This window comes from Anopheles funestus, chromosome X (assembly GCF_943734845.2).
Source record: "Anopheles funestus chromosome X, idAnoFuneDA-416_04, whole genome shotgun sequence".
Lineage (NCBI taxonomy): Eukaryota > Metazoa > Arthropoda > Insecta > Diptera > Culicidae > Anopheles > Anopheles funestus.
Genome location: NC_064597.1, coordinates 12,078,672 through 12,356,271, shown reverse-complemented (window position 1 = coordinate 12,356,271; position 277,600 = coordinate 12,078,672). Strand labels below are relative to the sequence as shown.

Here is a 277,600-nt window from a genome sequence, read left to right as displayed (position 1 = left end):
GCAACCCGCCCCAGGTCGCCATTAATATCAACAGTCAAGCTCGTATCACTTCCTTCCTTATTACCATGCCAAGATCACACCTCTGCGAACGAGGTTGGGAGGTTGCTAAAACAACGTTGATACCAGTTTGTGGGCACCGTTAGTGCAAGTACAAGTGTCCCGGAAATAAGATGTTTATCATGGTCAAACTTTTCGAACGGCATGCATCGTTTCATGAGGTTTGTAACGCGGAGTATGGACAGCATATTGTCTCCAAATCTCTCTAATGGACATTAGAATTCCCCGGATAGGTAGAATTCTTCAAGCGAAATAGTCTTCAAATGGTGATCTGCTTCAGAACACACAAGAATTCCTGAGTTTAAGTTTACTGGACATAAGAATTCTCCGGAGGGTTAGAATTCTTCAAGCGAAATAGTCTTCAGATTTGTGATCTGCTTCAGAACAAAGAATTCATTCAAGAATTCCTGAGTTTAAGTTTACTGGACATAAGAATTCTCCGGAGGGTTAGAATTCTTCAAGCGAAATAGTCTTCAGATTTGTGATCTGCTTCAGAACAAAGAATTCATTCAAGAATTCCTGAGTTTAAGTTTACTGGACATAAGGATTCACCGGAGGGTTAGAATTCTTCAAGCGAAATAGTCTTCAAATGGTGATCTGCTTCAGAACATTCAAGAATTCCTGAGTTTAAGTTTACTGGACATAAGATTTCACCGGAGGGTTAGAATTCTTCAAGCGAAATAGTCTTCAGATTTGTGATCTGCTTTAGAACAAAGAATTCATTCAAGAATTCCTGAGTTTAAGTTTACTGGACATAAGAATTCATCGGACCGTTGGAGTTCTTCAAACAAACTAATCTTCAAATCCGAGATCTGGCTCTATAAATAGAATACCCACAAGTGCTCCTGAGCTTAAGAGTGACGTTTTCAGCTTGCGCTGCCAAACTTTGGAATTCTCTGTACATTGGAGTACCCCAAAAACAAAATAGTCTCCAAAACAGTGATTTGCATTTCTATAAATAGAATGCTTCAAAGCTCACCAAATCTATTACAAGCATGGTCGTTGACACTGGAAACCAGTTCCCCATCCCGGACCAAAAATGATACAGGATGATGAAAGCGGTGCAGATTAAGCGTAATCCAAGCGACGTGTTAGAAGCAGCAACAACAACCGAAATAAATAAAACATATCACTAAAGCCTGAGCCCTGATGTTTTGATTATTTACTTTCTTTTGCGCGACCCCTAAAGGCAGGATCACTGGCAAGGTGCCTCGATAAGGTTATGGAACGATCATCGCCCATCATGGCCGACGATGCCTCGACGAACACAACCAACAAACAAAAAAACACCAAAAAAGAATAAAGCTCGTACATTTATTGTGCATAACAAAAAAAAAAGGTAAAATTTTGCCACATAAATTGGTTTGGTGAAGGGGCCCGTCTCTGTTGCCACATTGCACACGTCACACGTCTGAATGAGGCCCTGACCAGAATCAGCTAGCGTGTGTATGTGTTTGTGTGCGAGAGTCAAACACTGAATTGTGTGCCGTTCGGGAACTGCGACTCCTCCAGAGATTGTGCTGCGGCCAGAGTTGGGACGTGTGAGTGTGTGTGAGTGTTGTTTGAGCAGACCCCAAAATTCGCTTACCCTTTCTACTCCCCCTCCACCCCATTATTCGCCCACTTTCTATCACTCTTGTTCATTCGCATTCCAACTTCCTCCTTCTTCCGCACACCCCTTCCCTTTCCCACCGCTTATATAATTTCGGGTAGGATCAGTTGAAATTGCGTCTTACTTTTTTATATCGAAAGGTATACAAGCCGACGCGGTGTTGCGGAGGTGGTAGAATGGAGGGAAAGCGTATATAAGCGCCGACAAAAAAAACCACCCCTCAACGCCCTCACAACCCCCTCTACTCCTTTGTCTAGCATGGCTCCAACGTTTGTTAAAAGAAGGAAAATAAAAATTCTCTTCTTCAGACACAGCATGGTCCGCGCCGTCTTGCAGCTTCCATTCCCTTTACTGCCCGACCAGCTACAATTTGGTTAGTTCCATCACGAATCCGTTTCACGTTTCGTTTCGCACCCAACAGAGGGCGTATTGTGCGAGTTCGTACGGGTGGGCCAGTATTATCTCCAACAAAAAAATAACTGTTTTATATGCCATTTTGCCGAATGGTTCGGTTTTTTCTTTCGTTTTACGAACGTTAATAAATGTTCTTTTTAATGTTAATAAAATAGCAATATGGCGCTCGACTGCTATTTCTTTGTTTTTCTAATTCTTTCTGACGTCTCCCAAAGTTTGCCGCAGATGGTTTGCTCAAGGTCTTGTGGGTTTTCATTTTACCTTCTTTTCTAACCTGGTTCGGGTTTTGTTTTTTTATGGTTTTTTTTTAAACAATCTGATGCCAATACATCGGGATACCTTCAAGGTTCATACATACGAGATATTAGCTTGCGTCCGGGCACGTGGGAGACGGTGTACTTATCACGCAACTGTGCAAATTTTGCGACGCGCTTTTTTTTTCTGGCACAGTCATGCTGCTGACAATCGTAAATCGTGGAGATCACCTTTTTGTTTTTGGTTTTTTTTTCTCTCGGTACGACGTGGCCGGTAAATGCCAATCAGAAAAGGTTATCGCCATGCACACCAGAAGGCACAATTTGAAGAATCGATGGAGGCGCACGGTTGTCCAAAGCGTTTGTGCCATGTGGACAAATCGTTGGATTTAAAAGAAGCAACAACAACAACCAAAATGGCATGCGACTCTATGATCTTAGCAATATCCTACTGGGTAGAGGTGTATACAATGGTTTTTGTGTGAGATGACGTGGATAACCGATAACAATGGCAGGTGTTTTCATGTTGGTTTCGACCTGTACCACATACACGCTTATCTTTCGTCAATGGTAAAAGGGTGAGGACGCAGGTTGACATTACTGTGACGTAAAGTGAGTCGCCAGCTCCTCCACCATACGCAGACGGCGATATCACCGTGTACCGCGTGCGACACCGATACGGAACCGGTTTCGGTCGAGCCCAAATCGTTTCGACCAATCAGCGTTCGCGCTGCGCACCCTCTTTCTACCCGTTGGTGCGCAAAATAACCTCACTTTTCGCACCCGTCGCGATATCATGCTCCACAACGGTAGAGGGATGCTGAAGACCTTCGGCAATATCTTGACGGTGTAGTCTTTTCCTCTTGCCCTCTATACTTGTTTGCTGCATGAAGTAGAATTTTTTTTTTACTGCGTGTCTGCTTGATTCACACAATAACATCTCCCCCAACCAACACACACACACAAACATCCGAAGAAGACGAAAACAAGTTGATCTTGTTGTGATAAATTGATTGCTTTTATTTATTTATTTTTTCTAAAACGCACAATTCTTAAAGCTGTCATTGTAGCTGTGTATGTGTGCACTCGTGTAAGACAGGGCACACATACATGCGTGATGGGATGGAGGGCTCGACCCAACGTCGTAACGCAGCCAATCGAGCGTCGATCGGTGGCATGCCGAAGCACGTGGAAGAGCCGTCACCTAACCTCGTTTCGGACGGATCTCAACGTATTATGCGAAAGGGCGCCGATATATTACTCGAAGCGAGACCCATCCAACACACTTGATTGAGCGTAATTGCGGTCGGTGTGATCGTGAGGTGGCAGCGAGAAAACAAGACAAACGCTGTCACGCGATTCCACCAAACAAGTTCCAGAACGTTCGGGAACTTACCGCGCAACATGACAAAACCGAACCATCAGACATGAATTTTTGTGCATTGCTGTCAAATTAAGGAGTAGAGAAGTGTGACAGAAAAAAAGCTGCACTTTTCTAAAAATCAATTTTATGAACTGCAAAAACCGCGCCGCAAAACTCATCTCATCTTGAGACATATTTATCTTGCTGCGCAGCAGAGCACCGCACGCAGTAAACACGATGGCCCACGTATGTCGTCGCAGTTTTCGACCCCGTGCTTAGTCATTGGGTTAACCAGACCGGCCCCAAAAAAAAAAACGGTACAGCGCAGTGAGTGTAACGCAAACACCAGCATGACAATTTAGCCACATTCCTGGCCGGGCAAACATAGCAGCATAAACAGATACCGCAGATATGGCACAACGCATCACGCGGCCCAGCGAAGGATAAAAAGATTGGCGCACGATAAGCGCCTGCGTCCTCAGTGACGTTTTCGAGGCATCACGCGACACCGCCCACGGGTCGGTACCGTTCCGGTTATGCTCATCCTGCTGCAAATCTTATCATTTAATTAGTAAACGTTTGCCTTGACTTCGTAGCAGCGATATCGTTCGGGATAGGGGAGACGGTTAATAATTCTTTTGTTACGGTTTGTTTGCTCAACACTACACGCAAGCTACTTGGATTGGATAAAATAAATCTCCACGACCTGGGTTGAATTGTGTAGCTCCATTTTTTTTTTCATGTGTGCCGTTACGATCATATTTTCTTTACGATTATCCGTTTGAAAAAAGCACTAAATGAAAAATTGTTAAATTTAAATTAAACCTATTTCACCATTTGCTTGTTGAAAAGCTTCTGAATGCTTCTCTTAAAGCTCTATGTAACGCATGTAACGCATGTAGTAACGCTTGCTTTGTCAAAGCTTTTGTAGCCGGTTTAAGTTAGTGATGGGTTCTCGGAACCGCACCCACGGCTCCGAACCGCTTAAAAGCATAGCAACTTCGGTTCCGATTCCGCCTAGGTTAAAACCACGATTCCGCCTAGGTTAAAACCACGATTCCGCCTGGAGCCGTCTGGAGCTGTCGGAGTCGTCGAAGCCGTCGGAACGGTCCGGAGCCGCTAGTAGGTAGCCGGAGCCGCCCGGAGCCGTCGGAGTCGTCAGAGTCGTCGGAGCCGCTAGTCGGCAGCCAGAGCCGTCCGGAGCCGTTGGAGTCGCTAGTTCATAACTATATAACCTAGATTAGTGCTCTATCAGCAAATTTTATATAATCTGATAAAAATAACGCGTTGAAATGAAACATTTACTTATTTATTTACTTCATAAATGATTTTTTTTGAAAGGAAATAATTAGTGCTAGGAAATAATTAGGCTCCGACGAGTCCGACGACTCCGACGACTCCGACGGCTCCGGCTGCCGACGGCTCTGGACGGCTCCGACGACTCCGACGACTCCAACGACTCCGACGGCTCCGGCTGCCGACTAGCGGCTCTGACGGCTCTGGACGGCTCCGACGACTCCGACGACTCCAACGACTCCGACGGCTCCGCACGGCTCCGGCTGCCTACTAGCGGCTCCAGACGGTTCCGACGACTCCGGTTGCGGACTAGCGGATCCGGACGGTTCTGGACGGTTCCGACGGCTCCGACGGCTCCGTCTGCCGACTAGCGGCTCCGGACGGTTCCGACGGCTTCGACGGCTCCGACGACTACGACGACTCCAACGACTACGACGACTCCGGCTGCCGACTAGCGGTTCTAGACGGCTCCGACGACTCCGACGACTCCAACGACTCCAACGGCTCCGCACGGCTCCGGCTGCCTACTAGCGGCTCCAGACGGATCCGGACGGTTCCGACGGCTACGGTTGCCGACTAGCGGCTCCGGACGGTTCTGGACGGAGCCGTTGGAGCCGTCGGCGTCTGCCGACTAGCGGCTCCGGACGGTTCCGAATTCGGAGTATTGCACCTACCGTCCGGAGCTGCTTCCAAAATTGATGGAGTCATTCGGAAGCGATTCCGTTTTTTTTTGTCGAATTTACCCATCACTTGTTTAAATACCCTATTCCAGTGGTTGGTAACCCCGGCTCTAAACGCTTAGCAATTGTCGCGTTTGCGAACGCGAATCAGAAAAATTTTGCGAAACTCCATATAAAAAAAATTGTGAAAAGTCGCTATACGTGTATTTTCAGCGAAAAATCGCGATTCGAAGCGCGACTTGACGCCATGACAGTTTTCTGTAATAACAAGGTAAACATGGCAATACCAAGGTAAACTAATACAAATTAAAAAATTAAATATTTTGAGTGTTATTAAATATTGTAAATTAAATTAACAAATCGAGTGCTATTTATTTTTTAAAAGTACGCAGGATTTGTATATAATTATTGTGAATGTCAATATTATTTTTAAAACAGAAGAATTGCTGTTAACAAAAATCCCATGCCATGCTTACAAATGCATGGCTGCATTGTTTATGAATTTATTACTTGTATATTGAACTTGCTTGAACAAGATAAATGAATTAATAATTAATAAATAATTAATTAAATTAATTAATTAGAAAAAAAATTAGAGTTAAAATATATTAGATAGTCCACAGCACAGTGTTCCATCCCTTTTGGAAGCTGTGTTGGAATCGTGGTTATGAATACCTGTATATTGATGGTAGTTTGGAAGCTGTGTTGGAATCGTGGTTATGTATACCTGTATATTGAGGGTACGGTGACGGTCATGAAATGAGAAAAAAGCCATACACGTTTGATTACCCGTATTCGAAGATTTTTACCTTTATGCTACTCGAAGCTGCCGATCCCAATTCTATTTTGCCCGGTGTATGATGCGGTGGGCAAACACATCTTCGTTCACCTATTTATCTTGTTACAATTCTTTCTGGCTACCAGAAAAAATTATAACAAGATTTTCCAGCGTTAAACACACAAGAAAGCAAAACGGACAAATCTGCGGTACTGTTAGCAACAGCCGTTATTTGTATCACAGGAGTCAGCAGCATCCTGCCACGAGCTTTCTTGATGGTCCTTTGTTTTGAAACATCGTCACTGGGCTTAAAAAACTTGCCTTTGTCATAAACTTCATCAAAACAATAAATTGACTATTTATTATAATTTTCTTTGTTTAAATTAATTTAATTTAATTCGAAATTAATTTCCCGCTACCGGCCAGATTGAAAACATAAACAAACCTTGCACGAGAAAACTTAAACAACCTTGAAGTCGCGCCGAAAGTCGCAAATTTTTTTGGGAAAACTGTGCTACGATTGTCGCGTTCGCAAACGCGACAATTGCTAAGCATGTAGGCACGGGGTCAGACACGACTCAAGCTTTCTGACCGACTCTCGCTCAGTGTTAGTGCGAGCAGGTACGGAATCTTTTTTAGAGGGAGACGTTCTGTCATTTGCTCTTGACAAGTCGAAACTTTTTGCTTGGGTTAGTTTCAAAATTACTGCCCGTAGATTGAAGGTCTTTGCTAGGGTTATCGGATCGGTCTTCAAATGCTTTCCGACTTCCCGTTATTACCTTGACCTCGGATCATAAAACTAAGAACTTCAAACTAAAAGCGTGATTGCAACATTGATCGTTGTTGTTTACGTTATACGTCTATTTTATTAAAAAGAGGTCACACAGAAACTAAGCTAAATGACCTGCTTATACTCCGTAGCTTCATGCCGGTAGTGTTTCACAGAGGAACAGAAATTCGCGCATACAAGCTCGATCGTTGAATGTGTAGTTGTAGTTTGCACCACCTTCCGCATAGTACTCCAGAATGGCACAGTCCTCTCCGGTGCAATCATCGACCTTGTAATCGTTCGGTTCGGTGTCGCTCCAGTTTAGATAATTAACACGCTCTCCGGTCGATGCCCAGTAGAATTCACCCTCCTCTCCTAGATCATTAGCCGACATCCAGGCGTATAGACTTTTGTGCGTTTTCGTATAACCCGTACTGTCCAAATATTCGATGACGGCTTCCCGCTCTTCGGCATTCCTTATCGACAGCAGGAACATTCCTCGCGATCGACAATACTCTACCGCCTTGAACCAATTGAGCTGTTTCCAAATGGAAAAAAGGATACTAGCTAAACTTTTCCATTAAACGGTCCTCAATGCCGGCACGCTAACCTTAAAGGAGTTGCTGAAGTAGTAATCTTTCTGGCGGAAGATTCCGAACGTGGTGTCACTAGCCTGGGCGGACAGTTCCAGTACCGTTAGCACGACAAGCAGGAACACTGTTTGTAGTTTCGTCATTTCTTAGCTATGGTTTCGACCGAACTGCCTTTACCAAAGTGGCCCAGCCAGCGTGTTGATGAGTCAAACGAATACTAACACAAAGTTATTGATTGGAACAAATTCAACCGCGCAGAGGACTCGAGAAAGAACCTGTTTCAATCCACACACATACATATATAAGATGAGATGATGATAAGTCCCACCTCATACCCCAACATAGGTTTGAGAAAGACGAAATTATCTTTAAGATATTTAAACTCTAATACATATTTTTTAATATCCATGTTGAAAAACAAAAGTGGTCGATAAGTGTTGGCATCAAGGAACACTTTCAGGTACCCTACGAATCACCTACACTTCCAGCAGTGAAACTTCTCCAGCCCAGTTCCCTAGTATCCGTTAAATTGGTCTCCCAGCTACCATTGATAGGGTAACGGTTTACCAGCTTTCGGGACGCACTGTTCCTTGCATATGGCCAGTACTTCAGACACCGACATGGTGTAAGGTACTACCTTCCGGAACAGGAGAAGCTGATTGGAAGAGAAGATTGGTCGCTTACAACATCCATGAATGAATATCGTAGTGACCTTGCTAAAATGCAAGGAAATCTATAGACTCCTTAGGAATCCCTAGATTGTCCACTTCTACGCGCGCGTGTCTCAAACTATGTTGTCTCAGTCATATATTTTTTTAAAATATTGCTTATAGAAAAATTATATACTTATCATCATCAACGAGATCGTGATGACAACTGCAGTTACACATAATTCAGTCACATGGGACAACTACATACATAAATTACATTGAGCTCACATTACACAGTTTGCTTGACATAATCGGCACAACTACGTTTGAATTGGTATATGGTGCTCGCATCTTTGACTTCTCTTGGCATCCTGTTGTACATCTGGATTCCCTTAAAGAATAGAGAGTTTCTGGCTCTCTGGGAAATCAAGTGCGGAATTCTTGGTGCATCTGCCCTGCGTGTGCAGTACCGATGAACGTCAGAACCACGCACTATTCTCTCCCCCAAATACCCTGGCAACATTCCTTTTAATAGCTTGTGTATGAAGGTCATAGTTTGGTACACTATCCTTTGTTCAACCGACATCCACTGAAGGATATCTAGCATCACATTAGACGATGTACGTCGACCACAACCTAGCACAAGCCTCATTATACGATTTTGTAATCGTTGTAGCCTTTTCATTTGTCCTATATTGCCAAGAAACAAGATTGTCGAGCAGAAATCAAAGTGTGGTGATATTATTGATTTGTAGAGCTGAACTTTCCCAACCAAGTTGAGATCATTCGCTAGTCTACTCATCACTCCACACTTTTTTGTAACTTTGGCGATGACCCAATCTATATGAGCGTCGAATTTCAATTTATCGTCAAGTAAGACCGCCAGGTATTTCACCTGGTGGACTCTATCGATTCGTTCCGTGTTAATGGTGATAGAAGGAAGGCTGTACAATCCACTCACAGACATTACCATGTAGCAGGTTTTTCTAATGTTCAATGCAAGCTTTTTGTATTTCAACCATCCATCTAACGCTTCCAGATCGATTTTTAATAGAGACTCAGCTTGTTTGATATCTTTATGCGAGATAAACATTACAGTATCATCGGCAAATAGATTGATCTCACAAGACTTCAAAACCTGTTTCATGTCATTTATATACATTATAAACAAAATTGGTCCAAGAACACTTCCTTGCGGAACTCCAAGGGTGTTTTCTATAGGCTCTGATACAGATGTTCCAAATAACGTTCTCTGAGTTCTGTCTTTTAAATAATTTTCGAACCAATTGAGCTCCTTCCCCACAATACCAAACCGCTTAAGAGTTTTCAACATTAAGGGTCTGGAAATTGTCTCAAATGCTCTTTTCAAATCCAAAAAAACAGCAATTATAGAACTTTTCTGCTCCATTAGTACTTTCCACTTCGCTAGTACAAGATTCAGGGCTGTTTCACACGAGTGACCCTCCCTGTATCCCGACTGTTCCCGAATCAGCAGCTCATTGTTGTTAAGGAACTGTACTAGTTGTTCCTTTATAACAATCTCTAACACTTTTTCGATGACGTGAAGCATGTTAATGGGTCGAAAGTCTTCCGCATTGATAGCTCCAGCCACTTTAGGAATAGGTATAATCAATGATTCTTTCCATGTTTTCGGAAAAATACCTGTTTCTAATGATTTATTTATCACTGAAAGAAGGTTCTTCCCTATTACATGAAAACAATCCTGAATTATTTTAGCATTCACATTTCCTAGGCCTGCCTTTTTGGTCAGGTTAAAACAAATTGTTTTTAGTTGTTCAATAGTAATCCTTCGAAATTTGAAACTATATCTTGGAGTCTGAGTATCGATCCACTCTTCGGACGCACCTACAGTTGATATATTTTCATGGATTTCTTTGACACTGTTCACAAAAAATGAATTAAATTTGCTTGCTATTGATGATTCTTCTGTTTCCACCGTACCCCCAAATTTCACGAATGAAACATTCTTATCATCCGGCTTCAAATTCGCAGGCATGAGCAAAGTCGGATTGAGTTGACCTCCATAGGTTATCGGAAGAAGGAGAAGGTTGGAAAGAACTGTTTTCTGCCGATCACTCTATGAACTCTATGAACAAAATTATAAGTTTGCACTACTTGTACTACGATCTTGTCTATGTTTGGTTCGGTTTTGAGGACTACAAGTGGCTAATAACTGGAATACTTGGCACCATCATACTGGCAGTGTTTCACACAGGAACAATAATTCTTGCTTACAAGATCGATCATTGAACGTGTAGTTAAAGTTTGCACCACCTCCCGACCTGTACTCCATGCAGCAACAGTCCTCCTTGGTGGCATTATTTCCACCGATGCCGGTCGGTTCTCCTTCCCTCCAGTTTGCATAGTTAACACGCTCTCCGGTAGATGCCCAGTGGAATTCTCCTTCCTCACCCAGATCGTTTGCAGATGTCCAGAACATAAAACTGTCGCGCATCTTGGTATAGCCCGTGCCGTCCAGATACTGTACGACTGTTTCCCGCTCTTCGCCGTTCCTTACCGAAAGGAGGAACATGCCTCGCAACCGACAGTTCTCTACCGCCTTGAACCAATTCAGCTGTGGCCGGAAATAGGAGGTTTATTACATTTCTACCCTAACAAGCCTTCTTTACACAACTACCTTAAAAGAGTTGCTGAAGTAGTACTCTTTGTGACGAAAGATCCCGAACGTGGTGTCACTGGTCTCTTGAACCGACCGCTCTAGCACCGTTAGCACGACAAGCAGGAACACTTTTTGTACTTTAACCATGGTCTCAGCTATGGTTTCGAACAAACTGCTTCCATCGGAGTATCAATGAGAATGAAGAATGATTTCCCCTTCTCATGCGCTTCGATGTTGCGCGACTTCTAACATGTGGAGAATCAATCTTCATTCGTTTCGGTTCGGAGAGGTGTCTTCAGAATTTCCTCTTCGTTATACAACCAAATTTGCTCTACACTTTCGTTTATTGTTATCGAAGATCTATTACACATGTTGCTACTATTTCGTAAAGGTTCTCAAACTATTTCATCCACTACTAGTACGAACCCACCCAGCTCGACCTTGTCATAAATTGAATAAAATAACGCTTCTAACCTTCCAACGATTCGCACATGAAAAAGTACTCCCACTGGCAAGCCCGATCGTCCAGCGAATAGTTAGCTCCACCAGACACTGGAGGTCCATAGTGCTGAAGTACTACACAGTGCTCTACTATACAATTCTCCACCACCCAATGGTTAGGCTCATCCACTGACCACCGATCTAATACTATCCGTTCGCCCGTCGATGTCCAGATGAATTGATTATGCTCTCCCAGATCATTGCCCGATGTCCACATTTGAAGATTCTTCTCGGTGCGGAAAAATCCACTATTCTTTATGTAGTCAATGATTCCGTCGAGTTGCGCTTGGTTGTTGATCGACACTAGGAACAAACCTTGGGACCTGCAAAACGCAGCCGCCTTGTGCCAGTTTAGCTGCGGATGATGGAAACAAAATTCTAACTGATTGTTTTATAAAATATTGGCCTATATAGACTTACCTTAAAAGTGAATTGAAAGTAGTAAGATTTCACTTGTAAAATCCTAAACGATACTGCATTTTGACTTATGGCTGATATTTGGAATTGAAACAAAAAGGCCACTAATAATAGAGATACAAAGGAGTGTTTCATGATGTTACAATGCTACTGTCCGGAGACGCTGTTCGTCTTATCTCGATGCAATCCGAGTTCGTAACTGACCGTCAAACTTATTAAGGTCTTATCAGTGTTGGAAGCCTCGAAATATGTGGTATGAATGTTTCGGAGAACAAATGAACTGAACACGTTGAGGTTACAGCGAGAACTAACCTATTTCTTTATTAACTATACCCAATCGGACGTTTTGTATGAGTTTCGGCAAAAGTTGCGTCCTATTTTTCGTATACCGAAACGTTTTCCGCTATTTGTTCCGACAATCAGTCCCCGACAGACAAAGAGACCTCAAATTTGAGAGAATTACGGTAAAAGATCAAGAAGAACATGGAAAACGACGGCGAAACCCGAAAAAAAGCATGAAACCCTTGATTGTGTGTGTGAGCCGACAGAGTTTGTTGAAGCTAGAATTGTTTCCATCTCGTTCTGACCTACATTGTTATCCTGCGTCCTTACTCTAGCGTTCATCCCACACTGTGACGAGCTCAGTTTGCTGTGCGCTAAGTCCAGGGTGGACGTGTTGTGGGACTTAGAAAATTTTATATTTGTTTGTGCGTGAATGATGCGCGGAAGTTTGCACGTATGCGCGATTGCTTTGTGCAGTGCAATATGCTGACCAGTGTTGTGATTTATGTAGAGTTGATGTGCCTTTTCATGCCATTAACGTGTGGTGTTAGTTTTTTACCTGCACTCCGTGCTTGCTTCGGCAAGCGCATTGAAATGTAGTGAGGGAAAAAACTTTCGGTGCATGTTGTGGAAACTTCTTCCCCTTTTCACACGACGATTAATTCAGTTTTTGTTGTGTTTGGTGTGTGAATGTTTATACGTGTATTTTGGTGACAAATAGTGTCAAACATATTGTACGCGTTGGTACAGGATAGTGTTTTCGTCTTCCTTTTATGCTTCTTTTGTGCTGCGTCATTCGCCGTGCGCACACTGTAATCCTGTGTGCAGTGAAGGATCGTTTTTTCTTCTTGCGCTGTTTGCCGCATCGTACGCGCACCCTAATCCAGTGTGCAGTGAAGGATCGTGTTTTTGTCGTCCTCTTCGGTGTTGTTCGTGTGTCGTCGTGTTTGCCATGCAGCGAAGCATGCGACATGACACACACTGTTACACGTCTTACACTATAATTGTAGAGCGGAGCTACAGCCCCGCCTACTTAAAAACCATGAAAAAGCTCAAAAATTCGAAAACAGAACGAGAGGTCGCGATACGTTTTTGAATACGGGCGCGCGAGAGGCACATAGGGATTGCCGATTCCAGCAGTGGCTTCGTCTCGAGTAGTTTAAATGCCCATATTTTGCTATACGGGTTCCGCTCGAGCAGTTTAAATGCCCATATTTTGATACCCGGGTCAGTTTCGTCCAAACAGCAGGAGGACTGCAGGATTTTTGCTGTCATCGTGCGGATGTCTAGCAAAAAGCTCAATTTCAAATTCAAAGCAAAAAAGCTTGTCACAGCCGTTGCCACATTATTTTTTTATGTGTGGCGATCGACCGTCTTTTTTTTCTCTTGCTTGCTCCTGCTAATTCTAGTATTTGTTCGATTCGCGAGTTCTGTTCTGCGCTGGCGTGTCTTGCATCGCGTTCGTTCGTTCGTTCTGCCTGTGGCTTGTCGGTTTGTTTCGTTTTGACTAGTGGTGTAGGATTTAGACCGTACTATTATTTCAAGGTTAAGGTATCCTCGCGTCATGTGCGCAAGAGTAAGTATGATTAGTCATATACTGGAGTGATATTGCCAGCTCGCCCATGTGTGTTTTCTGTAAAGATACTAATGGTAGGAAATATCGGGAATCGGGATCCCAGACTTACATTTGGAGGCAATTTACCGTGGTGTTTCAAGCGTCGGCGAACCGATGGTACCAACAATTTGGCGCCAAAAGGATTGATACGGACCAGGTTTTGTTCTACGTGCAGTGCCTCGAACGAAGTACCATCAGCTGTTCTGTTATGGTTCTATTGTTGGTGATGCTTCGTGCGCGATGCATCAAAATGTTGTGCACTGATCTGAGCAATAATGATTTTTAGGTTGGTGTTTTTTGTACGAGTGTTTTTATTTTTCAACATAGAATGGCGATCCTCGCACACGGACCGTTTTTACGTAGCTTTTTAGGATTATACAATGATATTTGTTGAATTATCTATGGGTTTGTTGTTAAAATAAACATACCTTTTTTCGTAGGCTTTCGTGACATCTAATATGGAAAGCCGTACCAGAACATTATCAATCGTACATATTCTTGGCTCTTGCTTGATACCGAATAGGATCATTACAGATGTCGCGAAGTACGTTCATGTACAGTGCGATGTTAAATGTTTCATTGCGTTTCAATTTCTACACGCGCCTTTTATTTAAAGTGTCTGAGCATCTTTCGCACGGCATCGATTGCGCTGGTAAGAAGGAAACGCTAGAGAATGTTCCATGTGTTACGTTCAGCTGTGTTGTGATATGTTTTGCACTAAATATTAGTTTTCCAGGAAGTGTCGCTACGGTCGCATCCTACAGAAACAGTTTGGCTCACGGACTTAGCTGGTGCAATGCAATGAGCAATTCAATGAAAGGATCGGTGGCAAATGAAATATTGTGATCAGCAACTCTGGCTGGCAAAGACAAGCATTAGAAGAATGCTTCGAGGAACACTGGCCACGCAATCGATTTGTATTAAGAGAAATGCAAATAGAATTATTAGACATATTAAACTGATACAGCTGTTTATCTTTCACAACACAAAGAAAGTTGTAACGTGTTCAAAAATATGCTATGAAACATAAACATAGCTACATTAACACATCATAGCTGTGTGTTATTATTACAATTCACAATGACTTCCAATGTTGTTTTAATTGTATATTTCAGTCTATTATGACTATTATTCCACAACCGTGTGAAGCTGTGGTACGTTCGTCAGAACGCCTTGTCACAAATAGTTTGCGCATTATTTCATCTGTTGATCATTTGACGATGGGTCTGAACGACAAGCCATGCATACATTCCTTAAGATAAAAATATCGTTTGAATCATTGGGATCACGAAACACTATTGTTTTTCGCTCTAGTTTTTGACTACTCACGACGGTTTTATCATCAACAGCTTCCATTCATATGATACGACGTATACGCATGATACAAATGTTGGAATAATTCTGCAGTGTGAGCATATGACGAACTAGTACTTTGGTGGTTCTTTATTTCACGGTCCTATAATCAAATCGGATTCCAACGCCCAAAACGTCTATTAGCTCACAAGAAAATCTTGGTAGAAAACAGTAACATAAAGAGGCTTCGATCATGTTTGCTGTTGTTTTATTTTTGTATGATGTCTTGGTGCATTCGCCTCTCATAATATGAACTAATAATTATGTTAATAATAATGATAAAAATTAAGAAAACAAACGTACAGCGATTCATCAGCGATTCTGTATACGATCCCGCGAACAACTCGGGTAGCTTCGATTTGTTGTTGTAAACCAATGCATTTGTTGGTGTTGTTGGTGTTTGGAGCAGTCTGACAACCGCGAGGATTGTACACTTTTGCATCGACGGTAGAACGAGCGTGAGTACGAGCAAGAGGGCATAATCCAAGAGAAGCGAACGGCATGAGAAAACTCATCACCCCGGCTCTAAACGCTTAGCAATTGTCGCGTTTGCGAACGCGAATCAGAAAAATTTTGCGAAACTCCATATAAAAAAAATTGTGAAAAGTCGCTATACGTGTATTTTCAGCGAAAAATCGCGATTCGAAGCGCGACTTGACGCCATGACAGTTTTCTGTAATAACAAGGTAAACATGGCAATACCAAGGTAAACTAATACAAATTAAAAAATTAAATATTTTGAGTGTTATTAAATATTGTAAATTAAATTAACAAATCGAGTGCTATTTATTTTTTAAAAGTACGCAGGATTTGTATATAATTATTGTGAATGTCAATATTATTTTTAAAACAGAAGAATTGCTGTTAACAAAAATCCCATGCCATGCTTACAAATGCATGGCTGCATTGTTTATGAATTTATTACTTGTATATTGAACTTGCTTGAACAAGATAAATGAATTAATAATTAATAAATAATTAATTAAATTAATTAATTAGAAAAAAAATTAGAGTTAAAATATATTAGATAGTCCACAGCACAGTGTTCCATCCCTTTTGGAAGCTGTGTTGGAATCGTGGTTATGAATACCTGTATATTGATGGTAGTTTGGAAGCTGTGTTGGAATCGTGGTTATGTATACCTGTATATTGAGGGTACGGTGACGGTCATGAAATGAGAAAAAAGCCATACACGTTTGATTACCCGTATTCGAAGATTTTTACCTTTATGCTACTCGAAGCTGCCGATCCCAATTCTATTTTGCCCGGTGTATGATGCGGTGGGCAAACACATCTTCGTTCACCTATTTATCTTGTTACAATTCTTTCTGGCTACCAGAAAAAATTATAACAAGATTTTCCAGCGTTAAACACACAAGAAAGCAAAACGGACAAATCTGCGGTACTGTTAGCAACAGCCGTTATTTGTATCACAGGAGTCAGCAGCATCCTGCCACGAGCTTTCTTGATGGTCCTTTGTTTTGAAACATCGTCACTGGGCTTAAAAAACTTGCCTTTGTCATAAACTTCATCAAAACAATAAATTGACTATTTATTATAATTTTCTTTGTTTAAATTAATTTAATTTAATTCGAAATTAATTTCCCGCTACCGGCCAGATTGAAAACATAAACAAACCTTGCACGAGAAAACTTAAACAACCTTGAAGTCGCGCCGAAAGTCGCAAATTTTTTTGGGAAAACTGTGCTACGATTGTCGCGTTCGCAAACGCGACAATTGCTAAGCATGTAGGCACGGGGTAAGATGTGATAAGATTTATTATTGGCACGCAATTAATAATCTCTGAGGACATTATTTACCATGTTTGAACTTCCTGTGTTGTTTAGAATTCGGAATAAATTTACAAAGCTGAAATTTTATTTCCTTGAGCTTCAATGCTGTGCAGCTTGCCAACCACTGGTTCATTATTTTTAAAGGGCACCCTGTCAAAAGCTGCAACAGTTGTGAGAGGAAGCTTTGTCAACAATGATCTGTTTATTTGGTTTTAAACTTCGCTTTACCAAGAGGAAAGGATATTAGGATAACATTGAGCTGAAATGTATAAAAGCAAAATAAAAAATTTAGCCCTTAATAACAGTCTACATTTATTTTTCGCTTTCACACAACGATACATGGTTAAAGTGATAGTAGTAAAAAAATACAAACAAAAACAATACAGGAATGATCATCCCAACACAATCCCGGTATTCCATTTCAGTTCCCACTTTCAGCGGGTTTTGGTGGTGCAACATTCTAACTCTGCTGCATCGGTTCTTCACCGTCCGATGCTTCTGCACCTTTTGCAGCCTTGCGGCTATTTTCCTCCTTCAACGATTTGAGTGTTGCCCTTTGCGAATCCAGCAGCAGAAGTATCTGCGCCTGCAGATCGTCATTCTGCTGTTCGATACTGTCCAGTGCCGTGCTGAGCGAATCTAGCCGATTGCTTAGCTCCACAATTTCTGCAATTGATAGAGAGGATAGAAAGGTTAATAGAAGGGTACCAGCTAGGTGGACAACTCCGAACTCCGTACACACATACCTTCGGTTACCTCTTCCAGATCAATCTCTTCCCCACCGTTCGTCGGTGTTTCGTTTTCGTCGGTCGATTCCGTTTGCTGCTCATCGTCCGTCTTCTCCTGACACGGACTCGTTTCCTTCGGTTCCGGTGGCATTCTAGTGGGTGTTTTTTATTAGCGAACGATTAGATGTTTACGGCACTGTTGGTTTTTCGCCTACCTTTTTGTGAATTCCTGCTGCTAATGGTCACCTGACTTTGGCTGAGGATGGTGGTTTGTTTTGATATAGCAAATGTTTTCCGCCGTCCTATGATTGTTTACAGCGGCGAGTTCGTTACTCGTACTTCAAAAGCTATCATATTTTAAACTATTTCCTCCCTTGTTGAAAACCAATATGAAAATTAAATTAAATTAACATAAATAAACATTACGTCATACATATTTCGTAAGAAAATCGTTATTGTTTTGTTACGATTGTATACGCACTTAAATGAAACTGTCATTGCACTGTCACGCACCATCCCTGTTTGACACCGTCAGCTGATAAAGGTAAACAAGCTGTAGAGTCACGAATTGTTTCGTGTAATTACAAGTACGTGTAATTTCTCGTCCGGCAATGTTAGAACGTACGAAAGCATACTCCAAACAGTGCACTAGTCAATTTGTTCCTTCTCGGTAGCTACTAGATACTAATACGGTTGGTAAGGTAAAGTTTTAAAGGTAAAAGTTTTGCAACTGAATGCCTTCTTTTCCCAATAGTTAGTAACCAAAATCATCCAAAAAGGAACACCCAAATGAGCGTAAAGCAGGAATCGTTCAGCGCGCTAAGTTCCTTGCTGGAAACGGTTAGTCATTCACCCACGCACGTGAAGGAAACGGTGCTGCGCAAGTTTTTTCAAGACTTTGAACACTACCGTCAATCGTTTGAAGATGTGGTAAGGTTGCTGTGCGGCTGATTTTGTTTTGCTTTCTTCAAAACTAAACTAAGCATTTTTTTGCAGGGAAATCAACCATCGATCTATCCGTGGTTACGGTTAATTTTGCCGGGCATGGATCGTGAACGCAAGGCGTACGGTTTGCGGGAACGAACACTGGCCGAAGCGTACATTCGGGCACTTGGGCTCGATCGGCGCAATGAGGAGGTGCAGCGGTTGCTAGGAGCGGGGAATGATTTGGCGGACCGGTTAGGACCGTTGCTGCACGGTCGATGTCCGGCCGTGGGTGATCTGACCGTTGGTGACGTGAACGGTCGCCTGGATGCAATCGGCGAAGGTGGACGGGCGGTGGCGGCACGCGATGAGCTGGTGGCACTGATTGAACGGGGCAGCCCGCTCGATCTGCGGTGGTTGGTGCGGATTGTGTTAAAAAATTTACGGCTTGGCGTAAGCAACCGGCGTATATTGCAGCTGTACCACCCGAATGCACCGACGCTGTACGATGGTGCGAGCGATCTGAAGCAGATGGTGCAGCTGATCGAGACGAAGGCACCGGATGTGCTGGAGACGGCGGGTGGTGTTGTCGTGCTGCTGACCCACTTTATCCGTCCGATGCTGTGCCAGCGAGTGGAGCTGCGCCAGGTCGGTGAGTTGCTGCGCCGTGATACGTACTGGCTCGAGACAAAGATGGACGGCGAGCGGTTCCAGATGCACTGGGATGGAACATCGTTTCGGTACTATTCGCGCAACGGGCACGATTACAGTGATGCGTTCGGTCGAACGCCTGACCAGGTGGGTGGTACGCTAACGCCCATGTTAGCGTCACTGATCGCGCCATCCACCCGTGACCTCATCCTGGACGGTGAGATGATGGTGTTCGATCGACGTGACCTTCGCTATCGGGACAAGTGTGACGGTACGGATGTGAAAGCGCTCCGACCGGGCAATGCTAATCTGCGGCCGTGCTTCTGCGTGTATGACGTGCTGTATCATAATGGACGGGCACTTACCAGCGTACCGTACGCAGAACGGGCACGCCTCCTACCGAATGTGGTACGGGAACAGTTCGGCTTTGTGCAGCACTGTCGCCGGGAACGGGTACGGGATGCGGACCATCTGATCGAGCTAATCAATGCGGCCATCGATGCGCAGCAGGAGGGTGTCGTGCTGAAGCGTGAGGATGCACCGTACCAACCGAATCGACGGGCTGGTACCGGCTGGTACAAGATCAAGCCCGACTACATCGACGGTTTGGTGGTGGACTTTGATCTGCTCGTGATGGGCGGTTACTACAATCTGCGCCGGTCGTACGTGAACGCATTTCTGGTCGGTGTCGCCCGCAGCCCGGGCGTGTACGTTTCGGTCGCGAAGGTAACGATGGGACTTGGTGTGGCCGAATGGCAACAGCTGAATCAAACGCTACGGTCCCACTGGCGGACGGAATCGATCGAGGGATTGCACTGCGGCCGTGTTCAGCCCGACGTGTGGATTGCACCGTGCAACTCGATCGTACTGCAGCTGAAGGGTTCCGAGCTGGTACGGAGTGATTCGTATGGGGCTGGGTTCACTATACGCTTTCCGCGTATCGTCACCACGCGTGCCGACAAGCTGCCGGACGAGGTGTGCACGCTGGAGGAGTTGGAACAGCTTGGCACTAAAGCCGGGCCCGGGAGTTCACCCCAACTGGACACCCGCAAGGCAACCAAGCTTGCCAAACGGCACGTAACGCTAGCGGATTTAAATGCGCCGGCCCCGGAAAAACCATCAAAACACGGTAAAAAGCGTTTGATTGCAGCGGAACGGTTATTAGTACCGGACCAGCGGGCCGTATCACCTCTGCCTGGTGGGATGTTGAAGGGTCGCGATGTGTGCGTGATGAGCGTCGACAATCGGACAGGTGCACCGACGATCGAAACACTCGAACGGTTGGTGCAGCGACACGGAGGCCGTGCCGTTGCTAATCCCAGCCCGGACACGTTCGCCATCGTAGCCGGCCGGGTAACGTTCAAGGTGCGCAAGTACATGGAAGCGGGCCGGTGGGATGTGGTGCGGGAAGATTGGTTGCTCCGTGCCGGGCTGGACGGTCGGTTGGAACCGTTCCGACCGGAAGACATACTTACCGCAACGGAACCGACCCGGATGAAGCTTACCGAGCAGTACGACCGGTACGGTGATTCGTACACACGTCCAACCACACCCACCACATTCGGAGCGTTACTTCGCCGTATGAAACGGGATGCGGACCAAGGCCCGGTAACTCACCAGCTAACCGGTTCGGAAACGGTACATGCCGAAACGGTCCTGTTGGGTGTCCGGCAAGCAACCGGCAAACGTTTATTTCGGGGTCTTAGCGCGCGGCTATACCTGAACCGAAGCGATCGGCGTTCCGGTGATGCGGAGGAGGACGAAACTTCACTGAGTGTTGATGCGTACCGGGCACAACGTGAGATGTTGCGATTTGTACAGCACGGTGGCCATTGGTTGCGCGATACAGAACCCGACGCCGTTCGGTATGTGTTTGTGGCGACACCGGTTGAGGAGTGTGCTGCTGTGGAAGAATGGATCGCTACAGTTACCAAATCGGACCAGAACGATCCACCGAAGCTGTTGCGTGTGCAATGGATCGGACGCTCCATCGAAGCTGGACGGCTGTATGACGAGAAGGATTTTACTTTTAATGACTCTTAAATGGGTCCCCGTTCGGGAAGTTATTGAAAATATTGAGCCGTCGAATGACTAGTCATAGGTATCTTTTCTGCTGGAAACGTTTCTATCAAATGGAACATCAAAGAAACTGAGTGCGCTTAATTGAGGAGGGGTTTTTTTTCTTTACATAATGCTGTTTTAATGTTAATAACCATTAAAAACTTTACTAATTGAATATTGAGAGTTCTTTACTTTTTTAGTCCGAAACCAATCTGAATCAAATTTCTTTCTCTGAATTCTTGTCTTCTTATCTGTATTGGCGATAGTGATTTTATTCATTCTTTTCTCACTTTAGAGTCTTTATATGACTCTCCCAGGTCAAGCAGGAACTCCGCTTTGAAGAGTTGATGGAACAACTAATCCAGCTAACTATCTCCGTCCCGAGTTGCTTTCTGGAGCAGATGAGATGTTGAAACTTTTCAGCTTAGGCTCACCCACCATCCATCATTTGATGGTAAAAAGAAATTGGATCAAGAAGAAATACCTTGAGAAATATAGAGATCACCTTTAGTCCTCTATCCTGACCGAGGACGTCAATGCACTATCCAGTTTTTGGAGGTAATTGTGTGCAGGACTTGTGGAGAATTCCAACCTCTGTCAAGAAGTTGTTCATCAGGTCACTCCATTCCCCAAGAAGCGTAGAAGAGCACATAGAGACCTCCTTTTTAGTTGATTGGTTCATGTTTTTTTCGACCACTTCACAGTTCGAGACCCAAGCGATTACATCTACAATATATGTGATATGTAATGCGGAGTGAAATCGTGGTTCCACTGTGAAAAATTGATTCCGACTCCGACAGAAAACCAAAATTGACTCTGATGAGTCCGGCCGACTCCGAGTTCGATCGAGTCCGAATGGGTCCGATTGATTCCGGATGAGTCCGAATGGGTCCAGAAGAGCCCGATCGAATCCGACAAACCATGGGTAAATTGAAAATTTTGCAGGACTCGAAGCGGGGGGGAGGCTTACTACTGCCGGAGACCTTCAGACTCCAACTTCAGATGGCGGCGGAGTTGGGCCGATCCGACTCCGGCAAAATTTATAAATTACCCCTTCACTAATCTACAGTTAAAGTTAAAGATAAAACTCAAATTATGATCGGACGCATACAACGCAAAGCGCACAAATACACACACCTCAGAGACTAAGGAAAGGTTATGAAAAAAAAGTATTAGACTTCAAATTTATTCCATTTTCATTATACACTGGGGCGGAGGTTGCACGATGAGGATATTTTTATCGTGGAAACACGGGCGCGCAACAAAATGGTGGTTAGTTTCACACTTGGTTGTATCTTTCTTTATGTTTTGCTTCTCCTCTGTTCTGTTTTTTTTTTGTTTGTTATTCATCGGGTGTATTATCATTATTATAGTTAATATTATTAGTGGAGTTTCCACCACCCCAGTGGAGGGGGATCTTATATTGTGGTGCACCTACTGCTGCTGCTACTACTACTACTACTGTTCGCTGACACCTCGAAAAACAATCCCCCCATCATTTCGAAAAGCCTTTTTTTTCTCCCGTAGGCGCGCGCGTGTCTGTGGGAGTGAGTAAATCCAGAGTACACCAGAGAACCTGCCAAATGATTCTGCATCTACATTTTCATCATTCTTACACTTCGTCCTCATTTTCGAATTGTACATTTTAGATACATATATCTATTCATATTTATATATATGCATGTCCGTGCCTGCTTGGATATAAGCATGTCCGAACAATGCACCGTCCGTGCATACGTTTTGTTTTTCGTAAGTTTCTATGTGTGTTTTCTGTTAATAAACCAGGTTCAAATCATTGCATTTCGTTTCGCATAAATATGACAAATGTTTCCGTGTGTGTGTATCTGAGTGTTACCTACAGAGGTTTCTTAACAATTCCTCTGCTGTGTTTTGCCTTATATACGTTTCTCAAGCGCGCATTATTATTGTTTCCTATTCATGTTATCTTTTCAGTTTCTAATTTAAAAAAATAACACAACAAATCTCTGTTTTCATTCCGTTTTTAAATATTGCAAATACAAAAAAAAACCTCGAAAAGGAAAATCGTTTGCCAACACTTCTATCGCGCAAAGCGAAAATAGGCCTTTTCTTGTTCGATCACAACACCGCACACGCCCGGGTGCGCGGTTGTGATATACGATAGGATAAACTAATATTTTGTGTTTTTTTTATAGACGAAAAGAATGGATTACCATAATATTAAACCAAAAGGTTTTAATGAGTAAATTGAAGAAAAAATTCAACACACTTCAATTTGTAATGGTGTAAACACACCCACACATTGTGTGGGTCGGGGAAGGTAAGGATATGTACTGGGTGTACATATAGTGTGGGAGAACATGTTCGTTATGTTCGATGGAGAAAAATTTCTGAAACAGTTCCAATCACTTTTTGGCTCGGATGCCATATTTCACCGAACCAGCATTACAACAGAAGCTGCTTTCATTTTGTTTCGCACAATTACGTGTGCGTGGAGCGAGTGTGTGTGTGTGTATGGAGAAAATAAGCAGAAAACACAAACCAAATTTTGTTATGATGTAAATTTTGCATCAAGCAAAGTAAAAATTGTGTTTGAAAAAACAAAAACAAAAAATTGAAAAATCTACCAACCGAACCATAGCAAAAAGAAAAGGGGGCAACTCAAAGGATTAGGACCAGAAAGAATCTGGACAATTAGCGCTGGTGGGCACTCAGCAGTGAGTGAAAAGAAATGGATGGTAGGGTTGTGCACGTTTTGTTCTCGTTTTGCTGTTTCGGGGTCGAGTTTTAACTTAGTTGGTTGCAGTGCTGTCCTCTGGAAGCAGGGATGGGAACAAACGGGTCAACGTTTGCACCGAAGCCACGACGAACATTGGTTGTTTCGGTGGTACGAGCTCGTACAGTTTGGCCACCGCCAGCGATACAGCTGCCGAAGCACGGGCCGCCATCAGCACCGCCTTGCTTGCTTCGGTGGCCGCTTCCATCAATGGTGCTGGTACCGTTACGGTGCCGGCTGTTTCTTCCGCCTTTGTCGCGTCGTTCGCTTCCACCTTCACGGAGTCGTTTGCTTCCACCTTCACCGCGTCGTTCGCTTCCACTTTCACCGCGACGTTCGCTTCCACCTTCGGCGTGTCGTTCGGTTCCACTTTCACCGCGACGTTCCCTTCCACCTTCGACGCATCGTCCCCTTCCACCTTCACCGTGTCGGCTGGTTCCGACTTCTGTTTGATAGCCTGGTAAGCCACCTCAGCTAGCGCTGAAGCAGAAAACGCACTGTTACTGGCCAGGGTTACTGCCTCGACTTGTGCCTGCAGCACGCTATCCTGCTTGCCGGTCTCCGCCTCGATGTCAGCTTTCGCCTCATTCAGTACCTTTTGCGCCAGCTCACCGGCTACGAGGCCCGCCCTTGCTGCGAGCCGCACTTCCGCCTTCAACACCGTGACAAGCTTATCCACGTTAACGCGCGATTTCGGATTTTCTGCGGCCTTGGCCAGCTTTGTACAGGCATCGGCCGCCCGCTTGGCGGCACTGTTTACCGCGGACGTGATTGCTGTTGCATCCGTGTCATCGAACTCGTTTAGCCTCTGCACCTCGCATTTCAGCTTGATCTGCTTCAGCTCGGTACTGTTCTTTAGTGGCACGGAAATGCGCATGTCGGCCAGCTTCTGCAGCAGCTCATCCTCCTGCACCTGATCCTGCAAGTCGGTGCGCTTCGGGTAGATTAGCAGACAGCGACCGTGACGGCTCTGGCTAATTTTTGCCGGATAGCAATCCCGGTTGCGCAGCTCCTCCTTGAACTCCTTGAACGGTACGGAATACATGTTCGAAACCCGTATGCGGACGCCATCCCGCAGATGCCGGGGCGGCTGCCGGGGCTCCTGTCGGGCTGGGCGCGTACCGCCCTGTTGCGATCCTTGATTCGTCCTCTGCCGCATCTTCATTCTTGACTCATCGCTCAGATCCTCGTCCTCATTATCGCGCGGCTTGGTTGGGCGTATTCGGCCGCCCTTGCGCTTACGTTGCCGCTGTGGATGTTCCTGCCGGTGATGCTGGTCGTAAACGCGATCCGCTGAATCCGGGCTCGCGTAGGTGCGGAATCGATTCGGATCGCGCGGTTTACGGAAGAAGCGCCGTTTCCGGCGCATTCTGTCACCGACTTCGCCGCTCTCGTTTTCCTCACCATTGTCGTGTCGCTCGTTGCCGCTCTTCGTCTCATTGTGACCGTCGGCGTTGCTGTTGCGCGTCGAACGGCGGCGCCGGTTCTGCTGCCGGCGTCGGTCCTGTTGACCGCCACCACCACCACCGTCGTTACCGCGCGTACGCCGCTTGGCGAAGCTTTCCACATCCGTGTCCTCATCCTTCAGCTCGATGTGCTGACCCTCCTTTTCTAACCGCTCCTTCAGCTTCTTCAGCACCCGCACCACGTCGAGCCGGCGGGACGAAAGCAAACCCCACTGCACATCGATCGCGCGCGGATTCGGCCGTGGATCGACGCGAATCACACGTGTCGGCGTCACGATCAGATCAACGGTGAAGTCATAGTTCTGGAACAGCTCCGTCGGCAACTCTTTGTATACCTGCTCGTCTGCAACCGTGGTAGCGATTACTGTTTTCGGTGTAATCACACCCAGGCTTTGGAGAATGCCAATCTCTAGGTCAACGTAGCCGTTGCCCTTACCGATGCGTTGGCCACGCTCCGATACAGCGACGCAACCGACCACAACCATGTCCAGTGGTTCGGTCTGATCGATGCCTGTTGAGAGAACGAACACACAAACATTATTCCTTGGTCAGGGTTTTGCGGTCTACCCGGCGTTAGCACATTTATATCATAAAGCCATTGTTATATCATTGTTTTTTTTCTAATGAAATTGAATGTATAATACAGGCAATGCTAGCAAATGGCGTTAGTAAACAGTATATTAATATTGTGTAGCAAAATTGTGTAAACCTCCTCTCACCAGATGCATTATTAACTGACTTAACATGCAATTCTTAACACGAATTTTAATTTCAATCACACCGTGTACTTAAATCCCGGAACACCGAAAAAATATAGTATAACGTCGATTATCCGGGGGCGGATTAACCCTGCGCTGAAAATTGACAGCTGTTCAACCGTGTTAAACATTTGTACTGAAGTCAGGTTGGTTAAAACTATTAAAATCGTCACCAAACGATATATTTGAAAAGATTTTATTTTACGTTCAAAATTTTAATTGTTATTTGATAATACTTTGCTTGATCCAAAATCATTTTTAGCACCCAAAAGACCAACATAGTATAGTATATAGATACTATATACGCTTTATCTAGATATAGAAATGCCCTTGATATTTAAGGGACTATTATCCGTGGAAATCGATTAACCGGCATCAGTCCGATCCCGAGCACCCCGGATAATCGACGTTCTACTGTATATTTCATTTTCTGATTCACATATGTATCGTATAAATTTCTCCTAACGATGAATTAGTAGCGTTTCTCTGTGATCATTATCAATTGATTTTTCTCCCAAAGGAAATATAATTCATTTAAACATCTTTTATAATATATCGCTATCTATATCGCATCAACGTTCAAATTTGATTGTTTAACTTTCTTTTTGTTCAATATCGTTTCAGATCGGTGGTTAATAATGCCGGAGCATTATTTCAAACGTGTGGGAAGGATAATCATGCATTAAGGTAAGACATTAGCCATAAGGTTGATATTAAATTTTTGCATATTTCCCATTCATTTATAAATTCTTGCACATGGTGAGATAATATGAAAATAATTGTTAATTTACGCATTTGTTCAAAAACGGACATAGAGCAAGAAATGTATAAGATTTGTTACGCACCTAGCTCCTCGTATGTGTCGTTGCCGGCCAACATCTTGACGATACGTCTCTGTTGTACCAACGGAACCTCCTCTAAGCTGCACGGCAGCTTAATCTTAGCGTACAGGTAGTCGGACTTTTGCGACGGTGCGACGAACAGCGTTTTGTTCGCCTTCAGCACCTGCAGCTTGACCGACTCCTGAGCCATATCGATGTTCACCTTAATATTTTCTAAAAAGAAAGTAAAAAAACGAGCGATGAGTGTGAAATTGGGGGATAATCGTTGGGGGAGGGATTTTTTTCGGGTGTTTAGATTCTTACTCGCATCTTGAAACTCGGTCGTTTCGGCAAGCCGTTCAGCCGTTTGTTCCGCTTGCGGGAAGAGAGGTATTTTTTTGTTTACGTAACGGCTTTGGGCTGATCCTTGCGGAAAGAGTGGTTTCATCACTGCCCATACCTCCATCCGGTAGAATCGTTTCGTGGGTGCACTATCTTCATTATTCTCTGTGTAGGGTTTTAGGGACAAGGAAGAGTGAGAGAAAGAAGGAAAAAAAAAGATTAGTTCAAAATGCTTGGAGTTTCTTGCCATTGATTTGCTGGAAATGTGCCGAACGATTCTCTACGGGATAGTTTTACTCCAAACGATCTTAAAAACTGGAAAATATAGTGGCTTAAAATTTTAGTTTCTCTACTTTTAACTTATGCAAGAAGGTTGTACCCTAAATTGTTCGATTTTACACACATCTTAGAAACGAAAATAGACAATAAATATTTCATCACGGTTATATTGTTGGTAGTGTGCGTGTGTGCAGCCATCTTTTTTCTCGCCCGACGAACATTTCCGTGTTTGATAGAAGAGTGTTTGTTGCCCATTTGATTGATGAACTCGTACGATCGGTGTTTTGTAACCGAAAGTCTCATAATTCGTTGGTGATCATTTTTGATTGCCGATTGATGGACGAACCAGGTGCGCCTGGATGTGGATAACGCCGACCGGTGCTGTCATAGATGTTTCTCTACCACAGAAACGCACACACGCTCACTAAAACAATATTATCGGTTAATAGTTATTGTCATATATATAGGACCCACAAATTAACTTTAGTTAAAAGCAGAATCATTAAGTGTTATAAAGAAAACAAAGATTCAAAAATAGATTTAAACGGTTTTAATAGTTTACTGCATAAAACTGATGAGTTGTCAAACTAAGAAAACAAGAAAAACACGTGTTTGTAACAAATATATAATTGGAAAATAGTCTGTCCTGTTAAAGAAAACTAAAAGTAACACCTTCTAATATTTCAACCACACCTTCTACACGTGAAACTGCACTGTATAGAAATATCACTTTACCGTAGTTAATCGTTCGGGCACAACAAAAAAAACACACACACAATTCTTTACAAATCCAAGTATCTGTTTTGGCATTCATTTTTTGTATACGTTTTGAAATTTGATTAGCTGGGGATTATGTTTGCTCTAAACCAAAGGATATGACGGGGCTTTTGCACGCTTAAAATAAAATAAAAGGCAAACTAAACATTTGGTCAGCATTTTTTTAAATAATTGGTTGTAAATCGCACCCAAGTAACTTATCCCAAATAACACCTTAACTCATTAATGTGTGTGATGATTCATTCTGTATTATAGCAAATTATAGCAAGGCTGTGTTGAGGAATATCGAATAAGGTCTTCCTCTCGATCAATATTAGAAGAAAGTAGGGTACTAACGGTGAACACTATTGGAAATCTGGGCTGGACATAGCTTTCGTATATAAAAAAACACACAAGAAAATGGAAAAGCAAATAGAGTGAGACGCAAGTGTACGGTGGGGGGGAACAGTTACTTACAAACGCACACACCGTACATATACGCGGCCAATAAATGGTTGCGCTATTTTCGGGTTGATGCATTTCTGTTTGAGTAGTTCTTTTTTAATTCTTCATTACCACCTGCACACATCGACGATCGGATGATAGGTGTGAGGCCGGGGGCCAGTGAGAAACACAATTCGCGAGCAATCGTAATCGGAATGTGGATGTCCTTATACGACAAACCGGGCGTGCGTACCATCATCATCACGTACATCTCAATAGCGTTTCTTCGTTTTGAGTCAACATTGAATTTTTGATCGGAAGGAAATAAAAAAGGGAACCAATGTTACAGAATTAGGAAGCAAAAGGGTGACTGGGGAGCGCAGAACGGTGACGGATCGATAAAATGATCTCATCGCAAAACGTTCCAACAACGCTAGAGAAAACGCACCCTCTCTCCCCTCAACATTTTCGGTGTTGCGGTGAAATGCGTACAAAAGGGTAGAAGAGATTGCTTGTGTCAGGCAAGAAAAGAAAAAAATATTAGCCAGATAAACACACCGACGCATTGTTGAGAAAACCATTTATGATCGATTTCACAATTCGCATCAACGCGCGCGCTCTCACTATACTCAGCAACCTTCTCATTCCATGCGCAAAGCCCACCGTGTTTCAACCATTTTGATTCGTGCCAGAACGGGACGGAACGTTCCATAAAGTTGTGATCATGATGAGGAACGCGGCGCGCATGCGTGAGATGCATCTTTTCCATCCCTCATACAGGCGCGAGCTCGGGCGCGCGCGCGCGCTCGCACCCGCTTTTGGTGTGTGGGAGATGTTCACCACTCACGGCGCAGCTCACGATGCCGTTCTCACACCGTTGTTCACTGATTTATGATTAACTGGTCGGAAGGCAAGGGGAAGGTCAGAAGGTGAGATGAATCATATCATCAGGGTGAGCAGCACATACGATCGCGCGTTTACCTTCCCTCATTTCTTAGCAAATCCTAACAGTGTGTGTGAACCAAGTTTAAGATGAATAGGAAAGTTTAGCTTACGCCATGGTGGCCGTGTGTTTGCAACTAACCGCGGTGTAATACCACCCGGAGAAATGTTTTCTTTCTTGTTTACTTTTCCTCTTTCCCTTGTCCAATGTCTATACTTATCAGGCATTTCACCTAGAAATGCTGTCGAATAGGGGTATTTTTTCATATTTTACCCTACTAGCACTAGAACAACCGGATCAGTGTTAATGCTTTATTTTTATCAAATTCGTTTTTGAGAATAATTAATTCAAAAATATAGTTGATTCGGATTTTTTATATATCTTTTCAATAGTATGAACTCAACAAAACGAAAACATTGAAAAAATCCAAAACCATCAGACAGACAAAAAATAGGCGAAAAAAATTACAGTGGAGCGCCGATTATCCGGCCAACTTTAAACCGGCTGTACCATTATCCGTGCAGCTCGGAAATGACAATTCCAAAGGCGAATTGACATAATTACTGCAAACCGACAATGACAAGAAATAAAAGCTACAATAGGGAATGATATAATTGGCTCAAGTTCGACCAAATAGAACAGATTTAATTTGTAAAGTGCACTTAAGAAAACCTTTATTTAAAAAGTTCACTCATTACACACTAAATACTAATATTTATCAATAAAAAGACATGTGCATATTTTCCGTGAAATTCGCTTATCCGGCAGGGGCTGAGTCCCGATGAGCACGGATAATCGGCGTTCCACTGTATTTACCTAAATATTTAGCATCTGATCGAGATTGCATTTGAATGATTGAATAGTTAACTTAAAAACAACAAAATATAGTTTAATATATCATTTTCCAAATAATGACATACTAAGCATGTCAGGGTTTGTAGATGTCCCCGAATTATTGACTTGAAAAAAAAAACTCCTCCAGTCGCACTATTCCTGCCACATTGCGGCAACATGGTTTTATAAAAATGTAATTTTTCAACACATCATCAAATTGATGTGGCACATTAGTAACACGATTGATAAGTAGAAGCTAACTATTGCCAATCTAATCTCATCTCGTTTCATTCCAGTGTAAAGCCATGCTGAGGGCTTTACCTGTATGTGTGCGTATTTGATTTGACTTAAAAAATAAACGCCTCACCGGCGTCTCATTACCGCGTGATAGTTGAAGCGCCGCACAGAAAAACACTATGGGAAAAGGTAGTATTCGTGTGTACGTGTGTGTGTGTGTTTGATGCAAGCACTTCCGGCAGAAGCACACACACAAACATACACGCAAGCGCGGCCACCAAAATTTTTTGCCAGAACCACACGACCGTACGGGAGATGAAAATAAGAATGATTTCACACATCGTACTGACAAGATGATGCGCGTGAGATGACTTCACCGGGTTTTGCAGCGCGTGAGCTAGAGAAACTCGCAATGATGAGAAAGGTAATGACCGGACCCGTGAGATGATGATGGGCATTCAGGCGATATGTGTCACGGGTAGGCTTCATCATAATCAGAGTTCGATGCAAGATGCATTGTAACGAATCTCGTACGTTTTTATTTGTTTACCTTATTGCTAATGCGATAATGCTTCTCACAGATGAAATTTTCGTCTTAAATTGTTACGCTTCATTCAGCTAGGTGTCACAAAGCAAAGGCGATATGTTCCGTCTCGCTCTTCCTTGTGCACCTTCACGCATTACAAATAACGCAAAGGAAAGGGACATGTGGAGTTGAGATTTGGCGTAAATGTTTTCGCAGCGTTGCATATGAGTTACGCTTACTGTGATTGAACTACAAAACACACTACTTAGCCACAAAAAGTGCGGAAAAAAGGAATTATTTCTCCACCCCTGCATGTGCAGCATGCACCAACCATTAACCTATTAAAAACACACGGCCGGTACGAAATGTCCCTGACAAGATGCTGGACACGTACAAACCGGATAAAGCGGTTCCCCCCGCAGTACCAATGTAAATCTCTGCTGCATAAAACTTGTGTCTCTGCAAAAAAACCGAAAAAAAAATCCTACGGGAAACCATGCCTCTTACTCACCCGCCGCCGGTGGAGAATTCTTTTGGACGTCGTCCTCGGCCTCGCTGGCTACCATTTTGGGTTGTTTCGGTTGTTCGCTTTCTTCCGCTGTTCGTCCGTTATAATCACAGAAACGGATTTTTATTGCACCGGTTTTTTTTTGGGGTTTGGTGGAAACGGTTCCTCAACGCTTTTGCGGAGTGTGTAGCTGCTCCCTAATGCCAGCCGATGTGTTCACTCACGCACACACACTCACTCAAGTGCACTATAGGCAGCAGCACCAGCCCACTGGTGTATGCGTCCTTTTTTTGTTTCTTTTCTTTAATCTCCGATCGACCAAGGGCCTACGGTGGGGAAAAAAAACAGATAAACGGGTAAAGTTAATGTATTTAGTAGTGAGAAAATTGTGCGGCAAACATGTAACTAAACTGCTGCTACTGTGGACTTTTCATGGATCTGATACGTCTTTCATGGATTTGATACGTTTCGCTGTTTGCTCTGCCGAGCAGGGCGGCGCTCATTACCGCACACACTATCTCTTTTACTCACTGTCCGCCCCAGAAATAGACACGCACACACCTGTACGCGGCGTGGTACGTAAAAAAAACACACATTCGGATGTGACTCAATGCGTCTCCAAGTGGAGGAAAAAAAGAGACAGCACGATGATAGCAAAAAGGATTACTTAATTAGGGAAAATCTTCCCTGTAAAGCCTCCCATGCAAGTGAGATACTAAAATTGGACATTGCAGTAACAAAATCCCACTTTTTGGAATTATATTTTACTCTCCTCGCATCAACGCGCAGTCCAAAAAGGGAAAGGCGAGGCCTGATGCTTCTGCACACACATACGCACGCAGCCGGCGCGTACCAATTGTGCCTACATTCTTCCTAACCTATAAAAATGAAAATGGCGAAATAACCTACCTTTTGCTACGTTATCCGTTACTGTATTGTAACAGTGCCGTTATACGATGAAATTTCGCAGAATTTTTACCAGAATATATCCGTGCGTGTAGAAAAAAAACACACCACTTCGCACTTGCAACTGTTACAAAGATTTTATTTTTCTCTCTCGCAGAATACAATTAGGAACTGTTGTGTTTGGATGCACAGCACAAGGGTAACACGTCCGTTTAACTCAACGTTTGGTATATAGTGATGTGCGCGTTCCGGATTACGTTCGCTGTTTGCCGTGAGTGCATCGTACACGAATGAACCGAACGGCAGTAAAATGGAGATGAACCCATCCGACCAAACAAACGGAACTCAGCTGGATTTGTATTGAAACAGACCCAAGCAGAAGAGTGGCCCACTCGACAATTTCAAAATTGCAAATTTCAAAATTTCATTTAAAGTTTTGCATCAATTGTGTACAATTGTGTTTTATGTGTGCTTTTTTAAACTCTTTATTAAGGCTGGTGGCATTGCTCAGTCGTATACGACTTTTTTTCTAAATTTTGTATGGGATTTGACAGATATAGTCGACCGACGTTTTTGGTCGTACGACCAAATCAAAAATGTTTGATTCCGTCAGATGTTCGTGTACGACTTCTTCCGTCAAGTTGAATTCGCTTGTATAAACTCGAAATTGGTGTTATTTTCTCGATTTTCATGTAAACAAATTGTTTCAATGTTGTTTTAACTGCCAATTCAAAAAAAATCGTACGAGCAAATTGGATGAGCAATGAAACTCCTTCGGTATGGTCGTACGATTAAAATAGTCGTTCGACTGAGCATTACCATCAGCCTAACTAAAGAGAACGTACATCATAATCACATATGACCGTGTAAATAGACGTAGAGCGACATTTGTCGTCGCTCGTCGTTGCTATAGAAACACATAGAATTATTTCATCACAGTAGCCACAGAAATGTATCGCCGAGCGATTTTGCTTTGTTTGCAAAATTGAGCTACTTTTGAGAAATGTCGCTCTACGTCTATTTGCACGGTGACAGTGCTCAGACAGGTCATAACAGGTCTTGGAAAGTATCGCCTTGTTATAAAGCTGGTTTAAGGTCTTCTAAAGGTGCTCAAATTTCGAGTGAATTTGAGTGGCTTTGTCGAGAGAGCGAAACTATTCATGAGAGCTAGAGGTGGCAGAACTAGGGAAGGTTCATGGTTCGAATCCGATCCGATACTGTCCGATCCATTTCATAAATATGATTCCTGTACAGTAAATTTCCACAGTACGTGGTACTAAATATAATATAATAATATTAATGTATTTTATTCTAATATCGGAGACCACATGTATACATTTCAGCCGAAAATTATGTGCAAGTGTCTTCCAGTGTGTACAGATCCGGAGCTTTCAGATCTGTTTCGATCCGGTAAAAGGTAGGTTCTGCCCATCACTAACTCCGAACCTGTTAGATTGTTTGGTTTACAACTACGTGTTCGTTTAGAGTTTTATAGTTAAAATATGATTTTCTTACACGCGATGGAAGTTTATACGAATAGATATTAAATTTATCTCTTTCATGGATGAAGGAATCTGTTGCAAATTAAGAGTATTAGTACACCGAACCACCAGAGCATCAGTTTTGTTAATTATATTGTGTCGATTTTAAAGGAGTAGTGAACTTGCGCATGTAAACGCACCGGTGTTACGGAGAAAAGCAAAATAAAGCACTGTCAAACGGTGGATGTTAAGCAGAAATTTAAAAATAATAACTAGGTTTATGGTTCCTGCGTGGGAAGACTGAAGGTAAAACAAAGGAAAGAAGCAGTATTCGTAATCGGTGTGGTATTTTCGCATCCGGAATACGCCCTTGTCCGACCGTACGTGAATGGTCGCACAATTAGCAACCGATTCGCCGATCCACGCCAAATGGAAATGAATGGGATCGTTTCATCGCCTGAGGCGACGACCAACATGCTGTCGGCGTCCGCAACACCCGAGCAGAATGCTTCCAAGTGGGTTATGCTGAACGTTGGTGGGGAAATATTCACCACCACACGGCTGACGCTAACGAATCGCGAACCGAACAGTATGATCGCACGAATGTTTGCCCAGGACCAGTTGAAACCATCGGAACAGGATGCGCAGGGCGCGTACTTGATCGATCGGAACGGGTACTACTTCCGGCCGATACTAGACTATCTGCGCCACGGCCATGTCGTGTACGATAAGCATGTGAGTTTGCAGGGCGTGCTGGAAGAAGCTCGGTATTACGGGCTGGACGGGTTGGTACAGAAAATCCAGGATATCCAGAAGGCGGACGTATCGCTGACGCGGCTTGACTTTATTCGCACACTCGTTACCTCGTCGCACACTACCGAGCTGCGGTTTCAGGGTGTGCATCTGTCCGGCATCAACCTCTCGAAGCTGGATCTGCGCAACATCAACTTTAAGTATGCGTGTCTGTCGCACTGCGATCTGTCGTACGCCAACCTGAGCTGGTGCTGTCTGGACCGGGCGGATCTGCGGTACGCCAACTTAGAGGGTGCCAAACTACATTCCGTGCTGGCACCCTGTGCGGATCTGCAGGGCGCAAAGCTGAAATGTTGCGATCTGACACGGTGCAGCCTTGAGAATGCTAATATGAAAGGTGCCACGCTGGAAGGTAGTGTAATGGAGGGTGTGAGTCTACGTGTGGCCAACCTGAAATCTGCTAATATGCGTAACTGTACGCTGAACGATGCTGATATGGCCGGGGCAAATCTAGAGGTAACATTGAACAAACAATTACTCCTGATCCTTTTGTGTTACACAACTGCCGATCTTGCTGCTGAATTATTCATTAATTAATTTCTCACACTTTATCCGTAGGCCTGTGATCTTACCGGTTGCAACCTGAAGGGCGCTAACCTTCGCGGTGCCAATCTAAAGGGTGCTCAGCTGGAGAAGCTGGTAACACCAGTGCATATGTCGCAGATCGATATCTAATGTCGCAGCAGCTTCCACTAGCTAGATTGTTTAACGAGCATTTACAATAACGAAAGCTTATATTACAGTATATGTTACTAATACTAAAAGAAGGATATAGTTAAACTGCGATAATAGCGATAAATATTCAGCGATGCGAAAGTATTAGTAAACCCAGGCACAATTAGTACCCTCGTTTGCGGGAACAAATCAGTACAGAAGACAGTATGATACCTTCTTTTTAAGGGTAATTGTAAATTTAAATATTTTTACGATAATGAAGGAGAGATGCGTAACGACAGCGATATGCCATCGGGGCTTGTAACATTCAAATGCTGCAGCTAGCATATGTTTAAGTAATAACAAACTGATATTAAACACCATTAAAGTAAAACGCTTAGGCACAGTTTATATAAAGTATTGCAACAGGTCCGAATGTTAGGAAGGAATGCACCAATTAACAATTTTTCAATGAACTTTACTATTCTTTAACTATGCCAATCGATTGGTAGTAGAAAGGACTTTTTTTTCTTCTTCAAATATTTGTACCGTTTCTTGCTTGCCATTATTGCAAGCCATTATTTGTATCGTATATTATTCTGTCATTCGTTTTTTTAGCTGTCATACATTCTTTTTTAGCTGTCATACGTTCTTTTTTAGCTGTCACACATGTCACATTTGTTCTAAGTATTCGAAGGAGTGGGGCATGTATACAGATGGATGGTATGGAGAATTTCGATCACTATTAAGCCGCCGTAGATGTAGATAGGAGATTCAACTGTCGTTAGCAAAGCATATGATACGATTGGTCAACATGTGTCATTAATAGAAATCTAAAAAAGGAAGATTAGAAACCTAAAAACGAAAACAGGAAAGGCAAAGAAATGTTTGCATTAGCAAGCATATAGGATATTTTGTTAAGAGCTGTGAAATGGAAGTATTAAAGAAAGGAGAAATGGCCGGCACCAGCTGTACAAATTACACAACTTGTGGCCAATTCAGTTACGTATTGTTTGTTATCGATAGCGGACAGGGGGGTTTCATAATTCCACAGTCCAAAAGACGGGGTTTTGCTTATTACAAAAAAAGTTTCCACAAAAGGGTAAAAAGATCTCCCAAAAATACAACAAACTTGCTGACAAAGAATGTGTTTACGTTTCTTCTTCTTCTTCTTCTTCTTCTTTGGTTGGTAGGTTGTATCCTCCTTTCGTTTTGGTCTCTACAATAATCAGAGGCGTACTACCATGGTGTGGAAAGGTGTGCAAAGGTGTTGTAAGATAGAGAAACTGATCGAAGAACCGGTGCAACGAATATACTTCTTTTTTTTTTACAATAAATGATATGAATTGAAGAGCAAGAGCAAGTTATGGCTGAAAAGAACGTTTTTGTTTGACTTTCTAAAACTGAAGCTTAGATTTACGGTAGTTCAAACAAGAAAACAAGAATCTCCTTGCTTCACACAAACGGCACAGAGCGCTCATAATGGATAATCGCTGTTTAGCTGATGCTAATAATGTTTCTTTCCCACTAATTTAGCTTAATTTGGCTATTAATTTGGGTTTACTAAATGGAACATAACCGACAAACAGTACGATGAAACATTACCGACCAACATTAGCAGATCACGAAAGGGCAGCCCGGATCGTGGTCTACAAACTTTCACTCGCGCGTAAGTAAGGCGTTTCACTGAAGGTCATAAAAGTTTCGTTCGATTGTTTTTTTTTGCTTTGTTAAAAAGCTTTCACCACCCGATTTCCCGAATGTTCTTGGTGCGTTTCTTGCGCGATTCTAGCACCGGGGCGCTGTGGCTGTGTTTAATCTAGCACGAGCGGTTCGCAACAACCGGATCGTGTCTTAAAATATTAATTTACAGCCAGCTCATCAATATTCATTGACGAAAAGACAGTTAATGAGTTTTCCCTTCCCCGCTTATGAGGACCGGGCCCAATACTTGCCGAATGCGAACAAAAAAAGGGAAAACAAAGATGGCGTAATACGGAGCCGTTTTTCAAGTTGAACTGTTTGGCGCTGTTTTTAGCGCTTGTGTGTGTGTGTGTGTTTTTTTATACGTTTCATATTGCAAAACTGGTAAATCATGACCAGAAGCACCAACACGCGTACGCCAAAGAGAAAGAAGATGCGGGGAAAAAAGCAAACAATTGTGCTAATATTGACGAAGGACGCGCACCGCGGATTAGCTGATGGTCGAACGGACTTAAAAATGGTGGCTTTCGGTAGGTTGGAAGGCAATAGACAGAGGAAGTCATATCAGGAGGCAAATTAGCTGGCAGTGAAGGTATGAGAAAAAAAACGGCAAGGAAACGATGCGAATTGGAAGGGTTAGAAAATGTTGAAGTTGATCTAGAAGACCACCCGTGCAGGGCAAAGGATTGTCAAAGGAATCGCTAGCACCAAAAAAGAAAGGAAGAACAGAACCGACAGCGGACTTTGGGAGGGGGAGTGGGCAGCGTTTTTGCTCTACCGAAGCGAACCGGAAACACACCCTCCGGAGATCAATCAAAAGTTTTCTCGTTCCAGCTCTCACACCGGTAATGGGAAGGTTGCTTTTTTTTCTTCCTTCATTCTGTTTGTTTGGAGCGCGTGCTGCGTCAGCATTTGGGTGAAAAAGGAAAAATGGCCTACCCCCAAGGGGGGCTAACCACAACCACCGGATTGGTGGAGTGTACTGGTGTGTTGTGGTATTTTCAGCGTGATGTTATGCTGTTGACGGTTCTGCCGAGTCTCGCTAGAAGCGCTTCAGAACTGAGGAAATATTTTCAGGGATTTGCCAGGATTGCACACTACCGTACTGGAGTTGTACGCACATCAAGTTGACCGTCATGTTTCGGATGGCATGTAGGTGAATTTCTAAGTTTGGTTTTTTTCGCTTCTACCAGCAGCAGCTACTCATAACTCTTCTGCTACACCGTGGCTAATGACAGCGCTAGTGCCGTGCTGGGACTAGAAGCACAAGTTTTATTCATCTAAAACAGCATCCACTACATTTGGATTGCTTTGCGTTTGCTTCTCTACGTTTAGAAAATTCTACCATTTGGGGAAAGATGTGATGTGCGACAACCCACAAGGCTTTTAGGTTAATGGTTTCCAAAATGTTTGCTGGCAGGATATAAAAACTGTAGTATGTGTGTGGTTTTTTGTTACATTTTACCCTACCGTGATGGCTGCGCTTTGGTAGGAACTCCGAACAGGTGTTAAACCATGGCAGCCTATTTGACTGTTGACCGATGTTTTGATAGTACTCGTGAGAATACCATGCAGAACATGTTACTATACTTCTTCTTCTTTCTTGGCCTGCTCATGGTCGAGCACGTCGCTAAGACATGGAGAGGTCTCCAATCCTTTTCCAGGAAACTCGGTCCAGGGCTGCATCCGATCTCCGGCAGGTTTGACTCCACCTGATCCAGTCAATGAGCTCGCTGTGCTCCTCTCCGCCTCGTGCCGAACGGATCGCTGACGAGCACCTTCCTGGTGGAGCTTGAATCCGGCATCCTCATCACGTGCCCCTGCCATTGTATCCTTCAGGCTTTGACAGCAGTTAGGATATCTGCTTAGCTAGTTCTCCTTCTCCACACGCTCTGCTCAGACACACCGCCAGAGATAGTCCTTAGCACTTGCCGTTCAAAAATGGCGAGTGCATTAGCGTCTTCCGGTAGCATAGTCCAGGACTCTTACCCGTAGAGGACTACCGGACGTATCAGTGTGCGATATATCGTACATTTCGTGTGTTGCTGGAGTCTTCTGGATCGCAGGAGTTTGTAGAGAAATTCGCTGCTCATGTTGTTGTCCGAAGTTGCGATCGTTCCGAGGTAGCAGAACTCCTCTCAACTCCTCAGAACCTCGAGATAATCGTCGTCAAGTGATACTCTGGTTTGGATTTGGGCTCTATCACGGTCAGAACCTCCGGCAAGCAGGTACTATGTCTTCGTCTCATTGATCCTCAATCCAATTCTATGGGGACGTCCACATGGAGACTCATGAGACGTCCACAAAAGCGGAAGTCATACAAAATTACAAAAAAATTGGGTCCTGTCTGGGACGAGTCCACAAATCACGAAGCGAAAGAGGATTCGGAAATTATGTCTGGGATATTTCGCGAATTGAAAGAGGATTCGGAAATTATACCTGTGATCATAGAGGGTTTGTTTCGGCTTTCTACGAAGTTAGTTGTGGACGTGGGCAGGGCGTGAGCGTCCTGGGTGAGTTCTGCCTATCGGCCTTGCCTTTCAGTCGATGATGTCGATGCCATCCGCGAATCCGAGAAATTGGAGAGAACGGGTACAAATTGTGCTCCGGATGTCGAAGTCCGCGCTTCGCATGACGTTACTGGACAAAATGTTACTATTCTGGGTTTCGAATATTTTTTTTAAAGAGGCAAGTGTAATTACTCTCTAACATAGAAGAGATTAGAGAATACTGTTACGGTTACTTACAATGCTTAGTTCCATTATTGATGAAACTCAAACTCCAAAACTGTATTTTATTTAGCTTTTTCAACTTACAAAATGTCTTAAAGTCAGTAACTTAAGCTGTGACTTCTGGGGTATCAAAAAACTTCGTTTGCCCGTCAGAACTTCTTCAAAACACTTTTGAGGTTAGGTTTTGCGAAGCTTTTTTTTCTACACTACACTGCCCCTAACACAAGAGAGAGAGAGAGTTATTGATAACGTTATTGAAAAAATATATAGCGACAGCAAGCAGAGATACATTTTTGTTTCCTTTCCCTCGTAGAGGAGTGGTAACTTGATTAAGACCCTGCCCCGTCTAGTGTGCCGCGCTGGAGTGGATCGGGATTGAGTAACAGGCTTTCGCGTAAACGAGTTAATCTCGAAGCAAACAAAATGACGAAGTGTTGAATATACAAACATCCATCGAGCATGAGGCGCGTCCAGCAAAACGAGCATGTTTACGGCGACCGTTTGCTGCGACCAGTCAATCAATCGATTGACGCGTGTTTGCCCAATAGCCGGAACGCTCTGGCGGTGGTAATTGAGCGCCCAGATTCGTACTGATGGGAAGTACACGCGCGTGTTTGAGGGGAATGCTAGCGAGAGACAGACAGAGAACACTTATTTGGGCAAGTTCAAACAATTAACTCGATTGGTGGAATAATTCGATTATCGTGCTGCAACACTGCGTGTGTGTGTTTTAGCTGTTACGGCAGCAGATGAGCGTTCTGTCCGGTTCCACATGACGTGACGCTGGTTGAACGTTGTTTTGATGTGTGCTATTTATTGCCGAACGTAGACGCGGCAATGTGTGGAGGTTAAGGAGGTACCCAAAAAAAAAACAGAAAGACTAAAACAGCGTCTGACCTGTTGAGTTGTTGGAGGAGCACATACATGAAGCGAGACTGAGCCAATCGACCGATTAACGGTGATCATTACCGTTTCTCCGTACCCAGGTTTTTGGGTTGGGATTTGGCAAATTGTTCGTTTTATTTGCTGACGGCTTTTCAAGCAGGCTGTTAAAAGCGAAGTCCGAGTTCGCTAAATTACTCCCTCTGCCGTACGATGGATGTGTTGCTATGGACAGTAAATTATTCGCCGTACGGTGTAGTAGGCTTGTGTGCAGATAATGGAAACGGTTGAAGTACGGCCACACAGCAGGGTGTATGCTACATGTGAAGGACCACATCATCCACAAGTTCTTGTTGAGACCACTCTCACAGTCACTCGTTAGGGTCGTTCCTCAGAACTTGCGAACATGTGGATCGGACTGATACGAGTATGCTGGAAATGGATTACATTAATCTCGCCTAAACTCCTCTTCAATGGTTGCTGTTAATGAATATATCATTAAGAGTCCTCCAGAGTACACTGGAAACGACCAGCTTCAATGTCCGGTTGAAGATCTTTGCAGCAGACAATGAATGGTATGTGCCTTTTAATGTGTATTACAAACGTGCCAATTTGAAGCAATTTTGCCCACTTCAAGGTGAGTATGCCACCTGAAACGGACCTGAACCTGATACCATTTTTGGGCTGTGTGTAAGGGTGAGACCTGAAATTAGCAAACTATAAATCAGCTCGCTCCGATACATTGTTGTGCCATTCGGAAGACATCATTGCAGCGGAACACGCAACCGAACGGAAGACATTTGCATCACTGCCAGCTGTATTCGTCGTACCAAAAAACCAGCGCCAGCGAACCAACAGCTGGTTCGTTCGTGAAATGGTGGATGAAAAACGCTATAGCCGAAGTTGTGCCGAAGCGTTGCCGATGCGTCGTAAGGACGCTTGGCAAACTGTGGTTGCACATACTTTCAACAGCAGTCATACTGGTGGGTACGTACACTCTTACTGGTGGCGTTCTCGTATATGGACGATTTACTCGTTTCCTTTAGCGAATTTAGAGACTTAGAGATTTAGCGTAAGCGGACAAATTAAATATACTTAAAATGTTTTATTACCAACACACATCCGAAGCATTTTTTTTATTGACCAGAACAAATTTACAACTTAAACACACAAACAGCTGCCAATCGACTCATCGTATCGTAGCTTGCCAAAAAACCACAAACATGATTTAATTTCGGTCATACACCTTCTTCCTGCTGGCCACAAATTTGCGTATGGTTTGACATCCTGCTAACCTTCTGGCGCCATTAGTGTACACCTCAAGCGAGAAAATGGCACCGGTGCAAAGGCACCGTCCGCACGTCAAGGCCTATTTATTGCCCGGCAGGGGTGTCGGTTTGTTTGCCCGTCTCCTGAACGAAACGTTAATTGATGAATATACGTACCCATAGGCTTCATCGCAAATTGCTCGTAGCATCAGGCTGAGCATGGTTAAATGTGGGTGAATGAGCAACAAAAAAGAAAAGGAAAAAGGTTACTGGAATATCCCAATAGATGTCGCTTTACCGAACGCTGTCACTTTTAGTGTTAGTCACTACAAATGCACCGCAAATGTGCGGTGTGACTAGCAAAACCAGCTGTAAATTAGATTAACGTATCGAACAGTAGATGTTTCACGGAAGGTGTGGAAAGGTGGTTGCCACAACGCAAAAACTGATAATTATAATAATAAGGTACCACTTTTTAATTAATGTCCATTTGTGCTTGTTCATCCGCACACAAAGCATTCGAAATGTGCTGGGTGGGCATTAGTTGGGACGAAAAAAAAATTAAACCAAAAATAAAAAAGTTTTCTCTAGCCTGGTCAGTGCACTGCTACTGCTGATGGTATGGTTTTTTTCCCCATTATCAGTGAAAAGCCATTTCCATGAATGTTTCTGAATGAGGTGAAATATGGCGAATAATAAAACACAACGCTACAAATGTTACTTTTTGAACGGAAAGTAATAAAATGTAAATTGGAAAACACAATTTGAAAGCATTTTGCACCAGCACGAGCTTTGTGTGCGAAATTATTTTTTTTTTACACTTTTAGTTTAGCTATTTTTTTCCTGCGTCCAGTTATGGTTAACCGTGTACGCTAGTGGTGAGATGCATTCAGAATGGTTGATTGGGTTCATGTTGCCAATAATTAAAAAAAAAGATTTGGACAGTAAAATTGCATTAAAATGTTTGTTTTGTATTGAAATAGGATGAATATAACATTTATAGAGACAGTTTGCAATGTGAGTTGCATAACTTCAGGCGTTATGTTTGAAAAAATTGCATACTGAGCAGGCTGTGTTCATGGAACGCTTCGTACTGTCAAACTTTGCACAAAAGCGTGTAAATGTTCATGCATTTCTACTTTTCTTTCTACCAGCACCATTTAGTACTGGGCTTATAATAAACCGCAATACCGTAGCTGACAACATCGGATGGGCCGAGTATCTCATTCCAGATGTCCGAAAGGTGATTGTTTTTGTAGCCCGTAGCGGACCGTAATTAATAGCAGCCTAAATTGGGAGAACAGGATCAAACACAAGCCGCGAAATCGCTGTTAAAATGGGATCAAACGAAACGGAAAGGGTCCCTCGGTAAGCTCGGTTGACAAGCGACTTGAGGGAACGCAACATAAACAACAACAAAAAAAGGATTGTCTCAAGGAAAAGATTGATGCGCTCAGCTAGTTACCATGGGTGCTCCGCTAACGAGCTGCCCGGTAGAGAATCCTAGGTTAGGGTTTTTGTTTTTGTGGCCTTTCGCTCCTCTTTTATTTTCTCCATCAACGTGAACAACAACAGTGATCTTCACTTATAGCCCGGTTTTGCAACCACGAACAACCCTTTTCTCATCTAAAAAAAACCAGAGGTAGAAAACAAGCCATATCCCATCATATCGCTTCGTTTAGTGCCGATCCGCTTTTTCGCCTCGTTACGCAGATCGGCATCCCTTTCCTGTACTGACCGGTCGGATGCACAAAATTGCGCATTTATGCTTCAAAATAATAGGAGAGTACATTTGAAATTAAAAAAAGCACAAAGCCTACTTCATCAATAGTTTGGTAGGGTAGGTTCTAAGGTGGTTATGGAACATCTTTTAGATTGTTTAACACTAGAACTACCGGACCTGTCATTTTGACTGAAACGCTTCATTTTTATCACATTATTTTCTGGGGTTCAACAATACTAAGGTAGTTGATATAATTAATTTCACATATTTTTCATATTACGATCTCCAATAAGCAATAAATTGTACTCCGACTCTTCAAAATTGTTTAAAAATTAACCACGAACGAAAAACGCTTAAAATGTTTGGATGCACTAGAACTATCGGACCAGTCATTTTGACTGAAACGCTTCATTTTTATCATATTATTTTCTGGGGATTAAACAATGCTAAGTTAGTTGAAAACATGAAATTTATACTACGATCCAATAAACAATAAAATATACTTAAATTCTTCGAAATTTTTTAAAAAAATAATTACGTAGGAAAAACGCTTAAAACGCTTGGAATTTTTAGCGTTAAAAACAGCTAGTACGAAATTTAATCTACTTGATCGAATGCTATAATTAGTATATGTATGAGTTGTGTGTTGTTTAGGTTGGTAGGTTGGCTAGTACATCATTTTATGGTTTGCTATTGTATCGTCACAGCTCGCCTGCATCCAACTGAGCAGTCAATTGAGCAAACATTTGTAAAAAGGGGTAGAATAATTATTGACAACAATTTTTCCCCCCCGGGGGGTGAGTGTATGGGGCATAAGGGTCGTATACCACAACGGATGGTATCATTTTTGCAATCCAAAACCTGCTACTGTTCGCTGGTGCATAAAATATGCAAGTATCCATTTACGAGAAGTTTTCCACGAAGCGGTCTAGGTACGTGTGTGTGTGTGTGTCGCAACTCGGGGGTTACCCGAACCCTGGCCACTAGTAGCGAGTTTCTTTTTTTTTGCTGCGTCCGCTTTTATCGTCATTATTTCTCACTCCGATGCGCCATAAATTGTAAATATTATATTGCGGGTATTGCATACCTTCCGGGGGCGTTACACGCAAAAGCCCCCTTTGCTGGCGTTTTGTGAAATATTGCTTCCGCACGCAACGGAATCGATGGTGGTTGCCACCTTTGCACAGCTTATGAGCACGAGGCGGGGGCGTGTGAAAGAGAAGGGGAATGTTCGGTAGCATCCTTTCACCGGGCCGCACGGTATAAAGATAGTGCGCTAGAGCATCGTTTAAGTAAACGAGCTTTATTGAGATGAGTAGTAGTTTGGTCTACATATAATCCTGCATTCTCGATGAAACGCTTTGAAGCATAAGGAAGTTGTTTTCCGTCTTTTTCTCTCATTTTTCCGTAATGGAATATGTAGCGCTGCCCTTCCAGCGCCCGGGGGAACGTTGGTTGACACCCATCCACCTGTCGATCGGATAGTAAGGTAAACCATAAAGCTGACATAATTGTGCCAGACCGGCAAACAAATGTCTGGCAAGCCGGTGAGCGATGAGTTACTGCTGTACGTTCATGCAGGACCGATGTAACAGGTTCCGTACGTTCGCTCAAAACTGGTCTGTCCTAGTACGCCAAACAGCAAAAAAAAAGTAAATAAATAAATAAAAGGCTAACCACACTTTTCTTTTTCACTGTAAAGCATTATGATAATTTGCCGTTAACCGCAGGCGTACCAAACACCGAAGCCGGTGTGGAAAACCATTTGCAGTGCACATAAATCATCTTTTACCTATGGGTACGTGGGTCGGTGGGTAGATCACCACGGTAAAAGGGGTTTCACTATACTGGGGCTTCAAACCCGTTTACGTTACACGCTTGACGAGTTTAACGGGTGCGTTTATAACGACCGATCGGGGGCGTAGTTCACTCAGAAGCTACTAACTGTCATATTTTGTATTTTTTTTTAATTCTTTTTCTTATCAGATTATATTAGAATTAATGTTGCTGAGAACGAGAAAAAAGTAAAAAAGGGAAAATTTATTTTAGTTGTTTTTTTTAATGATAAAATATTAAATTATTTCAACACTTTTGTTATTGAAAAATATAAAATAATAAATTGTGTTATAAAGAAAAAAAAAACAACAAAACATACACCATTGAAAAGACAATGGGAAACTAATAAAGGTGTTCGGTTGGGAGATTTTGTACAGATTGCTGTAGCTTATCGGCTTTACGGTTTAAATTTTTCAATATTGTTAACAAATCTGGCAGCTGTCTATCGTTTCGCTGGCACAACACACCTCTAACGATATCCTTCGGTGCCGTTTCATTGCCAAAATACATACATATATACATATTTTTTTTTGATAGCTCCGAGGAAAAAGGTAAATTAGATTTGCATACAAAAGTGGCGTGAAATAAATGGTTTGCTTAAATGCTATTAACGAAGGAGCGATGAAACTGAAGAATATTGGGGAAAACAAAGAAGAGAGAGAGAGAGACAGCTCGATTGAAGTAGCTTGGTACTGGAGGCGAGGGTTTGTAAGGGAAACCCGTTTCCACAAATTGGGTGAAATTCTTCAAAGCAACGTATTTTAAGGATTCCTTCGCTTTCGATCATAATACGGCAGATCGGAGGGTTGGGGGTCGGTGTAAGAGAATTATGGCGGACATGCGGAAAGGAGACGTGAATCGGTGAAGAATTTCGTGACAACCGTCATGCCTTTACCTTTTTGACAAGTTTTACAATGGAGACGCCCGGTACTTTTCCCCGGGGGTGGAGGGTGGAAAATTAAGTTTCTCCGCTATGTGCCCGTATGAGTGTGTGTGTGGTGGTGTTTTTTTTGTTATAAACCAGATCTAATATCGTTCGAGATATATCGATGGTTTATGGGTCTTCGCCTCCCATTGCTTGGAGGGTGGCGAGCGCTTTAGCGAGCGCATCGTATGGAAGCGGATGTTTGGCCGTGTATGAACATTTTCAGCGTGATTGCCGTCTGCAGCACTCATACGAACACGAGCCTTCAAACGGTTGACGCGGGTGCTTAGAAGAAAAGGTAAATTAAAATAAGTCAAAAGCGGGTGCCTAGCTTCGGGAAAATTGACAAATGGCGGAAAGCCTATTAATGGGCGAATAAAAGGGAGCCTTTTCTCGCAACCGTGCGTTTGATCTGCGCTGATCGAAAGGTAGCAGCAATTCAGCATCAGCTGAATTTTGTGTGAACTTGTGTGAACTTGTGTGTATGTGTTTTTCATTGAAAGACGGTAAACCGTCCCTCCCTCCCTGCCAGGTCGGGGAGTCCATTTTCGCAAATCGTGCCTGTCATTGAGGGAACCATTTTTATTTCACCCGGCACCATTTGCTGGAAGGCGAATTATAATCCGTTCACGTAAGCGAAGCAAGTGGTTTCACTTCCGTCTGGTTTGAGGTGAAACTGGTTGAGATGTTAGCAGTTTGACATCCAGTGCAAACTGAAAACGACAGGAAAAACGGTCACATTAGGTTGATGGATAAGTTGGGCGCACGAATTTGTCGCGTTGAAGCAGACGAGAGATGTTTACGCAGCACAGTGTGATAAAAAAGATTTTTAATTTAAATGGTTTCTAACACTTCTATTCTTTCTTGTTTCCCAATGTATATATTTTTAAAATATTTACTTAACGGTTGACAGCTAATGCATGACATGTTTTTGATATTTCATTTGATACTTCAAATTTGACAGATGGTTTGACGTTTGGCAAACGTTACCATCTATACAACGAATAGAGTGAATATTTTTTCGCAAAACCTAATATTATAAACGTAGAAGAACTTCACACACGCCGGAAATACACGTGTACCTGTGCGTGTATGTGTGTGTGTGCGTGTGTGCTGTACAGTAAAATAAAAATACAAAGCAATGTAGTAAGTGTTGTGCAATCTGCCCCCCCAACCAGCGACGGCATTCGAAGTCAATAAAAAGTGAAGTTTATGGAAAGAAAGGACATCAAAAACTAGAGTGAGAGAGAGAGAGAGAGAAAAAACGAATAACGCACGAAACATGATGCGAAGCTGCCGAGTGACAAAATCGACTATCGAAGGTGGAAATAGTCACTCAAGGCAATATTTTGTTTTTTTTTGTTGGCGCTATCTTTTCCCCAGTTTGGTGTTTGAAGGAGTGACAAAAAGCACAACATGAAGGACATGCTTTAAATCAACTTCAATTTTGTATGTTTTTTTTTCTTCTCGCTTCTGTCACACAAAATACAAAAATTTCTTTCCCGGTTGTTGTTTAGTGTCCGAAAAACTCTTTCTTACCATTCTTCGCGGATGGTATAATTTCTTCGCTGGTCGGTGCATAGTTATATAGTAGGTTGCTTGGTTTTTGGAAGACTTTTCACCCAAGGATGGGTATTGCCATTTGGGGCTGGCTTTGTTTTATGGCTTTTCCAGTGTTTTACCGCTAATGAGAAGTTCGCTGATCGTCACCGGTGGATGGCAGTGATGATGTGCAATGTGTTTTTGTGTTTTTGTTTTGTTTTTACCATGGGTTGCCTAACAATCGTTCTATTTCTCGGCAAACGATGAGTTTGGGGTCGTAAAATATGCTTCTTCTCACCCTCCCCAGTTTGTTATGATCTATATATAGGATCGAAAGAATTTAACTACCATTTGGCACGTTTATGATGCGCTGTTTCGGTTACTTTTTTTTGCAATAGCACACTAGGCAGTAACAGGCGATACAGGCCCCGCAATCCACAGCCGAACGAATATGGCAAAAAGCGATGAATAATAATAAATCGTTTCGGACCGTTGGTACCGTAGGTTCGTGTGCTATATTTAGTGGTGACTGTATGTTTCGATTTTACCACCCCCTTCCCCCCCCCTCTCTCCCTCCCTCCCTCCCTCCCCCAGGTACTGTATACGAGGTCCATTTGAAGGAATCGAAAAGCCGCTTGGGTGTTGGATGGTGATCGCGACATCATATTTTTGCTGTCTGTCGCACGGTCGAGAAAGCTTTCACCGTGCCGCTGTCAAGATCGCAAGATATCACCACCGTCTGGAGCGGAAGAGTAATGTTTACCGAAGGAAAAAAGAAATAAAAAAAAACAAAAAAAACCAACACCAAGAGTCGTCCCCGGAAGCGGTAAACCTTGAGCCAGTGGTAAAGTGTGTTTAGGAACCAAATGAAGCGTCAGAAAGAGAGAGAGAAAGAGAGAGAGAGAGAGAGAGAGAGAGAGAGAGCAAAAAAACAGATGAAAATGGAATTGCAATAAATCCTCCACTCGTTCGGAGGTGGTTTACGTTAGTGTAGTGGTTCATGTGTGGTTTTGCTAGACATTCGAATATTTTTATCTCCAATATTGGTGCAGCGATTCTTGGGTGATAACTTGTTTTTTTTTGGGCTGGTGGTTAGATGTTTTGCAAACGACCGATTGATTGTGTCACCTTTCGGGAATTTTCCTTTCAAGAAACTTTCGTACTATTGACTCTTGTTGTGAGCATACTACGTCTATGCGAATATTGACCATCAGCGAGTCCCTTTGGAATGTATCAGAACCGAACACCTTACATTCCTCAGTAACCCAGGAAGTAATCTCGATGTGGATATTCACTTTTGAATAGCAGGATTACAGCATCGATGCTGCTAATCGCAACCAAAGGCTCTGCGCCTAAATGACGACTATTTGCAGTGCATTGAGGGTGTATTGAGCTTTCGTACTGAGATGTAAGATATGCGTTTACACGTGAGAGAACTTAGAACTGGGGTTTTAAAAACTTGTAATAAAAATATATTTTTTGAACCAAAAAGTAATAAAGGAAATTTTTTTTTTTTCGTGCAATCTGGCAACTGTCAGGGAAACTGTTGAAGCTGTATACGTGGCTTTATGTTTTTGATACGTTTGTCAGTTAGCAGTCGACATGTGTGGCACCTTCATTCGCCCTGAGGAAAGGGGGTGGTACAAACCGAGGGTATGATTATGTGCCATTTTGAAACCATTTACTGTATACCCTCGTGGCCATCGCCGAACACGGACAACATCTCCGGGATGGTATGATGCGCCGTTACACCGGTACCGGATGGTTGTAAATGCACGGTGGCACGGTGGTGGTTAATGGTTTGTTGGTGCGTTTTTGCTTCGTGTTAAGTCACGCTTTCCCATCGAAGCTGGTAGTGCTGGTTTCTGGAAGAAGACCATTCCACATTCCACCATATTCCCCTCCACGTTTGGGGACGGTGTAGTAATGTTTCGCTGGGGAGTACTGCAGTTTAGCAGCCATTTTCAGGTCCCGAGCCAACGTGCAAGTGCCAACCGCACTGTTTGTTTTCTTCAATAAAAAAGTCTTTTTAGCGGAAAGCACCTAACCCCGCTACCGGTCGTGCGGAATGTTGGATTGCGAATGCAAGTAACCACCGTCAGGTGAGGGACTGTCTGCTTTTTTTTAGGTTTCTTCACCCATTTTCGTTCACCATTTACTCGGCACGCAATGAATGCCGCGGAATTCGCTTGGTAGGAATGGGACGACAATGGAAAGCAGCGACACAAAACCTCACGATAATGGGTGGAAATGAGTAAGAGGACGGCGCCGATTGTGGCGCCGTGCCGGGCGTACTGCTGCGGTAAGCGAAAGCATTGTAGAAAAAGAGCGAAAAAAAAACAGATCTCTATGTACCAGCTACAGCAATGATCACTCAGCGCGAAGCGTCATGTTAGCTGATGCGGTGCCATTAATTTTCATATTCTAGCATATTTCATTTGCGGGGTGCTTCTTTTTTATTATTTATTTCGCTATCACCATTCGCTCGGGATAATTTGCTTTATAGTCGGTTGTAATGGTGGGATTTTTGGTCTTTCTTCATTTGTTTGTTTTTTGTTCTTAGCTGTGGAGGTTATGGAACGAGACAAGATGAGACGACGATTGCGAAATTATTGCGTAATTAGTTGCCGGATAAATTGAAGAATTGAAATTTCCGTCGTACATATGTACTTACTTCTCAGGAACAGCAAGAGTTTCCGGGTCTGCAAGTACTTCAACATGTGTTACTGGATCTGCTTGTATCGCTTATTAATTATGCATCGAAAAAAAAGAGACTTCTAACAGTTCCAAGTCTGACGTGGGGTATTACAGATTTTCTTGAGGATTTGAGGAAACTTCCAAATATGAAGCTAAACTTCTTCAGGATTCTTTCGTTAGGTACTCTAAGTGAAGATACCGGTAAATCCAAGCTGAGGGAGATACCTTGAGGTCCTGATAGAGGAAATTTGTTGGAGCCTGGAGGACAAGTAACCTCGGTTCGAAGGATGTCTAAAGTACGTGATGGTGGATCGGACGATTTCTTCAATATTGGAGCCCCATTCTGTTCTTCTTTGTAGCATCTTTAACTCGCAGATACTTGTAGCTTTTAATTGAGGTTATGGGAAGATCTTCAGAGTGTACTTAGTGGTGCACATCCTAAAACATAAAGAACTCCTGGAGAATGAAAGGGAAAATCTCTATCCCTGTTTGATGTCTTTTTTGGTTTATCAATTTGATGTGATGATAGATTAGTCCTTAACTTTAATATAGTGACAAAATACAATATCTTCAGACGAGTTCAAACTCATATACCCAATAAGTAACATTATCCTTCTGAATTACCTTCAGTCGTTTCGGTTTTTTGCAAGCTGAAAAGCTGTGAAATGGTACTGGTGGTTCTATTTACATCCTTCCTCAAAGCTAGCCATGTTTAGCTATAGATCGTTTCGCTACGCCTGAGATTCGACCCCTATATTCCATTAATATATTATCCAATATTCATCATTTCTTGTCTCCGGGAAACTTTTTAACCGAGATCCTGCGTCAGGCACCATGAGCCGGGGTAAGGCACTCAAGCCGATCCTTTACAAACGAACAGTTCCCCAAGCGATGGGTATTCGCTGTTTCGCTCTGCGATGGGAGCTCTCTCGCTCCCTCTCTCTCTCCCATACTTGATTTTCTTACACGATGAGCTCTTCCGTACCGAGGTTCACATTTTAACTCGGACCAAGCACTTTGGAGGTTTAGTTTTTATTAAGCAAACCTCGTAACGGGTAGAGCGCTAACCCGTGCTTAGAGCAGCTGGGTTCTCCCGGTTAGCCCAGACGGGCTACACAGCTGCTGCCAGCCGTGTACCGGGTACCCTTTTGCTGCGGTCTGGTCCATGAATAAGTAAGCTACATTCGGCATCAACCAGAACGTACCTACCGGAGTGCTTTCTGCAGGGAGCAAGCAAAGTGTGGGAAAACTCAACGTATCCCCGGTGGTCCCCCCCAAAAAAGGTAAGCATTAAAATGGTCCATAATCTAAAGTACGTACTCGGTGTATAACGGACGGCAGAACGTGGGCGCCGGTGGGGTTTTGTTAGCGAAGGTAGAAAACAATGCCACTTTTATGTCTGGGCGTTACTGCTTTAGCAGGGTTTAAGGCTTTAATATATTGTTTTTTTTTCTTCCCCTGCTACATTTTCAAGCTTCAGCATTGGGAAAGGGGTGCGAAAAACATAACCGATTGGTTGAGTGGCAATCAAACAGAAGGATAACGTTGATAATCTAATGAACAAAAAAAACATGGTGAACAATTTATTTCTATCTTCGGTTGATTACCTTACCACTAGCTACTAGATAGTTCCTCCTATCCTCGGAAGATTAGTAATTATTACCACAAGACACCAGTTTGGCATTCGTATAAAGTGATCCGAGTTGATCTGCAGCAGCATTTTATGAAATGGTTTATAAATTGGTATGGTAATGAAAGATTTGCGGTTAGCTACTATCGACTACCATCTTTGTTTATAGCCATGGGTTTGAGTGCTAGGTTGAATTGCGTACAACATGTACACGGCAGGTGATTCGATACTGATAAGTGGTGTAATGGATTGAGTGGTTTGGTATCATTTTACCGCTTATAAAAAAAACATCAATACAGCAGCATCTTTGCCGCCCAGGTTTACGGCAACAGGTCTGCCAAGGGATTATATAGCTATGGAAGAAACAATTTCTAAACGTACCACCTTTCAACTTATCAATTTGTAAAGAGTTTATCGGTTAGGTTCATCAAAGCGGGGAGGGTTTTTTTCTGGGTAGAAAGCGATTCCCACTACCAAACTGGCTTTATTTGAAGTGGAAGAAAATCCAAGCAGAAAAGGGAATGCCAAAATAAACCCACCCCCCCCCCCTCCCCTCTTCCAGCCTGCAAAGAAATGCGGAAACTTTAACCAAGAATAATGGCTATCGCAAGCGCGATGAAAATGGTAAACAGGACGGGAGTTTGCGTAAATAAATGATGACCGAAACCCGTGTATCATGATTAGGAAACATACCAGCTGTGGGGGGGAGTTTTTGTTTTCTTCTAAACCTTTCCCTTCCCAAAAAAAAACGATATGGCGTCCCGATTGACGTGTGATAGTAGGGTAGTATGCAGGAACTTGAAACAACAAAACAAGTGACAGCTACATGTATACTTCAAAATTGACAGTTGTTTTGAGTAAAAAAAGAGCATACGTCATTGATTTGTATTGATGTTGGTGTAGAAAAAGAAACAAACACACTTCGAACTGGTTTCGTGAGTTTTTGGGGGGTTTTGTTGAAGCTTTTTGCTTTGCCGGCTTCAGCAACAGCTTAAGCAAAAAGTGGGGTTATGTTTTTCATGTTGCCTTTAGTTTCTTCTTTAAAATGTTCCTCAAGTGTTGCAACACTTTCTTCAAGAGGCAGCGACTTGATCGGCGAAGGATGGTTTTGCTGTTCGCCGCTTCGTACGCTGATGGATGTACGCTTCCGGCTATTGATCGGCATCCATCCAGTGGAGTTACCATCGAGTGGTACTGTTTAATTTATCTATTTATATACTAACGGGTGTACTGGTTGGCCACTTGCTGTGCCGGTGCCGTTGGATGCGCGTTTTTTGGGGACCAGAATCATTTGATCTGAACCGTCGGAGCGCACAAAATTGTGAAACCGGAAGAGCATGAAGGTTGGATATCGGTCGGTCTGGTCTGTCTGGATTGAAAAGCGATTTCCGTTTTTGCAAAAACCGAGGCCAAAGCGAAGATGTTTCGGGCCACATGCGGGACTTGGGCGAATTGAACCAATTGAATCAATGAAATCGGTTTTGCTGGGGTGCCGCTTACCGCGACTGAACATTGGCAGATGATAGATCGTTGTATCGCCCAAAGCTCACGTTTCCCCCCACGTACGACGGTGCAGGAGCTTTACGCTAGCGTCTAAATCAAATCGTCATGCTTGCGGTACGCTTGTTTTTTTTTCGGAACGGCGCGTAAACGTATACCCATTAGGAATGATAACCGTGGGTATATTGGGTATGCTGCATACGAAAGCATACGTACGAAGCAGGAAATGGTCGTCCCGTGGGTCGGCAAAGCTGCATCCAATCAGTGTGCGAAGTGAGTCACGGTACACGCCATCCCTTGAGGGTACCGAATTCGATTAAGGACTGGCTTTGTTTACGAGTTATTCGCCACTCATCCGCACGGGTTTGCTGTAATGTCCGATATCCTCGGTAACGGTGTGTAACGCGTCCTCGCAGCGCTGGTAGAAGGTATCATCAACGCACCACCACTGTAACACAACTGCAATGGCTGCAATCGTAACCTCAATCGATGGGAGAATATGGAAAGCACTGTACGAGAACACGGGTACCATTTGGTGCACATCCAGCATGTCATCGACGGTATGTGATGGATACAGCACAGTATCCCGAAACAAACCTTTCCAGTGAAGAGAAGGAATGGAAATAAAAATTTTTGAGAAAAAAAATTTGATTATGTATGCACAACTTCTGGTGCAGAAATTCTTGAGGATGTAAGGTGGTTCATGTTTGCCGGGAATTTTCAGCTTGTGCAATTGTCCATGGTCGATGATAGATGTGGATGAGTTAGTTCCAAATTCCCACATTCCCTACAGTAGCTGAATGTTGGAGTTGTGATTGAGTTACTGAGGATAGGAATTACGGTGCTTCGTAATTCGCAATCGAGCTATTTCAAACAATAGTTTGTGCTTTCAAAAATTCTCCCAATTTCTTGGGGATGTAACTTAAAACAAAGCCCGTGGACAAACACTACCTAAATAGTGTTGGAATTCTAATGATCTGCTTTGTGGAGGACATTTCCAGGGTTAAATTGACATTCGACATACATTACGCACAAATTGGTTTAAAAGTACCCCGCGATGTCCTGAAGTAACAGATGGAAGCTTTCGTTGTAAAAACTCAGAACTCCTGCCGCAAGGCATGACCATGGCTTCCAAGCGGGTGGCAAGAAGTTGCGAAGAAGATCATTAATCTTCCTTACCTGTTCCGGGTGCGGCTGCAAAAAAAAACCCCTCCATGTACTTGTCTATATTGGATAGGCCTCTCGACGCGTGCTAGTCTAGTACACCTCACACGATCCGTCCTAAGCAAACGCAAACAGCAAAACCAATTCTCATCGATCAGCACACAGCCCTCACATTCGTGTGCCTCGATACCCTCACGGGACATCTTCCAAGGGGTGGAAAGGTGTCCCGTGCACTTCTTTGCCGTAAAGGTGACGGCTCCTGATGGCCTAGCAAAGTTGCGGCCGTTGTTTGCGAAGTTGTTTGCCATTCGTAGCGCGGGTGTGGATGTGTGTTTTTTTCTTCCCCTTAGCTGGTTCAATAGGTCGTTTATCGATTGTTGAGCGATGGGTTTCGCTTTAACACACTCGTAGCGTGAACCGCGGATCGGATGGTATGAGGATGCTTTTTATTCTCTTCTGTGCGTTTTTTTTGGGGGGGAGTTTCGTATTGGGACACCACGTGAACCTTTCATGCAGGTTTGAGTTTTTGTCGTCATGTAATTGGTATTCCATGTGAAGTATTCTCTTGAGAGAGAGAGAAAAAAACGCCATACATGAAACTGGAACAAACGCGGACAGGAGAAAAAAATCTCACACACTCCCTCCTCCACTGACTCTCCTCCACACGCTCATCGCAAACTACAAGGTTTGGATGGAAATAGTGTGCCAAATTGCATTGCCGCGCCGGTAGCGCTGGGTGACATTCGGAAATAGAAATCCATCAATGGTCGTGTTTGTCGATTCGGATCGTATCCCTTTTATCACGCAGCTGTTGAGCCTTTTTGCAGGTGAGCAAAAACCCCGTACCTCAACGATACCCAAAGGCGGAGAGGAAATTGAAAGCAAACACTCACTGCTAGTAGAGCACGGTCGGGTTTTTTTGGGTTCAACTACCTGGTGCCTGGGTGTCATCTTATCGTCCAGCGTTTGCGTTTGTTAGCCGGACGACCTGTTGGGTATGCGTGTTGGTAGAGAGCGTTGTACCATTGTAAAGGCACGCATGTGACACATATGCGTCCTATATCACCGTCAAATATTTAGAATGTTTTAACAAAAGCCGAATATGGAAATAGAAGTGAATATTTTGGACAGAATCAATTTTAGGAGTTTCAGATATAATGTGTATTGGAGAGGACTTTAATGTACGTACTTGTAATTAAGATCTTATAGTTTCAATATAGTTTATTAAAGGTTATGTGTAGGGTACGGCCTACTCCGGGAAGTTTTGGATATGTGAGAGACCGAATCTTGGGGAAAAGAGAAGGAAGGGATCAAGAAGAGGCAAAGACACTCATTTCTCTGGAGAACGTATGAGGGGTGTCTATAGCTCGCTATTCGCCAAGGACTCAGTGATTCAGATCAAAAACAATCAAACTCCAATTTTGCTGGATAAGCCACACCATGAGCTGCGTTGCTTTGTTATCGACGTACAGAATATTCCCTTTCTCCACTTTCCCCAATTAACCAAAACTTAGTAATTACGGATTGCCCATCGACGAGGCGCTTTTGTCAATCCTGAAGAGGTTATATAAGCTAATCGTAGTTAAAGACGGAAAAGTGTTCAATAGATAAGACTATAGTCTCCTCATATTTTATCAGGTTCGTCTCACAAGACCCGAGATATCCATATCATACAAAGACTAACGTTCTATCATGGATATATGTTTATCAAAATTTAGAATTATGATTAGGGTATTCTTCAAGAAATAAAAATGACATATATTGAACAGACGTTCATGACTTCTCTTATTAGGATATCAAAAGTCACCACCAGGAGTAACATCGATTCTAGAGATCCACTCAATATTAAAGAGTTCTTGACGAAGAATTCTATTTGTTCCCTATGGCTGTGCCATAATGTCTATGCGTTTATAGCGTTCATGGAAAAATAAAACCAAATTAAATTTAAAAGTTCACTTGCTTGTTCTGGTCTATCTGACAAAACAACACGACTATTATTTTCTGTGCTATCCTCCCCAGAGATCCGTTGCGATATACAGGAGATCTTATGTGTGTATTCTTCAACAAAAAACACACACAATTCTCTAACATACCGGAAGTTGTGTGGACACAGTAGACAAGAAAAGAGAACGAAATTTCTCTTTGTAAATAGACGGTACAAGTTTCGTGTTGGATCACCATCCACACGGGTTTCGCAGTGAACGTGAGCGAGGTGTTTTAATATTTATTTATGTGACCATCTCCACTTGACAAGCTGCCAGGTGCAAAAGGAACGTAAATTGTAACGGCGTCACACCGTTAAAACACCCTTGGCCCCTGTGGCGGAATGAACCAAAAGCCCCGATACGGGTTCGGGTTTATGGATGCTGGATGAAGGTACTATTTGCTCATACGGACGGGGAAGTTAGTTATAATACTCGATAATCAGAAATAGAAATAAATTGAATATTTGATTCGATTCACATGGGAAGCACTTGATTTTCCCGGGCGGAAGTACACTCTACGCCAGCTGTTGAGGGGTTTTTTTTTATTGGGCTTACCACCCCTATTGACCAGTGTTGGGTGGTTAGGACCGGATCCGAGTTCCTGCTAAAACTGGCCCCAGAAATGAAGCTTCACTTTAGTTCGGTCGAGAGATACCGTAGCGAAGTTAGATTTAAATTATTGATTTTTAATTCCATCCTGACCATCACAATTCCCAACCGGGGACGTTGGTGCCTGCATTAGGCGAACTTATTCGACTCCACTGAGATGCTTTCGAGGAGTCTCTCTTGATTTCTTCAAACACGAGTGCCCCCCCCTCCCTCCCCTCCCCCATTTGCTGTAGTGCGGACGTCAGTTGTTTGGTAAAAGTTCTTCGCCAAATTTTCCTACCAGCATCTTCCGGTTTTTCGCAATTTGGAAGTTTGTGATTCATCTTCGTGCTACACCTCATCGCCATTCGATTGTACGCTTCATCAATCAAGGCAAAACAGGGAACGGATGGTTGGAAGGTGCAACAGGTTGGGTTGGTGTGCCGTGATGGATTGGACGGCGGCGGCTGATCACAAACCGAGCCGATGGCCTGTCTGATGTCCAGATTCCTCAGCAAATAACCTCAGAATATAGCGTCCTGTTGAATTTTCATGAACCATGATTGATCCTTGGAAAACCAAAGTGGGGACCTAAAAAAATTAGAAAAAGGAAAAAAATATCTGACAGAGAGAGATAGAGAGAGAAACAGAGAGAGAGAGAGAGAGAGAGAGAGAGAGAGAGAGAGAGAGAGAGAGAGAGAGAGAGAGAGTACATGAAGGTGAGAACTCGTCCGGAAAGCGGTAATGTGGTAGAATGTTTTTAAAAAAGATTTATGGATACGCATGTCGGCGCAAGGTGACCATCCCCGGAATCCGCGCCACTGCCACTCCCTGCCCATTTACCCATCCTAAAGCACTTTCAACCGAAAAATATGAAGAAAATGGTGACTGTCACTGTCACATACAGGAACAAGATAAGTAGTGCCGGGTTGTCCACTCGATGCTATCGAATTTCTACCACCACTTTACACCACAATAGGGCATACACTAGCTCACCTTACCGCCGACAGCAGCTTTTGCCAGATCCCGATATTCGCTTTCGGACATGAAGTTGCTCCTTCTTATCCTGCTGATGGCCCCGTTTGGCAAAAAAGGATCAAACTCGAACTATGGGTACCATTTTAAAGCTTTTCAAGCCAGTGAAATGGTTTCCTTCTCTGACCGAAAACCCGAATGTTGCCATTCCCAACCTTCCACATTCACCATTAGAAACGAACTAGTGCTATCAACCAGCATTACCTTTTTGTTTTTTTTTGAGGAAGCATTTCCCCAAGCATGTTCACGTTACATGAAGCGTAGTAGTAACTGTCCAACACTCTTTGCCATCGTCGTTCCGGGGAAAAGGAAGAGCTTTACGAAAAAGGGTAAGGATTTGTTCATCTGCCTGCAGCGGTGGATACCCGCTAATCCTTTAGGAAGCGTGTCAGTGTTGGGGTTGTGGAGCGCACAACATCTAGGACAAACTTTATCCACTACGAGAGACATACGTAAGCTGTCATAGTATTGTGTGCTCGAAATATGTGTAACGTGTGTTATTTGAAAAAAAAAGAAAACAAAAATCCAGAATCGGAATCGGATGTGCGAAAATAAAAGAGATCAGCAGTACTTAGTGGTGATAATTTTTTTCTATTCACATTCGTTAGCATGAAGTGTTACGTACCGAAATAATTTATTTAATTTTTGAATAAAATTGTTTTATTATTATAAGTGGAAAAATTTGTTCAAAAAGAAATATTCAGAACATGCTTTTTGAAAGTTTTTTTATCAACTCCCCCTATTGAAGTGAGATGTAACATTTCATAACAGACACACTGTAGTACAAATGAAAGCAGTAGAAAATCCTCATTTATAGCAGTAGTAGAATACACTTTTTTCAATAGCTTCAATCAGGTATCGAAGAATATCTCAATGTGTTGTGTTTCAAATAGAAAATTCGATTTTATTATTCATACTTGAAAATACGTCTATCCGCTAAGTAAGTCCAGCACAAAGAGAGAACAAAGAAGATCGAAACACGCCGTCGAAAACGCGCCTAGAGGAAACGTCAAACGCTATTGCCGTTCGGGATCAAACACAGGGTGGTGGTTACTGGTTACACACAGTGTCTTCTTCTTATTATTCTTGGCGTAACGACCTCTGAGCTCTGGCTTACGAGACTTATATTTTACCACTTAGTAGCTGGATTTAACACAAAGTATGTAGGATATTAAATTTTGAAGAATTCTTGTTAAGCAGGAATCGAACCCATACACTCATGGTTGGTAAGCAAACGGTCTAACCGCTAGTCCACCGAGCTCCGCTCACGCGTGACGGTTAATTAGCAAATAAAAGTTCATGATGCGCACATGCATGCACAAACCACCTGAAAACTTCTTCACGATTTGCGTACTATTTTTAGTATTGTATTGCCTTCTTGTATCATCCGGTCTATAGGAATTAAGAACGTTTAGCGAAAGCAATTTCTCTATTTCTGTTTTGCGCTTCTCCCATTGACGGTGCCAACTTTATTGATTAGGTTTTTTTCCCATTTTCGACTGAACTGCGTTAAACCTTCAAACAAAATCTGCTCCTCTTCCAACAGCTCCACAGCGCCAGAAGTCAAAAATCAATCGCCGAATGGTTGGGAAAACATTGTACGGCATTTGCGGCTCTGACACGTCTGGTCGCGCGGTGCGGTGCCCGTTTGTTGCGAGTGCGGTGTGTATTTTTGCTTCGTTTCTTATTGTTGCCATCTCGAAAGCACCGGCTATATCGGGTGTAGCTTGATTTGTGCGATCATTTATTTTCCTGCTGAACGTTCACTTTTCTTTTTTGCCCTCCGCTAAACGTTGATGATTCATGGATTTATGTGTTTGTTTGTTTGGTTTTGGTTTTATAAGCGCCGGGAAAACACTCGCACCCGGCTGGTAACGGTAGGGGACGGTCCCACAGCCACGGATGCCGAGGTATGGGTGAAATAATTCGAAAGCAAACTGTGTGCTTTCCACCAACCTGCTCTGGGGTTCTGGCGGGGTTTTTTTTTTGGTTCGAGATCGTGACCGATAACACTGATGCGGTGCCGTGTAGCGTATCGTGATTTGTGAAGATGTATCAATGAATTTTCATAACTCTATTGAGGGAACCATTAATGGAGGAGAGGGGGTAGGTGAGGAGGTATAGAGAAATGTTGTGTATCGGAAGCTTGCGAAGGAGAAACCAACCCCCCCCCCCCCCCCCCCCCCGTCGGACCGAATGCCTCCGACCTCACTGGGAACAATGTCATCAAAGATCAAACGACGCGGCAGAACTGTCTCTTAGTTCCGTCCTTTTACTGAAGGAATTAATAAACTTCCAACGTACGGAAGGCAGGGTGAAGAGAGAGAGCGAGCACGAGATAAAATAAAAGCCATCCCAACCATCTCCATAGTTCGCTTTTGTGTGTGTGTGTGTAAGATAACTCAGATGAGAAAGCAATTCCTCGCGGCGGACGAATCACAATCTCACCGTACTATGCCGACGTCGTCATCGTCGGTAAAGTTGTCTGTCGACGAACAAGTTGATGAGGAAGTTATTGATTCTGGCTTTCGCTTGTCGTGGTATGGTACCCACCCCCCTCCCCACCCCCTACCAACGCTTGTCTTGTATTCGGAAAACATGGCCTCGGGTTTTGTGTCATATTTGGCTAGTCGACAGCAAGCCGGATTTTTTGTTTTTCTTCGTTTGTTTCGGTTGTTTTCGCTTGGTTCTTATTCAAGTGGCAGGAGTATGTATAACAGTGTGAAGCCGAAGCTGTACAAGACATCATATGTTCCATTTAACATGGATGCGTAACGATGAAGCTATGATGTAAAGTTTAATTACTCTTTCGGCACTTGTAGGTATTGAGGAGCAAAAACAAAAATCCTATGTAATGAACTTTCGCTGAAGAATTGAAATTAAAGTGACAGTATGCAAGAATGGAGTGCATTAACGAGTATAATATAGTGTTGGATGAATCTGATTCAGATTCATGAATCATTGAACTAAATGAGTGACTCTGAATCTGTATTTTGAAGATTCATGAATCCTCATTGAATTATGAACCCACAGAGTTTTGGGACATCCTGATGATTTGTGTGGTTGTCCCTCCACCCCCCGGGGTCAGCACTTTTGGAGTAAGTCCACCACTCCTCCCAGAATAAAAGAGGATTCATGAATCTTTCCGGATTCATTTGAATTTATGAAAATTGATTCATATTTTGGGTGTTGGCTCAGGATTTTAGTGACTCTTCATTGAAGATTCATATGAATGACTCTTCACTGAAGATCCATGTGAATGACTCTTCACTGAAGATTCATATGAATCACTATTTTCAAAAGATTCAATAAGCACAACACTAATGGCTACCGTTACTCGCATCAATACATTTTTCCAACTGGTTTCGTTAAAAGATGCTGCCGAATGGATCAAACTCGCACAGATTAAAGCTTAATACGAAGGCTTTCATGTTGCACTTTACTGTGGAGAATAGCTTGATTACCTGTCTTCATCTACAGACACACACAAAGAAGCAGAGTGGTTGAAATTGTGTGCGTTAAAATTTAATACACGCAGAAAGCTATTTATAGCTATTTATAGCAAGTTTTGTATAGCTCTTCGTTTTCTTCCCAGTAGAAGATGACTTTAAGGAAACCAATCACCATTAGGCTGTTTGGGAGAGGCTTCCACTTATAACCGTACAGAATTATTTTTTTTAAATATTCGCTTTCCAAGCAGAATAACATTGGTGCGTTCTCACTCCCTCATTGGCATATAGTTCGCCTGTATCTTGCCTGTAACTCAGCGTATTTTCTGCAGGACTTTTGCGCTGATAATTGGATCTCCCCGTTAGATGCCTGAATGGTGATGTAAATATTGGAAATTTTACAAAACTAAACCTCCATGGAACTGTGAGGTACCACGGCGATCTTCGAAGGAACGAGAAGGGCATTTTGCATTTTAAGTGAGTACTCTTCAATGGGAAAACGCATTTTCAATTAGATTTTATTAGAAAATAACAACAACAAAAAAAAGGCACACTTTTTCCCGAACATCCGAACATTTTAAAATATGAATTAGGTAAAATGATTAAAATTTCATCCCGCCGTCCTGCATCAACGTTTTTTGGGAAGGCTGCTGTAGTGCTGCCGTCAGTGTCTTCAAGGTTTTGCCCATTTAATGCTTCTTTCTTCTCCCCGAATAAAAGCGAATGGAATGTTCGGTTTTAATTGAATATTCCGCTTTCGAGTGTCCTTCCAGCATTCAGGGTAACATTCTTCGGTCGCTGTTTATCTAGCGCCGGAATGTCGATCCGGGCAGTTTTGTCGCTTCACCGCACTCCGGGATGCTTCGTGGTGCTCGTAATGGTAATCTCTGGGTATTGCGCGGGCGGTTTTCTTTATGGATTTTTTTCTCTCTTCCGTGCGAGTCGATGGGATACAAAATAAAATCAAGCCCTACATGCTTGATTGTGGTATTAAACTTAAAATTGTTAGTGGTTGACATTTATGCGCTATTAGTAAGTGGTTTTGCGGCGGGTAGGTCTTTCCCTAAGCAAAGAATAACTGTTTTGTGAAAAACGGTGAAATATTATTCTGCTGATTCGCTCAAAAGCGTACGAAACTCTAAATCCACTGTTCAAAGGCTTCTCTCTTTTTCCTGACAACCAAAAAGCGTCGTAGCGTAAATGAAGTTTTTACATGGATCAATCAACAATCTTCCCGTGTTGCTGTGTGGTGCTGTTGCACCCGTCGAACGCACCAAAGTAATTGAGCGGGCAGCATAAATCGGCGTAAAGATTATGGTTGACAACTGCTAGAAAAGTTCCGCCAGCGGTGCGTGGCTCACGGCTTTATGGACCCCCGTTTCTAGCGCTTTGATGATTGATGATGAGCGTACCGGGAAGAGACTGTACTAGCTGAAAGCGTAACATTATCACGATCGATTTGCTTCGCAAAAAAAAAGTGAAATGGGACGAGGTTTGTGGACGATAATAAATTGTTCGTGTCTCGTAACACCCGACTCCTTCCCACCACCGACCGGGTTTTTGACAAATTTCGTCAGTTTTAAACACCGATCGAACGCATCGGAGTAAATGCACGATTGAGAAACGCTGGATGAATGCTTTGTGCTTTGAATCGAATTTTGTTTTGCTTGCGCCACAGGAGCGGATTGAGATATTGAACTATGACCGGGTGATTCGATTAATCACTCACCCGCTTGTCATAACCAGTCGTCGGCCAATGGGTGATCGGGGGGGTGATCCGTACCCGTTGTTGACAAGTTCCAACCCCCGACACAAACACACACACACACCCACACCTTCCGCCTGTATGTGTGACGTGGGTTGTGGGAACCAATGTGACAATGAGTGGCTTTTTCCCCGAGTGGGTTTTTGTTCGCCAAAAAACACCGAATCGACAATTTACCGGATTGTTCCACCGTTTCGGGTGTAAAATGATTGTATAAATTAGATTATTGTGCAATCGTGCGTAATTGGGTAGGGAGGAGAGGGATTTGGTATCGAGAAAATATTGGATCCGCGCATAACAGAAAGGCTGCCAGTCGTCAGTAACAAACCCGTGGCAGAGCGAAGATAAAATTACCGGCGTTACGCTAGCAATCAAAAGCACATCAATCAACCGTGCCCGCGTAATGGTTTGCCGAACGAGATTTCCATGTGGATTGGCAGGAGTGGAGTTGTTCCTGGAGGAAGAAATAAAAAAAAAAACAGCACACGCTAGAAAAAGAGATGAAAAAAGGAGATAAAAAAAGGGAAGCAAAAAAAAAACAGCATTCAAAGATGAAAATCCACCGGATGCATCTGGTTCTGTACCGGTGTGGAAAGTTGGAACTCCATTTGTCATACACGATGCGACGTTTGGCATCTGCTGCTGTGACTACGACTGTGACTTGACCAAGGGTACGCTGTGTTTGCCATCCGGTACGATTCGTACGGTTCTTTAAAGAGTGAAGAATTTTCATTTCCCAAACTTTACTTCAATCGCCTTTTTTGTCTTCCTCGTAGAATAGCCTGAGGAACTTTTCGTCGGACGAAGTCGTTGTTTCTGGTTTTTCTCGCTCCGACCTAATTCTTATTCTAGTTATCATTCTTATTACTTATTGAGTATTACGGTCTATGCCGTATTGTTGAGATAATTCATGACTAGGGTTTTACATTCTTCTTCTTTCTTGGCCTGTCCATGGTCGAACACGTCGCGAAGACATGGCCAGGTCTAAAATCCGTTTCCAGGAAACTCGGTCCAGTGCTGCAGTCCTCCATCCACGGCTGCATCCGATCTCCGGCAGGTTTGACTCCACCTGATCCAGTCAATGAGCTCTCTGTGCTCCTCTACATCTCGTGTCGAACGTGGGGCATGGGAGGAACGTAAGGCATCCTCATCATGTGCCACAGCCATCGCACCCCTCAGCCTTTGACAACCGTTAGGATATCTGCTCAGCTAACTCGTGGTTCACTCTCATTCTCCACTCGTCATGCTCGGACACACCAAAGATAGGCGTCTCTCCGTTAACAGTGTCCAGGACTCCCCGTAGAAGACTACCGGACGTATCAGTGTGCGATATAGCGTACATTTCGTGTGTTGCTGGAGCCTTCTGGATCGCAGGAGGTTTGTGGACCCCGTAGTACGCACGATTTCTCTGAACAATGCGCCATCGGATTTCGCTGCTTATGTTGTTGTCCGAAGTTACGATCGTACCAAGGTAGCAGAACTCCTACTCTGCTTCCGAGTCGGGCTCTATCACGGTCAGAGCCTCCGACAAGCAGGTACTTTGTCTTCGTCGCATTGATCCTCAATCCAATTCTGTCGGCCTCGTGTTTCAGTCGGATGTACGCGTCGCACACTCCCGCAGATGTCTTCATTTAGATAATAGTCTTCAACAACAGTACGAGCTTCCCCGGGAATAGGCCGCCTTAAAGTCAATGAACAGGGCTTTATATTCTATACTTTTTCATAGTACGAATTTCTTCCTACCAAGCTGTCTTATCTCGTGCATACACCTCAAGTTCTCCTGTTGTACAATGTCCTGTTGTCCAATGTCCAATTTGTGAATATCGTCGATGAGGTCTGTCGATTCTTTTGTTCGAGATCTTCTGTATGTTTTCTATGTACTCTGCTGTGCCTCAATACGTTACGTGTTTTCTGGCGAATCTGAAACCAAATTTCACGTATGGTAGATCACTTGTTGCCATTATGTCTCTAATTGGGACATCCGGATTCCTGTTGATTGCCGCTATTGCTGTGCTTGTGATGTCTTTTATTGCAACCGCAAACCTTCGTTGTGGAGGCAGGATTATTAACTGAAGGTGAGCGTCCAATGCAAAATAATTAGATCTGAGTCTGGACATCATGCGGATGAACGTTCTTCCCTCAGGGAGTCCGTCAAACCAGGGTCTTATGGAGACTTTTGGTGATATCGAGTAGAGAAATCTCCCGAGATCAGCTACGTCTCATAGATTCTGCTAACGGACTAGACAGAATTCCTCAGGAGAAAGGGTATTCTAGTGTCAGAGAAAAGAGAATCATATGAAATACCTTCAGAAGTGACTCTTTTTGCCAATTTATCCGCTTTCTCATTGCCAGTAATACCAGAATGAGAGGGAATCCATACAAGCGAAATGAGAAACGACTGCTCAAACAAGGAGCTTAGGATTTCTAGAATTGTTTGCACAAAATAGTCTAAGGTCTTAACATACTTCACAGTTTTGAGCGCCTCCACAGCGCTTAGAATGTCTGTGAAGATAAAATACTCATCTGTAGGTCTCGCATCAGGGTATTGAGGTGTCGAACATGTGGCAACTACTATGTTGATAATTATATTTGAATGAGTTAATATTTGAAGCTGTAGTGTACAGATCTCGGTTGTTTACGTATTTAAGTACTATAAAAGTAGTAAAATTTATGGAGAAAAAAGTCAAAAGGCAGATTAAGAAAAAAATCACTGCAACAAAAGTCGCATCCGATTGCAGTCGGTTGAAGTAAATCTATTCACTATTCGATTACTCTCTGCTTTGCCACCAACCTGTTCCCTTTCTGGACGAAGACCTCCTAGTATCTTGTACGCTAACAGCAATGCGACTTCCCGTACTTCCCGTGGGGCTTTTTTCTCTCTTTCGGAAGGAAACAATCAAACAGATACCGGTTTCCGGTGAAAATTATTTTACGTTTTGTCCATTCCGTGGAGCAAATCGGGCTCAGCCCTTTACTGTTTTGTGCACCAAGCAAACCTTAGCCCAGCAGAAAGCACAAATCGAATCGTCCGGCCATCCGGAGTTTCGAAAATAGCCTGCAGATTTTTGTTGCTGTTGTTTGTCGCCGAAGCCGAACAAGCTGAACGGCAGCAGTGTGGACTAACACAATTGCATGGATTGAATTACGGTTCGAATGATTGGTTGCTCGATTTGTGATGTGCGGTTGTCGGTTGTTGGGCGACCCAATTCGGACCGGGGTTTTTCTTTCCTTGCTGGAGCTTGAGAAAATTTGTTTCGTTTTTTTTTGTTTAGTTTTTTTCCAGTTTACTTCGGTCCTGTGGAGGGTGAAGGTCCGGGACCATCCTTGTGCGCTGAATAGGTTCGGAAGGATAGCATCAGAAGATATAATGTTTTTTTTGTGAGGATTGCTTTCTTAAGGCAATTGAACCTTCCCCGACAGATGACATTTCAACGATGGAGGAGAGCTTATAAGTGACCTATTTAAAAAAAAACACACACCGAAAAAGAAACCGATATTGACAGTCGATACACATAACCCCGTAAGAAAGTTCTTTACGTGTGGTTCTTTGTGGAAATTCAAATTTATGTTTGCTTACCCTTTTACCCGTCCCACCATCCGTCCGATTTTTAATCGTCACTGCATTCAAACGACACTTGTAGCAAAAAGGGATCCAGGCTTCCAGGAAGAATAGCAACGCTCTAGTAGTAGTGTCACCCGGGTGCACGGGTGGTGGATGATATCCATTCCAAATGGCAGTAATCGCCATCACTCAAGTAGCGTGGTTCGGAGAAAGACCATCGACTTCCGGGAAATACCCCAACGTTCTCGATGTTTACCCTAGGTGTGGGTGTGGATGACGGCGTATAAGGGGTGTAATTTTCTTCTTTAAGAGAATAAAAAAAAAACGAGCTCCCATCGGTTGGATGTAGAAGTGAGAGTGCGTACAAGTAGTGAAATAGCAGAAGCCTTTTAGCCACGGCAAATAAAGTACACCACTTGGAGGTTTTCCTTCAAGAATTTCCAGAAAGATAGATGCAACAAAGCAACGCGGCAAAAGAAAAAAAACCCCTCTCGTACCATGGTTATCCCGTCACTGCTTACAGCGTAACACTCTTTGCTACAGTAACATAGGGCGTGGGATGAAAAATGATGCGCTTTTCTGTGGGAAGACACTACAGAACGATTACGGCGCGATGTGTTACTGGTTTCTGGTGTCGAGAAATCGATCGAGTAAAAAAACAAGAAAAGAATTGCATTCCATCGTACGCAACACCGGCAGAAGTGAGAAAAGTAGCTTTGTTTTGTGGCGGCGGGGTACAGGTAAAGATATTGGGAGGTGGAGTGACCAAACAAAACTCTCCAGAACTTCCAGTGACAATGACTAAGAGGTTTAGTAATGAGATTCGAGCAGTAAGTGATCGATTCGAGCTGCCGTGCGTTACTTGCGGTACGGTATATTGCAGCAATTCAGGCGTATAGTGGTTTCCCTTACATTGCGGTTGTGAAGTGAGGTTAATGCTATTGTTTATAGAAAGATATATTTCTGCTAAATTTGATTAAATAAAGAGCAAGTTGCTATTAACCTTTTCTTGCATACATTTGCATACTTTTAGGCGCACATACTCGCAATCTGAAAAGCGACTAAGTTGCTAATGCTAATTTGAAAACAGAGCGTTATCAAAGTGCAATTCGTTTGAGCTCTGTTAATGTTAAAAATTAAGGTAATTAAATTATTTTTAATATAATCACAAAACCCAAGAAAAAAAGTATGATTTTTTTAAAAATTCATTTTGTAAAAGCTTCTAACAGGTTAAATTATTCACACACCCTTCAACATTACCGTCATTACGCAGGTGAAAGCTTTCAATCGTGTACACGGTTTTGCTTCACCGTCGTGCAGGTGTGTGTGTGTTTGATGGTTGCGCACTTGAAATGATTTCACCTGGTGTTGGGAGCCCCGAGTGCACTTGGCACAATTTGTGCACTCAGCCGTTCGTTGAATTGTACCACTCGCACCAAGGGTTATGAATTAATTTATGCAATGTTGTGCATTTCGTGTCGGATGCAAGATGCTGGAGAAAAGCAAACAAACACACACACACACAAGAGGGTGGTAAAATGCTTCCGAATCTGGCTGTGTGATGATATGTTTGGCTTTTGTTACGGAACGTGCCACGCGTTTGCTTTGATGCGCCCTTACACACCGGTGCACAATCTGGTGGAATCTGGCAATTTAATGCTAGCGCTTTTTACTCGTACAACATTTGTGACTTTGTGACTACGACCCTTTGAAAAAGAAATAGTGGGAAGGAAAAATCGTACGAAACTGTAGCGCAAGGTAGTAATTTCACTACCCCCCGGAAGCTTTTCGTCGATGGAATAAATGAAAATATCAGGGGGGAAGTGGCTTTTTTCGTTGTTGTTCAAATGTTAGTTTGACCTCTGGACGGTCCGACACTAGCCGTATGCTTTCCGCTGATAGGGACGCTATATTTACGTTCCATCACACCCGATTCGACCTACATTCCGGAAGGATGTGGGAGTTGTGGAAGGAGACAACAAGCGGGGTAACAATTTTCTTTCAGTTAGGCATTTTCTGTAATTTGTGCTTATTTATTCACGACAAGTTTGAATAATAAACCGGTACCAACTGTGTTCCTGGTTTGATGCTGGAACTTTTGTTTGTCCGAAATTGTGACATTTCCCAGACAACAGAGAGAGAGAGAGAAAGAGAGAGAGAGGGAGAGAAAGAGAGAGGGAGAGAGAGAGAGGGAGAGAGAGAGAGAGAGAGAGAGAGAGAGGGAGAGAGAGAGGGAGAGAGAGAAGGAGAGAGAGGGAGGGCGAGAGAGAAGGAGAGAGAGAGAAGGAGAGAGAGAGGGAGAGAGAGAAGGAGAGAGAGAGGGAGAGAGAGAAGGAGAGAGAGAGAGAAAGAGAGAGAAGGAAAGAGAGAGAGATAGAGAAAGAAAAAGAGAGAGAGAGAGAGAGAGTACTAAGGAACTAAGAAAATGTTGTGCTGGAGGACTCCCTATTACTACCACGTGGATAAATAAATAACACATACAACCGAACTCTAGTCCCCAGCGGTGATGTGGGGGGGGGGGGGGTCGTCGAAACATAATGGTAATATTTAATCGTTTTTGTGGTGAAATGACAAAAAGCAAAGTGACCTTGTCCCCCGGTCGGAAATAAAGGGAATCCAACCGAATTGAAGCAATTGGAAAGGCAATGACAACCGCACGAAGAGCACCATGCTTCATAGTGAACGTTTTACTTGTTTCCTATATCTTTGTTTTGTTGTTGTTGTTTTTTTTTGGTTTGATCTCGCTAGCATTCGAGTCGCTTTCGCCCGCTTACGAGAAAGTAAAATGAAGCAATTAATCCAATCTAAGGCCAATTGACCAGTTTCCTGTTTTTCGGCATAAAATCGCCACTTTCAACTGTTTTTGCGCACTCCCTGCCTTGGGTCGTTGCCTTTACAATACAGCATTCTAACCCCTCGTAACCGGCTACACAGCACGATAGAAAAGACAACGGGAAAATTCCATTTAAATTAAATTGCGGTAGCAGGAACGGGGAATGGAGAAAGATTTGTACAAACAAACAAAAAAAAAGAAGCAAAACAGAAAACAAACACTTACAGGGAAAAGCACGGGCAGCTGAAAAATGCAATTTGGAAAATTAAATTACCGTTCACCATTAATGCGAGTCATTTCGTTGAAGATGCTGACAGGCAAAGAATGGTTGGAATTGGGGAAGGGTAAAATGGTCAATGTTTCTAGTACGGCACACCGAACCGCCATCAGTGATTGGTGTGGGACGAGCAGCGAGTTAGGAGTGGAGAAATATAAATACAAGAATTACTAAAGAAAATCCGTCCAGTCCAAAATTACGGTACGAACGGTTGTGAGAGCAGCCCGTTTCTGGTGCTCTCGGAAACAACTCTCATCACTTAAAAGGCAACAGAACAATTAGAATTGTGAATGGCTTCATAGCGAGCACAATGGGCATAAGCGTCTCTACGCATTTTACCGTTTTTAATTGTTGTCAATGTTGGATATCATCAGGCAAATTGCCCAAGGATGTCGTGTACCTGTTGGAGGTGGATGATAATATCTCAAGGCACTTTGCCACAATGCCATGGATATGCGCTTAGATTTAATGTTACAATCTCTGCAAATGAAGGTCTTTTTGCTGGAACACTTTCAACAGATGGACTGCACGTTACAACGTAGACGTAGAAGCACGTTTGGGTTTCTAAAAGGTTCCCACTCTGTATTGGAGATGGAGATGCTCAGCATAGCTAAAACTGTGGATATGTGAGTGTCGTATGAATGGTGAGCGAATATATAAGAGATTACTTCAAAACAAAGCCATTTTTGGGGGGATTTGGGAAGGTGTCCCTTTTTGCAGTATACTGCATTAAGCACTTGATTGTGAAGAAAAATATCATGGGGTTAGAGTTAGATTAACTGCAACTGGAGCAACAGCAAAGAGTTACTCCACAAGAGTTTGTTTTTGTTTTGTCTTACGAGCGTTTTCTTGAAGATATCCTCCTAGATAAGATATCCTCTTAGAGCTTAAGTCATGAACTCCTGCAAAAAGAGATGATTCTGTCCTTAAGGCTGATTTTACTTCGATATTTCCTCAAGGTCTTAAACCTTTTTCGAATTTCGTTACGAGAACATTGGTCCCGCTAAATACCCAGATCAATCTCAACGCAACTGTCAAAGCTAGAACAGTGGCGAATAACATCAGTCCCAGTTCTCAAATATTCTATGGAGATACAGACTGTCCAAAAATGGACGAAACTGTCTCTTTACCTGTTTGAGAGGAAGATACTAATAGTTCACACTAAATACATGTCATGAGAATGGTACCGGAAGACTAGTGATCGGTAAATCTTCAATTTTCCCGGAGTCGTAGTAATCCAAAGTTGAACCTGGAGTTAAAATGAGGAGATTACTCCAGAGTTCACTCTAGCGTCGGAGTAATCCGGTATCATCTCCTGAGTAATTCGGAGTCAACTCCCGATTACTCTGAAATAAACTCCGGATTTTTCCCGAAATTGAATCCAGTTTTTATACGTCGGAGTGGATTCATGAATCCACTCCGGAGTTCCCACCACTGCGGAAGACTTAGATATTAGCGTCTCTTTAGCTTATCCATGAAGACAAAAGACTCTGGCTGGGCAACCGATTATCAAACGAGAACATCAAAGAATCTCAGCCGTATATATAATTTTATTCTTCGATAGTAGAGGAAACGATATAGCATTATCCGAACTCCAACAGTACGGATTATGAAAGAGATTTGAGTGTTTCCGTAATGCAAATTGGGGCTATTCAAACTTGGCTTTCATCTTCCCAGTGGAGTTTGAGGAGCAAAAAAAAAACACACACACACACAAACCGTATTCTTTTCCTCCTGCATCCGCAACCGTAAATGAGTGTGAATTACATCGTTGTATGAGTATTATCATTTGCGCAACAATAGAAATTACAAGTACAATGGGATGCAAATAATGGTGTCCCATGTGGTGGCGTACAACAAAAGGTAATGATCCGTAGCACAGAGAATAAGGGACGGAAATTAAAACCAACGTCAAAAAATATACAATAGCTCGTTTGCTGTGTGTGTGTGTTTGGGGGGGGGGAATTGGGTGTGCTTGGGAAAGCAGAATGAAGGAGCGACGCGCAGTTCTCATTTGGGCCTGCCTTTGTCCTTGTTACATGTGGAGCACTGTTTTCCGGCAAAAACTTGGACTTGATGGTGGAGTAGAACGTGTACGTGTAAGAGTAATAAAAATAGAAACGAAACAAAGCTGCCGGTGTACTGCCTGTTGGCATCGGTGACATGTTCGGAAGATGGTCGCTTTTATTCGATTAATTCCAATTATCACTTCGGTCGTAATGGTACACCTGATGGTTAGATAGCATTCCTTTCACAGGCACCGTTGTTGGGCATGTTGTATCGTTTAGGAAGCGATTGTAAGGTAGAAATCGTACAAAACAACATCAGCCGTTTGATCGAGTAGTGTCGATAATCCGGACGCTGGTTTTGGTGGCAGTCCGATTGTAATGAGGCTAATAACGTGTAAGAATTGCTTGCATAAAACATCTGGTTACCTGGTCGATAGTGTTTTTTTTGGGTGCTTTCATCAGACCCTTAATGGTGGTATAATAGACGAGAAAATTAATTAGACACTGATGACAACGATTCAGGCATTTAGTAGTTTGCTTGGGTACGGTTATACCATCGGTAGAATGTGGTTTTTGCTATATAAGAGAACTCTAGCAAACAAAACAAAATTGATGATGGATTTTGGTGAGCTCGAGCTGAACCGGTTTGTTTACGGTGATGTTAGCTAAGTGCTTCCTTGCAATGTCTAAAACTATTCCAATGCTTCAGACTGTTGCTAACAACGTACCTTCCGGTTCGGAACTCAATATTTCATGGATACAGAGAAAAGAAAGAGGGTCTAAGGTAGTAATTTCAATCATCAAAAAGACCCCTTTTTATCGAGTGAGACAGACCCCTGATGGTAGAAGAGTACTCCCGGGAAGCGTTGGGAATGTTGGTGGGAAAGGAACGACAGGCAATTCAATGTACGTCATCGCCTTAAAGCCAAATCCGACCAATGAAGTCAATTTTAGTTTGATGGAGGGAGAAAAACAAAAGTACTTACGCGTGGTAATGGAGAGCGAAGGACTGTTCCATGACACCGGAGTGTCATAAAAATTGCTAAAGAATTGAAACGTCAAGTCAACATTACCTTTCCACTCCTTCCAAACTTCGATAATCGACCTGGATCAACAAAACCTGGGTATTGGGGCCATGCTTTCCGTCCATCATGCAACACGTTGCTAGCCAGTTTAGTGCCAAGTCAAATGATTCTGCTGTACAGGTATTACGAAACACCCGGTAACAACCTCGCCGCCCCGCGGTAACTTGTGTTTAGACTTCGCCATAAATAAACCTCAATCACCAGTGCGAACGAACGGCGGCCATGGGTTGACGCGACCGTCAGCAAATGGTAAACAATGAACGGTATCAACAAACAGCGCGCATACAACAACCGTGCCGATATGCAAGGGAGCTGAGGAGGGGGGTGGGGCGGTACCTTAGCAGCTGACACACTGACAGCTGAAGTACACCGTCTTCAATCGCGTTTCGGTTTCGCGCCGGATCGATCCATGCTCGGTGCCGGAGGGAACGTCAGGAGGTCGTAGACGTACTTTCTTATCTGGAGGTATGGTGCCCGCGCACTTGTTGACAGACGGAGTCGTCGTCGCCGTCTGGGGCGCTAATTCTGACATTAAGCGTAGAAGTCTATACGTAAACATCCGCGTACGAAGAAGTTGTTATAATTTGCTATAAAGTTTTGGGTGTCTCTAATCTCTACGAAGTACGTGCGAAATGGGCTATATCCAGGTGGGATTCGTGAGTCCTCTCAGGGACAAAAATTGTCACAAATATTTACACTCAACTTTGGCTAGCCGAGGGGAAATTGCTTGAAGTATTCAATAGACATTGAACACCCAGGACAGGATCACTAGAAATCATCCTTCATAATCCCTCCGTGTTCGTACTACCACCCGTACTATATTGATTGAAGAAATAGCATTATTCATAAATGTAGATGAAGTGGTAAAGTTGCGTCATCTAAAGCGAACGGCAAAACTGAAACCCCGGCACGCCGGTTGGAGAAGTTGGAATAAACAATACAAGAACTTTACCAACTCGCAGTTACCTGTGAGCAGCTCGGGCGCCAAAGTTCTGACCTCTTCATTAGCGAGTAAAGCGTAAAGTTAGTTGAGTTCGATCGGCTTTCAAGCTTCAGCGCAACATCGATCCGATACGCGTTCTGGTTCCGTTTTTTTCTCTCGAACCCCCCCCCCCCCCCCTTCCCTCCAAATCCACCCTTATTTTCCCCACGCCCTCCTTCCCCGTGTGCCTGTACGAAATTGCAGTGAGTTGCGCTTTTCTTTTCGAGAGGGATTACCAATATTTTTCCTTTTTATTTTTTTTGCTTCCCATTCGTTCAGGCAAACCTTGGTGGTAGGCGACTTTTTGGACGGGATAAAATCACGATGTCAAAGTCGTATCCAATTTGGCCCTAATTTGCCTCGGGATGGAGCGGTAAATGTATTCCCAGTTTCTTGCTTCCGTTTTCTTTGGCGCGTTTTCTCGTTCGGGTTTTTACCTCCCCTGTACATGTTCGCCTTCCGCCTGCCGCAGTCAGGAGGCTATGACAGAGTAGGTAGGTGTACAGCATTTGCATTTTCGTTCAGCCGTAGCTTTATTAGTGTGGACAGCAACTGAATCAGGGAGGTTTCTTGCTTTTTCTTTCTCTCTCTCTCTCTCTCTCTCTTTCTCCCTCGTTTGCTACACCAAAAAGGTGGCCCTTGGCCAGATGATGGAAACGAGAACCTCTAGGGCAGAGGATGTCGACAAATTTCAACCATTATGGTGTACGGGGCTCTTGCTCTGGAGGGAGGGAAAGGAGGGATTGGGGAGAGGGGAGGAGGGGAGTAACCAAAAATAGGGAACGATCGGTGCCTGTACTGCTGGTCTGATAAATGGCCGAGGTAATGGCTGTAATTCAATATTTCACTTTTCTCGCGATCTTACGCCCCCAGAGGGCAGGTGAAATGGAAATGGTGCTGATTTTCGGTAGCAGTCACCAAGTATTCGTTCCGTCGGTGTGAGATGTACGGGAGCGAGTTGCGTGTGGAGGGAAAGAGAGCTGTGTCCTGGGGCAAAGTGGGGGAAAATATGAACGATTAGCTGGCCGGTACGGTATGCAGCCGGTCAAATCCCTGACCAATCCTTCGCAGAACGGCGAAGTTCCTGGCGAAGTTGTGGAGATGGAGCAGGTAAATGGCCCAGGTAGTACCTTGTGCAGGCTGAAGCTGGTCGAAAGAATCGTGTACGCGTTCTTCCGGTACCGTCTGGTTTAGCAAAAAAAACGGTGAAGAAAATATGCTAATCTGCGGCTGGGCTAGCGCCCGTAAGGTATGTGACCCGCACAGCAGCAACCATCGTCGCCGTGAGATGGGTTTGACCAATGACCTTCCAGTAACCAAAACAAAAAAAGCTGTTGAAAATCTAAAACACATAACAAGCGAGAAGCTGTTCAGCTGCTGCCTCGTTTTCCCATTCACTACCACTTACTCGATTGCAAACGATTTGGCTTTTACCAGTTTACCATACGGACTGAGGTTGTGTTACGCGTACGGCGGTGGTGCCTACCTGCCAGGGGCACCATCCACACCATCCATCACGATTGGACGGCTACCCAAGCGATACACGGTTACGCTCCATAGCAGAAATTAATGGTTGTTAATAAATTTTCTTTTAATTGGACCCGGGTACCCGGGTAGATGCGATACTCGGTAGCGCTTTCGGGATTCGGGGTTTAAGAATTCCATTACGGTTACCATCGTAACGGCTTCACCGCTATCCAGGCACTACATGTGTGCCTTCTAGGTGCGTTCCGGATTGTTCCGGTTTCGTTCCGGGAGGTGGGGAGATTTTTTGTTCAAACGCACACAACTTTCAGGACCACAGTTTCACGGTTTTAGCCAGTTGCTCCGGTACAGCATCAGTTGGCAAACTGGTTTTTAGGGTCATCATTTTGCGCGAGGGTAATGAGTGAGTGGCCTGTTTTAATTAAATGGTATATATTTCATACCGTTCCACGTGGAGCTGGGACGTCCGGGACGGGAGGGAAATGATTAGATCAAACAACATTCTTGCGTGTAATGGAATTGTGCGAATGAAGATGATGGGATTCCGGGTGAACCGACGTGAAGGTAAAATCGTTAATTATTTCGTAAACACCGTTCACGTGGCCCGGTCCGGAGATACATTCCGCCGGTGTTGCGAGCTACCGCTCAGGAGGCTGGAGTAAATCGGCTTTTATGCAAGAGTTATTTGCGGATCAGGTAAAACAGAAGAGCTGGGTTGCTTTTGAATAGCGATGTGGATAAAATTAGCCACAAGCAGACTAAGCATTTTCCAACATGCGATGCAGTGCAGGCATTGTCTTAGGTTACCTGTGGTGTCTGTTACATTAGGTTTAAGGCACTGGCACGCCCTACAGGATGGTAAACTGCACATGTTAACCAAAGCCACCAAGTATCGGTTTGTTGTTGATGTAACATTAGCCGGTTTCATCTTCGTCTATTATAGTTTTGACCCCGATGTATCTGATGTGCAGCAGCGTTTCTCTCGAGACGTACATTAGTACAATACCACCATCTGACTGGTGCTCGTTCACGTTCCGCATTGTACCGGTGAGCGTGTGGTATTTGCAAGTGTCCGTTTCCTTCACAAGGTTGATTTGCTGGATAATCTTACCATACCACTGCTAGCTGAAGCTGAAAGATAGTTGATTTGACTGCCAGTTGGAATAATTCAAAAGATATACAGAAGGATAGACTGTGGAATGTTAACTACACCGCTTGTTTGGAGGGCTAATAATTCTGTTCCTTAAAGTACATTGATCTATCGAGGTGAATCAATGACAGAAATCTTGTATTACCATGTTTTACGATTGAAATTCAATTCTAGAATGCTCTGTGTATTTTAAATCGTAAAAAGGGTACAAATGTGTTGCAAATTGCATACTGCCAAGCGTTTTGTAGTTAGGATTGCATAGCTTTCAGGCGCTTTAAGAAAAACGCCTCAAAGTATGCAATGATCCTCTATGACATTATTTATTTTTAAATTTTTATGAAAAAACGATCAGTTTACGATATAAAAATAAAAAAAAAACAGTTTGAGAGTTAATCATTCACGTTATAATATCATCTCTGTTAGTGTTCTGATTGTTGCTTGATCATGAATGCGTTAAAATAAAACCATACTACAGGTTGGCAATTTTATTACGTTTTTCCATTTCTGTTTCAATGCTTCCTATCGCATCATTAATCAGTAATTGCATTGCGTTCGTTTGTCGGCGTTTCCCTTATCCCGTTCACTCTTGCTTACTGTGAACGCTAGTGCACAATCGACCTGTCCAGCGAAGCTAATATCACTCAAAGCCGGTACAACACACCCAACCCAACCCAGCAGATACGGTATGGTAAATGGATGCGGTGGAAATGGAAGTAGCGAATCAATTATTGAAAACTATTTACGCCTGTTAGCGAATACCCGTTCGTGTTTGTTTTTTGCTGTTGTAGTTTTTTAATTCATTCTTTTTGCTCTCGCGGTAATAAATTTCAAAACTTCCATCCAGGGGCAATGTACGCAATGGGAAGAAAAAGGGTTTGCGATTACAATAATTATTGCAAATGGTTGATAATTGTTGCCAGCTTCTACCGCCAGCGAGTAGGGTAACATGTTTCACATTTCCATGTTTCTTTTTTTTGCTGTTTTTGTTATTCATTGTTGTAAAAGTTGCTCAAAGCGCTATGTCACAGTGACGCTGAAAAGTGAGCAAGCAAAGGCAAGCGATGCTGTGAACTGAACAGCGACAGCAGAGGCGGATCATGCCGTTGTCGATGAAGCATTTCGACAATGTAAACTAGCAGTCGAGAAATGGTCGTTTCAATGGCAGTGTGCTAGCAATACGGCAAACAGTAATCATTTCGCGTGCTGTCTGCTGTCAAATAGTAATCATCTGATTGCTGTTACGAGTGTGACTAAGCTTTCCCGTTGAAAGGTTTAAAGCTTCTTTTATAAACACACATGTTTAGGGTGGTTTCAGTTCACACGCGAGCTGGGACAAGAGGGTGCTCTGGCATTGAGGTTATGGTGGTGTTTCTTTTTTCTCCCCCCTAATGGGAGGAAAAATCCCCGTGGGATGAGGTTTTGTTGCAAACTGCCTAAAGGTATGCAAACACTGGTTTTATTACATCGCTGACGAGTGGAAGTTGTTCAATAACACTAAACAAAAAAAAACGATATATTGCATACCTTTAGGCGCACATATAGTAACAGTGAAGGGTTTCTGTGCAATAAAACAAAAAAAAAGAAACCAGAATGTAACGGTAGAAAGAGGAATGATGTGTTATAAATTAAAATTGAAATTATTTTGAATATGAAGTGAGAAACGGGTAAATTATTATAACGCTATCAACATACACTATCCCATGTACGCTTGGGTCAACTTCGCCTACTAATTCCAGCACATTTCGGTGTAGAGTTTCCACTCCTACGTATGTGAGCGACTTGTTCAAGTGTAGTAGCAATGTAAGACCGTTTAATTTATAACCCTGTGTCATCTGATTAAATTAATTACTTTCGATTACAGGTTCGTTCGCGCATTGTTCTGACGTCCGGTGAGCTTCCGTGTGGGATATTCTCGAACAACTGGTAAGCGCTTTGCTAGTTAGACCTTTGGTGGTTACGATAAATTGAGATGACGAAAAGTTTCGTTATATGTTATGTGTCTGAAAGTGGTTTTTTGGGTGAACATTTTCACAACACAATCTCGCATCTGGACGTGATTGGTTATTGCAAACCGTAATCTGAAGTACATGCAGAAATGCACCCAAACTTTGGGGAAAATTTGCAAAATCGCCTGTGTGTGAGGTGGTAAAAGTTTTGGCTGGGTATATCTGGTCACCCGGGGGGTGGAAGGCTAACGTGCAAACGTGTCTTGAAATAACGTTTTCCGTGCGAACACTTTGGTACGTAGATGATACCTGTAGGTATCAGAGGTCAGCTGTTAGGGAGCGCTTCTCCAATAAGCGAGAAAAGGTGCTATAAATTATCTACATAAAAGCGAATATTAGAGGAGAAACAGAGTAGGTCTAAAAAACTGATGGCCATACAAAAAAAAAACTGGATAGCCCAATGGCGTGCAGATAGCTAAGATACTTAGTAATCCTGTAATTAGTATCCTCCAGCCCGTAATCAGTGAGCAACTGACCGGGACGGCAACTAATTGGGTGAAGCTATTTTGTCACTGTTCCTGTTGGTCGTGTGCGAGTTGTAACGCTGCGACGGTAACATGCCGGGCATTTTGCCATGACTGGAGCGGCCATTGCTTTTTCGGTCGGTTGAGTCGGTGTTTTCGGGTGAATGATTCTCAAAAAAAAAACCAAAAAACTCGGAGAGTCACATCCAGCCGGGGTGAAAAGTGAGATTAATTGCAAATTTGACCAGCTTCAACATGAAGCTCAGGGGGTAATGTAATGACCATGTTGGCAGAATGCTTAAGCGGGCGAACCATTGGTTCGTTGAGGGTGGCAAAACTTTTCATCAGAAATTGTAACTAATAAAGTGGTTCACTTACTGCACTTACCCGGGAACTCTGTGCTTTTGGGTTTAAGTGAGGGTTTTGTTGCTGTCTAGAAATCACTGGCAGACATTACAGCTAGCAGATGACTTCCTTTTTTGCGGTGCATCCCGTAGTTTAGCATCGCTGTACTGCATTTACATTAAATATGACATCTTCATCAAGATCAAAAGCAACTCGAAAGTAAAGCATGAGAATGTGTACCGAATATGTCCCTGGAAGCACTGGGAACGTCAGGGCACTCTGTTGTTAGCTTGTTTGCCGAATGCAAGCAATTACTTTAAAAAGAAAGCTAAAAAAGGCAAAGAATGACATTCTTTGCCCGGTTTGGCTTTACCCCAAATCTGTCCAATGCGGCAAAACGAACGAAGCATCACAACAAGTCGACAACAGCAAAACAACGGCAAATAGCTACGAGCGCAGGTAATCAGGCATCCGTAAGTCTAAGTCAATCAGCCGCATTCCGGGGGTTTCGGTTTCGGGCGTAATATTCAGCTATTTTACGACCGGTTGCATTCCTTTCCATCCTCGGTACGGAATCTTCTCTGCATCTGCTTCTTCAATCACTGAGGATACCTTCGGGGGCAGGCCTGTGTTTTGTATGGTACCGCATCCAACCGATTAATGTCTTCGCCTGTTCGTTCCTTGCGTGCTTGCGCCGGAATGTATGCAAGAAGTTCTCATCGGGTCGTTGAATGCCGAAGGTAATTAGGGCGTTCCGTTGTGTCCGCTTGTGCTCGACCATCACTGTCCGATCTCCTGGCAGTGAAGTTTTCGTCCCCCGTCTCTCACCCCTCCCCCCCAGCTGTTGCAAGTATTTCGTTTTGAAGGTTCTCCCGTGATTTCCGCTTTGCTCCGTAACATTTCCGAGAGGGTAGTGGAGTCGACGTCGAAGCTTGGAATTGCACACAACTGTAAATGCGTACCTTTTTGGGGGAAGCATCACACAGAGCACGCATCCTAGTAATTCACTGTTGCAATCAGATTACATTTAAAAGACCCCTCTTTTGTAGTTTAATTAGTTCCGGCTCGCCGTGCAATGAAGTCGCCGAGCATGCCGTTTCGCGTTTGCAGCGGTTCGAATTAATATAGCGCTTGGACAGTTGGAACTCCGTTCTGTATAATGGACACCGCATCATAGACACTAGTGATGGGCAAATTATAAATTCTGCCGGAGTCGGATCGGGTCGACTCCGCCACCGGCTGGAGTCGGAATGACTCCGGCAGAAGTGAGCGAAGGGAGGGGGGTATGATTTATAATTTATCCATCGGACTTGATCGGATTCATCTGGACTTATCCGGACTCATCGGGAATCGATCGGACCCATTCGGACTCGTTCGAACTCGGAGTCGGCCAGACTCGCCGGAATCAATTTTGGTTTTTAGTCGGAATCAATTTTTCATACGTTGAGTCGGAGTGGATCCATGATTCCACTCCGGATTACCCATCACTAATCCGGACTCATCCGACATCGATCGGATCCATTCGGACATCGGAGTCGGCCGGACTCGCCGGAGTCAATTTTGGTTTTTAATCGGAGTCGGAATCAATTTTTCATACGCAGAGTCGGAGTGGATCCACGATTTCACTCTGGATTACACATCACTATTAGACACACATGCACAACTAGTTAAATTGAAGATAGAAAATTGGATTATTAGACATATAGGTGTCATTCCGTTACTAAACCCGGCCATGCTTTCACTTAATAGGCTCACATTACCGCTAATATACCGCGTGGCGATATATTCTCCGTACAATATCAATTACGCAACGTATCAACATCATTAAGCTGAAATGATGAAATGTAAAATAGAAAAAAAGCAAAGATGGAAATACACAAACATCAGCAAAAAAAAAACGGTTGCCCACGGTTGATGAGGCCCGACGAATCGACATGAAAGCAGCGGGAAAGTTTCGTCATCAAGTGCAGTAGGTAGGAAGTATAAGATGACAGATGCGGTAAAAGGTGCGTCCCAGAGGCATGATGAACGAAAGTTTGTGTTTAAATAATAAAATAATTTGTTGTTGTTTTGCCTTTTTTTTTGTTCAATTCAAATTCATTCCTTCCGGGAAATGGAGAAGTTTTGCGATAAAAAAAAATATAATGAAGCAGTTGTCTTTATTTTGATTGCCATAATTGCCTTTCCGTTTCGTTTGTGAAATTGCATGTTTGTTTGTTCGAATGAGGATTTGTTTGCTGTACGCGCCTGTTTTAATGATTTATTTGTTTTGAATGCGTTGTTGTCAAATGATGGAATTGAAAGAAGGAAAAAAAATGTTTCCCTTTTTAGACATTCGGCGAAACATTCTATTCTGCCTTTTAAGATGAAAATGAAAATAAGCTATAAATCAAATAAACAGTTTTTTCCTAATCATCTTGTGTCTGAAATTAAATTAAGGGAAAAATCCCAATTATTTAGAAGAGTTCTCTAATTAAGTGGTGATCATATTAATCAAGATATCATAAACATGTTTTGTATTGTTAATGATGTTCTACTATAAGCAGGGTTAGAATATGGAAGTGATTAAAAATGTATGTATATCTCGCACTCGTTTGTTTCTTTACAATTTCCCTTTACCACACCATTTTATGGCATTAATGAAAGGCAGGTGCGGCCCGTTAAGAAGCATAGATATTCTGTCATCGGTATACATCATACAGTGGTTGTACGTTATTAGTGCATCAAAGAGTTCAAAACACAATGAGATAACAATCAACCTAGGGTAGAAACAGACAACCGAGAGGTGCGGTTTATGATACGAGCCGGCAGTGTAGTCATTAAAAGTGAGTATGAAGAATGACACAGTGCATATGCATGCCTTGTGCATGGTTTTGTTCCTTGCCGACGGGCAGATGGGGTAGCCTTGAAATAGATCCACGTTTGTTGAGCTTGTTAGAACGACCAAACAAGCTGATAAAAAAAAGATACTAAAAAAAGGTGACTATTGCTGTCTAGGTTGCATACTTTTAGGCGAACTATATAAAGCACAATGATTAGTACGCCTGAAAGTATGCAATTCGTGGGGAGAAGTTTTGCGAGGAACATGAAGGTAAAGGTATCTTTCTTGTGTTAACAAATGCTTGTTTTTTATGTTTTAAGATGCTCGTCAACTAGGTGCTCTATTGCTAAGAGCCGAGTGGTGAAGATAGAGTGATAAAGCCATACCAACACATACACGCACATGCGTACAGTCACGTACCTTTTTGGCACATGAATACAGTATATGCACGTGTGCACATCACTTGCATAATTGTGCCGGCTGATTATCTGGTCTATACAAGCAAAAAAAAAGAAAAGAAAAGAATATAAAACAAAAAAAAAGCACAGTGACAGCATTGATGGGCACGTTGTGTTTGTGTGCAAAGCATCATTGGAATACGCAAGTAAGTGATGAACCGTTCTTTCGCTCCTTGCCAACAAACGGATGGTAAGCAAGATAAACTAGTAAATGGGAAAAAGGGCTCACGGTTTTATGTTGCGAAACGAGCGAGCGAAGTTAATGCCCAAAGAGACACAAAATTGCAATTGCGCTTCTGTTTTGATGGGCTTCTGACGTAAAGCATGCTTATTACGATTCGGCGAAATTGTCCACCATCCGGTCCCAGATGATTTTGGTAAGACAAAGAAACGTTACCGCCCGGGTATTGCTTCCTCGTGAATCGGTAGCTTTAAATATTCAAACCCATCATTGAATTCCGCTACCATTACTACCATCCGTGGGGAGTTGCATACTGAAGTACAGATTTGTGAGAACGTGTGGAAGAAAGAAGGAAAGAAAACGGGAAAGAAAGAGTGAGAAAGAACACGCTGCGAATACGTACATTGATTTGCGCCTGGGAGGGTATGCAAACCAGCACTACCAGCAGTTCGTTTCAGGGGTTTTTTGCAAATACTTCGTAGCTTCGATTTTTTTTCCCTCCTCCACCGTTTACTGCTTTGTTGTATTCGCTTTCTTCTCGTCAATTAATTCCCTTCCACCTGCCAAACGGTGCTGAATGTGCCTCAAAACGCAAATCAAACGAACAAAACTGTTTCATAAAGAAACACGATGAGGGAGGAAGGGGGGGGGGAGTGAGGAGGGGGCGAAGAAAAAAGAACTTAAAGCGCAAAAGGTAGCAAACGAGCGTATGTAAACACGAGCAGGCGAAAGACAAAAAAAAAATACTGCCATAAAACGTTGACTAAAGTATGAAAAAGGATACGGAGCGAATCGTTGGTGAAATCTACGAGATATGGTGCGCTGCAATCAGACGTACCGAACTGTCCTTGACAAGCACGTGCATGCTGTGTGTGCGGTACAAAATATAAGAGTAAAGAAGAGGGTGAGCAGCAAGTTATGGTAGCTTGAAAAGCTCATGTTTCTTCTCCCAACATCATTGAAATTTTTGTGCGGAATGTCCGGAACCCGCCTAACGAACTTCTTTACGTCTGTTCAACTTCCATTCTATCCCCCCCCCCCCCCACCACCACCACGATGAATTTGCTCAGCAAAGATGGCTTCGTCGCTGTTCGCTACCCAGCGTGGGGGGGGCGTAGTACGCGAGACGTTACGAGGTGGTGATGATGGTGAGAGATTTCAAATTTACTTCCGCACAATTACGAATTGATATTGCAGCAGTGCTTCTGCTCGGGCAAGGAAGCAATGATATTTCTGTGACAAGCAGTTGTTCTACTGGGGGGGGGGGGCCGGTACTCCCTCTTCGGCAGAGGAAGAATAGATAGAAGGAAGGAAGGTAGAACTGTGATGATTTTTCTTCTCCATTTTCTTCCCATGCTTTGGGGTGAAGTAAACGGTGCACGGGGTACCGGGGTTTGTTGGAAACGTACTGCATCATGCTCGACCGTCGCCGAGGTAGAATGTTTTGTGCGCTGTGTACGACTACGGCTGTCACTTCATTAGCATGTCTTTGGGAACTACCGCACCGTGGATGTTGGATGTTGTGCCACCGTGGGACAACGGGCCAGTATTGAAGAATTCATCGTTCCCGGTACTCCTTTTGCATGCGGTTTGTTTCGGTAAGCGGAAGACCGTTTTTGGTACGATTTGGTGCCCAATGGGTTGTTGTTGCCGAGCGGAATATCGTTAGTCTCCTTACTTGTCAGCACGCGTGACAGCGTGCTCCAGGTAACTGCGTGCAGGTACTGGCAAATGGACAATTTAATCGACCGAGTGCTTATTTGCCGTGATGGTCTTGCTCTAGCTGTTTGAAGTACGAAATCGAAAATAGTGATACCGAAAGTGTCACGTATACGTTACAATTTATTGGTTATCGCTCTGTGGATATCCCTCGGTCAAAGCTGAAACCCTCCTTTTCGGTATCTACAACACCAAACGTACACGAATGGTTCGTTCCGGTTGACCAAAGCTGTCAAAAAGCTGTGACCAAAGTAAACCAAAGCCTGCGGTGTGTGTGTGTGTTTCGGGTCATGCTGTCAAACTAATCAGCGATAATACCCGACTCCACCCCCTCCTCTTCGCTCCGGTGCTAGGTAATTCATCTTCATCGTGCACGAATATCGAACACCACAACCAAAGGTGTGTGTGTGTGTTTTTAATCAGTAAACCGATCAAATGATGAAGCACCAAGTTTGTTTTTATTTGCCCATACTTCATAGTTCCCGCTGTGTACTTCGTGTACTTTTTGGGGCCAACTCCACTACTGTGCTTGCTGAACATTAGCGGGAACAGAATAGCAAAAAACGGCAAACACAAACAAAACCTTTTGTGAGGATACTGTACACACTGTACTGAAGTTGTGGAACTTAGTAGGTACTTGTGCAGCTGTTCGGCGGGAATTCTTGAAACATTCGGACTTGTTTGTACGTCTATATATGTTTTTGGGTAAACAGAAGCGCTTGGAATTGAATTGGAACAAGGGCAAGGTTTTTGGGGGTTGAAATGTCAAAACACCCAGGGACGGCTCCCAAGCATCCTACATGTACCGTGCGTCGCCCGACGAATCCGGTCCAATACCCTCCCGTTAGGCATTCCGGACAGCTGTTACGGTGGAGTTGAAAATGAAAAGTTCTTCCTACCCGGACACAGCTTCATGCTCGCACAGTGTGATGATAGTCCCCCCATTCGTCTCTCCGTACATCGCTCGAGATTCGAGAATGGTGGAACACATACATACATACATAGCCACTTTTGGTTCAGTAATCTTTGATTAGAGCACAGCCGGCGCACCCAATCATCCTCCGGGCATCAGGGTGACTGTCCTGTTTGCTTATCTGTAGTTCTAATTTGAGTGCTCGGCAAACTTCCACCGAACACCGAACAAGGAGTTTCCAATGTAATGAAAACACACACACACACACATAGACACCGTTGAATAGGGGTTAGGTATCACGATGGAATTAAAGCATTAGCAGCATTGATTGATCCTTGACCTGAGGGCTATATAAGTTTACACGCGCTGCTATCATCACCTTTAACCGCCGGGTACAAACACACCCACACACCCCACCGTCTTACCATTCGCGGTGAACGATTAGCAGGGTCCAATGCCGCACCCTGCTTTTGACACGAGCAAAACATTATCCGGTAGCTTCAACCATAAATGCACCTGATTGAGCGTTGGTGTTGGTGTTTCAAACTGTCTATCTAATAGGAGGGGAAAGGGAGGGGTTGGGGGGGATTGTTATGGTTGGCAAATTGAAATAAATCGCCAGTGAAACTGTTTGCTCACCCTTTTTTTTCTTTTTCGCCTGACGTGCAACAGTTGCACATACAAGCGAGGAAACGTGCGGAACGTATTGATTAAAACATTGCATACATGCGGGCGCTCGCACACGCCTGTTAGGGCGATAAAATAAGCGTGGCGGTGTGAAGCGCGTGTGAAATGGTTTTACGGATGTGCAAAAGTGCAACAAGGTGGAATAAGTTTCTTTCGTTTCTTTCGCAGTGCAGTTGTGTGTGTTTTCTCTATCTCTCTCTCTCCTTCTGGCAGCATTCTCATCGCACACGGTACATCCTTTTTTTACTAGCGTCAGTTCAAAGCTAAACGTTAGCTTATCTAGGGGTATGAAAATCAATTTAAAAGATGATCAAAAACACCGTGGCACACTCTTGTGGTGAGCAGGTGCTCAACTGATCCTTTGGCGAGTTTCGCCGATAGTTTACGCGATTTGAAACTTAGCACAGTACCATGCATCGATAGTGGTAAAGCCATTTCTTTCCACTAGCAGACACGTTGGTATAACGAGGCGTTTACCGGACCACGATACGTATGCAAAAATAGCAGTTCAATCGGAAAGGTAAAAACCACAACAAAGGGGCCTTACGGAGCCGATCGAGTGGCAGTATAATCCACACGATTTCAATACAACTGACTGCTTTATACCAGTGCTGTATCGGTATGTAACCAATAGTGTAGGTCAGACACTGGTACAATGGGCAAGCTTGTTGCGTATTTTAAACGGGGTTTTTCAATTAATTCACTTCTACCAGTAGTTTTCGTTATCGAACGGTATCGTTTACACAAGTTTGGTTGAAAAATTCACTTTAAAGGAAAATGCATTGCAGTGTGCCCTGCATGGAGCGGCATCAAATTTTCCCCAACCACTTCAATAGTCTAGCGAGTGTGCACAGGATTGCATACCATCCGGGCGCAACTTTGTCACAAAACTATTCTGCATGTGATGTCTGCAGCAAAAGCGTTAAAGTGCAGTACAAGGTGCAGCCAATAGGGAGATATGTATAAGACATGAAGTCAGGAAAAAAGTCAAGTAGATCGCTTACGGCATAGCAGCGTGTAAAAAAGGGGCTTAAACACACCATTACCTATTCGGTTACGAAGATGCATACTGATGGTTGTTACACGTGCAGAAAGTACATCAACAAGCGTACACAAAATGTTGTAAAAAAAAACACATACACGTTTACCAGCAAAGACTTGTATTGTAAGGGAACAACCTTAACGCTAGTGCTCTATTCTTGGTAGTAAACTGCAAAAAAAAGGAAGAGGTCGAGCCGTAACGGATCGAAACATTAGAATGATGTAGCAAAACTTTCAACCTTGTTGCACGTAACATGAACATACTTACCCATATTACCCGCGTTCCTTTATTTCCCCTTTTATAATGAGTTTCGTTACAAGCACAACGGTGGTAACGGCGTCACCAAGCCTGCGTTCATAAATAATCGTGTGTTTTTGTTGTTTGCTCTGTGGTTGAGTGGATGCGTGTATGAAATCTATATATATTTTTTTTAATCTTCCAAGTTGTTTCATTAAATTTTTCCTTTATTTTCACAGCGTTTCACAAACTAACATATACATTCTACTTCGTTTTTGCACTGCTAAATTCAAATTGCGCTCGGTGCGGGTGCTTTGCGATTGTACGAACGTGTGTGTCGCCTGGAAGGTAGGCAGCTATGCGGCCACCAGTCTGACGACTGGGTGATTTATTCGATTGGTAAATAAGCACGGGGAGCGTAAAATCGTTCTAGAGGATGCCTGCACAGGGGCGAATGTGTGTGGTTTGAGGGAGGAAAAAGGGGGGAGAGGGGTAGGATGCACCTACCGACATACAGCTGGCCACCATTTGGCATTCGGCAAGCCGTTAAGCGTACTTCAGTGTGATAAATTACCCATTCGGGTGGGTTAAAAACTAATACAGCGCTGCTTGGTTGATTGCATACTTCTCAGGCGTAAAAAGTGTTCCTTTCTTCGTTACAGAAACAATGGGCTTCTTCCATTGTTAAGGGGTTTTATACCTTAACAAACGCGAGTTTAAATGCCAGCTTTAAGGGCTAATTTCACCCTAATCGTTATGTGCGTTTGTGCAAGTAATGAAGTAAAAAAAAACGTAATGCGCCTAAGGGGTATGCAATCCACCGAGCAAAATCGTCTTACTGGAAATTGACTAGCGGTTTCGCATGGTTTATTAGACCCTTTCTTTTTTTTTTCTTCTTCGCGCTAAGTAAGCATAAACAGATGAGAACCGGATAGACAAAAACGTAAAGAAAACCAATCGCCTGTTACACACGGGATGTGGACCGGTAAGGATCATACCTTTAGCGCGAGTATGAGCAGCACCTTTGTGTTTTGCTTACGAGCTAAATGCAAGGTTGCAGTTTAATGTGAATGTTTACACACCCATCCTGCCTGTTTCGGTGTCGGTTGATAAATGATTGCCTCCGGTGCTAAATATACCCACGGTGATGTAGCTTCACGCTTCTGCTGCGTAGACACGGTGTGTGTGTGAGTGAAGCGTGCGCGTGTGCGTAGTTTCGAGCGGTGGGGATGTCAGTCTCTTCCTGCGGTGGTGGCATCGGGTATACCGCTGGTGTATCACAAGCCAGACGAGCCCGTGCGGCTCAGATAATGTGGCAGGATTCGCCCGATCCGGGGATCAGGTGCTGCTAGATGCTGCTCTTCGGCGATGGTGTTCGGTCGATGTAGTCGATTGTATCGGTGGTGGAACCGGACCGGGTGGTGCCGGGCACCGGTACCGGTGTGGACGCAATCGGATCGGCCGAGCGTGAAATGGCCGGCGGTCCGGTTGCTGGTGCGACGGCACAGACACCGGACGTCTGTTCGGCACGTTCACTGATCGTCGGTAAACCACGGTCGACCTGTACGCCCGGGCTCGAAACGTGCGAGTTTGCCATCGCCTGATCAAGCTCCTGTTGCCATTCGGACTCTTTCGCTTCCATCGCCTTACGTTTGAGCTCCTTGTAGCGGTTGTAGACGAGAAACTCCTTCAGCAGCTGCGTATCGAGCTGGCTGTGCAGCTGGTCGTTGTTTTCCTTGTGCACCGACCGCTGCTTCGCCAGGCGCTTTTTCTTCTTGTGCAGCGGTTTTGTCTCGACGATCATCTCCTCCAGCTCCAGGCTTGGATCACAGTTCAGGTGATCCTTCGAAGGCTTGAACGGTGGGTTGGTACGCTTGGCGAGCACACGCTCGAAGTCTGTACCACGCAACAGCTTCGTTAGATGAAGCTCCTTTAGGGTGCTGATACGCGCACCCGGATGCACATTCAGCAACTGTATTATGAAGATGAACACGAAAATACGATATTCAAGAAAAAAATATTGACAAAAATTTGTTTCAAGTCCCTTACGGGGTTTTTGGTCCTATATTGGCAAGACGTTTATATCGTTGCCACCAAATTTTGGCCGTAAGTCATGAATTTTTGACAGCGCTCAACAAATTTTGTCTGTAAAGCATCAATTTTGATAGAGCGCACCAATTTTTGACTCTAAGGCATCAATTTTTGACTCTAAGTCACATATTTTTGTCCCTTATGCATCTATTTTTGACACGAAATAAAAAAAGACCAATTCACTGTCTTACCGGAGAATTAAGGACTATTGATTTATAACAGTGAAATTACGTTAAAATTAACGAAATAATTATCTTCAAAAATAAATAATTTTCTGATCTGTTTTTCTCGTTCAATCATACATGCTTCATCATGTTTCTTGTTTTCAAGCTTTCAACACGCTAACTATAAACCAAATAATGAAGCAAACTGGTTGTCATGTGTCAAAATTTAATGACTTAGAGTCAAAAAATGGTGCGTTCTAGTCAAACATTGATGCTTTACAGACAAAATTTGTTGAGTGCTGTCAAAAATAGGTGCCTTTGAGACAAAAATTGGTTACTTAGGACTAAAAATTTGGTGGCAACGGCTGTATCTCGTGCTGAGGCACTTTCCGCCCCCCAAAAACTCACCTTGGAAAGCAGATCGACGAAGTTGTCACTCCAGTGGCGGGGATAGTGCGGTTGTGTGTTGAGTATGTTTTTCACCTCGGCGAGCGGTGTCGACGAGTGGACGACAAAGGGTCGGCCACCACTCCGCAACTCGTATGCGACCACACCAAGACTCCACCAGTCGACCGGATAGCTGTAGCCGGCTGCATTAAGTTCAAACGACGAAAAAAAAACACGGAAACACAGAATCATTACTTTCGAGTGGCGTTTTGGAGTGGCAAGGGATGACCGAAGGAAGGAGTCGTGGACGGGGTTTGAAGCGCTAGGTTAGAGGATACTTGACCCTTGGTAGATGGGACGCGTAATTGGTGGACGCCTGCAACTGCTGCAATTTTTCCCTTCGCGCCTGAAAGGTATGCACAACCGGCACACATCGTTCAAACAACCTTAAAAGAGCTGTCTGGATGAAATTGTTTTACTACGTTAAGAAATAATTCCCTTTTAAAGACTTCGCACGCGTACCCGGGTATGGTTAGTTCTGACCTCGCGTACTGATTTATTCGTTCAATTCTATTTGACCAAGCCGGGTCGTGAAGCGCACCGTACGTTCGACGTTTCAATTTAATGATGTGGAATAATTTAATGGTTTATTGGCACACATTTTCATGTGCTTTCTCCCGCTTCCCCTACATTCCATCACGTTAGGATTCGAATGGGAGATTTTCCCTTGTCAGCGGGAAATGAGAAGTGGTTCTTGCGGTATGGGTTGAGCTGATTTTTATTTTGTTTTTAAACGCATGTTTGCATCCCTTGCGGGAAAAAGGTTTACCAAACCGATTTTTCTTTCTTTCTCTACTTCTCTCTCTCTCTCTCTCTCTCTCTCTCTCTGTTGCACTACTTGTGTTGGTGGTTTGCTAATGTTTGTGCTAACGGAACGCTTCATCATCATGATGAAAAATTAGTGTTGATGAAATGACAGTGAGACTTTTATTATTAATTGCGTTGCATTATAAACGCTTCGGGAAATGGATTTGGGAATGAGTTGCATGTATTGAGTGAGGATTTTTTTTTGTTGCTCCAGATTTGGTATATTAAATCGTTTCTAATCCGCTCAAAACTTACCGATTTCCTCTAAGGCACACATAAATACTTCTGGAGCCATGTACGGTTTGGTGCCGGACATGCTGCAGGCGAGCCCGTCCGGCGGTAGACGGGTTGCTATGTTGAAGTCGGTCAGATGCGCATGGCCTACCCAGGACGATGGTGGTGAAAATGGAAGAAATGAATTTAAAGGCGTAATTAGAAATCTCGCACTTGCACACTTTGTTTGTTGCATGATATTACGGCGAAGAACAGAGGCATCATATACGGTCGAAGAGCAACAAAAGAAAAATAATGTCTTCCGCACTGGTATTTGACCGGTCTTTGATGTTTTCCAGTTGACGGCGCAGGAATAACAATCTCTACAGAGTAGTGATGGGCAGGTTCGGCCTGAACTCAACGGAGTCGGAGCCATCCATAAGTGACCCAAATCGGTTTGGGTCGACCCGTAGATACAAGTAGGTCCAGTAGGTCCAGTACCATAACTGACTCCGAGTCGTGGGTGCAGCGAGTTCGGATCGGACTCGGGTCGAAGTAGGTTCAGTAGGTTCAGTAGGTGCAAGCTACCATAAGTGACTCCAACCCGTGTGTGCAGCGAGTTCGGATCGTACTCAGGTCGAAGTAGTTTCCGTAGGTCCAGTAGGTCCAAGGTACCAAAAACTACTCCGAGCCGTGGGTACAGCGAGTTCGGGTCGTACTCGGGTCAAAGTAGATTCAGTAGGTGCAAGCTAAGCGACTTCGATCCATGGACGGAGCGAGTTCGGATTGGACTCCGGTCGAAGTAGGTTCAGCAGGTCCAGTAGGTGCAAGCTACTATAAGCGACTTCGATCCATGGATGGAGCGAGTTCCGATCGGACTCGGGTAGAAGTAGGTTCAGTAGGTCCAGTAGGTGCAAGCTACCATAAGCGACTTCGGTCCATGGACGGAGCGAGTTCGGAACGGACTCCGGTCGAAGTAGGTTCAGTATGTGCAAGCTATCATAAGCGACTCCGAGTTCGGATCGGACTAGGTTCGAAGTAGGTTCAGTAGGTGCAAGCTACCATAAACTACTCCGAGCCGTGGGTGCAGCGAGTTCGGATCGAACTCGGATCGAAGTAGATTCCGTAGGTCCAGTAGGTGCAAGCTACCATAAACTACTCCGAGCCGTGGATACAGCGAATTTGGGTCGGATTTGAGCCGAAGGAGGTTAAGTAGGTCCAGTAGGTGCAAGCTACCATAAGCGACTCCGTGCCGTGGGTGCAGCGAGTTCGGATCGGACTCGGGTCAGGTTCAGTAGGGACAGTAAGTGTAAGTTACCATAAGCGACTCTGACCCGTTGGAGGAACGAGTTCGGATCGGAACTACTGAACTTGCTTATATTTGCGGATCTGCCTGAACCCGCTGGACCCACGTCTTGGAATTGATTCCGAATCTGCTACATCCGATTCCGGATCGTCTCGTGAAATGAATCCTATGCCCCATCATTAGTACGGAATTGGATCCGGTTCCGGAACCGTTTAGTTCGAGATGATTCCGAATCTGCTGCAACTGACTCCGCGTCGAGCCATGAAATGAATCGCATGACCCATCACTACTACAGAGTGATTGCCGTTCTATTCCAAACGACAAGCACAACCGATCGATCGTGTCCAGCGTTTCGTCGTTTGCCTAGCAAGTTTGTGTTCTTGTATTTTTTTTTTGTTCATCGTCTGCGACCTTTAACAGGTTTTTTACGCACCAAGCAATCTAGTGGTTGGTTTTAAGTTTTTCTTTTTTTTTCGTGTGTACCACCCTGGCCTTTTCTGCCGAAGCGTAAACATGAAACGTGTCACGTGTCTTATCTCCGCTCGGTGTCGTCTGCAGGAGAACACTTGCACGAGCAAGGTACACTTCAAACGTGCCAAAGATTATGACATGAAATGGCAAGCCGTTTGAGCGCCCGGTTTGGTACCATTACTCGTTTCGATGCGGAGAGGTTCCGTTTTTTGTTGTTGCTGTTGCTGCAAGCAGCTTTTCTTGTTTATGCAGGTGTAGTTTGGTGGAGTTTTTTTTTGAACGATTGAGAAACACTGCAATCAGTGTTAGAGGCGGAACATAAATCAACTACTAACGCTTGAAATATTCTTTGTGAGTAAGTGAATTAAAATTTTAAATGAATTTTTCTTGTTACACTAATGAAATATTTAGCGAAACATAAAACCACTATTGGTAGACATTTTGTTGGAGAAAAGTAAAAAAAAAGGCGAATGCTTTTAATTACGTTTTAGCAAAATTACATTAGATATTCATATATGGTGCGTGGTACGGGAATGTGAAACAAGCTTTCTTCATCCACAAACATCATCGTGTGGGGCTGGCATGAAGACACCAAGACCACGGCGACAAGCCGAGCTATAAAAAAAAGGATCAAAATGCGTTAAAGTTAAGGATTTCAGCACTTTCTTCAACCCAATCCATTCGAAGCTACCCCCCCGTACGGGGAGTTCCCCCCCCCCCCCCCCTACGTCAATTGGCCTCATGTGGTTCGGCACGCGTAAAAAACCATGGACATCTTTGGAAAGGGGTTCGGAATAAAAAATTTAAAACCACCTTCCCCAAATGCCAGTCGGTCGCGTCGTTCACAAGCTGGAGCTGAGTTCTGGCCGCAAAAGGGTCTTTTCCATTTTTTCCTTTCTCGTTTGTTTCTCGCCACGTTGCACGTTAGTAAAAATGGGCTTGCTTGTATGTATGGCAAAAGCATGGTTTCTATCAGCCCCGGTAATCGAGCCCATCCATTGGACCATCTGCAAAAGATTAGAATTTGGCGAAGATGCGACCCGGTGGCGTTGTGGAGATTGGGTACCGTTCCTTCCTAATTCTATCGGTTAGGCTGGTATGTTTTGTTTTTTGCTTTATTTTATTTTGTTTGGTTAACTTCATCCTTCCGATATCCGTTACGCTCGAGTGTGCGATAAGCGGGGCGATGATGGGATTCCCCCCTTTTCCCCCTGAGTTCATTCCCCTTGGGTGTACGGGGGGTCATGGGTCCAAAAGGCGAAGGGAATTTTCTGCGGCGTTTATTTCCTAATTTTATGACTCTCCTGGTGGAAATGCCTGGTGACAGGATGCGCAAGAACCAGGCACAGGAAATAAAATTTCAAGAAGCATTCCCCGGAAGGAGTACGGGAATGGTTGACTCCCATCTTTTTTTTTTTGTTGCACATCCCCAAAAACTTTAAGCAGCGTGAAGCATTGCCAGCGTGCTTTTGTTTTCACGGACGTTCACGATGCTTTCTACACGATCTAGTGGAATATGGGAGAAGAGGAAGAAGAAGAAGAAAAACCTCCCCAACAAAATGGGCGGTTAAAATCGGGAAATGCCCCAAAATCAACGGATTAAGGTGAATCTTCGTTGCGTAAACGGTGGCACCACGAATCACGAACCGGAACCGTTTCGGAATGTTTCACCGTACGGAAGAAGTAGCAACAACAACAACAAAAAAAACTCCCTAAAAACACACACACAAACATAAACTTATTCATTTCTCGTTTTGCTGGTTCGCGTCTGTTTCGTTGAGCCTTATGACAAGGGATTGGCTTTTGTCGTTTCCTGTTTTGCTTGTTATTTTCTTATTTTTTTTTTTTTGCTTTACTTTGGTAGGCCAAAGAAGCCAAGAAAAGACACACCGTCAATGGATGGTTTGATGGATCAGGGTTGAATAAAAAAAAAGGGATGCCGGAAGCGATTGGCAGAAGCCGGTTGGTTTGCCGGAAGCGTGAGATGAGACGTTAGCAACACGCTAGGGAATAATAAACGGAAAAATATCTCCTTTATTACTGTCGTTTGCCATTTGCCGGAACGGCATACAAGCAAGATGGTGCCCGCGCTGGTGGGGGTAACCGTTGCCGTTTTTTTGCAGCCAATTGAAACCGGAAGTTCCAGCAACCGGCACATGGGATGGATGCCGTACGTGATCGTCACACACCGGTTGAAGGATGACACCCCGGTCGATGGCTGTGTGGACGTGCCATGATTGCCGAACGCTTTCGATAAATGGGCGCGAGCTCATGGGGACGGTGGAAAAGGGGGGGGGGGGGGGGAGGGGAGGGGTGCATTTCGTCCATTGTGCGTGAAAAAAAATGGGGAAACTCGGTTTTTTTTTTGAAAACGAAACCAACAGCCATTTAAGTCCCCATTCAACACATCTCTTCAAACTGGGTTTGTAGTGCAAAAAAAAAAATGAGGGCCTCCTGTTACCGGTTGTGGGAAGAAGTTTTTTAAGGGCCCCATGAGGGAGGGGGTAGGGTAACACATTAGGAAATATTTGTATGTTAATAAGGGTCACTGGGGGCACCACAGCACGAAAAGGGGATGGTTAATAGTTTATAACACTCTTTTTTTTTGTTGGTCCTCTGAAGCGCTTTGAAGTGTTAGAAGGGTTTGTAGAGTGTTTAAGGAATTCATTTAAATAAGTGAATAACTGCAAAATCGAAACGATTTGCTATCGTTATTGAAAGGATTATATAAATCGATAGCAAAGCAATGTGTTCTAATTTAATTATTTGTAATAATTTATGCTTTGGAGTACATTTAAAGAATATTAAAAAAAGAGTAAATGAAAGATACTTTTTTTTAACATTAAACATTAATATATTCGTCCACAAGAATATTGTTCCAATAAAGGACCCTTCGATCCAAAATAATCATGTCCCGTTTCCACTAAACACCAGCCGCTGTTGCATGAGCGGCTTCTGGAGAAAGTTTGTTTTTTTTTTTGTTTGATTTATCTTAATTTTTACTATTAAATTAAGTTCTTTTTATAACAAAAGGAAACACTTTTTAACGATGACGCCTGTCGCTCGCGTGACTCACTGCTTATCCGCCTGTCTATAAAAAAAGTTAGCCAAACAAAAGTGAGGTGGTCTATGAAACTTGAAACATGAAGCTTACAGTTGTTTATAAAATGAAGTACTATTAAAGGAATAAAGAAGTGTGTTGAATTTAATTACAGTCTATTCTGGAGTTTTGACGAAGGTTGAACGGCTGTTTTTGTTTCGTAGTTCACAGTAGTAAAACAAAACTATTCATAACAGAGCTTTCGTATAATTGACGCGAGGTGATACCAAGGTGATGAAATTAGGTGTGATAAAATGTTTGCCAAACATTTTTTTTTCTTCAAACAATTTATTTTTCTTCGCGTTGTTTACCAAACAGAAATTTGACAGTTCGCCATACGATTTGACGTTACTCACTTACTGTCTGGTCTATCAAAAAAGTTTGTCAAACAAAGTTAAGGTGGTCTATGAAAAAAGTTTGCCAAACAAATTTTGAGCTGTCAAAATTAAAGCTTTTTGTTGTTTACAAATTAAAGCTTTTTGTTGTTTGTTGTTGTTTCGAAAAAAAATCGAACGATTATAATATTAAAAATATAAAGAAGAGTGTTCAATCTAATTACAACCCATTCTGGAGGTTTCTACGAATATTTTTGATTCGATAGCCCTAGTTTTAACACAACGGCTATGAAAAACAAAACTATTCATTATAGAGCTTTCGTATAATTGAAGCAAGGCGTAACCAAGGTGATGAAACAAGGTGTGACAAAAAGTTTGCCTAACAAATTATTTTGTTTGCAGTAGTTTGCCAAACAGAAATTTTACAGTCCCGCATACGATTTGACGTTAAAAGTTTGCCATACCAGACGTTAGCTACTCGCTCCTACGATTTGCTCTCTGAGCTTCATCCATATTCCACCCTCCAGTCTCCTGTCATTTCCCGTTTATACCCGTATCCGTTTCTCGATTGTCAAATCCCAAGCTACAGTTGAGACTTGCGATTAAACTTCCTCAGCGTCTCAAATTTCTCAAAAAGCGTCTCAAAACCAAAGTCTCCATGGCTGTTTGAGATTTTCTTCAAATTTGATTGCACAAACAATCACTCATTGCGGTCATGTATTTCATGTAATTATAATCTTTGTTTAAAGGTGTTTTTTGATCTCTTCAAATATGTTGAAAAGAAAAGAATGTAAATAAATTAAAATTATTGTGAATTTTAATGCTTCAGCATGTATTTACATTAACAATAGCACACAAAAAGTGTGCTTGCACTGAAAACAAAACCACAAACAAAAATATGCTTTGTTTCCATTCTGAAAAGCTGAGTCATAGGAACCGTCAAAAAGATTCCTGAAAAATTGTCTAAAAAAGTTTTTGAGGTTTTTTTTCGATGGGCCAGATTTTCCTCAAAATGTAAATCCCATAAAATCACGCTTGAGTTCCTGAGGTTTTGAGTTCTGAGAAAATCCTCAAACGTCGTTGCTCCGCGTCTCCAACAAATATATTAATAAATTAAAGAAATGCGCCTAAAGGTATGCAATGTAAGTTACTATTTGCATCACCTTACAGTTAAATATTGAGTTGTTTTTTATCGTCCCCTTTACCATTGCTGAAAGGGAATAAAATGAGATTACTTTTGGTGTGTTTTTCTTTTTCGGAGTACGAGTCAATGTTCATCGCATAACAGGGAAATTTTTCACGCTCCAATAAAAAAGAAGGAAAACCTTTCATCTTTCCGTTCCCTTTACGGAAAAAGGGTTAAATTAAACGATTCCACAAAGAAGGACAATCTGCTTTATAATAAATTGCTTCACTCTTCACCATCCGTTTCCGTGCCATAGTGTCATCCTGCTTAAGTGTGTAACGCCAACCAGCAAAACCACAAAGGACAAACCAGAAATGGCAGTAGTAATGGTAAGAAAAAAAAGACAAAAAAAGACAAAAAACTAAGACTGTTTAATGAAATCACGTCCTCAAGCACAGCCGATCGTGGCCGATGGGAACCCATCACCCATCATCATCATCATCATCGGTCGAGTCGACATATACGGCTTCCGCAAAAAGAAAAAAAAAAACAAAAAAAGCTAACCGCATACGCATACCGCCTCGTTTTGAAGTGTGCAATTCGAAAAATAATCATCTCATCGCATCGAACGGGGAAAACCGATTTCCGGATGGTTTCGTTCGCACGAACGAATGACGTGACTCACTCACAGTCTCTTGTGTTCTCGGCGGCGTTGTTCCGGCTTGGTTGACTCGACCAGCCGTCCGACCCAGTCCAAAACCAACGCATGCAAACACCGTAACTGATCTGTGGCGGCACAAGCAAAAAAAAAAGAGAAAAGGCAAGGGTTTGAGGCAACCGTCAATTGATTGGAAAATTGGATCCAATCGAACAGGAAGCTATTATTGGAAAGGTTTGCCCGCTTCTTTAGGGCTCCTATCGGGCGGCGTGGAGGGTGCGTATCTGTATATCTGGTCCGGTTCCAGATTCTTGTCTGCTTTCTGGCGAAAAGCCTGTTCCGCAACCGAACGATTCTTGGAATTGTGGTTAAAAACGAAAAAGGACCCTTTGTTGCTAGTGTTTTTTGGTTCCGTGGATGTAATTTTTTTCTTTTTTTTTCCTCCCCCCACCCCCTCTTTCGGAGTGTATTTTTCCTTTCGATGACGAGCAGTTGTGAAATTGGTGTGCAATTTTTGGTGCCAGACGGATTGTATGTTTCCGTATTTCTCTGATCCTTTTGATATTGTCTCATCCTTCGTGCTGGGGTTGTATTGTTTTTTTCTCCCCTCACTGGTTGCGGTTTATGGCACGTGCTATAAAGATGCTCACCCGAAGCATGATTCACTTGCACTGAGGTAGGTTTTGTGTGTGTGTTTCCCGATTTTATTACGACTCGTTGTTTGTTGTACGGAAGTTAATTAAAACCAGCCTTCCATTGCCGTACGGTAGGTTTTTGCTATTGCAAAAAACATTCAATCAATCGAACGAATAAATCAAGGCGAATTCGCTTTCGCTTGATAAATATTTGAAATTACTTCACCGATTTCGCGTCAATCACAACGTAGCGCAATTTCAAAAAAACACCTTCAGAGATAAGTAAATAACACGAATTGCCATCAGCAAAAAAACGGGAACGTCAGAACGAAACTCTTCGCTCAGCAATTATGTTGAATGTTCTTTTTTCGTTGCATTTTTCTGTTTAAAAAAAAATAAAATAAAATAAAATAAAAAAAGCTCTCTTCTCTCTATTATACGCGCCAAACCATCTGTCCAGCTGGTTCGTGTCGATCGAGTTTGCGTTTCTTATTACGGGGGTTTTTTTAATGTTCATTGCATTCACGTCTTAGTGGAATTCACTCGCTGGAAGGATGGAGAAGATGTGGTGATTGGAAAAAAAATCCCGGATTGGACGTAGAACAAGCAAAACCCCGTAAAGGGCACTTCTAAGTGGGTACAGGGAAGTGATTTGAGAAGCGGTAATGAGCTTACTGATAATTTCATTACACTTTTCTCGAGTACCAGCATTCATTCGCTCGTTCGTAAAATACCCCAAAACCCGATTGCAACTGAATAGAGATGAGAGCGTTTTTGCTAGCGACGGTTGAAACTGTATCGAGTTTTTCTTTTCTCCCCATTCTTCCTCTTCCAGTAGTAGCCATTAGTAATAGCCAACTGTCCGGGTGTGTGGAATGCAATTGGAACCCAATCGTACAAATAAAGCATGGAAACCCTGTTCGAATCGGTTTTGACAGTTACGATTGCAACGAGAGTAAGTTGCACGTACTTAACGGTATTGCTTTTCAACTTTCATTTTGCTTGCTATTAGCACAAGCTTCGCACGTCCCTTTATCGCATCTTTGCACCACGCGAGATTGTACTTAATAAAATAATTACTTTTTGCCATCCCATCGACCACAGTAAGGGAGAAAAAACGCTATACAGTCCGCCGTTTCGGTACGATCCGGTAAAGTACCGGGCGTCTCCATCAGTACGTTGACGGACGCCAATTAAAAACAATTAATAATGCTTCCGGTCGGACCGGTGGTGCGAACTGTCCAGCTGATTGACACTGATGCCGACGGTGGCTAAAATGTTTCGCACGTGAGTTTTGCAAAACGGTAACGTACGCAAGTACGTGCTGCAAATTGTACGAAGTACTGGGCGTCTCCATTGTACTATGAGAAATTTTTAATTTTTTTATTTTATTTTAGAAAAATGTTTGCTGGAAATGTCATACACTAGCAAGCCTCTTTATCATTCTTTCGTAAAGATTATGTTAAATTTTTCACTTGAAGTTTGATGTGATGACAGTTCGTACCGCCTGCCTATTATAGATGGTGAGTGAGCTTGAAGTGCTGCCTTTCAATTCACTTTATTTTCTTACTAAAGGAGCTCAGTACATTCCAAACATAGCAAAACTGCTTGATTCCTTAAAAACTCTCAACCATCCCTTCCGTTGCCGGAGGGTGGGGTAGGAAATAAAATTTCTCTCCATCATCGCACATACTTCTCCTTCGGGGCTTTATTTCTTTCTGTTCTTCTGCTGTTTGTTGCTTCAGTCTTGACAGGTTTCGACTTTTTTTTTGGTTGGGTTCTGTTTCTGTGTTGCGAGTTGACGCACTACAGATTTTTACGGTAGTTTTGCTAGTGGTCATAAAATATGCAAAACAATTTCCCGCTCTTGACCAGCTGCTACGGTAGAAAGCAAGCGGCAGACGCGGACCCGAGATACCGGGTATACAACCCGGGAAAATTGTTCTATTCATCGCAGTGTTTGCTTCTGGGCTTTTTATTCCACCATGTCCGGCACGCTACTTGTTTGCTTCGGAAATAGGGAAAATTAAAAAAAAAAGGTGAAAGAAAGGTCCTCGAAGTGGTTGGCAGCCACTGAAGCCAAAGCCGTGTTGTAGCGAACGGTCAGCGAAAGTAAAACGGCTTCATTTATTTCGCTCCTGTTTCTGGTGTTTTGTTCTTTTATATATCTTTCTTTTTTTCTTGGTATTGCAGTGTTTGCGCACTGAAACTTTGTAAGTTTTTGGTGCTGCTACTCAAGTTTGTATGTTTTGCATGCCTTTCCTTTGTGTCGCCATTTTTTTGTTTGTTGCCTATTTAAAGCGTAAGTCAAGCTAAAGGCCAGAAAATTTATAGCGAGTGAAGGTCTTTGTGTTCGGCTTATATTTCTTTTTGTGTGTAGACATACAACCTGTATTTAAGGTCCATGAAATGCAGCTGACTTTTGCAACCTTATCAATAACGGAAAGTAGTTTGCCAAAGTTGCAGCTAATCGACCTATCAATTAAATTCATGTCAACACTACATTGAAGAGAAGATCAGCTGCAGATAAAACTTTTCCTTGTTCTCTTTAGTACGTTACGTTTTTTTTCATTTTGGGAAAAGTTTTAAGCTAATTTTGTTTCATCTCAAAGCATTTGTTAGCGTCGGACGGTGGAGAGAATAATTGGAAATAAAAACAAGTTGACAAAATAACACGAATGACCGCTTAGCATGCTTTTATGTGGATAAAAGGTCTTCTAAAGAAACCACAATTCATTTGAAATATGTACTTCAATAAGTGTTTGCGCCTTACAGGTAGGCAATTTGCTTAACAGGGATTGATAAAAGATGAATTACACTGAAATGAATTATAGGATTAAGACTTAATTGTAAATTAGAGCTTTAAATAAAATCACTCGCAAACAAAATTTCAACGAGTGCACACGCAACATTATGGAAAGCTTTTAATTATCGTCTAAATAATTCAAAATTATTAAATGTTAGTTTAGTATCTCTTAAATCCTACGAAACGTTAACTATTTTTATTTTTGTTAAACTAAAGCAAAATAATGCAAAAGTTTGAGTACGTGCAATAAAAACAAATAAAATAATTTATTTGTTAATATTACTTCAAATACTTAGGCCTAACTAATGCACTCTTGACACAATAGAAAAACAGGGGTCATTCTCGATTACAATGCAAAACGATAACGTACGCAAGTACGTGCTGCAAATTGAACGAAGTACTGGGCGTCTCCATTATGTCATGAGAAATTTTTTATTATTTTTATTAAATTTTATGCGATTGCATACATTTCGGCGCTGTATCTGTATTCAGCGTCTATTAAACTTTCTGTCTAATATCAGGTCTAATAATAACTCCACACATTGTGTAGCTTGCTAGTTTTCTATTACCGTTACCCATTTCCCACCGCCCATCACCCCTCCCCCCTCTTTCCCTTTCGAAATTCCTTCATCTCCATTCAACTAAATCCGCTTGACAGCTTAGTTTCGGGGACAAACGGAAAAAAGGCGATTGTTTCTACACCAATTGGACATTTTGAGCTATAGTTGCCATGTGGTTGTTGGATGTGTCTTATCTTTTACCATCAATCTTTTGAGACCCCCCCTCCTTTTGACGGCAAAAACAAATACCGTCCAGTGCGGGTTGATTCGATTTGTTCGTCCGTAACAAAAAAAAAAAAAATCCGTCCGAAGCGTAGCCTCGAGTGGTGCACCAAAACCAGAGATGGAAGCGATAAAATTATGAAGATGATTGTCAGCTCATATTTTAAAGCCATTGCGAAAGTGCCAAACCCGACGGGTCCAACAAAAGGGGGGAGGGAGGAGAAGATAAAATAAAGGAAGCGGAAAATGAGACGGGTGTTGGAATGTAAATAATATCCCAGTGAATCCTGCGTGATAATCGGTGAAGCAGGACGGCGGGGAGGTGAGTACTAAACGCCTGCAGGAAGGCAAAGTTTTTCCAAGCGTGCGCTGACAGTACAGCAACAAAAAAAATGTACACCGGTTTTGATTCGACTGTTTCGTTTTCTTGAAACACCTCCCCCCTCAATCTCTCTTTCCTCCCTAGTCCAAGTCACACTCTGTCTCTTTTGTTTTATTTTTTTTTTGTTTGTGACAAAGTTGTTGTTGTTGTTGAGCTGTCAAGCCATGCTGAAGAATAAACACACCGGGTAGCGGTCTGGGCGGTTTCGCTGGATTAACCTTGCTCCGTGAAGTGTTGTCACCAATCGTAAGCCTGACGGTACTTACCTTCCTCGTCCAGCAGAATGTTGTCCGGTTTGATGTCCCTAGAGTCGGTTGACGGATGGCACCAGTGCGGAAAGACCGTGTGTGAAAGAGAACCAAAAAAACCGAGAACCAGCGTTAGTGAGTTTGGAGATTTATTTCTTAAATAATGGCAAGTGAAATGGAGGTTGGTAGCAATGCATTAAAGTTGTGTCTTGCTAATGCGTTCCCATGGGTAAACAGAAATGGAAAATTGGAAGGGATTTTTTTGTTATTCTTCCACTTCTTCGTGATCAACCTCGTAACCAACTTACCAACAGGTACGAACACGAGAAACAGAATTGTTTGAAAGCTAAAGTTAATGATTTAACCCATAATGTCAATAAAAATAAAATCTCCCTACTTTACGCTACATTCTAGCAGATCGTTTTTTAAAGGGTAAATTATCAAACTCCCATTTCCATTCGGTAAAGGCTACGGAAAGTGTATCCTTGTCTCATGTTTTTTTCTCTCTTTTTCCCTTCAGTTGTCCTTCGGTTTTAATGATTTCGTGCCAGCAGCACAAGGTGATTCCCATTCCAACGCAAACAGACACACACACACACAGAGACAGCCGGCTGGGCGCGGCTGAGAAAAAGTTTTTTAATTGGCATTCTCCAAAACTTCCCTCTTACGGTGGTGCGAAGCCATGGAGGGAGATGAGGGAGGCGACCAAAAAAAAAAACAGACAAAGAAAAAAGGTGGAAAGCAATAAAATTGTGGGCGGCATTGCATCCTTTTCCTGGTTTTTCCGCATAGGTAGACTGACTGGCAGGCACGCACGGTGTAGCATTTGTGTGCCTGAACGATGTTTGGTGTTTTAATTTTAGCGCCAACATTCCAACTCCATGTCGCTCTTTCTGTTTCTCCCCTTCCTTGCTCTCCGTAATTCTTGCTTAGGGATGTGCAATGTAACGAAAGGGTTTGGTAGAAGCTATCACTGCAAGCTAGACTCATTTGGATGTGTGCGTTTATAATTAATGGAAAATTACGTGCTAATTGGATGATTGAATAGGGTGCAAAAGGTAAAAAAACAGCGAAAACCAGCTGCTTCACATCTCTCGAAACGTGCCACACGGTGTCGTGCAATTTGGATTACTTGTGGCAAAATTAAGCAAAAAATAAACAAACTTAAATAAACTGTTCAGCAGAGTGGTGCCTACCTGAAGTATGGGTTTTGCAGGCTTGTGACTAATTGGTGACGAGTGCAATTTCAAATTAGCTGCTTTTTCATTCGCTTGAACGGCTCAAAACCCCTCGTGTTGGAATCAATTACAGAGAGATAAGGGTTTTTGTTACTGTTATTTCTGATTGAGGATGTATTTGAGGGCATATTCTAGCACCAGTGATGAGTGTCTTTTCAATTATCGACAATGTGAACCTGCCATTGGGGTATGGAGACACAGACACAACACCTGTGAAACATGGAAAGTTCTCGCTTTTTGTATTTTGGAGTTTGTGACGGGTATGATTTGATGTTGATGTACACAACACGAAAAACTTGTCGAGAATTTTGGGCATTTTCAATTTGTGTGAGGAGATAATTGATAACTCCCAATTTGTCGAATAAGCAGCTCTCTCTCTCTAGCCATAAAACCTGTACTTAATAGTGCACTAGGCCAGTTACAGCACTAATAGACCTTCTGGATATGTCAGACAGATCCGAATATCTTTAAGATATCGTCAAAGTCCAAGAGTCTCAAGATCTCGGGCTTTTCATTTCATCTCATCGGAGATGAGGCAAGGTCGTATCAGATTTATAAGAGTACTGGAAGGAATGTATCTTAGACTCCCTCGTGTCTAAGTTAACTATCAACGAGCTGCTTTACGAGAATATCTGATAAAAGATCAAGGATTGCCCACAATGTCTATAAACAGAAAATTCTTGTTGGGGAGTTATATCCAAGGTATTCAAAAAGTGACTCAGTGACTCCCGTAATACCAATAGTTCACAGTCACTCATCGGTCGCAGGTCTGGTTAAAATTTTAATACTATTACGTAGCTAACAGGATGCCTAATTTAATTGAGTTGAAATCGCCATAGAATCACCAGAGTAGCCTTGCATTCTCTTGAAAATCAACTTTAAGTTACGAAGAATTCTACTCCATTGCCTCATAGACAATAATTCTTTGAATTCTGACGCATTAGGATTAGCTATTTCAGCGTACATCATAAACCCTTCTTTTGATTAGGCCCTGCTCAATGATGCTCAGTAAGTTCTGATATCCTGCAACGCTACTCGGGAGCAAGGATAAGTTAGCAGAAAGTTAAACAACTCCTTCCATGTTCCGAATGTTACAGCTTCGAAAGAAGTAAATGTACTGAGCAACCCCCACCCCCCAACAAAAAGTGAATTAAGGGTGGGGGTCGTTACACCAAGCAGAAGAAAAGCTTAGGCCGCAGCGGAAATGTTGAACCCGTGACTTAATTATTTTGGATACGTTATGAAATTTATTTCTCACAATGTCACAATGAAGATGTCACAATTACAGAAATATAGGAGGGAGGGAAATTTCTTCAGAAAGTTTTCCGCTGTCCATCCGATTTTCTTAACCGTTGAGCTAATGGAGGCGCCCAGTCGTTTGTGGAAAAATACGATAAAAACGTACTACACACCAGACGTGTAGGCACACGTCCGTGAGCGAGTGAGTGATACATAAATAATGATTATTATGACTATGTCTAGCATGTTTAACCGGGCTACACATCACCGGGTGAGATGTGTATGTAATGGTGATGCCCACGCTGTCAGAAAAGATCAAGGTTGGGGAGGGCGGCGAACGACAGCGGCAATCGAAGCAAAAGGGAATGAGATGAGAAAAGTTTTACCAGCTTCACACCGACGGTAAGAGCTTTCGCTGCAAAACTGATCCTTTTTGCCCCCCGGGGGGGCTGGATGGTACAAAGCGGTATTGCATTTATATGTAAATCTGATTAAATCATTCGCCCGACCGGCGTAAGGGATGGATACGAGGACGAACCAAAAACCGTTGGTGGAAACGGTCCAGGTGGGAAGGGCTCGATCCGAAGCTGTATTATCACCATCAGTATGTGATAATGATATGGATGAGAAGCGCGTTATTGATTGGGCGAGCTTCTAAAGGCAACGAAGTGAAGGTGATTTTTTGTTTGCATTCGTACCGTGCCGTGGGTGACTAATCCTTTCCCATTGAAATAGTGAAAAAAAAGGAAAAAAAGTGAACTGAAGCAACCAAATATATGAAGCGACAGTAAAAACAACAGTAACCCGGCCGCCGATTGTTTCGCTCCCAATCAAAATAGATTCCGCGCAGAAAGTTCGATACCATTCGGTACCTGGGTGCGTATGCGGTTCCCCAGCCACACGGTGCAGTTCCCAGGAAGTTGCACGTTTGTGGTGGAGAATGCCACCCCCCACCCTCCACCACACCCCCCTAGTGGGTTGTGTGAACTTTTGGGGAAGCTTCGCTGCTTTGCTGAAATCGCTGAAATCGAATCAACGCACATACAAAACCCTTTTTGGGGATGGAAGAGGAGGGGGAGAGGGATGAAACGCCCGGTGGTGGTTGAAATTCAATCATGAACTGTGCCTGGGGCCGTGAACGTGTGCAGATGGTAGAACGTTTTCCAGGTGTAGTGATTGATGAAGTGGCACGAAATTCGTCAACGATGGAGATAAACAATCGAATCAAGCGTTTGACAACGTTTTCTAACCGGATTTTAAGGGAAGTTAGAGGAACCGTTCGTAGGTGGTAAGAGGTGACAGGTGTGCTATTTGCTATGCCGTGAAGCATCGATTTCTTGGTAAAGTACTGAACTGATGTGGAGAATTTAGAGGTACAGATATTAATTTCCACCATGTATGGGAAATCGAACCGTACCGTGTTGGATTAGATGCAAAATGTTTGCAAGACGAACTTTGTTGTTTTTGTTAAGCATCTTCCTCTTCCATTTTGTATATTTCGCCTACTCTAGTGGCTGACCTACATATTGCTTCTTGGATAATCTTCTGTACCAATAACATGGATCGAGACTCTTGGTGAACGCATAGACAGTATACAGAAGTAATTAAAAATGTTTCTTTATACTTAAGAAATAGATTACTGTGATTAAGGCAATAAGTTCGATTCTAGTACAACTTTTTGTTTCGACTTCTTCCGTTAGTGTTCTCATGATTATTATTTTTTATTTATTTCCGTTGCCACGTGGGTTTATAGAATTAACTTACTAACTAAGATCTAAATCTAACATTGTTTTGTGACAGGGAATTGAGACGACAGGGATGAAGGAAGATGGGAAGAATGTTTAAGAAGAGTCTGGTAGGTGGATAAACCGCCACTCGAAATTGAAATGACGAATAGTACACACGAGGGGGGTCTTTGCGCCCTATTGAAGTTCGTTGAGTTGGGATCGCAAGAGGGGGACGATTACGAAGGACACGGGAAGGGATAGATGATAACAAAGCGGGAGCATCGGGATGACCGAGAAGAAGAACTGCAATGAAGGTGGATTGGGCCTGAGAACGGCGAGCTTCCAGTGAGTCTAGACTAAACAACTGACACCAGGACTCTTTCAGGTTAGGGTGACCAGACTATCGAACATTACTCCAGAATCGATCTGACCAGCGAACAGTACAAAGCCTTGAAGGGGGGTCCGAGAAGTTGCGAGCAATACGTTTGATCACGCCAAGGGTCTTCCTGGAACCGAATTCCGAACCACGGAATCGTTTTGGAGATTAAAGGAGAGATATTTGTGCAATCAGATTCCCAAGTCTTTGATATGCGTGACACGAGGCGAAGGTTGATTTAAAATCCGCATATACGGCATTGACTTGATGAGTCAATTCTAGGTTGGAGGATCTAAAGGAAGTAAAGGACATAAGGTTAGTAGTGGTAGATCTGTTGGGAAGGAATCCATGCTGTTAATATGATGGATAATAAACGCCCTGGTGGAGTTCAAAAGGAAAGATTGGAGCAGGTGCTCAAACACCTTCGACAGCGCACATTGTAGACGAGATCTCGCGGTAATTCGTGACCAAGGAGGAATTACCTTTCTTTAGGATAGGTAGAAGTCAGGCACGATTCCACAAATCAGGAAAGATAGACGAGCACATAGACATACGGAATAACTTAACAAGTATTGGAACAAACACAACATGACACTTTTTGAGAATACACGCAGGGAGATCAGGAGATAAGGAAGGCTTCAGCTTGGATAGTGCTACATCCACAGCCTCAGGACTGATGAGTTTGAGAACCCCAATTGTTGGGAAAGGACTATGAACTCCCAGATATAAAGTTGGAACGATTCGACGAAACAGAAAAACTACTGGAGAAGTGTTCAGCAAAGAGAGTTCTCTCTACTTTCCCCCTCTTTTTCTCTCTCTCTCTCTGTCTGTCTCTCTCTCTTTATATCTCTCTCCCGCTGTCTTTATCTCCCTTCCTCATTCCCTCTCCCTTTTTTTCTCTATCTCTCTCTTTCTCTCTTTCTCTCTACCTCTCTCTCTCTCTTTCTCTCTTTCTCTCTCTCTCTCTTTCTCTCTCCCTCTCTACCTCTCGCTCTCTCTTTCTCTCTTTCTCTCTCTCTTTCTCTCTCTCTTTTTCTACTCCCCCTTCTCTCTCTCTACTCCCCCCCTCTTTCTCTCTCTCTATCTCTCTCTCTCTCTTTCTTTCTTTTTCTTTCTTTCTTTCTCTCTCTCTTTTTCCCTATTTCATTATCGCTCCCTCTTTCTCTCTCTCTCTATCTTTCTCTCTCTCTTTCTTTCGTTCTTTCTCTCTATCTCTAATTGGCTTAACGGCTTGGCTCACTAGACTTATTTTTAGCACGTAGCCGGATAGTCAATCCTAGCTACGGGGAGATGGTCCGGAAGAAATTTGAACTCCGGTTTTGTGGTTCCACAGGCGCTTTTTATCACATGCACCATAAATATGACACAAAAAACAGATGAAGTTTTTTCTCTCTCTTACTTTTGTATTTTGTATTTTAAACGAAAATTCCTCCCACAGCACTTTTGTGTGCCTAAATCTTTAAATGCCAGTAAAAAGTGACGCGGGTTGCCCCATTGCGAATAAACTGTTTCCTATCCACATTGGTTTAAGGCACGTATTTTTATGGCGCCAACAATCAAACAAACGATCCGATAAGGAAACGTCAATGTTTATCTCTGTTTCGTTACAGCTTTGGACTGTAGTGGCTTATCGAAAGTATCGACGAACTCATTTTTTTTGGGGCATTTCCTGTAGAGGTAGAGCAAAAAGGAAGCTTAGCACAGGAAAGCCACAAGTTTGAAGCGGTTTGGTTCTGTGAGTCACTGTACAGGAAGCCGACGATAGGACGTACCTCTGGTAAAACCTTTTTACACTGGGTTAACAGTCGACCGAGTCTAACGTGCAAACCGGTCACGGTGATGGTGACGCTATTTATGGCATAATTTGTATGTCACCAACGAAGAAGTATGTCCCAAAAGGGGTGGACAGGGTTAAGACACACACACACATATGTACAACCAAAATATAAAACCCCGAGGTAGTGTAGGTTGTACGGTGATCCTGACGAATGATATTCATTAAAACATCACAAAAAGGAAATGAAACCTCACTGTGTCTAATGCTGCACAAGTAGGTTAAAAGGTGGAAGGAAGCGTGGAATCAATTACGGTGAGTTGCGTACATATATTGTGTAGTGTCTCTTCCGGTCGGCCTGCTGATGCTATTATGCTGCCCCACCCCCTCCTCCCCGGAAGTCCCTGAAGCGGGATGAATTTGTGATGGATATATCGACACAAAAGGAAAGCTATTTCCAACGCCCTCCCACCCCCCTAAACCCGCCCTTGTTGGCTGCGGTAGAGCACCAAGGATTTGCTTGAAGGCATCGTTAATGGTGCTGGCTTTGGAAAGATTTGTTGCCTCATTCTCCGCATTCAGTCACTCACACACACATGCACATGAATAAATACAACTCCTTCAGTATTCAGAGTGAAAGGGTTTTTGGTGTGGAACTCCAAGATGGCTGTGCGGGGATGGTGGAGAGATTGTCTTGAGGGGCGAGGAAGAGGGGATGTGTGGAGAGAGGGGGAGGGGGTTAAACAACGTGAGATGAGCAAACGTGGTGCGGTCGCGTGAAATGTGACCGACATGACAAAAGCATGTGTTGGACCAATTTCTCAAACTCCTTGCGTGTCAATCGAATTCAGGCTTAGTAGCCAGGAGGGGTTGGGATTTGAGAAAAAAAAGTACTGAGACACACCCAACCGGAATAGACTCCTCTTCCTCTTTTTCATTCTCGCTAACTCCTCCCCCCCCCCCCCCCTATCCCACTCCCACCCGTGTATCGATTGGTTGGGTTGGGAGTTACTCGATACTAGTGCACAATCAGGTAAATCCTCCAGTAGGCGAATTCACATCAGAAAGCCACATACACACACCCACACACACACAGCCACTCCAAAGGTTCAGGATTAAGCCTACTCGAACGTACGAAGGAGGCTGCCTCCTGCTGCTCAATATCCTAGAACAAGCCGTGTGAACGTTTTTTTTTTGGGTGGGGGGGGGGGGGGGGTTTGTGGCTTTGTGGTGAAGTTGCAAGCTGCTCCGTCTCACTTGGTGAAACACACGTAATACCGTCAGTTATGAGCAATCGACAATGCGATTACTTTCCTCAGCCTCTCCAATCGGGTCTAGCTAGGCTCGCGTCTTGTGTAATGTTGTTCCTTCATTTTTGTACAAGAAAATAAAAATAACAGGTGTTGAGCTAGGAGACGACCGAATGAGAAATGAAGTGGAATAATTGTGAGTGTAAGTTGCGGTGTGTACCTTGTATCAATCTTTAGACGAGCGGAAATAAACAATCGATTATGAGTGCTGTTAAGATGGCATGTGCGCCCGGTTGCGGTTAGTGGAGTGAAGTGAATGCTAATTGTGAATAGTGTACCATTGCTTACGCTAAAAATGAAAGCGTGTTTGATGAGGTGGTGGTGCACAGCAGCGTTCAACCACAGCAGGACCGCCTATAATCTCAATCAAAATGGCGGTCACGTCAACATTCTTTTTTTTTCGTCTACAAAATTGGGGAATGTTTTTAGCTTTGAATATACGTGTTTTTTTGGTACAATCTACAGATACGATTACAAAGATGTAGATATCACCGTAAAAAAAATTAAAAAAAAACAAAAAACCTGACAGTTAAACCGATGGAGGCGCCCAGTGTCTCACATGGGATTAATGTTTTTTTTGTTTTCCTTCATTCGTTAGACTAAAGCGATTCGAGAAAAACTTTTACGGTGTGTGAAACGGTTTTGAGAAAAAAACAAGAAGAAGAAAACGAAACAAAATAACCATCACTTCAAACCACTCAACCTCATAGCTATCTGACAGGAGGACATAAAAAAATATGCAACACACACACACACATGTACGTGAAACCGTAGCAAATATGACACAAATGGTTTTCACTGCTTCTTTCTTTCTTTCTTTCTCTTTCTTTATTTCGTTTATTTGTTTTTGCATATCCTTATGTAGCGTACGTGCGTTTGTGGTGACTAACCCCCCGCCCCTTCCTCAAACAAAAACAAAAAAAAGCCCCGAACGCACGTCTGAGAAAAAGGGGTGTACGAATGAAAGGGTGATATTGTTTCGGTAGATGGTGAATAATACGTGCCAAATGAAATATTCATAAAGCCCGGTAAATATGCCAACGGAAGCGAAGGATTTCATTTATGCTTCCCGTCGATTATCCGCTTTTTTTTCTCCTAGCCTGAGGGAGGGGAGGAGGCTTTTTGTTTTCCGTGTGGCTAGCCTGTGCCACACTGTCTCTATTTGTGTGTTCGCTCTTTCTCTTTCTCGCTGGCGCAAGTTTTAGTTCGCACGACACTTACGGAAGCGAATCACAAGCAGGAGAGCGAGCGAGAGGGGGAAAAAGAGAGAAAGAGGAAGGGAAACAAGCATAGAAGCAGTGAATATGATTCAATTTGTAATGAAAAATGTAATATGTCAACATTAGGCAATGCACACCACGAACCACGGAAGGAATTACGAAACCATCGTACGGGGTTGAGCGAAGTAAACGGAAAGAAAGCGTTTTGTTTGTGGCGGTTGTATGCATGTGTGTGTGTGAATATTTTCTTGTATGAGTTGACATGTTTGAGATCTAAAATGGTTTGTGAAAGCTTTAGGCGAGCGAAATTGCTTTTACTTCCTACTGGGCGGATGATTTACACGACGTTCATCACCCGGTTGCGGAGCGTTTGCGTGTGTTCTGGTGAGCTGTTTTTTTTTCATTGTTGGTATGTGTGCGTTCTTAAGTGGGTGTTTACACGAACCACAAAAGGATGTGTCACATGCAGCGCCGACACTGTTCAACAACTCTTCAACTTTCCCTCGCACGAGCGTCGAGCTTCCCGCCGAAGTAATAGCCGTTCTTTATTCGCCCATTTTCATAGCAAAAACGCTGCTAAAATCCACTAGTATGCTTCATTCATTCCGTTTGGTGGCTGTGTGTACAAACACATACACACACACACGGTTGTGAAGACGGTTGCAAACTATTCGGCGAAGTTTTGCAGTCAAATATCTGCCAACGTTCTTAGGGACAATTAAGCGAACAAAAAAGCGCGCTGCAGGTTCATTAGCTGCACCTTGCGACACTTTGCTTTCTTACTTGCTTAATCTAGCTAATGCGGTGGATTGGGTAATGGCTTAAGCAGTCATTAGGACGCTGTTATTGTAGAATGTGAAGGAAGTTAAGAAAGGAATGGTGTAATTAAAAACACCATAATGGTACGAGTTGTTAAGAAACAAACACGATGTAAGCAAGGAAAAACATTTGCAAACGTACAAAGTATTAAAATAATAAATTTGTAAAACATAAATAGAAGTGTTGTGCTTCTTGAATCTTTTGCAAAGAGTCACTAATATGAATCTTTAGTAAAGAAATTCATAGAATCTTCAGTAAAGAGTCATTCATATGATTCTTTTAAAAAGAGTCATTCATATGAATCTTTTAAAAAGTCATTCATATTAATCTTTAAAAGAGTCATTTATATGATTCTTTTAAAAAGAGTCATTCATATGATTCTTTTAAAAAGAGTCATTCATATGATTCTTTCAAAAAGAGTCATTCATATGAATCTTTTAGAAAGAGTTATTCATATGAATCTTTTAAAAAGAGCCATTCATTTGAATCTTTTAAAAAGAGTCATTCATATGAATCTTTCAAAAAGAGTCATTCATATGAATCTTTTAAAAAGAATCATTCATATGAATCTTTTAGAAAGAGTCATTCATATGAATCTTTTAAAAAGAGTCATTCATATGAATCTTTTAAAAAGAGTCATTCATATGAATCTTTTAAAAAGAGTCATTCATATGAATCTTTTGAAAAGAGTCATTCATATGATTCTTTTAAAAAGCCATTCATATGAATCTGTAGAGTAAAGTCAATCGAATCATGAGCTGTTCCATTATCAGATCAGACGATGATAATTACCAAGAAAAATATTCATTTCGAGGCATTTTGAGCCTCGAACACTCCTCCTCCAGGACACTAATCTACCTATTTGCGCGTAGGGCTATGGTTTATATTAGGGGATGGGCAATTTAGAACAGTACCAGTTCAGTGTTGCGATACGCCCTACTATCATCTGCTAGGCCTTAGTAGCCATTATCTACTATTGCCACGCCCCCACCTCCTGTGAATGATACCTCGACTCGATTGATCGCATACCGGGACGTTCGCCAGAGCAACAGTAAGCGACCAATCTTCTCTCCCAATCAGCTTCTTCCGGAAGGTAGTACCTCACACCATGTTGGTGTCTGAACAGTGCGTCTCGAAACCTGGTAGACCGTTATCCTATCAATGATACCCGGGAGACCACTTTAATGGACACTATGGAACTGGGCTGTAGAAGTTTCATTGTTAGAAGTGTAGGGAATTCGTAGGGTACCAGGTACCAGGGTTCTCAAACCTATGTTGTGGTATGAGGTGGGACTTATCATCATCATCATCATAAATTTAAATGAATCTTCAATTATTCAACAGTGAAATGAAGTCATTTCTGATTTCAAAAGTACTGAGCAGGGGACCGGGTGGACTGACGTCAACAGTACTTACTTCGAGCAACTTTTTCCTTTGTGGCCTTATAAGCTCAAAAGGCCTTAGCATGGCTTTTTCTGGCTTCCTGTCGGTCTGGATGGGGATCATATAAAACATCAGGCTGTCCCGAAACTTTCACGATTCAATGAGGATTCATGAATCTTCAGAATAGAGATTCAGAATCATTCAGTCAGTTCAAAGATTCATTCAGATTCATGAATCAGAATCAAATTCATCCAATACTAGTAAATAGCATGAATGGTGTAAAGGGTGGAGGATTTACGGATGTGGAGGATTCATGAATCTTCAGAATAGAGATTGAGAATCATTCATTCAGATGTAAGATTCATTCTGATTCATGAATCTGAATCAGATTCATCCAATACTAGTAAATAGCATGAATGGTGTAAAGGGTGGAGGATTTACGGATGTGGAGGATTCATGAATCTTCAGAATAGAGATTCAGAGTCATTCATTCAGTACAAAGATTCATTCAGATTCATTCAGATTTGTTCAGTGATTCAGATTTATCCAACACTACTAAATAGCATGGGTGGTTGTAAAGTAGGGTTAAGAGAAGGGGGCCGGTGGTTGATAACAATCACTCTAACCTTTAAAAACTCGATTATTTACGAACAGATACATTCACTTAATTCCTCATTTTTTCTAACCACCTTTTTACATGTTTTAATGAATGAGACTTCAAAAAGCTGTTGAACTGTTACAACAACAACAAAAAACTTGTTAAAATCTAATTAAATTTCAAATCCGGTAAGATTGCTCGGTTAGAATTGTGCTGGATAGAATTTATTTGGCTTTTTGTTGCTTTTTCTGGTTCTCTAATAGCAATGAAGCACGGGAGGTAGACGGAAAAAAATCGGATGAAATTTACAAAACAATAACCACCCTTTTCCCAATTTTTTTTGAGGGATGTAACTGGTACAGCTTACCTGTGTACAACTCGTTGCTTCTGTAGATAATCCAGCGCGGAACCAAGCTCACAAACCAGCAAACCGACACCGGCCTCCGAGAATTCCACCTGAAAACAAAAAACCAAAAAAATGAAATAAAACCAAGCAAACCAGTACCAGGTCCAGGCAAATGAAATGTAATTTTTAGGTTTTTTTTAATTATTTTATTTCCTTACCTGGTGCTGCAAATGATACCGTAAGTCGCCACCGGCCAACAAATCACAAACCATGAACAAATCCTCTTCATCTGTTGACGAAAAAGATGGAAATAGGGGTGGAGATAAAATGGATGCGAGGGCGATACAAAAAAAAAACAGAGGGAGAGCGACAAAAAAAAACGATACCGTACTGCAACTGTTTTTTGGTAAATGTATTTCAACATTCAAACATTCTATTCGCTATTTTTTTGCTCTAGTCTCCTAGCACGGGGTATAAACGGGTAGCGATTTATTAGTTAAACGAACGAACGTACCCAGTCCTAAATGAAAAAAAATAGAAACGAATGGGAAACAACGACAAAAAATAATCATAAAACCCAAATCTGCTGCACTCCATTCACCGGTTGGGAATCGTATTCGCACTGCAGGACATGCAGCAAACTGTGTTGCGAAGGACACTCGCGGCCAAACAAAAAAAAATATATATATAAACCTCGGTAAAGATATTCGAGATAAAACATCATGCAATAAAGCTTTTAACATTCACTGCGATGCTTTTTAGTGATGTTTTATTGTGCAAAATAGTTTTCCCGTTTTTTTTTGGATTTAGTTTCAACTGTGAAGGATAAAAATGTCCAACAGTTAGAATATTTGTCTACTCGAAAGGATGTTTAACTGAGTTGCTACATTTAAACGGATCGGAAAGAGAAATGATTCTCTATCACAGTAGAAGAAAGAAAAACGTGTTACAAAAAACTTGCCAAAATGTAAGGGGGAAAAAAGCAATCGAAAAAAAAAAGTTCGTTATGTCCGCGGTGCATCCAAGGATTTTCATTTCTGGGAAGGTTTTATACAGCCCGGAAAGAAGCAACCTTTAAAATGGTGGCTTCACGCTTTCGTGTGGGTAAATAAAATTTAAAAACCCCATACACAGCTGTCCATTGCATGCGGGATTCATCGTACCCAGGGTAAAGCTGGAGAGCAACAAAACAAAAAAAAAGTTAAAAAGAAACATTAAACCATTGCGTGACAGGCTGCTTGGGTTCCGGTTCTGTGTGCGTGTGTGTGTGTGTTGTGCAGGTGTGCGATGGGTGGAAGTGTAACTAAGTGTGGGTATGGTTTGCGAAGCTTGCGAGAGTTGAATAAACTGCAACTATTAAGCACGCATGGGGCAGCTCGTGGGCAGCTTCATTAATCCTTTTTTTCCAGTTACAGTGGATTTACGGATGTGGAGGGGCATGTCCCTATCCCTGACCCGTACACGGTTGCAGGGTTATGAAACATACAGAGTTTGACCTTCAACAAATGTGGCTGGGCTTTTACCCATATCCGCCGGTCGCCACGTGATGTAATCGTCTCGTGGTCGGGTAGGGGGAGGGAAGCAAAGTTACCTTGGAAAGAGAACCAAAGGTTCACGAGGAAGGGATGCTCCAGGGAGGCGAGTAGCTCCACCTCTTTCAGGACGCCCCCGAGTGCGCCTCGGCCGATGCACACGTTACGGCTGACGTACTTCATCGCGAACAGGTTACCGCTGTCTTTCTTCTGTACGATGCACACCTGCCAAAGAGTGAGAGTGAGAGAGAGAGAGGAATAAGAAAAAGGAGTGTGTAAATTGATTGTAGGATTGGATGAATAAATTATTATTACCAACACGAGGCGAAGAGTAGAACAAGGGACGGTAAGTCTAGCAGCACACCATATAATTTCCTTCCAAATGAAAGGATATTGTTGAGAATGTCACACAAAACAAAAAAAGGTTGTCAGCGGAGAATACTATAGGAAGCGTCTTGTTCCGCTTTTGTCTGGCGGAATTCAGTAACGGAAGAGGATTCCTAGACAGAAGGAAGTCTCTATTACCAAACAGGAATTCTATATCGTAAATAAGTGACTCTACAGTCCAATGAGATTTTCAGGAATTCTTTCAGCAAAGATTAACAGAAAGCTTGTTCCAGTGTATATGAATCTTGGACGACTTTAGACAAGTTATTTGTTGACTTCTCAAAAATAGTTGATTTCTGAGCTTCTGAGATCTAAGGTACTTTTCTGATGTAAGACCTAATACCTTTCAGTCGCACTATCAAGGTATTATAGTATTACGGAAAATATTAGGAATTAGGAAAGATAAAAAGAAGTCTAAAGAGAGGGTCGAAGACGAGCAAGATAGAATGACAGAGAAATGTGAAAGTCAAAAAGATGGCAGGAGGAGTTGAACACATACATGGCACGTAACAGAGGGTTGTTGAGGCCAACAAGAGTACGAAATAAGAGAGTAGGAGAGCGACTAGGAGTGTACAAAGGAATAGAAGACAACAGATCAGGAGCATCATTGCAGTATACCAGGAGACCAGCAATCAGAGAAGATTGCTTAACAGAACCCCAGGCTTCTAAAGTTTCTAGGTCCAACATATCTGGTGAAAGGTCTCTGCACCTGTTCCACATGATTAATGTGAATCCGTGCAGTCGGCGATCAGATTACTGAACAATACTCAAGCCTCGACCTGACCAACGAGCAGAAGAGCACCCTGACACACAAGGGGATATTAAAGTCGCGGGTAATTCGCGAGTAAGAGTCCAAGAACTCGAATCGAGGGGATAGCGAAAAGTGAGGTCACAGTCGAATCAAACTCCAAGGTCCTTAATTAAAGAGACACGAGACACTCGCTGATTTTCAAGAGAATAGGAATATACTAAAGGATTACGGGAGCGGGTAAACGAGATAACAGTACATTTATCAGGACATAACGTAAGTAGATTACGAGTACACCAGGAAGAGAAGCGTTCAAGAATATCTTGGAGACACATATCTACAGTCATCGGAGGAACTAATAGGGAGGAAATTGTTGAGGTCGTCGGCATAGCAAAAAGTCGTCGGGACACTTCCTTGGTGGGAACTTCAGCACCGGAGGAAGGGTAAGAAAGGGGATGGACAGTTACTTATCAGGAAGAAGATGTAAGAGAGGAAGATGTAAGATGGAAGAGAGAGAGTAAGAGACGTGATGATGGAAATCGTATTGATTCTGAACTTTAAAAAAATTGAGGGACGACAGATATTCTTCGATGTGTGGCAAGTTTGGGAACTTGTTCTTGTTCTAGACAACTCTTGATATCTAAAAAGATTGGTCTACGACTCTCATATGTATGATAAAGATATTTCTCTCTCTCTCTCTCTCTCTTTCTTTCTTCTTGGGTTTACGATCTCAAAGGTCAACCTCTAAGTCTTTACTACTGGGGGACAAGGTCCGGATGCGGTTTGATCCCAGGTCCTGTCGTGTGGAACTCGCGCCGTATATCACATACACCGCTCACAAGATATTTCTATATTTCTTAAATATTTCAACGAACTTTTGGTGGTTTGATTGAGTACTTTCATTCGTTGTAAGCAAGAATCTTGGACGCAGATACTTCAGACTCATTCTATTGTGTGGATGACTATCTCATACACTACTATCTGAACTATCTCGTCCATTCCAGTACTTGGATTTGGGGACTTGGACTAAAACGTCTTATATTTTGGATAGTTCTTCAGGAAATTGAAACGAGCTACATGCTCGTATATACATTAGTCATTAATACAATTTTCTTCAAGGATTTCATAAGGATCAGACCTTATTTCAGTTTTTGAAGTTAAATACAAATGTAATTTATTGTTGTTGAATATAAGTATGTGATTTGAACCTTGATCGCTACTAAAAGGCCGAATTCTCTTTGATGCACCATGCACACACACACAAACACACCCACACAAGCGTACAGGAATGATCGTACCGGCAAACGCCCGCCAGCTAGAGGCTAGACAAATAAACAGCACATTAAAATTCGCACCATTCCAGCGCTGTTTGGAAAGCGAGAAAAAGCCACCCGGTTTGACGTCAATCCTGCACGGTTCAAGTGAACGCTATTGCTGAATTTCGCGTTTTTGGTAGGATATGTAAATAGCCGGCATGTCAAGTGCTTGAAGGATGGATACGCCGGTGTGGGTAGTGGGCGACAGTAAGAAAAAAAAACGAAAAAGGAAACAAAAGCACCGGAATATCAAAAACACACACACACACCGCTGCAGAGTCGGCAACACTTGGCGCGACTGCTTGACATTCAATAAATCCTTTCCGATTGAATAATCATTGATGGACCGGTTGGCAGCCAGTGGGGAAGGCCGGTGACAGCTGGCAAAGTTTATCTACTCGCGCGGTGATCGTGAAGTGCATTTTTCTTTTGCTTGTGCTGTGCAACGAACCAACAAATAGCCCGTTTTTGCAATGTGCAAAGTAGGTAGCGGTTGGTAAGGTGAAAAATGAACCCAAAAATACAAAGTATTCTTATCGATGGAGGATTTTGTCACTCCTCCTGGACGGGGCATAAAGTGATCTATCGCACGGTAATGTACGAAAGTATCGCAAGAATAACGTAAGAGAGCGCAATATAAATAAATGCGCACGAAGCGACCGTGTGTTTGAATACACACAGCAAGCACACAAAAACACACGCATCCGCATCACACACACACACTTTTTTTTGTACGATATTGAAAACGCAAAGCTGATGCACCTAAGCACTTTTCCGTGTTTTCTCACGCTTAGCGGCTTTTGCTTGACGCGGCCATTTCGCGTGCGCTCGAAATATCATGATTTTGCGTGGTTGTTTGGAAGAGGTGGAGAAGGGAAGGGGGGGGGGGGGGGGGCGAGTGGGAGGAGGGAGACAGGAAAAAGGGGAACGAAAATATCACATGGTAACCGGGGCGTAACTTTGGAGGATTGGAAAAAATGGAAAATAATAACAAAAAAAAACCTTGGGAAATGGTAGACGGTGGTGTACTTCGCACCAGGGTGCAAAGTGTTGATAGACACTTATGCGGAACATTTTCGTTTGGCTGGTTTGTTGGTGGGAACGTATCTGCCTTGGTGACGGATAGTGGAAAGTCAACCTGCATTGCACTTAACTGTGCATAGCGGTTATTTGGAGGGGGAATTGGGGAATTGTAATCTATATTCGGATGACATTCGTGGGATAATTCTTATGTAGATTATTCCCCATATCTGTACTTCGACTGTTACGAATGTAAATAAATATACAATACGGTGTTAAAGAGTATACCGAAGAGGGAAGAAAGTAATTAAGAGATTGTTTTGTCGTACGAATTATCTATCTTCAGGCGTTGCGTCAATCGGATTGCATACTTTAGGGCGACACTGTTGAACAAATGAATAAAATATGCCGTGCACGTTACGAAACGTAACGTCTGTGTTTCAATTTGCCGGAAACAAACCTCTCCGTATCAACACCAGAACAAGAACTTCACATGATGATGCACTGTTCCCGGGAAAAGAGGGGGCCATCACTGCACCCAATGAACCGCAACAATTTACTTCGAGAGTACATCTCCAACAAACCAAACATTCTCGACCGCTTCGTCCGCAGCAATGCGGTATGGAAGCATTTAGCAGCGTATCGCGCCTTCAATCAGCCTCCCACAATGGTGAACAATCATGGGCGAATTAAATTAGACTTGGGCAAAAGTTTATCATCCGGATGCAGTGTCGCCCTCTGGATGGAAAGTTTTGCAACTTAATGTATGCTTACCTTTGACGGTAGCGTATTCACACGGCCGAACGGCACAATCAGCGAGCGTTGCTGGATAAACAACATTTTCGACCGGTTTTGTTCCGATGCCTTTCGTACTGTTAGCCTGCCTGATCTTACCTGTGACGCGAGCCTGACGTAGGCGATAGATTGTTTCGGGGAAAGACACCGAAGGATCGGTTTGACATCTTTCAACTCGCTTTCAATCCCATTCTACGCAACCCGGGCGATGGATGGTTTGGATCGGTTTTGGGACGTAGTCCAGGCAAAGGACTACGACCGCAAGATCGGAACACGAAACCCTGAAGTTGTGGCGAAGCTTGGCGTCGACTATTTCTGCTGCTTAGCAGCCTGTCAAAGTCGGCAGCGGACTGCGGGGGCACGTCAAGTGCGATCGGGTAGACGTGTTGACTGTTAACTCACAAACCGGTCGACGTAAATGCACAGCCATCCTTTAGCACTTTAGTTTCACCTAATTTCATTATGAGTGTACCTCGGTTTTGCAAGCGGTAAGCAGCCGGGCTGGTTGTCGAATAACTGAACTACCTTTGCCCGATGCAGCTGCAAGGTTTTTCGGTGAAATGTGGAATGTAAGCTTCGTTAGAAGTTGTGGCTACCATGGGTCTTGAAACTGGTAAGGCGTCTCTGTCAATACGTTGTTTAAAGCTTGACTGTGATCGACCGGTGCGAGTGTATACTTGTGTAAATACTTTAAAGAGATGCTGCTTCCGGTTACACGGCGGAGAACGTGCTAACTGATAGTGACGTTTCGGGGGGCGGGGGGTGGAGGGGAGGGGGGGGGGGGAGCTGTCATATTTCCAGGAAAGTCATACAGAAACGTTGGAAGTTTAGTTTACTGTAGGCGTCTACTACTTTCATGCCGGATAAGTGCAGCGTTTTCTTCATAAACTGTATCTTTATTGAATGCGCCTGATTGTATGCAATTTGAAGAGTTGCAGTGTAAAAACTCTATTTTCGTGGAAAAGAAGGGTGGAAAATTTTCTCTACATTTCCTACTTCTCGCCGATCCGATGCAAAACGATTCATATATCGTTCCAATATCGTTTTATATTGTGAAAAATCTATTTTGTATCTGTGTTGCATACATTTAGGCGCCGTGCATGCAATTCACTCAGCAGACACGCTTGCATCACTAGCAAAGCAATACATCTGCTAGCTTGTGCTTCAGTCAGTATTGTAAAACATGTTTCCGATTGATCAGCACTTGAATGCCGGTTTGAGCTGGTGCACAAAACTAAACGAAAAAAAAAATGGTTAGCATTCTCATGCAACAGCAGACGATGCTGCAATTTGGCAGCCATATTGGGCAGAAGAATTTATATAAAAAACCGATCTGCTTGATATGACGAGTGGGTGCTACGTTATCAACTTTGTGTATGGTTCCGAAATTGGTAAGAAATCGACCATATATGTTCGTATATGTGGCCCGTTTCATTCATTCGTTGTCGAGAACGGGAAGAGCAAGGTAACCTAGCGGGAGTAGCTGTCACTGCCAGGAAGCTAAAGGGAGGAAAAATCTAAAAAAATTGGTGATTTGATCTCAGCAAAAAAACAAGAAAAGAAAATTGCTCTCAGTAATTGTCATGCAAACAGCATAGGCTAGAAGAAAGTTGAAAGTTTTTTTTTTCGTTTGTGATGCTCCACTTTTGCCACTGCCACTAGCCTGTCACAATAAAAAAGCGTCATTCCAGCAGCATTACCAACACCTTGCTGCTGGAAGCATGTGTCAAACACCATTACACAGAGCCCATTGCAGTTGCCAACTATGTGCGCGCGCGTGTGTGTGTGTATTAAAAAGAAATGAAGAAAAAAGAACGAAACTGCCATGAGGCAGAATATAAAACTACCAGGCGTAATCGTTCTCTGTACGGACAATCTTCACATACCACCATCGATGTCAACCAGGAACAAGAAGCAAAAACAACAAAGAGACATACGAAAAGAAAAGAAGAAGAAAAAAAAGGCAAGTTCACAACAAGAACAACAAGAAAAAAGTGAGGCAGGCAGTAAAAACCGGAAGCCCCGAATGAAGCTTTGCAAAATGTTCACCAATTGGGTACCGTGATTGGATGTGTCCAAAACGGGCCTGAGCTGAAGCATGCAGACAGTGTCGCACTGGGTGTGTGTGTGTGTGTGTGCGTCGTTTTGTAAACAGGAAGAGTGGAAACATGGCAGGCAGGCTTTGCTTGAGTAAAAACCGGAAATAAAAACGTTGCACGATGGTCAAGAAGGGCGGAGGGGAAGGGGAAGGCGGTCGACTGGAGGAGAGAACTTTTCACCCAGGAAGTTTCTACCGAACGAAATTCCCAATTCACCGGTGTGTCCACCCTTTGACTGTGCTGCCTAGCTTAAATTCAATATCCTCCACATCGAAAGTAAAGGACCTTTTTTTGACAATCGCAGCCAGGGCACAGTGTTGAAGGGGTGCGGGAGGTACAGAGGGGGGGGGGGGGGGGGGCGGTGATGGAGGAGAAGGAGAGATGTGACGGGTGCCCATTCACCACCCTCACAGGCTTAGCTGGAATGTTAGCTACGTCCCATACCACCGTAACGTTGGCCAGGGAGAATTTCTTCATCAATCTCTGGAGCGAGAGTAAAATTTCCTATCCTGCTGGTAAAGGCGCAAAACAAACCAAAAAAGAGGAAAACGAAAACGAAAACATAAATGAAAAAATCGCACACATACACACGCGGGCGCGCCTTGCATCCTGTCTTGCTTCAAATTTTTTTCCCCCCCCAACAAAAAGCTTGGCGGATGAATGTGACGCCTAAAGTTATACATCACGCGTGGCACTAGAGCAATATGGCTGTTCGATGTTGGTCGAGTAGGCGCACTTCATAGGGCGCGTCTTGTTATTTTGCTTCCTTCCTTTGCTGCGTAGCGTTGGAACGTTCTTCTTCCCTTTCCTCTCTCGCTCTTGCCTTTTGCAAAACCCCCCTCTAACCCGACCCGATGGTGGAGTGAAGTTTATGACAAAATAAAAGCAAACATCCGGATGTTGTCTCACGCTGCCCCGCGGAAAGGGGATTCGGGGCGCACGGAATGTGGAAGGAAAGATCAGTTAGAGTTTTCACCACCCTTCTCCCCCTTCTCACCCCCTCCTCCTCCTCTTCCTTCTCGTCCTTATCACCCTACTTGTGTCATTATGTCTTCCCGCTGTGGAGGGCGGACGAAGGAGATGTTCCTACCTTGTTGAAGCACCCATTCGCGCGTGTTCTTTTGCGGGGCCCGGGGAGAAGCAAAAAAGCTCGACAAAACAACTAAGAACAATGTTTTTCGTCCTCAAGTCCGGCACGGCTGGTACAAGATGACACCCGGTCGCCCGGTGCAGTTGGCTCCAGTTTTTCCCGTTTTTTTTTGTTGAAGCTGTGCGCGAAGGGTGAAAGGTTTTTTTTTGTTTTCTTCATGCCCCTGTCGTTCCGGCACACCAGACGGTACGCGCATAAGTGGCGCAACGATATTGCACCCAGCATGTGGTATGCGGTCCGTGCTAATGTGCTGCAGACTAAAAGCCTTCACATGCACACACGGAATCGGCAGACCGAACAACCGAAGAAAGGAAAAAATGGATGGCCCAAAATTGGCCCCTTCTCTTGGTGCAGAGATAGAGGCTGGGCTATAGGAACGATTGCTTCCGCCAGATGAAGATGGATATTGAATTTGCCAGCTGGTACGATTTTTTGTTGTTGTTGCAAGCAGCAGCATTTGAGGAGGAAGGAAGGAATGGGAGACTCTTCTCTTTACTCTCAAACTCCCAGTTTTCTTCTTTCCTTTTATTCACAATTTTTTTTTACTCCTCTTTGAAAAAAAAACCCATCGTTTTAGAACGACTCGTTCTGTGTGGAGAATAGACTAAAAGTACATATACACGAAAACGATGGTCTTCTGCTTTCTACTGGTTGTGTCTTAGCCGTGTGTGTGTGTTTGATGTGTATGTGTGCGCGGTGAAGAAAAGATATCAAATTCCGGCCTTTCAAAATCAACGTCACCTACAGTGCTGTTCTCGTAAGCGCCTGCAAGACGGCAATACAAATACGTAAATACGCAAATAAAATTAAATTCCACCATACGCCCCCCCCCCCCCCTCCTTTCTTCGTTTGTTGATGGTGTGCCGTTAACCGGGCACCACTGTATGTGTGTGTGTGCGTGATGATTGAGGATGTGCTTACTGCAATACGCCTCCCCGCTTCCGTACTGCTTCCCGGTTTTGTTCCGTTACCGACCATTCTCCCGATCGGTGCAGTGAGTGCTAGAGTGTGTTTTCCCCATTCGCCTATCGTTCCGGTTGGGCCACACCACGAGCATCATTTCGGGAGTGGAATAAAAGCACCGGAAATTAGCATCGGCACAACGAAACCAAGGACAATTGATTGTACCGAGCATAGGGACTATTCCCGTTCCAAGCTCGTAAAAAATCATAGTGCTGGAAACTTTTGCGGCAAATGCCGAATGTCGGGAAAATAGGGCACGAAAGGTGCAAAGGTGGTTATCTAACATTCTTACCGGAGCCATATTTAAGCGGGAAGTCCCGCATTATGTTCACGCCACGGTTCCATCACACACACACACACACACACATTCGTACCGACGCCGTTCCGACCATTAGACGTTTGAGTTCACGCGGGACAGTAATTACGATTCATTGCTTACTTACTGTCCTAGGCTAGGCAGAGTATGTCCGTGTCAGTTTGTTGCGCGCGGATCGGCCATTATGCCGTTTCACATCTTGCACAGAGCCTTTTATTGCTGCTCTTAAATTGAACGATTACAACTGTCTGGTACTTCCCGGACAACCGGGACAAAAAACCCCCGGGTACTGCCAGTGTTGATTGCTTTATTGCACGCCGACAGTACTGTGAAGTTGTTAATTGAATGATGGTAAAAATATTTCCTCCTCTTTGGCAGTTTTGGTGTTGCCTTGTTTTATTGCTTGGCGCACAGGGTCAGAACCCTCACGTCGTAATGATTGATCTGATACTGATACTTAGATAGGCGGTCTTATCGGACATGCGGGCGTATAAATAAATTCTAGAACATCACGGAGCTCAAAATATACTTTAAACGATTCTTCAAAATATTTCAAAACTATTCAAAGTTCATGTTTATCTCAAATTATATGCAATAACCGAAGTCTAAGGTTCAAAACATGCCAGCAACATCAATACCCCAAGGCCACTCAGTGTTTTTAAAAGACCTTGAGTTCATTCGACACCTCTCAGGGTGCATCCGAGCGAGGTTTTCGTTAAAGCAAATGCACCAGAAGCGTGCTTCACTTTTGCATGCTGATGCTCACTTACGAAGCTTTCGAAAGGCATACATTAGAATACTATTTCCATTTGGTCCGTGTTGCACTATGCACTCCGGGTAAAATCAAAGGCCACCGGGGAGGGAAAGCCACTCCTGCCAGGAACAATATGGGTAAAGTCAAATCGACGCCATTGACCACACGACCAGGATGTGTGTGAGTGTGTGTGAGTTGGCTAGAAGAGGCGACAAGAAGCAGGCAGGCTTCTCAATTTAAGTTGTTGGTAATTTCCATTTCAAAAGATCAAAATCCAGTTGTGTTCTAGCAGAGAATAGCTTCGTGAAGGTGGCGAAGAAAGCTACAAAGGTCGTAGGTTTTTGGTGTGCGGAAGGTAGCAGTGGAAAGAAATACTTCCCCGTGCAGGTTAATGGTATAAAGGACGTATGCATTCATACCGGCCGGCTGTCCGCTTCAAGACCGCGGTGAGGCCACTTTACCACTCGTACACCACTTACATCATCCGCCGACGGATGTCGATCCACAAAACCCAGGTATCTTTTTTTATGCACAAACCAAAGGGACATGGAAACTGCCGTTATAAATATTCATTGTGCCGTAAGAAGATTTAAATAGTGTCCGCTTTGCATAACTTTCGGAGGTTTTCCCTGTACGCCTATCGTTAGGCAATGGTGTATGAAACAAGCGGGCAGGGCGGGTTTTTTACAACCTCCTTGTTTGATCCCTGTTTAACAAGGGCTGTCGGCTGGGACTGGTTGGTTAGAATGGAATGGCCACAGCTTCCGGGAGTGACCTAGATTTAGCGCTTTGCTCACGCTTTTTGCAAGCGTGGCACACACATGCACATACACACATTTCCATAAATTATCAACGACCACACAAAATCGTTACACTTCCGCAACGGTTCGGCCCATCTCCCATCACAATAGCATGATGCGTTCCGTTTGCTCGGGTGCAGCCAATGTTTCCTGTGTGTGTGTGTGTGCAACCGGCACTTAGATATGCAACCGTTTGCTAGCAAATATTTGGTTCGTTCGCATACTTTTACGAACGCTCGTCCGAGACGGAAGTTTTCAGCAAAATCGGTTGCGTCAGGCGTATTGCCTAACATCAGTGGCAGTGGCGACCCCGGTGCAAGAAGCAATGGAAGAAGCATGGCGACGGGTACGAGAAAAAAAGCGTTCCATTTGCAGCTGACGCTTCCCTCCTGAAGGTGATGCACCTTCTATCGATTTTGCCAGGTGCAAGATGCATCCTCGGCACGATTGTGATGCAAATGCAAACAGGATTTGCATGTTTGTGTGTGCAGCATAAAAAAAACAGGAGAGAAGAATTAAAAAAAAAGTCAACCCGTGATGATAATGGCTCCTCGGGGTTGTTAGTGATGTAACTCCCGGCGCTAAGAGGCGCGAACAGGTGTAAGAGGTTGAGCAGGGTAAAACAAAATTCTTAAACAAGATTCTTTATCGGGGTCGGCTGCAAGCTTAAAGTGAACTCCCCGCTCTACTCCTAACTGCTACGTAAAACGCCTAAAAGAATGCAATTTGCATGACAAAACTGTCTTATGCTATGATTTTTAATCCAGATTGTTAGCTGTTGGAGCGAGCTGACGGGCAGCAGAAAACAAAAACAACTGCACTCTTCGGATGCCGCCATGAAGTCGGTCGGACGACATTTTATTAAAAAGTAAAAGAAAAAAATAGCTCACAAGTCATCATTCTTGGTATTTGGCTTGATTTTTGTTTTTTTTTGCTGTGAGCACAAATTATTCACGCTACAGATAAATCGAACTGGAAACAGGCTAGAATGTTTTGCGCTTTTTGGCAAACGGCATTTACGACCGTTTCGTGTGTGCGTTCTCGTGCCCGAGGTTTTTTGGCGTGTTTCTAAACTTTTGCCCAGTTTTGCAAGCGAAGTGCGTCACGACGACGTGGAATGTGCATGTCCCGTGGAACGTCCAACACACGGTGGTCGCGGGAGGGAGGAAGGGAGGGGGGAAGGGGGGGCTGTGAGCGCTGGGTAAATTAAAGAATGGTACACCACCGTGTTGCGGTGTGACGAGAAATTCTATCCCGTCTACTACACCGCATGGATGGTACCGCGGCACAAAAATAGCGACAATCGTGGCTCAGCGGCGTCGGCGAAAGTGATCGACGAGGCTGGTGGGGCACCAAAAAAAAGGGTTTGCGGAAGTGGTGGGGGGGGGGAAGACAAGGGGTAGCGAGAAGAGAAGCTAAAAGAGACGAGATGTAGCAAAGTTTAATTAAATTCCATCCCGGCAGCAGCGATGCGCGCCATCTGTCTTATGCTTTGCCTACAAAACGCTCCCTGGCCGTTTCTTCAAACGTCGCCTGCGCGTGTATGCAAAGCTCACAGCAGCGGCAAAAAGGCACCGAAAAGGACAAAGCAGAGCGCTCCGGTAGTGTTTAAGCAGCTTGCTTCCCAGTTATGTATCAGCCCCGAAAAGCTAATCATTTCCGTAGCGTCGCTTTAAGGGGTGAACAGAAAATTACAATCGTAGCTGAAATCAACCCTCTCTCCATCTCACCCCTCTTCCGACGAAACACCCCGTTGGACCGAATGTTAACTTTTTTTTTTTTTGGGGGTGGCAGTGTGTACCGGTTCACTACAGGAAAAGCGAAATGAATTGTCAGATGAAATAGTTATTTGTAGTAATCAGATTCATTCCAATTATTTTCTCTCTTTTCAGCTGTGGTGCTTTGGCCGATTCCATCCAATCATCACTGGGTCATGCCAGGTTCGATCCGGTCCCCGTGTGTGTCGCTGTCTAAAGGTGAGTAAAAATACGAGCACCTTGTTACGTTTGTTTGCTTGCAAACGGAAGCAAGAATCCTTCTTTTCCGGAGAAAAAAAAAGCTACAACCAAAATAGACACTTTCTCGCTACGATCGCCTCCGTACCGTTGAGCGATTATTTTAGTATTGGTGTTCATTTTATCTCTCTGCCTGTATGTGTGTGTGTGAAGCATTTTTCGCACTGGCAGCTTTCGAATAAATTGCACCATAAATGCAATAGAATGGGAAGGAAAAATTTGTGAAGTACACACTGAATCGTTCCGCCACGAGAAGTCCCTTTAGGGGGTCAGTTAAGCGCTGCTTATGAGTTTCCCTGCATCAGTGCTAACCGCTTTCAAGGTGCAGGGAAACATTCTGAATGGGAACTAAACGTTCGAAAATCGAAAAATCGGCTCAAGCATATAAGTGCTTGAATCGGCATCATTGATCTTGGCACCGGTTTCGAGTGTTTCCCTTCCGTATACCGCGCCGATGATGTAGTTTCGTTCATTCAGGTATTTTTTTTCTGTTGGGTGCTTTTCCAGGGTTGGTGAGTAGGGAAACGATGATTGCACCACAGGGCGAAAAGTAGACGATTTATCGTCTGCAATGCACAATGTGAGTTTCGTTTGGAAAAGGGTTTTTAAAGTATTATTAAAAACAAATAAAATCATTTTTGATTGTTTTAGTTTTTTTTCGAAACAAGAAAACATATGTGTGGTAAAACAAATATTCGTGTTCTAAGGATTGCATACCTTTTAGGCGCAAATGTAGTTCCGCACTAGCGGAAGAAACCTATGGAAAACAGGAAAACATTTATCTTTGCCCAATTACTCCCTTTCTTTCCCTCTCATTCTCTCTCTCTCTCTCTCTCTCTGTATTTTTTTTGTTCTTCGAAAACGCTTGGTGTGGGAAAGTTTGGGAACTGGAAGAAAATGTTTCTGCTTTGCGCCACTGAAGCTGTTACAGTGTGATGCATTACACCATCCCAACTAACTACCGAAAGGTTGGCAAACCCTGGCTGGGCAGTAAATCATGCCACTAACTCGACTCGTTCGATACGATAGACTGGTTATTAGGGTAGGAAAGTTTTCTCCATTTTCCCACCATGCCCTGTTTAAATGTCTACAATATTCGCTTTCGGAATGTGAGCACGGGACGAACTTTATGCTCCCTAGGGTAGGGAAGCCTTTCGTTGTGAAGATTCATTAGGTTTTACGTCGGTCACGGAGATGAGAAACCAACCGTAAGTTAGGCGAAAAGCAGCAAAAAAACAAAAAAAATAATGCAAAAAAGAAACACATTTACCAAAAAAAAATCTGAACTGACAAACGGAATCCCCTTTCGCGGTACAAGTTGAAGATTCGGTGTACGGGCGTGTACGCTCCCTGTGAGTGATTTATGTTTCGCGTTTTGCGGTAAAGAAATCACAACCAAACTGACCATCATGTATCCCACCACTGGGGATGGTCGAGATACTTGGACGATCAGGTCCCTTTGGAGGGAGCTAATTTTCATATTTTCCAAATTTCGTCCGAGATGTGAAGCGCGGGGCGAGAAGTTTAATCGAAGAGGCAGAAGAAGAAGCAGCAAAAAAACACAAACTTTCGGACACGATACTTCTCGTAACGCAGTCAAAATGGGCGAATAGGAGACGTAAGGGGCAATCAGGGGCAATCAACCGACAACCAAACCCCAAACAGCAGATTAGGCAAAAGCTTTCCAAGGAAAGCGCAAAAAAGGGCAAAGAGGGCAAAGTGTACAAGCCGCACCGGTGGGCACCGGAAAACAGGAAACGCAGCTCGGTTCATTATTGTGTAATAACTTTTCCGTTAAGGTCATTTGCGCGGGCTCGTGCAGAAACGGACGTGCGGTCCCTTTGGAGAGGCATAAATCATGGCGAAAGTTGAAAGACATCGTTCCGGTTTCGTTTGCCACTTCACTTCCCACTTCCCCTGTTCATGTTTTTTTTTCTCCATACGAGCGAGCTGAAGAAAGCACCAAAAATCTAAATCATTCGCCCGAGAAACGTGGCGGTTCACTAAGTGGCTACTCGTGCGCTGCGTGTTGCCTACTGTTAGGCGCACGACGAAACTCATCTCATATTTCGCACACTTACAGATGGATCGGATGCAAATTAAAGCGGGTACCGTTTAAGGGGGCAGACAAAGCAGGAGGGTGGAAGGTTTTCCGATTGTTTTCCGTTGCTTCGTCTTTTCTTCATCATTCTTCTCCCTTTCGCTGGTGCAATTTGAGGTACGGTTAATAAAAGAGAGCGGATTATTCACAATCGTACATCTGGATGTCGTTGATTCTAGTAACTTTTTTACCAGCGTAGTGTCCACTCGCTACTAATCAAATGATGCGAGCTTCGCTGCTTAAACGAGGTAAATTAACAAAAACAAAATGAAGGAAGCATCTTCGAAAAGAAATAAAGTAGTCAACCCACTCTACTAAACCTTTGCAGACATCCAAGGAAGGCATTGTGTACTTTTAAGACAAAAGGCAAGGTTTCCGTGTGTCATAAACCCAACACGCGACACGCACACATGTGAGAAACGCAAACGAGACAGAAATTATTTATGTTCCACTGAGTTACAGGATCATGCAAACGTGCAAAAGGATGTACATACACACCTTCAACTACAAGTGCAGAGCACGGTAGCACTTTAATTTGTTTGTATTTTCTGTCGCTCGTTAACGTCAACGATGTCTTGAGTCTTGAACCTGTGTTAAAGCGAACCGGAGACCGGGTTACGTCTCGGTCTGGTTGTGCATGGGGTTTTTTGGTTTAGACTTTTCATCGGACGTGTTCCGTTCCAACGGGTTCCGGATGACGTGTTCCGTTCCGAGATAATGATGATGTCCGGCCATCGGGAACCGAGTGATTTCGAGTGGGATGGGCTGCTCAGCCGAGCGTTGGAACGAAAACAAAAAAAAAGAACACCCTCTGGTTGTCACCACTTCTGGTGCGGTTTGATGGATGAAACCGTTGCATCCGACACCGCTTGGTATCGGTAAGGGGGTGTACTTTCGCATCCAACAGAAATCCCTAACGACTTAGCTTAGTGGAGACTTAATGGAGCAGACTTGCCTCTGTTATACTTTTTATTATTTTATATCAATAATATTTTTGGTTGGATTTAAAATTCACTAAATTAGCATTTAAAAAAGCATTATTTAGTGGCTTAAACTTTCCTTAGTCGTAGCCAAAATTGATCCCAAAAATAACCCCCCGTAGGGTAATTTTTTTCTGAGACATTTTTGTAGTGTATTACTACAAAACTAAACACTCTGACACAAAAGTAACGTTGGCTATTGCTTTCAGGGGTAGAAATAATTATCAACTCCTTAAGAAACACTGACCCGTTTCTTCGTTCGACCAGAAAAAGGGAAAATGAAAGGCTATAAATAATACGACAATGTTTCCGTTTCGCGTACTTGACCTGCTTTTGCAAAATGGGCACATCCATGGTTGCACACAGATCGATTGCAGAAAGGTCCGATTCGGTCCAGTCCTTTGGTCGAAGGTCGTCCGAAGGTATCTCTCCGTTAGGTCCGGCAGTTAAGAGAGACACTTGACAAAATTTAACGAGCTTTAGTAACAAACGCTTCGTTCGCTTCGACCATCGTCTTCGCAATGCGATACACCGTGCGCGTTCCATCACTTCCAGCGTTGTGTTTTCGTCTGGGCGCAATTGTCCAACGGAGGGAGAAGGCGCAGTTGCTTACACATTACTCACAGTGATATTTGCCAACCGATTATCATCACGGTTTCTTTCAAGTGCTTGACGCTTCCCCTAGCGATGAGTCAGCCGTTGTCGCGGTAATGTGGTCGGAAACCGGATCCGGATGTAAGGCGCTAGCTTCGTGCGGGTTGCGTTGGGTTCATTGTTTCGCCTTCCGCTCACCGAGGTACCGAGGATCCACGTCCAATTAGAACCCACAAACGATCATCCACGTTACTGGCACTGGGGATCCACATCCTTCCAGTATCCAGTAGGGATGGCTGGGTTTTTCGTACTCAGTCTGTCTGCGTTTCTTGCCACATGTGTAGCTGTTGTGGTTGTCAATTTCAATTCACGCTAGCGTGTGGTATACGTTCCCAAGGGCAGCGGTTTTTCACCTGTTTCCCGACCGTTCCAACCCTGACCCAACGTATACGGTTGCACCCCACACTTTGCAAAACACAATGGACCTGGAACCAATCTCATTGTGGCATTTGTTTGAGCGTATTAAGCGGTCGATGGTGGCCGATGACGAGCGGGTTTCCGTTGGTACTCCCGGTCCATCCGGGCTGAAGTGTTTGTGCGGGACTGCGCGGCCGAAGGATGCCGGTGAGCGGTAAGCGTTAAAGCATCAAACACACAGAGCATCGCTAACGTCAACTGACGACCGTGACTCAGCCATCGAGCTGAGAACAGTTCATTAGTCACAATGCCATAATATTATCGGCAAAACAGCCGGAGACAACACGACACGTTGGTTGGGAAAGAAAGGAAGGAGGAGAAGAAGAAAAAAAAACACGACAAAGCAGAACGATGGAGATGCGAAAGATAAAGCAGTAATTTCGTCAATGTCACTTAGTGAGCTATTATCCGGCACGCGGCACGAATTGTGATGATGATGAAAGGCCTGGGTATTTCCTGAAGGTAAGGAATTACGGCTTGGAAGGAAAGCAACGTTAAGCGCGCCGTTGTCTGGTATGTACCGCCGCTTTGCAGATGAAAAACCGCTCGTACTGCGTTCCCGTACGCCGTCGGGGTGAATGGTAAATGAAGGATGGTGGAAGCTTTATTTGTGCTTTGAATCAACCGGAGGGATAAAGTGTTTCTGTGTGTGAGAGAGAGAGAGGGAAAATGGCCTCACACAAGAAACGAACGGAATGCTCAGCGAATCAGCGATCCAGAACAACGGAATTGTAACGATTGATTTTGCTACCCCTTGATACACATACACACGTGTGCTTTAACAGAATACAGAGAAGAAGCAAAAAAAAAAAGAATTGCATTTCGCTAGCGCGAATGCGAACGAAATGAAGCAGAAGAAATTGTAGCCATACAAATTCCTGGGTGATGCACTTTGCATAACTTTCAGGCGTCAAATGTTAATGTGAATATTGGTGTACGATGGTGATGGCTGTAAGTTTTAGTGTTGGGTAAAGCTTTGTTCGTATTCGTGAATATTTGTACTGAATGCATGGCTCTTAATCTCTAATCTGGGGATTCATGACTCTGGGGATTCGAGACTCTGGGGATTCATGAATCTGAGGATTCGAGACTCTGGGAATTCGAGACTCTGGGGATTGAGACTCTGGGGATTCGAGACTCACTGGGATTCATGAATCCGGGGATTCACGACTCTGGGAATTCGAGACTTTGGGAATTCGATACTCTGGGAATTCGAGACTCTGGGGATTCGAGACTCACTGGGATTCATGAATCCGGGGTTCATGACTCTGGGGATTCGAGGCTCTGGGGATTCGAGACTCTGGGGATTCGAGGCTCTGGGAATTCGAGAGTCTGGGGAATCATGACTATGGGGATTCGAGGCTCTGAGGATTCGAGACTCTGGGGATTCGAAGCTCTGGGAATTCGAGACTCTCGGGATTCGAGACTCACTGGGATTCATGAATCCAGGGATTCATGACTCATGAATTCATGGGAATTCGAGACTTTGGGAATTCGATACTCTGGGAATTCGAGACTCACTGGGATTCATGAATCCGGGGTTCATGACACTGGGGATTCGAGACTCTAGGGATTCGAGACTCTGTGGATTCGAGACTCTGGGCATTCGAGACTCTGGGGATTCGAGACTCTGGGGATTCGAGACTCTGGGGATTCATGACTCTAGGAATTCGAGACTCTGGGGATTCGAGACTCTGTGGATTCATGACTCTGGAGTTTCATGACTCTGCGGATTCGAGTCTCTGGGGATTTGAGACTCTGGGAATTCGAGACTCTGAAGATTCGAGACTCTGAAGATTCGAGACTCTGGGGATTCGAGACAGCCCAGTGTTGTATGTGGTAGCGGCACCGGTCTAACACAACAGGTACGGGTATCAAATCCCATCCGAATCTTTCAGGATTGGGGTCGATCATAATTGGGAGTCGACTCATGATTTGAATGTCTTTTCATTGACGATTCTTATGAATGACTCTTTTCATAAGATTTATATGAACGACTCTTTAAATAAAATTCATTACGCACAATACTAGTAGTCTAGGCTTTTGTTTAACATATTTTTATTTAGCACAATCAGAATTCTGTGTTGCGTGTTTAAGGTTTGTACGTCTCCGTACACTTACCTATGAAATTACCATCAACAAAAGCAAAATCTTCTTCCTCTCCCCCGTTCAACTTCACTTTAATTGGTTGCATCTTCACGTAAAGGTTTACGTGAAACAGAACGAACGGACGAGGATAATAGAGCCAAAGCGATAAAGCCGAAACAAGCGGACACACAGCGGAGCGGACCTGTGAGTGACAGGCCGGAAAAGACTGACAGCTTACCACACTTTCTCCCGTTTCTTCATACACACACACGCGGTCAAATACACCGTCCCGATTAGGCAGCAAAACAAACCAATCATACTGACAAGGCACGAAGCCAACCGGTCGACTTACCTTACCGAAGCTACCCTTGCCGATGTTGCGCAGTATTTGAAAGTGGTCAAAGTTCACTGTGAAGAAGAAGATCAGAAAATGAAACAAAATTAGTTGGCGGAAAAAGTTTTCCTCTCTCCCGTTCTCCTTCCTACCCCTCTAACGTAATTAATGTTTTGCTTTTTATTTTCTGTTTCTCTTTCGAATTTTGCTTCTAATCAAATGCGCGTGCAAAAGTACGATTCCGCATTGGAATTGATATATTTAGATTTGATCGTGCCAACTATCGATTGAAGTCCTAGCTTGTTGCTAAGAAGTTAGGGATAGAGAATAGTAAGTGTTTATTTCATTGTGAATAGCTCAAATGAAACCAAAATTGCAAATTTCTCTTGCAAAGACAAAAGAAAATAATAATAAAATAATTAAATAAAGAAAAAATAAATTAATTATTTTGCATTAATTAAAAGTTTTGAGCAAATAAGCTTTTTACAAGCTTTTACTGAGATTTTTGAGTTGTTGCTGCAAAGTTTCAATTTCTGCAGTAGACTTTCTTTCATTGACTGGTAGCCTAAATTTAGGCAATTCGCAAGGCAATTAAACTTTAAAAAATATTAACCTCAAATATAATATTATCACCAGTTTCTGGAGACTCTTAATTTAAGTATATTACTTATTTGTTCGTTTAGCGTTAACAAGACATGCCTGCTGGGGTTGTTTAGCTCTATCCAGAGCGTTTTAGCCGTCGGTTAAACCGCTAAACAGACACGTTTCATCTGTGCCACCGCTGCCACATGCACACCAACAAAAAAAAAGGACACAACCGTGGGGTGAATTTCTGTGGTGACAACTTCATGTCCAGCGGTACCATTCATTGGTTTCGCGGTAACCCGGCTCGCATTTGGCGGGGGTGGAAAAAGGTTATTCATAATAGTAATTAATCCTCATTCCGAATCCTCCGATCCGTACGGGGCACCGGGTCTCGGCAGGATGTCACGTTTTCTCGTTAATTAACTTTCCCTTTTGCCCTTTGCGGTCGGATGTGTCCTAATAGCGTGCTGCCCCGGGTTGAAGGGTCGGACGCAGCTTGCCGTTCGGAACGTTCCAACACACACACACGCCCCAAACTTAAAGGCCAATGGGACGCTCGCTACCGTACTCTGGCATCCGTTTGTCACACGTGTGGAAAAACTGTCTTGAGCTATCCCCAAGGAGATTTCTGTGCCCGAGCCCACACGGTTTGCTTGACGGTAAGGCTATTTATCCTTTTGCATCCGTTTTTTTCCTTCTTCTAAGAAGCTGTCATTGCGGCTACCTTTCGTTAGGGGGCCACATGTGTCCAAAAATTTAATTTAATCTTCGTAAACAGATAACCCTTCACGGCGGGACATTAACGGACGGAGATTGGAGAATGGTTAAGTGGGCTACTAGCTAGGATTATCCTTGCTTCTTACTTCCCGTACTCATGAACAAAAAAAAAATGAAACGAAAATCGTTTCTGGTTGCTTCGCATCCAAACCGCCTATCATCGAACCGGATTAGAATGGGCGTGTATGACATTCGCATTTGGCGCAAAATGGCGGCATTAGCCTTTCAAGCCGCGCTAACGCAACAAATGGGGTAACATACTCAACAATAGCTTTGTAATGCTGCGAACAGGACGTACGTGAAGGGAATCCCGTACTGGCATCGTGTAGAAAATGGGAAACCGAATGCAAAACACGTACCGGGGTGGGGGGGAGCGACACACATGCACGATGGCTGAAACGTCATTTGCAATCGATTGGGTCTGATGGCGTAGCATACATTCAGGCGCACGACATAAAAGACGGGGGTTGCACTACCGGCCCGCTTGTTAATGGTGCTGAGCTCGCCGCCTGGGCAAAAGGTAAACTTGAAAGTGGATTTGAAACGCGTTTCCGTGCCTTTTGCATCCTTCCCCCCTTTCCCCTCCCTCCCTCCCCTTCGCCCATCCTTTTCTGACACCGAATGGAAAGAAGGATATTGACAGCTCGTTGGCAAAACCGAAGCGGGTACCGTGTAATGATGGTATCGATACCTTAACTTTCACCTACAACCGAAGGAAGGAACAAAAACTAAAACAAAATCCCGAAACCGATACCGATGATAATGTCAAGAAGGGCGTTTGTTTTCGTATTCCACTGGCATAACCACTGACACGCAGCCGAAAGCCGACCGCAAATCACGTCTTGGCTGGCTTGGCAAGCGCAATGTCGCTGGAAACGTCTTCGCCAAAAGGCGTCTTTCCACTGCCACCCCCCGGCGGGGGTAGGGGGGCAAGTGGTGCGTGTAAGTGGGCAATTTTAATTTACGTATGTATCGCAACCGGCAGTGCAAAGTCCTTCGGCTTTTCGTATGCTTACGTACGCCGGGCACGTCCGAAGAATGTTGTCGGGACGTTAGCGCAACGGTGTCACTAGGCGCCGGCTCACCAACAAAACCTTTACGGTGGGAAGAAAATACACACACGCACGCACACATGTACTGACAAAAGGAAGGTAGAGTTGGGAAATCCTTTTTCAGCAGCATTCCGAAACGTGCGCTGGCAAATCATCAATGTGCTGTCTGGCTGGCCGAAAACTAATCAACTCCCGAAATAATAAGAATCGATCTGAAAGGGAAAATGTAAGAAGTTTAGCCTTTTTTAACGAACCTAAAGCGCCGCCTGGTGGTAGAGCAATCGTTTGTTACCGCAAATGTACGGGGTAAGGACAGCGGACGTTGTAAGAGGCTGCTAAACATGGCAACGGAGAAAGGGGCTTGCGTGTGTACGGTATCATATTTTAATAATGTACCACAGTGTCGTACCAATTCCTTCACCGCGACAGCATTTTGGAGATAGTAGATAGCGAGTGAGTGAGTGGAAGAGAGAGAGAGAGAGAGAGAGAGAGAGAGAGCCACACTGTTGGTGAATAGGACGAATGGGTTCAAGATTTTAATGAGTTTATAATCCTGTTTTGTGGTTCGCTTTTGTTACGTTACGTCTTCCGATGCTCGACGTTCGACGGTAGGTCCTGCAGGAATGTTGTATTTTTGGGGAACGGCTGCCAGGCCCCCTTGGGACCGGTGTGGAGACGATGAGTTAAATTCGATGGAGAAGTGTTGCTTTCCAAATTCGTTATAGCACGAGCTGCACTCGTGGATGATGATGGGGCGACAAGCAAATACTACGAATGGGATAAATTAGTTTGAAGAACTTTTGCTATAATTTATTATAGCATTATTATTTTTACGGAGGAACGGTTCGGATGCGATTTAATCCCCAGTCCTACCGTGTAGACTAGCGCTGTTTATCAAATATACCACCAGGCAGCCCCTATTATAGCATTATAGCAAAAGTTAATTTTAAAAATATTATAGCAAAAGTTTATTTTCATAGAGATTTTAATACTTTATTCGAGATTATCGAAATGGATTTTAAAAATGAAAATCAACGAAACCCTTTATGGTTCGTTTCGATTTGAAAGGGTCTTAATGTTTTGTCGTGTGCTTTCTGTTTCTTGCGTTTTCTCCCTATTCTACCCAAGATGTCAAAGGTTCTGTCTGTCAATGTGCGGAACTAAAAATAACACACCCCCATCCCACCATACAACGGTGCGGAAATGATTACGGAACGACGAAAGAAAACCGTTGCAGAAGGTATCGGAAAAATCGTCGTTATTGACCCTCGGGAGAAAATGCGGACTGAGCTTCATTAAAATGGCTCATTACCGAATAATACATCCGTCTCGCGCCGGTTGCCGGTTGCTGCCACTTCCAACTCCGCTAGATGGGATTTAATTACCATTAAAAGCATAATCATTTCGTACTTTTTACTGGTGATCGTTGTACCGGTGAGATGTGCCCCAAAAACCAGGGCTGCGGGCTATTATTCGCAAAAGACTTTATCTGCTCGAATCGGATCGAATACTTCCCCATTCGGGCAGACCGGCATGGAACGTTCACCAATATAAGGTTTCCAAAAAAAAAAATATCGAACCATAGCAAAGATCGTATTGATGCACTGTTTTGGTATCAGGAACCCTTCCCGAGCAAGTTGACTGTGAGATGGGTTTCGTGTGCGATGCAATGACAGGCAAAACAAATAATTGCTTGCTGATGTTTACGGTTCCGTGCACGGCCCGACCATCAGTACGAAGATGCCAGTTTGCTTTGGTTTTTTATTAGCTCCTTGCATGACTTCATCCCAAGCCGATGTTGTTGGGCCTTTAACTTGGATATGGTTTGACCTTGAAGAAAAAAGGTTTCTTTTTCTAATGCACGTGTCGCGTTTGCGGAAATCGGAACACCCACAATTTGTGGCGCCAGCTATCGTACCAGTAGGCTTTCGCCAGAGCGAAGCCATTAATTAGAAGAGTTTACGTGAGCTCTTTGTCATCGACCCTGTCGAGAGTGTGTGCCTTCCTTCTCGTTTGGGAGAGTTTTTCGACACATCCAGGCAATGGAGTTTTCAAGGGGGTGGGAGGAGGGGGAATGTGGGGAATGCTAACATCCCAAAAGCGTCTTTAAGCTTGAAAAAGAAAATGCTGATGGAAGAACACAATTATCAGAAGCTTCAATTTTTTTTGGTTTTCCACGTAAAAAGGCTTTATTTGTTTTGTTTAGTATTGGATTAATCTGATTCAAATTTATGAATCTGAATGAATCTTTCAACTGTATGAATGATTCTAAATCTGAATGTTAAAGATACATGAATGTTCCAGGATCCATGAATCTTTTTGGAGCCGAATCATGAATTGAATCTTCACTGAAGATTCATATGAATTACTCTTTTCAGAAGATTTATATGAATGAATCTTCATTAAATATTCATATGAATGACTCTTTTCATAAGATTCACATGAAAGACTCTTCACTGAAGATTCAATTTCAATGCCCCTTCACTGAAGATTCATATGAATGACTCTCTTCAGAAGAATCACATGAAAGACTCTTCACTGAAGATTCATATGACTGACTCTTCACTGAAGATTCATATGACTGACTCTTTTCAGAAGATTCACATGAAAAACTCTTCACTGTAGATTCATATGACTGACTCTTCACTGAAGATTCATACTAAAGAAGACTCTTCACTGAAGATTCATATGACTGACTCTTTTCAGAAGATTCAACAGAAAGACTCTTCACTGAAGATTCATATGAATGACTCTTCACTGAAGATTGATGTGAATGTCTTTTGACTAAAGATTCATATGACTGACTCTTCACTGAAGATTCATGTGAATGTCTTTTCCCTGAAGATTCATGTGAATGACTCTTTCCAGAAGATTCATTAAGCACAACACTATTTTCTATAATTTTATATAATAAAATAAAACAAATTATTTGCTTACTAATCGTCAGCTTGTAAAGGTGGCGCATTCTTCTTTGCTAGAAATACAGAGTCTGCACTTAAAACCGCAAGCCCCAACATGTTTTTTCTCAAACATCCACTTTCATCATATTAACAAGACTATCCCAACCAACAGCAGTACGGACTGTAGCCGCTCCGGTGTAAGTGTGCTAAAACCGAAAGAATTTCAGGACATTCTTGCACGTTCTCCGTCCACTTAAAGCTTCGCTGCCGTAGTGATTTTACGAACAGCAATCAAAAACAAAGGAAGAACACAAAAAAGCTACAGAAAGAGAAAAGAAAAGTGAGAGGAAAAAAGATGATACGCTTAGCGTAATTACTTCAGACGACCTCGGGTTTTTTTTTGGGGGGCTGAGTATTTACTGTGTTGTGTTTGGATTTATTTTTTTTCATACAAAAAAAAACTCGCTCCTCCCCAAGAACAAGCAGATTAAGGAATGGAAGTTACAAAAAAAACAAAAAAAATGAAAAGGTGACCAGCATCTGTCATTCGTTAAATTGTACACCTAGCTGGTCCGGTTCGGAAGCGGCGTTCCGGGTCTCTAGTACTTACCGTCTTCATCCGACAGAAAGCTCGCATCCTGTCGGGACGACGAATTGACACCCATGTTGTCACGCGCGTTTTGTATTGGTTTTTTGGTTGTTCCTTTTTCGTCCCTCGTTGGTGTTGCTGTTGATTGGGGGTGGGGGTTAGGGAGGTTTCGACCTGGGTAGGTCACCGGTATTAATCACCTTTAGCACGAACGTGAAGTGCCACTCTTATCGTTGCACACACACACGATCGGTGCGGTACACCGTCCCAGCCACGGTTGCAGTGTGTGTGTGTCAATGCGTGTTTTACGTTGCGTAGCTGCGATGAGTGAACTAATCGCCCGATCACACGCGATTTACGCCGTGCTTTCGCGAAACCATACAGCAACTGCTCGGTGCGGTGTAGTGGTCTAACTTTCGATGGCGTTTGATTGTTATCGCACCGATTTTGTGTTTTTTTTGTACTTCACTCACCATTCAGCCTTTTAGTGTCTCTTTTGCACTTTCGATTTTTTTCCCACAAAAACTGGCCTGTCTACGTCATTAGTTGGTTATCGATTTCGATTGCAATGCTGCGGGGAGGGGGTTGTGGTTGATTCGTACCTCGGTGTTATCGGGCACAGCATTTACCAACCGTTGCCGTTAAATTCCTCCTCTACCGCCACCGCGCAACCTTTTTTCCGGAGTTTGAAATCAAACCCCAATGAACCCACATCGAGGTGGAAAAAAGAAGAAAGTATCAAATGCTATTGCTTGAGCAAAAACCTTACTCAAACCCCTACCGGACCGGGTCGAGGCTGTGGATAAAGCGCAGCACGAAAAAATAGACACAATACGGAAGGCGCTTGATTTCTGTTCGAAGGACTACCGTTTCGGGCAATAGCAACAACAAAAAAACAACCCTCCAGGAAGCGAATGTGAGTGTTCGACTTTTTTTTCCCCCGTACCTTTTTTCCCACCGTGTAGGAGGGAAGAGGAGGGAGGGGGGAGCAGTATTTCGCTACTTTAAAATGGCTACCATACACCTGATGCTTGAGTCCGGCTTCACTAGAATCACGCTCGCTCGTACGGCTGTTTGGTCCATTTTGCCTTTTGTTTCTTCAAACCCTGCACCTTACGCCTCCCTTTCCATACCCATCCATCCTCATCGTACCATAGATTCGTGGTGCGAATCCATCGCGCCTTTATCCGTCGAATATCGTTTTATTCAATTTGCATTCTTTTCGGGCTGTGGCCGCTTTTTTCTTCCCTACTTCACTATTTACGGCGGGCTGGTCCCACCGGGTCGCGTACGGTCGACACGTTCCAATCCTGTGGAAGATGGAAGAAATGAAAAAGGGGCAGGTTAAAATCACGGTAAGCTGAAGGATTTGGGTGAAGCAGGTTTGGAGTGTTTTTTTGTTTTTAAATAAAGAACATATTTCTTCCAACACCAATGCAAATACTTGCCCGTGCGAAATGGGCATAGCAAAAAGGAATGATTTGCCTGCCAAGGGTCCGACAACGGTGGTTGGTTTTATAAACGCAAATGTGGTCTTTGTTCTGTAGTGGCTCTTCGTGATATAAATTACGCAGAAGAATTTAATGCATATGCATTAAGCAATCGATTTCAGCACGCAGATACGGGAAAGCGGATTATCGATAATATGTGTTTTTTTGCTGAATTTATTTAATTATTTCTTGTTGCATGGAAAGTGTTTTATCGCTTTGGTAAGGAAGGCATATCGAAGGAAAGTGGGGTTTAAATTTGATAAAATTATCACGAGTGAAAAAGAGAAGAAAACGATTTATTGAAAAATTTAAAATTAAATATAAAACACCAGGCGTCTCCATTTGAAGGTTTTGTTGAAGTACTGGGCGTCTCCATTAAATTATTTCTTTTTAAATTATTGCTTTACAGAAGTTTTTAATGGAATTATATTTTTAAAAATAACAAATCAATCAAAAATATTTAAAGAAAAAAAACAATGAGCGAAAAATGTGCTTGAAAGCACCCTAAAATGAACCATTTATGAAATTGATTTCAGGTTTTTCAATCTCAACACCCACGAATGCACTGTGTCGTGTTCTCTTACGCTGCAACAAAGTTGTTGTGCAGCAAGCAGTATAAGAAGGCAATTCCCTTTTACCCATTAGCAGCCCAGAGGCGTAGTATTGTGGTGCGAAGTCTGAAGGACGTAGGCAATCGAACGACAATAACAAAATCGGCCACGTACCGTGGTACGGTCAGGGACAGCTTTTCCCCCACATTGCGCTTTCCACTGCCCCAGTATAAGCAGCATCATCATAACAATAAAAATCATCACCTTCTCGTCCGAACGTCTTGGGGAAGGTTTTTTTTGTTGTGCTTCTTTCTCTCGAAAATAATGGCTGTGTTGATGTGGGCGCGCGCGCGTGTGACCTCGACCATGTTTAGTGCCTGGATTCGTCGTGGGGTACCCTCGAGGGGGTGTTCTTTTTCCGGGGTGGGTTCGATGTTGTTGCTTGGTTCCCCCCGATTAGTGACGGGCGAACCATTCTCCCATTCTCCCGAACACCCGACACCAGTCTGGCTACTTTATTGGCATGCTCATCCTGCACGTTTCAGCCCGCCGGGCAATGAGGACGGTGCGATGCGAGATCGATCATCCGATAATACAATCGAGATTGAACGATGGGGGCGCATCGACCATTTCTTTCGTTGTGGCTCCAAATAAAAAAACAGGCTATGTTACCGTACCAAACGATTGGGAGACATTTCAATTTTGTCATGCTTCGTGGTACACGTTTTGTTGGGCGATGCCGTAAAAACCACTGATACATGTACCCACACCTACAGGGGAACGATTCGGGACCACCTTCAAGGGGAAAAATTACGGTCCGTTTGTCCGATCATCAGACCATCGAAAGGGGAAGAAGGCTGTAAGAAAATGGATACGCCTGACGAGCGGCAACCCGCGTTACGCTTCGTAAATGTCAAGTTCTCGGTATAATGATATTCCTCCGGGATCCCTTTCATTGCCCTTGGCACAGAAAAAAAAGAACCATATCATTTCTTAATTTCTCCATTTTCTTTTTTTTTCTTCCATTAGTAGTGACCTTTTTTTCTCAGTTTGTTATTATCGGATCTTTTTTTTTCCCTCCTGCATCACATCCTGTTTTCGGGATTTTTGGTTCATTTTATCACACTTTCCTTTTTCGGAAACCCTATGCTATAGATGTAGCAAATCACTAATCATTTGACTTTGCTTTAATATGTTTTGTTTAAGGGCAATGGTTTTTCCGCTCGCTCTTGAGAAGAGCATTTATTTTTTTCTTCTTCTCGTTTTTTTTAAATATCGGAAAGGTTTCAGTTACAGCTTCTTGCACAGTAAACTATTTTAACCTTGTAGAGGCAAGCAAGAAAAAAACCACCCAGTTTTAAAAAGAACGATCAATTGTAGTTGAAAAACTTTGTGGTGGCAAAGTAAAATAAAACGGAAAGTTTATTGAAGCAGAGTGAAGCTTTTTTTGAAATACGGAAACCCATCAATAGCTATCGGTTTTGAAGCTCTCGAGGCCACGCTTGGCACAGTTTCTTAAGGTACTTTTCGAAGCAAAAGAAAAAGCCAAAAGCAGAACGGTTGCGCTGTTTCGGTTCCTTTGCCCCTCTCTTTCTTGCGCTTTCTTGCGATTGTTCCTGTCAAAATAGCACATTAATTGGTCTGTTTCGCGAAAAGTTTTGTAACCTCCAGCAGGATGATAGTACGATCCGGAAAACATACCGAACCCGGAAGCTGAAGAGATCAACCCGTTTCCTTCTTAGCGAGCGAACAGCACGCGAACCGTAACCAATACAGCGTTTCTCAAGTAATATCGTAATGTCAGTCATATTTATTGTAAAGGTTCCATATGAAAAGGTAAACAAAGCTAGATGACATTTTAAAGACGTGACATGAATTATTTTCATTTCGTGAAATTACGCGGAAAATTATTTGTAAAGAATCCGTTTCCATCTCTTAATCCCAAATCCGTGTTTATACATACGAGTTGTACTTTCTTGTTTAAAAAAAAACTTTTCAAAACTTCTTTACAATTTCATTCGCTACAAATGTCAATAATATGGCTACATATATGTAGCCATTACAATAAATGTGGATGACGTTTTAATATCATCTGAGAACCGCTGTAACTTGAGGTCAACTGTTACCGGTGGACCCTTGCTAGTGACTTTTTATTGTGTTTAAATTGTGTTTGCCATTCATTGAACCATTTTGCATTGGAAATTCAATTTTTCTTTCCTCCCCCCTACCCCCAACTCCCCCTCCTTCCCCCTTTATTTCTGCTGGGAGATGTTGTGTACTATTGAACGATACCGACAGTCTTATCCAATGTTTGGTGGTTTTCGTTCCACTTTGCTGCGTTGCGGTCAGCAATGCGAGCAAACGACCGTGCTTACTACGACAAAAGGATCATTCTGAGCCACTATTTGCTTGCACAGATGACTACCGATATTGACATAGTTGTCCTTACGGTGTGGGTTTTTTTTTTGTACGTTAACTTCCGAGCTTCCTAGGCCAGCAACCACCTTCTAGACGGAAACATTGCAGCGGTTTGGTGATGGAAAGTTCTTCAATGATTTCTTCCCGTGCTTTTGTTGTTGTTTTTTTGTATGTCTTTTTCTTAACATCAAACACCATGTCAGGCAAGGGAGTGATACATATGGTGACTGACATCATAGTTGACCCGGTTCTACCCTGGAGCCGAGTTCCCGTTGTGTGTCACCGGTTGATTTGGGAGCAAGAAGGAAACCAATAAGCGATAAGATAAAGTTTCCCATCTGGAATTATTTTTTTTCCGTTCATTTTTCTTTTCTCCATTCCCTTGAGTTCCTTACAGCACAAGCGTATCGGAACACTTAGCTTGCGATAGACTGCTCGCCGCAAATCGCAAGTGTAGCACGGTCACATACCAGATTCGGTGAATGTGTAAGGTCGACAGTGACAAACGAGTTCTACAGTCACACTTAGAGGTTGAGGTCAGGCGAAGTGTCATGTTTAGAATTTTGTTTTTTAGTTTCAAATGAATACGCTTTCCACTTTGTGCAACAGAGGACACTTTGTGGTAAATTCTTTCAGTTGAAAATTTCAATACTGTGTAGTAACTTACCCTAAGGTATGGCTGCCGCTTCATTGGTGGTTGATAGAAATGTTCAGTTAGAATTTTTTGATTGTGGATTGGTGAACAGTACGCAGAACACAGCCTTGCACCTTGTATCACACACCGTGTAAAGTCACCTAAAACCGTTATGAAAACACGCTTACGGCCACTTGTTGACAGTGCGCCACACGTGGCACATATGTCGCACAATTGCTAAAACCAACGGTCAAACAGCAACAGAGCAACTTGTATCGCATCAGTAGCAACAGCACTGCACCGATCTGGACCAACGGAAACACCACCGTAAACACCGCATCCGAGAGCGAATGTTTTGCATCGCGTGCGAACGGCTCGAAGGTGCACGACCGCGTACCCGACCAGACAACCAGCTGTTCGAACTGTACGCCAACGTTACCCACGACACACTGCCAAATGGTCCGAGCATCACAGCAAACGGTACCGTTGGGTGTCATTTCCCGCCACCGCGAACTGTCAAACCCTATCGGCCAGGTCGGAGCCGAATCCGAACCTCTGTCACCGTTCGGGTTCGGCCTATGGTCGGGCTTACAGGCGTTCGGGTGCTTTGGGCACTTCGTTGTATAGTCTTTTTCATACTGAATCACACACGAGCTCGGTTCCGTAAGCACAATCGGGAAAGCTTCCTTCATTCATAACCGTTGTAAGGTTGGTGCAGCAACGAGCAATGAGCTAAAGATTGTTCACAGCTCGAAATAAGCGACAGCTCAGTTTGTCTGGTAATTGTTGCATTATTTCCTTAAGCTTTAGGAATATACCAGCTTTAGGAATATGGGTTATATTAACAGTTGCATTTATTTGTAATGACCAAAACAATCCCCAGCGCCTTCTCAGTGGTCCAAGCATATAAAAGACGCATCCCCGGCCCCTCCTCGACCTTGCTCGTTGGATTCGACTGGGCAAAGATGAGAACGCTGACCGTTTGCATTGGAAATGATGCTTGTGACCACTGATACCCTTGTGGTCGACAATGAGTTGAGTTTCATCAGGAATGAGTTCCCGTTGCCGTAAGTTCGAAGTGTCGTCACCCCAAAAGCACAACAAATCCGTTTTTGGTCGCGACGAAGAATATCCTTGGTGCAGTTTTGAGATTAAACGATCTTTTCACTCAGTAGTTTTGCTGCGTACGATGAAGATCACAGGTTTGTTGCCACGTTTTAGGCGCTTACTTGAGCGGCTATACATTGAGCGAGACTTTTTTCACCCTTTCGAGATACTCCTGAGATATTCAGCTGCTTCAGAATTCCTTGTGGATGGATCGCTTTTTTGTGGGATTATTTCATCAGGTTCCTCCAAGAAGATGCTCCATTACGGCAACACTCTCGGTGCGTTGACCATGGTGCTCGTTCGAATGTTTGTAGTACGCTGGTATTTGCCGAACGTCGAAGAATTCAAGGGATATCTTCGACGACAGAGACGACTGAGAGTTACGAAGTCCAACTCAGGAACGCACCGAGTATCCTATCGGAAAATCGTTAACATCGCTATCATATTCTAACACATCGGATTTTCAGATCGATTGGAATTTTGCTTCTCCAGTACATATCTTCAAGAGTTGTACGAGATACCGTTTAATCTGGTGGAACTTGGATGGCCTATGGAGATAGTGTTACATGTGATTTCGTTTGCCTTGGAGTCAAGATGGATTGCCGCGTTTTTCTTGTTTTTTTAAATGCTTTGGTAACTATACGTTTCCCCCAAAACTCCCCCAAAACCTCCGTCTCGTTGGAGGGCCTACGCATCCTAGCTGTTTAAAGTTCCGTAGGATACCAGGACAGAAGGGACATCCAGCCGCTCCTGACATAGAGAACAGATGCTAGCTCTCCCCCTCGGCTCTATTTAGCCATATACCCCATCTTCTCAAGGAGTTGGGTTTCCCCGCATACCCAAGCTCAGATATTTGGAGATATGGAGATATGGAGATATGTATGTTACCGTTCTATACGACGTGGACGTATTGAGTCGGAGTAGTGTATGGAGTGCTTATATTATCCCTCCAGAGGCTTCGGATCCATACCCATATCAGTGCAGTATTCCTACCTACACTGACGACAGAACGGATTGCCACGTACAACGTATCAACCCAAGTAGCCACATTAATAAAAATGAAACCATAACGCTGCTTGCAGGCTGCTTAACGAAAAAACGAACCTTGCCCGAACCTTGGGGCCGTTTAAACTGCACACCGTACTCGATGGAACTATGGAGCTTGTTACTGGTCGGTTAATGGTTCGTTATGGAACTATAAGGTCCATCAATAAGCACACGGTACTCGATGGAACTATGGGGCTTCTTATTGGTCGGTTAGTGGTTCGCAATGGAACTACAAGGCTCAACAAGAAGCACACGGTACTCGATGGCATTTTGTTTACAATCGCATCGCTAATCTGTCAAATGTCGGCATCGCAAAACGACGGCATTTGCTCCGAAAAGTGGAATTTAATAATACAATGTATTCCCAAAGTGTAAAAAATCGGTGGAAATTTAACGTAAACGCGATCAAATGAAACTGTTGTCGTCTTCTGTGCGTTCATGTAAACGTTCCTTGTGTCGTTTATTTTACCTCAAATGATAAGATTTGGCTTGATTGCTAACTGCTAACAGTTCCTTATGCCCTCAAGCGTCCACAGTTTCAACGATGGTAAACGGCATCTTTCGACATCCAAAGAAAATATTGTGATTGTGACTGATGTCTGGAGGATGTACAAATGCAACTCCAAGCAGAAATGAGTCATTTTTTCACATTTCATTTAGTTTTTTATAATATAATAATATAAATAATAATAACATTAAAAACTTGCTTGAAAATTTAACTTGCATAAACACTTTCTTTAACATTTTGTCGTCCAGGCTGCTTAAGGGTCGGTTAAAAGTACGACGAACTTTGAAGCTGTTTATCTACTGCAAAAGTCGTATTAGAGAAGCGATCTTTAGCGTGCTCAAATTAGCTGCTTAAGATAATTTGGCTATATGGGAATAACGGGCATGAACTCTATCATGAAGGGACTTACGACGAACTTGTAGATATTGTGGAGGCGTATCGTCAACTATTCACTGGAAGCAAGATCCTGTCTGGAGCGCAACATCGTGCAAGCTGTCAAGCGCCACGAGGCATTCATTTCACAACTGGATCACCTGAAATCATTCCTACAGCCCACATTCTTGTAGATGTTCTACTCTCCTCCACTATTCCTCGCGGTCGACATGAAAAGCTGGAGAAAACGCCGAATTGTAGGCTGTTATCGGTTGCTGCGAGCTCAAATTATGTCCATCTCGCGCTCATCTGCTTAGAAAAATATTCTCTTGATGTTGAAGAATCGTTTCTGGAGGTTCTTCAATATTTCACTTTTCATCCAGTATTGATCATGTGATCATGTGAGTATTTTTCACACATGCATTAAAAATTCAGAATTTTAGAAGCATCTTATTTTTTGATACGTATCACTAACTTGAACCCCGTCCTCCGATGTGTAACAAATCGTAACGTACGTAACGCATCGTTTGCGTAATAGTTGAATGATCCCCTTACCAGTCACCCTCCAATTGTAAACAAAATTTCATTGGCCTTATAACCTCTTTTGAAATTCATTAAAATTTCCTAATGATTCAATGCAACATCGTACGATGGAGGTGATGTGGAATGGATATTGCATGACATTACAAGATGTATGATTTTTGCTGTACTTTCATAACACCATGGCTGTGTAGCTCCATGAAGCTCCTAAATATTTAATGCCCTAGCTAGAGCAAGATCGATGATTTTCCATCGCATCTTTGTGTTCACCTTTTAACCCCTGTTTGTATGACATTTAAGATGACTTCAAAAAGGGGGGGAAAATCATTTCATTTCATTGCAAGGTAGTTACAAATAATTTTAGGTAGAAATAAAAAGGAAAACAACACACAAAGCTGCAAAACATGAAAGGGTTTCATCAGAAGATAAAAAAAAAAACAAGGTAAAAACAAATACAAAAGGGAAACGTACGATAGCTGCTGTGTTGTAATTTCACTCATGGAAATTTTCCGAAATGAAAAACGAAAAAGCGACTCAATTACGTTTGTTTCTCTGAAGCTTTTTACCTTACCGATATTAATTATCGTTCTCGTTCGTATGCGAAACATTCGTGTAAATTAAAACCGATGAGCCAATATTAATTTTGCAGCAACTTCATTGAACAGGTTTCGGGGTGAGCTACCCCGATCGGGTGAATCCCACCAACCACGTTGAAAGCAAAGCAGAAAGGAGGACAATAATGATATATTCGCTCTTTAACGTTCAACGTACAGCGTAACATTTTTTTCTCGCCTATAATAGTTTGAAGCTGACAAATAATTAGTAACATGGAAAATATCAAAGAAAGATTATCAAACGAGTTTGTGTATTTCTTTTTTTTTGTTGAATAAGAAATAGAGGTTTATTTTTATTTTTGACTCTGCCTCTCCAGTGATGCTGTCCAGCTGCTGCGACATCGATTACGTACGCTTCGCCAGGATCTCTCCGATGCGCGATACGCGATGTGTTTTTATTGCGTCCGGATGCTAGCAACGGAACGGAAACATGAGAAGCAAATCAAAAAATCATGAACATAATAATTGATGCCGTACGAACGCACATAGTAACCGTACGGTGTGAGCAGGACGGCAGCGTGGAAGGGAATGGGACGATAGAGAGAGGATATTCGGCAGAGGCTAATAATAACGCTTCTACGTTGGGAAAGATGAAGGGAGGGAACGAGATCTGGAATGGTCACCGGGAACAGATTCGTTGTGACCACATTGATGATTTTCTTTTTTCTACCGTTAGTTCTTTTGCGCGGAACATATCCTATGCATATGATGATTTATGATTAATATTTCCTTTTATCTTTCGATTCGTAGCAATCAACATAAAGCACAAAAAAATTGGGAAGATATATTTTAATGTTCGCTCATTTTCATTGCTGCTATCTAACGGAACACTATAGCAAACAGAAAGTAATGAAGCTTAACTCTTGGCGAAAAAAAAAATAGTGATCATGTACTAGTGATGGGTCATACGATTCGTTTAATGGCTTGACTCGGAGTCGGGGGTCGTAAATATAAGTAGGTTCAGTAGCTCCGACCCGGTGGTGTATGTGATAAACGGCGCCGGTCTACACGACAGGACCGGGTTCAAATCCCATCCGGACCGTGCGCCCGTAGCAAGGACTGACTATCAGGCTACGTGCTAAAATAAGTCTAGTAAGCCAGAAATGGTCGGCATGACCTTAGAGGTCGTTGAAGCCAATAAGAGAGAGAGAGAGAGAGATAGAGAGAGAGAAAGAGAGAGAGAGAAAGAGAGAGAGACACACACACAAATTGAGAGAAAGAGATAGAAAGAGAGAGAGAGAGAAAGAGATAGAGAGAGAGAGAGAGAGAGAGTTCCCTGCCCCCGAAATCCCTACCCCACGGGTCGGAGTCGCTTATCGTAGTTTGCACCTACTGGACCTACTGAACCTACTTCGACCCGAGTCCTACCCGTACTCGCTGTATCCACGGCTCGGAGTCGTTTACGGTAGCTTGCACCTATTGGACCTACTGAACCTACTTCGACCCGAGTCCGCTCCGAACTCGCTCCCCCCATGGGTCGGTTATGGTACTGGACCTACTCGACCTACTTGTAGTGATGGGTTCTCGGAATCGCACCCACGGCTCCGAACCGCTTCCGAGCATAGCAACTCCGGCTCCGATTCCGGCTAGGTTAAAACCACGATTACGCCCGGAGCCGTCCGGAGCCGTCCGGAGCCGCCCAGTCGGCAGCCGGAGCCGTGGGAATCGACGGAATCGTCGGAGCCGTCCGGAACCGTCCGGAGCCGCTAGTTATTGCTAGCGCTTTATTTTTTTATTTTTTTTTAAATAAAGATTGCTTTATTTTTTTTATTTTTACCAGATTCTATAAAATTTGCTGATAGTGCAATAATCTAGGTTATATCATTGCCAACTAGCGGCTCCGACGGCTCCGGACGGCTCCGACGATTCCGACGGCTCCGGCTGCCGACTAGGCGGCTCCGGACGATTCCGGACGGCTCCGACGATTCCGACGGCTCCGGCTGCCAAATAGGCGGCTCCGGACGGCTCCGGACGGTTCCGGGCGGTTGCGGAGGGTTCCGAATTCGGAGTACTGCACCTACCTTCCGGAGCCGCTTCCAAAATTTATGGAGTCATTCGGAAGCGATTCCGTTTTTTTGTCGGATTTACCCATCACTACCTACTTGTATCTCCTGTTCGACCCGAACCGGATCAGGTCGCTTATGGATGGCTCCGACCCGTTAGGTTCGGGACGACCCGCCCATCACTATCATGTACGGGAACCTGCCTTCGGAAATTCAATTCAATGAAGGTGATTCAACAGAGATTGAAATATGATCAAAACCGTACTAGAAAAATCATTTTTCCATTTTCGAGAATAAATTCTCTTTTCTATTCCCATTGGTCAAACAGCGCAAAAGAAGAGAGCATGGGTAGTATAGGAAGGGAGAAGAGTGTATGTCATCTATTTGATTGCACCCAAAAAGTCAACAACCTAACCAGGATGATATGCAATTTCATTAACCCATTCGCAACAAACCCGCTACGAACCCCTTCCCGCTGCGTAAATAATCGAAGCACAAAAATATGTTTCAATCTTTAATACATTACAACCGAATGTGTTAGCAAACGAAGCAGCAGGACCAGGCGCGGCCAAAAATCATTGCAATTAAATAAGGGCCAGGAGTGGTCAGCGTGTTGCAAATACAATCGAGAGTATCGTATCGGGTGTATTTAAATTGACTTCATGCAAAGCCGCACGGTGATTGCATTCGATGCGGAGAATTTATTGACTTCGTACCAATTTGTTGGCCGATTGGCAGGGAAAAGCTTTGGCACACGTTTTCGGGGTTGGGAAATTGGGGAGACATGCAAGGAATCTGTGAGCCCACGCGCTGTTCCGTGGATGCGACGAACCCATGCCATTAATATGTTGTTTATGCTTGAATCTGCATCCCACCCTTTTGCTCAATTGTTTATTTAGAGCTGTCGGTGCAACTTATGCTGTTGGGTTGTTTTTTCCTTTCTTTAATGTACATTATTTACGGTTCATCTTTCATGCGCATAAAAATAGTACAGGAAGCGCTTCACGATAAACACGTACTGATGTGGGTGGTAATAAATTTCGAATTAACAATCGTGTTGTTTCTGACCATTTCGCATACAAAAGCATTGATTCATGGGCGCATGAATAAAGCATCGCTATGGGTCGTGCCGTAATTTGAGTTGAGAATTGGTTTTTAGTTATGATTCCATCTACGGATCTTCATCCCAATCCATCATTCCACCCGTTATAGATGGGGAAGTTTTTATGGCTCGTGAGGATATTAAATAGACGTACATTAACTTTATTGGAACGGTTGGGATTGTTAGCTTTCAATGACTTCAATGAAATGCGTTTTAAGACCTCTCCAATTACGAGGAAATAACATCCTGGAAAGTCAAAAATGACAGAGACAAACTTCTTGAGGTTTCGTTGATTATTACATCCGCAATAAAAGAAGTTTATTGCCTTTAGAAATTAACTCCAAAGTTCGCTATCTTCAAGGCTTTAATAACTCTCTTCCCACTATGTTTTTTTTTTATAAAAAGAAGTCGTTTTCTATGTCTTTCAGACTTTCAGGTAGTTTAAGGATTTTTGACTAAACACTTACGTCTATGCTTATCAAAGTCTATATACCTCGGTAGCTAGTCTCGGTAGTCCTCTATGGTCATGAATCTTGGACATTATTTGCGATGGACACCAACGCTCTTGTCATTTTTGAGCGGCGAATGCCATGTGCTATCTTTGCAGGTGTTTGTGAACAGAGCGTATAGAGAAGGAAATATGAACCACGACTCGCTGGACTCGTGACCTATCCAGAAGGTGCTAGCCCAGAGAGCTCGTTGACTGGAGCAAGTGGAGCTAAACCTGTCGCAGAAGTGAAGCATAGGATAGGAGATCCGATCGGATGGGAGTGAACGGCACAATGATGCTGATGATAGTAACTCCCAAGATCACACCAAAGTCACCAAAGTTATGGATTTCTTCCCACGGATCACGGTAAGCGGACTAAGCGGTCACACGGGACTCTGTGTCCGCAGATATATACAATCTGAGCTAAAGAGGCCAAAGTCGTACAAAGACAACTCCTGGATAATGCGCCATCTCAGAGTGAGGCCATTTCTCGAAAAACCTTTCAGCTAGTTGAAAAGACCGCTCCGAGGACACCATTTTAAGACGATAGAGCAGATTCATGCCGTTAAGAAGAAGAGGCTAAATCATCTCTAAACATCCTCAGAACACGTCCTATCAATATTACCAGGTCATTGGAGATTCTTAAATTTTCGAGGTATTAATACAAAGTTTTATACAAACCATTTGCCGTATGATCAAGATCTCTTAGTAATGCTTGTTCGGATACTTGTTTCTTTCATGCTTAAGTTTCTAACACCGCTGCAGATATCTATCCAATGGTAGATACATCGAAATAGAAAAGGACTTATTTAATGAAGAATTACATTTTCAAACTTGTTGAAACTATTTAGTGACATATAGTTAAAAAGAGGAATTTAATACTTTACTAAAGATGGCACACCTATAAAGTACATCAGCGTAAAACCCCGGTCCCATCCATCATCTGTTTATGAAAGGCGAAAGAACACACCGTATTCCAGGCCAAAATATGGTTGAAAGCTCTCTCCCACATCAACCGGAAGGGCTTGTGATTTACGATGCTTTCGCCCGAACGGTACCGGAAACAGTGCCACACGTGTGCGGTTGAGAATTAGGTGGCATAGAAATCAGTATTCTCCTAGCCAAGAATAACCCGGCACCGATACGACAGGTTACCTGCGACAATGGACGACGTATCGTATCGTGACGTTGTAGTATTTTCTTTGCCAATCAACTCCGTCTTCGTTCTGGGTAGACCTTCAAAGTTTGACCTATTCCTCATTATGCTACATAGACGCAAAATGTTTGCTTGGCACGAGATGTCAAGGTGAAATTGGTGGTGATGTTTCTTTCTCTGAACTGAGCACTTTGTATCCTGGGCGGGAAAACAAACAAAAAATCGGTGATGATCGATTCGTTCCGTAAGTCGTGACAGTTTCGCTGCAGCTTCCAAAAATACTTCCGCAACATTGAAGCGTCTGAACGAAGATTGCCGACTGTTTCATTTCGGAACTATTTAACAACCCATTAGCCAAAAAACTCACAAATCCCATTATCGACTTATCGGCTTGATGTTGGTGTGGTACGTTTTTTAAGTACATTTCTCTCTTTCTTGGGCTACTTTTACTACGCCATTTCGTCGATTGTCGGCGGTGTTAAGGTCTTTCGCGTGTGTTCATTAGCATACATACCCAATCAACAACACTTGTGTTACTGGTAGTGTGTGACACCCGTCAGGTCGTCCGTTTTGACCCAAAAGACTAGCTGACCCTAGCCTATTTTCGTATGCCCACCTCGCCCCTATCTCCGGCACATTAGCCGGTTTGCGTGCCTGAAAACATACGCCTTCCACGTGGTGTGGGTTCCTTGTTTTTCGTCCTCTTCCTGACCTACTAAGACAAACCGGTGGCTTGTGTCTTGAGCTGGAGCAAGTCTTGCCTGGACGGTTCGTGTGTGGCACATAATCGATGCTAACGATACCACGGTGTGTGTGTGTGTGTAGGGTGAAGGAACCCTACTACCCCAGGCTCAGAGGTCCAAGCGTCAAGGTTACAAAGTCCGCGTAGCATATTCGCGCTTCCATCACCACCTACACCTACAGGACAGGATTACAAACTCCACATACTTTACGACCACGAGCTTTTGCCGCTGGTCACTCGCTATCGACGGGCATAATAAAATCAAACACAAAAAAGTACCCACACACACACACTCACACACAAACTGACCTCCATTAGCAGTGCGGACCGTCACTCACAATTACGATCGGGGGCCGACCGGACCGGTCGGAAAGACTGACGGGACACCCGAGCGCTGGTTCGGATTCGATAAGTAGTTGAGTTTCGCACGCAGTCCGAGTACAAACGCGCGGACCACCGTTGGTGGGTTTTTGCTGCATTCGGGGCACAGTGTTTTGTGGAAGTGAAAGTGAACACACACGGCGTGTACGTGACCATTGTGCGTAAAAAATATTGGTTTAACAACCAGAATCCGGTCTCAAAATAGCGGACAACGGTGAAACATCTTCAACCCGTACGATCAACCGGCAGGAGCAAAGGTGGCGCACCATGAAGCATACGAAACGCTACCTGGTCGGTATATCGGCCCTGCTCGTACTGGTCGTTGGCGGTGGTGTAGCACTCGGCAGGTGAGCAGTTTGTTTGTGATGTTCCGAATTTTTGGAGACATCAGTAAGATTTTTGCTGTTTTTTTTGTTGGGGGGAGGAACATTAGAGCATTCGTTAGTGCTAGAATTTATCTCCCAGCATTGTTGGTTTGTTTGCTTTCAATGCCCATCGATCGAGCATTTTTCGAAGAGGCTGCTTCATTGCAGTGAGATAAGAAAACGGTACGAACCGTGATACCGTGACTATCGGCAGATTAGCAACAGTATTCAAAAACGTTACACGCCCAGGAAGCCAATCTTTCGCTCCCTACACATATCTCACGGTGTATGACGTTAGATTGGTATTGTTTTCAGCGTACTTATCTGCTTAAATTGCTGTCACTTTATTGCCCTCACTTAGGGCCCGTCCCATCGCACAACTTGGAGCGGGGGTTGTGGGGGAGTTGTCGGGGAGAAGGGCTTCCCGGACTAGGCAAGAAGAATGCCACTCGGGGCAAGATTAAGCCCTTGAGGATGGCATAGTACACTCATGGTGGGGATTGATTATCTGTGATTGATGCTAATTCTTCACCCATCCCGTAACGGGTACCCATTAGGGCACTGAACAAAGATGACGACCTGATGGAGGATACGACACCGAAGTCGATGGATGTGATACTGACCGAGATACGGAGTCTGATGCAGGACTACTCGATCGAGGCATATATCATACCATCGGTCGATGCACACAATGTACGTACGCGATGCTGGTAAACGCTATTCCAAACACACTCACGGTTTTTGTTTCGCAATGGTGGTGTCCGTTTTAGAGTGAGTACATCTCGCTGCATGACCGCCGGTATCAGTACGTGACCAACTTTACCGGCTCGGCCGGTACCGCTATTATAACGCTTAGCAAGGCCGCCTTCTGGACCGATTCACGCTACCATCTTCAGGCGGAGAACGAAATCGACCCGACGTACTGGACGCTGATGAAGGAAGGCCTAACCGGTGTACCGACACGTGACGAGTGGCTGCTGAGCAATCTGTCGCCCGGTGCCCAGGTTGGGACCGATCCGTTCCTGATCGCATCGACCGAATACGAACGGTTGGGTGCGGTACTTGCCCAGCACGGCTATCGGTTGATCACGCTCGAGCGCAATCTGGTCGATATTGTGTGGAACAACCGACCACCACAAACGTCAGAAGATTTGCGCCCGCTTGCCCTCACCTACACCGGACAGCGTGCATCCGAGAAGGTGCAGGCACTGCGCGTCATCCTGCAGGAGAACAGTGCGAACGCGATCGTTGTCAGTGCGCTGGATGAGATCGCATGTAAGTATTCGTCCTAAGCATGAGAATAACAACTCTTTTTGAGTGAATCAACTCAATGCGAATGAGTCGTTATACGGAGCCAACTCGTTGAACGACTCATTTCGGAGTCATATACAACGTGCACAAATGTACAAGTAATGGTTTCGTTATTTCACTCACTCATGAGTGACTCACATATTGCCATGGTGAGTCGAGTAGCATAAAGAGTGAGTGAGTGAGTTGAAATGAAATGTTAGATACACTTCTTCTTCTTCTTCTTCTTCTTGGTGTAACGACCTTTGAGGTCATGCCGGCCATTTCTGGCTCACTAGACTTATTTTACCACGTAGCCAGATAGTTAGTCCTTGCTACGGGGGGACGGTCCGGATGGGATTTGAACCCGGTCCTGTCGTGTAGACCGGCGCCGTTTATCACATACACCACCGGGCCACCCCTAGATTAGATACACATGAGTAGAAATGAAATATTTGAGGAATATCCCAACCAGCTACATTAATATGCTTATCACTTCACCTAACTAACTATCTATCCTGCCTAAATGGAAAATATATCCCAATATAACATTTCGTTTCAACTCACTCATTTACTCTTTTTGCTACTCGACTCTCCACGGTGACATATAAATATTTACAACTTCTATCTGTCTCATCTCCAATCCTCCTTTTCTCTGGCAGGGTTGTTAAATCTGCGTGGATCGGACATACGTTACAATCCCGTATTTTTTGCGTACGCGATCGTATCTCACGGCAATCTGCATCTGTTCACCAATCCGGATCGCATAAATGACACGATACGGGCCCACTTTCAGGCGGAAGGCATCGTGGTGGATGTGCGAGATTATCGTGACATTTTGGCAGGGATCGAAGAGTATGTGCGGGGCGGTAACAGGCTGATAGTGTCCACTGCCTGCAGCCAGGCACTGTATGCGGCCATCCCGAGCGATCAGCGCATACAGCTGTACAGTGTGCTGGCGAAGCTGAAGGCGGTAAAGAATGAAGTTGAAGCGATCGGTATGCGGCGGGCACACGTACGGGATGGTGCGGCGGTAGTACGCTATCTCAATTGGCTGGAACAAACGGTGGACGGTGGTAACGTGACGGAGCTTTCCGGTGCGGCGAAACTGCGCGAGTTTCGCAGCGAGCAGGACATGTTTGTCGATCTTAGCTTTACCGCGATCAGTGCGTTCGGACCGAACGGTGCAATAGTGCATTACAGCCCGAACGAGGAGACGGATCTGCCGATCACGCGGGACGGTATCTATCTGATCGATTCCGGCGGTCAGTATCTTGACGGCACGACGGACGTAACGCGTTCGGTACATCTTGGCGAACCGAGCGACTTCCAGCGCGAATGTTTCACCCGCGTGCTGAAGGGTTTCCTCAGCCTCGGGTCGGCCGTCTTCCCGGTGCGTGCATCCGGTACCGTGTTCGATGTGCTCGCCCGCAAAGCACTGTGGGATGTCGGGCTTGACTATGGTCACGGTACCGGCCACGGTATTGGTTCGTTTCTTGGCGTGCACGAGTATCCACCGTCGTTCGTCTCGAACAGTGCGTCACCGAGCAATCAGGGCGTGGTGGAAAACATGTTCTCGTCCAACGAGCCTGGGTACTACCAGCCCGGCCAGTTCGGTGTACGCATCGAGGACATTGTGCAGGTGGTGAAAGCAACCGTACCGTACGATTTTAACGGTCGCGGTGCGCTTACCTTCTACACGAACACGCTCGTACCGATCCAACAGCGGCTGATCGATCTGACGCTACTGTCTGCGACCGAAATCGCACAGCTCAATGCGTATCATCAGCGGGTAATGGACGAGGTCGGACCGCTGCTGTTACAGCAGGACGACCCAGATGCCTTCCAGTGGCTTACCGAAGCCACCAAAGAAATAGTCGCCAGCTAAGGGCGAATTCCTTTTAGCAACCGTGCTGGGACGCCTTGTGTTCGTATCTAACAGTTTCGTGCGTCAATAATAGAGATGGATAATTTGAGTAAAGCTCAGTTAACTCTGAGTGAGTGACTCACATAAATGAATCTATGACTGACTCTTTGAATACTTATTCTTAAGTACGAAATTGTTGACCGGGCGCGGGTGGGGAGACCATCCTATCTAAATTCGTCATCACCATAATAAGATTGCACATCACCTGAAAGAAACGTTGGATATAAATATTGAATAATGAATTAAATTACTCTTTCAAGAGTGATATGAATCGTTTATGAGTGAGTCAAAGGTTGCAGCAAAGAGTCATTTTGAGAATCAAATAACACTTTTGAGATTCAAATGACTGTATCATAAGTGAAATTTCGCATTTTTTAAATAATATTCATTATTGAAATTTCTTTGAGTGAGTTATATTGCAAAGAAATTATAAAAACTCTTTGTAGAAATTTGAATTAACTCACTCATAAGAAAGATTTACTTCACCCATTCATTCACACATCACTAGTCAATATGAATAAAAAAAACAACATCCTCTTACTACTTCTTGTATAAGACTGCGTTTGTTTCAAGTCTCGGCCAATTGGACTTAAGTTGTATTCTTGCCTCCAAGTGGCATATAAGTAGTATTGTACGACTCCCGTGTTAAACTGTATGTCCTCCCAAAAATAGTTTTACCTTTTTTCAAAGTTATTATCCTCTATCGGTCCTTCGGCTACAGGTCTAAGCAAAGAAAAGTCAGCATCGAAAATACGTTCGAAAAACTTCCGCCATTGTACAGCGGTACAAACAAACTCGTTTATATTCTCAGGAAATAATCATCGAACTGTTCAAAAAGGAACTTGCAGGTGGAAATGGGACGGGAAATGGAACAAAAAAAAAATAATAAAACAAATCATATCCCACAAAATGCACCATTTCCAAACACCGCTTGCAACAAATACGAATTCCCACTTCGTACGGACAACCGCTGTTCATTTCTTCTTCGGCTCCCGGCTACGCTCCTTGCAGTACACGTGCGCTATCCCGATCGGTTTGCGGTCGCCCGGTGGGTACATGATGACGAGCCGGATCTTTTCATGATAGGTGCGCGGTTCGCGCAGCAACACCTGCTTGCACGGTGGCGACATGTTGATGGAGATGCGATAGTTTTTGCGCGGCACCATGACGACCTCCTCGAAGAACAGATCGGCCACGTGTACCGTGCTGATGCAGGGGTTCGGACACTCGAACACATCCGAGCTGATTTCCGTGTCCTCTTCGTAGATTTTCAGCTCGACCGATATGACGTTCGCCTTGGAGAGTAGATACACGCCCAGCCCGTACAGTGACAGTGGCATATCGGACATGACGCCCAGATTGAGATCGTCGGCCGGTTCCACGAACACATCGTTCATGTTCTGCCCAAACACGATCAGCTTCAGACAGTTGTGGTACCGCTTGTTCAGCTTCACGATCATGCGCAACTCCTGTGTGTCTTCCTCCCGGTTGGCCTCTTCCCATATGTCGAGCGCACTGCTCAGCTGATCGTCCGTGCAATTAATCGCCCACGAGGAGAATATCTTAAACAGCGACTCCCGGTGGATAGTGGCGAAATCGACGTGATTGAAATAGTACAACGGATTATTACGTATCAGCTCCAGACAAGATTCGTCCACCATCGGGTAGGCGTAGTAGCGATTGATATTAAAGATGGATAGTGCTGTCGTCTCCTCGACCTGATCCCGCAGAAAGCATCCGAGTTGGTGATGCAAATCGGTCAGCATGTACTTTTGCGAACAGTCGAATATGTCACGCAGATTATCGAACGTGATGTCCACCTTCAGGCAGTAGATGTAGCGCAGTATCACAAGAAACACGTCCGGATCGACATCTTCGAGTGTAACCTCGTTTCGGTTCGCCTCCACAAAGTTGCCGAAGAACATTACGTAGAAGTATTCGGACGCCATCACCAGGAGTAGTTTGTGTGCGTAGATACGCTTCTTGCTAGCGCCGACGATGAACGTTACGTCCGAGCAAAACTCATTGTTAACCATGCTTTCTAACCGCGAGGACATTGTGTCGTCCGAACCGTAGCTAAGATTTCGCCCTAGCATAGCAGCGATTGTTCCTTCGGTTTTTGTAGTTGCCATGGTGAGCTCCTAAAAAGACGAGGCAGCTTTAATTAGCTTAACCACAGCATTGTTTTCATTCATGTATCTTTTGGGAAATGCGCTTAACGTAATTGTGAAAAGTTGAAGTTCGAATTGACAAGATTGGAAGTACTTTGGTTAGAACTAATTTTTATAGAAACCAACAGAACAAGGAACAGCTTGAAGCGTGTTTAACGGGCTTTATTTTCATTCATACTAAACTATGATTACAAGCCGTTTGCAAAAAACTGTTGCACTTTCGTTTAATTAATACATTCCGATGTTATGTTACGAGCAACAACGTGAATATTCTGACTCATTGTCAAAACACTTACCTTTAATCGTCGTTTGCCGCTTTTACACTAAATTATTTCCGTCACACAACGCCTTTCTCGAAGCAGATGAATGGTAAAGACTAGTTTGGAAAACTAAAACAAAACCACACGAAAACAAATGTTATGCTTGAGCGCTTGTTTCGGAATGGCCTGTTGCCTTAAAACGGATCATTTAGAAACTTACCTATAGACGTAGAAGCGTTTCAATCGCTTCTCTTTTAGAGGAAGAAAACATTTTCATTGGCTTCAGCTAAAATCCTAAAAATTGTAACAAATTTTGTTATTGTTCGTTCTTACGCACTTCGTGTGCCGATACGGTTACATACCTTTTCGATAAACAGGGTGCTAAATTGTTGTTTTAGGGTGTTAAAGTATCGACTGCACTGTAACAAACGTTTCTAGACGGATTTTCACTACAAACCATATAATTTACACTCGAAATGCATTAGAATTAACTGCTAATGTTCAATGTTGATACTTTTTTCCCGTTCGGTATGCTGTTTTTCGATTTTAACATACTGCTGGAGCACAGATGCGACGTTCCGATGCATGAGAAAACGAGATAGCGACAACAATGTATTGACAGCGCTCTCTTTTCGTCTACTGCGTTGGTCAGCTGCGGAAACAAAAAGGCTTTTGACAAGCATAATCGAATGCTGTCAAGCGTATAAACGCCTTGGTTGATTTCTCCATTTAGCTGTCAAGTTACTGGGTGGATTATGCTACATGCTCATTGCACAGTCGTATGTGCACAAATAATTTTAATTTTTGAAAATCAATGAATAAAATACGTTGTGTTGAAACAAAAATACGCATTTAGAAATACGTTTCAAATAGCAATACAACAACAAGCTGTTCTGTCGTAAGTTTATTATCATCATGTAAATGCCACTAAAAACCATTAAAACATACAACACGATCAGCACACCGTTGTAGTTTGTTGCGAATCATTAATGTAAATATTCAAATATTTTATTTATTCTTTACTCATACCCTCATTGCACCTGCACCAGCGATAATATTTCTTTCTCTCACCCTAATTCTTTGCCCTCGATTTTCGAACTGATCCGGAAAATATAGGTAAAATACATTTGCTAGCAGTAATGCGTCTGTTTACCGTGCCTTTAATTGTGTATTGATTTTCTGTCGCTAAGTGTTGTTCTCTTTGCCTTTGCTTAAACCATTTCAATGTGTAGTTTTGTTTTTATGTGAAGTAATTGGGATGTTGTAAATGTTCCTTGATTGTTCACAAACGCAACTCGCAAGCGAACACATACGAATGGGATGTGTTGTAAAAGTTAAAAAAAAATGACATTTTTTATAAAATAGTGCATAGACTTTGTTGCGATCATGTGTCAGGGAAAATGGTTATACTAGCGATGTTTGTACTTTTAAACAAACATTTGTTCGTTTATTGATGGCGTTGGTGCGAAATAACCAGCATTGAAGTTACTGTAGGGTTTTGATTTTATACGACAAAGAGAGAGAGAGAGCTATACACAGAGCGTGAGAGAGATAAGGAGTGATAATTGAGAAAGCAATTATTTTAAGAGTAAATCATTTTTTAAAGAAATAATATATATAAGCTATACGACATAAATTATTAGAAATATATTAAAGAAATTTGATCAACATAAAAATATTATTATTTATATTACATGAAAATCAAAGGCTCTTAAAATCATTAAAATCAAGTAAAATTGTCTAAACAATCGTTAAATAAAAAAGTAAAAAGAAATTAAGCTCAATTTTATATTTTCTAAAAAAATCTATTTTCTTGTTGACTTGATGAGTGATATAAACAGTTCTTGTGTGGAGTAGAGGTGCATTATGTGACGCTAGTTACTGAAGTGCATTTTGAATACACGTTCTTTGAAGTATGCACTTTTTACACTGTTAAAAGACTGTGGATGATTAAGAAATACTTCAAATTTTTAAGCCAAGTTGTCAAAAGGTGTTAACTAGTACAGATGTACCTACAAAAGGATGAATGCATTCTTCAAGGCGCTTAAAACTCATTCAAAATGCAATCAAGCAGACGACCCAATGAAGTAACACACTTAATATCGGATCTTTTTTTAATACAGCTACTAAATTCCTTTTTTTGTTTTCTTTACTTTTACTCTTTGTGTTCCCATCGAAAAAGAAAGAAAGATATGATATCGATCTGAGTGCTGTCTTTTCCTTTATCACACACCCATTCGGACCCTTTAGGAACGTTTCGGCGGTTTTTGTGTAAAACTTTACGCGTTAAGTATTTTCGCTAATGGCGGCTCGTTACAGCAAATTACCTAGCGCTTGCTAAAGGGTCGCGCGGCCATCTTACCGTGTCATCCAATGATCCGACCATTGATTGTGCTCCGTCGCTTGGCATGCTCTACCCCGTTCCCCGAGTTTGTAAACGCGTTTGTTAATATTCATCACTTTATTGCTTTCTCCATTGTTTGTTGTGTCGCTGCGCTGTACTAGGTTTCAGTTGAAGTAGAATTGCACCCGGCTAATCACTAATGTTCGGCGTTACGTTTTATTTTCCATACGTGTATATGTAAAGCTTTCAGGAATCGGCATCCGTTTTTTGTTTTTTTTTAGAATAAGTTCAAAGTTAATAGTGAATGAGAGTAGAGGTTTGAAAATGGGTGCGCAACCGTTCGTTTGCCTTAGTTGGGCGCACTAGCAAATATATGGTACTAATCGATCGAAATATTGTGTAGTAAAACTTTGTTCGCAAAGGCGAAAAGGTGTTGGATTAGTTAGTCAACCGTCTGTCAAGCATGACGATTGGTGTATAATGTGTCACTCCAGCAATTGGCTTCAGTTTTTTCTTGTTTTTTTTTCTTTTGTTTGTTTTGATTTTTTTTTTTCGTTTTGCATTTAAATTTCAATATACTTGGGCCCACAGTGCTCCGATTGTGTCGGGTGGAAGGGTTGCTCGCGCTACCGTCACGTTTATCAAGTCCCGTGACATTAAGGTGACAGTGGCCACTTGCTAGCAAGGGAATAGATTAGAAAATTTCGCTTGTCTCGGACAAACCTGTGTAGATCGTGAAAAGTGAGACAGGAGAATACACCGGAACGGAACGGGCACCAGCCGCAGGGTTTTTGTTTTTGGTTTTCGATCCAGGCAGTATCGAGCGAAAAAGAGAACACAGTTAGTAGAACGGTATTGCAAGTTTGAAAGGGTATAAAACGGGGTGGAATTGGGGAAATGAGCGGTAACAGGTTTGGTAACCGAAAGGCAATAAGAAAAACGGAAAGAAAGAGTTATTAAAAGTAAACAGGTAGAAGCAAAACGGTAACATGACCATTGCGGTAGAAAATACGGAGAATATTGAAGAAAACAGTGCCAAAAACAAACGGACAAGTATTAGTAGAATTAGTATTAGTAGTAGTAGTAGAAGAAGAAAAATGGTTACTTGAATAAACGGAGCCAAGAAATTGAGCAGAAGAGCAAAGAGGCAAGAAACAAGAGATAAATGGTAATCGATAAAAGAAACGGTGAGCTATAATCAAGAAACATGACCAGTTTTTTGTTTGCTGATGATTGCTTGTAATTGTAACAGAAAAAAACGCATGAGTAGTGGTGGTAGTAGTGTGAGCATGAGTAGATTTTATAGCACTCAAACTGTCATTACGGTACAGCCGAATAAAAGTAAAAACAAAAAGGTGTCAGGTGTAAGCTAAGGGTAACTGAGTTAAAAGCAAACGAAAAAAAAAGACAAACTTGATTTAGTTTTGGATTCGTTCGTACGCGGCCCCTATTCAGTCATTCAGGGTAGTGGGTGCGTTTGTGGTTGCTTTATGGTAAAAATGTGGTTAAAAGTCATGCTATAACTGTGAGGTGAATACGAGCACTGGGAGAAACGCTGTTGGCCGTTGCACGCTCGGACGAGGCTTATCTCCACCTGTTTGAGAAGTAGAAGAAGCAAAACATAAAAACCCGCCCCAAAAAGGACGTACGTGTTCCTTTCCCGGGGGATGCAGCTATAGTTGAATGTAGATCTTCAACCGATTCCCGATAGATGGCGGTACTACGAACGGCAACTCTCTCCACATGCACACACAGACACCCACGCATTCGCACACTCCCGAAACCAATCACTCAATCTGGAAGCTTGTGTTGTGAATGTGAGAGTTCGTTTGAATGTTTCTAAGTATACCGTAGTAAGTACATGTGGATGTGATAAAACGTAGCAAAAACTAAAGTTGTGAATTAACAGATAAAAACGAATGAAGAAACGTACCGCGTTCGTACTGAACCGTTCAGCAGAGCGAATAGTTGTGGAAAGATAGGCGTAGTAAGCTACAACTTGTAGTTGCGATGCATATAAGTATATTTTTTGTTTTAGTTTTGCGCTAGTTTCTATCAGTAGTCATGCATTTGCTCTCTCAGTCTCGTCCCTTTGTTCTTTTTTTTTGTTGTTGATTTTTTTTTACAGATAGTTTAATTCTCGCTCCCTTATATCTCTCCTTTTCTCTCTCTTTCTGTGTGCATATCTCGTTTAAGATCACTTGTCGCCCGGATGGGATTTTTTGGGGTATAGCGTTTTGCTTGAAGTTGCTATTGCCGAGATTGATGTAGCGTTTCGAAATGATACCGTCCCAAGCATTACTCATATTAATGAGCAATGTTTAAATACTTTGCAAAAAAACCGCTACTAAGAATCGGTGTGATGACACTGTAACGTAACACGATAATCTGTGTATGAGTGTGTGTATTTGTGTAAATGTGTGCTCAGGCATTCCGAATCTAGACATTGAGGCGCTTCCTATCTATCTCTCGCATACAAAATCCAGATTACGGTCTATTACATTAGTAGCGACTTTACAAGAGCAAAAGTTGCGAACGGTTTCGTTGACCGTCTGGGCTAAGTTGATAGTACCTGATATGGCTGGTATATACTGGTGCTAGGGTGACAGTATATCTTTGGTTCCTGCTTTGGTTTACTTACTAGAAGTACCACACGACTACATCTAATCCTCTGTTTGATCAACTCTCTCTCTCTCCCTCTCGCGCTCTTCCTCTCTCAATTTATCTGCTTCCCTTTCATTTCACTCTGTCACCGTGTTTTTGTTCGACTATTTGTGTGCTGAAGGTTTCTTTTGATGATGCTACTCCAATCCACCACTGTTCGGCATCGGATAAACGTCGGATAAACCTCACACAGGGACAGTAGGAGTAACAGTATTCTGATAGTAGCAGTAGTTGTAGCGCAGTATTACTAACAATAGTAGTAGCGGTTGTTTGACAGCTGGCGCCTCCGAACATGGCTCCAATAAATGGTATTAACTTGTAACTGCATATGGTAGGCGCGTGTTTTTTTCTGCTTTCTTCTCCTTCTTTTCGGTTTTGTGTGTGTGTGTGTGTGTTATTGAAAACATGTTTTGCAAAACCTCGGACCTTTGGCGCGGGAAGCGTTACAAGTCTTCCAGGTCGCTCACAGCTAGACCGGTATGGGATGATGGGTATCACTTTACAATCTAACAAATGGCTCAAAACCAACCGCAGGAGCAGAAGCCAAACTACAACGATGGCAAACACTAACCAGCAATCAGGACAAAAACGGCAAAAACACAGTGTAACCGTTGACGCGTGTCCATTTATAAGGTTTTGCACAGGCAACCGATACTTCCGGCTATAGTCTACGTGAAAGTTAGCTCTTCGTCGATTTATAAATGTTTTCGTGTGTCTGTGTATGTGTGTGTTCTCTCCCGGAAGCGCCCAATAAGTTGCTGCTAGTATGCTTGGTTTGGTTTGCTTTATACAACTAGTGTTTCAATCTGCTACAGTCTTACCTATACACGCGCACCTGTTGTTACTGTCCATCACACTGTCGCAACCGAACTGTCTAAAGTAAGATTTGATATTAACATTAACAACAACCTTCGTGCCACCGTACGGGCAAGCTACGGTTCGCATACGCTTTTTAATATAAAAAGCGTGCGACTCTAAGTGTACAACAGCGTTGTGTTTTGTGTCTGTCGGTGTGTGTGTGTGTGATTTTTTTCTTCTCTCTTTCGAGACTCTCGCGAGTTTTTTTTTGTCACCATTTGTAACTTTTTATACAACAGAATCGTATCGACATTATCGTTCGAACCGACATTACTATATCGTTCACTACCTGTTTCCGAGTACGGTTTCATTTTTACACACAGACACACGTATACACAAACATCCCCTACGTATGCGTTTTCGCTTTCCGCAATTTGATATTTGCCGGCACTTTTTTCCCTTTTTTTTGTTTTGTTCGTTAAATTTTCTTTTAGCAGTGTGTCTCTTCCGTCAAAATGGATTACTTATTGTTTTGTCTACACTTTTTTTTACACTAAAGTATTGTTTCCTTTTTTTCCATTTATAAAAAAGGCTCCTTTTTATGTATATAAATACTGCAGCCGCGGAACATATGCACACACACACACACGCGCGCGCGCATGTGATCAAATTTATTTTTGTCCGTTTGCTGCTAACACTCTGCTGACGCTTTGACGCATTCTTTTTTACGCCCTCCGAAATTCGTTACACACGCACGCCTGTTCGAGTGTTTCGTTATGTATGTATGTGTGTGTGTGTACAGTTAAGTTACAAAGAGTGCGCTGGTGTTTAGCAGTTACCGTACCATGCACAAAAGCTTGCAAAAGCAAATGGTGACTTCGGTGAGTCTGCTTCACTTACGATTATAAAGGCGGTTAAGGATGTTATGTAGGTGTGGTTTTGATGTTTGTGTTTTTGACTTGTTCTTCTTTTTATTTTATTTACTACCAGCTGCCATTTTTACACCACCACTTTCTGTGGGAGCACTCCGTGGAATGGCATAGCGCATCCGGCTGTGTTTAATATAAATAAGTCTAGAATGCCAATAGGCGGCCCTCTAGCGGGAACGGACGTTAAGCCATTTAAGAAGACGAAAAGAGAAACTTTTATTCCGGTAGGCGGCGCTGTCAAAATGACAGCGGTAGCGTGTGAGTGGTGCCCCACCGCCGGTGAATGCTAAAGCCGTTTACAGACCGTACACAACCGTCAAAAGAGATTAATGATAGTAGCAAATAGACGATAAGCAGCTTAGTATACGCAAAAGCAGAGGATTCTTGCACACGATAATACGCTTCGTACTGATTTGTTTAATGGTCCAGTGAATGCAAGTCAGACCATACAAGCCCGACAGGGTACGCATATAATGTAGTGTCGAAGCTTTCACGGTCTTCCGGACGGATGTTAAGTAGTGTAACATACATATACGTATATCGAAACGATTAAAAAACAAACACAATATTTGACATTTATGTGTAAAACATGGCTAGGATTGATAAACTTTCCAGAGGATTTTGCTCATCGAGTTCTTGCGAGCTTTCAAAAACATTTTAAACCTTGTAAAATATCATGTGTCACAATAGCTCTCAGCAGGAAACGAAGATTAGACATTAGATTACAAAAAAAAAAAAATACATTCCAAAAAGGTCAGGCAGTGTCGATCCAACAAACAATCAGCACGAAGCAAATGGGGATAAACATTGTGGTTATGTATAAACTGTCTACTAAGACGAAACGTCAAACAAGTACAAGTGTGGAACATTTTCGAATAGCTTATCGCCTCGGAAGCGGGCGTCACCATCTCACTCATATTACATAGTAGGATTGGGCGTTTGCGTTTTTTTTGCGTAAAGTATTCAACCGTTTTGCGCTTAAACGAAACGGTGCCTGATTTTGCTGTCAAAAATGTCACCATCTTATTTTCAATTGATTTTTTTGCTGTGTTTTTGCTATGGTGAGAAGCTAACATGTGCCAGTTGTTTTTTTTGTAACCTTCTTTTTTGTTTTTTTTCCGCGCACTCGTCTTTTATGTCAATATTGCATCTCCACATTATACCCTAGTTGCCAATGTGTGGTACTATAGCTCATGTAGCTATCGTCCATTCCAAACTCCACTAGCCTACTAGCATGTGCGCGACGAACATCTACCCTTGTGTGCGGGATACAGGGTGGTGGTTTACATTGGGGTGGGAGATTAGGAAGGGTTTTACTTATGAATTAGTATCATTATCATAAATTTTCACTCATAGTTTGCATGCGTGCTAAGCGTACCGAGGAAAAGAGCAAAAACCCTCCTATTACTGTACGCCGGAAGATCTTTCACCATGCGATATTCTTTACAAAGTGTGGGATCACCGTGTGGGTTTTACGTAAAAAGGTGCATCCCGCCTCTTTTATTATTGTATTTAGCGATCACTTACAATCCCCGGGTATTGTATTGCTGCTTGCTGTTCCAAATGAGGGCGCTTAGGGTTAGGGCTACTATGTATAGCAACACCTCTCTACCCAAACCCTCGTGGTGCGCGGCAAAGTGCGAGGACTTGTGCTTATCGAGAGTTTACTCCCGTTTAATCTTACACACTATCAGATTAGTCAGTCGATTTTGTCCGGAAACAAGCGAACGGGATGACTTGTTTCAAAATGGCCGCCTCCAAAGAGTTGATAGCGTTGTAGAAATAAGGAAAGCATGTATCGCAACCTACCCATAGAGTAGGCTTTTGTTTTCGGGAGTGATATTGGTTGATAAGAATATTAAAATCCTAAGCCGTGTGTAATCTGTGATGTCAGTTGATTCCGATAAGTGAAGGCCATGAAGATTTGGGAATAATGGGATGATGCTTGTGACAGGAACGGGGTGTTTGTATTCTGCAGAGCGCACCCAAAACAAAACACAATCAAAACATAACTCGCAGACGAAAGCAAAGGCACATCGAAAAAACAACTGAACTGACCTGGCGTTGCTTACTGAGACACACAGTGTCTACTGCCAGCGCCATCTATAGGGAAAGCCGTCCCATCACATCATGATCGTGGATCATATCATGTAGAGGGCATGGTTGTTACACACCGAAGGCATGCATGGTTGTGGCGCAACGATACTCTTGACTCGTGCACACACGCTGCTACCCTGCTCTGCGTGTGTTTGTGTGTGTGAGTGTGCGAGGCACTACATTCCTCTCACTTAGTTGCTCAGCTGCTCCTCTTAGTAGCTGACAGCGCGCAAATCTGTCAGTGTCATTGATCCGATCCCCAACAGATCCGTGTGCACCGTTGTTTTATATTTTACCCTAGATTACAATTCGGTTGGTTGGTGTGGTTGTTTTTTTTTTGTTTTGGTTTCTTCGTGAGTATGTGTGCGCGCTCGCTTAAGTACATGGGCTGAAGCACTCCAGATCAACGGCGGTTCCATAGTGCATCGGACAGCTGCTCAGTAGTACACGGAGTCCTCCGGGAATACTTTCACTCAAATCCGCTTGATCGTGTTGCCGGTGAAGAAGATTGACATCCGCCGGCTGAACGTCATCGGTTCCTCCTCCTCGTCGTCATCATCGTCGTCGTCGTCGTCACCCGCACCGGTACCGTCGTGGCCATTGCTGCGGTAGCGATTGTACGGCAGGGTGCGCGGTATCGGCGGTGACAGCGGGTTCTGACCTTGGTCGTCCGAATCGCAAAAGCCCGGATTCAGGATGATGTTCGGTACCAGCTCGAGACTGTCCAGCTCCTCGTCTTTATCGTTAGCTGTGTGTGTGTATGTTTATATTTGCATGAATGTGTCAGTGTTGTTGACACGTGACACGTTGCCCGTTGACAGTTGGTTTGTTTGTTTTTTTTGTTGGTGCCATAAAAAGGCATACCGGGTTTGTTTTGTTTGACAATTTGGTTAGCAGTAGCAGCGTAGTATTTCAGGATACGGATTTGTGCAAAAACCGAGCGCCGTTTGCACAGTACGGGTTTTGTTGCGAGTGAAGTAAATGTGAGAGTACGGGAGGGGGGAAAAAAACCATGTTAGAGAAAGAGAGAGAGAGAGACATAGAGTGTGAGAAGGGCGAGGTGAGTGTTCGCTGCCGCTATCGATACATCTAATGGCATGGGATACGTTTATTATTATCATGTTTTGTTTTGTATTAGTATGTGTATGGAGGCATGTGTTGGGTGTGCTATAGGTGATGGCTAAAACGGTTACAAGGTACGCAAAATGTATATAACACTCTCTAGCACACAACAAAACGCTAGACACTATAGAAAACAGGGGGGAAAATAAACAAAACCTAAAAACAGAAGAATAACTGGGTAGCTGGGTAACTATGTCGAACGAACGGCAGACACAAATAACGCACTTCAATAACAACAGAACAACAACATCAACAAGGCACACGGAATTGCAACGCGTACGTGTATGCGTGTGCAGCGCGTGTACACGCATCGTTCGAGCCCCGATTGGTGAAGCTTGCGGGCGAATTTATGCAAGCGCCTGCAAAATAGGCTTAAACGCTTTGGACAACCGATTTGCTAAAGCCACAGCGGATAGCACGACTCGATCCTTTTATCGCTCGCAATCCACCTTTTACACTGCCACAGGGTCGCTTTCTTGTGTGTTTTTTTTCGGATCTTCAGAAGTTGAGTGACGTAGGCGTTCGGTGCATCGCAAACAAACTACAGCGTAAAACAACGGCAACAAAAAGGAAATAGTGATAACAAAAAAAATAAAACAAACATGAACTTCTTGGTACAAAAATGAAAAACTGAAATTGAAACGGTTTCTTGTTTGGTTCGTGTAAATTGTTGATTTTCTTTTCTTCGTTTTGTTTGTTGCATGATGGTGGAGTATCGAGAGACCGGGCCATGTAACAATAGTGTAGTAAAAACTAAATAATAATGTGCCACTACTAGGCTACACCTGCTGGTGAGAACGCTACTAACGCTAAACAAACACATTCTACTTGCGCAACGCCAGCTAAAGTAACGAATCAGGAAGTATACACGAGCTACCGTACAGATTGGTAGACGCTGGAACCGCGCTGTCAGATGGATTACTTAGCTGTACTGAAGACGACAGTTTAATGTCTTTGTGCTAGATACCCTGTGCTTCTGTTTGGCTTTTAGTGCACCACACAGTTGCACTACGAACGAAACTCAAGCCGGATGCTACGGTGTGTTTATTTGGGTGTATATGCATGTGTGTATGTGTGTGGACGAACAAGTAACGAATTCAAACAACAAACAAATGAAAAAAAAAATCCATGCCATTCACTACCGTACGGGAAGCCATGTAGGCGTAACGAATACAAAGGAAACAAAACTAAACTCGGTTAACGCTACTAACTACTGCAGCTACTGCTACTGAGCAGGCACTTGCCACATAGGCGTGGTGAATTTTTTTTTCTACGCTTAACTTCTACGGCATAGAGAGTGGTACGGCATAGGAAATGGGAAATCAACAAACAAAAAAAAAACGCCAGTAAAACAAAACATATCGCTACAATCCCGGGGTTAGATAAAGCCCCGGCTAAGGGCGAAGTGTTTAAGAACAGGGAATGATGGGTGGGAAAAATGGAGTGTTGACAGCTACGGGAACGTGACGGCGAAAGGGTAAGGTGAGGGAAGGGGCTTTGGTTAGCAGCGGTGAGGAAAATCGTTTGTACTACCGGCTGGTTCGCGGCACTCCTTGTACAGCACGATGCAGGTACCGAGCGATAGGATGACCAGCGTACCCATCACGATGCCGACGGCCGCTATCCAGACGCGGGTGTCAAAATTCTTCGCATCGATCATGATGCGCCGGACGAGATCTGTGTGTGTATATGTTTTTTTTTTTTTGGGGGGAAAAAATATAAGTTCGATGAGATGCGTGGCAGGGCGGTCCAGGAACAAAATGATTAAAAAAAAAACAAAAACAAAAACACAATGTCAAATTTGACAGGTAGTGTGACATTGGTGACAACAGCTGTCACACAGCTGTCAGATGAATTGCCTTGACGTACCTTTCTCCTCCATGCGTGGTTGTGTGGTCGCAAGAATGGTGACGATCTCACCGGCACCGAGCTGATTGTTGCCCCAGATCCGGAACTCATAAGTCGTGTTCGGGATGAGATGATAGATTTCAAGCTGGCGCTGTAAAGTTGAAGATGGAGACACCCGGTTGAGCATAAATCGCACGAACATGGTCACCCTCAAGCACCGACTTACCGCGTTCGGGCTGATGTGGCGCGGATCGATCGTCTCCCAAGGCAGCTCCGGTTTGTCGTTGCTTTCGCGCATCTTGCGCATCTCGGCGGTGAAGTCACGTATCGCGTACCCACCAGTCCGGTTTGGCATCACCTCCCATACCAGCACCGCAATGATGGTAGATGCACGTACGTAAAAGTTAGACACCGCCAACGGTGGTGTCCGTACCTTTACGTTCACCTTTAGCAGCTCGACAAAGTGTTCCTCCGCTGCGGACGATGACGTCCCGTCACCATCGCCGTCCTCACCGTCGTACGGTTCGGCGGTGGCATTCTCGTACCCGGCACTCGTATCACCTGGATCGTACGCTGCCCCAGGGGTAGTGTCGTTGGTGGAGGTGGAAGAAGAGAAGGAGGAGGAGGAGGAGGAGGATGTATCTGCTTCCGGTTCCTCCAGTACGGCAACGGTCGTTAGTGTTGGTATTGCTGCGGAACACGTGTACCGGCCACCGTCCTTAGCGGTTAGGTTTGTCAACACGAGCGAACCGTCGAGCTGCAAAGAGAAACACATCAAAGCACAGCAATCATTAAATCGCAGCAACCACACTATTGACCGAGGACAACCCCCAAACCGTTCGGAAACCTCGGTAAATGTGTGTGTTTTTTACTGCTTTTATTCAGTCAACCATACCAACAGGAATGGAATCGAGCTTGAAATGTTTTCCAAGCAGAATAAAGCAAATAGCATGTGAAATGCTATTTTCACTCTCCCTTTCTCTCTCTCTCTCTTTCTTTCTTTGGCCCGTTCCTCCATCGGCTTTATTGCTCTCACATTTTTCACAAGTTAAACGGGTACCTAGCATGCGAACCTACAAAGGTTCGTATGCTTTCACGCTATATTTGTTTGACCCTCACACCTTACCTCGCACGTTTGAAGCTCTTGTGCACTTGACCGTACACTCGACAGCGGAAGAAAATCAATCGTACGAATCATGCACGAGATTTGTTTCTTTTATTTTGTGGAGCGTTTTGTGAAGGATATTCATACGTTTATGCAAACGTGCAAATGCCCGGGGAACCCTCCTTACAAATCGGGTAAATTATGACCGGATCGAGGGTGAGTGAGATTTTGGTAAAGCAACTGTCGCTTGAAGGAAAGTGATTGATATGCTGGAGAGTGGTTGTAATAATGTTTTTGGTACGTACGCTTTTTTTTCATCAGCGAATGGTTGTTTGTGGTAAGGATGTAAGCAAAAATATGAAAAAAAATGTTTATGATTGTATTTTGCTTATGGAGGCGCCTGGTGGTTTTCAATCGATGGAGACGCCTGGTGATTTTCAATCAATGGAGGCGCCCAGTAGCTTTCAAAGCAAGATGTACATTTATCAAGTTCGGAGAAATTGAAACACACTATATTATCTAGGTTTGAGTATTATCGCGCGTCCAAAAATGTGATAAAAACGCGGTCGGGTGGTGTATGTGGTGAACGGCGCCGGATGCAAACGGCAGGACCGCGTATCAAATCCCATCCGGAACGTCTTTCCGTAGCAAGGACTGACTATTCAACTACGAGATAAAAATAACTCTAGTAAGCCGGAAATGGTCGGAATGACCTTAAAGGTTATAGAGCCAAGAAAAGAGAGAGAAAGACTAGGGAATGAAAAGAGATCATTTTTTTGCTATACATAACTTTATTTGGTTTTATTACCATAGTACTCAAATATTCATTAGCGAGATTTTAAAACACAATTCTAAAATCTTTTTTTTTCAGCAACTGAATGAAAATCGAACTTCCGAACAAATTTCCTTAAGCGATGGAGACGCCTGGTAGTTTACACCAAAATTATAAAAAAATGATATTAATTCATAAAATGATAATCTTTTCATAATGAAATATGCGATTAAATACTTCATATCTTAATCACGATATAACAATCTTCGAGCACGATCTCTCGCATTCAATAATATTTCAGCTGTACGCTTCCGTTACATTTTCCAGATGCATACATCCAGTCGACGATGAGTGATGAGAAATGATTTTGATTTGCAGCACGCTGGGATAGAACGAAAGTGCTATAAAAAAGATGCAATAACCTTAAAGGTTAATGGTATAACCTATAAGCAACCTCGAACATGGCTTACATCTGCTAAGGGTCGGATCAATCGTTCCGGAAAGGATGTTTTACACCCTTCTTCAGATGTCAATGCTTCCATCTGTAAGGTGTTCACACGAAGCATTCAACCACAACTAATGCGATCAGACAGTGCTGGTTCTGCCAGTCCTCCCCACACCTTAAGCTGGTTTAAAAATATGTTTCCAACCTAAGTACGAGCAAAAATGGAACTTTCTTTTTTTAGCTTTACATCTTCGGTTCGTTAATTGGATGAATAACTCCAATTATAGAATGCACAAAATGGAAAGTGAATGGAAAAATGAAATTTCCAAAAACGCTATTTATGGCACAGCGTAAAATAAAGCACCGGACAGATAATAAATCGAATGTCGTTCACCGAGCAGCGTTTGATCGCAATCGGAAACGAAGGAAAACGCAATAATTTACGCGCGAAGATATAGAAAAACGAAATCAAACGCTTTCTTTGGCACAATTCGTTTAAATATGGTGCCACGACCAGGATGCATCTGTTTTGGTTCGACACCAAATACCTCCCGGGGACTTCAACAACAAGAAGACAACAATTGAAGAAAAAAACACCCAAAAATATTTCTTTACGGTGGCCACACATAACAGCAACAGCCAGGAGGAAAAATGTAGAAATCAATCAATCGCCAACTTTGCAAGCACCATCACGGTGAGCGCAATTGGTGCCGAACCGTGGGAATTGAAAGGCAGTGAGTTTGCATCGGTCCGGATCCGGCTGCCGGAAATCGATATGGCTGAACGGTAGCACGGCTGGGGAGAAAGGCCTATACCTTTGTGTTGCCGTTTTTTCCCATCCATCCATTAAAAAGCACAAAGGTGCGAGACAGGTACAGCGACAGGTGGCGACAAGGCATCTTCACTGGCATCGGAAATAAATCGGATTTTATTTTATTTTTAAAACTTCCATCCTGTTCCTACGCAGCGAAGCCGGCTTACCCAGCGGCAAACCGGAGGTTTTTATTTGTGGCCGATGTGTAAAAGCAGGAAGCAGAAGCAGGAAAGAAATTGTGAATTATAAAACAACACTTCCGCTCGGTGGTTCGGCAACACCACATCCCAGCTTCCGTACGGCTTTCGCGGATGTAAAATGATAGTGTCACCATCTGTCAAAACGTTGAAAAGATTTCCTCGCCCTCCTCCCTCGTTGTAGAAATTTTGTGCCAACTTTCGTTTGTGTAATAATTCAGCTCAAGCAAGTGGGTTCCACCCTTGGGGGGATGTGGGGGGAAAAGATGTCCCACTTCGGGACATCAATTATTGCAATGGAAAAGATAATTGCAGAAAGGCAGGATTTTTAAAACAAAACTATCCCTAACGACACCGGTTTGTTTGCGCTGACAGCAAAAAAAAACCCCCCGCCCCGGATGGTGTCTTTAATTATGTATCGCACGCCGTTTCAGCCGTAGTCGTTTTATTTACTTTTTACATTTTTACGAGTGAACTACCGGGCGCCTCCATCGTACTTTTTGGGACGCATCATTACTGCTATTCGAAGTCACATTTTCGCTTTCTTTTTCTCTTTTGTTTTCACCGCCCTGAAGCAGCTAGTTCTGCTTGCTAAACACAAACAAACCGTTCTTTTATTTCGTGAACCTACCGGCCGGGTAAAGCAAAAAAAAACCGCTACCGGTCACCAGCACCTTAAGTAGGAGGCAGAACGGAAAAGCATTATCTTCTTTTTTTTGTATTATTTTTGCTTTCCGGGAAAGGTATTCCACGAGATACGTATGAACAATTGGTAGGTAGAAATGGGAAATGAAAACAAAGCTCGCAAGCATTACGCGTTCGGATCGATGCCGCTCTGACAGTGAGGTAGAAGTGAACGTGCCGATTGAAAGTGACGTTGATGTGTCATTTCTTATAAGACCTTTTTTTTGTTATTTCCCACTCACACACACATATACACATTTCGTAAAATAATTGCGATTATAGTGATGTGCAAACTGGGTGAGAATGAATGTATCAATTAAATCTCTGTTATGAGAGATTTCTTTCGAATTCATAAAAAGAGTTGCTATAATTACTGAGCTACTATAATTATTATAATTACTTTGAATTTTTACAAAGAGTTGCTATACACTCGCAAAGAGATTAAAATAACGAATTAAAAAAAAATGTCAAAGAATCAATTCACATGTTAAAGAGTCATTTCACTCTCGTAAGAATCATTTCACTCTTGTAAGATTCAATTTACTCGTGAAAGAATCAATTAATATGTGAAAATATTATTTCAATCTTGAAAGAGTCATTCCATGCTTGTAAGAGTCAATTCACTCATAAAACAGTCAATTCACTCTTGAAAGCGTAATTTCCCTCTTTTAAGAATCATTTCTCTCTTGTAAGAGTCATTTCACTTTTGAAAGAGTTATTTCACTCTTTTAAGAATAATTTCATTCTTGTAAGAATCATTTCACTCTTGAAAGAGTCAATTCACTCGTGAAAGAATTAATTCATTCGTGAAAGAGTAATTTAACTCATGTAAGAGTCATTTCACTCGTGAAAGAATCATTTCACTCTTCAAAGAGTTATTTCATTCTTGTAAGAGTTAGTCCATTCCTGGAAGAGTCAATTCACATGTAAAAGAGTTATTCCACTCATGAAAGTGTCATTTCACTCTTGTAAGAGTCCTGAATTACTCTTCAAAGCGTTCCCATTTGCCACATTCTCACGAACGATTCCTTTTCACCGGATGTCACCTAATGGCTCACTCAAGGCACTAAAAGCTACAATAATCACATCCCGGAGAAAAGGGACGTCGCGATTCCTTAATTGACGATGGATAGTCCGGTTGGCGGATGTTAGCTAAATTGATGACGTTGGCGCGATATCCTGTGCTTGGGCGACTTGTTTCCCCCCCCCCCCCCTTCTTATGGACATTGAGTGTCAAAGCCAACCAGTCGCTTGCAACCGCGCTCCGTCCTCTTTTGGCTAACTCCGTCCAGACACAAGTGTTTGCTCCCGGGCTAATGGAACGAATGTTTTATTACCCGTTTGCTGGATAAGCACTGCGGGAAAGCTTGTTTGATCTGCTATTGTAACGCTCGTTTTTCGTTTGTTTTTTTTTTGCGTTTAGCCAATTGCCAACATGAAACATTCGAAGAATGTTCTGCGTCCTAAGCGTAACGCGCGTAAGCGCCCAAGCTATGTGACGATGTCAAGGTTATTCGCGTTCACATTGTGACCTCAATACGTTGCATAAGCCACGCGAATACGAAATGAAAATGATTATTGTGTGTAGGAGAATCGGAGCTTTTGTTGCTTCTCTTTGTTGTTTGTCATTTTTCGCCACTAACGCTGAGACGCCCGCGTATAAATGATAATCATAAAGATGAGCTAACCTTCCAAATGTTCCACATCCAAATAGTGGCAAAAATACGCTGACGCTGGTTCTCGAAACACCCCCCCAAACAAAAAAAGGGAAACCATCTCCCACAGTGCCCTCGTAAGTAGCACAATAATGAGGAGAATGATTTACCACGATGACCGTGAAAGCCACAAATTACTTCAATGTCCTCTCACGCCTCAAGGACTTTGCTGTTTTTTTGTTGTTTTGCTACAGCACCAGCTGTGGACAGTGGACTCACCAACCGAAGTAAACTTTGAAACCGCAACTCAAGTTTTTCCCCTTTTTAGCCTTCCTTCAAAGTTACGAAAGTCAGTCGAATGGGGAAAAGTTTGTCGTTTTTTTTCGATCGATTTTTCACACGCATGGTAGGGCAAGGTCTCCCTCCCTAGTGGGTTCGTCCGAATGATTGTAACTGAAGTGCCATTTTGGTTGGTATTTTGCTCGACTCTGCTTATCTTACGCAAGCAAGACGTTCGGGAAGTGAGGATTAGCGCGAAGAAGCTTTCCATTTTGAGTGTACCGTGCTGGTGGTTAATTAAAATTTAGCAACACATGCGCCCAATATCAGTAGCATAGCACCATACATAAACACCCTCCAAAGCCTCTCCTGCTGCTGGGAGGAGGGGTCGGGGGGATTATTTCCAAACCGCTTGAGGGGCGTGGAAAAGCGGCGAGAGGAGGTGAAATAATGAAATCTCGAGATGCTTTGCTCTCGCGCCAAGCAGAAAAGGCTAATGAAACACGCATTCCATTTGAAGGAAGAATGGTGCAGAACGAAACCCAAGACGTGCTGGCTTAGCGAATCTGCGTAAGCTCAAGCAAAGCGATATTTGCACCGGCACCCGATCGGTAAGCACGGCTTTACAGTCGAACCCTGGCAACGAGCGGCCGCGGAAAGGTAGGGCAAACCTCGCATACCGTGCTTCGATGCGACGACCACAAAACCCGCGTACTTTACCGGCAGCAACTTAACACATTTATTATTACGCCACGCGAAAACAGCGCAGCAAACACCTGAAAGTGCTTACGCGTGCACACTATCGCCCGTGACCCGTGACCAAAGAAAGGGGCGGAAGAGGTGACCCTGCCTTGTGCCGATGTGGTTATGCCATTAGATTGGAATGGTCTGCATTATGAAACAGGAAAGGAAACGAATAAAAATTAGCACCGTGCGATAGTGCCTGCCACACAATGAAAGTCATTCTCACCGTTAAAGCGGGGAGGAGGAGGAGGAGGGAGACAAGAGAAAGGCTCTTCCGAGACAAAGCATCTGTGGGGAATTTCCAAATGGAATGATTTCCCCTTTTGCGAAAACTGTGTCAATGCTGTGTGAAGTTGGTGGGGTGGATGAGCTTTTGTTTGTTTGTTTTTTGTTTTTGTTTCATTCGCTTTCCCTTTGCTGCACTTACGGCTTTGTCTTTGTCTTTGACCAATACCACAATGGGTACGCGACGGGATGAAATTTCAAAAGTCAACTTGAACTTTAAAGTAAATGACTAGCTTGCCGGGTAACAACTGGATTACAATATAAAACAAAAGTAATATATTAACTTGCAGTACACATTTATTTCTGTACTTCCAATATCCGAAGCTGTATAGAAAAGTTTTGCGAGAACTTCTTTAAGGTTTCTTATTTATCCTTTGCCAACTTTAAACACTTTTTTTGTGTTTATCATGTCTTTAATGAGATTTTAATGACTGATATTGTTTTGGAAAAGGTTTTGAAAAGGGATTGCAGCATTGAAAAATACATCGAAAACATTGGATTTCAAAAACAACACTTTGTGACATATCCTTGCAAGCGTTTATACCTGCGAGTTAAACACTTTCTGGAGTGCTGCAAAATTTGTGTACAATTTCTTCAGATACGAATACAAAATCATATGACAGCAATACAATAAACCGTGCCCTCCATGTCAACTGCACTACAATGTCATCCAGCTGTGTTTACCTATTCATATAAAGCCATTGAATGACATTACAAAATCATCTGAGAAATGCTGTACAGGTATTCCCCGACATACGCTATCAATGCGGACCAGAAGCGTATCTTGAATATTAGCGTATATCGAATTCTTGGTTACCTTTCGTTTATACCTCAATGTTTCTGAGTCGGAACAATAGCCTAGGAATAAAAATATCATTTTAATTAACGATTTAAGCAGTGGAAATATTAAGGAATACATGAAACGATAAACTCTATAACTAACCTATGTTTACAAAATTAACCAAAGTTCGTTGCTTTCTAGCAGTGTTTTTGTTGTTAGATTTCTTTGTATATCACCATCTCTTTACGGATATTCTAACATACATTACTGAACCTTTCTTTATCTTCGTCCATTGCTTCTATTTCCTATAATGTTCTTTCCATATAACTGTTAAGTTGTTGTTACTGCTAAATTGAAACTCTTTACGACAGGCTTTGAAGAATCTTTTTTGAATTTGCTTCTTTGTTAACGATGTTAAATGTCAGAAATCGCGTATATCGGGTATGGCGTATATCGGGAAATACTAGTATATTAAAAAAACAGTATTTCTAAAATGCAATCCCTCGACAACCTTTAGGAATTGCCAAGGCCATTCAAAACATTCCATTCAAACATATTAGGAAGAGAACCTCTGTTTGCGATTAGAGGCTATGCAAGTTCTAATGGTCGCATCTGAGCACCATTTACAGGGATTGGTGCTCTTACTTCTAAATATCATATCTTTTCCAGTGATTTATTGACATGAAGGGCGAGATCAGACCAGTCCAAAGGTTTCCAGGTTATTTTTCGTGAAACATATAAACACATATAAACATCTGCTTTGGGCCCATAAAATTTGTGATCATATCCCAAATCACCGCAATTATTGAAAGAAAATACTATTTCCTTATTAGCTAACCTTACGGAATCGGAAACTTGATTTTTTAAATGAATTTTACCCGCTAGATGAGCCAGAAAATCATATTTTGAAGTAATCCTATTTAAAAAAAATGTTCTAGAGTTGTTCTAGACTTTTATGTTCATATTTGTTCTAGAATACCCATTGTGCGATGGTTTGTTGTTTTATTTCAAAGCACCTTTTTGTTGGTAGCAGCAAACCGGTCACACAATGAGGAACGGCAAGAGACCAAGAAACACAGGGCAGTGATACGAAATCATTAGATACGAAAGCATGGCTGCCTGTACAATACCCCTCCGGGATCCCTCTCCTCCCTGGCACAAGAATTTCCACCACCAAAAAATGTTTGTGCATGAAAAGGGCAGACCCTATCCAGCAACAGGCAGGCAACAACAAGGTGATACTGCTAGGACTTTTCCCTTGCGAAAGATCTCTTGTTTGTTGGGTTTTGTGTTGCAAATTTTTTACCAAGACACGGTTGAAGAGAAGATGCTTCTTCTCAAGGTACATATACGGTAGAAACAATGGAGGAACATGTTTGCTCTGTGCGCAAGTGTACAAGGCAGCATCGTGTCTCATCACAAAGGGCCATAATGGCCACGCGCTGTGCGCGCAGGGGATGGTAACGATAACAACGGTGCCATTGTTTGTGCCGCCTTGCGTGACACTGGTGACCATGATGACCCGATTGTTCGCAGAAATCTGCCCCCCCCCATTGCGTCCGCGTGTGAAATGAAACGCCGTCCTGGCTGTTCGGTTTTGTTGTGATCTGTGCGCCACACTGCGCTGCGATCTGCGATTGAATTCGCCTGAGCCAATTAGGCTTCCGGTCCGGTGCCGTGACCAGGATTGTGTACCATTCTCGTTGTTAGTAGGAGCATTTCTTCCTCGGTTGCAGACAAACATTTCTTGTTTTGCCGTGTGGTTGGTGCTTTTGTGTTGCTAATAGTACGCACGACTTCGCTGAAGGGAAACGGGTGACCTATTGACATCGGACCTATAGCGTTCCTGCCTGGGGGAGTAGGGTGAGCTATGGGGGTGAGATCTCGGTTTGAGAAAGTTGCTCCTACTCCTTATGTCCACTGTCCACAGCAGTACGGTCCTACGGTATCTACTTTCACGGGTTGAAACTTTCGAACGAACGGTTACACGTCTCCATCGGGTTAAATCTACCACACACGTAGGTAGTTCCTTCCCCTTCTAACCTGCTTTCTGTTTTGTTGTTTGGCTTCCTGCTGGGCTAATGTGGTCGCTTCCCGTGTGGGGTCTAGGGAACGGATGTAGAGCAACACTTCGAAACGCGCACCATTAAAAGGCATTCCTCGCCGAGACGGGAGAAAGTCATGAAAGTTAACTGGATGGACAAAAGCACGGAGAACTGTCCGGGGGTCTTCCTGCCGGATAGGTATATCAGGGTGTGGTTAGTGGAGAGTTTTTTTTTTGTTTTTCATTCTACCCACAGCGTACAGCTCGAGTATGGTTCCGGTTCGTAAAGTTTGTCCCATTTATGTTTCAATGCGTACAAAAGCAATAAGACCAAGTACGCCCTATCAGGGTGACACAGGTGCACCAAAGGAAAAAATACGACGTCCCATAGTGTTAACCTACCAGGATGTCATTTAAGTGGAGTTCTTTTTTGTTGTTGTTATCCTCAATTCCTAAGACAACAACCCCGCTATATAATCCAATTGATGCAGATGCAGAATGGAGCTGCAGGTTATTGCTTACCTGGAACTGGCGGACGTCCTCTCGACGGCCTTCGCGGACCCATCGTACCGGATGCTTGGAATCGCAGCGTAACGTCAAGTTACGGCCCTGGTCCACGACATACTCCTCGAAGATGACACCGAATGACCGTGTGACGTAGATCACTGGGGAGAAAATAAAAAAAAAAGAAATGGAACTCAATTCTGGTGAAGCTTGGTACGCACACTCTCCCACATTCTTTAATAAGTTCCTGGATCAATCGTACTACATCATAACACACACACATATACAAGCTCGAATTCATCCCCCAGGGTTCAAAAATGGGAATCAATAATCAAACCATCAATTTACACTCGGTCGCTCTGTTTGTGGGCTTTTTTGTACATAAAGTTGAAGTTGAAAAAAAGAAGGTCACCACTCGGTCCAGGATCTGGAAGCGAAATGAAATTCCAACATTCCAGTGGCATACGGGTCTAGTTTCGTCCCTATATTTTTTTTCTGTGCGTTCTCCACGATGGTACAGGGTTGGCAAAATAAGCCTTTTCAATGGATGTGTTCCAATATGTTGGAGAAAGCTCAGGTACCTTCGGTAACTCTATCTTTAGACCTCGTCTCTCTCTCTCTCTCTCTCCTTCTCTCTGTCTGTATGTGTGGGCTCAATTATTAATTCTTCTTTTTCTAGCCTTTCATTTCGAAACCACACAAGCGATTGCATACCTTTTCCCCAACTGGTCCAGTTCGAACCAGTTCCTGTTGACGAACCAACGGGCAGGAATCAATAACTGCTGAGCTGAGTGGGAAATACTTTCTGACCCAACCGGTGCAACCCCTTTTTAAACTACCTCCACCCCCCCTTCCACCCACAGGACGAGGTGTAATAAAAATCGTCCACCCGTCCACTCTTTCGATTACTCCCGCTACCGAAAACTTGTACAGTAAGAGTTTGAAAAACTATGCTTTTAATATCTGAACTTCCCCAAACCGCTTTCTTCACCTACGGGTTTCCCCCTTTGGAAAAATATCATGGTGGTGGAAAATATACCCAGATATGCCAACCAAAGAGCAGTGTTTTGGGACTCGCGTTTCGTAAAGAGTGGTACATGTAGTAATATACAAAAAAAACTTGTAACTAACCCCATAACGATGACGGAACGATGGTTGTTTTGTAGAGCAAGCGAGGTAGAAAGAATGAAGGGTATAAAATCGAATTAAAACTGACCGGCAAAGAACCGAACAATTGGATTAAGGCCTCGGTTGTACAGGCCATTTTAAAACGCACACTTTCGTATCGATCCTCCCCCGCCTGCTTCTCCGCTACCCTGCTGTAACACCCCCCCCCCCCCCCAACACACTCCCACGCCCTTGTCATCCTTTAAATTGGGAAAGTTGTTTGGCAAATAAATTAGCAAACGAACCATAATCCACTGAACTGGGCCGGAAGCTAGCCAGCAGGAACTACGGCACTGGTTCCGACAACAGGCCGAAATATCGATCTGCCAGGCCTGCCAGGCACCAAACCCATCCATTCTTCTCCACCCACCCCCGCAGCCTCAAAAGTAGCCAGAGCTAAATTCGAAACGCAACAACCAAAACTAAAACTAAAGCACCCAAACACACGCACACACAAAGAGTTATGAAAAGAAAGAAAGAAAGAAAAAAAGAGCGGAGAAATCAAAATGCCACCAACCGGGTTTGGGTTTGGCGTAGACACACCGCATGGCATTACGTAATATACGTTTCGCTTTCCCGGTTCAACACGGTTTGGAGGATTTCATTTCCAATTCCGGAGTGGGAGTGTGGTGGAGTGCATGAAGAAAGGGGGAGCGGGTGACACCATGCTGCACTACTTTCCCAGCTACTTTTCCACGGTGCAAAAGGACACTGTAACAGCCGAAGGTGAACGCTTTGCTACCGCAGACGGTAGCTGCTTTCCGTTTTTGTTTACTTCCACTGTTGAATGGAGAGTTTGCAATGATTGATTCCGAAGATTAGTCAATCGAGCGTTTAGAGGTTAGTGCGGTCGATTGAAAATAGGTATAAATTAGCTTTAATCAGGTTTTTTTTGCTTCTGTCCTCCAGATGACATTTATGCTGACCGGTTAGAACTCGATTCGAACGTGTAAACGAATTTAGACAACTTGTGCTTACATTTACTAACATACTTTGTAGATAGGATACTAAAGATATATTCGTTTCTTTCGTGCTATTATCAAGGTAAGAGATGGAGCTCATCATCATCAGCAAAAGTAGGTATAAAGATGTTTAATAATAGAAAAGGATTTCTATGGCTGATGTCAGTACTTAGTCGTACACGATTTTTTTTTCAAAATTTTGTATGTGATTTGACAGATAAAATCGGTTGACAATTTTTGGTTTTGTCGGATCAAAAAATAGAAAAATTTTGATTTTGTCGGATGGTCGTGAACGATCTCTTCCGTCAAATTGAACTCGCTTGTATAAACGCGAAATTTTTGTTATTTTCTCGAAGTTAGGCTGGTGGCTGTGCTCAGTCGTACGACTATTTTGATCGTACGACCAAACCGAAGGGGTGTCATTGCTCATCCGATTTGGTCGTACGATTTTTTTTTGAATTGGCAGTTAAAACAATTTATTTACATGAACACCGAGAAAATAACACCTATTTCGCGTTTATAGAAGCGAGTTCAACTTGTCGTACACGACCATCCGACGGAATCAAACAATTTTAATTTGGCCGTACGACCAAAAATGTCATCCGACTTTATGTGTCAAATCCCATACAAAATTTTGAAAGAAAGTCGTATACGACTGAGCACCACTGTCACCAGCCTTAATGTAAACAAACTATTTCAATATTTTTTAACTATCAAATAAAAAAGTCGTACGACTAAGCACTGCCACCACTCAAGAGATCATAGTAGGGCTCAAGATGATTGCAAAACAGGTATAATAGTAGCATTTTTCCGAGGGCTATTTTAAGATCCTTTAATATCTTCACAGATTCCATAAAGGCAAAAATATATAAATTGATTTTTCCATTATATGAATAAAATCTTGGTAGTGAAAGTTTTCTAGAACAAAATAACTTTTAATAATAATCTTCTAGTTTGACAGTTAAAAGTCTGTCAAATATGACAGTTAATGTCAGAATAGAATGCCACTAATGGGTAGCAGGCAGATAGTAGTGTCACAAAAAGCATTCAAGTTGACTTTTTGTATGTTATCTACATCTTTCACGTGTTCAATCAAGACATACAGCAACAATCTTATTGACCGATCGCAAAGGCCAATTGGTCAACCATTTCACCATTCCCGCGCATAACATTTGTACATTAATTTGAGTGATTCTATTGAAAGCGAACTAATCTATTTGTCGTTGAACAACTTCATCATCATCATTAGCTTCATCACTGCTCGTCGTGAAGTACATACGTCACCCCGTAACAAAGTAACAAAGTCCATACCGGTTGCATACATTCGGGCGTTTTCAGGCCTGAAATGATCAAAACCACACTTCACAAACCATTATGTGTGTATGTGTGTCAGCAAACGCATCGCTTTTGTTTCAGTGCTTCACTTCGACGCCTTATTAATCTCTGTCCATCCTGTCAAGCTTCATTTATCAAAAAAAAAAACAACGAAACAAAAGCCAAACCAAAAAACCAAGGGCTGCACCCGTTCACGATAATGGTGTCTGTGGCGAGTGTCAGAAGTCACATCGAATGTGTTCTGCCAGTTTGGCCATTCATTTCCTTTTGTTGACGTGGCTTCATTCATTTCGCCACCTAACGCCTAACGAATGGAATGTTAAAGGGATTTGTATTTTTGTTTTGTTTTCTTGCTATTGTGGTTGTTTTGAATTGTTTTTCTTTTCGCAACTAAAACTAGCTTTCTTTTGGATTTTCACACATTTCTTGATGCTTTTTGGGATTTATCAGAAGATTTTTTGTTTGTTTTATAATACCAACCAACAGTGAAGTAAAACATTCCAAAAGGTGTCATATTGTTTTGTGCAACAGGCAGTGTATGGGGGGGCTCGTATAATGAAGTGTTTTCTCCCCCCAGCATCACTTTTGACACGTATTATGTAGCAGCTTCCGACCTGACAAACGTGTGTACAATAATCGATTTTTCTCCCACAGATCCCACAGCATCCCCCCAGGGTTGTAACCCCATGTCCGGCGTACATTATTGATGTTTCATTTACTTTTAGATTTGTTTTTATAAGCAAAACAGGAAAAAAATAAATTGTTTTCCCTTGTTTCTTGAAACTCCCGTCCTCGAATATTTGTATCTCGTATGAAAATAGATTACTACGGTAGAAAATGGAGCGTATTGGAAATACTATTTTCATCCTGTTGTTTTCATTTGGAAAATACATGCAAAAACAGAAAAGGAAGGAGATAAAAACACAGATACAGCTACAATCACTACAACTACCGACACAGGCAAGCGCATATAGTCGCTTGTTGCTGCTGGTGATGCACAAAATGGTGCACGGTGTCAATGAGCTCGTCCTGTTTGGCTCACGACCAGACCACCGGGGCCAGTGACACTCCAGCCAAAGTGCAACCCGATAACAAAAGCAAGGGCCGGAACATTCAATCCAACTGGCAGCACAATTATTGAGCGTCGGAGAAATGGTTTTATTTGTTGCGCTAGAGATGAGGTTTTTTGTTTGTTTCTTCTTTCACTCTTCTAACTACATTTTCCATTTGCGCTGCCATAAATAGCATTTGGTTACATAAGCGAAGTGGACCTGTTGCCGATGGAGGGACATCCGTTTGTGATGTGGGTCCCGATCAACAAATCTGGTGTGCTGTGTGAGAGAGAGAGACAGCAAGACAGAGGAAGGAAATAAAAGCGAACGAAAGACAATATCGAACCCATCTCGTGCATGGTAATATCCGCGCTTAATAGTCTTCTGGAAAGGGTTTGAGTAAAAAAAAAACCTGACGACAGCTAGAGAGATATGCCGCTAGTTGCAGCATTCCTTGGGCTATGTACTCTGTCAATCATTGACGTTGGGTAAGCAATTTAAAACCACTGATGCTAACCCATCAGAAAGGGTTTTTCATTGTTTTTTTTTCTCTCCTCTCCAGATTTCCTGAACCACACACATTACGTGCGTTGGTTTGGAGAGATTTTGCTGGAAAACCCAACTCCTTAATAGCTTGTCGTATCCTCTCGTCTGGATATGTTGCCTACTACCTTACTGATTATTTAACCAGGTGAAAGGATATATTCCTGATTTCCTTTAATACTCCTCCTGCCCTGGTACAACAAGAAGGCGTGATAGTTTCGTAGCAAAACTATTACTGAGGAGATGAAGCGCTCCTCTACAACTGATACGACCCAAACGATAATGTGGCTCATTAAGGGATCCTCGATAGGGGGGGGGGGGGGGCTAGCAAAAGTTCAACCACCTCCTTTTCTAGCCACCTTTATCTCGAGCTTATTCTCCAGCAAAGCGAAAGAACCGGTGTCAAATTGATACTGACAACAGCCTGTCAAAACTCAACACCTCAATCAGTTTACGGTGAGCTGCTGAACACGGGAACAAACATCCACGTACAAGAGAAACTATAAAGAGCAAGGCACCCTGGCATTGTTAAAACAGCTAGCTCATCGCTTTAAAAGTAACCCAGAGCAAAGTTATGGGTTCACCTATTTCCAAGAAATTCGCCTGGGTTATTCGCTGACATGAGTGGCATCCACTCTAAACGTACGCAAACGGGTACCCTCACATACTACATCCGGCATTTTGCTGCTGGTGGTAACCGGGATAGTATGCATGATTAATTGATCGGTGCACAGTGGTTGATAAGAGGCATTCGGGCATTTGCGGTATCGCGCGTGTGTGTGTATGAGCATTCCCAACCATATCGGTATAAAGGGAATGATGAATTATCCACGGCAAACCAGCGGATATAAAATGATATCCAAGCACACACACACATATCCTCCCATCAGCTAATATTTATGATGAATAATCAATGTGCTCAAAGCGGATTTTATGCGAATCGGGATGAAATGTTTGCGATAGAGTCGTTCAATGGCGTCCTCAGAGTCCAGGTACCGTCTAATAGGAGATTGCTATATCCTGCCACAGGTACATTTTAAACAGTTTTTTCAATTCTTCCAACAATTCTTGAACTTGATCTAAACTTCAATTCTTCTTCAATTCTTCAATTCTTAAGGGATTCAATTTTCAATCTTTGGTATATTAGATCTCCACGCCATAACCTCAACTTTTGAGTCGTTATCCTCATTAGTTTATACATAGAATTATACTCATTAAACATTATATTTAAGGAAATTCCATTACACGCTTCTTGTGTAACATTTCCTGGCGATTATTGAGGTTATCTATACAACAAGGTTATACAAATCGTCCGAGGGAAAACGATGTTCGTTCTCAATATTCCAGTAATACGTCATAAAAAACCAACATTTTCCTCCAATAACTTCTTATGCCTGCATATAAAGCATTACATTTAGTCACGCTTCGGCCTGTCATCGGAGTGTGAGTTAAAGGTGGTCATGGCCCTTGGCGTGTGTGCTGATGATCGTCTAACATGTGCTATGAAAACGACCTTGGTCACTCGAGCCGGACGCGCAATCAGACGCACATCTTTTCTCCATCTTTGCCCTTCCTCCCCTTTTTTTCTCACTCACTCCTCCACTTACTGTTTTTTTTCTTTAGCCTACATATCGCACACAACAAGCACCGCAGATTGAGATGCTACTAATGCAGCATAAATCACATCAATTTGCATGCGCAACCGGCACTGACCAGCGAGAGCGTCATGTGTTTGTGGTGTAGATTCGTGGCGATTATCTTGAACGATGCCTGTTCCAGCACCAAGGTCAAACCAATGAAAGCGTACAAAGGAAGGGTACCGCCACCAACCCAACCCGCCAAGGGGTTTAGAGGGAGGGAGGAAGGGATGGGGGAGGTTCGAATGGAATGATTTAATTTGAAAATTAATTAAACAACCATAAAGCAGCGATGAGCTCAAATTCCAAATCCACAACGGACGTTTGATCCGGCATTCTTTCAAATCGGCCAATCGGATTAAAATACGTATATCGAACGGGACCGTGCAAGATGCAGCGGGGAGAACAAAAAAACGAGAAGAGGGAGGAGCAGCAAAAAAAATCTGACGATTATATACAGTGAGTTCTGTTGGTGCTTTGGGGCAACAAACTTTCGTCGATCGGTTTTTGGGCGAGATTGATGTAAACATCAATTAGACCAGGTTCCGTAGCATATGGGAAAAATACAACAGACGCGCAACAACAACAAAAAACCACATGTGCTATACATACCAGCACGGTATACGCACAATTATTATGCTAAATCAATCTACTCCGTTTCTACTGAATTCCGGATATTGTGGAGCATGTTAATTAGTTCCGCATTTCAACGCACCCGCCCACACGTTGATGTAGCTACGGGAAGTTAATGTTAGTCAGCTCAGTTTACTGCTAACTGCAGCTTATATTGTTCGTACGACAAGATAAATAATGATGGCAAATATTTCACGTCTTAAGGTTAAGGATTGAAGCCATCACGCAAGAGCCTTACAGAAGCGAGCTCATCAGGATCTCAAGATATGCGACAAAGAGCTAATTTCGTAGTCATTGCGTAAGAGATGGAATTGACTATCGAAATGTCAGCTCGGACATCGAGTTGGAATTGGAATTCCGTTCCGGATGTTACTTACTGTCAAGTATGCTCCGAAGTCGGGAGGTCTACATTAAGCTTACTGTATCTTAATGGTCTGAAAGTGGACACTTGATCATCGATCATATCCCTATGTGTGGAGGTAACGGGAGAGCAACAAAAGAAGAAGAAGACGCGAGATGTCCAGACGGCAAAGTTACGAATGATTGATTACAGAAGAAAGCTACCGCATTCCGTAAGTAAACGATGACCACACACATACAGAATGTAGAGTATTGCCAAAAGAAAGGTTCCAAAATTCTTGGAAAATCAGTAAAAGATCCTCACGAATAATTCCCGCCACTGCTAATGCATCCACCTGACGTCACACAGGGACGTTACGACATTAGATTACGTAGTTCGCACGCCAGCTTCCACGCGGTGGTACGGCACACAAAACAACACCCATAAAGGACATAAAGGATAACACGAAACGGGGTACTTACGGTGCATGAAAATTAAAGTATTATATAAACGGCACAGGATGCTCCTTTCGGCGAACATACTTCCATACTATTGTCGCATTTGGGGATGGATGGTGGTCGATGACGGCAATGATGGCGATAGACGGTTGATCGTGGAAAAGGCAAACACTAACCCAGGCCTCCGTTGATGGTGCACTGAATCCACTGAAGTTGAGGAGTTGAGTACCGGCAGAATCAGGATACGGGGATGAGAGAAAGGGTAGGAATTAAAACGATCACTCTCGAATGTGATGTCGGTACAACCACTGTCCCCTAACCCCCCGCCGGGGAGTACCCCTACAACACTGTCTGGCGTAATGTCTGGATGGTACGGTTCGCGTAGTTTCGCGTCTTATTTACACCGCGTACATCAGCACGCACCGGCGCTACGTACGCCGGGTGGACACAACACCTGTCACACACTAGCACGAACACAGACGGACACGCACTCGGAAGATCCTGCCTGAGCACTGTTGGGCTTGATATATCTTCAGCCACCAACGGTCTGTCACTTATGCCGTTTGACGCTTCTTCCTTCGTTGCGCTTTAAGCAGATGTTTACCGTCCTATCATTTCGCGGCGAATGGATACAAAGCGTGTGTGCCTGTGTGTATCTCTGTATTGCACACCGGAAGTTCAGAACGCAGCTTTGGGTAGCGTGCGGGTTCGCAACGTAGTGCGTTGTGACTGCTTGCTGCTGCTGCTCCTGCGAAATGGTTTGGTTATACAACACCAAAGCTGTCCGAGACTCGTCGTGTCGGGCTGTCGTCGTCGCTGTCGGTGACGTTTTCGTCCAGCGAGCGATTTGGATTCGGCATCCGTCTCATCCATTGCCGTGTACCCTACCCTTTTTACTGGCCTGATATTTATGGTATTGTTGTATAATCTAGCTCCCCACACCCCTTTAGCTGCCAGTGGCGTCTTGGCAGTTTGCATCTCCCTGCACGAAGCTCGAGAAATTCATGAGCATGTAAGCCATACACTCATATGCTCACCCACTCTCTTTCTCTCTCTGTCTCTCGTTTTGTGCAGTATTAGCTTTTTCCTGTTCTCTCTTACTGGCGTTATCTTCCTTGATAGTGCGAAGCTAGTAGCATCGCATGTACACACAAATTGGGAAACGCATATGCGCAGGCTCACTCTTTCAAGATTCGAATTTAACCGTCTAAACCGACGCACCGAACCCGACCTTTACTAGCAAAACGCTCTTCTCTGTCTCTCTCTCTCTCTCTCTTTCTCTTTTCAATTTTCTCTTAGTATTTTTTTGTAATATCATTTTCTGCACCGTCTGACTGAGTTTTAATCACTTTCACCTGTGAAGGTGGATTTTGGCATTATTTAGATTTTACCATCCATCGCCTGTACACGTCAGCCTCAGTGTGTGCAGTATGGTGGATTAAGCGTATTGGATGGATTACTCGATCAAAAGAAAGAACCAAACGAGATTTTGTTAGCATTAGAAATCCCTTTTTAGATTTCATCCATTTTAATCGACATTAACGGGTACTTCAAACTGTTTGCTTTGAATACTTCAACACGCTTTTGGTTTTTTTTCGTGTTTGTAACATCTGGAAACTATGCATTACATCCTAACTGATGGTGATTTTAAATCACTTTCTCGTTGTAATTTTTGTTGTGCTGTTGAATGGCGTAGTAACAGTTCTTCTATCCAACTCCTCAAGCTTTGAGAATAAACTAATATAATTTTTAGTAGTATAATCTACTAGAATTACTATCTAGTTAAATGAAAACAAAAGTTTCACAGCAATTACAAGTGTGTTTACGTTTTTTTTTTCGTTTACTTAGCAAGGACTCACGTAATAGGCACGTGCTTTGAGATGCATTCATAATGGACTCTGGAATCTCTCTCTCTTTCTTTCCCTATTTCGATATATGTTTTTCAGTATACAGGAGAAATCTCAAACACGAAACGCGCAATGTTTCTCTCTCTCTCACTTTCTCTTTTTCTGGGTTTGAGAGTGAGCTCTCGTTCTTTTATCGCAAGTATGCAAGCCCTTCGTTCCCTTTGTTTTGATCTTGAACCACACTCGGGCACGCGGTTCTGCTCCGTGCAAACGCGAGGCATATCCTTAGCTAAGAAAACATACTTTCACCACACACTACGCGGATGGTACCCTCTATTGCTAGCCGTTATTTGCGTTCCTTTCGTGCCCGTGCTCTCTAAGCGGTAACGCTCAAGGATACGGACTAAAAATCTATGCCGGTTGCCTACTGTCGGGCGCTTGTCAAGGCGGTACGCATGTGTACGAACGCACAGAGGGGTAAAAAAAAGTAAAAAGAAAGGAAAGTTTCCCCCAAAACAAGGTTCGGGGGAATAAACATTAAACTATGCTTTTTTTTCTTCTCTCGAATACATTACACGAACAGAGTAAGAAACACTGGTAAACAACGTTCGACATCTTGAATCGATTGATTCGATATACAGTTTCACGTAAGCAGATGTTTCACGATTTCTTATCTTAACACAAGCAAATTCGATTGTGTTTAATCACCTTGTGCTAAAGCCAGCGGACACTTCACTTCACAAAACGGTACAGACAGGATTTAAAGGGATAAAATTATCACTAACAGGATACTAACAGAACGGGATAAAGGATACCCTTTGAACCGGTAAAGCGAGTGTTTTGGAAAGGAAAAAAATGTGTGTATGTGTGTGTGTGTGTGTGGCTTAAACAAAGGAAAAGTTGGAAGGCTCTCCTTGCGCTCCTAGCGGATAACAAAACAGCCGAGCCGGGTGATGAGATAGTGGTGAGAAAAAACCAGGAGAAAGGAGATGTCCCGGGCGCCCACAACGGGTGCCGTACGTTCGTAGCAAGAGCAGCAAGGATGTGCCCGGTGCCGCCAGCCAGTGTGTACTGACTGAGTCGGTCGCCGAACCAGCAGAACGGTACCGTAAAAGGCGTTCGGCACGGCAACGAGTCTGCGTCTAAGGATGGTTTCTGTGCTGAAGGAGTCAAAGCAAGCGTTATATGATTTAGTAATGTCTAATGAAAGGAAGCGTCTTCTAAATTCTTCCTAACCATATTTTAGCGCAGAATATAAATGTTTTTTTTTTGTTCCTTTTGCATATTTGAAACCTTAGAAAATATTTAATTTCAACTATTTCATTAAATATTATTTAATATTGTTGGTCTATTCCAGAAAAATATAGGGATATAAACTTGTCAATATTTATCACCAAACAACACATTATTACTATCTACCTTTTTACCTTCGCCACGGGAAATGTTTAAAAAATTGAATTAATGTCGGATATTGTGGAATAAATTCTTCCTCTTGAGTGTTTCGGACAGAAGCGCTTCTTCTTTTTTTTCTCAAAATTCGCATGTCCTTAGAGACCACAAACACAACACAGGTTTCGACATCATGCAATATGTGAGAGTGTAATGAGCAACACGGAAAGGAAAATTATTCACCAAACTAAACAAAAAGACGCATTCTACGATCTCTTCGCATTTTCATCGACGAATCGCTTCAGCAGACCGTGCTCGATCGGTATGTTAAGATATTCCGAACCGTCCAGCGACCGTTTGATACGCAGCAGCTTGTGATCGGTAAACTCAGTCAGCTGTGCACGCAACGCAATGTCGCTGCTGACCAGGAACGCTTCGCGACACGACCAGTACAGATCTTTGAACTGCATGCCGGGATATTGTGCGTTTGCGGGACCACTGTTCGCTAGCTGATACTTCACAATCACCATAAAGATGCCGCGTGCATTAGTGGTGAGCGATGCGAACACGCTGCTCATCGACGACAACGCCAGTGCACCGCCGCTCTGCACCAGCAGTGAGTTCTCGAACGCTGTCTCGACGCTGTACGGCAGCAGGGTAGTTACGTCCCACCAGCAGAAGTTGTACAGGCTCAGCTTGGAAGCGTCCCACAGCAGTGGTGCATTGATGTGATCGATTGTCGCAACCAGATGGATGTTAGGGATGCTGGCCAGCCGGCACATTGTCGCCTGCATACGGTCGTTGCGCATTGCAACACCGTCGAGATTGTGCACGAGCAGAAACACGTGCAGATCCGGCTGCAGGGACAGTTCGTACTCGATCTCATCGATCGTTTCATGATGGACGGACGTTTGCAGCTGCAGATCGAGCAAATCGTTTGCCACCGCATCGAGCACATCCTTGACGGTTAGGCCGGGGAAGAATCCGTTCACTACCAGCACCGGACGGTCGGCTAGCAGCTTGTGGTGGAATGTTTGCAGCAGCGAACGCTTCGAACCGAGCCCGTACAGCAACACACTGAACCCTTCGTTCAGCAGGAACAACCAGCGGGTGAATTGCTGCTCGTGCTCCGCTAGCATATCCTGTATGGCGGATGCATGCGTCGAGGACGCATTCGTTTCCTGCAGCAGCCGTAGCAGAACATCCTGCGGTAGCCGTGGCGTACTCAGCCGATCGAGCGTATGGTCAGATGTGACGGATTTGGCATTGGTAAATGTAGAGAAGTAGTTATCACTCTCCACAATGTACTGCATGTCGGGCTTGTTCGATGCACTACGGGTGGTGCGGGCTCTTGTTGACTGACCGTTGGCAGCCGATTGTGACGGTAGCTTAGCCGGAACCGGAACTGCCGGCGTGTGTGGTGCGATATTTGTTCCGGTCTGTGACTTGCGCCCCTTTTGTGAACGCTCACTGACAGTTTCATCAGCAGAAGAAGCAGTGGCGTTATCCTCATCATCGTCAGAAACGGAATCATCGTCGTCTTCTTCGTCCGACGGGTTGTAATCACTCTCACTAGCCGAAAAATCTTGCCGCATCGAGGCTTGCAGTGCCTTTGACAACTCTAAAACAAAAAAAGAAATCTCATATCAAACAAGAAAACGCATAAAATGGCGATCGTACGCATACCTTTCTTGTTCTGTTTTCGCACATGAAGTGGCGTTGTCGGCACGTTACCAAATACGGTTACCGAGCAACGGGGCGACCGAGGCGTACGTGGCGTACGTGTCGCGCTGCTAGCCTGCGCAAGAGCACTCATTGAGCCTCGTTTCTTTGGCGTCTGGAAACCATAAATACCCGTCCCGGGCACATCCCTCTCTGCCTCGAACAACGTCGTGGCGGCCACCTTATTGTTCAGCATTTCCAAACTATCCTCATGGTCCTCCTGTTCGTCCATGCTGCTCTCGTCCGTGCTGGTCGAGCTCTGGACGTGCCGTTTCGCTTTTGCGCTTTCCGTTACGTAGTCTTTCGAGTAACGCACACTCGGCGATGTAATACGGGACGAGCGACGAACATTGTCGGCAGCTGCTGAGTTGGCTTTCTTTCGCTCGTTACCCTTCGAGCCTGAAACTGCAATTTCCTCCGTATCGCGATCAAGCTGCTGCCCTAATTGGTGATGGTTTTTCTCTTTTTCCCCATCCGTTTCTTCATCGCTGGTTTCAGTTGTACTGGCATTTTTCCTATCACGGCGCCGTGATAAATCCTTGCTTGTCGCGTAGTCTTTTGCATGAGAACCGCGCAACGATCGACGAACACTGCTGCTTGGCTTTTCTTGATTCAGTATTAATCGCTGCTTCGATTCATTGTCGCAGCTGCTATCGATTTCATCCCTCGAACTGCCCGTTTCGTCACTATCGATCACCACTGTTGATAGGTCTTTCTTCCTCTGTCTTTTCTCCTCCGAATAGTCCTCTGAATGGCTGTTACTCATGTTTTTACACAATGCAACTAGACGCTGGGTAGATAACTACAAACATCGAGGTAAAACCGGTTAAAGTTATGGTCGATGCCGAAGACAATCTTCGCAAAAAGCAATGAAGTCACAAGCCAGCTTACACACAGAACACGAAAACACAGTAGATGTGATTTGGATGTCTAAAAATACATGAACAAAAATTACTTTCATTTAACATATCTTAAATGTATCGAAACAACAAAACTTTACCCAAACGCACCTCTCGTTGTTATGTTTACGTTTTGCCGCGCAAAACGGTTGTGTGTCGAACGCCACCAGAATGTGTCAAAATTGCGTTCGCTTCGTGCGTTTACATTTCAGGGAAAAATTTAACATCTGTGCTCTTTGTTTAATATTTAAAAAAAAAATTTGTTAAATCAATTGAATTTAAAACAAAAAAGAAACTATTTGACAAACGAGGGTATTATTGTCCATCCCAAATTTATAAGCAAACAAATTTGTTAAAAAATTCATTAAAAAAATATTTCCTAACGTTACGCTACTGCTCACTAGAGGGCGTGGTTTACAGTCGATACACCAACCATTATTGATGTAACGCGCGTTGTAACACATTCGTTACATCAGATCGTTACCACGTCACTAAACGCTTAGCAATTGTTGCGTTTGCGAACGCGATTCAGAATTTTTTTTGAAAAACTCCATATAAAAAAAACTTGCGAAAAGACGCTATACGTGTATTTTCAGCGAAAAATCGCTATTCGATAAATTTGAAAATAGAAGAAGAAGCTTTTTTTGGGAAATTTAGCAACATTTTTTCAATTGATTTATTTTCATGTGAATTGGTTGAAATAAGTTTCTTTTCACTCAAATAATGCTTTAAATTAAAAAAGAATAAAAAATTAATAAAAAAAAATATTCTGTTCTCCATGTTAGGTACGACTGGATGTCCCTTCTGTCCTGGCACCCTACGGGACTTAAAACAGCTAGGACGCGTAGGCCCTCCGACGAGACAGGGGGTTGGGGGAGAGGCCTTGCAACCCACCCGCAATACAAACGCAACGAAAGGACATCAAGAAATTTCGCATCGGATTAACGGATACCGACCCACGCAACTGAACAAGGACTACGATTGGAAACTTGGGACATGGAACTGCAGATCCCTCACAGCACCCGGAAGTACCCGCATTCTTTCGGACGAGGTGAGGGCCCGCGGCTTCGGTATAGTAGCACTTCAGGAGGTGCGCTGGAAAGGAGTTATGGAGCGCTTCTACCGCAGTGATTGCATGATCTTCCAGAGCGGTGGTGAAAAGCATGAACTCGGTACAGCGTTCCTGGTCATAGGTGCGATGCGAAAGAGAATAATCGGTTGGCGGCCGATCAACGAACGGATGTGCAAGTTGAGGATTCGTGGACGGTTCGTCAACCTGAGCATTATTAACGTGCATAGTCCGCACCTTGGAAGCACCGATGACGATAAGGAGATATTCTATACGCAGTTGGAAAGGGAGTACGACCGCTGCACACAACACGACGTCAAGATCGTCATCGGAGACTTTAACGCTCAGGTCGGACGGGAGGAGGCATACAAACCCATGATAGGTAGTTTCAGCGCCCACCGGCTGACGAACGACAATGGGTTTTGCCTAATAAACTTCTGCTCCTCCGAGCATATGACCATTTGCAGCACCTTCTTCCAGCACGCACCCCGCTTCAGCTACACCTACAGCAGACATATTCTCAGATTGACCACGTTCTCATCGATGGAAGGCACTTCTCGGATATTATCGATGTACGTACGTACAGGGGAGCAAACGTCGACTCAGACCAGTTCCTGGTTATGGTTAAGTTACGCCAGAAACTGTGCGCGGTCAATAAGCTGCGCTATCAGCCTACCCCAAGGCTCAACATAGATCGGTTGCGGCAAGCTGATGCGGCGAGGGACTTTGTGTCCGCGCTTGGGGAAGCGTTGCCGGAAGACATCACCTTCTAGGCGATGTCCCTCAATGACCATTGGCGTATGATGGAGCAAGCCATCAGCAGCACGGCCGATCGAACTATTGGCCGCGTAACACGTAACCAGAGGAAGGAATGGTTTGATGATGAGAAGAACGCAGCGCGTACCCGCATGCTCCAGCGCGAGACCACGCAGAACGTGGAAGACTACAGACGACTGAGAAGGCAACAGACCCGACTCTTTCAGGACAAGAAGCGCAGCTTCGAAGAGTCGAATGAGCAAGTGATGCAGCAGCTTTCCCAGTCGAGGGAAATTCGTAAGTTCTTCAGGATGCTGAATGCGGCACGAGGCGGTTTTACTCCCACGACCGCTATGTGCCGCAACGAGGAGGGAGATATGCTGTGCCCCCGCCATCCTTGGACGAAGTCATCAGTGCCATCAAACAGCTGAAATGCAACAAATCAGCTGGCAGCGATGGTCTGGTGGCCGAGCTGTTCAAGATGGGCTCGGAGAGGCTTGCCGCGATTACGCATCAGTTCGTAAGGATTTGGGACCAGGAAGAACTACCGGACGAGTGGAAGCTGGGTGTCATAGACCCAGTGTACATATAGGGCGACAGACTGGACTGTGCTAACTTCCGAGCCATCACAGTCCTGAATGCTACCTACAAGATCCTGTCCCCAATACTCTTCTGCAGACTTGCGCCCCTTGCCACAGATTTCGTCGGAAGCTACAAAGCTGTATTTGTTGTAGGCAAATCGACAACCAACCAAAGCTTTACTCCACGGCAGATCCTCCAGAAGTCCCGAGAGCATCTCATTCCTACGCACCACCTGTTCGTTGACTTGAAGGCGGCCTACGATACCATAGAGCGGACCGAACTATGGAACACCATGCAGCAGTACGGATTCCCAGGGAAGCTGGTACGGTTGTTGAAGGCCACGATGGATGGGGTGCAGTGTAAGGTGAGAGTATCGAACATGCTGTCGGAATCGTTCGAATCTCACCGGGGTCTGAGGCAAGGGGACGAACTCTCCTGTTTGCTGTTTAACATCGCTCTGGAAGGTGTCATGAGAAGCGCGGGCTTCGATTTTCACCCGTTCTCTCCAATTTCTCGGCTTCGCGGATGACATCGACATCGACATCTGCGGCGGTGTGCGAGGCGTACACCCCACTGAAACGCGCGGCTGAAAATTGTCTTCGTCGCATTGATCCTCTATCCAAAGTACCTGCTTGCCGGAGGCTTTGACCGTGATAGAGCCCGACTCAGAAGCAGAGTATCAGTTGACGGCGACGATCTCGAGGTGGAAGAGGAGTTCTGCTACCTTGGTACGATCATAACTTCCGACAGCAACATGAGCAGCGAAATCCGAAGGCGCATTGTTCAGGGAAATTTTGCCTACTACGAGCTTCACAAACTCCTGCGATCCAGGAGGCTCCAGCAACCCACGAAATGCACGATATAGCGCACACTGATACGTCCGGTAGTCCTCTACGGGTACGAATTCTGGACTCTGCTAACGGAGGATGCCACGGTGGACTATCTCTAGTGGTGTATCTGAGCAGAGCGTGTGGAGAAGAAGAGCTACCTAAGCAGATATTCTGACAGTGGTCAAAGCAGGAAGGATACGATGGCTGGGGCACGTGATGAGGATGCCTTACGTTCCTCCCATGCCCCACGTTCGACACGAGATGTAGAAGAGCACAGCGAGCTCGTTGGCTGGATCAGGTGGAGTCAAACCTGTCGGACATCGGATGCAGCCGTGGATGGAGGACTGCAGCACTGGACCGAGTTTCCTGGAAACGGATTGGCGACCTCGCCATGTCTACGCGACGTGCTCGGCCGTGAGCAGGCCAGAAAAGAAGATTCTGTTACATATTCAAAGCATTATTGAGCGAAAAGAAGGGCGCAAAAAGTACAAATGAAATATTTCAATTCGGTTTTTTGGTTATAACTTTAGTACTAATGATCGGACGGGTAAGTAAAACACATGCAAAGATGCAGATTGAAATTCTACACAAATCATCCCAACATTGTTGATGTCTATCTCTTCACGTTTTCAAATAATTCGCAACGAAAGAAAACTTTGAAATATTTCACTTTGGATTATTTATCATAACTTTAGTACTAATGATGAAAAACACATGCAAAGATGCAGAATGAAATTCTACACAAATCATCCGAATAATGTTGATGTCTATCTCTTCAGGATTTCAAGTAATTCGCAAATAAAGAAAATTTTGAAATATTTCACTTCGGTTTTTTGTTAATAACTTTAGTACTAATGGTCGGACGGGTAAGTAAAACACATGCAAAGATGCAGAATGAAATTCTACACAAATCATCCGAACATTGTTGATGTCTATCTCTTCAGGATTTCAAGTAATTCGCAAAGAAAGAAAACTTTGAAATATTTCACTTCGGTTTTTTGTTAATAACTTTAGTACTAATGATCGGACGGGTAAGTAAAACACATGCAAAGATGCAGAATGAAATTCTACAGAAATCATCCGAACATTGTTGATGTCTATCTCTTCAGGATTTCAAGTAATTCGCAAATAAAGAAAATTTTGAAATATTTCACTTCGGTTTTTTGTTAATAACTTTAGTACTAATGGTCGGACGGGTAAGTAAAACACATGCAAAGATGCAGAATGAAATTCTACACAAATCATCCGAACATTGTTGATGTCTATCTCTTCAGGATTTCGAGTAATTCGCAAAGAAAGAAAACTTTGAAATATTTCATTTCGGTTTTTTGTTAATAACTTTTGTACTAATGATCGGACGGGTAAGTAAAACACATGCAAAGATGCAGAATGAAATTCTACACAAATCATCCGAACATTGTTGATGTCTATCTCTTCAGGATTTCAAGTAATTCGCAAAGAAAGAAAACTTTGAAATATTTCACTTCGGTTTTTTGTTAATAACTTTAGTACTAATGATCGGACGGGTAAGTAAAACACATGCAAAGATGCAGAATGAAATTCTACAGAAATCATCCGAACATTGTTGATGTCTATCTCTTCAGGATTTCAAGTAATTCGCAAATAAAGAAAATTTTGAAATATTTCATTTCGGTTTTTTGTTAATAACTTTTGTACTAATGATCGGACGGGTAAGTAAAACACATGCAAAGATGCAGAATGAAATTCTACACAAATCATCCGAACATTGTTGATGTCTATCTCTTCAGGATTTCAAGTAATTCGCAAATAAAGAAAATTTTGAAATATTTCACTTCGGTTTTTTGTTAATAACTTTAGTACTAATGGTCGGACGGGTAAGTAAAACACATGCAAAGATGCAGAATGAAATTCTACACAAATCATCCGAACATTGTTGATGTCTATCTCTTCAGGATTTCGAGTAATTCGCAAAAAAAGCAAAATTTTGAAATATTTCATGAAATATTTCAAAAAAGTCAAAAGTGTCAGAGAAAAAATGAAACTTTTCATGAAATATTTCAAAGATGAAAAGTTTCACAGAAAAAATGAAACATTTCGTGAAATATTTCATGAAAAATTTCATGAAATATTTCATCAATTTTCGTGCCAACTGATTAATGAGGAGTCAAGGAGTCTAAAACAGTTGAAGTTGAGGGTCTAGGGGGCCTCAAACAGGTGCAGGAGGGGGTGCGACGGTGAAAAACCAAAAAAAAAAATTGACAAAAAATTGGGCCCACGAACCGACGAAAATGTGAAAAATCAAAGTGAAAAAATACGCTCCAAAATATGAAAATCTGGTACCATCGATTAGAAAAAAGCAAAAAAAAAATTGGGCCCACGAACCGACGAAAATCTGAAAATCCTAAGTGTAAAAATACGTTTTGGTTTTTGAAGTGCTACCTCCTCGCCTGGTATGCTCTCCTGTTACTTGGTTGCTGCAGCTGGTACTTTTTCGATACTTTTGGATACTTTTGGATTTCGAAAACTACCAGGCGAAATGGCTTGAAGTAACAGGAGAGCATACCAGGCGAGGAGGTAGCACTTCAAAAACCAAAACGTATTTTTACACTTTGATTTTTCACATTTTCTTCGGTTCGTGGGCCCAATTTTTTCTTTGCTTTTTTCTAATCGATGGTACCAGATTTTCATATTTTGGAGCGTATTTTTTCACTTTGATTTTTCACATTTTCTTCGGTTCGTGGGCCCAATTTTTTGTCAATTTTTTTTTTTTGGTTTTTCACCGTCGCACCCCCTCCTGCACCTGTTTGAGGCCCCCTAGACCCTCAACTTCAACTGTTTTAGACTCCTTGACTCCTCATTAATCAGTTGGCACGAAAATTGATGAAATATTTCATGAAATTTTTCATGAAATATTTCACGAAATGTTTCATTTTTTCTGTGAAACTTTTCATCTTTGAAATATTTCATGAAAAGTTTCATTTTTTCTCTGACACTTTTGACTTTTTTGAAATATTTCATGAAATATTTCAAAATTTTGTTTTTTTTTGCGAATTACTCGAAATCCTGAAGAGATAGACATCAACAATGTTCGGATGATTTGTGTAGAATTTCATTCTGCATCTTTGCATGTGTTTTACTTACCCGTCCGACCATTAGTACTAAAGTTATTAACAAAAAACCAAAGTGAAATATTTCAAAATTTTCTTTATTTGCGAATTACTTGAAATCCTGAAGAGATAGACATCAACAATGTTCGGATGATTTGTGTAGAATTTCATTCTGCATCTTTGCATGTGTTTTACTTACCCGTCCGATCATTAGTACTAAAGTTATTAACAAAAAACCGAAGTGAAATATTTCAAAGTTTTCTTTCTTTGCGAATTACTTGAAATCCTGAAGAGATAGACATCAACAATGTTCGGATGATTTGTGTAGAATTTCATTCTGCATCTTTGCATGTGTTTTACTTACCCGTCCGACCATTAGTACTAAAGTTATTAACAAAAAACCGAAGTGAAATATTTCAAAATTTTCTTTATTTGCGAATTACTTGAAATCCTGAAGAGATAGACATCAACATTATTCGGATGATTTGTGTAGAATTTCATTCTGCATCTTTGCATGTGTTTTTCATCATTAGTACTAAAGTTATGATAAATAATCCAAAGTGAAATATTTCAAAGTTTTCTTTCGTTGCGAATTATTTGAAAACGTGAAGAGATAGACATCAACAATGTTGGGATGATTTGTGTAGAATTTCAATCTGCATCTTTGCATGTGTTTTACTTACCCGTCCGATCATTAGTACTAAAGTTATAACCAAAAAACCGAATTGAAATATTTCATTTGTACTTTTTGCGCCCTTCTTTTCGCTCAATAATGCTTTGAATATGTAACAGAATCTTCTTTTCTGGCCTGCTCACGGCCGAGCACGTCGCGTAGACATGGCGAGGTCGCCAATCCGTTTCCAGGAAACTCGGTCCAGTGCTGCAGTCCTCCATCCACGGCTGCATCCGATGTCCGACAGGTTTGACTCCACCTGATCCAGCCAACGAGCTCGCTGTGCTCTTCTACATCTCGTGTCGAACGTGGGGCATGGGAGGAACGTAAGGCATCCTCATCACGTGCCCCAGCCATCGTATCCTTCCTGCTTTGACCACTGTCAGAATATCTGCTTAGGTAGCTCTCCTTCTCCACACGCTCTGCTCAGATACACCACTAGAGATAGTCCACCGTGGCATCCTCCGTTAGCAGAGTCCAGAATTCGTACCCGTAGAGGACTACCGGACGTATCAGTGTGCGCTATATCGTGCATTTCGTGGGTTGCTGGAGCCTCCTGGATCGCAGGAGTTTGTGAAGCTCGTAGTAGGCAAAATTTCCCTGAACAATGCGCCTTCGGATTTCGCTGCTCATGTTGCTGTCGGAAGTTATGATCGTACCAAGGTAGCAGAACTCCTCTTCCACCTCGAGATCGTCGCCGTCAACTGATACTCTGCTTCCGAGTCAGGCTCTATCACGGTTAGGGCCTCCAGCAGGCAAGCACTTTGTCCTCGTCGCAATTATCCCCAATCGAATTCTATCGGCAAATAAAAGAATGGAAAAAATAATATAAATTAAAAAAATTCTAAAAATTTGAAAATTTCATAAGGCCGTATCCTTGCTTGTTTATGAGTAATAAAGCAAAATTTTTAAATGTGATATATTTTAATGCGAATTTGTTGCAATAAGTTTCTTTTCACTCAAATAATGCTTTAAATCAAAAGAAGAATAAAAAATCAGAAAAAAATTTTAAAAAAAATTTCCACTCGAAAATTTCATAAGGCTTACCCCTTACGATTTTTTTGGGAAATTTTGCAAAAAAAATTAAATTGTTTTATTTTAATGCCAATGGGTTGCAATGAGTTTCTTTTCACTCTAATAATGCTTAAAATAAAAAAAAGAGTGAAAAATAATAAAAAAAATCAAAAAATTCAAAAAAAATGAAAATTTTCCTCATTTTGCACCAAATTTTGCCTATAACTCGGTCGGTATCCAACGAATCGCCAAACTTTAACCTGTGGTTGATAGATGGCAACAATGGCTACACATTCTTCTTGGACAGCCATGCCCTCAGATGTCTGTGCCAGAAGTTATTCGAGGAACCATGTTCCTTACCCTGTTTGAGAAAATGTAAAATTTTCCTCATTTTTGAGCAATGTAGCAAAAATTTTAAATGTGATATATTTTGATGGGAATTTGGGAAAAATCAGAAAAAAATGTCAAAAAAACATTCCACTCGAAAATTTCATAAGGCTTACCCCTTACGATTTTTTTGGGAAATTTTGCAAAAAAATTAAATTGTTTTATTTTAATGCCAATGGGTTGCAATGAGTTTCTTTTCACTCTAATAATGCTTAAAATAAAAAAAAGAGTGAAAAATAATAAAAAAAATCAAAAAATTCAAAAAAAATGAAAATTTTCCTCATTTTGCACCAAATTTTGCCTATAACTCGGTCGGTATCCAACGAATCGCCAAACTTTAACCTGTGGTCGATAGATGGCAACAATGGCTACATTTTCTTCTTGGACAGCCATGCCCTTAGATGTCTGTGCCAGAAGTTATTTGAGGAACCAAGTTCCTTACCCTGTTTGAGAAAATGTAAAATTTTCCTCATTTTTGCACCAAGTTTTGCCTATAACTCGGTCGGTATCCAACGAATCGCCAATCTTTAACCTGTGGTTGATAGATGGCAACAATGGCTACATTTTCTTCTTGGACAGCCATGCCCTCAGATGTCTGTGCCAGAAGTTATTCGAGGAACCATGTTCCTTACCCTGTTTGAGAAAATGTAAAATTTTCCTCATTTTTGAGCAATGTAGCAAAAATTTTAAATGTGATATATTTTGATGGGAATTTGTTGCAATAAGTTTCTTTTCACTTAAATAGTGCTTTAAATTTAAAAAAGAATAAAAAATCAGAAAAAAATGTCAAAAAAATTTTTCACTCGAAAATTTCATAAGGCTTACCCCTTACGATTTTTTTGGGAAATTTTGCAAAAAAAATCAAATTGATTTATTTTAATGCCAACGGGTTGCAATGAGTTTCTTTTCACTCTAATAATGCTTAAAATAAAAAAAAGAGTGAAAAATAATAAAAAAAATCAAAAAATTAAAAAAAAATGAAAATTTTCCTCATTTTTGCACCAAATTTTGCCTATAACTCGGTCGGTATCCAACGAATCGCCAAACTTTAACCTGTGGTCGATAGATGGCAACAATGGCTACACATTCTTCTTGGACAGCCATGCCCTTAAATGTCTGTGCCAGAAGTTATTTGAGGAACCAAGTTCCTTACCCTGTTTGAGAAAATGTAAAATTTTCTTCATTTTTGCACCAAGTTTTGCCTATAACTCGGTCGGTATCCAACGAATCGCCAATCTTTAACTTGTGGTCGATAGATGGCAACAATGGCTACATTTTCTTCTTGGACAGCCATGCCCTCAGATGTCTGTGCCAGAAGTTATTCGAGGAACCAAGTTCCTTACCCTGTTTGAGAAAATGTAAAATTTTCCTCATTTTTGAGCAATGTAGCAAAAATTTTAAATGTGATATATTTTGATGGGAATTTGTTGCAATAAGTTTCTTTTCACTTAAATAGTGCTTTAAATTTAAAAAAGAATAAAAAATCAGAAAAAAATGTCAAAAAAATTTTCCACTCGAAAATTTCATAAGGCTTACCCCTTACGATTTTTTTGGGAAATTTTGCAAAAAAAATTAAATTGTTTTATTTTAATGCCAACGGGTTGCAATGAGTTTCTTTTCACTCTAATAATGCTTCAAATAAAAAAAAGAGTGAAAAATAATAAAAAAAAATCAAAAAATTCAAAAAAAAGAAAATTTTCCTCATTTTTGCATCAAGTTTTGCCTATAACTCGGTCGGTATCCAACGAATCGCCAATCTTTAACTTGTGGTCGATAGATGGCAACAATGGTTACATTTTCTTCTTGGACAGCCATGCCCTCAGATGTCTGTGCCAGAAGTTATTCGAGGAACCATGTTCCTTACCCTGTTTGAGAAAATGTAAAATTTTTCTCATTTTTGAGCAATGTAGCAAAAATTTTAAATGTGATATATTTTGATGGAAATTTGTTGCAATAAGTTTCTTTTCACTTAAATAATGCTTTAAATTAAAAAAAGAATAAAAAATCAGAAAATAATTTCAAAAAAAATTTCCACTCGAAAATTTCATAAGGCTTACCCCTTACGATTTTTTTGGGAAATTTTGCAAAAAAAATTAAATTGTTTTATTTTAATGCCAATGGGTTGCAAATGAGTTTCTTTTCACTATAATAATGCTTGAAATAAAAAAAGAGTGAAAAATAATAAAAAAAATCAAAAAATTCAAAAAAAATGAAAATTTTCCTCATTTTTGCACCAAATTTTGCCTATAACTCGGTCGGTATCCAACGAATCGCCAAACTTTAACCTGTGGTCGATAGATGGCACCAATGGCTACATTTTCTTCTTGGACAGCCATGCCCTAAGATGTCTGTGCCAGAAGTCATTCGAGGGACCAAGTTCCATACCCTGTTTGAGGAAATGTAAAATTTTCCTCATTTTTGAGCAATATAGCAAAAATTTTAAATGGGATATATTTTGATGGAAATTTGTTGCAATAAGTTTCTTTTCACTTAAATAGTGCTTTAAATTAAAAAAAAAGAATAAAAAACCAAAAAAAAATTCAAAAAAAATTCCACTCGAAAATTTCATAAGGCTTACCCCTTACGATTTTTTTGGGAAATTTTGCAAAAAAAAATTAATTGTTTTATTTTAATGCCAATGGGTTGCAATGAGTTTCTTTTCACTCTAATAATGCTTAAAATAAAAAAAAGAGTGAAAAATAATAAAAAAAATCAAAAAATTCAAAAAAAATGAAAATTTTCCTCATTTTTGCACCAAATTTTGCCTATAACTCGGTCGGTATCCAACGAATCGCCAAACTTTAACCTGTGGTCGATAGATGGCAACAATGGCTACATTTTCTTCTTGGACAGCCATGCCCTTAGATGTCTGTGCCAGAAGTTATTTGAGGAACCAAGTTCCTTACCCTGTTTGAGAAAATGTAAAATTTTCTTCATTTTTGCACCAAGTTTTGCCTATAACTCGGTCGGTATCCAACGAATCGCCAATCTTTAACTTGTGGTCGATAGATGGCAACAATGGCTACATTTTCTTCTTGGACAGCCATGCCCTTAGATGTCTGTGCCAGAAGTTATTTGAGGAACCAAGTTCCTTACCCTGTTTGAGAAAATGTAAAATTTTCTTCATTTTTGCACCAAGTTTTGCCTATAACTCGGTCGTTATCCAACGAATCGCCAATCTTTAACCTGTGGTCGATAGATGGCAACAATGGCTACATTTTCTTCTTGGACAGCAATGCGCTCAGATGTCTGCGCCAGAAGTTATTCGAGGAACCAAGTTCCATACCCTGTTTGAGAAAATGTAAAATTTTCCTCATTTTTGCACCAAGTTTTGCCTATAACTCGGTCGGTATCCAACGAATCGCCAATCTTTAACTTGTGGTCGATAGATGGCAACAATGGCTACATTTTCTTCTTGGACAGCCATGCCCTCAGATGTCTGTGCCAGAAGTTATTCGAGGAACCATGTTCCTTACCCTGTTTGAGAAAATGTAAAATTTTTCTCATTTTTGAGCAATGTAGCAAAAATTTTAAATGTGATATATTTTGATGGGAATTTGTTGCAATAAGTTTCTTTTCACTTAAATAGTGCTTTAAATTAAAAAAAGAATAAAAAATCAGAAAATAATTTCAAAAAAATTTTCCACTCGAAAATTTCATAAGGCTTACCCCTTACGATTTTTTGGGAAATTTTGCAAAAAAAATTAAATTGTTTTATTTTAATGCCAATGGGTTGCAAATGAGTTTCTTTTCACTCTAATAATGCTTGAAATAAAAAAAGAGTGAAAAATAATAAAAAAAATCAAAAAATTAAAAAAAAATGAAAATTTTCCTCATTTTTGCACCAAATTTTGCCTATAACTCGGTCGGTATCCAACGAATCGCCAAACTTTAACCTGTGGTCGATAGATGGCACCAATGGCTACATTTTCTTCTTGGACAGCCATGCCCTCAGATGTCTGTGCCAGAAGTTATTTGAGGAACCAAGTTCCTTACCCGGTTTGAGAAAATGTAAAATTTTCTTCATTTTTGCACCAAGTTTTGCCTATAACTCGGTCGGTATCCAACGGATCGCCAAACTTTAACCTGTGGTCGATAGATGGCAACAATGGCTACATTTTCTTCTTGGACAGCCATGCCCTTAGATGTCTGTGCCAGAAGTTATTCGAGGAACCAAGTTCCATACCCTGTTTGAGGAAATGTAAAATTTTCCTCATTTTTGAGCAATGTAGCAAAAATTTTAAATGTGATATATTTTGATGGGAATTTGTTGCAATAAGTTTCTTTTCACTTAAATAGTGCTTTAAATTAAAAAAAGAATAAAAAATCAGAAAATAATTTCAAAAAAAAATTCCACTCGAAAATTTCATAAGGCTTACCCCTTACGATTTTTTGGGAAATTTTGCAAAAAAAATTAAATTGTTTTATTTTAATGCCAATGGGTTGCAATGAGTTTCTTTTCACTCTAATAATGCTTAAAATAAAAAAAAGAGTGAAAAATAATAAAAAAAAACAAAAAATTCAAAAAAAAAGAAAATTTTCCTCATTTTTGCACCAAATTTTGCCTATAACTCGGTCGGTATCCAACGAATCGCCAAACTTTAACCTGTGGTCGATAGATGGCAACAATGGCTACATTTTCTTCTTGGACAGCCATGCCCTTAGATGTCTGTACCAGAAGTTATTTGAGGAACCAAGTTCCTTACCCGGTTTGAGAAAATGTAAAATTTTCCTCATTTTTGAGCAATGTAGCAAAAATTTTAAATGTGATATATTTTGATGGGAATTTGTTGCAATAAGTTTCTTTGCACTTAAATAGTGCTTTAAATTAAAAAAAGAATAAAAATTCAAAAAAAAAATCAAAAAAAATTTCCACTCGAAAATTTCATAAGGCTTACCCCTTACGATTTTTTGGGAAATTTTGCAAAAAAAATTAAATTGTTTTATTTTAATGCCAATGGGTTGCAATGAGTTTCTTTTCACTCTAATAATGCTTAAAATAAAAAAAGAGTGAAAAATAATAAAAAAAATCAAAAAATTCAAAAAAAAATGAAAATTTTCCTCATTTTTGCACCAAATTTTGCCTATAACTCGGTCGGTATCCAACGAATCGCCAAACTTTAACCTGTGGTCGATAGATGGCAACAATGGCTACATTTTCTTCTTGGACAGCCATGCCCTCAGATGTCTGTGCCAGAAGTTATTTGAGGAACCAAGTTCCTTACCCGGTTTGAGAAAATGTAAAATTTTCTTCATTTTTGCACCAAGTTTTGCCTATAACTCGGTCGGTATCCAACGGATCGCCAAACTTTAACCTGTGGTCGATAGATGGCAACAATGGCTACATTTTCTTCTTGGACAGCCATGCCCTTAGATGTCTGTGCCAGAAGTTATTCGAGGAACCAAGTTCCATACCCTGTTTGAGGAAATGTAAAATTTTCCTCATTTTTGAGCAATGTAGCAAAAATTTTAAATGTGATATATTTTGATGGGAATTTGTTGCAATAAGTTTCTTTTCACTTAAATAGTGCTTTAAATTAAAAAAAGAATAAAAAATCAGAAAATAATTTCAAAAAAAAATTCCACTCGAAAATTTCATAAGGCTTACCCCTTACGATTTTTTTGGGAAATTTTGCAAAAAAAATTAAATTGTTTTATTTTAATGCCAATGGGTTGCAATGAGTTTCTTTTCACTCTAATAATGCTTAAAATAAAAAAAAGAGTGAAAAATAATAAAAAAAAACAAAAAATTAAAAAAAAAATGAAAATTTTCCTCATTTTTGCACCAAATTTTGCCTATAACTCGGTCGGTATCCAACGAATCGCCAAACTTTAACCTGTGGTCGATAGATGGCAACAATGGCTACATTTTCTTCTTGGACAGCCATGCCCTTAGATGTCTGTACCAGAAGTTATTTGAGGAACCAAGTTCCTTACCCGGTTTGAGAAAATGTAAAATTTTCCTCATTTTTGAGCAATGTAGCAAAAATTTTAAATGTGATATATTTTGATGGGAATTTGTTGCAATAAGTTTCTTTGCACTTAAATAGTGCTTTAAATTAAAAAAAGAATAAAAATTCAAAAAAAAATTCAAAAAAAATTTCCACTCGAAAATTTCATAAGGCTTACCCCTTACGATTTTTTGGGAAATTTTGCAAAAAAAATTAAATTGTTTTATTTTAATGCCAATGGGTTGCAATGAGTTTCTTTTCACTCTAATAATGCTTAAAATAAAAAAAGAGTGAAAAATAATAAAAAAAATCAAAAAATTCAAAAAAAAATGAAAATTTTCCTCATTTTTGCACCAAATTTTGCCTATAACTCGGTCGGTATCCAACGAATCGCCAAACTTTAACCTGTGGTCGATAGATGGCAACAATGGCTACATTTTCTTCTTGGACAGCCATGCCCTCAGATGTCTGTGCCAGAAGTTATTTGAGGAACCAAGTTCCTTACCCGGTTTGAGAAAATGTAAAATTTTCTTCATTTTTGCACCAAGTTTTGCCTATAACTCGGTCGGTATCCAACGAATCGCCAATCTTTAACTTGTGGTCGATAGATGGCAACAATGGCTACATTTTCTTCTTGGACAGCAATGCGCTCAGATGTCTGCGCCAGAAGTTATTCGAGGAACCAAGTTCCATACCCTGTTTGAGAAAATGTAAAATTTTCCTCATTTTTGCACCAAGTTTTGCCTATAACTCGGTCGGTATCCAACGAATCGCCAATCTTTAACTTGTGGTCGATAGATGGCAACAATGGCTACATTTTCTTCTTGGACAGCCATGCCCTCAGATGTCTGTGCCAGAAGTTATTCGAGGAACCATGTTCCTTACCCTGTTTGAGAAAATGTAAAATTTTTCTCATTTTTGAGCAATGTAGCAAAAATTTTAAATGTGATATATTTTGATGGGAATTTGTTGCAATAAGTTTCTTTTCACTTAAATAGTGCTTTAAATTTAAAAAAGAATAAAAAATCAGAAAATAATTTCAAAAAAATTTTCCACTCGAAAATTTCATAAGGCTTACCCCTTACGATTTTTTTGGGAAATTTTGCAAAAAAAATTAAATTGTTTTATTTTAATGCCAACGGGTTGCAATGAGTTTCTTTTCACTCTAATAATGCTTGAAATAAAAAAAGAGTGAAAAATAATAAAAAAAATCAAAAAATTAAAAAAAAAATGAAAATTTTCCTCATTTTTGCACCAAATTTTGCCTATAACTCGGTCGGTATCCAACGAATCGCCAAACTTTAACCTGTGGTCGATAGATGGCACCAATGGCTACATTTTCTTCTTGGACAGCCATGCCCTCAGATGTCTGTGCCAGAAGTTATTTGAGGAACCAAGTTCCTTACCCGGTTTGAGAAAATGTAAAATTTTCTTCATTTTTGCACCAAGTTTTGCCTATAACTCGGTCGGTATCCAACGGATCGCCAAACTTTAACCTGTGGTCGATAGATGGCAACAATGGCTACATTTTCTTCTTGGACAGCCATGCCCTTAGATGTCTGTACCAGAAGTTATTTGAGGAACCAAGTTCCTTACCCGGTTTGAGAAAATGTAAAATTTTCCTCATTTTTGAGCAATGTAGCAAAAATTTTAAATGTGATATATTTTGATGGGAATTTGTTGCAATAAGTTTCTTTGCACTTAAATAGTGCTTTAAATTAAAAAAAGAATAAAAATTCAAAAAAAAATTCAAAAAAAATTTCCACTCGAAAATTTCATAAGGCTTACCCCTTACGATTTTTTGGGAAATTTTGCAAAAAAAATTAAATTGTTTTATTTTAATGCCAATGGGTTGCAATGAGTTTCTTTTCACTCTAATAATGCTTAAAATAAAAAAAAAGAGTGAAAAATAATAAAAAAAATCAAAAAATTAAAAAAAAAAGAAAATTTTCCTCATTTTTGCACCAAATTTTGCCTATAACTCGGTCGGTATCCAACGAATCGCCAAACTTTAACCTGTGGTCGATAGATGGCAACAATGGCTACATTTTCTTCTTGGACAGCCATGCCCTTAGATGTCTGTACCAGAAGTTATTTGAGGAACCAAGTTCCTTACCCGGTTTGAGAAAATGTAAAATTTTCCTCATTTTTGAGCAATGTAGCAAAAATTTTAAATGTGATATATTTTGATGGGAATTTGTTGCAATAAGTTTCTTTGCACTTAAATAGTGCTTTAAATTAAAAAAAGAATAAAAATTCAAAAAAAAATTCAAAAAAAATTTCCACTCGAAAATTTCATAAGGCTTACCCCTTACGATTTTTTGGGAAATTTTGCAAAAAAAATTAAATTGTTTTATTTTAATGCCAATGGGTTGCAATGAGTTTCTTTTCACTCTAATAATGCTTAAAATAAAAAAAAGAGTGAAAAATAATAAAAAAAATCAAAAAATTCAAAAAAAAGAAAATTTTCCTCATTTTTGCACCAAATTTTGCCTATAACTCGGTCGGTATCCAACGAATCGCCAATCTTTAACCTGTGGTCGATAGATGGCAACAATGGCTACATTTTCTTCTTGGACAGCCATGCCCTCAGATGCCTGTGCCAGAAGTTATTCGAGGAACCAAGTTCCTTACCCTGTTTGAGAAAATGTAAAATTTTCCTCATTTTTGAGCAATGTAGCAAAAATTTTAAATGTGATATATTTTGATGGGAATTTGTTGCAATAAGTTTCTTTTCACTTAAATAGTGCTTTAAATTAAAAAAAGAATAAAAAATCAGAAAAAAATTTCAAAAAAAAATTCCACTCGAAAATTTCATAAGGCTTACCCCTTATGTTTTTTTTGAGAAATTTTGCAAAAAAAATTAAATTGTTTTATTTTAATGCCAATTGGTTGAAATGTGTTTCTTTTCATGCAAATAATTTCGGTATTGTTAATGAATTTATTAACGGTACGTTGAAGTTGCTTCAACAAGGTTTTTTATACACACTAAATTTTTTTTACAGCAGTCCAGTTTAAATTTTACTGAAATTTTTTCAGCTGAAAGTCCAGTAATCGTTTCAGTAAAAGTAATTTTACTGCATCTCATGCAGTAAAGTCGTAATTGACAGCTCGTTTACTATTCAATAAATTTTTGCGTGTCAAAAATGACAGTTGGTTTGATGAATTTTCAGTAAAAAGCATTTCGTTTTACTGAATATTAAGTAAATAGTTTGGATGTTGGTTTTACTGAAAAGCCAGCAAGTTTTATTACTGATGTAATTTTTATTTTTATTCCATCGCCATAATGGTAGTTGAAGGTTCTTTAATTTTCATCCAAATTAATTCAATCGTCACCGTTGTGCTTGTGTGCAGTTGGGAACATCTTTTCCAAATCCATGTTGATCTGAGTGATGTATACAATATTAGAATGAAGAATATAGTTTGTATTAAAAAATATTTACATACCAAGTATACTTGAAATTCTGTTGAAATGGGAAACATTTCGATCATGGTGACAGTCACATTTTGTTTCTTGTTTCGAAGTTCTTTTCGAATCCCAGTAGTTTTTTTTTTCAATTTTTCTGGATAAGAACGAATGCCTCTCTCCATGGCACAACAAATTCAACACCTTGTTGACGGGCGATTTTTAGCCAGAACGTGTTGGTATCATCGCATACGTTTGCTGTCTTCGGTGCTGGAGAGCATAGCGTTTCCCGCCGCATGATGTTATTAATTACTTGAAATCTGTCACACACATAGAAACATTACATTACATTAAAAACACTCAGGACGTACAAGTCCGTCCCGAATCAGAAAAGTTCGGCTAAGCGAGGAACGGACATGTCCGTCCACGCGTCAACAAAGTGTTAAGCTTGTTTACCTGAAGATTTACTCACAGGATAACTCCTCCAGGTCAAGGTTTTCACTGTTTTTGAGCGAAAGCAAGATAATTTGTAAGTCGGCATCCATTTCGTACCTTTGAATTCACTATTGAACACCATTTACTTTATTCCACGCAAAAACATGGACAGCGCACCGAACACGAGGAAACATGCAACTTTTGACAGATGGTTTTTGACAGAAGGATAGACAGATTTTGCTGCTTTTTCAGTAGAAATAGCTGAATTTCAGTGAAATGTGACATATGTCACAATAATTACTGATCTGCAGTGAAAAATGAAACACTGGAAGGTATCCAGTAAATTGATTTACAGAAGTCCAGCAAAAGGGTGACATTAAAGCTGAAAATCAACAAAACTAACTATTACTGAACAGTTTTCAGTAAAAAATATTACTGAAGCAAGCTTAGAAAATTTGCTGTGTATACAACGCGTTTGGCCATCTTGCTAGATAAATAGAGCCCAGGACATACAAGTGTTCGATCTGTTTGAACAATGCCGGAGAAGTTCGATTACCCGGATACAAAGGTTTTTTTATCTTTATGCTACGCGAAGCTGTTTCTAATTGGTGCTATCCAACTTCTAATATTCGATCCCGATTGTATTTTGCCGGATGCCCGATTGTATGTTTTTTTGTATTGTGACAGAGTTTTATCAAACGCTGGTAAACTTGAGAGGTTAAAGCTGGTTGCACAGGGACATGTTACCGACCAGTACGACGATGACGTGACAAAATAAGTGTTCGGATAGGGTAGCCGGTACATTTTTCCAAGATCTGAAATTTGAATCTCCAACCATGTCACAATAGGTAAGTAAGAAAAATGGGAAATTTTGAACAAAAAATCATCATCAACACGTTTATCAAACGACAAACTTTCAACAAGAACTCTTCGACAGATTTCATAATAATATTGTATAAAATAATTTCTAAGCATTACTAACAAAATATGAAAATTTGTTTAGGTTTGTTTGCACCTTAGTTTCCCCTTTGACATTTGAAATCATTCCAACGTCACCGTAACAAGATGCGTTTAGGTTCATTTCCGCTTTGACCGTCATAAGCATCGTTCAGCACGAACACGTTTAATGCGTAAAAGTCCAAGGTGTGATGTGATCTTGATACGCTTCGCTTCAGCAATGGTGTTTGTCATCCTCCTTTTGCCTTCAAGCACGTTCGCCAATCAGCAAGCAAACGGTGCTACGGTGATCGATCTGCCCGCTGTCTACCCTTCTGCGGCGGCCGGTAACGCTTCGCATCCGTCCGACGAATGCCCGCAATGGGTGGTCAACCATCCACCACAGACCTCCTCGGGATAATCTATCATCGTATGTACGCGCGCGTGCTGCACCATGCCCGCACCGGACGGGCTACCCTTTTTTTGGGCTACGGGCATAGGCTTACCGGGCGTGAGAAGGAAATCACACCAACCCTGTCAGAACTCGTAGGCAAGATTAAAACGGGGTCACTGGCGGCGTACATGCGTACCCATACACCCGCACCATCAGTGAGACTTCTGCCCCTGGGTTTGGATAATCGCAATGAAGACGAACTCGCGAAAACGAACGCAAAATCTAGCCACAGGATGGGCAAACCAACACACAAAGCCTGCCAAATAGCCGTGACCAATGGCGTCCCGGGGTTTGTAGAAGAAGGGAAGCAAGTTTGAGAGCAAGAGACAGGGAGGATCTGACACATCGAATGAAAAGGAACCGCTTCGGCCGACATTCCACCGTGTAGGGTGTTCCGGTTGAAGGTGAACGCGGTGCCACGCTCGGTATCAGATATTTCGTGATCTGTTCTGCTGTTCTGTTTCACAAATTTATTTTTCGGACGTTCCCACTTTCTTAGCACCGTTCCGCGGTACGGGCAGGATGGAGCCTTCTTCGTATCACTTCTATACTTCCTTTTTGGTCGTTTCTCAATAAAAGAAAAAAGGTAAACCGTGCAGAATGGAACGAATTGAAGAATTCGAGAATTCGACATTAACACCCGAGAATGCTCACCGAGCTCGGAAGGGTTCTCATACTTACCCAAAAACTTCGTCCAAGATTGTCGCGAGTCACTCTCCCTTAAAAATTACAACTTACGCTTCTATAAGAAGACATCCTATTTCTGACAGTACTTTGCAGTATTCATCTAAACTATTGACATTATCTCAATGTTTCTATTGTCTAGACGACCTTCCCCAGTACTAAAACTTCCCATTCTTCAATGCCTGAAATTTTGCACCCAAATCCCGAAGTGGGCAATAACATTTATCATCTACCACACCGCGGATAGGAACAGAGATTACATCTGCTTTCAACAGTACGTTCCGTGTGCGGATATTTGCCATCTTCCGAGATCATACCAACAACAAAAACAAAGAGGAGAAGTTACTGTCAAACGGGCCGCAATATTTATTGCCTACGTGTTTGCCCGTTTGTCACATTGTAATCGCGTACGACTCGTTTGCCCTTTTTCTTTTCTTTCTTTTTTTTTGGTGTTGTTTTAGAATCGTCATCAGTGATTGCTTCCGGTACCATTTCTGTGTTTGTTGGGAAATATATTGAGCGTTTCGAGGTCACTCGAGGTGCTGTTGCATTTCCAACGAGTGCCGTTACGCTTCCAATATGTTTCATTCCACAATGTAAAACACAATTACCGACCATACCCGATCTCGGGGTCCCGGATGTATCGTACGGTACGAGCAGGATATTTGCTCTCACCGTCTCCCGGTGTCTTTCTGTTTCCAGTGCTGGGGTAGAGTACCTTCCGACCTTCCGACCGATGGGTACAGGGGTAGTACTGCCCAACAATGTTGAGAGCTCGTTTCCGCCGTCAAACAATGGCGTAGAAAGTGGCGTAGAACCCTTAACCACCAGCGTGTACGAACAGGAGGGAATGATCTAACGCCACACTGTCTAGCTGGTGGTTGATGGTCAGGATAGAACGCTGTACGTGCGCACGGCGGCATCACTGTCTGTGGTCCCGCTGTCCCAAAACGTGACCGACGACAGTGAGTGGCCCGATTCCCAACAAGATTGCTGCCCGACGCAGCAGCACCAGCAATTTCGGAGAAACCTAATAAAATCATAACAATTATAAAACGCTTTATGCCCTGCCGCTGTCAGGCCCCGGAGACCACGGTAGGGCTCCTCGTACCCGGTGGGCCCTCCCACCCGCCGGGCTGAAGGTGTGAAATGTACATTTCATATCTCTTCACCCATTCTTCCGTGTTCATCCTCCGATGAAAAGAAAAATAAAATGTCTCGAGTCTGTTATGCCGACCGGACCCCGTCAGGGTTCCCGCCCCGTACTGTCTGCTGTTTCGCACCGTACAGTTCTACCGGTCTACCCTTACGGCAACGGTTACGGTTTTGGATTAATCATTCATCTTTGGACGACATGTGTGTGTTTGTGTATGTGTGTGAGTGTGCGAGAAAGACCCCCCGTCGGTAAGTAATCGTCATCGTCGATCTTTTTCGTACCGCGGTACACCAAAACGGGACGAAGAAGAAAAAAAAACCGACAGACAAGAAGCAGTCAGATTGGAAGAGTACAGCCAACAGAACAGAGCCCGATCCCCGAACACGTACAAACAGAACAGCGAAGACGGTACAAAGCTTATCGCGTACGGGAAACGTCCGCAATCTCGCCACAAAGATTTCCTTTACGGACAACGGGCCAGCAAAGAATGTGTCCGCACCGCAAACACCTTGGCTACCTACCTACCATTGGGCTGTGCATGGACGGCGCTGAGAACGCGCGTTAAATGGAAGGAACGACTGGACGAATTTCGACGAATTCCTTACGTGTTCGTATTGACGGGTCCGTAATGCATTGGAACCGGGTCGCATAAAAATTCGGGTACATCCGGCAAAACGAAACATAGGGGAAAGAGTGGTACACTTCCAGCTCGTGGGTCTGTCATACATTCCACTAGATTTTTTTATTTGAAGTTTGATGTTTGGTATTTCAGATTAGAACAGTATCCTAACAACAGTTTCGATCAGCTGCTCGACACATGGTGAAAAAAAGGATTTTTCTAACAGGTCTGCAACAGGTTAAACTATGTTTCCGAAATGCTAATGTACATTAAAGTAATAAAAATGAAAGAAATCACATAAATTTTTTATGTGAAGTTGTTTATGCTGTCTCCTGTATCTCCTTTGAAACATGTTCCCCTGATATCAAACATTAAATTTTCAAACGAGTTTTCAAACCAAAAATTGCGTAAATGGAACCTCTTTTGCAGCATGTTCTCCTAGTATCAAAAATTAAATTTTCAAACGAAATGTTAAGGCCCGTAGCCCCGCTCACACGTGTTTTAAGCCCTGGTAAGCCCGCCAACACGTGCACCAAGCGGTGGAAGGCAAGCGATGGGAGGTGGGGTCGTACGGCGTCGTAGGGCGACACTGGACGACAAGCGTCCTGGGACAACCAGCGAACGGAAATATTTCATGAAATATTTAATTAAATTTCGTGATAACAGGTTAATGAGGGGTCAATGGGCCTCAAACAGGTGAAGGAGGGGGTGCGGCGGTGAAAAACCAAAAAAAAAAAGTGAGCACACGAACCGAAAAAATGTCTAATGTTTGAAAATCTGTAACCATCCATTTGATGCTACCTCCTCGACTGGTATGCTCTCCTGTTACTTCAAAAAATTTCGCCTGGTAGTTTTCGAAATCCAAAAAGTACCAGCTGCAGCAACCGGTTTTATTTTTTTTAAGTAACAGGAGAGCATACCAGGTTCTCTTTGAATGTTGTTGCTTCATGACAAAACTGGATCATTTATAAGCCCATCTAGAATTGGATCAAGATGTTTTTTTTTGTTATAATGTCACAAAACACAGCTTGCCCCTAATGGTTCTATAATGCGATTATTCTTTACCTAACCTTACCTAACTTATTTCACATTCATCAAAAACGTCCGAGTTTCTCATGATATTTTCATTGAAATTCTTCATCAAATTTAGGATGACCTTGCGCCTATGATATCATACGGGATAACAGCAGAGCATAAACTAGCAACATTGTTCCGTTTTTTCGCTGAAAGTCACTATCAGCATGGTATAGGAAAAGATTTCCACAATACCAATAGCACCGTCCACGTTTTCCTGGAATTTGACCTCCCATATTATTTTGGAGAGAAAACTATGTACAAAATATGTCAAGTTAGTTATGTGCGACGGAGATGTATAACGACTGAAAACGAATGAGCATTTGTATTAAAATTCAATTTTCCCGGAGTCGGAGTACTCCTACTCCGAGCCATTCCGGAGTAACTCCGGAGTAAACTTCGGAGTTACTCCGGAGTAAACCTGGAGTAAACTCCGGAGTTACTCCGGAATAAACACGGAGTAATTACTCCGGAGTTACTCCCAAGTTTACTCCGGAGTAATTACTCCAGATTCAACTCCGGAGTAAACTTCGGAGTAATTACCTCGGAGTATACTCCGGTATTTATAAGTCGGAGTCGGAGTGGATTCATGAATCATAATGATGGTCGAAGGCACAACCTTCGAGTTCAGTCGGAATAGCAACTTACACTAGCCTCACTTTTCCGTAATGTTCGTGCAATTTGCGGGGCATTGGTGAGAACGGTTCAAAGTATCTTTTTTCAAATTAAAACTTTGCTCATTTAGAACTCTTAATGTGAATAAGTAAAAGTTTGCGGATTATATAAACCCATCCAATGTAATCTTATGAATTTAACTTAACCATTGTATTCAATCGCTGATCATCAAGTACAATCTAATGCCATTCGTTATGTCACAATGCTATGTTCTTTACGAATCCTTTCAAGGTAATATTACCCGGCACCCTTTCCAAAATCGATACTGCTCCACTTTTTGACAGAAACGGGTTAACATTTTTAGCTTTCTAACTTAAGGTATGATAGACCCCAGGATTCTAACATGGACCCATATGGCTTTGTGTTGGCATGCTCTTTATCAGAACACGAGGATGGAACCTTGATGCGGATGCACTTGATTAAAAAGATTACAGTTTTCTTCACTAAGTTCTAAAGATTGCTGGATATGGTAAAAAAAGCGAAGATTTACAGTTTTTTTTTTTTTTTTTTTTAATTCCGATCACTAATCGCAATATTTCCTTATTGAAGGTTATGAGTTTAAACACTTTCATTTTCTGGAGATATCAAATTAAAATACACTCAAAACAAAAAAACGATATTGAAGTTCATGTACCAGAAAGGACGTGGTTCGATATTTCAAAAAACAGCAAGAACCTTCCAATTTCTAAACGATCCCGCTGTCTCTACCTGAATGCAGGAATGCGTTTACCTAATGTGCTCTAATGCTTGCAATAACGTGACGGATTATCCATTTAATCTAGCCCGTTAGTGTTGGTTTGGAGTAAGGGTATAGAATTAAGCCCATTTCGGTCCACATGATTCACACCAATCGTTCCATTTACCGGCCTAAGGGTATTCGACCCAACGAGGAATCTGGAGACGATCGAGCGTTGGATGGATGGAGTGGGATTGAAGCTGGCCCATCAAAAGACCGGCTACATGATCTTCTGCACTCATCACAACCCGCAGGTAGGTCAACTACGTGCGGGGGGACACACGATCGTATCCACTGAATCGCTCAAGTACCTGGGGGTCGAGCTCTGCCGCAAACAGCACCACGGTCGGCATTTGGAGAAGGTTTGCAGCAAGGCATCACGTATCACGAATGTCTTGACCGCTCTGATGCCGAATAAGTGTGGCCCAAAAAGCAGCAGAAGGAGACCCTTGGTTAACGTTGGGAATAGCATTGTCCGTTACGCGGCACCATCGTGGGGACGGACGCTTCTTCAGAAGGACGTTCACCGGACCACGGTTCAGAGGACGCACCGCACAGGAGTTCTTCGAGTGGCCAGTGCCTTCCAAACGGTCTCCTACGATGCCGCTTGCGTGGTCGCAAGCACTATCCCGTTAGTCCTTCTCCTAGAGGAGGACATCCGCTGCCACGACGAAAAGGTAGCGAGGGGAAGTCCAGGACCAGACATACGAAAGCGGCAAAGGGAAGAGACCATGGGACGCTGGCAACAACAATGGACAGCCGGAGCGGGGCAGCCGAGATCGCCGGGGATGAAGACGAGGAGAATTATCCCGGACATTATGTCCTGGGTAAATCGTAAGCACGGAGAAATTGATTTCTATCTCTCTCAACTCTTTACAGGGCATGGGTTTCTCCGGAGCTACTTCGTCGAAAAAGGCATCCTCGACGGCTCGCCAAACTGCCCGGTGTGTGAACACCAAGTGGAAGATGTCGACCACGTAATGTTCCACTGTCCACGGTTTGCTCGAACCCAACACGAGATGCAGCAGCAGAGCCACACCCGCTTGACGATAGAAAATCTTGCAGCGGAAATGTGTGCCAACAGCAACACATGGGAAGCAGTCCGGACCGCCGCAAGGACCATCTTCAGAAACCTCCAAGTGAGATGGAATGAGGAAAGTCCACCTACGGCCAGACGGAGACGACAACAACGACGGCGGAACACGGAACAAACGGGACAGCAACAGCTGCCGCCGTGACCGCACCAAAGGATGACGACAACGGAAGTAGCAGCAGCAGCAACGAGTAACCAGAGCAGCAGCAGGAGCTAGACCCCACCGGAAGTAGCGGCTACGGACGGGCGGAATTAAGCAGCAGCAGCGGAAGGAAGGCACGAAGCAGCAGCAGCAGCTGAGACAACTAGGACGGATGACGCAGTAGCAGCATTGGAAAGCAGCAGCGCGTCAACAGGATGGGTGCATCGCACAAACGTTCCTGCATGGAGTACTACGCACATCAAGCGCATCGGCAGGGTTCGGATCAGGTCGAGGAGTGGTTTAGTTAGGGTCCCATCGGCTGCCGGGTCCGCTTCTCGGGCCCAGCGTCACGATGAATCCCACATAACCCATCTCGGAGGGATTGGTTTGTAGCCGCAAGCCGCCCTTCGAGGTGGGTACCTTTTGAAGGTTCCCTCCCCGTTAACAAAAAAAAAAAAAAAAAAAAAAAAAAAAAAAAAAAAAAAAAAAAAAAAAAGGGTATTCGACCCAACCTATAAAGGCGTTGCTCGGTCGAGCGTTAACGCAGTAGCGCTGGAAGCCATTCTGGCCTTGGTGTACAGGGACCTTGAGGTGGGTGTGTGCGCACGCGGGGAGAATGTTGGGGATGGTGGAAGAGGAAGCGAATCAGAGATCTGGTAGACATAAAGGAACGAAACGAAATTCCAAGAACGGAGAGCTGCAGCAGCAGGAAAAAAGGGCACAGTCGCAAAGGCGCGCACACACACACACACACACAGTTGGCTGTGAGCGGAGGAGGAGGCCTCAACGATCCAGTTAGGCCGCGTGCTGAGCTGTCGGGTTTTTTGGAAAACCACCCTCTCTCCACCAAACACCGAACCGGACGATGCAGAAAATGGTGCACCGCCACCATACGCACCACACCTCGCACACTAATATCCGAAGGTCGAATAATGCCGAAGGTTCGCCCCTGGCGAAGAATGCGGCGCGCAGAAAGGGTCAGATCTGGGAGATAGTGCCGGCTTATGGTTTTTTTTGTTGGTTGTGTATGCGTTGTTCGGGCTTTCTTTATGCCTTGTGTGGGTGTGTGTGTGTGGGTGTACGTGCGTGCGTTCAGAGTTAGGAAGCGGAGAAGCGAAGTACAAGGGAGCAGAGAACAAGTCGAGAATAAGCTTGCACTTCGATGCGCGTTAGAACCGCTCTTTGCAGCGGTTTGGCTGCGAAGAACGCTACAATTGTAGGTGTCAGGAATAGGGGTACCGCGTGCGGGCCGCACACAAGACTGCTTGGGCGCTTGATGAATGGAGTGCAGATGTGTGGTGCGTCTTCCTCCCCGGGGGGCTGGAGAAAAAAGCCTCGGCAGCGGCAAATGGCGCTGTCCTGTGCGGCAGTGAGGTGCGAACAGGACACGAAGCTGCACAGCACACACAGCATCGAAGTCAACAAACAATGGCTCCCATACGCATACACCAGTGCCCGGTTAGATCTCTCCGGAATTCCAAACGGTGCTCGCTTCCTTTCGCTAGCACAAAAGCGATGAGACGCTGACACGATCGGCGGGAAGAACTGGCAGCAGGCACCACAATACAAACGTGGAGAAGAAATTCTATACCGCGCCAACACACCATATATCGGTGGAGGTGTTCGGGTGGGATTTTTTCTCTTTTGTATGTTCATGCGCTTTTCGCACTTTTTCACGTTACCGACGCCGCTTGCTTAACGATGACTTCTTCTTGTTCTGCGTCGATTATGGTTGCCTCCATAGAATCGGTGATGCCCTGGCGTGTTAAGTGAGTATGGGTGTTCGAACAAGCAAACGAACAAGTCACGCCGGCCCACATGGCTAGGACCATCAGAACTGCCCGACTCCCAAACCCCATTATTGAGAAGTGGAGGGGATAGGAGGGGGAGAGTGCACAGGGTAGTCACTGCTCAGTTCGATTGCATCGTACCCGTGGAGATCGACACCTAGGGCCCGTATACCCAATTAAGCTGTTGGACGTAAATGACAGTTCTTTACCGATCATTATGCTCCGCTTGTTTTGGAAACGCGCTTCGTTCGTGGCTCGCGTGACTTCGCGACGGCCACACCGTCCGTGCGTCTCTTGTTTTGCAGTCTTTGGGTCTTTGGGATTCCAATTGAAGAACCTTTACGGAGATGGTAGTCGACGCGAATGCTCCCGGCGCACTCCCGGACGTATTTTGAGATTGGCAAAGAAATGTTCGGTATTTGCTGGAAGCTCGCCACAATTATCTCGCAGCTTTTACCATACCCATGGTCTGGTTTGGTTGTTCAAGCTAACACAAACATACGTCAAAACTCTTGGAACTCGTGGAGCGCTGACGCAAATGTCTCAGGATGCAGCGTCCAGCGTACACCAGCGGATGCCTTAGCCCACCCAGTTATTGGTCTCCCCTATGTCTCGGTTGGGTCCGAAGTTTAGCCAAAAATAAAACATCTCCAGGTTGAAAAGAAAACAAAGCACATGCAAACAGTGCATAATGAGGCGTGTGTGTGTGTGTGGAACGCCTACACGGTAATGGGCAGTGAGCAGTGTAAAATAAAATACCGACCTCTCGGACCATTATTGGAAAAGTCAACCGACCAACGTTGGCCGGATGGCGGGGAGGGGCCAAGAGTATACTGTTTGTCCAGAAGCGGAATACGGGATGGTACCTCCGATGCGACCAGGCAAATGGATGCTCAACGTGTTGTCGTGTCGTCATCTGCGAGCAAGTAGAAGACAACAACGACAATAACAGAAACTATAAGCAATTCCTTTTCCGAAGGCACCGAAAGTGTGTAAAGGTGCTCCCCATGCCCTCGTGTTTCCAACACCTTTTACTCTTTTTTTTGTTTTTCTCGTATGGTAGCACCCGAAAATGGACATGGTTCGGTGGTTGGTCCTCGCTGTTTGAGCTTCTGATCGTGCATATATATGTGAGGACCCCCACCAGTTCGGAGTTGGGAGAGGGAGAGGGGGCTAGGGAGGCAGCTACCTTAAAGTAGTTGTCGGCATCCTCATTAATAGGCCGGGGTCCGGGATATTTCAACCCTTCTTTGTTTCAACAGTTTCTTTAAACTTTGAAGCTGTGTGTGTGTGTGTGTGTTTCCGACACACTTCCGAAGAAGCTGAAGAACTAGCTCAATCAACAGCAACAACAACAACAAAAAACCAACCAATGTACAGGTGGGTCGGACCGATCGGATAATGAAAGGAAGCGAGAATCCCATTACCCCTTTAATCAGGCTTCCTTCTTCTCGTGCGTGTGGATGGATTAAGCAGGTAAGATTGATGATTTAAATACCCTTTTCCCTGTGCGCTTGTCGCGTTCGCTGTTCGTGCTGCGCTTTTAAAAACACACTGTGTACTCTTTGTTGGGCTGGTTCTAAAATTAGAACCGCGGAGAAGTGACAGCAGCGCTGCTAGCGAACGTGTTTGCTACAGATAGCGCAAGGTCGAATGTGTAAGAAACCGCGATTAAGGAGATGGTTATCTGGTTTTTTTTAAAACATTTAAACCTACTTCAAATGGAACGAAAGGGAACAATAAAATTACAAAAAGCAAATGTATGCAATGCGTATTCCCTGTTTGCCGCCCTTTTCTTCTGCTCCTTCCGCAGACTTCCACTTATTGGAAATCCAACCGAAAAGTGAACAGGGAAAGTTAAAAGCAATCGTATGTTCTTCGCGCCGAATAGGAAAGGTAGAATGGTGAGCACAGAAAACTCAAAGGATTACGCTATCGTAATAAAATCAGGAATTTGAACCGGTATAAAGGACTCGGTATACCATCACGGTGCACACCCATTAAGGTATCTGTGTGTATATGTGTAAGCGTGTAGATAAAAAAACAAATAAGATAGGAACCCCTTATTTGAATTCTCGTTAAATGAATACATAAATAAATAAATAAATTTAAAAAATAAACAAACGCGTGTGTGTGCATGCACGGCATAAGCACGGTACGGAGGATGCAGCGGGTCCGTTTATGACACGTAGGTAAGCACTCGAACAGCATCGTTCATGTGCACGAGATCCTTCGGTTATCCTAGGAGTCCACAACGATCAATTACTTACAATTAAAGGTACCGGAGCGTTGCGAGATGAGTGATCGACCGTGCGAAAGATGAAAAATAATCAAGTCACGAAGTTCGTAGCCAACAAGATGCCCCTAGATGTACACCGCTGGACATGCAAAGGGGATACACGTTGATCTTAACGATCTGCGCGATCCCCAGGTCTTCGTCGTACTACACACAACAACTAGCCGACGCCATACTTAAGGACCACCCTTGAAGGTGTAAAAAAAACACACACACCCTGTCGGTTCTTCGCTCTATTACTTGGCGGCCGCTGAAATCCGAAGCCTTTAACGGGGCGCCAACAGAGGGCGCAACACTCGCAAAGCAGTCACGCCGGATTTGTGGCCACAAACATCCGAAACGTGAGTGGTAAATTTTATCGTCCTCACACTGATCGTTATCAGTGCGGGAAGGCGTCGGAAATTTATTACACCGTCGCATACCGGTGCGGCGGTTTCGCTGTCGTTCAGATCGGATAAAAAAAAACGAAACAGGAAGATACCGTCCCGCAGGCTAAACCCTTCTACCCGTATCCCAAACGTACGTTCGCGTTCCAACAGACTGTCAAACGGGTGAAGGCTCTTTGGTGAGGAAGCTAAATAAATAACGCCGCGTTTTTTTTCTCTCTCTCTTTTTGGAAAAACGCGTTCTTCCATTCCACCAACTCTGACAGAGGGGTTTGACACCGATGTGGCATCGGTGTCGTCTAAATCTTTCGGCTTGGGTTTGTTCTTCTTTTTTTTCTTTTCCCTTTCAATCAACCACCACCAGGGTCTTTCCACCAAGTCTCGCAACCACCGCCGGTCGGAAAATATTTGTATTTATGTTGCGCACTTTTTTTTCCTTTCTTCCTGCATTTACTGAACAAGTTCCCGAGCGCTGGATCTGATACCCTGAATGTGTAGCGGGTAGGATGATTCTCCATTTCCAAACGGTTGAATGATTGTGAGTTAACGTGCCAACAAGGTGCTGTGTTTCGGCACCTATAAGCAATGAAATCAGCATGATTCAAGCCCAGATTGTGTAGCTATGCCGCGGAGTACGCGTACCGGAGATATTCAAAATATCCCCAAGATCTCCGAAAAAAACGGAAGAATAGAAGGATGAACACATCGCCAAACCCTACTGAGCATTATCACAATCGGAATCTTAACAGCCATTATCTCACACTGACCATCAACTTCCAAGGGGTGTTCTGATGACGCACGGCACTGTTTCGATTGATCGTCACTAGGTCTAGTGGTTGCCTTTTGCGCTTTACGTGTTCCGGAAATTGGAGAGATTTTAATGTCGGATGCGCTTGAATGCGCATTCACCTCAGCGGGTCGCCACCCGTCTAAGCTGAAACTCAATGCTGCGTATCGTATCGTATATCTTGCCAGCCCGTGTGTACCGGGTGTTGTGTTGGCAAATGTGCCCATTCCTATCCCCATCCATCGTGACGCCTTTCCGTTCCGGACATCAGTCGGTACGGCGGCGTCATGGGTCGGAATTAGATATATGGCCCCTTCCGCCTTCCTTTGCACAAGATTATTTTATGCACGACAGCGTTTATCGTGGGAAGGCGACGAAACGGTCTAATCAAACCAAACCCGATTGTCGGTGCCTAGAGAGCTATCCAGATGTATCTAGTGCACGCTGGTTACAGGAGATCCCAGTGTGCAGTACCGGTGAACCAACCTGCACACGATCCTGCGGCGTTTCGAACGTTACCGCCATCAAAGTTGTAGGGCTTCGACACAGGACAAATACTTCCAACGCACACCGTGGTAAGCAAACCCATGGGTAACCCAGGAAATAACCAGGTACTGACTGATTTGGGCAAACTCTGGGATATGTTTGGTTCCGTGCGAGGTGCGCTGTGTGAGCAGTAACTCCCATTGCTCACCATTAGAAGCATCCAGTGGAATAAAATAGGAGGATGCATCTCGATGCTTCTCGCAATAGTCGGTGAAGTGGCTGATCGGTAAACAAACCCACCGTGAGGGGCCTGCCAGACGGGTGCGCGATCAACTGGGTACTGGGAGGCCTTGCTCGTGTCTTAAAGTGTTCACAGGTTCGGATTGTTCGGGTGTGCTGGTGCAGGTAAATGATGTTTATAGGGCGGTACGTTTTGAGACACGAAACCGCAAACAAACAACGGTTATCTAATCGTTTGATAATTGAACAACCTCCCGAAGAGGAGGTTGCACTGCGGGGAACTATAGTGACGAGCGGTTGTCACAATGCCTAGAATAATCTGTCCGGTCACAGTACCGATGCAATCACCTATCGATAGTTTGCCCACTTCGTGCCGTGTGCTGTTTGTCCGGAGCTGTTCCCTTTAACTTCAACGCGTGTTTATTCTCCCCCTGCCCCCCTCCTCTTATCCACCTTCTGCTCATCACTCTAAGCCGCCTTAGGTATCGGTTACCCGGTTCGAATGAGAGGAAACATAAATCTTGTCCCACATCGGTGTGGCTGGAATTTTTTGGGCAACTGCGTACGCGCCTGCCCGTCTACGCGTTTGAGGGTGGATTCCTTCCGCAGTATGGACACTTCCGGGCGGAGTCATTAATCTTGAGGAAATCATACCGGATCGTCAGATTTCCGACCGCTCAACGTTGGTGTCCATATGTCTGATTGGGTTTCCAAGTGTATATACGCGTGTGTGTGTGAGTGTGTATAAGAAAAATTAAAAAGACACCAACGGATGGATGAAAGGTCCCGTCGGTAGTATATGCAGGTCAAAAAGGATGTGTTTGTGTGTGAGCTGTTATTTGTTCCTCCTTGCTTTCACACTCTCTCTCTCTCCCTCTCTCTTTCCTATTTTGTCTTTGCGCAGAAAGCAAAGTGAATGACGTTCCCAGGAAAACCGTTTGATGTGTCGACCGTGGACTCACGTTTCAAGACGTGTCTTACGTGGAATGTGGAAGCTTTTGCGTTCTGCACCATACCGACATGGTGTACTCATTCATGGGCGGTTGCCAAAAACGTGACATGATCTGTAATCCCTGTTCTGCTTCCTTTTTTGGTGATTGGTGTATATGTGGGTTCTGTCTCGTTTGTCGGATGGTATTTTTCTTTCTTTTTACCGATGTTTTCCTTTCTAATTGCAAGTCACAAACACATGTCCCACTAACAGGCTCGGAGGTATCGCCAAGTTAAATTAACCTTCGGCCCTTTCTGCGGAACGGCCCAAAACCAAGTGAAGCGTTCGGGGTAATAATAATATTTGTAGAACTTTTACATCCTTACAAACAGTGAACGATAAGGGGAAATTGGTTATGGACCTCAAAACCACCGTGCCGTGTCGTTCCCGGCTCTGGGGATTCTTGCGCAGGTCAATAGATTGAAGAAGAATTATTGCCCAAACTGTTTGTCCCTGCTGCTAGCACGAAAGAATCATTCTCAATGAGGCATAGAAGTAGACTTCCTTTCCTTCTTATCCTTCTCTTCAAACGCTTCAAACGAGGCAAGCAAGATGATGATGTGGAATGGTTAGAAGTTTGACACCAGTTTACAGTATGACGTCCATTTTTGACGACGTTCACAAACCGGTTCCGGTTGCGAATGGCTTCCGACGAGCGGACCCTTGGTGATACGTTGGTTTACGCCGAAACCCTCCCGCCCGGGTACCAATGTTAGAAGTTCGGTTTGTTTGTCTGGTGTGAATAGGTTCATTGATGGTGGCAAATGGTGATTGTCCGAACTTTGCCAAAGGTGGGCGAAAGGAAACCAAAACGCGGGCCAGCATTCATTCAAGGATGCAACGGCAAAGGGACATTATGTCTTGCATCTTGAAACCTTGCGGGACATTCGACACCTGGGCACGGCAGTAAACAGAGACGGAGTGCCTTGTCTACCTGCCAATCAACCGTACCTACAATCAATTGTTCTACCGTGGTTCACACACCATTGACAACCATTAAGGTGAGTATACTGATCGTACCGGTAAGATGTAAAGCTCGAGAGATATTGGAGAAGCGCCATCTGACGGATAACTTGGATTTAGATGAAGCTAGATAATGCTCAGCCATGAGAAAGTGTCAAATGAAGAATTGCTTGTCTTAATACCACCCGGAGAAACATGAAACAACACTCAACACCAAAGATGCGCAAGGCATTGTACATCTGAGCACCTTTTTTGTCGTATAATTCGACACTGATGCGTGGATGGATTGTTATTCTTCGTTTCCTGCCCTGAGATTGCACTAGAACGCTAGTCTCCCTGGTCGGTACGGATCTCTAAAGGATCAGGACACTTTTCACACTTCAAAGCTGACCTAATTTATCGCTTCCAGAAGCGATTCCAGGCATCGTCTCAGTTGACAGTAGGTAATGTGAGCTACACCTAAAATATATAGAGCACTCTCACTACGCTCGCTGCACCAGAAGTACTGGTACATTTTATGTTGTGTTGTTCTTCTTCTTTGTACGCTTTGTTTTCTCTGCTATTAAGGAACAAACCGTGACCCAAAACTGTGCTACAATAATGGAAAATAAAACAAAACTGTACCGGTACCAGCTATTGGTCAGGGGTCGTACTATTCCTCATACATCTCCTGCGCGTAAGCAAGGGATGGGATATAAAACACCGCCGGGGGCTATTTTTCGTGGCACATGTTTCGATGCGCCCATAAAACGATAGACAATAAATGACAAACGTTCGCGACATTTTGCAATGCTGAATTTGATTGCCTCGTTCACCATCTCTATCTGTGCTTTCAAAATTACGCTCCTTTTTGTTTTGTTTGGGAGTTACTTTTTGCTTCTTACTCGCAACACGAAAAACAACGCATCATTCCAACCACGTCCACAGAACATTGCAACGCGCCCTCGAACGTTTTTATTTAGGCGGGGAAGAACCTGGGCTCATAAAAGTAAATATAAGAATGACACTTTTTAAACGATATTAATAAAACGGTACTACTGTCGGTGCCGGATCTTTGGATGATCGGTGAATGCCAAGTAAGCAACGTGGTTCGCCGTCGACCGGCAAACGGTCAGGAATGCTTGACACATTATCGCTTGCAAATGCAGATTTGAAGGGTTATCCTACCTTCTGCTACCTTCTTTCTTTGTCGCTTTCCTCCTACACGTCCCCATTCCTTCCATTCAACTCACAGAACATCTCCAGGAAAATGCATTCTAGGTTTTAATTGCACTGAGACCACAACAAAACGCTGTTTCACGTTAACGATTACAAACTAAGCACCAATTTTTATTGCATTTGCAGCAACGGGGGAGGCGATTTAGATAGAAATGTTCATTATACTCAACAGGCATGCATTTAGGCTATTGCTCACTTAATTAATCCGAATCTTGATAATTTCGATTTAACTCAATGCCTATATAAAGCATTTGTTGTAGCTGTTAGGATAATAATCCAGTGGGTTTTTTGTTAAATTCCACTATCATAATGTGCTTTTTCACATTACCGGGGAAGAACGGGGTTGTAGTTTTTGTTTTCATTTCTTTCGTAAATTTGTTGAACATGAATGCAGGCAGACCGATTCATGGGGTACCGATTTTACAAGCGGCGATGAGAGGTGATCGTAAATAAAAATATTTGCCATAATCTTTATGGTATTTATCGCCAGGATGGAAAGAAGCAGGCGAAGAAGGCGAAACAGAAAAAAAGAAACACGCAACCAACCCCGTATGCGTATTAGAATGCGCCTTTCGCCAATTCGGCCCGTGGAAGCTTACGGTGCCGCTTGATGGAGATAGGTTACCATTTTATGATCTTCATTACTATTTAATTTATAGCTATTTAACGACCGTACACATGCGTTTGCACTCAATCATCCCGCAATTAGTTTACGAGATAAAAAAACCGGCTTAGCATTAGTGAACGGGGGGGGGGGGGGGGGGGTGGGTTGGATGGGGAGGGAAAGGAGGCCGGTCTCCACCCAACCTCCTCTGCCATTTTTCATCACAACCCCACCCCTCCTGTCCACAGCATTTAACGGAGGGGAAGGGGAAGGGGGGGGGGGAGGGGGGCATTAAATGAAGAAATAAAGAAAAGGAAAAATCCAGCGAAACGATCGTTGCGGCCTTCTATAAGCTGCTCTCGGCTTACCATAATATACGCATATGTACCGCAGGCCAATCGAAGCGAAATCGGACGAATAAAAATCACCATTGGATGTCTACTAATGTACCGAAAAGGAGGGCGGAAGGGGTGTGGGGGGATGGAAAGGGGTAGAAGAATTCAATTTATTTTGGGTTCGCGCTGGTTCTGAACATTGTATATGTACGGTCGATGCTGGAACGCTGGTGCTAGAAGCGGAAGGAATAGAAAAAACATGGCAGGTAAAAAATGATTAAACAACAAAATCCTGTGTCGGGCGCGCGCCACATCGCAGCCGTTTCTTCGGCGTCAGACATAATAAAGGGGTATTATTGTCATAAACGCGTATGCTTATTATGTCGATCACCGTTTCCATAATTATAGCAAAATGGGAAAATGCAAACTCCGAAAAGTTAAACGACACGGAAGCAGTGATGTTGTTAGTCGGTAGTATTTAATCAAAGCTACAAGTCAATTGACATAACACGCGTGACAGACGCATGAGTGGGCAAAAAACAGGAAGAAGATAACTAAATAATAATAGCTAAAATAGATGTAAATGTGAAGGACACTGGCCTGGTGGCGTAATTAGCTGATAGAAACAGAAACAAAAGACCAATCCGTCTCACGCCCGAGTGCCGTTGTACAGTGGCACAGGACCATGTTTACTGATCAAATCGGATGGAAATCGTATTCATTCATTATTGAATTACCATCGGTTTATTCTTGTCAATCTTATGGTAAACTTAGCTTGTACGCTAACCGATTTTTTTTGCAGTAATGCTGCTTATACTTCAACTAGGCTGCGATCAAACGCCACCATAAGCCATAAAACCCCGCTATAAATGCAATCGAATGGAAGTCCTTAAGCGGGATATAAAAACACGATTACACAGTGCGCAGCTCACCTTGGGTTGCACCGCAATTATATGCAAACGGCCAGCGTGTAAGCGCATCAAATAAATGCCCATCAGCTTTATGGCTGTCGTTTGGTGGCTGTAAAAACTGTCAACTGGTAGGTTGATTTGTATCCCGTATAAATCGGTGATCGGGCAAAACAGATACTAAACTTATGGCGCCATGCAACAGTGTGCAATAAGAACATGGGCAAGCTTTGGCATGGTAATGGATAAATGAAGCTACAAAAGAATGTTTTTAATTAATTTTTTTTCTGGATTCCTTCGATTATTAAGGTTTCTAGCTAAATAGCTTGTTACAACTTTAGCAAGAGCCATGCTTTTGGATGCCCCCAAAAAAAAAGATCCTTCAGTTCTTCATCTCAGGAACATCGACCGAAGTTCGGCAGGCTTTTTATCTTATTAAAGCTTTTATCTTGAATCAGTTCATATCTTTTGCTATAATGGACGAGGATTAGCCATTGATGAGGGCAGCATATTCCAGAAGATATTTTGTCATATGCCATATCTCCTCAAAGGTCCTCAAGGGGACAAAAACTTATTTTTCCCTGATCGCCAACTACAAGCAAAGCTTTTTTTTGGATCATGGTGTAGGAGTCCTCTACGCTTATCTTCCTTTGAGAAATATAGCAAACCAGCACATTCTGTGGGGTAATTATTGATAAGGTGTGGTCAGGCTGATAGTTTTGTATGTCTATGTCTATCATGTCTATATTAGGATGTTGGCCGTTTTTCCAAAAGTGAGAACATATAAGAAATGTCAATCGGTTATATCTCACAATGAAAAAAAACTGCCTTCCGAAGTACATCCTGAGTAGTAATTAGTAACTTATATGAAAAAATTACCGAAAAACCGAAAAAATTATAAGAAAAACCGCACTTTATAGGAACTAGTGCTGCAGATTTTTTGGGTATTTTTACTTCAAACCGCAAAATGAACTAACTAAATGAAAAGAGTTTAAACTGATTATGAAAAATGTAAAGCACGCTCGCGGAGCAATCTTTATGAAGTAGATCCTTGATTGCATTTGCTTATTTCCAATTTTAACGGAACCTCCCTACGTTGTGGTGGTTTCCTCTAACACTATATAACTTGCACGTTTTTCTTTTACACATCCGATTAACATACACATTTTGCAATCCCTTCTTCTTCTGCCCATTCAAACCGATAGAGATCAGATCTCGGAATCATTCATCCATCCTATATTTCGCTTCCTTTCCTTCCTTTTTTTGTGTTTTTATTTTCGTTTTGTCTGCTTTCTTATTTCTTGGCGTGTTTTTTTTTTGGGCACGGAAACCCTTTCCCGACCAAATGGCTGCGAAGAGGCTCGGCACCTTAAAAACGGCAAATAAATAAATAAGTAAACGAGTCCAACAATCGATCGATTTGAATTTTAAATCCCCTCACGCTACTTGAATATCTATCTGATTCCGCATCCGCGTACCGCTCTCGATCATGATCAGTCATGGAGATGTGTTTTTTTCTTTCTTCTTTCACCGTTTGGGCGCTAGAGCACACCGCGTCACGACCCAAAACACTGGAGAATAACTGTGGTGTTTCCAGGTGGAGGTGGAGCACAAAGTTTCACCGCTGTTTCGCACCGGACTCATCACGAGTCACGCAGAGACAAGTAGAAAGTGGACGACTTATGCGCTGACGTTCGGTGACTGTGTGCCGCATTAGGGGCGAACTTAGCGCCTTCGCTTCCGGAGCTTATGCAAAGATCGCACTATAAATATAGCAAAAGCCATTGCCAGAGTGCCAGGGTTGAAACATTGTGTGACGCACCGTGGTGGGTACCGTGGGGTTTTGCGACTTTGTGGGAGCGCTCGGGAGCATCAGCAGGCGCCACCCGACGGAAACAACAACAACAAAAAAATTCACTGCTCCCGGACCTGTGCCCAGTTCTCTTTCATGCCGATGGCGCCTGGACGATCGTTTAGGGTCGTTTCGATTGCGAAAAGTACCGTATTATTTACGTTTGTTTACGGTCAGCTAATTTTATGATTTTTGAAATAAAAATTTTCATAATGACTTGCTGGTGGCTGCAAATCGGTGTCGGGCGTACAGCGTTCTCCGGCACGGACGTGAGCGTTTTTTGATTAACAAAAAATAATAATAATAAAACTCCTACAGCTATGAATTCGAATGAGGCGCGAAAGCAAAGAGGGAGGCAAAAACGATGTTTTAAATGGCTGCAAATAACGCTTGGCCAATACGTGAGCGCAGGGAGGTTACGGCTGAAAGGAGCACGAGCGGCGAAAATACAAACGGCTCCGGATTAACGATGAGAAGATCATGAGTGCGCTCTTGAGAGCAGCGTCGTGCTAGCACACAGAGTGTTCAAAAGACGCGATCTTGCAGAAAGTCACACCGAAACACGAAACAAGAACGTCACGCCATGTGTGAGGGGTAAATGGGAAGAAGGCGAGAAGGAACAGCGCAGGAAACGATTGGAATATAAACCCTTTCCCCAACCCCCCACCCCCATTTTCGCTTGCAACCCACACCCCGATCGTGTGCAGCATCGTTAGAAATGAAATGGAAAGCAAAAACACACAACGATACACCCCGAAAACGGTTCTGCTCCAGGAGAACTCCTGAACTATCGTACTCGGCATGCGCTTGGTGCCGGTCAGTTTGTAACCTGCCTGACTGTTACCGTCCATTTGCACCATCGGGCCAACACTTTTATTTTCTCCGGGCGTGAAATCCACTTCGACGACCAAATTGGATCAAACACAATATGTCCCCGGGGTGCTTGGGACACACACGCGCACACAATCCGTCCACATCCTGACATGACAGCGTGCCGGTACGTTACAGGGTTTGGTTTTGGGCTGACTACAGTTTGTATGCATCATTGGGCAGATATATTTATACTAATGAAATGTTATTTAATAATTATTGACGATGGTAATTGATGGTATTGACGTAGACTCTTGTGTCGTTCAATAGCTAACGTTGCGGTGAAGATGGAACCGATTGTTCCTGGCATTGTGTAAAACCCTGTATTGCGAATGTTCCCAACGTTTCCTGGGTGTGTTGCTTTTCACCTCCACTTCGTTCGCACCCTGTGCGTGTGTGTGTGTGTGCGAGTCGTTATTTTAAGAACTCCCGCAACTTCGTTGGAAGTTATGCGAAAAGGTGCGCGGCATACATAGGAAATCTATAAATTCTCCACACGCAGCCGCATATTAGCGTCTTTGTTGACGCGACGCAATACAATTTCGCAGTTGTATTGACACAGATCGTATGTTTGCCGGCGAGCAATGCGTGATTGTCCACTTTGATTCGAGTGTTCTGGCAAGAAATGTAGCCTTAGAAGGAGTATCTCCATATTCTCGACAGCGGCAAGATGATCCGTGTTTCTTGTGGCTCTTCAAACGTTGCAGCTTGACGAAATCTGAAATAATGTTCAATCACATCTAGGATCGGACGGAGATATTCAACGAATACCCTCCAGATATTGAATTTTTCCAAGTTACTACAGTAAGATGCACTTTAAAACATTCGTGTGTCCTGAAGATACTCCACCGACATCACTAAGGTGACATCACTCGTTTTGCATCGAAAGCGTTTGCCCTGCCAGGGGGTTTCTCTTCCGCAGGCAGATAGAGTTGTCAGTTGAGCGCAAATCGCCTTTTGACAAATGGTACCCAGCGCTCGTGGACAGCAGTAGCTCAACGGCAGATGCAGGTCCCGATGTAACGATGCATTGCCCTTTGTCACGCTATCGTGCCGTTGCGGGGTGTGACAATCCCGTCGTGTCGTGTCGATTTGATTTCCTTCTCCGACTACGTTACGGAAGTATCACCGCCCCGCCCCTCTCCCTGAGGGGGAGGGCACAACGGGGTCGACACCGTGTGCATGCGCCAACCGTCGCACTTTATCAGTGGAATATTAATGTGTGGTATAAATTTTCGCGCAATTTAAAGATTAGAACGAACGCACGCTCGATTGAATATTCACGAGACACGCGGTACGATTGGGCCAGATTTGTGCCGTTGTTGCTGTCTTATCCAGACGTTAGGTGCTTTATCTTCCGATACCTCACACTAGCGACGGACACGGGAGTTGTACGAGGATTTACATATGCACCGGAGGTGGGGAGGCGGGGGACACAACCGGGCGGATGGATAGGATTGGATTTCCTTACCAGGTGGAAATACCGAGACCGCATCGAGACGGACGCTTCCCACTAGGCTCGTGTGGCTCCAGGAATTTTATTCGATTGTCCACGTTTGACAGGTCTAATGAGAAGGTTGGTTCACGCGCTAGCTACAGAAGGTTAAGGGTGGCATAAAGCTCACCATTCTCCAACCGTACGACACAGTGTTCCCCGTTCTAGAGGTCATCCCGCGTCGTCATTTCGCGCACGGTCGTCAGTTACACCGTAGGCCCATAACGCCCCGTAGAACACACGCTGTCAGCGTTGGTTAAAGGAGTCCGCGCGAGCAAATACGGTTCAAGGCAGCTATCTGCGATCGAGACGAATGTCTCGCACAGATTGGCATGCGCGCACGCCTGTGTCAAAGGGTGCGGAATGCAATGTTAATTGCATTTTTGTTTCCCTTTCGCCCGTTCGCTATATTTGCGCCATGTTTTCACTATCCTGTCATCGCGAAACGCGTGGAAGCGCATTCCAGTGTCGGAATAGTGGAAGGTTTCGGCGCACGCCAGGGTACCGCCGGCATATTGGAAAGCACATATGTACGTGGATTAATCGTCTCGCCACCCCCTCTCCAATATGTCCCCACTCGAAAGACATCTCCCTACCCTGCTCCCTCATCCCCATTCGTCGGAGAAGGTGAAATACATCGAACGACAGACAAAGTGTCGGACAAATTACTCCCAGAAATGTGTACTTTGCCGTGTTGGGTGTTTTTTTTTGGCTTGCTTTGTTTTGCTTTTCTGCATTTCCCCCCAGAACGTCTGTTGAAGGTATAAACAATGTGCGTGTGCTGAGTGAGCGAACTCAACGAGCCGTCTCATTGACACCTACCGGGTGACTTGTTGCTGCCATCGTTTCCGCTCCGCTAGAGGGCGCCATTGCGCGAAAACGTCCGAAAATGTAAATCTTCTGCTTCCGATTTGGACACTTTGCGGTCTATCAACAGATGCCACTTAGCGGTCTGGTAGGTATGTTTGTTTATTTGTTTGTATGTAAGTTTGCCTTTTTCTTCTTCTTCTTCGACTGCTTATTCGTAGAAGTTGCTTTCCTTTTCCTTGCCATCTTGCACCATTGGCCCTGGCCGGGTTGCCAGCTGTAAGGTGAGATGTTGCAAAAGTTAGTGGCGTGACAGAACGACATCTGTGACGTACACGTGAGGTTAATGGCAGATGGCAGTGAGAAAGGCCAACCATTCAGATAGAAAGTAAAGCGTGAATGGAATGTTCAGGGTAACGTCAGGTAACGCATCTCCCCATCCACTTTCGCTCTACCATTCTACACAGAAAAAAAGGAACAACGTAAGCATTCTCCATCGTTGAAGTTTGATTCCGAAGCCAATCGCGTCAGAATGACGATAGGGCGATCCGATAGCACGCCTGTTTCCGGGGTTCTTTTTAACCCCGAACCTGAGTACGCGATTGAAAGCCGATAGCAGATTCCAGTTCTGCCATCCGCGAATGGTGAGTGTAAATTGACAGTTCATGCGCGGCAAGAGGATCGCCGATGGTGCCCCGGGGGCAAGTCGCTCCAAATTCGTCTGCCGCCAGTCCATTTAATCGACGTTCGATGGCCGCTACCATTCGGGGTGCCGGCTGGCCGCAACTAAGTGGAATCGCATGTAGTGCGGTACACGCACCATAAGTAGCGCCAATTGAGCGCGGCACCGAAATGGCGACCATCTGCTTGGGTTGGTAAGCCATGGACGCCATATTTCGTTTCATTTGCGGCTGTGTATATCTAGTCGGTCGGACTACTGGCATTGGGGCACGGACTCCGGGGGAGGAGGTGGTTGGCTACGTTCTCGAAACGGATGCACATCTTATTGACGCTTCTTTTGCACACCCCGTATGCGGGTTCGGTGCGCACAAGCCAATGGCAGTGAGTAAGCATTACCTTCGTAAGAGCGAACGTATGTTCCCGTATGCAAACCTGGCGCACTGCACTTGAAATTGATTGTTCCGGTATCGGTACCATTTTAAGCGATGTTACTGCAAGGGTGAACTCTTTTCTGCTGGCTAGATACAGCTTTAATCATCCGACCACACTAACCTGCCCTGGCAACGATGATTTTAACATCTAATTGCTAATTAGAACACGCGAAACTGGTTGGTTCCCGCGTATCTTCATTTTTGCGAGGAGATGGAAAGTGAGAACGCAAAGGGAAAAACCAGTGGTGTGATCGCCACGCAGTTGCCTGCTGACGTTGGTCAGAAATTCTTCACATACCTTTGGCGCTATTTTCGGGTGCATGTAGAATTTGTTTCCAAAAGGGTAACGCCCTATGACATACTGCCGTTTCAGCGAAGGTAAGCAGTGGTTTATAATGGCCAGAGCTCACCGGAAACTTCCAAGCGTACGCCTTACAAACCGCAAACCAGGAAACAATTCTACCTAGTAAAGGTTCTTTGGATAAGGAGTCCTTGGATAGACGTATTACTGTGGCCATATCAACACGCATATTTATATTTATCGAAACACATACACACGGGGAAAACACTTCACAACAGGATACGCCAATTTATTGCAAACGACCGTGACCAGACTGGAGTAAATCCACCGGAACCGGTAAGGTTTTACGGGTTGTACAGGAACATAGTAGTAAATTTGCAACCAATTACACAGCGGTCCATAAAACGTTCGATTCGAGCAAAATATATGCCGGGACCCAGACCAATAGTACGTGTTTTGCAACATTTACGATCAAATAGGCAACAATGGCCTTATTCCTTGAGCGTCGGCGAAAGTTAAGACTGCGAAACGAGTGTTTACAAACGCACAGGAAGGCATTGATTGAAATCCTATTTTGGGCTTGTAAAGCCGGCCAACAAAACAGCCAATTTGAACATCTTGAAATGCATAGCCCGAGCTATGCATCAATATTCAAATTCCCCCACATCCTCTATCAGCAAGATGCACTATTGCCCGGCCAGTTTATGTGTCTGGTTTGACGAAACACTAGCACGGTGGAAGTGTTGCCGTGACTCGGTATCACAAAACGGACGATGATCGCGGCCAACAACCGACTGTGTCATCGAAGACCCATTTTAATTCCCAATAATAAGGACACATAAAAGATCGGCGGTGAATACACTCCCTTTTGAATGTGTAATGTCAACCGAACGAACCGGAATGCTGTTGTCGAATGGTAAAATATGATTTTCTTTCTTCTTTTCTCCAACGTTTCCTTTACTGTTTCACCCGCCACCAGGGCACGATCGCTAAAGCGACTGCTTAAGTCATCAACCAAATCTCTATAAATTATCCGAATTGATGTCGGCAGATATGTGCAGACTGGTGAGACCTCACATTGGCGCCAGCCTGCACAACAGCGAGGCGGCTCATTTTTTTCTTTCGTTTAATTTTTTAAAACGGCACATGCTGTCGCGTAAAAAAAAGCATACGGTATGCGGATTTTGCAAATCAATGGTTTAAATGGCAATGATATTTAAAAGAAAACGTACTGGAAATGTGGAGAGAAATACGGGAGTTGTTGTTCATTGCCGCAACAGCAGCAGCTGCCACCGATGGTAGCGAATGGGAACTTATTTTTAAGATAAGGTTTATGGGACAGTAACAGACACACCGATCGTTTGCTGACGTTGCATTCCTTGTAGTGATTGTTTGCGCTAATTGTTGCGGTTCAGGCTCACTGTTACAGTGCAGATGAATCATGCCCAGTTTGACATTCGTTGACTTACTAATCTTGATTAGTGGCGCATGTTTGCCTGACTCAAGAGGAAATTCCCTCGATCGTACTAACAAACTGCAGCCCCATTCAAAATGGAACATGATGGAATTTACTAAGCATTGACTGCTGTTTGGAGTGGTAGCAGCTGCGGTCACATGATGTAACATCGATATTAGAGGAATATAATCATTCAAGTTTGGATCCTCACAGTTAGCTTGTTTTCGTAACATCAACACATTTTAGCACTTTCGAGCTAATGTCATTTAATTAAGGTACATTTTACCTACTGATTATTTCTTATGGGTTAAAATTGTAAACTTACTTGTGAACGGTTGAATGTCGAATATTAGGATGAAATATCCTGCTCCAGCAAAGGCTGCTCCATCTGTTCCTCACCGGCTACTTTCCCACAAATTCTAACCTAAAAATAAAACATTCATTTAATAAACATAAAAGATAACACGCATAACATCACAAAAGATAGCATACACGTAAAATTTATCCCATCGAGACTAATTATTACCCCAAGCCAGCTAACCAAAACAATCCGATTCTTGAACGAATTTTTGTTCACTAATTTAATTCCATTTGCAAATGATGACGAAAAAGATTTTTTTGGCACACGAAAGCGAATGCTAGTTCTAATCACTTCTAATTCTAATCTACATTCACTTTTTACTAATTTCACTTTCTCCAAAACAAGCGTTTTAATACCGCGTGATAACAAAACTGATGCGTGATAACAAACTGATCTAGATCTTTCCGCATGATTGACCTGTCAAAGTGCACGTTAACCGTCTCTTGACGTTTGATCGCGTTCCCCCTCTTCACCCCATTCCCCCGTCTCCATCATTCCACAAGCTGCAGCACTTACTCCACTCTGTTTGCACTTCGATCGATCAACAACACAATCAACGTCACAACAGTCTCCGGTGTGTTTGTTTATGAGTTTCATCATCTTAATTGCTACCGCACATTTAATCGGCACGCATGCCGAAATTATGAACTGCCTTGACTGTTAGCAGTGCGCGGATTTGGGTGCTTTCCGCTCCGTAACCACGCAACCCAACCTTACCGTACGACCCAGCGTGTTATGAGTGTGTAATTTCCATCATTGTTCTGATTATTTGTTTCTTTCTTTCTAGCCTGCCTTCCCAGTTCGGTTTCAGCACGGTGGAAGCTTAAAGGACGCTTTACAAGCCAACCGTCACCGGGTGCCTGGTTGGCGGTTGGGCGGAAAATTCCCCAAAACCCATCTTAACTGCCCTGGCAGGAAATGACATTGTTGACACTGTGGACCTTTTGAGAGCAGACGATTGTGATTAGGACAAGCTGATCGGTAAATTTTTTTTTTGGGCCCTGGGTTGAATGATTCGTTTGTCGGAAGCGCTGATAAGGTGGCCCCATGGTCACGTACCGTAACCGTTCATATATACTCCCAGTTCCCGGTAAGCGCGATGTTCAGTTTACAGACAAACGCCTACGGGTAGTGTACACTTTTCACGCACTCGCTTTTGTACGTGTGTGTGTGTGTGTGTTTCTATGTGCGTGTGAAGAAAGAACAAAATAATCAAAACCGACATCAACCTGCTCAGTAGCAAAAATCAAAAGCCCGGTCGCAAGGGAACCAGCTTTGGGTTGCGGAAAATTGCAGATTGGAAGGACACCGTTTACCGGGTGCTATACCGGTTGGCAACATCAATGCATAACGCTTACTTTCTGCTATTCAATCGATGCGACATTGCAAACAAAACGCCACTCACCTGGCTGGAAATATTGGACAAGGGCTAAAGAAAGTCGTAAATAACTTATCGACTCCGTCTTACAATCTTTTCGTCCAACTGTGTGTGCGCGTGTGCCTTTGTGTATCCAACACGATTCCTGTATCCTTTAACGTGCTGCGTGCACGTGTATGTGTGTAATTTATTTGTGTGCAACGACAACTCGTCCGTGTAACGATGGCACCAAAATTTCGGGAAGCAGATCAAACGACACCACTGCTTCTGGACTGCAACAATAACAATGGTCGATGCGGCAATGACGTGCGACGGATCGGCAATGGGAACATCGTCCACATTGATACCGAGATCGAGCGGAATGATAAACCGTCACCGCTGGACGCACAGTACGGTACCATGCTGGTGGACCCGGTGGCCGGTCGTACTTTGGAGCATCCCACCACCAACCTAGACACGCTGATGCACATGCTGAATGGGAACCTCGGTACGGGCATACTGGCGATGCCGGACGCATTCAAGAATGCCGGTCTGTACGTTGGTTTTTTCGGCACGCTTGCGATGGGTATCATCTGTACGCACTGTATGCATCTGCTGGTGCGCTGTTCGCACGATCTCTGCCGACGGTACGGACGGCCGTCGCTTTCGTACGCCGAGGTTGGCTACTATGCGCTTGATTCGGGCCCAACCTGGAGCCAGCCGCTCGCTGCCAGCTTCCGGCGTCTGATCAACACCTTCCTGATCGTTATGCAGCTCGGTCTATGCTGCGTGTACTACCTGTTCGTGGCGGTTAATCTGCGCGAACTGCTCGAATACCTCGGCGTGCAGGTGTCCGTCCTGACCGTACTCGGCTATCTGCTCATACCGCTCACACTGATGAACATGGTGCGAAGCCTAAAGCTACTCACACCGACGTCATTAATCGCCTCGGTACTAGCGATTGCCGGCCTAGCGATCGCTTTCCTGTTTCTGCTGCAGGATCTCCCACACAGTGCAACCGTACGGCCGGTTTCGTCCTGGTCGACGTTACCACTCTACTTCGGCACGGTTATGTACGCGTTCGAAGGCATCGGTGTGGTGCTACCACTGGAAAACAATATGGCGAACCCGCGCGACTTCATCACCTGGAACGGTGTACTAAATACCGGCATGACGATCGTCGTTTGTCTATACTCCGCTGTCGGTTTCTACGGCTATCTCAAGTATGGTGAGCAGGCACAGGGTAGCGTCACACTCAACCTGCCCAACGATAATCTGTAAGTGCAATCCCGCACATTCAGACAATTCAAATGCGTTTGCTAACCATTTTCTTTTCTTTTTCTGTTTCTTATTTCTTTTTTGTTGCTAGGCTTGCGCAAATAGTACGCTTGCTGATGGCCGTTGCCGTGCTTGCCTCGTACGCGTTACAGTTCTACGTCCCGATGACGATCCTAGCACCGGTCGTGACCAAACACTGCCGGCACCGGCATTGTGCCGAGTACGCGCTCCGACTCGTCACCGTGCTGCTTACATTTGTGCTCGCTGCCATCATCCCGAACCTGGGCACGTTCATCTCGCTCGTCGGTGCCGTCTCCACCTCCACGCTGGCGCTCGTCTTTCCGCCGGTGATCGATCTGCTCACGCTATGGCCGAACGGTAACCGACCCGGCCGGCGCTGGATCGTACTAAAGGATGCGCTGATCATCACATTCGGTGCGTGCGGATTCTTCTTCGGCACCGTCAAAAGCCTCGCGACTATTTTCGGCACCTCCGACGGAGATCCGAGCGGAATTCACTAGGAAAGCGTTATCATCATCAACAACAACAACGAAAAAGGACGCACCCCCACGAGCAAAGGATGGTTGGGAGGCTTCTGCTTTTTTTTTAAGAATGATGTGTCCACCACCACGTTTCCACCAAACACGTCCGACCATACCAGGCTCAATGGCAACGGTCAGCTACGGTCTGCTGTTGTCATGTTGTACGCATCACATTCTTCACAAAACCCGTCCTTTAGTCACGCACGCAAACAGACGCGCATTTGCAAGAGGGTTACAGAGACCATGGCTTTACAAGCAACGCGTGTGTATGCGATATCGACGAATTGGCGCGATTGGTTACATTACATCGATAGTTCGCGCGATCACGTATGCAACCGCGGGCGCGGGAAGTACCAGTGTGTGTGGATCCGCTGACAGCTATATAGGAGCACACCCCAAAAAAAAAACACTACACCGGTTAGAAGTGTTATATAGTATATAAATATATAGGTAGAATAGGTTTTTGCTTTTAGTACTAACAAATGTCCCTCAATGGGTGTATATTTATCATCGCGAAGGGACCTGAATGTTAATCGTATGTAATAATGCTAATGTCGCTCTGGAGGGCACCCCCCTCATCATCTTCAACTCGCACTCACCCACCAACCCTAGACGGTGTTGGTCCCCCCTTTAAGAACGGTGCGTCACAGCGGCAGCAATGCCGGAGACAATGGGGCATATAGCAGTTGGGGCTGTTGCAGAGAAAACGCCGAAGAATGTCTAGCGAACTACGTGGACTTGGATGTACTGTAGTGAAATATAGAAATAAAGAGTGCGTGTCTCTCTCTCTCTCTATCTCTCTGTCCCGTGTAGTAGTTAGATGTGTAAGAGCGTTTGAAAACTAGAGCCATCCGGAAAGTGCGTAGCTGGGTGTAGAGGGCAGCAAAGTTCGCAACGCGCACACATCGCACCTCCTCTATCTGTGACCACCCTGTCGCCCTTCTGTTTGCTGTCTTCCCACACTTCACCTCGATGCTTTCTCCTGCGCAACAAACATCCGTCGCAACCGTTTTGCGAGAAAATAAAGATATTTTTGATACTTGCAATGGCAAAATGCTTGGGTCCAGTATCTATGCGCGTGTGTATGTGCGCTCGCTCATTGCACTTAGCCGGGCGGTGCCGCTGGCGTGGGCCAAATGCTGCCTCCCCAACACTGCTGGAACCTTTTTCAAGTTTCCTCCCATTCCATCGCTGCAATTCAAAACGATGTCAATGAACGGGAAAACATTTCGCCCCGAATACCTTCAGTGTGCCGATGGCGGAGGGGGGAGGAGAGGTTGGAACACCATGTTTGTAGCCACGTTCGTACTCTCAACGATAAATGCAAACAATAAATTTGCAGCTGCACGTACTGCACCCCACTAGTTTGCAAATTCACTTCGGTGTTAATTATCCTTCACCGAATCTCCCAACTGTTCCCGGCTCCCCTGTCACCTTCCCGTACGTGCACCCTACAATAGGTTGTGCGTTGTTGTAGTTACCATTTCTGGAATCGCCGCACCGTAACACCGGTGCGTGACGCATCGGAAAAGTGTTTTGAGCACCTTTCCCGGTGCACCAGATCCTCGGTCTAAGAATAGACCCACTCCATTATGCAACGGGTGCAATTGGGTGTGAGGGCTATGGAATGGTGATAACCCTTGGACGGTTCGTCCCCAGACCGATAAGAGCGACCGTACCGTCGCGTGTCGCGTACGCGTGCCAATCCGAACGACTGCACCGGACCACTTCACGCAGCGCCATTTTCAATGACTTCCCTTTTATTTGTAGGTTAGGATCGCAATATCAGCGACAGTATATCAACTTTTCTTTTACTTTTTATTTACAACAATCCACATCGAGACACGCACAACCGGAGCGTAACATTGTCGCTCGTGGTTAAGGGGGGGTGGTTAGGAAGTGTGCGGACGAAGATTGTTTTTCAAAAACCACTATATTTATAGCACTGCTAGCGTATGGAGGTAGAAGCGAACGGTTCTAGCAAAGGAGGAGCAGAAAATTGTGTAAACAAAAATCAAATGAACTGATATTTGCTGAAAGCGCACCGGTCACCATATAACGCGTAGCACAACACATCGCGTAACGGTTGGACGCGTCTGCCACTTGCCTTGTTGATGGTTGGTTTTTTTTTATTCCTTAATGTTTATGTTTTGATTTTCTGCATATCAATGCAGTTTTGTTTGCTTTGTTTCAATGCTTCTCGTCCACGTTCTTGTGACTGGGATTCCTCAATGGCTTTGGTTAGCGCTCAATCATTAGTGCGTTACGTTTTTTTTTCATTCTTATTTACATTTAAAACGTACGCTCGAGCACTTAACTACTAACCGACATATTAATCATGGCCTTTGTTTAAATAACGTACTACTAATCTTTTTCTTCTGTTGCTTTCATTGATAAATAAATCCGTTGGTCTTTTTTATTTCTTATTGCAAACAAATCGATTGCTTTCTGGGTGCGATTAAGATGAGTAGTAATTGGTATTTAAATCAGAGGGGAAAGATTGTTTCTGTGACCTGCGAAGCTCACATCAAACAAGAATTTAAAGGAAAGGCTTAAAAGCCGATAAAATCTTGTCCTCTGAAGGATGACGTAATTCTTCAAAATTACACCGATCGCGCATTAGAACCCCCCGAGCCAGGATTGACACACCGACTGCAAATTCATATCGACCAAGGCGCCTAGTTTAAATTTCATCAACCAATCTCGTACCGTACCGCTTGTCCCATTCCGACCGTTTCTCCTGTCGAAGGAATTTCGATGTCTCGTTTCGATTTCGTACGCGTACAACCTTCCCGTCAAACCGTTTGCCTACCGGCACATACTCCAACGGCGTGTGCCCCAATCGGTTGTAGCTACAGTACCGAAGGGTACACCGTCGTATAGGAACTTGTGCTCGTTTAGTGCTTTAAAGTTATAATTAATAACCGCAAATGTTCGGTTAGGTACCCCATGGCACAGACGGCAGCAGAAATTGCTTCGCTCGGAGTGAGGATCTTGGCTGGGAGCTGGAAATGAGCTTATCAACGTTCCGATTCGAATGGTTTTGTTGAAAACATCACGCCAGCAATAAGTTGGCCGTGTCTAGAAAAGTGCTTATGCAGATGAATCAGTGAGGCCGGATATGGTAACGAGCTTCACATAACTCGAGACAGCGAAAGAGAAACCACCATCCTCGTCTACTTTATGGATAATGGCGAGAAGATACGTTCTAGAATTCCAGGGAAATTGGTACACGGTTTGTTTATTTACATTTCGCTGACAACTTCACACCGATCTCCGGCTGTTGAAATATTGACTAAACAAGTTGTCTCAAAACCGCAATTGATTTACGCTCTTCAATCACGCTTAGTCATAGTCATGGTTGGATTCATGGCACAATCGAAAACGCACGACATATCAACAAACCACGTCCGGAGATATAATCTTTTCTATGGTTTCTCACTAAACTTTTCAAGGTTTTTTTTGCTGGAGTGTGAAGTTTGACAACTTCAAGCTATACGTCAATGACTAGTAGGATATCTTATAAGCTATGCTTAGTAATGTTTCCTTTGATCTTTAATTTAATTTAATTAATCGATTGTCTGTTTTGTAGATCGAATTCCAAACAAACAAGCTGAGCGATATAGTTAGGCAAAAAGAAAACCATAGTAACAATGCGTGATGAAATGGATTATCCAGGGATCTTTCTCAAAGAAACTATATTCCAGAAATGATCGACGCGAGACAGCGCCAGAACATTAGGATTTTGCTAATATTCTGTATTTACTTGTATCCATATGTATACACACACACACACGCTCAAACGATCGGATTATATTGATGAGCAAAACATTCACACGTTCAAAGTACTTGCGAATAACCGCTCCATATTCTTTGTGGCTCAAAGATTATCTCCTTCCCATTCATTTCTCCTCTTCTTGCAGCCTCCTCCTTCTTCATTCATCTAGCAGCTTCATTGATGTGTTTTGAAACGATTTTATTGTTGTTTTGGTTTTCAAAACAGTTGAGAGAACCAAAGAGAAAAAAAGGCGAGTCAATTAAAACAAACCTCCTCCCCCCCTCCCCCAAAAACTCGTTTGATGTTGACTACTCCCTTTACGGTGTGCGAGGGTGCTGCACTAAAACACTTTGCTTATTTAAGACGCTGCTTCATCCGGCGCATGGGTGCCAAACGTACCATCCGTTCCCTTGTTCGCTATTTCCATTCGCAACCCTGCCAAAAACTGCCCGATAGCCGTAGTATTTGTTTATTTGACTTTGCCTGCTTCTCTACTACGAATCGCTCCGCAAAGCATTCGCAGTCCATTCACGACTTCAATAGCCGTCTATCCGCGTTTGGTGCGTATGTACGGGTGGAAGTGTACCGGGAGACTCACATACCGGAAGTTGGCCGACCGGGTTGGTGGTGGGTTTTGGGGTAGATGGCCGGTTAATGGTTTGTTTGGATCACTCCATTACTGTTGGACGGGAGGTTTTATTTTGTTGAGAGATGAGAGAAGGGAGGAAGGAGCCGTTGGTGGGGTTTGTTTTGCGTCAGCGTCCTCAAACGTTCCTGCTGCAGATACGAACCGGCATCAAGGTTTGGCTTTTGTCATACTCGCTGAAACCCAGCAGGGCAGTGAGCTTGAGAATACCTTCAAGTCTGGTGTCTTTCTCCTGTTTCCAGCGCATTGAAGATAATTCGTTGTACAAACAATAGTCTAGGCATGCTGACCCAGTGAGGAGTTTTTGTTTTTGTTTCGAATTCCCATTGCTTTGAAGATCTGGCCAACCTGGTCATTAACCTGTTAACCTTTGCAGTAAGAGTCTGTGTCTGAGACACGCACCTCCTCTAGATGCGTATGTTACTCAACTTTGCCCAAATTGCATCAGCACGTAAAGAACAAAGTTTCTAGTGATGTCTCATCCCGAGTTTTATTGGTACAGTTCCAGGAATTGCGTATGCCGGTAGATTGCTAATGGGCCACCACACCAATTTTCACGGAAACGACACACCAACTTCATCTAGGCACCGGGACTTGGTGGATATACCCCGGTGTGAAGTACCCGTTCCGTATGTCTATGATCTCATCGTCCAGTAAACGATTCCGAGACGAGCGTTCCTTGATTGGGAATTCTATCAACGTGTGTTACATACGTCGATTCCGGCTACACCGTGCGACAGGTTGACTGTGTCACTGTGTCAGATATTATGCGGTACTTCGCACACGGCTTGTAAAAAAAAGAGAAGCTTCTTTAAACCATGACTCCATGTTTGCATGATTCAACTCGCTCCATCAGTCTGCGGTCGGCCATCATGCACGTTTGCAAAGATCATTGCCAACTATTGCAACTTTTGATCAACTTTCTGGTGACATCTCACCATCAAGGACATTGGGCGGACTCGCTTATCATGGCGCCACAACATCCCCCCTATACATATATTGCATTAGTATTGTTTACTGGTTCTCCGGAGTGTTTCCGGCTTGTTCGAGTGTTGTTGACGGTTGATTGCTGCTGACTGCTGACAACGCAAACGGGTACAGTGACAGACGATGATGCATCGCGGCACCATCTACTTTCCACCGGATCGATGTTGCTTCGCGAGCAGTGTAAACAAATAACCCACTCAAGTGCTCATCTCATCCTTCCCCAATTTGCTTCTTCACTCACTGTTGCATTCCTCTTTCAATGCTCCTCGTCCCGTCCCAGTTCACATACATTCTAGATGTTTAACTAGCATTCTTGAAGTAGATTTCCGCATATATATGTATATACAACAACAACAACAACAAAAACCCTTCAGCAGATGGATAAGACGGTGCAAGACGCAAAGGGAAATCAAATACATTCTCACGTGCCTTACACGTACCTTAAGACAGAGGGCAACGGAGCGAAGGCGATAGGAAGGGAAGATGCATTCGCTACTGCACATTTATCATCGACAAAGTCGGCAAAGCGTGTGACTCGACCGAGATAGCTATCTTGTCGCATACACAAAACCGGTCATCGGTGTTTGTGCTGGTTCGCAAATTTGGACTTTATTTATTTGTTTATTTTTCGGGTGGTATTTTTTTTCTGCTGTACTTGCATGCCCTCCACTAAACAACTGACATGCCGCATTGGCTATCTAGCTGTTCGACTGTTTTGGTGCGCAGTTTTTGGCGTGATTCGTACACCGTTCGCGCTTCACCGTAAGCCGTGGTCCGGCTTCGGGATCGGGTTACTCGCTTCGTAATCGGCGTAAGGGACGGTTTAAAGTGTCGGGCCCAGGACCAGACGAAGGGCGTACCGTAAACGCGCCTTCTAAAACACACACACAGACAGACGAGTGGCGGGCAGCAGCAAACATTCCCGAGCAGTCTATAAATACTATTAATTGTTGCTGACTTGTCAAACATAACGAAAACAATCTTTTGCAAAACTTATGAGCAATTCGCCAAACCACCCCTGGGAGGTACCGTATGTCTATGTGTGGTAGAAAGAGTAAGGATGAATCATGTACAAAACGGTACCGGTAGAGTGATGCAGTGTCCGCACCCTGGTTGCTCACCTACAGAGACTCCTGTACAGATGTAAAGAACCATTACGCTCTCTCCCTGTACGTCTACGTGCGCGCAACTCTACTAGCTTAGCTTCAACATCTTCGCTAGAAGGTTTGAACCATGGTGGATGATATCTCGTTTTGCGAGATGCGAAAGATCCTCACAATACTTCGCCATCCAGACATTCGCAGTCACTGAAGATGAGATCCTTGTCAATAGTTGAAGATCTCTAGACAGCCACGAGACTATCGCCACATTAAAGCATCGCACCATCGGTACCTACGTTCACTAGGCGTCGATGTTTTTGTGCATGATGTCTTGTCCCTCATCTGCGCAGTTACAGTTTTGCCACAATCCGACACCACTTCATCCCTCCCCCCCCCCCTCCTCCCTCCCAAGTGCTCCCATGTACCTGAATGAGAATGAGCGCGATATAACTGGCAGACAATTGCACCACGTTCGGAAATGGGAGGTTTTCCTTCCCCTAAACTGCTCCACCCCCCGCCCCCTCCCAACCTTCATCAAAAGTGCGGTCCATGTCAGTGCGAGATGAGTTACGATAGCAAATCGAAATCGTGAGACTCATCACTCCCCTCACGCGATCATCGCAGCAGTTCCTTCCTGTCTGAAGGGTACAAAAACGGTAAGACGGAAGGGGGGGGGGGGGATGGAGTAGAAGAATTTGTACGTTTTTAGAGAGGGAGAGATTAAAATATTTTTCACCGTCGTTGCTGTTGCGTCTGCGAAACGAAAGTGTCATGTACGATGGAACAGAGGACTTCTTGGCTGGCAGGTTAGATGTTTGGTGGATGTAGCAAGGCAACAAGGGGGAGGAAGGGGACGGGGCAGAGGAGGGGTATGGTTTCAATTTTCGAAAATAGAACCCACCGTGCAGCGCACCGTTTGCGACCGGATCGACGATGACCGACTGGTCACACCCATCGTCCGTCATGTTGCCGCCCATTCCACTCCTGAGATCCCCCCCCCCCGTCCCTTTCCCCCAAAACTTGCCATCCGGCGGCCGGTGGATACATCTCGTTAAGCGCACACACACGCACGAACGGGGTACATGATCTAAGTGGTGCGGTGTGGTGCTAAATTTTGTTTTATGGCAAACATATTTGGCCTTAGGCGTTTTGCCTGTTGAGGACCAGATTGAGGAGGTTACGGCGCATCGAAGCGCGAACAGTACTCCGCCACAGTCATCGGTATGCGTAAGCGGCTTGCATATATATATTTTCCAAATTTTATTTTCTACCTCTTGGGGGTTTTTTTCCTACCTACCACCCCCCTCCCCCTCCCCCTCACTATCAAAAAAAAATATATTGCGTGAAAACCGCAAAACCCCCATCCGACTCCATGAGCATTGTATGAGCAGTGATGAAAACCGACACGGTATGGCGATAAAAAGAAGAGCAAATACCACACACAACCACCATCATTACGTCCTGTTAGTTCTGTGTGTGTATGTTTGTGTGGTTTACAAACAACACAGCAAATAAACAGCCGCGATCGACGGAGGCTACCGTGTTTATGAGCGGTGAAGTGCTGTCAACGTAGCGACGCCATGTTTCCGGTTCCGTACCGGCACCATGTACGACTGCGGCTCATTATAATCCATCCGTTATGCGGTCCGGATACCGGAAGGGAAAGGGTTTAATGCACATCTAGCAGTTCGCACCATCAGGTGACGCGCGTTGAAGTTTCATCGATTACCAGGCGCCTCCATGTGTGGACCACGTGTGCCGGGGTTGAGTGAAATCTATGTAACTTAAGTTTTTTTTTAAATTATTTTATTTAATTACCTGCTTCATGGAACGTGTTTTTTGAGATTTTTGAGGCAGGAAATAAAATGTCTCATGTCAAATGGAATTATAATTGTTTTATATTCCTGTCGATTGCGCTATCTCTTTACTCTTGCGCTACTCTTTATCTCCTTTGGGGACTCCAAGGCTAATTTCTATTACTTTACACGATTGTCTGCAGAAGGATAACGTTTTTTTTATTCGAGGATTGTTTTACGATTTTTAACCAATGGTAATCTCTGCTGCCGTAATAGACATGTTCTCCCCCGTCTGCTTACGTCACACGCCCGGTTCGAAGCAAGCAGGCTAAGGTTGACACAAAGGGGTTTTAAAAACAAAAGACAACGAAGTGCAAGGGCACAACAACATGAGGAGCATAGGCGGGCGTCAACAAGCGCATCACTTATCAAATCGCCGAGACGAACGAAAGGTACCCACGCACGGATGTTATTGTTGTTTTTTTTTTATTTTTTTCCCCCACAGACGCTAATCCATTTTAATATGTGCTGATAGTTTTGTTCATTAGTTCGTGTTTCCATATATAGTTCAAAGGCTCGTAACGGGCCTCTAAACCGTTTCGGCTCATTTCCGAGACCCGGCGCTGCAAATTACACGCCCATGCGGTCCCTGGTACCGGTAATGGACCGGACCACCCACCGAAACCATATCAATTAGTGCCACCTTTTCACCCCTCGGGTGATTAGATGCGGTGCCCCCACCACTCCCCCCCCCCCACTTCTCCCCTCCCCGTACGCCATCTTTACAAACCGTGGAGTTCGTAACAATCGGGACCGATCTGCGCTGACAGCTGTCATAATTCGGTTGACGGGTGGCGCGTGTGTCATTGACACACTCGTTTCGCTAATGGGACAACACACACACACACACACACAAGCGGAGAGCATATGAATCTTCTCGAGTGTGTGTGCGTTTATTAGTTCTTTGATATTCCTTACCTATAAGCTAATCGAGTGTTAAAAGAAGAAAAAAGTCCCCCATCAGAACGATGATTCCCTCAACGGTGTGGAGTAGGAGGATTATAAAATCGCGAATATTATGAAGAAATGTTGAGAGGGGGGGGGGGGGAGGAGAGAAAAAAAAACATTACAAATACGGTTAATGTGGTGCGCCGAGACGTGACGAGCTATTGCGTCGCTAGCGGCGTGTTCGCGTCAGCTCAGCTGCTGCTTGCGCGTTTGAATCGTGCTTCCAGCATTCGCGGCAACTGTCCGAAAGACCCATCCGGTGACTTAATGGGTCACCGGGTTGCGTCGTCTTCTTTTTCTTCAACAGCAACCAACAAAAAAAAAATAGTAGCTAAAACGCAATAAACAATCAACTTTAATAGCACCGGCTAGAGGCGGCTGCCCGATGTTTCGGTTGCAACAGTACAGCCAAAAACAAAACAAAAAAAACCAGCGCTGCGGCAAGTTGAACTGTAACGGAAAATTTATACGACCTCGACCATTCGACTTATGGCGGTATGTTTTATTTTATTTCATCTCCATTTTGTCACCAGCCGCAAGTATCCTTCCGTTTTTCTTGTTTTTTTCCTCCTAAGCCATGCGTTAAAACAAACTGGACTGTCACAAACTTCTCGTACGGCAAACAGCCCGGTTGGAATGTTCAGCAACAGGAAAAAGAGGGGGACAACGATCTCGATGGGGGGGTAGGCAAGGGTCCGCACGCTTCCAATGGTTGCCGACCCGCGACGACACGCGTTTGGATCCTTGAATAATCGGCACGCTCGTCTGCCGGGACCAAACCGCGAGGTAAAGTGGTTGTAAAAATGGGGTGCATGGGAACCATTTTTCATCTCTCGGTTGCGAATCACCTTCAACAGGCACAACAGCAACCATGGTTAAGGTGGATAGTGAGAAGAAGCGACAGGCAGGGGAATGTGGAATAGCACGACAAGACACGAACATCAGTAATATTAGATGAGCATCGCTGTGAAATTTCAAATCAAAAGAAAATTTTTTGGGGAGGATCGAGGGAAAAAGGAGCAAACGAAGAAGGGTACGAGATGGAAAGAAAACACACCCCATCTTGGCACGCGACGCCGACTGGGTAAAAAGGGAAAAACAGACATCTTTTTTTTTGCAAACAAACAAAAAAAGAAAATACCAAAATGTTTGACATCGGGGAAAAAACCCGGCACAGATGTTCCACCCGAAGACAACCATCCCTCGGTCGATGGTCGTCTTTGATATATAAAGATTGTTTTGCTTTATACCCGTATTTAAGCTGCATGGTAGCAAAAGTGTGTGAAAGGAGGCTCAATAAAACGACGCAATTTTTTTTTTGTCGTAACTTCACCCATCTCTGGGGCCCTCATCTTCCTCAACGCTTCCTCCAATAATGGTGCAGGTGTCAGGTTCGGATCGGGTTCGAGGACGGTCACGGATTTTCACTTTTCGAACATGATGTAATGTGGACGTGGTGCGTGGTAATGGATAAGAACCATACTGCTGTGACAATATATCACAATACAATCATTGAACCAATAGTTAAAGGCATTTGAATATTGAATGAAACAAGTATTTGGCAAAAATGGCCTAGACCATACAAACATATTTATCAGACCATAAGATCTCGTCATTATAGCGGTTTCTTCCATTATTCTTCCACGTGTACGGAGCCCAAACTCCTTCTGAGCATAAAATATTCACAAAAAACTTTCTCTTCAGTATTTACAACTGGTTTTAACTGCACATCATAGAACATTTTCCGCTCGGTACTAGTGATGGGTTCTCGGAATCGCACCCACCGCTCCGAACCGCTTCCGACCATAGCAACTCCGACTCCGATTCCGGCTAGGTTAAAATCACGATTCCGCCCGGAGCCGTCCGGAGCCGCACGGAGCCGCTAATCGGTAGCCGGTGTCATCGGAGCCGTCCGGAACCGTCTGGAGCCATCCGGAACCGTCGGAACCGTCCGGAGCCGTCCGGAGCCATCGGAATCGTCGGAGCCGTCGGGAGCCGTCGGAGTCGTCGGAGCTGGTAGTTGAAAGAAGCTAATGTTTCATTTCAACTCGTTATTTTTACCAGATTATATAAAATTTGCTGATAGTGCAATAATCTAGGTTATATCATTGTCAACTAGCGGCTCCGACGGCCCCGGACGCCACCGGCGGCTTCGACGACTCCCACGACTTCGACGACTCCGACGACTCCGACGACTTCGACGACTCCGACGACTCCGACGACTCCGACGACTCCGACGGCTCCGACGACTCCGACGGCTCCGACGACTCCGAAGGCTCCGGACGGCTCCGGGTGCCGACTAGCGGTTCCGGACGATTCCGAATTCGGAGTATTGCACCTACCTTCCGGAGCCGCTTCCAAAATTGATGGGGCCATTCGGAAGCGATTCCGTTTTTTTGTCGAATTTACCTATCGCTACTCGGTATCACCGAATTTCTCAAGAATAACGCATAACGCTATACAACCAAGGTACTCAAATATTGGAAAAGAACTTCATCGTCTTATAATACGTTATAATTACTTCGCCTGATTTGTCGTTCTACTGTCGCAACAGTTCATTCGATAGCATGCTGGAACTTTACTGCGCACCTAACACACACATTTTATTGCAAGCGGAAGAAACTGACACGCTCAAACGCCGGCGTGAACAACTGTCCCGTGTTGCGTCTATTTCAATTAAAAATGGCCACCGTTCAAGGTTGGGACGCAATTTTTCACAACCATACTACGCGGTCCATCCATTTTCGCACCCCAAAATCTGATACGCCACACAAAAACTCGCCCGCAAAATTGCACATTGCACGGTTTGTGGCAGTGTGGAGGGTTAAAGAGGAGGAAGAAGAAGAAGAAGAAAAATAATCCAACCACACGCCGGACACATTTCTTTCTCGATGGGGATAGTGTCCTGGTGGTTTTTTTTTGTTGAGAAAATTGGTCTTAATGAGAACACTCGGTCCGGCCGGTCTTGTTAATGGCACATCATTAGCCGATGAACTTCGATACGAATACGCCCCCGAGGGCAGCAATGTTTCAGGTTTATAAATTTAGTATAAAAATCGTCCAATGTTCCAACCCGCTCCACTGCTTCGTCTCGCCTCTATCCCAGTCTTTACTCACTGGATATTGGAGGGGTGAGATTTCTTTTCCTTTTTCCTTCCATATTTCGAAAGATTCACTCTACCGTCCAACAGATCTTGGGACGGGTGTAAGCGATCGATCGCGATCCGTACGTACGACGAAACACGGCGGGTGGGAACAGTATCGTCGAAAATCAAACTATCCCGCACGCGTATATGGAAGTCGATCCGTCATCGTTTGACAGACGCGCACGGACAAAGCCGGTCGTGGTACGATCGATCACACCGTCCCGGTAACGATGCGTTCGCGGGATTGATAGATGCGGTCGGAGAAGCGTCACGATGGCTGATTAATGGTGAAACCGATGTCGCTCTAGAACGACGTGTTTCACCGTGCGCCGTACCTCGGAACCGGAACACTTCTGAGTCACCGCCAAACACCAAGTACTCGACGTGATTCCTAACCCATCCAGTGCGCCCAAACAGAGCGCAACGCAAAGGGATTTGTTTGCACTGTGTCTGAAGCACGTTTCTCCTTCACAATGCACTGTACGCTGGTGCACGAAACTGTCGCTATATTTTGCCTCCCCAACCCATTTTGCGCATCATTCTTCCATAACTTCCTTTTTTTTGCACAAGTCGACCTCTCCCAGCGATAAACCAGCGGGACATATTTGGAGAATGGCTGGCGCCTGTCACGAGTGGTTGAGTGTGCGCGAGTGCCTGGTTGCTTGCTTTTCAATCGCCCAATTAGTCACAGCTCATCATCAGCAACGGTGCTTGTGTAAAGTTGCTTTGCGGCTGCACACCACACCGTACCAGTAGTCCCTAGACAAACAGTTTGCGAGGTCAGCACAGAGAGAGAGAGGCACAAAAGGGTAGCGAGTCCAATATTGCGTCCCAGCTGTTGAGCAGAACGTGGAATAAAGATGCTACTGTCAACACACTACACTCGAATGCGCTTGGACGAACAGACCCTGTGTGGGTGAGTCTTCCACTAACGATCACCCACACGTACCGAACGACGGGGAAGCAGTCTCGTACAACGTTCCGCCATGTGTGTCTTGACCCCGTACAATATTTAGCTAAGGCAATCAATATTTGACCACCGGATGGGCAAACATCTCGGAACAACCAAACTTGCCCCTTTGTAGGTTTGTGTTTTTTGTGCTTTGTGCTTTGTTTTCCAAACCCAAGTTTGTTCGCCCGACACTGGTACAAGTACGGTGGGCAAACCTTGAGGACACAATCTCCATTATGTTGGAAAGCACATTTGAGACAGGATTATAGAAAGTGTCCTGCTTTTTTGTTGTTGTTTTTTTTTGGATATCTCTTCACCAACCAGTGCCTGTGGTTGCTAGGAAAAGAGAATCTTTAAGCAGAGGTGATGTGTGTTTTTTTTTCATCTTCCCCTGTTGCGTAGGTGCCTGGTACATTGCGCTTCGAAAAGGTACGCACCTATCTTAATTGCCCCCTTCTTAACAAAATATGAGCAGGGTGTCGATAAAAATGAAGCTAGAAAAAACAGTGGTAGCCTGTCACCTCTAGCGGGAAGCTTCACCAATAGGCGCCAGGTACGTCCATGTGTGCGTGTGTGGTGACTTCCACGTTTGCGATATCGGATATCAAGATATGCTGGAGGAGATAAAAACGCATCGAGGTTACGCACTGGACTGGTCTGATAAGCCACAACCACACAACACGTCGGTAGGTAGACTACCGCGGGGTATGTAAGTTCCCGCGAACCCGAATGATGGAGAAAGACCGACACCAGAAGTCAAGTGTAAGACTGTATTAACCCTCTGTATTAGTATACAATGTTGCTGGAAGGTTCAGAACGTATAATGTGCCTCGGGAGGGGGAGTTCCTGCCTTCACTAGACTGTGAGGATCGATTGCAAATATCCGTAACCAGGCCGTAAACGTATTCATCTCACCGTACCTGCCGAGGTTGACCAAGGTTAACAAACATTCTGCTGAGGCTGATGCTTCACCGCAAACTCCTCACCTTATCTCGCGTGTGAAATCTGATCCGATATTGTACATCTTGCTCGTTGCCGATGGTACCAAAAAAAAAACCGAGCAAAAGCTGGATGTGGAACTGTTGGTACAGGCGCCAACCATTATCTACCAGTATCGCCCTTTAAGCGATTCCCTTTACCTACCGCTGGCAATCACGCCATCGTGGCGTTTGCGCTTTTTTTTTTCGCCAAATCCCCACCCCAACACTACCGTCCGCCTATCCGCCCTCCTGCCCCTTGTTTGCCAAATACCTACAGAAAAGGGAAAACGTTCAGTCTGTCGCTTCATAAATCACAAAAAAGGGCGATAGATAACCTTATCATTCTGCTGCCCGCAAGTTTGTTTATTCATTAACCACTGGTGGCTGTCAACGCCTTTCGGACAACGTAACGCACTAGCAAAAGAGCTGGAGAGCAAAACAAAAAAACACGCGTTAAGCTTTGTGAGGGAGGATGAAAGGGGAAAAGATGAGTGAGTGCCGTTGGGGTGATTATCCGATAGGAGTAGATCGTGCTCGAACCGTACCCATCCGCTACGTAACATGGGTGCAGGAAGCTGAACATTATAGTATTATGAAAGCACCCCTGTAAAGCACTTGAACATTGGACGGTGCAACAGCTAAACGCACTATTGTTACAAGCGGAATAACTTTCATCCTCAGTTAATGTGCAAAAAAGAGACTTCATATAGACTACTGTGGTAGTCGCCCTTTCACCACACCGTTCGTTTTCCATTCCTAGTATAGTCTGTAGTATGGGTTATTAACACTTCACAAAAACACATACCACAAGGAATTTAGACTGTAATTAATAGGTCGGGCTATCTGCCACTTTAATAATCCAAAGTTAAGTAAACCTTGTGTACACAAAGAGCACTGTCTAGTCGCGCTTTGAACCCACAACAGACGTGTTGTTGTTAATTTGACGCTCCGATAAATCAATAAACATTTGAAAAACGAATTTCCATTAGAAAACGACTGCCAGCGCTACTTCATGACGATTTAGTTGGAGTAGTCGGGAAATGTCTCGCTTTGCGTCATCACCTGCAGCACTGATGAGATCCTTTAAGTTCTTGGTGATACTCTACTACTAGAGTTCTCAGCCAAATGTCATTGAGCTCGTGGATTAGGTGTTGCCCAATTCCATGTTCTGTCTCAAGGTTACTTTGGAGTAATCCTTCACGGAACGAGTCCATTATCGGAAGATATCAATTTCTTTTGCTATTATCCAGAACTGATCATTTATATCTCAACAGTAAGTTATTCATATGCTACTCGTTCGACAGAAGACTAGAACGGTTTAGTACGCTTGATTGAGTGCTTCAAGTACAGCAGACACTCTATGCGCACTTTACAATGGTGCAATACGGATACAAGTATGCATCATTTCTGATAGACACTGCAAGGAAACACTGAATCATCATTTCTTCAGAAAGGCGCCATTAAACGCATTTGCATCATTTCACAAATCGCTCTAGTGAGTTGGTCGACATTCCTGCGAGCGTAACGCTTGGCAAGCAATCGAAACTGCTTAACCATGCGATGCCATTTAACATCCAGCCATTGTTTGGTCTGCCCGAAGAATCCAAACAATATGGCGACACTGTCACTGTTTTGCTTCTTCCGTAACCGTATATTTTAAACAAACACTACGCGGACCGTCCATATTTACACGCTCGCGTGCAGCAGAAGTGTAGACATCAAACTATAAACAAAATGTCACCCGATCAAAAATTGTGCTACAGCCCGTTTTGACAGCTTTATGGCGCATTGTTTACTAAACCGCTCAGTTACGGGGCGTACGACACCGTGGTCAATAGTGGTAGTGGGTTTTGTTTTAGTACGCTGTACGTGGCACGGGGCAACAAAAATACACGGTGCGCTTTGCAATTATAAGCTTCAGACGGCAAAACACTTTAAACTTCACTAATAGTGCAACCAGGCAAAACCACCCCCCTACACAATCTATTAGGCATCGCTCGGCAGACGCTAGATTTCGCACACAAAAAGCCATAAACCTTAACGAGTTGCGCATTCCGTGCGCGTACGTCCGGGTACGGGTAAATGAATAAATTTCTTTTTTATAGCACCGTTGCATCAACATCGAATGTCCTGCCGGTGCAGACTTGGAGCGTTTGGAGGTGTACGTTTTGGCAGATTTACAGCAATCGTTAAAAAAACGGGGGTAAATCTGCTGCAAAACCAACACCTCTGTCTGGTGCAGGTCCACTCCGGTTGACCCCGGACCAGATCCTGGACCGCGCGCGTTGGCACAACGCGTCAGCGACAGCAGTCGATCTTACCACTTGAACCGCTCGGGCGGACACTCGAAGCGCATCCGAAGCAAGTAGGGCCTGCTTGAAGGACAGCTGCCCATGCACACGGTACAATAAAACCTACACATTACCCATAGTCGCCATAAAGCTAACCAGCCCGAGTGTTGGCCCGTGTCGATCGAGGATGCGCGATCGGGAAACTGTATAATAATAAAATAATTTTCCAATCAGCTAACGAGCGTCCGGGTTCGATGGTTGAGAATTTATTTCCCCCCCCCCCCTTCAGTAATTGAAACTGTGTGTATACAGATGGACACCTCACCTGCCGGACATCAGTCTCCAAACCCCTTCCAACTCGCTAATTTTTATATCCTTGTTTCATAAATGTTACGACCATTAAACTGGCAGAATGGATTAATCTCAGCAAATATGCACAATCGAACCATTCCACAAGTACAAAACCCTGCCATTGCGGACAATGCGTGGAAGGATGAGCTAATTAAAGCCAGGAAATTTCATTTCGATACCATGACATCATTATCGGTCGGTTTATCTTGAAACGCGTAAAAACAAAAACCCGTCAAACAGCCGAACCTACCCCTGGATGGTAAGATGCGGATTTTGCAGATTTATATAACTATTGCGCATATTCACTTCTGCCTACTTGAAAAGGTGTTCGCCGCTGCAATCGAGCGAATCAAAATTGTTCGTAGTTTTATGGGGAAATTTTGTGCAACAAACCGTAAATGCACCGTTATCTCTCAGCCTAACCACCGCGTACGGTAATAATAATTTTCTATTTTATTACCAACAAATTTATCGTTTCCAACAAGATTCCGTTTATTGCGATATACTAAAGATCTTCCGCACTTTATCGTGGGAAGATTTCTTAGCGGGAGTAATTAAATTTAATTATCTTAATCTTTTGAAATTTTCATTTTTAGCTTTTTTGTCTCATAACCTCAATTTTGAATCTTTCCATCAATGTACACTGTTACTGCGCATTCATCTTTGAGTGCGTTGCAATCTTTGAAAATATACGCTTCTCAATTCGTATCTAGGTAGCAGGATCGGCGACATCATTCAGGTAAGAAATAGAGTTCTTCGCTTAATCTTCCAAATAGCTGTAAATTCATCCAAAACTATCTAGCTAGAACTGCCCGCAATATATACAAACTCCAACAAAGCAGCCAGGATCTGAGAATAGACGATCAAGATAGACAGTAAGATAGGGACTCAGCTGGGACATCTGATGTACTTGGTATATACTAAATATTGATTGCTGTTTGCATTACTGAGACCACAATTGCTAGTTGAGTACAAGTGATAGCATCAGTCTACTGCTTTGTGCCTGATCTAGGACACTTCCTCTTGGAAGATACGCCATGGATGAGGGAAGCTGGGCTCCATATCAGCAATGTAGCTTCAGACTAAAATCGATTCCTCAAAATTGATTTCTCTCAAACTTTTTTTTGACTTTTCCAATGAAAGTTATAACTATTCCACCTACTCCTTTTCACAGACGTTGACGGTACATCTAGTTCGTCTGAAACATGTTTTTCACAGATAAAAAAAAAGCTACAGAGCCAATAGACGACTCGTACACTTCACACAGGAGACTCCTCCTCAGGCCGGTTCAAATTGCTCCAAATGGTGCCCGGGAGCTGCAGCGAACTAATAGCTTACTTGAAATACCCCGGGCTCGATACCAACAAACGGCTGCCCTAAACGGACACGAGGGCTTTATTTCCCAAAAAAGGTAATCACACACACACACACACACCATTCCATTGGTGGGGAGGGAACGAGAAACACCGCCAAGAAGGGAAGGCGTACGGTAGCATTCCTGAAGGCTCCTAGGTTAAGATCGCTGAAATCTATTTGTGGGAAGTAGAAGAAGTGAGGAGAGAGAAAGAGAGAGAGAGTGAGAGAGAGAGAGAGAGAGAGAGAGATTCTGCGTGGGCTAACAACCCGGCGCCTGGATGTATGCATCTCCTCTAGAGCGACGAACTTTGCTCCCCTTTTTTGGACGTTTCCTTCCTCGCTTAATTGGGTGGTGAAATAGTTTATGCAACCGCGAAGGGGGAAGCAAGGAGGATAATGCTATTGGATGGCGGGAGATGGGTGGGAGTGCATAAAACAATCCACCTTCTCCACCCCCTTTTATAACTTACCCCCCGCCGATTGTGCACAACGGAGTACGCCCGCGCAGAGTGCAGCAAACACAACAACAACAACAAAAAACAGACCCTTCACACAGGCCGGCTTGTGACCGGTAACTGACTATGGTCCATAAGGTCCAGCATTGGGAAGCTGACTCTGCGTTTTCGAACCATTTTTGGGCAAAAAGTGTCGCCACGGTTTTGGCGCGGAGCAACTTTAGTACTTTTTTTTTCTTCCTCTTATATTGCCTCTTTCCTTTCCGCCTTCTCTATTCTCGCAAACTCCTTCACCTGAGCCTTCCCTATTCCGGAGTCTCTCGCAAAGTCTTTCCTATTTGCTTGCTCCTTTTCATTCGTTTCCCGAGGCTGTAATTCCGCGCTTAAATAGCTTGTGGCTTTGTATCGGCAAAGCCTTGTATAGCAAGTGAAGGAAAGGTGGAGGTGAGGAGAAGAAGGAGCGGGGGTTATGGTGCTCTGCATCTACACCTTCGCTTGGGTATCCATCTCTTCGCAGTTTCGGTTTAGCCTGGCTTGCTTGCTGCGTACCCACCATACCACCATGCTCCAGTATCGGCAAACTGTCAGTTGTTCCAACGCATACTGGGCGCTCAATGATGAAGCCGCTTTCTATATAATGCATGCCGGTTGGTTCGGGGGGGGGGGGGGGGGGGGGCAAAAATGGCATCCAATATCGCGTAGCGTTCTCTGACGATGCGTGCCACGTCCATTCGCAGCTTCCTGCTCCGAGCGCATCAAACCATACGACGCCAGGCGACACCAAAAACGGAACCTTGCACGTACATCCCGGGGCCGGCCCTTTTCCTTCATCCCAAAAAAGGGGCTCCCGATCGGTTGGAATCTCGCTCCCATTTCGAGTTACCTAGCAAGGGCACGGGCAAGGTTAAAGATGCGCACCGAGAGATGCGCGATATGCGAATCACCAGCGGATTCTCGGATGCCTGTCCAACCGTACCGATGTCTTGGCCAGGTATTTTGTGCCCCGTCTCAAGTTGAATGACTTCTAGGCACCACCGTCCGCACCACCCTCTTTGAATCGAGTAGTGCCCCCGTTTCGTGGGTTGGAACGAACCCGCTTATGATGATGGTTCGCAACACTCGCCACCAGAGGGTGGCCTGGAGCCTTCACGAAACAAATATAAAAAAACAGCACTCAAAAGGCGTAAGGGAGCACCATGTTTGCACCATTAATCATTCGGCAGTTACTGGTTAAAGTTGGCGTGCAAGCGTCCACTGGTAGGGTGTTTTGAGGGTGTGAGGGAGACATAGACGAACCGAAAACGTAGTCAACTGTCGCCAACGTACGCGTGTCCCAATAAAGACCAATGGAGTGCTCAGTGCGCTCACGCACAGCAGTCGCCGTTTGTTGGCGCCGGTACGAATTAATACTCCGACCCCGAACCAAAAAAACGAGCATAAATCGTACCGCGGCCATGCATTGGCAGTGATGTTGTGGTGTGTGTGTGTAAAAATTAAGATGGCACTGCATCGGAACGTGCTGTTGGCTGGAAGCGCATCAAACGCATTTTGCCGCCGTAACTAGATGTTTGCGGATCCCCAAAAACTGTCCAGACAAACCTGAACGTCTGACATCACTAGATGATCGGCGGCACACCCCGATCGTAATTTCGTAACATCAAACGGTTTAACAAACCGATTTCGGATACGGAATCACCACACCTCTGGGATGCACTCTGCAGTAAATGTCACCTCGCACGTCACTAAACACCCACCAGAAACAGAGGGGACTCTGCACATACCCTTACACCAGAAAGTGTTGGGACACACACACACACAAACACACACAGGTTGATACTCAACCTTTCCAAGCAAACCCCCAAAGAGGGGAAACCGGATCCATCTGATCGATGACGATGATGGTTGACCCACGCCCGCGACTACAGATGCGATTGTGCGATATCCGCCGGTAAACGGCGTTTGCGTCGGCTAACCCCACACACCCTGTTTGCTACATTAAAGTTTGATTGGTAAATACCGCCTCATGTTCCGTTCTGTGAGCAGAACCACAAACTTAAGCGAGAGTCGTTGAGCTCATCCTGACTCGCTTGCAGCACCGCTAGGCAGCTAGACGAATTCTGAATTCTTCCTCCAGAACTCAGGTTTCTTGGAAGACCAGTCACAGAAAACCTTTTCCGGAAGCTTCAATGAGTTCTCACGCACAAAGTCTCCGCAAGTTCTGTCTCTATATCGAAAGCCTGTGCAAAGTCCTACAATGTCTACAGATATCGGGTATCGGGTAGAAGGCGCTGTAACGCAAACGCGTCACCGAAAAGGGATAGCTTGGTGTGAAACGAACACGTTTAACACGAGAAAATAATAAAATAAACAACAGCAAACAAACGCCATGATTAATGGGCGCCACACACCGTTTCGTACTGCCGGCCCGGTTTGGGTCTCCGGGTCTGTTCCAGGTGTTCCCCCAGGTGCCGTCAGCCTATAATAGTACAATGCGCCCTGATGTCGATTTACCGGGATTTTCCTTCTTCCTCTTCTTTTTTTTATTTCTTTACTCGGTGTGTGTGTGTGTGTGTGTGTGTGTGTGTGTGCACGAGAGTTTCATGTTTTCGGCTAATCATATTGGGGCCATTCATTTTATTTGGGCATTATTCCGCCTCCATCTCCACAACCGATCAATCATTTCCGAATCGATCGGTCTCCTACACACGCGCGCGCGCTCTCTCTCTCTCTCGCTCTGTCTCTATCCTGTATGGTACAGTACCCGTGTCGAATTCGTGGCCTTTATGGTTCGTTTTGTTAGTGAAATCACAGCCACCGATTACCGATTGCGGTAATCTGTTTGCCCGCGTGGCAAATAAATAGAAATAAAGCTTATAACTATGGCTACCCATTCGGAGTATAATACGACAATAAGCAAACCCCCCCTTCATCCCACTCGCCCGTTTGCGGAGGAAGTTGTCATTGTTTGGTTCACCGCCAGTTCAAAAGGGTTCAAGGGTTGGGTGATGAGGAAAGGCTTGGAAAGGGAGTTGGGGGGGGGATGGAGGGTGCGCAATGGCGCCACCGTATAAAATAAAACACATCTGGATTGGCTGGCGGCACCAACAAAACCGATTAAGAAGCAACATTTAATGCGCATTCTCAGATATCGGTCAAGTTGTTTCAAGAAAGGGAGAAAGTTACTCACCACCTCCACCAACGATGATTACCCTACGAACGCTTCAAGGCGAAAGGTCATACGCGGCTTTTGCAACAGCATATAACAACAACATCGACAGCATCCGTTGAACGCAAAGAAAACAAAAAAAAGCTTGTCGCTTTAGTAGTCCGCAACCAGTAAACGCCGCGACCCAGACCGCAGGAAAAAAAAAGTGCGATCTGCTCGGGGAAATTGTTTTTGCGTCACAGTACCCCATCGGAACGGTGGCATCGAACGTGCGAGGCGACCGTTTCCGATCGGAAGAATCACTTTGGTCGATGGCGCCCCCGGCTGGACTGTGGGCGAACCGTCATTTTCTAATCTGCGCTCACAGCTGTTCCCGATCAGCAGCGTGCAGAATCTCCCCCCCGAAAAAAGGAACCTCCCAATTACAGACACACACACACACGCGCGCATGATGAGTGCATTTTGGTAACGCGCGGTAACGCTTGTGGCAAGCATTGAGAATGGAAGGTTTTGTGTGTCTGCGAACCAAGGGGGCTTTTTTTCGGTGTGAAGTGTTTTCGGTTCGGTGCACAAATTATGCAAGTAGAGAGAGAGAGAGCGAAGGGAATGAAGGGGATGATTGGGCGAGAGGTGCTAGGAAGGCAACGGGTCAACGCGCACACGCACGACGCATCAAACAAGCCCTGCATCCCTGCATCTGCCACCGCCATCGCTGAAATCCTTATTTGGTAAGTTTTTGCGGAGAAGGTGAGAGAGAGAGAGAGAGTGGGGAAGGGGTGGAAAAGAGGGACCCACAGTTACAGCTTTTCAGACAGGGTGAAGATGCAAGCGCAACCACCAAACCAATACACAATGCAAAAAAGGTTGAAAAGACAGATTGGCCATGGAAGGAATAGGCGCGTAAAATCCATTCGAACATACCTACAGACGAACAGAGCGGAAGTGGCACAATTTTTTTTTTACTGTCAACTTAATTAGTATTAAATTTATACCAGTAACAGATTGTTATGTTACGATTATCATAAGCACATTGTTAAATATTTATCTTTACTAAACTTATTGTTAATCGGGTTAACCGAAGCGTAAGACAAAATACAATCAGGAATGATATTTATGATAATAATACGTACTTCAGCCTGATAGAGGATGTTAATTAGTGATGTGTAATCTGGAGTGGAATCGTGGATCTACTCCGACTCCGCGTATGGGAAATTGATTCCGACTTCGACTAAAAATCCAAATTAATTCGGTGAGTCCGGTCGAGTCCAGTCGGCTCCGAATTCGATCGAGTCCGGATGACTCCGAATGGGTCTAATCAAATCCGGATTAGTCCGAATGAGTCCGGATGGGTCCAGATAAGTCCGTTCTAGTCCGACCAAAACCGTTCGAGTCGTATGGAGACAGACTCGACCAGATTCAACAGGAGTCGATCATTTTTACCGTAACATTTTTATCCTTCGTTTTTTTCGCGTCTTTTTGACGGTCGATCCTCCCGGGGGGGATCGTAAACCGGGTGGGGGGGGGGGGGTTACTTCTTTCGGAGTCATTCCAACTCCGACTCCAGCTGGCGGGGGAGTCAAACCGATCCGACTCCGGCAAAATTTATAGCTTACCCATCACTACTACGACAATAAACCACCATACTTAATAAAATAAACAAATAATAGAAAAAATGTTAAACAATGTTTGACATAAAACTATTTTTTTTGGAGATCGTATTATCAAAAAGACGCGAAAAAAACGAAGGATAAAAACGTCACGGTCGAGATTTGAACCCGGCTCATACGTGGTAGTAAGCCGCGCGTTAACAAGCTGTGCTGATTCTCAGGCTCCGCGAAGGGTCGCTAAAGCACGTTAGTGAATAAAAAGCCAGAGTCCATGGATGAATCAGACTACTACAGCACCGCATCATCATCAATATGATCTTATTGCTTGAAAGATACTTCTTTTAAATAAATATAATAGATTTTATTGTGCATTCGTAACGCATTGTATCAACCGCGCTGTAGGTGCACGGCGATCGGGCAGATGTTGCCTGATGTAAGTTGCTCGTGATGTGTGAAAAGAGGCGAAAATACGATTTAAAAAAAAAACACCCCAAAAAAAAGCTTGCGAGTGTTGAACGAGTGAAGGTAATGGGGAGGAAGGTGATACGAGCTGGAGGATGGGAAGGGATGGTTTATCTCGGACGAGATAAAAGATGTTCCGTATCGATTTCATCGCACTTCGCACCAAAAACAACAGCTAAACAAAAAAAAAAACACATCTGAACACAAAACAGAGAGAGAGAGAGAGAAAGAGAGAAAGAGATAAATAAATCGGCAAACAGTTTGGAAGTGGAAATGAGAGAGATCTTCTTCGAAGAAAAAAAAACTAAAAAAAATGTTATAAACGATCATGTGTGAAATGGCAGAGGAAGTTAAGAAAAAAAGCAAGGGATTGAAGGGGGGAGGGGTAGGTTGCTTGGGTGGTGCGTGGGGACAGGAAACACGCGGTAGATGCTGGAGAAGAGCCATGCGATGCAGAAGCGAATGTAAAGTGATGCGGAAAATCACAACACAACACAAATTCTTCTTCTGCCGCTGCGAAGGTAAAACGCGTTAAGGCAGGCGGTCCATCAAAACAGGAGTAAACGAGCTATGGTAAACGAGGAAGAGAAAGAGGAGTGGAAAAAAGGGAAGGGAGGGGGGAGGGATGTGCAGGAACGGAAGAACACTAAGAGAGTACAAAACAGCAAGAAGGCTGTTGAACAAAAAAAAAGAAAGAAAATAAAATAAAGGAAACACTCACACACCGGGGCGCGCTCAGAAGTTGCTAAAAACGTTCGAACGATGCTCCACAAGCGGATGCCACAGTGCTTCCCAACCCGATCGGAAGAGAGAGAAAAAAAAGCTCACTTTACTGTTCAGAATGCCTTTTTTCGTTTTTTTCCCCCGCTTTCGAGACACGGAAAATACATTGGAAATGGGTTGCAACCGTTGCAACCGATCGCCATCGCTCAAAACCCGATTTAAAGGTGTTGCCTAGCAAAGGTGGATAACGTTGGCGGTTATGGTTTTCCGTAACCGCCACAAGTCGCATCTCGGATATGACGGACACGCGGTTGCCGGCTCCACCGTCCCCCCGCCGTTCGCTTCGAGTGCAAAAGTTTACGACTCGCTAATTGATGCTTTTGCCGCATGTCGAACACTGGTTCGTACGACACGGTGGTACACCTTTTGCTCCGTGCACGAGACGGTCTTGCCTGTAGAAATTGTTTTGTTGGAATGCTTCCGCCCTAAAGTTTGCGAGATCTCATCAATCAGCCATTTTTGCGTGTGCGAATTTCTGCAGGCACTTCCCCCAAAAACCGTTTTGCCGATGCTATCTTCGCGGGTTTTCGAAGGTGTTTCGTAATTCTAATGTCGCGAAATGCACTGTCTCCGCTTCGTTTCCAGCTGCGGCTGGTGGCCGTAAGGTAATCGTCGCTGCCCTTGAATGCATTTTAGCACCAGTTTGCTTTGTTGGAAGCGGATTGAGGTTTGGTGCAATTGGGCAACGGAGACGGTTAGTTGGGTGGCTAACATTTTTTTGTATTTTTTTTTTACACCGCCCCTTTTTAGACACCTTGCTCAGCAAAACTGGTGAGGTTATATAGTGAAGATGAGATAATAAACTCTTCGGTGCACTGCATGCGTTAGACATTCGGGCATATCCGTTGCCCCCCGAAGTTTCTAGAACAAAGCGTTGCAAGCCTCTCGATCACCGCAGCAGCAGTGGTGATATGGTGAAACACAGCCAGCGGTAGCAACATATTGCAAGGTTAATTAATGGATGCGCACGACGACGTCCTAAGCCCACAACTGATGTTATCTCAGCGCGGAATCGTTGGCTTTGTTTTCGGCGGGTTTTGGCCTGTTTGCCATCTTAATCATCCGGCCCTAATGAACGAACCCGGGTGTTGCGAAACGATCCACGACACGCTGCAGCTGAAATGGTTCTGCTTTCTCCACCCAATATTTACGTCGTTAGTTTTGCGGCAATAAATCTGCCTTAATTCCTGCCTTAATGCGGAAGCGCACTCAGCGCAAGAGGTTCATAAATCGGCACACGGATATTTGGGGGGGTAATGGGCAGTACTGGGGAGGTAGAGATGTGAGGGCGAGCTTCAACACGTGTGTTGGAGTTGGGTAAATTAGGGTGTTGTTATTTTCTTGGCCCCGTGGCAGGATCATTTGTAATGTCCGCCCGGCTAATCCTGTAATAATAGGGCAGAAAGATCTTATTTAGACCACAAAACCAGAACATTCGTTTACTTTTTTCTTTAAGTAAGTATATGTGTCCTATATCAACTGTGCCTTCTTCTGCACATCTCAGCCGCCATCTCTTACGTCTCACAAAATCCGATTTGATGCTTTGAAAAAAAAATACCAGAACAAAATGGACCACAGATATGTGCCACCACAAGAATCCAAGGTTTTTTTTTTTGTTGTTTTGTTGGGTTATGTGAGCACATTTGGAGCACACGCCTTAAAGCGCCGCATCGGTTGCGGTATTACCGGATAACCTCAACGGTAAATCAACTCCCGAAACGACTTACAAAACAAACTCGGCATGCAATGTTGAAATGTGCCAAAAATACCTACAAAGTAGTTGTTTGCTTCGTCCTTCGGTTTTTGTTCGGAAATTCCCCGGCGAATCCGCGACACTACATCCCTAGGTACAGTGCGTGTCCCTTTTAGCCCTGCCGGGGGTAGTCATTTTCACAGGTGCTCCTCTGCACTGATCAGTCACTCGATCGTGGAGAAAGAGAGACAGAGAGAGAGAGAGGGAGAGTTGAAGCGAACGTTCCCAGATTCCAATATCCCTGATTCCCGGACCGTGTGCGCCAGGCTCACGTACAGGTAGTTGCTTCGTGACGTTCCGCGGGAATTTCCGGTACTAATTCTCTTTGCTACCTTCACCCTTAGCACCCTTGGATGACTTTCCAGTGCTGTTTCACCTTTTGTTTTTTTCCCCCTTTCTTCAACGGCCCCGTTTCGAAGCGATCTCTTTCCTGTGGCTTTCTGTATCAATCCATAGACAAACGCCCGCTTCCCATATTTGACACCTTCTACCAGTTCTCTCTACCAGTGATGGATGGGGTGTGAATCTATTAGCACCCGTACCGGCCCATCTTCTGCATCCCGCAAACCCAAAGCTTCTTGTGCTTTTCTGTTAGCAAAAAGCAACACAAAAAAAAACAACAAACTCGTTGTTTGCGGCCAGCCCCGGGTACGTTACCGAAGGTCCTTCGCGAATGTCCTCCGTACCGGCCAAAAAAAGGGGCTGGTTTTTGCTAAATAATCCGCTTTTACCACCATCGCTCCCGGGTGTTTTGTGTGGTCGGAATTGTTTATCCGGTTTTTGGCCTGTTTATTTAACTTCTTTTGCACAAAACTGATTTTGCTTCTGTAGCAACCGGTGCCGGTTTGAGCTGGTGCGCGAAAACGATTCCTTCCAGCAACAAACAGAGGAACAAAAATAAACAACAGAAGCACAAAAAGAAGCAGCCAAACAACAACAAAAAAAAGCAACGATAGATGTCCGCCCCTCGGGAGGTGGGCAAAAAGGTAAATGGGACCCGAAGGGCAGTTTAAGCGGCTTCGGATCCCACAAAATGGGCCATGGGAAGATTGTTGGTTTTTTCCACCGATTTAGCATATTGCTCACCGGCATTTGCATATGCACCCGTGGTCGGCCCTTAGCACCGGAGTTTTTGGCGATTATCCTGCCGTACCTGTGGCACGGCCCGGTGCCTGTTACGCTTTTCTTTTCTTTTCCTTTCTTTTTTTTTGTTAGTAAAATCACAATCTGCTTGCTTTGGAAATTAATGGCCCTTTTGGATGGATTCGGTACGCCCATCACACACACACACACACACACACATTTGCCCTTTTACCGGCTGGCATGGGTAGGATTGGGTGCGTACTGCATCTTTACGACCGGAATTACCCATCCCAGGTCCGGTTTCGGGGTGTCCCGTTCATAGGCAAGCTCTGCTTGTTTGGCTATAACCGGCACACAATGCCGATTGCGAACGCTTGTCAAGGTCGTCGATGATGGGCTTTTTATCCTGTTACTAAATTGCTGTTTTGTTGCTGGTGATCCAAAATTTGCTTTGTGATTTACCTTACTTAACAACAATCACAATCCGTTCATTGTGATTGTGTAATGTGAATACTCCGAATGGGGTAAGTCATCTAATGGCAGTGCCTCTTACTAATTGAGAACGAAGTCTTCAGTGTGAGATAATATCTAAAGACCCAACACACTCATACAGCTCTAGTCTAGCGCTAGTTTTGGCAACACAAAACTGCTACTCCCTATCCTCCCTGCCCCTCCCCTAACCCGGGCCCCTCCTCTCCTTCGTTCGATGCATCATCACTAGGGAATGTGGTACGGTATGCTGTAGTGAAAGACCCAACAGGCATCTCACCTCCCAGAAAACCGTACCAAACCAGAAGAAAAAAAAACTGTCTGACGGTTCGGTACACTACATGACGCATACGCCGTCGTATGCCGACGGTCACACCTTCAGTAACCGTTTTGTCCACTGTATGTACACTCTAGTCTGCGAATTCACGCAAATCGGCTACGGTATGGAGGTTGAAGCCTCACACGAACAGGGATTTAGTATCCCTCCCCCTCCTAACTGTGCCATTTTGAGCGCCTGAAGTTATGCCCGGTATTGAAAAAAAAACCCAATATGCTCCCAACCTAAATTTCTACCAGCAAGGCAAAGATGTGTTTGGCGTGGCGCCGACCGAAAAGTGCAGCGGGAAAAACTAGTAGACAACCGCAACGCAAGAACCGATTGGAACAGTAGAAGGGAAGGGAGGGTAAGTGGGCGAGAGGGGAGGAATGAAACATAGCGGAGGTATAGCAGTATTGGCTCAATCACATCAATCAGCGCCATCATGCGCCAAACGGTCATCCTTAACCGCTGAATGGAATGTTGGACCGCCGCGCGCTCGTAAAAACCCGAAAAATGAGAGCAGCCGGCAATATTGCGGATTAGCCAGAAGTAATTGACGGAGCACAGATGTCAACCCGGCCCCGTTCCATCCTTTCCCGCGTCCCTCCTCCCCCCTTTTACAATCCCCTTTCCCCACCACCGGGGTGGAAAACGCGAAACGGTGAAATATCGGCATAAATCTTGGGACTTTAATCTCGGGGCAGTTGGACAACACCGGTGTGTAAACTCATTGGGCCACCGGCGAAAACTCAATCGTCGGAAGGCGGACAACGTATGGGGACGGTTGGGAGAAGGGGAAGGGTGGTAACTGCGGTGAATCCTCGTGCCACCGTAACCGCGCACGTGATTTGCAACTGACTTTTGTGGGAGGACTCTCTCTGTTTGTGGGGGAGGGTGGTGTTGCGAGGGTGGGATGCGGTTGGTTGTAAGCTCTGTGTGAATTCTGGAATTTTTGGATAATGTTTATCAGTGACGGTACTGATCTCGGACAACTTCCAATTATGCGTTTATGGGAGCTGGTGAGCCA

The 277,600-nt window shown here is 43.6% G+C and overlaps 13 protein-coding genes and 2 long non-coding RNA genes across 21 annotated transcripts; 4 read left to right on the top strand and 11 right to left on the bottom strand.

The window, feature by feature from the left end:
• Positions 1-7,278: 7,278 nt before the first annotated feature.
• Positions 7,279-8,112, bottom strand: LOC125774610 (C-type lectin 37Db-like). Its single transcript, XM_049444698.1, has 2 exons — positions 7,834-8,112; positions 7,279-7,761 (listed from the first exon to the last, which is right to left on the bottom strand). The coding sequence occupies exons 1-2, from the start codon at positions 7,957-7,959 to the stop codon at positions 7,378-7,380; spliced, it is 510 nt and encodes a 169-aa protein (XP_049300655.1). The 5' UTR covers positions 7,960-8,112; the 3' UTR covers positions 7,279-7,377.
• Positions 8,113-10,481: 2,369 nt separating this feature from the next.
• LOC125774571 (C-type lectin 37Db-like) lies at positions 10,482-11,673 on the bottom strand. Its single transcript, XM_049444687.1, has 2 exons — positions 11,126-11,673; positions 10,482-11,062 (listed from the first exon to the last, which is right to left on the bottom strand). Exons 1-2 carry the CDS (start codon positions 11,252-11,254, stop codon positions 10,679-10,681), a joined length of 513 nt encoding a protein of 170 aa, XP_049300644.1. The 5' UTR covers positions 11,255-11,673; the 3' UTR covers positions 10,482-10,678.
• LOC125762308 (C-type lectin 37Da-like) lies at positions 11,577-12,230 on the bottom strand. Its single transcript, XM_049424253.1, has 2 exons — positions 12,029-12,230; positions 11,577-11,963 (listed from the first exon to the last, which is right to left on the bottom strand). Exons 1-2 carry the CDS (start codon positions 12,158-12,160, stop codon positions 11,577-11,579), a joined length of 519 nt encoding a protein of 172 aa, XP_049280210.1. The 5' UTR covers positions 12,161-12,230.
• A 5,125-nt stretch (positions 12,231-17,355) lies between these two features.
• LOC125774653 (UPF0184 protein AAEL002161-like) lies at positions 17,356-18,163 on the bottom strand. Its single transcript, XM_049444791.1, has 3 exons — positions 18,012-18,163; positions 17,815-17,948; positions 17,356-17,734 (listed from the first exon to the last, which is right to left on the bottom strand). Exons 2-3 carry the CDS (start codon positions 17,945-17,947, stop codon positions 17,529-17,531), a joined length of 339 nt encoding a protein of 112 aa, XP_049300748.1. The 5' UTR covers position 17,948; positions 18,012-18,163; the 3' UTR covers positions 17,356-17,528.
• Positions 18,164-18,189: 26 nt separating this feature from the next.
• On the top strand, positions 18,190-21,607 carry LOC125768723 (DNA ligase 4-like). 2 transcript variants are annotated; one of them, XM_049436885.1, is made up of 3 exons: positions 18,190-18,488; positions 18,551-18,726; positions 18,793-21,607. In XM_049436885.1, the coding sequence occupies exons 2-3, from the start codon at positions 18,586-18,588 to the stop codon at positions 21,412-21,414; spliced, it is 2,763 nt and encodes a 920-aa protein (XP_049292842.1). In that variant the 5' UTR covers positions 18,190-18,488; positions 18,551-18,585; the 3' UTR covers positions 21,415-21,607. The 2 variants fall into 2 exon arrangements, with proteins under 2 accessions (XP_049292842.1, XP_049292762.1); XM_049436805.1 differs by having other exon boundaries at positions 18,190-18,492.
• A 987-nt stretch (positions 21,608-22,594) lies between these two features.
• LOC125768969 (uncharacterized) lies at positions 22,595-33,304 on the bottom strand. The gene is made up of 5 exons (XM_049437352.1): positions 33,011-33,304; positions 32,105-32,427; positions 27,557-27,739; positions 27,257-27,466; positions 22,595-26,164 (listed from the first exon to the last, which is right to left on the bottom strand). The coding sequence occupies exons 2-5, from the start codon at positions 32,157-32,159 to the stop codon at positions 24,204-24,206; spliced, it is 2,409 nt and encodes an 802-aa protein (XP_049293309.1). The 5' UTR covers positions 32,160-32,427; positions 33,011-33,304; the 3' UTR covers positions 22,595-24,203.
• A 780-nt stretch (positions 33,305-34,084) lies between these two features.
• LOC125773316 (BTB/POZ domain-containing protein KCTD9) lies at positions 34,085-37,101 on the top strand. Its single transcript, XM_049444351.1, has 2 exons — positions 34,085-35,757; positions 35,860-37,101. Exons 1-2 carry the CDS (start codon positions 34,918-34,920, stop codon positions 35,974-35,976), a joined length of 957 nt encoding a protein of 318 aa, XP_049300308.1. The 5' UTR covers positions 34,085-34,917; the 3' UTR covers positions 35,977-37,101.
• Positions 37,102-88,842: 51,741 nt separating this feature from the next.
• LOC125770806 (serine/threonine-protein kinase 32A) lies at positions 88,843-148,147 on the bottom strand. Its single transcript, XM_049440837.1, has 10 exons — positions 147,736-148,147; positions 142,631-143,919; positions 136,725-136,780; positions 117,829-117,994; positions 116,456-116,526; positions 116,259-116,347; positions 104,226-104,263; positions 92,401-92,526; positions 91,300-91,481; positions 88,843-90,608 (listed from the first exon to the last, which is right to left on the bottom strand). Exons 2-10 carry the CDS (start codon positions 142,683-142,685, stop codon positions 89,985-89,987), a joined length of 1,407 nt encoding a protein of 468 aa, XP_049296794.1. The 5' UTR covers positions 142,686-143,919; positions 147,736-148,147; the 3' UTR covers positions 88,843-89,984.
• Positions 148,148-157,144: 8,997 nt separating this feature from the next.
• LOC125769204 (xaa-Pro aminopeptidase ApepP-like) lies at positions 157,145-161,945 on the top strand. The gene is made up of 4 exons (XM_049437810.1): positions 157,145-158,111; positions 158,687-158,822; positions 158,900-159,404; positions 160,079-161,945. Exons 1-4 carry the CDS (start codon positions 158,032-158,034, stop codon positions 161,302-161,304), a joined length of 1,947 nt encoding a protein of 648 aa, XP_049293767.1. The 5' UTR covers positions 157,145-158,031; the 3' UTR covers positions 161,305-161,945.
• Positions 161,946-162,098: 153 nt separating this feature from the next.
• On the bottom strand, positions 162,099-164,443 carry LOC125772117 (kelch-like protein 7). Its single transcript, XM_049443542.1, has 4 exons — positions 164,137-164,443; positions 163,995-164,068; positions 163,811-163,903; positions 162,099-163,484 (listed from the first exon to the last, which is right to left on the bottom strand). Exon 4 carries the CDS (start codon positions 163,473-163,475, stop codon positions 162,318-162,320), a length of 1,158 nt encoding a protein of 385 aa, XP_049299499.1. The 5' UTR covers positions 163,476-163,484; positions 163,811-163,903; positions 163,995-164,068; positions 164,137-164,443; the 3' UTR covers positions 162,099-162,317.
• Positions 164,444-164,746: 303 nt separating this feature from the next.
• On the bottom strand, positions 164,747-194,129 carry LOC125771868 (contactin-1a). Of its 2 annotated transcripts, none has more exons than XM_049443028.1 (6): positions 194,037-194,129; positions 185,904-186,046; positions 175,803-176,333; positions 175,598-175,727; positions 175,262-175,405; positions 164,747-173,354 (listed from the first exon to the last, which is right to left on the bottom strand). In XM_049443028.1, exons 1-6 carry the CDS (start codon positions 194,092-194,094, stop codon positions 173,080-173,082), a joined length of 1,281 nt encoding a protein of 426 aa, XP_049298985.1. In that variant the 5' UTR covers positions 194,095-194,129; the 3' UTR covers positions 164,747-173,079. The 2 variants fall into 2 exon arrangements, with proteins under 2 accessions (XP_049298985.1, XP_049299064.1); XM_049443107.1 differs by having other exon boundaries at positions 164,747-166,841.
• On the bottom strand, positions 194,106-200,100 carry LOC125769099 (origin recognition complex subunit 2). 2 transcript variants are annotated; one of them, XM_049437602.1, is made up of 4 exons: positions 199,981-200,100; positions 198,935-199,900; positions 196,568-198,869; positions 194,106-194,219 (listed from the first exon to the last, which is right to left on the bottom strand). In XM_049437602.1, the coding sequence occupies exons 2-3, from the start codon at positions 199,734-199,736 to the stop codon at positions 197,515-197,517; spliced, it is 2,157 nt and encodes a 718-aa protein (XP_049293559.1). In that variant the 5' UTR covers positions 199,737-199,900; positions 199,981-200,100; the 3' UTR covers positions 194,106-194,219; positions 196,568-197,514. The 2 variants fall into 2 exon arrangements, with proteins under 2 accessions (XP_049293559.1, XP_049293649.1); XM_049437692.1 differs by having other exon boundaries at positions 199,971-200,063.
• A 6,759-nt stretch (positions 200,101-206,859) lies between these two features.
• Positions 206,860-245,168, bottom strand: LOC125774685 (uncharacterized). Its single transcript, XR_007421100.1, has 3 exons — positions 245,020-245,168; positions 244,853-244,951; positions 206,860-207,664 (listed from the first exon to the last, which is right to left on the bottom strand). It is a non-coding gene; the product is annotated as an uncharacterized LOC125774685 (long non-coding RNA).
• LOC125774670 (uncharacterized) lies at positions 208,189-217,109 on the bottom strand. 4 transcript variants are annotated; one of them, XR_007421094.1, is made up of 4 exons: positions 214,816-217,109; positions 211,456-212,875; positions 209,513-210,554; positions 208,189-208,801 (listed from the first exon to the last, which is right to left on the bottom strand). It is a non-coding gene; the product is annotated as an uncharacterized LOC125774670 (long non-coding RNA). The 4 variants fall into 4 exon arrangements; XR_007421096.1 differs by lacking the exons at positions 208,189-208,801; positions 209,513-210,554 and adding an exon at positions 209,165-209,322 and having other exon boundaries at positions 214,816-217,106; XR_007421093.1 differs by lacking the exon at positions 208,189-208,801 and having other exon boundaries at positions 209,362-210,554; positions 214,816-217,106.
• An 818-nt stretch (positions 245,169-245,986) lies between the features above and the next one.
• On the top strand, positions 245,987-248,860 carry LOC125770729 (proton-coupled amino acid transporter 2-like). Its single transcript, XM_049440715.1, has 2 exons — positions 245,987-247,522; positions 247,615-248,860. The coding sequence occupies exons 1-2, from the start codon at positions 246,489-246,491 to the stop codon at positions 248,042-248,044; spliced, it is 1,464 nt and encodes a 487-aa protein (XP_049296672.1). The 5' UTR covers positions 245,987-246,488; the 3' UTR covers positions 248,045-248,860.
• Positions 248,861-277,600: the final 28,740 nt, after the last annotated feature.

Excerpts from the sequence above, each read along its gene's own strand:
- LOC125770806 (XM_049440837.1), bottom strand. The coding sequence starts at position 142,685 with ATGGGTGTCAATTCGTCGTCCCGACAGGATGCGAGCTTTCTGTCGGAT. Across the intron at positions 92,527-104,225 it reads CATTCTGCTGGACGAGGAAG|GCCATGCGCATCTGACCGAC; the intron begins GTAAGTACCGTC and ends CGTCCTGGGTAG. Across the intron at positions 91,482-92,400 it reads GTGTGCCTTAGAGGAAATCG|CCGGCTACAGCTATCCGGTC; the intron begins GTAAGTTTTGAG and ends AACTTAATGCAG.
- LOC125768969 (XM_049437352.1), bottom strand. The coding sequence starts at position 32,159 with ATGGTAGCCAGCGAGGCCGAGGACGACGTCCAAAAGAATTCTCCACCG. Across the intron at positions 27,467-27,556 it reads GACCGAGTTTCAAGATGCGA|AAAATATTAAGGTGAACATC; the intron begins GTAAGAATCTAA and ends CTTTCTTTTTAG. Across the intron at positions 26,165-27,256 it reads CGACACATACGAGGAGCTAG|GCATCGATCAGACCGAACCA; the intron begins GTGCGTAACAAA and ends TTCTCTCAACAG.
- LOC125768723 (XM_049436885.1), top strand. The coding sequence starts at position 18,586 with ATGAGCGTAAAGCAGGAATCGTTCAGCGCGCTAAGTTCCTTGCTGGAA. Across the intron at positions 18,727-18,792 it reads GTCAATCGTTTGAAGATGTG|GGAAATCAACCATCGATCTA; the intron begins GTAAGGTTGCTG and ends ATTTTTTTGCAG.
- LOC125772117 (XM_049443542.1), bottom strand. The coding sequence starts at position 163,475 with ATGGCAACTACAAAAACCGAAGGAACAATCGCTGCTATGCTAGGGCGA.
- LOC125773316 (XM_049444351.1), top strand. The coding sequence starts at position 34,918 with ATGGAAATGAATGGGATCGTTTCATCGCCTGAGGCGACGACCAACATG. Across the intron at positions 35,758-35,859 it reads TGGCCGGGGCAAATCTAGAG|GCCTGTGATCTTACCGGTTG; the intron begins GTAACATTGAAC and ends CTTTATCCGTAG.
- LOC125774610 (XM_049444698.1), bottom strand. The coding sequence starts at position 7,959 with ATGACGAAACTACAAACAGTGTTCCTGCTTGTCGTGCTAACGGTACTG. Across the intron at positions 7,762-7,833 it reads ACTTCAGCAACTCCTTTAAG|CTCAATTGGTTCAAGGCGGT; the intron begins GTTAGCGTGCCG and ends ATTTGGAAACAG.
- LOC125774571 (XM_049444687.1), bottom strand. The coding sequence starts at position 11,254 with ATGGTTAAAGTACAAAAAGTGTTCCTGCTTGTCGTGCTAACGGTGCTA. Across the intron at positions 11,063-11,125 it reads ACTTCAGCAACTCTTTTAAG|CTGAATTGGTTCAAGGCGGT; the intron begins GTAGTTGTGTAA and ends TTCCGGCCACAG.
- LOC125762308 (XM_049424253.1), bottom strand. The coding sequence starts at position 12,160 with ATGAAACACTCCTTTGTATCTCTATTATTAGTGGCCTTTTTGTTTCAA. Across the intron at positions 11,964-12,028 it reads ACTTTCAATTCACTTTTAAG|CTAAACTGGCACAAGGCGGC; the intron begins GTAAGTCTATAT and ends CATCATCCGCAG.
- LOC125774653 (XM_049444791.1), bottom strand. The coding sequence starts at position 17,947 with ATGCCACCGGAACCGAAGGAAACGAGTCCGTGTCAGGAGAAGACGGAC. Across the intron at positions 17,735-17,814 it reads TCTGGAAGAGGTAACCGAAG|AAATTGTGGAGCTAAGCAAT; the intron begins GTATGTGTGTAC and ends TATCAATTGCAG.
- LOC125770729 (XM_049440715.1), top strand. The coding sequence starts at position 246,489 with ATGGCACCAAAATTTCGGGAAGCAGATCAAACGACACCACTGCTTCTG. Across the intron at positions 247,523-247,614 it reads AACCTGCCCAACGATAATCT|GCTTGCGCAAATAGTACGCT; the intron begins GTAAGTGCAATC and ends TTTTGTTGCTAG.
- LOC125769099 (XM_049437602.1), bottom strand. The coding sequence starts at position 199,736 with ATGAGTAACAGCCATTCAGAGGACTATTCGGAGGAGAAAAGACAGAGG. Across the intron at positions 198,870-198,934 it reads GCGAAAACAGAACAAGAAAG|AGTTGTCAAAGGCACTGCAA; the intron begins GTATGCGTACGA and ends TTTTTGTTTTAG.
- LOC125769204 (XM_049437810.1), top strand. The coding sequence starts at position 158,032 with ATGAAGCATACGAAACGCTACCTGGTCGGTATATCGGCCCTGCTCGTA. Across the intron at positions 158,823-158,899 it reads CATCGGTCGATGCACACAAT|AGTGAGTACATCTCGCTGCA; the intron begins GTACGTACGCGA and ends TGTCCGTTTTAG. Across the intron at positions 159,405-160,078 it reads TGCGCTGGATGAGATCGCAT|GGTTGTTAAATCTGCGTGGA; the intron begins GTAAGTATTCGT and ends TTTCTCTGGCAG.
- LOC125771868 (XM_049443028.1), bottom strand. The coding sequence starts at position 194,094 with ATGTTCGCCGAAAGGAGCATCCTGTGCCGTTTATATAATACTTTAATT. Across the intron at positions 186,047-194,036 it reads TACTTTAATTTTCATGCACC|TGATCTACGTCACACGGTCA; the intron begins GTAAGTACCCCG and ends TTTTCTCCCCAG. Across the intron at positions 176,334-185,903 it reads AGGACGTCCGCCAGTTCCAG|CTCGACGGTTCGCTCGTGTT; the intron begins GTAAGCAATAAC and ends TTCTCTTTGCAG.